We start from the raw sequence: 239486 nt of genomic DNA on the forward strand, positions 1-239486 counted from the left end.
TTCCCCTCTTCTGCAGGCACAGAGTTTTCCTGTCTTTCTTGCTGTGCCAAGATTCCCCTCTTTCACCCAGGCCAGACCTCTGCTGGATCGTGTAGTTCAACTGCATTTAAGAGGAGACTTGAGTTTGAGTTTGAATGCCTCCAGCGTCTTGTCTCGGGATCTATGAAATAAGGGTCTAGGCTTGTTGATCTTGCTTCAAAATGTTTGCTTCTGTCTCCCAACCTCTCATCCCTTGAGTGCAAGGGCTCTTAGCAGAGTGATGTCATGATAATTGGGTTAATTCAATGTTAAAATGTGAGGGGGCTTTTAGTATTTTATGAAAAGGGGTCACTGGTTCACATGAATCTCTGCTTGGTAGGTGGGTGTGAAGGACTACAGGTCTGGAGAGAGCCTCAGACTCTTTCTTTTGCGCTCCTTCCCTTTTACTTACATATTCTCCACCAGCCACTCCTCATTTTTTGCAAGACCCCCGTGCAACCTCTAAAAGACTCAGTAAAACACAAATGAAAATACAAAACGGAACGTTTAACACAAGATGGCTGATACTATTTCAAAGAAGCAGCAGCAGCGAGGTAGCAAATCAGTGTGTGAAAATTTTGCCACATACAATCATTTCATTTTTTTTTAATGTTTCTTTATTTTTGAGAGACAGAGAATATGAGCAGGGGAGGGGCAGAGAGAGGGGGGCACAGAGAATCGAAAGCAGGTTCTGCACTGAGAGCAGTGAGCCCTATGCAGGGTTGAAACTCACATACTCTGAGATCATGACCTGAGCTGAAGTCAGACATTCAACCGGCTGGGCCACCCAGGCATTCCTCCACGCACAATAGTTTCTAACAAAGAGGATCAGATAAGAGAGTACTCGGGCTAGAGTTGTCCAGAAAGGGATTTGGGAATTAATAACTATCTTAAAGAAGTAACATTTGGAAAGGTGGAAGTCATGAGGGAGAGCATTATGTTAGGTAAAGGCCATGGAGTTCATTCTTTAAAAAACTATTCGTTAGTAGTTTATTTTATTTTATTTTTAAGTTTACTTATTTATTTTGAGAGAGACAGAGACAGTGCAAATTGGGGAGGGGCAGAGAGGGGAAGAGAGAGAGAATGTCAAACAGGCTCCGTGCTGCCAGTACAGAGCCTGACTCGGGGCTTGAACCCACAAAACTGTGAGATCATGATCTAAGCCCAAACCAGGAGTCAGACGCTCAACCAACTGAGCCACCCAGGCGCCCCTGTCAGTACTTTATTTTTAAAAGAATGGGGCGCCTCGGTGGCTCAGTCGGTTAAACTTACGACTTCTGCTCAGGTCATGATCTCACACAGTGTGTGAGTTCGAGCCTTGCATCAGGCCCTGTGCTGACAGCTCAGAGCCTGGAGCCTGCTTCAGATTTTGTGTCTCCCTCTCTCTCTGCCCCTCCCCGACTCTCTCTCTCTCTCTCTCTCAAAAATAAATAAACATTAAATTTTTTAAAAATAAGTAATATAAGCTTGTAGTATAAATTCAAATGCTACAAAGGTTATACAAGGGAAAACTATTGTCTTTCTTCTAGCCTGTCTCCTAGTCACCTAGTTCCCCTCCCAGGAGGTAGCCCTCTTGCAGGTGTAGGTATGTGTCTTTAAACTCAGATGGGGGCGCCTGGGTGGCTCATTTGGTTGGGTGACCAACTTCATCTCAGGTCATGATCTCACAGTTTGTGAGTTCGAGCCCCGCGTCGGGGTCTGCGCTGACAGCTCGGAGCCTGGAGCCTGCTTCGGATTCTGCATCTCCTCCTCTCTCTGCCCCTCTCCTGCTTACATTCTGTGTCTCTCTGTCTCTCAATAATAAATAAACGTTAAAAAAATTAAAAAAAAAATAAACCCAGATGATAGCACAGTATACTTACTCTATTCTGCCCTTCCAGGCTCTCCTGTACCAAAATATACAGATCTGCCCCATTCTTTTTAACTGTATAAATATGCTACCATATGGATTGGTATGTTTTATTTAACAAGTCCTCTATTGATAGGCCTTTAGGTTTTTGGCAGTCTTTTTGGTATTACAAACAATACTGCCATCACAAAGCTTCTACATAATTTAACATACATAATTTAACAATTTGAATATGTGTATGTCTCATCTCTATTTTTGATCTGCTGAGGAAAGTGATCATTTTGTTTGTTTCCTGCTACTTAACATCTTAAATATGCGGGTAACATGAACTCTTCCTAAATCACAGTCAGCTACATGTGAAAGTACATATTTTATTCAAACATCCAATTTTAAGGACAACTGGGAGAGAATGAAAGTTTAAATGGTGTCAAGAGAGGATTCAAGTTCGGATAGGAAAATGTTCCTTAAAACTGAGTTGGGGCACCTGGGTGGCTTAGTCACTTAAGCATCCAACTTCTGCTCAGGTCATGATCTCATGGTTCATGGGTTCACGAGTTCATCAGTTCCTGGGTTTGAGCCTGCCCCTCCCTTGCTCACTCACCCACCTCTCTCAAAAATAAATAAAGATTTTAAAAAACAATTTTTTAAACACTTTATTTATTTTTGAGAGAGCGACAGCGTGTGAGCAGGGGAGGAGCAGAGAGAGAGAGGGAGACGCAGAATCCGAGGCAGGCTCCAGGCTCCAAGCTGTCAGCACAGAGCCCGACGCGGGGCTTGAACTCACAAACTGTGAGATCATGACCTGAGCCGAAGTCGGTCGCTCAACTGATTGAGCCACCCAGGCGCCCCAATAAACATTTTTTTTTAAGTGATGAAAGTTAAACAGTTAATGAGGATGAACACATAGATCCACTTATGTTCTCTCCTAGAACACCACTAAAATGACAGTAATGGGATTTTTTTAATTTTTTTTAAATTTTTGTTATTTATTTTGACAGAGTGAGAGCAATCTGGGGAGGGTCAGAGAGGGAAAGAGGATCCCCAGCAGGCTCCACACTGTCAGCGCAGAGCATGACACAGGACTCCAACCCACAAACTGTGAGAGCATGACCTGAGCTGAAACCAAGAGTCAGACACTTAACTGACTGAGCCACCCAAGGTGCCCCAGTGATGGGATTTTTTTTTTAATTTTTTTTTTTAACGTTTATTCATTTTTGAGACAGAGAGAGACAGAGCATGAACGGGGGAGGGCCAGAGAGAGGGAGACACAGAATCTGAAACAGGCTCCAGGCTCCGAGCTGTCAGCACAGAGCCCGACGCGGGGCTCGAACTCACGGACCACGAGATCATGACCTGAGCTGAAGTCGGACGCCCAACCGACTGAGCCACCCAGGCTCCCCAGTGATGAACCCACAATAATGAGTGGAGTCAGTAGGACAAACAAAAACAAAGAAAAGTAGAAGCTGGAAGGCAGATGCACAAGCATTAACTAAGTTACCAACCTGGAGAACCTGAATCCTAAATCCAAAATGGAACCAAACTGAGACCCCACCTGATTTATACTGCAGACTCCCGCAAGTCTCCACACTTGATCACTCACAGTAGGTCCCCGTGCTGCCCACTGTGGGGATATAGAAAAGCGGGCCATCTACAGGGTGTACTCTGGGCATGGGTCAAAATAAGAATTTTTAAAGCTATTTAAGATCTCCAGGTTACTCCTCCCTTCTTCAACTGCTGCCCTCCTTCTTCTAAAAGGAGACTGAAGTATTTATTCTCCAGAGATGGTTGAATAGGAGTCTCCCTATAAATAAGGAGATTAAGTGGATTTATGGATAGCGGATGCTAAGATTCCCAGCCCTCTTCTTCCATTCAATTCTTAGATCTCTGGCTACCGGACATTTACCTTCCAGAGAGGAAACGTGACTTGTGTTCTTCAAGGAATCTGACTATACCAAGAGGAAAAACCAAAAGATACTGACATCAGGACAGAGATTTTTTTTTTTAACTTTATTTACTTTGAGGGGTGGGGGAGAATCTCAAGCAGGCTCCACACTGTCAGCACAGAGCCTGATGCGGGGCTTGAACCCACAAACCGTGAGATCATGACCTGAGCCCAAACCAAGAGTTGGATGTTCAACCAACTGAACCATCCAGGCCCCCTGAGATTTTTTTTTTTAATGTTTATTTATTTTTGAGTAAGAGAGAGAGCACAAGGAGGGGAGGGGAAGAGAGAGAGGGAGGCACAAAATCCGAAGCAGGCTCCAGGCTCCAAGCTATTAGCAAAGAGCCCGATGCAGGGCTCGAACTCACTAACCATGAGATCATGACCTGAGCCGAAGTCAGATGCTTAACCAACTGAGCCACCCAGGCGCCCCAAGATTTTTTCAATTGAAATGAACTGACATTGAAATTTATTAGTTACAGGTACACAACATAATGATTCAATATTTGTGTATATTGCAAAATGATCATCACTATAAGTCTGGTTAACATCCATCACCATACCTAGTTATGGAATTTTTTCTTGTGATGAGAAGTTTCAGGACTTACTCTCTTAGCAACTTTCAAATATGCAATACAGTACTTTTACCTCTAGTCAGCATGTTGTAGGTGACATCGCCATGACTTCTTTGTTTCACAATTGGAAGTTTATACCTTTTGACCCCCTTCACCCACATTGCCCCATCCCCCTGCCCTGCCTCTGGCCACCACCAATCTAGAACACAGATTTTTTTCTGGCTTATTCACTGCTCTATCTCCAGCACCTAGAACAGTGCCTGTCACTTAGTAGGTGTTCCTACTAAGTGATATTTGCTGAATGAATGCACGTTCACTCTAGATATTTTTAAATATTCGGGAAAGCACAAAGGAGAACATAAAACCACTCGTGTTTCTACTATCCAGTAAGAACAAGTTCCTCTTGGAACTAAGACAAGTTCCTCTTGGTTAGATGATTTGATTTCTAGAGAGATTCCAAAGTCTTTTTTTTTTAAGTTTATGTATTTTTATGTTATTTATTTATTTTTATACTTTTTATTTCTTTTAAGTAGGCTCCATGCCCAATATAGGCTTAAATTCATGACCCTGAGATCAAGAGCCGCATGCTCTCTCCTGACCGAGCCAGCCAGGTGCCCTGAGATTCCAGAGTCTAGATCCTTATGTTAATGTAGGTGGGAATCAGGCACTTTTGCAGAACACCAAAAGTAACATTTATTTCTGCAGTGTGAATTAGGAACGAGTTTACTAAGAGAAAGAATAACTGTTTTCTATTATGCAACATAAAATCACAATCACAAATCCAAGAATTTTGGGGGTGCCTCCTGGCTCAGTCAGTAGAGCACGGGACTCTTGATCTTGGGGCTGTGAGTTCAAGCCTCGTGTTGGGTGTAGAGATTACTCACTGCTGCCAGCACCAAGCCCACTTCGGATGGAACCTCTGTTCCCCTCTCTCTCTCTGCCCCTCACCCACGTACGTGTGTGCGTGTGTGCACATGTGCGTGTGTGTGTGCGTGTGAGAGATGCTGGCAGTGCTGCAGAGCAGTGCTTCTCAAAGTTTAACAGGCACAAGAATCATGCAGGTATCTTGTTAAAATACATCTCTGATTCAGTAGGTCTGGGGCATGGCTTGGGGTGCCACCTTTATAACAAGTTCCCAGGGGATGCCAATGCTGCTGGTCTGGGGACCATACTTTGGGTAGCAAGGGTGTATAGAGACAGAACAGGAGTGAGCAAAGTCTCATGGTTAAGGACATAGGTCTAAGAGTCAAAGAGACCTGCATTCAAATCCTAGCTCTACCCCTTCCCATTTGTATGCTTTGGAGACATTAACTTATTTTCTTTCGGTCTTCTTTCCTTATCTGAAAATGGTGAGCATTAAAAGAGTAATGCCAGGGGAACCTGGCTGGTTTAGTAGGTAGATCATGTGGCTCTCAGTCTCGGGGTTTTAAGTTCAAGTCCCACACTGGGTATAGAGATTACTTAAAAATATTTTTTTTTAAGGAGCAATGCCAATTGTAAATCTCATAGCATGTAGGGTTAAAAAAATTTCTAAGCAATATCTAACACAGGAGAAGAGCTCAATAAATGGCAACTGCTTTTATCAATTGTGTTATCATTATTACAAACCTAAATTCTTGTCCTGACTGGCTACCGTATAAACTTGGGCAAGAGATTGGCCCTTCTGAGTCTTGGTTTTCTCATCCATCAAATGGGATAATAATAGTGCCCACCTCAAAAGATTATGAAGATTAAAATGGGAAAAACTATTAAAAATGCTTAATACAGAGACCAGCACATAGAAGGCACTCAATAGAAATTCACTGAGGTTATGATTGCTGTAAGCCTTGGTTCTGACCCTGTCTCTGTGACTTTTGTTAAAAGAGAGAATCCTATGATTGTGTTCAACATCACTGTGTTGGTGGGAGGATGGAATGAGCCATAGTAAATGAAAGCGCTTTGGAAATGAACTCCTGTAAAAATTTAAGGAAAAACACGAGAGTCAGAATCTGACCTGAGTTCCAGCCCTGGATATGCTCATACATACTTTGTGATCTTAAGCAAATTACTTAACTGCTTGGAGCCTCAGTTATTTCATCTGTATAGCAGAGCTAATAATACCTATCTCACGGGGTCATGAAGATTAAATTAAATAATGTGTAAAGCACTTAGTACCTTGCCTGGCACATAAAAGTGCTCGATAAATGTTTTCTTTCCTATATACAGTAATTACGTTCAGGATTCTGTATTTTTCCAAGGAGGATAGCATCCCCAAAAATATTTTGGTCTTGTTTGTGAGATTCCTTCTGTGAAGATTTATTAACTTGAACATGAAAGGTCTATAAAACTGAACTGCTAAATGTATCCTATTTAATTATACATCAAATATCATTCCAATGCTGAATATTTCATCAGTGGCATCCCTGGCTGTTGGGAGGCAGAGCATGGGGAGGAAAAACAATCAATTAAAAAGAATTTGGTATAACCCCGGGTAGAAATCATCTTTGTTTTACTGCCAAGTAGAGCAAAATTTCCAGAATTTTTTTAGAGTAACTGAAGTAACTGACCCAAAGCTTACTAGAAGCAGCCTCAGACATAGTTTTGCTACAATTCATTTCTCATCAGTAAGATCAGAAGATTGCTGTTGCTTTTTCAAGTCTAAATGGCTTTTCACCCTTTTTGCACCCCGTTGCCTGACACTTTCAGTGGAATCTATTTTTGGTTAGTTTCCTTACTTGGCCAGAGTAAAACCTCGCCACAAGTTTTATTCTTGTGTCTCTCTGCTAATCTTGGATGAAGATGGATAGATGGAAATCCACATGAAATGCCTTTTCTATGTCAACATTATCCTGGTAGAGGTTTCCTAGAAGGTTTTCTGGGTTCTAGACATATTCCAACTGGCTTAGTAGGTATTTACATGTGCCGAACACAATGCCTCATACAAAGAGGGTCCTCAGTATATATTAGCCAAAAGAAAATATTTCTTTCATATCATCCTCCTGCTACCCCCTGGCTCATGAATCTAGCTCTGCAGGGAAAGTGGTTTAATGGAGGTGGGAAGTAGCATTCTGAAGCAAAGGTGGATGAAGGCATCCTGGTCACAAGAACCTTCTCCACCCCCAAATTGTAGAGACAGAGACCAGTATCTATCAAGTGTCACATAAACCTCTAAGTGCTTGGAAAACAGGTCCTGGAACCTAGTTGAGCCACCTTTCTGTACGTCAGTGTTTAAGGTTCCTATCATTGTCCTAGAGCTGATTCCAGAGGAATCAGGACCCTTATCCAAATAGGACTTAGGAATCCACTTAGGCAAGTTTCCTGATGAGACGTACACACACTTCCTACACAGGGCATATGCAGTTTTTTAAGGGCATGGAGGAAGAGGGTCGCCTGGGTGGCTCAGTCGGTTAAATGTCTGACTCTTGGTTTCAGTTCAGGTCATGATCTCACAGTTTGTGAGTTCAAGCCCCGAATCAGGCTCTGCACTGACAGCATGGAGCCTGCTTGGGATTCTCTCTCTCCTTCTCTCTCTGCCCCTCTCCTGCTTGCTCGCTATCTCTCTCTCTCTCAAAATAAATGAATAAATTTTTTTAAAAAAGGGTACGGAGAAAGAAAAGGGAAAAATTGTATTACATTTAAGACATCATAAAAATAAGTACATTTCAGATGAAATTTTCAATAGTCCAAGATCCTAGCATAAAACTTACAATTCTTTCTTAGCACTCCCTTCCTATCTTTATCCGTGGTTTACCCAAATTTTATCCATATAGTTTATATCATCTTTAAATTTTTTTTTTCAACGTTTATTTATTTTTGGGACAGAGAGAGACAGAGCATGAACAGGGGAGGGGCAGAGAGAGAGGGAGACACAGAATCGGAAACAGGCTCCAGGCTCTGAGCCATCAGCCCAGAGCCTGACGCGGGGCTCGAACTCACGGACCGTGAGATTGTGACCTGGCTGAAGTCGGATGCTTAACCAACTGCGCCACCCAGGCGCCCCAGTTTATATCATCTTTAATTCTTATAATAACTCTGGAAGGATGGATTTTATTTATTTATTTATTTATTTTTAAAGTTTTTGTTTATTTATTTTGAGAGAGAGAGAGAGAGTGCGTGCGCACACGAGCATGGGAGGGGCAAAGAGAGAGGGAATCCCAGGCAGGCTCCATGCTATCAGCACAGAGCCCAACTCAGGGCTGGAAACCACAAACTGTGAGGTCATGACCTGAGCCAAAATCATGAGCCGGATGTTTAACCGGCCAAGCCACTCAGGTGCCCTGAAAGATGGATACTTTAATCTTTATCTTTATATCTTTATAATCTTTAAATGTGGAAACTGAGACTCAGGTTAAGCAGTGTGTCTAAGTCCATATAGCTAATAACACATGTTTGCCTGACTCCGGAGCTCTTATTCTAGCTCAAGACAATTTTTCATTCTAATGCTTTCATTTTAGGTTATTTCAAAAAGGCTTTTTGTGTTTCTATATACTTATCATACATATCTCTTTCAATAGCATCATAACATTCCATTACATTCTTACACCATTGTTATTCACCCACTTCCTAATCTTGGGCATGTAGGTCCTTTCAGGTTTTCCACTGCCATAAACAATGCTCCTTTATATATTTTCTGTTGTGTTGTTGCTTTGTTTTCTTCTTTTGAATTATTTTCCAGGAGGGTATTACTGGGTGAAAGGGTGCAGACATTTATATATTTTTAGCTATTTATATTACTGAATTGTACTAAGTCATTGCATCTTGAAAGAGAATATTATCTTCCTCCACCAGCACCCTGTGAGAGGCATAAGGCAAGCCCGGATGGATTCATCAATGAAAACAGCCCTTTGTCCCTCCGTCTGCTTGGGGATGCCCTGGGGCCATATGAAACTCCCTGAAAATGATCTATGACATAATCCAGAATAAGATCTCACATGGGGTAGTGTGATTCCCCCTCCCCAGGAAAGGCTTCCTTGATTAAGTTGTGTTTTTCTTTTTGCAGTCACAAGATCAGGTTTTTTCCAAGCAACTGACACTTCCCCCTTGATTCAGACTGTAGCTCTCCGTTCCTGCGCTGGGAAAAAGTGTGGGAGCTGTTAGAAAGAGAGCCTACACTTCAACTCTTGGTTTGCCATTCCAAACTAGCTGCAAAGGGTCAGGATATATTACACCAAGGAAAGGAAGTCCTGACAGAGCCAAAAACGATTTTACAAACAGGCAAGAGGAAGTGAACATGGGAAAAAGTCATACCAGAATAAGAAAGCCCTGTTTCAACAGGTGGACAGTAATTTTGAGAGATATACTAATATCTCTGCGTCTTAGTCAACTTACTTGGCAAAGTACCATTTGAACTTACAGAAAGGTTGAAGCTGAAATTATATGGCACATGAAAGGCACTCAAATGATAGCTGTTGCTATTATTAATTAGCGTGGTGGCCATAGCATAGCCTAGACAACAGTGCAGTGGGCATTGTGGGAGAGGGATAGTCACTGAAGGCAAGCAGAACCGGTTGGGCTAGCTCTTCCTAGTCAGGTGACCTTGGCCAAGTTCTCCTCCTCTTTGAGCCTCAGTTTCCCATCTGTGAAACGGAGGTTACGAACTCACCTACAAAGTTTGTTTTTAGCCTAAATGAGAGTTTTTGACAGGCAAATAGTGAGCGCTCAATAAACAGCAGATATTATGAATTCACAAATCTATCAAAAAATGTGATCAACTGCGCTCGCTTTGGCAGCACAGAGACTACAATTGAAACGATACAGGGAAGATTCACACGGCCCCTGCGCAAGGATGACGCGCAGATTCGTGAAGTGTTCCAGATTTTCTGATTTAAAATAGATCTACATGTTTATTGAATTAAAAATTCTAATACGTGCGATCCACCAAGTCTTGCCCTACATCAGTGGTTCTCAAACTTCAATGTGCGTAAGAATCAGCCCAGAGCCTTGTTTCAAGGGCACGTTTCAAGCTCCACACCCCTGGAAATTTTGTCTCCGTCCACGTGGTGTAGGGCCTGGGGAGCTGCGTACATAACTAAATTCCAAGGTGTTTTCTGTCGCTGATAATCCATGGACCACACTTTCTATTTTTTTAAGATTTTTTTTTTTTAATGTTTATTTATTTTAAAGAGAGAGAGAGAGAGAAAACACGAGCAGGGGAGGGGCAGAACAGAGAGGATCTGATTGGGCTCTGTGCTGACAGCTGAGACCAATGGGGGGCTGGAACCCATAAACCACGAGATCGCGAGATCGTGACCTGAGCCGAAGTCCAACGCTTACCCAACTGAGCCACCCAGGCGCCCCAATGCGCCATACTTTTTGAGAATCACTAGCCTATGGTCTCCGAGAATGAAGACAAAAATGTTTTTCCCATCACTACGATGCCATAAAAACTCTATAACATGCAGATGTAAAACTAAAGAGATCCAAATATTGAATGATTCTATTTTCAAGATGAGTTATATAGTTTTTACCTACTTCAAGATTTCCGAATGAATCATCATAAAGTAACATTGTATTCTTTAAAAAAATTTTTTTAATGTTTATTTATTTTTGAGAGAGAGACAGACAGAGTGCACGCAGGGGAGGGGCAGAGAGAGGAGACACGGAATCCAAAGCAGGCTCCAGGCTCTGAGCTGTCAGCACACAGCCTGATGTGGGGCTTGAACCCACAAACTGTGAGATCATGATCTGAGCCGAAGTCGGACACTTAACCGACTGAGCCACTCAGGTGCCCCTGTATTCTTTTAACACCCATGATATGGATAAATGTGTGTAAATACCTCTTCCTCAGAGTTCTTTTCAATCCCTCGTAGAGACCTCTCTCTCCCCTTTGCTCAGGTACTTAATTAATCATCTCCCCCCGGGAATGCTGACAGTACCATTTCAATCTTTTGTTGTTTCACGTTTTGTTTGTGCCTTTTATTTCCCCAACTGGACTTTAAGTCCAAAGGCCGAGGCCAGTGTCTTTTATCGTTCTCTATCTTCCACGAGCATCTTGTAAAGCCTTTGTACCTGAAATGTGTTTCATAAATTTCTTTGAGTGAATGCAGATATATTTAACAGTAGACTGGTACTCACTGGTAAATTCTTTACCACAGGAGTGGCTCAGAAAATTAGGGCTGTGAAGGGTGAGCTATGACGCTTTTTTACTGTTAGAGTCGGACAGAGCAGGGGGCAGATTTCAGGCCTATGAAAGTGCGAGAATCTCCCTGAGCCTGTTTCCTTATCTGTACAGTGGGAATAACATTAACCTTGCAGAGCGGTTGTGGGGATTAAGACAGCGTTCGCAAGGTTCCTAGCAAAACGCCCAAACACCTGAGTTCTCTTTCAATGGTAACTCCTCGCTCCTATTATCACATCTAAAAGTACCACGTAGAATAATCGATGTAACTGCCATAGATATCTATCTTCAGGTGTAAAATAATAAACTGATTCTCTTTGACCAAAGCTGATATTTTCTCTTTTTCCCTTTTTTCCCTTCTGTCATTTTTATTTATTTATTTATTTTTAAGGGCTGGCCTCTTCAGCTTTAAGTAACAGCTCGTGCAGAGGTTTGTATGGATTCCCTACAGAGATGGAAAAGGACACAAGGCAGCCATTTTACCAGTCCCAGGCGGCCACACAGAGCAGTACAATCAGGGTTTAAGTTTACACTTCACAAACCTCCTCTGTTCATAGTCATGATTATTGTGACTTTCCTCTCATTACCAGGGAGCAACAAGCACCCAGAATGAAGAATATGCAATCCTACCTGAAAATGAGATGTAGGAACTTCCACCTTTTTGTAACACAGGTTAGGAGATTGACAAGTCCAGGGAATGAGCTGAACATTGGGATCTCCCACGCAGGTTGTGGGGATGCTGTGAGAGACAGGGTCGCAGAGTGGCCATGTGTTTGGTTCTACTCTTTCAAAACAGCCAGTTAGGTATCAGAGACTCTATGCTATGGAGGGAAGAACATATACAATTTTGAATGAAAATAGTAATTACAGTTTTATATCTAAAGGCAAAAAAAAAAAAAAAAAATGGAAACAACTAAGTATCCCAGAATAAGATAGATAGCGGTTAGGTAAACTACGATATATTCACTTGATAGAATGGGAAGTAGTCACTTAAAATATTTGCTCAAGACATATTTCCATATGGAATTACACGGAGAATGTAACAATATATAGATAATGATTCTGAGTACATTTTAAGAAAAAAAAAAAAAACAATAAAATTTGGTATAGACTCAGAGCTTTCTCCAACTCAGGAGAGATGCAGACAGAGCCTGCCCGGTCCCGTCTGCCTCTTAGAACAGCCAATAAAAAGCCTGTATTTAGGTGGTGGGATTGTGACGTCTTCGGCGATCCAGCCAATCTCCCTGACGATTATTTGCATAGTTTACTTCTCCTAACCCAACGGAACCCAATTTTTTTTCAGGGGAGCATTGAGTGGCAGTGGAAATCTCTAAAAGGAAGAGAGGAAAATTACATTAACAAAGGAATATTTATAATGATGTTGGTATCAAAATACAGTGATCAAAATTATTATATCTGGTCTCAGTAGAGAGTACTTTTACTTCCTAAGCTAAGCGCTCTTCTTATGTGTTAAAGCTTAAAACAGCTGACAAGTATTACCCATTTGATGTTTAAAATGTTTTTTAAAGAATTCCTATGGAGTAGGAAACAGAATTTTCTTGGATAATCTGCAAGCCCCTTGCTAATGGCAAAAAGAGTAGCCTTTTGGAAAAAGAAAAGAAAAACCTTATTCTATGCTTACCTGTTGATCTTGGCACCTTATCCTCTATAATTAAAGCTTCATCAGTTTATCAAGATAATTAGCTGGCTGTTGACATGGGAGCAGGGTTCCATAACCCTGATCTTTATCCTTCTTGTTTGTATATTTACTGGTTTAGCTTATACGATACTACCAGGAGACCCCCCCCCCTCATTAGCCTAACTGGGATTTCCTTTCACAAAAAGCATTAAGCTTAGTGAGATAATTCTTTTTTTTCATGCGGCAGACTGGGGGCTTAGATAAATCTGTTAATTATTTTTGTTTTATTCAGGTTTACTGAGAACATCTATGTATTGAATGTTTTCACGTGCATTATCTATTTTTAATCCTTAGGATAACCAGGTGGGAATAGATCTTATTAGCGCCTGTTTATAGATGACAAAACCAAGGGTGAGAGAGGTTAAGTGATTTGGTTGCCCAAGAATACACAGGGAGTAACAGAACTGGAATTGTCACATGGACAGTCTAACACCAAGACCCGCATTCTTCCTGAGACACCACGTTATCTACTATTTGTAATTAAGCAGCGGTGTCAAAGAAAAATGGAAAATCTACTCTTGCATACCAAACATAATCTCCTACATCGCAAATCTGCACATTTTTGTCTTATCTTGAACATCAAGACATCCTATGTGCCTATATTTTTCCAAAGAAGCCTAGAACACAAGAATGATCCATCCTTTCAAAAGAATCTCAATCCAACTCCTTTCAAGTTCTGTTTATCTTAGGTACTCAAGAATTTACTCTGGCTACTGAAAATTTGCCATCGGCTTCAAACTGGCAGTTGTATGTAACACAGGTCTCTATACAGACCTCCCACCCATATTTCCTTGGCGGTAGTGTATTTGTTCTATGAGTATGAACACAGAGAAAGTTGGACTGGGTGAGAAGCATTTGAACTCCCAAGGTTAAACCATTGGAGTGGAATGTGTAACGCTTTGGAAACTGGATGACCTCTCTGATAGTAGCCATGGCCCTCACTCTGAGCCAGGCAATGTCTAAATGCTTTACATTTACTACCCAACACCCTATAAGTACTGTCATTATCCTCACTTCCAAATCAGGAAACTGGGGCATAAAGGGGCTAGATAACTGGCCCCCAGTCACATGTGAGCGGAGAGCAGAGCCAGGATTTGCCTCCAACCAGTCTGGCCACAGAGTCTAAGCTCTTAGCCACCATGCTACATTGCTTCTCCCAAATGGAACGTACGGCATTAGCTGATTTCATTAAACAAGGGCTGCTTTTTATTGACCTGCATTACACCTCGCTAAATATGGCCACAAATAGGAAATTTGACCATCGTGCTATGTGTGTCTGATAATTAAAAAAAAAAAAAATCAAAGTTAAGGCCAACTTCGACCTAGGAGAGAAATGAGACACGATTCAATTGGTAGGGGTCCCTGCATTTCTCTAGGGCTAGCCAGGAGTCTGGTAGAGGGCAGTAGACTATTCTGCCTGACATTCAGCACCAGGGGAATCTGCTCCCACTGGTTCTGTCTGGTCCTGCCTCGTTCTTCACTGGCATTCTGTCTTTCCCTCACCATTGAAAATACTAACAGCAGAGTACCAGTAAAGCTTTGTTTTTCCGCGTTGTGCCTGATACCGTGTAGTGGATGTAGAGGGTGGTTCTGCATTCCCAGCCCATCCTAAATTCCTATCTTCTAAAAACGGAGCTGCCTAGTTTAGAAAGTAGCTGCCTGACTGAAGTAAATTCTTAACAACTTGGGCTCTTCCAGGATACACATGAAAATGAGTGGTTGGAATGGGGAAAAGGACAGAACAGAGTCAGGAAACTCATAGCCTGGTAGGACTGAAGTGAGGCTAGCATGGTGTGATAGGTGTAAAAGCGATTGGAAAACTGTAAAACACTTTAGGGATCATCACTGTGACTCACAGACTCAGTGGCCCCTTCGCCACAATCTAAACCAATGAATGGGTCTCAGATGTTCGCTTGCGTTAGAATTACCTGGAGGGCTTATTAAAACCGACTTCTGGACTCACTCTTTTTGATTCCGTAGGTCTTGCTGGTTTCCAAGAATTTGCATTTCTGTCAAGTCTCCAGGTGCTGCTGGTGCTGCTGGTCCCAGGACCATCCCTTAACAACCATTGGTCTAGGCTGCTCGATGGGCAAAAAGCATCATATCCATAGTAAGCACACAGTAGACACTCGGATGGAGTTGTTATCACTCGGCTCCGTATCTCGGTAGCCCCAATATTTACTCTCTTCTGCCTCCAGATTAGTAGCGCACTTTGGCTGAGATTTATGGGAAAAAGCGATTGCGTTCTTTTTCTTCTCTTCCATATGTATCAACCTCCTGCCATTAACACGCCTTCTTATTTAAAAGCCTTTCCACAGTTTGCAAGGGGCTCACACACATTACTGCGTTAAACAATGAAATACGTTCTAATTTCTGAGCATAAAGCTAAAACTCATATGAGATAGTCACTTCAAGTGGGAGAAGGGATGATGGGGCAGAAGATCACCCCCTCCCCTTCTGCCTTTGCTGCTGGTAACATAGGCATAAGGTTTGTGTTTCTGACCATGTGAGCTAGAGGGGATCACTGTCTTCCTCACCTACGAGATGTGTACACGTAATGTGCAAAGCTACAGCAAAATGCACTGATGATAAACATCCCTATCTCGCCCCCTCCCTGGCAAATAAAACGAGTGGGTGGGGGGAATCCCGGCAGAGTCTTTTCGGGGAGGGTCTCTCGGGCTCCGCTACAACCGCGTCTGGGTGGCGCGCCGCCCCGCCTCTACCCCGCAGCCCGCTCTCTGCAATGCCAAAGCGCAGCAGCAGAGCCCTCCAGACCTCTCCTGGGGGACCGCGCGGTGCAACCAACCCTAAAAACGTGGCCGCGCGACGCCCCCTCGGCCCTCCGGGCTTCCCATTGGCCCGTTGCCGCTGTCACTCCCTCCTTGCCTCGCCTTCCCCCTCGCGGGCGGAGGCAGCGGGCGGGGTAGGTTGCGCGCTCGCCGCTGGCTCGGGCCGCGGCCGCGGCTTTGCAGCAAGCGGCGCGGCGGGCGGGGAGCGGGGCGCGCGGGCGGGGAGGGGGCCGGGCGCGCTGCGGGCTCCGCGGCGGGCCCGTGCGGGGCGGGGGCCCGCGGCAGGGCCGGGGGCCGCAGCCCGAGCCGAGGGCGGCAGCCAAAGACCTGCCCCGCCGGCTGCCCGGTGCCCTGCCTCGCCCAGCAGCCCGGCCCGCCGGGAGGGATGCGCCGTGCCGCCCGGCTCCCCTCCGCCCAGCCGGCGCCCGGGAGCAGAAAGTTTGGGGGGCCGGGGGCCGTCTTCCTCCTCCCGCTCCAATGACTGCCCAAGGACTCCTGCTGCCCAGCCTCGACTGTGACCTGCCTCCGCTCCCCAGGTCGTAATGAACTATTCCAGGCTGTAACCAAGGCTCCCTGTCCTCGCCCCTCCCTCATCCTGATTTAGCTTTCAATTCAAGAAATTGTGACCCGCCGACCCCTCCCTCGTTACTAATTCAGACCCCGGGCCTCGTTTTCTGAGTGCAAGAAGGGGTGCGGTCTCCCCCAAGACGGCGCGCTTGGAAGGACAGATTCCCCTTGCCGACCCACATACACCATGAAGAGGTGCAAATCGGACGAGCTGCAGCAACAGCAGGGCGAGGAGGATGGAGCTGGGCTGGAAGATGCCGCTTGCCACCTGCCGGGCGCGGACCTCCGGCCTGGGGAGGCCACGGGTGCTAACTCTGCAGGCGGGCCAACTTCAGATGCGGGCGCTGCCGCGGCGCCGAACCCGGGGCCCCGAAGCAAGCCTCCTGATTTAAAGGTGAGCGCAGACCTTCCCCTGGCAAGCCCAGCCGGCGACTTAGCTCTCCCCGCCCCACGCTGAAGTGCTTTCACAGGAGGAAAGTGATGGGGAAGCCAGGCAAAGGTCAGAGAGGATGTTCAGCCAGAACCCCGGGCTGGACGTCAGGTACCATTTGTGCCTCCGTCTTTCAGCCCCATTTCAGGCCTCTGTGTTTGTTCCTCATTATTCAGCAGACGTTCTAGTGACTCACCCACCCGAGATTGTTTGAATAATGTGTGTGAAGTGCTGTTCGCAGACAAAGGGCTGGAGAATTCCAAGATGCTAACTAAAAAGTTGACATCACTTTCCCTCCTGTAAGATGGCAGGGGAGGAAAATTGCAGCGTGGGAGGCCAAGTAGAGGACCATTCGTTTCCTTTGCTGAATTAGTTTCCTCCTTTTGGGACCTTCCTGGATGAAGCTCAGTTTGCCCATCTGTGAAAGGGGAGTGTGGATTTCTTGCCGTTAGGTGGAGCCAGAGGTTAAGCTAGTGCTTGGAGATCCCTGCCTGCCTGCTGAACCAACCCCCAGGGTGGAGAACTGACAGGTGGCCAAGCGGTGCTTGGGCTGGCTCGGGGCACACATGCTGAGCCGGCAGTTAGAACCAGAATCCGAAACAGCCGATCACATGCAGCTGGGAGCCCTTTATTTTCCGGCCTGCGGTTGCCGACACAGTTATCGAGCTATGTTGAATATGTCTCTATATTAATTAAAACAGAAGCGGGGATAAATAATGCGCCTTTGCTGGAGCTGCCACAGGGACTGCAGGCTCAGGATTTGCAAGCCGGCTCACCACGGGGCTGAGCGAGATGTCAGCCCAAGGAAGGAACTTAGATGCCTTGGAGATTGATGCCTCCGGAGAGATAGTCTCCAGAGGGGGTGCAAGGTCTGGGCTAGGGGAGCAAAAGGACTCCATTATGTTAAATAAAGCCCGTATCCTATGGCAGCAGCCACTAAGGAGCTTACCAGAATAAGCCAATGACATTCCTCGTTTGGCCTGAGCAGCTCAGAGTCAGGAAGTCAGAGCGCAGGTGAGTGTGCTCTTACCTGGGTGTGTTACCTGTCTGTGTGCCTCGGGGAGGGGTAGAAAGGGAGACAGCTAGCTCCTTGTGTGTACTTAAAAAAAAAATTGTGGCAGTTATGGGAATGTGACCTCTTGTTCTGCAGGTGCCCTGTTCCGAGGTTTGGGGCAAGCCTTCTGTCTAAAGATGAGCTCCATTGGGTAGGCTGTGCACAGGAGGTTTGTTGTCTCGTCAGGCCCGAGGCATCCTTGGCGCCTGTCCCAGCTGTCACCTCTGAGCCCACCCTGTGTGGTCAGGAGGTGTGGTTCCTATTTTAAGTGAGATAATGAACAGAAACGGGTGCCCTTAATGTTGATGTGGGAAGGAGGTGAGCCTTCTGCTGCACACTTCAGCCTCATTCTGGGCCCATCCAGAGGAGTCTGGCCGGCAAAACCTGATTCTCTGACCAGATGGGACCCTTGCCCTGAGTTTATGAGAAGCAGCCTTGGAAACTCCCCCACTCTCCAGCGCAGGCCAGCAGTGGGAACCGCCAGCCCCATTCATATCCCCCGCTTGCCTACATGGGGGAAGGTGGGTGGGCTGGTTGTGGTGTGGGGGCTGCGGTGTCTTTGTCTCTGTCGAAAACGCTGCCTTAAGAAAGCTCGTTCATCTCCACCCTCCTCTATCATCTCTCTCTCTTCTTTGTCTTTTTTATTTTTATTAGTGTGTGTGTGTGTGTGTGTGTGTGTGTGTGTGTGTGTGTGTGACGCCCTCGTTCTGGTCAGGCAGATGCAGCAACAACTCTACACCTGATATTAACCCCTGAACTTCCCTGAAGCAGAATTGAGATCAGATGTGAGAAAAGGACCCTCACCGCCCCTCCCCAAAACATATCACTGAGGTAGATTACAGCCATGTGGACCCAGGCTGGCAGCAAGAAGGAGAAAACATAGCTGCTGCTTGCTCAGTAGGAGGATGGGGAGACGAGCAGAGCCCTTTCCTGTTTATCTCTGTCTGCTTTATCAAAACATGTTTACGAGGTAGGGACTTCAGAACCAGATAAGGACTGGGCCATCGAAATTTGATTTGCTGTGTGCTCTCAGGCACATCACTCAACTTTTCTGAGCCTTTTTCTCGGAAAAGGGAATAGGAAGATTGAAGTGTCCAAACTTGGTCTCCAATGCTGGAAAAAGTTGTTTACCAATGGTGGCACAGTTTTCCCAATGATGGAAAAATTCCACGACTGGCTCTAACACTGGCTAGAAGCAGACTTGTTTGGATTTGATGGTGATACCAGACAGGGGCAAGTTTAACTTTTTTGGTATCACCTGTGTCTGGCCTAGAGCGACCAGCGGTTCTGGCTTGCTTTTGTTTTCATTTTAAACTTTGGAGATGGAGACTTTTGGTCCCTTAGTCCCACTTCTGTTTTCTTGTGACAGCTTCAGGCATTGTGATAGATTAAATGCATCGGAAGAAATCATCTTGAGAAAGGGGCAAAAAAAAAAAAAAAAAAAAGGAGGCTCTTTGTCTGAAGCACCTCCATGGAGGTTGGGGGGGTGGATTTTAGTCTTTGCCAAATAGATCTGAATGGTGCCCTAACTAGTGGCACCTACAGGTTTCAGGGGCTCCTTTGGCCTCCCTTCAGTGTTGTGCAGCATATGACTCTGTGCTGTAAGTTTCTGCTGCAGGGGCCTGGGACCTGTAATTACGGGGTTGGAGGGCCAATGAAAAGAAGGAAAAATAGTTCAACAGCAGTCATAAAGGAGCAATTATGTAATTGTGACTGAAAAATCACCTGCAAATGGACATTGCCCCCCCCCCAGGAGGTTCATGGGGGTACTTTGGGGGCCTTCTTAGCTCCTCAGCACACTTGACGTGGCTTCCCTACAACAGGAGCCCAACAATCCAGAGTCCCGTTGCCCCCTCCCTCCACCCGTGGCTTGGATTCCTATTTAACCACTTCAGTTCATGTCTCGAGTCGTTTGTCACCATCATCAAGTCCTTTGCCACTACCAGATTCCCTGCCAGTCGGGAGGACAGGCCAGGATGGCCGGCAACAGAGAGAGTTAGCTGACCAAAAAGTACACTGGAATTCTCCGGGGAGGAAACCCAGCTCCAGTGAGAAAAGGGAGTGGGGAGGAGCTCAGAGGAAACTGCAGAAAGGGACACGGGGCGCACGTTCCTGTTAAAACTGTAGTGGGTGGTAGCTGTTGCTGAGGCCTGGGATGAGTGGCGAAGCACCAGAGTCAGCTGGTTCTGTCCTGGGTTCCAGAAGCCTCAAGGCAAGGAGGAAATCACCAGCCTCGCCACCTCTCCCTCCCCCTGTGCAGCCAGAGCAATTGAGCCTTTCCTGAAAGGGAGACTCTGAAAGTGCGGAGCCAGAGGCCTTCCCTTGACGTTCTCTTCCCCTCACAAAAGCCCCTGTGGATAATTTCCCCAGGGATTTCTGGGCACTGTTAATACTTTTCCCAGAAGAAAAAAGGGGGTACTCTGGAATCCCATTATTACAGTCCTGGCTCGAAGTGCTTTTGACTTTAGATTCATTTGGGTTCCAGCTGATGGTCTTGCATTCACCCCATGCACTAGCCTCCCTGCCTGTTCAGAGTAAGATGAGAAAAAGCGATTAGAAGCCACATAGCTGGCCGAAAGTCCCGGCCGAATCCTGTGTGGTTCCCCTTGCGGCCTCCCCACCTTTATTGGCGCTCACAGGTACTTGAGCCTCTCCCAAATGGCCCGGGTTCCTTCAACCCTCCCATAGAGAGTCCGCTGGGGAAGGGATCATGGGTCAACAGATACCGAACCCCTTCAGTGGGAAAGGCGCTGTTCTAAAGTGTGAAATAAGACGTGTCTGGAAAAGTGTCTGAAAACGCATACGTATCGTTTACAACAGCAAAACAGACACCCCCTTTACCTACCATCTGAGTCGAGAAAGAGAACGTTGACATTCCCAAGAAGCCCCTGCTTGTTTTTCTGTTCTTTTTTTTGTTTGACTTTTTTTTTTTTTTTTTTTTTTTTTTTTTGCTTTTTTAAGTAAGCATTACATCCAACGTGGGGCTTGAACTCACGACCCCAAGATCAAGAGTCGTGTACTCTACTGACTAAGCCAGCCAGCAGGCACCCCTTGTTTGTTTCCCCCACCCCCTTTTTTTTAAGGCCATGGCTCTTGATCAGATTTCTGGGTTTCAGTTTCTCTACTGCGTCAGGAGTAGAGGAGAAGGAGGAGAAGAGTAGAGGAGAGGAGAGGAGGAGAAGACAAGTTACTTCACAGGAAGGAGCGTGTGTGCTCTGGGATTCTAGTGGAGGGTTCTGATGGTAGAGTACGGCTCTACATGCCTTCTCCTACTTCTGCTTTAGGAGTGATATGTTCAGGCATGAAGATTCCTTCAGTCTCACGCAGGGGCTGAACCCCTGGGATGGATTTCATCAGGGAAGTAGGATTGCAGTAGATGTAAGATCAAGGGAGGGGGAAATTAGGGGAAATTAGTTCTTTGGCAACAGGTAAGCCCCCAGCCAAACAGGATGAAATGCTTGCAGGAAAATCACCCATCAAAGCCCACATAAGTGTAAGAGTGCTTTGAGCATCATGCAGTGGAGTCAGAAACATATGGGGTCGATTGGAAGAGGTGGGCTTAGAGCAAGATATTAAAGAAAGGGTAGGGGGCACCTGGGTAGGCTCAGTGGGTTAAGCATCCGACTCTTGATTTCAGCTCAGGTTGTGATCCGAGGGTCGTGGGATTGAGCCACGTGTCGAGCTCCACACTGAGCGTGGAGCCCGCTTCCAATTCTTTCTCTCCCTCTGCCCCTCTCCCTCGCTTGTGTGTGCTTTCTCTCTCTCTAAAATAAAAATAAAAGATAAAAAAAATAATAAAGAGAGGGTAGAATGTTAATTACCAAAGAAGAGGAAAGGGGTTGGGGCACCTGAGTGGCTCAGTCGGTTAAGCGTCCGACTTTGGCTCAGGTCATGATCTCACAGTCCGTGAGTTCGAGCCCCGCGTCAGGCTCTGTGCTGACCGCTCGGAGCCTGGAGCCTGCTTCGGATTCTGTGTCTCCCTCTCTCTCTGCCCCTCCCCTGCTCATGCTCTGTCTCTCTCTGTCTCAAAACTAAATAAAAACATTAAAAAAAAAAAAAAAAGGAGAAGGGCTTTCTAAATGGGGGAAGTGAAGTGGCAAGTGCCAAGGGCTTCGTGGGGCCAGTGTCCTTTTGGACTAGAATACACTTGTTCTCCCAGCCTTGTAAATAGTCAGGGATAGTGGAGGGGTGTGAAAAATGCTGAGGTTCCCTGGTTTTCACCCCACCTGCACCTAAGGTGCAGAGGGTGGAGGGTCCCGAGGCCCAGGATGGCCCCATCCCCACCCCTCTTTGCCTCCAGTAATATTCAGAGCAGCCCTGTATGTGGGCTCCGGAGGAATTGGTGACCGACGGGAAAGCACGTGGCAAAGGGAGCTCTCCGTTCTCCTGCCACATATCGGGTTCTAGATAAATTCCCAGCTGCCCTCGTGGCTCTAGTGGGAACTGTCCCGCAGGCTCAGTGTTTGTTGAATGTACTTCTTTTTTTTTTTGTGGATCTAATTGTCCTTCGTTGCCAGTCATGCTAACAAGACTGTCTCCCTCAACAAGGAATTGAAACATGTCCGGAGACCTGGATTTTAGGTGGAAGTTTTAAGAAAAAGTGTGAGTGTCGGGAGCTGGGGGAACAGCTCAGCTGGCTTCTCAGTGGTAGTTTTGGAGGCCAACTCAAAATTCTTCCCTGTTTTCGTCCCTCTTCTAAGAGATGGCCCCTGCCTTAGAAATCCTCATAGACCAGGAGGGTGCATTCTTAGAACGCGGCCAGGACTGGACAAGGTCCACCGTTATCAGCCAGACACGTAAGCCTCTCTCCATGTTACGAAGTTAGAACAAAGCTGTTGAGGGATAGCAGGTATGTTTTGTGATTGTGTGAGAAAAATAATAGGTTACTTTTCAAATTGAATGGCTAAAGGCTTCCTTATTCCAGCCAAGTTAACTGAGTCACGTCCACCCTGGAAAACAACACTGGCTGTGAGCACCTGAGCCCTGACCCCAACTGTGTGTGAAGACGGTAAACACGTTCAGGCTCCCGGGGCCCTGTTCATCTCCTTCCAGGCCAGTTCAGCCTTGGCCGTTACTGGGATGAGGTACACCGAGATAAGACTTTGAACAGTAGCAGGAGGGATCTGGGTTGGACACAAGCTGCCTGGCTGAGCATTTTATGTCTTTGGAGAAGGTCATTGTCTAAGGATTAAGTCCTCTTTTAAGATGGTTCTGTAGGCTTGGATAGTTTCCACTCAGAAAATAATTACGCAGCAATTGTCAGGTAAAATTAGGGATCCAAAGATATAGATGATATAACTCTTGCCCTCCGTTGAGGAGTCTGTCCATAAGCAGGTAAAAAGTTGGATAACAGTTTGAGAAAGCACTGGAAGCCGTGTCACAAGGCACACGATTAATTGCAAGGTGAGCGGTGCAGATAATGAGCTCTCTGGAATTCAGAGCAGGGCAGTGAGACCTGGTGGGGGATGGCTTGATGGAGGGGGCAGGCAGTGAAGGGTGGGTAGGAGGAGAGGAGGCGGAGAGAGGGCGCACCACACGGGCAACTTTTAAATCTTCCGGGCTGGTATATGTCAAGTCGGTTCTGCCTAAAGACCCAGGGGAGGCGGTCGCCTTCCCAGACTTGCATTGGCACCAGGCAGAATTTTCCAAGCAATAAAGGAAGGAGGGATTAAAATAAAATTGAGAATGGGGAAGTCATTTGCCCCTGTGTTGAGATCTGCCTTTTTTTAAGTGTCAGCTGTGATGCTGGGGGAGAAAAAAATGATTCCAAAAATCTTTCATCACTGTGTTTCTCACAGAAACCCCAGACAGGCCTGAACGCTGGCAGCTACTCACTTCTCTCCGTCATTATCCTCGTCGGTGCCAGACCTGGGGCAAGGCTCCCTGTCCCAGCCTCAGGCCCCCCACCCAAGGCTTCTTAAGGGCAATTGGAGACTTCCTCAATCCACTTTGTATCCTGAGAGTAGGACTCTGTGGGTTTTCACAGCGATTAGCTCTCTAATGCTGGCCCTGTTTCCATAGAGACCCTATAAATAGAGGAACGTTGGCGACCTAGGCTTGCTAAGGCTCATGGTGACCCAGTCACCCCCCTGCACCCGAGGCTGTGGTGGGGCGGAGGGAGTTCTGAACCCAGGTGGGAGGAAGGGATGTGCATTCACCTGCCAGGTTGGGATAATTTGCTATCGGTTATCATGACTTGTTAAGATCCAGCTTTTCTGGGAGTTAAGAACACAGGGACCTGTAGGAATCAGAGGCTGCTTTCGGCTATTTTTAAAAAATGTTTATTTGTTTATTTTGAGAGGGAGAGAGGGAGCGTGCACGTGGGGCAGGGGAAGGGCGGGGGGGGGGGGGGCGGTGGGCAGAGAGAATCCCAAGCAGGCCCCGCACTGTCAGCGCCAAGCCCAACTCGGGGCTCGAATCCATGAACTGTGAGATCGTGACCTGAGCCGAAAATCAAGAGTCCAGCGCTGAACTGACTGAGCCCCACACGCGCCCCGCTTTGGGCTGTTTTTAACCAGATGGTGCCAAAGACGCTGTACCCTAAAGCATTTTACTTCTGATCTCCTGCAGCTGTGTTTGCAGATTTTGGAGCAAACTTCCCCTTTGGGGGACCCACACCCAGGGAGGAAAACGGATGAAGCCTGTTGAGACACCACAAACTTCTCAGGAAGGATCTTACAAAAATCATCCAGCTCATGCTTTCTTCCTGAGAGGATGACAGCACCCTAAGGAGAGGGGGTCCTTTCTGCCCTTAAAAATAGTTCCAGGGGGAGGAGACAGCAAGTGCCCTCTCCTCCCCCTCCCCAGGTGTCAGCCCCCGGCCTGGAAGCTCTCCTTTGTGGCTAACTGCTGGCCTCCGGGCTGTTCTGGGACAGTTGTCGCTCATTCTACTAGGTCCGGAGAGCTCTGTTTATGCCTCACCCCTGACTCTGAAACATCTCGGCTCTCTCCTCCTAATCCGTGGCTTCGTTTGGCCACCACAATGGTTCCTGGCAGCTGGGGAAAAGCAAAAGTCAATGTGGAAAAGCAAGTGACATTTAGGAGCTGGAACCTGTTAGTCAGAACAGGTGGCGCTTTCTGCTGCGTTGGTGGCCAAGTTCCCTCAAGCTAGTCACCATGGTTTTCCTCATTTCCAAAACTTGTGGCTGGTTATGTGTATGTGCTGAGCTGTGTTTTTTGTTTTTGGTTTTTTTTTTAAATACTTACCACGTTATGTCAAAACTTCTCAACCATCTCCTCTTGGACGCCTATATGCAAAAGCACCCCAGCTCACGGGTCACCCAGCTCTCGTCTTGCACTTTGTTAGTGAGCAACACCCCCATCTCATTATTCTTTGGCTGCTTTTTTGTTCTTTCCCCTCACGCCTACCATAGACTTTAGCAGACTCCTCGGTACTACTAAAGCAAAGGTCCTGTGGTCAGCCAGTCACCATCCCGAGCTTTCCTTCACCTTCAGAACAGACGGGGAAGAGGGGAAATGAAGGCCCACTGTGGTTAAAGCCCTTACCCAAGTCCTACAATGTGGCATGGGCACATCGGCCATTACGGTTCAGGGGACCCGACTCCCCCTGGCCCAGGCCTTTTTAGGTTTGTTGTAATCCTGCCTCTGATACTGCTCTGGGATGCATGTAAATACCACATCTGCTTTAGTCTTAGAATCAGTGTGTGAGCCAGTGAGGGTAAATTAGACTAGAAGTTGGGGGACTTGCCCATGTAACTTGGATGAACCACTTAACTGTGCTGTGCCTCAGTTTTTTTAATCTGCAAAATGGAGACAATTGATCTATACCTGTCCCATTCTCCCTCCTAAGGTTAGGATGGCAGCGTAGATTGGAGAGCACTTTAAAAAATGCTGCATGATTTTAAAATAAATTGACCAAGGATCTTAGGATTCAAGGCAATCTAGCAGACAGTGTGACCGCTGTCCATAGCACCTCTGCCTGTTTCCCAGGGCTCAGAGCTCTGGGACCCGATGAAGTCTTTTGAAGGGAACTCTTTTTTTTTTTTTTTCTTTTCTAATTTTTTTTTTCAACGTTTATTTATTTTTGGGACAGAGAGAGACAGAGCATGAACGGGGGAGGGGCAGAGAGAGAGAGGGAGACACAGAATCGGAAACAGGCTCCAGGCTCTGAGCCATCAGCCCAGAGCCTGACGCGGGGCTCAAACTCACGGACCGTGAGATCGTGACCTGGCTGAAGTCGGACGCTCAACCGACTGCGCCACCCAGGCGCCCCTGAAGGGAACTCTTTTTACCTGAGCAGATACAGAAGATGGGCCTCTGAGTTGGAGAAGCTGGGTCAGGAGTGGTAGGGAGAGGACAGAGAGACCTGGAATGGGAAGCTGGGAGGACAGTTTGTAATGACTGTTTGACAGGAGCAGCTCGGCAAATGCCAGAGCCAGCTGGCCCCATCCATGATGCCTGGAGGGAGGTCTGGTATCAGCTTGGGCCTCAGGAGGAAGGAGCGTCCTGGCCGTCCCTGGTCTGGAGGCCACAGGATCTGGCCACTTCCAAGTTGATGGCAGAGTGCGCTCCCCTGTCTGTCTGCCCTGGACATGTTGGCTCTGCCCGGAGCAGATTCAGGGGGGGCCTCCTGGCCCTGCCTCAGGCTGGCCCTGCGGGGACAGTAACTCCCGTGGGAGAGCCTCACACTGTGTAACCTAATGTCTCCGGGGCTGCCCCAGAATTAAATTCTTGAGAAGCAATGGTGGTAGCCTTCATTTCCTCTTCTACAAGTGGAGATGTTGCTACTGTTGCTTTTATTCGTGTCCGGGAAAATCAAGTGAGATCATGTAGAAGAAAAAAAAAACAAAACCCTTGAAAACTGTAAACCGTGAGCCCATGGTGACTTGTGCTGATGTAACATATCTGGCCTGTAAAATGGGTGATGGAAAGGCCCTGCCTACTTTGAGGATTGTGGGGAGACTCAAATGAGGCCACAACTGAAAGTCCTGAACTTTTACACAAATTTACGATAGCTTAGTTACTGACACCCAGAGGTCAGCGCAGCTGTCTCCACATACAATCCTGAGGTATAAAAAAACAAGAGCCAGGTCAGCTAATTCACATCTAACATGGGTTTTTTTTTTTTTTCTTGGTTTCTGCATGGTCTAAGGTTTTCTGCCTGTGAGTTTATTTCAAGCAGAAAAGAAAACTCAGGGGCACCTGGGTGGCTCAGTCGGTTGAGCGTCTGACTTCGGCTCACGTCACGATCTCACGGATCGTGGGTTCGAGCCCTGCCTTGGGCTCTGTGCTGACGCCGAGGAGCCTGCTTGGGATTCTCTTTCTGCCTCTTTTTCTGCCCCTCCCCTGCTCATGCTCACACTCTTCCAAAATAAATATTTAAAAATAGATAACAATGAGGCTGGCTCATGAGATTATGGGTTGTTCCTCCCAAGTGAGGACCTGCTGGGGCTCACTGAGCCCCAAGTGGCCAGGTTCCGAATTTTTCTTCTTAGGAGTTCCAGAGTGTGGCTTCTCACCTGGTCACCGCACGGCCCAGCCCTCCCTTTGGCTCTGAAGCTCTCTGCCTAGGGCTCGGCCTGGCCAAAGAAGCCAGCCCCCTGACAGGCATGCTCTCCATCTCTGGCCTGAACGGTCCTGCCTGGGGAGCAGCAGAGCTGAGAGGGAAGGCTGGGGCCAGGGCAGCACTGGGCTCCAGGGCCCCTTTGGTCCGTTCCAGTCTGAGGGGAAAGACACTGACTTAGATACCTCATTCCGATAGGGATGCTGAAGAAGTGGTCACGTTACTGACTGCACTGTGAGGCATGCCCATAGAAGTAATGTTTATTATTTATTTTTTGTTTACCAGTTCGTTACGAAGGGTATTACAAAGGATACAGATGAATAGCCAGATGGAGAAATATACATGGGACGAGGTCCAGAAGGGTCCTGAGTGCAGGAGCTTCTGTCCCGGTAGAACTGGGGTACACCATCCTCCTGGCATGGATGTATCCACCAACCTGGAAACTCCAGTAAAACTTCTTTTATTGCCAACTACATCAGGAATGAGACTGACTGCAAATAACAGAAGAGCGTGCTAAGATAGGTACGGTGCTGTAGACAAAGATAGGTTTATTTATTTCATGTGGCCAGAATCCCAAGATGGGCATTCAGAACTGCTTTGGCATCAAGTTCCCAAACCTGTCGCTCGCGGCTCTGCTGTGTGTGTGTGTGTGTGTGTGTGTGTGTGTGTGTGTGTGTGTGTGTATGTAGCCCTTCGCCATCATGCCAGTCATCTTGTGGTTGCAAGACGGCAGCTATGTGTCCAGGAATTACCGCTACATTCCAGACCTGAGGAAGTAGGAAGGGCCAGGAGCTTTATCAGGAAAGCAAAAAGTGCTGCTAGAAACTCTCACCTTGCTTTTCATTGGCTAGAGCTGTCACGTGTCACTCCTAGCTGCAAGGGAGTCTGATGAAGTATAAGAATTTTTAGCAAGGGGCATGAAGGCCAGGCCGTTTGGTTGGTAAGGAAGGGGAACACATGTTGGGTAAGCATTCAGCAACGTCTTCTACAACAGTAAAACCTGATGGTCTGACCCTGATCTTCTCAGAGAGCGCCGCAAGGAGGCATCTTTGGAAACAGGTGCCTGGTGGTCTAAAAGAGCCAGCGCAGCTCGAAAGAGGACTGAACTTAGAAGGAGGGACAGACCGGAGGGCAGGGGTGGCAGGAATCGATCCAGAAGGATACAACCCCGTGAGCCTCGGACTCGTCACAAGATCGCATGACCAGTAACCCTGAACCGTGTGTTGATCGCAAATGTCCTGTGGAGGGCTGTGGGGGTACATTTCTTGGGGAATAGAGACTGGGTCAGGGTTGCTTGCTACCTTTCTGCAAGGTACCCTTTTAGGCATGACAGGCCATTCGCAGGGATCTTCCAGGTTCAGACAGCTGTAGTAGCTCTAGTGATCTCCCAAGAGCACACACCCTCCCCCCCACCTCTGTCCCCAACAACTGGGCATTCCAGAGCTTTCCATTCACGAGGGTTCTTCATCTCTCCCCGTTAAGAAAATCCAGCAGCTCTCAGAGGGCTCCATGTTTGGCCACGGCCTGAAGCACCTGTTCCACAGCCGGCGCCGGTCTCGGGAGAGGGAGCATCAGACGTCTCAGGATTCCCAGCAGCAGCAGCAGCAGCAGCAGCAGGGCATGTCCGACCATGACTCCCCGGACGAGAAGGAGCGCTCCCCGGAGATGCACCGCGTCTCCTACGCCATGTCCCTGCACGACCTGCCCGCGCGGCCCACCGCCTTCAACCGCGTGCTGCAGCAGATCCGCTCCCGGCCCTCGATCAAGCGGGGCGCCAGCCTGCACGGCAGCGGCGGGGGCGGCGGCGGGGGCGGCAGCCGGCGCACCAAGAGCAGCTCCCTGGAGCCCCAGCGCGGCAGCCCCCACCTGCTGCGCAAGGCCCCCCAGGACAGCAGCCTGGCCGCCATCCTGCACCAGCACCAGTGCCGCCCCCGCTCCTCCTCCACCACCGACACCGCCCTGCTGCTGGCTGACGGCGGCAACGTGTACCTCCTGGCCGAGGAGGCCGAGGGCGGCGATAAGGTGAGGTGGGGTACGAGGGGGCGTGGCCTCGGTGTGACGGGGAGGCACTGGGGCGCGAGAGCCATCCGCGGAGGGGCCTCTGGACCTGTGGGGGGCTGAGCTGGGGGCCCTGCCGGGTGGGTACCCACACCCTGCTGCCCACAGAACTGTCCGCGGGGTTGGACCAAACCCAAGGCAAGAGGTGATCCCCAAAGGGTTCGTTTCTCTTTGTCTCAGAGGTTTTCAAAAATGAGGTTTTGCTCAGGCCGATGTTAATTCCGGCTTGTTCACCTTAAACAGGCCATCAAGGAGCAGTACCGGCAGTTGGTTCAGAGCCCAGGCTGGCGCCAGCCCTGGCTCTGCACTTAGTAAGCTGCGTCAGTCACTTAACGTCTGTGTACCTCAGTTTCCCCAGCTGAAAGCGAGGATAATAACAGTAGAGTTGCTGTAGGTTCGAATGGGTTCATGTATCTATGAATGTCTGGGACGGAGCCTGGCACAGTATCGTTTTTATTATTATTACCAACCAAAGAAGATAGGAGAGGAAGCCATGAGGGGTAAGGGTAAGGAGAAAAGCTAGTTTGGCACTTTCTGAAGTTCTGTCCTCACTCCTTTGTTCATATGACAAGTGCTCACTGAACGCTTGCTAATGCCGTAAGAATGAACAAGCTGAGGTACTGTGTTCACGAGCTTACTGAATAGAGGTGGGGGGCAGACGGGCAATGGACAGAATAAGGTGGTAAGGCTGTGATAGAGGCTGTGCGGCCTTTGGGAGCAGGCGGAGGGAATTGGAGTTGGTAAAGACCTTCTGGAGGAAGCCATTGACTTGAGCCTTGAAGGAGTACAGTTTAGCCCAGGAAAGAACTAGGGGGAAGGGGTAGGGGGAGAGGGAGTAGCATGTACAGAAGTCCGCGAGCTGGCGCAGGGGTCCTCCTGGCCTTTGCTGTGGTCACAGCATCCAGCTGTGTTGGGGACCAATGGGTAGGCAGAGGCCAGACTACACAGGTAGTGTGAAGGTGTCCATGGGTGTTAGGCAGGAAGCTGGAAGGAAGTGGTCCCTCTGGATCTCAGTGTAGACAATAGACCGGAAGGGGGTTAGGAGTGGAGTCAAGGAAACCGGTTTTGGAGCTGCTTCAGGAGTCTGGGCCGCAGCAGTGAGGATGGAAGGGAGGAGACAAATCCGGAAGACATTTGGAAGTTGGAATCAGCACTGCCAGGTGAGAAAGTGGATAGGAAGACAGAGGGAAAGAGGAGAGGATGATTCCAGGGTTTCTGGCTTACCAACCTCACGGATGGGGCATCTTCTAGTTGAGGAAACACGGAAGTAGGAGCAGGTTGTGGAAGGAGACTGATGCGTTCACTTTTGGACGCGTTGAGTTGCGGGTGCCTTTGGGAGCTGTCCGACTAAAGAGCTCCAGCGGGCAGTCGGGTTCATGGGCGAGAGGTCTGGACTCGGGCTGGCACTCTGGAAGTCAGCACTGAGCTTGAAATCATGGGTATAGAAGAGACCCCTGAAGGGCACACATCGAGTGAGTGCGAAGCCGAGGACAGATGTGACATAAAAGGGACAGAACAGCCAGACACAGAGGAGTCACCATGGAGAGAGAGAATCCTGAAGCAGGAGGAGGGAGTAGTCGAAAGAGTGAAACGGGGCAGGAGTGACAGGTCCTATCTGGGTATGGAAGTGTGTGCAGGCAGCACACGCAAGAGGGGGTCATTGGTAACCAGCAAGAAACCCGTTTCAGTGGATTGCGGAGCTGGTGGAAGTGGGGGCAGCATGTGTTGCCCGTGCAGGGAGACAGGACAGCAGATAGTGGGTTGAGGCACTTTGGGTTTTATTGAAGTTTTAAAGATGGGTGGGGAGAGTTGTGGGTCACCTAGGGCCTCATGGGCCAGGAAAGGGGCTTCTGACTTTTTTCCCAAGTGAGATGGGAGGTCATTAGAAGGTTTTTGTGCAGATGAGTGATACCTTTTCAGAAGACCACGCTGGCTGCTGTGTGAACAGGCTACGAGCCGGGGTGTAAACACGGAGTCCAGCCGGGAAGCTGTCGAAATACTCCAGGCACGGGGCGGTGGTGGCTTGCAGCTGGGTGGGAGTGGTAAGGGTGGGGAGAAGTGGCTGGATTCTGGATTTGCTTCGGAGATCGGGCCACGTCCACCTCTGACGGACGTGGAGTGTGAAAGCAGGCAAAGACGGCACACGGCTTTTTGGCCTGGCAGCTGGAAAGACGACATCGTCATTCACGGAGTTGGGAAAAAAGGCAAATGGAACAGATATCTGGCAGGGGCCGTGGCGGGGGGGGGGGGGGGGGGCGGGCAGAAAGCGGAGCTGGGTTTTGGACCTGTTACGTTTGAGACGGCTATTAAACATGCACATGGAAATGCCAAGTAGGCAGTCAGATGTATGAGTCTGGAGTCCTGGGGAGAGATCCAGGCTGGAGGCATACAGTTGGGAGTTGTCGGCGTGAAGATAGGATTTAGAACGATGGCACCGGACCATTTGCAAGCCTAGTTTCAACTGTGGAGAGTGTGTTCCCAGAGTGAGATCTGCATGTGTTGGCTGAAAGGGCTTGTGGAATGGAGACCCCAGAGGGGCCAGCAGAATGAAGCAGCTTACTGGGCCACAGTGAACAGGTGCTCTGCGTGCAGCTGCAGCCGGACCCACCTCTCAGTGCTGAGTCAGTGAAGACACTTGAAAAATAAAATTAGAACCGTCCTGCCAGGCCAGGGTCCCCAGTACCACAGCTACTTTATGAAGAGGAGCATGTGAACCTTGTGTTCTCTGGCTGCCTGAGCAGACGGAGAGGGCGGGTGGCTGGCCCCGTGAGAAGCTGGTGAAGGGTTGTTGATGTTTGCTGACCGCGAATGCAGGGGGCTGGGGGGCGCGGGCGTGGGCGTGTCAGCCGGGAAGCTTCTCCCCAGGCTTTTGCACGTGGCTCGTGTGGACACTGGCCCCGAGACAGCCGGGTTCTTCTCTTGCTGCCGGTGAAAGACCGGGGCCGGACGCTCTTGGGCGAGCTGCCAGGCAGGACGGTGCCCTGGGGGACATGATTGTTCCTATGACTGTCTTATATCCTTATTTAGAACTTTCAGCTCTCCCCAACTCTGTCATATGTATTGCCCAGTGAATCTGAACAACCTCCCTGTGAAGTTGCCAGAGCAGGTGTTCTTATCCCCATTTTCCGGATGAATAGACCGAGTCCTAGAGGAATCGAGAGACTGCTTGCCTGAGGACACCCAGCTACTTTCATGGCAGAGAGGAGACTAGAGCCCGCATTCGAGCGTGTTCGCGAGACCAAACAGATGTGAGGTCGCTGAAAGCACCAGGGGTCACGTGATGCAGTATCCATAGGGAGCAGACCTGCCTCGGCCCAAGAGGGTGACTTTATTGCTGGGGTGCCGTTCCCCCTTCAGTGACACAGCTTTCCAGCCCTGTAGCTGTTCCTCCAGAGATAGGCGAGGCCTGGGGAGCTCCTGAGGAGCAAGGGGGTCTTCCAGCCGACCTGGCTCTGTCAGCTGACTCCCCCAGACCCAGAGGCCATTGGTTGGTGTGAGAAGCTGTGGTGGTTCCACCCCGGTCTGGGCATGAATAGAAGGTATTCTTCTCTCTAGTAAACAATGCTCCGCATGCTCTCTGCAAGCTCCCTGGTGATTACTAGCATCTATTTTTAATTCATAAGCCTCCCCCACTACCCACACCCCTTGCCATTGTTTGGAACTCACCAGCTGGCTTTCGGACCAGAGCGGCCCCGGCGGGGGTTGAGTTACTGGAACAGCCTGGAGGCAGCTATAGTTCCTCAGCTGTCGTGGAGAGGCTCGCCCAGCCCCCACCCGAAGAGAGCAGGGGACCTGGAGCCCCAAGGACAGCAGGGGAACAGATAGGGGCTCATGGTCCTGGGAGGCAGCTCAGCCTTGGTGACATTGTTGGCTATCATTTGTTCCCTCCAGTTAGCTGTTTTTGACATTGTGCCTTAAATGATTTCCCCGAAAAGCAAAATCGGGGGGCACCTGGGTGGCTCAGTTGGTTAAGCGTCGGGCTCTCGATTTTGGCTCAGGTCCTGATCTCATGGGTCGTGAGATCAAGCCCCACGTCAGGCTCTGTGCGGAAAGCACGAAGCCTGCTTGGAACTCTCTCTCCTCCTCGCTCTGCCCCTCCCCTGCTTATGTGCACATGCGTCCTCTCTCTCTCTCTCTCAAAAATAAATAAATGAACTTTTTTCTTTTTTTAAAAAAAAACAAAAATAAATGCCCATCTCCGCCCCACCATCCTGCTTTCTACTATTTGTATAGCACTGAGCAAATTAGCTACTCTCTCTGCCTGACATCTATAAAGCGAAAAAAATTGTCATCATTTGTTGGGGCACTGGGGCCCTAGGTGCCCAGAGAATGCAGGTGACATCTGGGTTCTCCATCTGTATGTAACGTAGCCTTAACCTCTGGGAAACTCAGGCCCCAGGGGTTGCAGCAGGAACCACTGGTTACGTGTGCAGCAACAGTGGAGTTGAGTGTCCCCCAGCAGATGAGTGTTTATTCCCTCTCTCTCTCTCTCTCTCTCTCTCCCTCCCTCCCTCTCCCTCTCCCTCTCCCTCCCTCCCTCCCTCTCCCTCTCCCTCTCCCTCTCCCTCTCCCTCTCCCTCTCCCTCTCCCTCTCTCCCTCTCTCCCTCTCTCCCTCTCTCCCTCTCTCCCTCTCTCCCTCTCTCCCTCTCTCCCTCTCTCCCTCTCTCCTTCCCTCTCCCTCTCCCTCTCCCTCTCCCTCTCTCCCTCCCTCTCCCTCCCTCCCCCCTCCCCCTCCCCCTCCCCAGCAGCAGTTCTGAGAAAATGTGTACTCTCAGAGAAACCTAGTAACTCTTCCCATCCTGCCTTTGTGTCCTGCTCCCAGCATTTCAGGGACCAGATTAGCCCCTGCAGGGACCAGAGGCGTATATTCCCTTTTTCTCATTTGTTCCACATCTGATTGGCTCATTGCTTCCCTCTTGGTCTTATTCAAAAATTTCCCTAAGCTGCTGCCACGTTCTTCTCCCCGCTTCCAGGCTTGTGCAAGGTGCACCCAGCTGGAGGGTCTCGGGAGGGGGGTAATGCAGGAACACTGGGTTTATGGCCAGCCCTGCCAGGCTGGCTCCTGGCCTTGCTCTGGTTGCCCTTCCCCCTCTGTGTGGTGTGGTCGGTGGCCTCTGAGGACAAGGAACAGCGTGCTGGTGGGAGCCTAGAGCCCGCAGAAGGTGTCTAGACAGCCTTCGGAGACCAGCACGGAGGTGCTCCGTGGCAGGACTTTTACTGACAGGCCAGCCTGCTGCCCCTGCTGAACCAGGGCAGGCAGGGTGGGAGAGAGGGCCGGGTGCACACGGTGAGGTGCAGAGAGTGGAGAGATCGTGTCACGCTTGGATGCTTCCCGTGGCCTCAGGAGGTCTTATCTCCAGGCTCCAGGCAGGGAAACCAGTGGTGTTCAGCTCATCACCCAAACCAGAGCAGACTCTGGACATCCTGTTCTTCCGTATACTGCTCTACCAGACTTACTCGACAACAAGATTTTTTCTTCTCTGCCCCGGCATAAATAAGCACCCCTGTTTACTCCGAGGGATGGCAAGCGAGGGGCCACCCTTAGCCCTAGGCTCTTGCCAAGAAGACAGATCTTGGCAGGTGCCAAAGGAGCCTGGTTTATTTACGTCTCAGATCCTGCTGGGTCAGAGGTGGGTGGGGCTGCCCTGCCGACCCCTCAGCGGCTGGGGGAGGCCAGACCATGCATCTGGGGGGCTTCCTTGTGTGTCTGAGCTTGCAGGCCAGGTTACACGAGAGGCCGAAGGGGCCCTGCTCTGGGGTCCCGCTGCGTTCCTCGGCCTGTCCACACAAATACATCTACCTTCAGAGTCACATGACACTGCCCGTTCAGTCATTCATGTATACACTCGGGTCTGTGCCAGCCGGAACTCCTACCCAATTGCTGGGGAGGACAGCCGCCTTCTCTGTTCCGTCTCGTCCCCTCGTCTTTTCTCTTCCTCTCCGCATGCAAAGGCTCCTTAGGTGGACAGAGAACCAGAGGCAGCCAGCCGCTCGCCAGGCCAAGACGGGGCAGCTCTGTGATTTGTCGTGAACCGTTGTTTCCTGTCTCAATGATTAAAGACATGGGGCGCCTGGGTGGCCCAGTTGGTTAAGCGTCCAACTTTGGCTCAGGTCATGATCTCGAGGTTCGTGAGTTCGAGCCCCATGTCGGGCTCTGTGCTGTGTCAGCGGGCTCTGACCCAGAAGCAGCTTCGACCGCTTGGAGCCTGGAGCCTGCTTTGGATTCTGGGTCTCCCTCTCTCTGCCCCTCCCCTGCTCGGGTCTGTCTCTCTCTGCCTCTCAAAAATGAATAAATGTTAAAAAAAAAAAAAAAAAGAAGACCATTTTCCTGGGTCCTTCGGGCCCCACCACAGCAGTATATCTTGTAGCACCTGGCAAATCAAATTCTTCTTTTAGTCTGATTTGCGGTCCTCATATGCAGGAGAAGCACCTTGCCTTTTAGGGGTCCTGTCCAATCAGGAGAGGGGCTAAACTGCCCCTTACCTAAAGCTTGGGCCCCAGAGATCATGAGCTACAGCCTTCTCTTTTAGAGCAGGATCCTGGGCTCAGTTAGTTGTCCCAGGAAGGACCTGGCTTTTCTAGAATTAGCCTTTATTCATCTTCCCCACTGACATCCATGACTTTCTTTCTAGATAGAAAATTCCCCCTGTTCTCCAGATTAGCCCTGGCTTCTGGAAGTACAGAATTCCCCGGGGTGGGGGTGGGGGGTGGGGGGGCGGGGTTGTGAAGTTAGATCATGTCCAAGTTACCTAGCAAGACCCAGTTTCTTGCATTTTCAGCCCCCCTTGTGGCCTAGCTCAGGCCAACACCTTATGGGAGACCCTGTGGCTCTCTGCAGCCCCTGGAGTCTGTGAGGACTCCAGCCCAGATGCAGGTGGGAGACTTTCAAGTCCCCAGCCTTTCCCCTTGGGACCCTGAGCCCATAAGATGCACCCCAGGGGAAGGTGTGCTCCAGGTTTGGTTATCAGCTCCGCGCCGGAGCCGGTAAGAGTCAGCAGCAGGAGGAGCTCTCTGTCATCCCGTTCCAGACGGCGAGGAGCCAGTGCTGGTGGTGTGGGCATGGGTCAAGGGAGCTGGCACAGGGCTCCCCAGCCACCGTGCACATTCCTCCCTGTATCCACCACATCCCTGAGTTGCGACACATGATCTCGGTTCCCTCTGGTGCCAGACGAGGCAATGGATACCTAGTATCGCTAACCTGATCCCCGCTCCTGCCTCTTTCTTCTCATGGGCAGTCTGAGCTTTCTCTGTTTATACGCCACAGGGCAGAGGGCTCTGACACAGAAGCAGTGATGAATACATACACCCGGCCGCATTCCTGCTGGGCTCCAGGAGCCAAGGGCTGTCCTGCCCTGCAGTGTGGGGGCTGGAGGCAATGAGTGATGTTTCTGGAAACCGTAGCCCTCTCCGACCTCCCTTCTCTCCCCAGTGACAGGCGCTGGGGCGTCTGACTGTTCTTGGCCCCTGCCAGCCCCTGTTTCCCTCATCCTGCAGAGGCCAACTCTCAGGCCTCTACTTCTTTTGTCCTCTTTGACCTTCACCCAAGTCTGGATGGGGGAGTTCTCACTGCATCCTTTTCTACCTCTGCAGAAACCCTGCTACTGGGACCCCAAAGCTGGGCCAGTATCCATAGCTAGTGAATAATTAAGCATGCCCAGCAGACGCTCAACAGATCCAAAGTGATACTGTGACCTCCTTCGGGTGGCCGGAAAGGTGAAGCCTGCCCTGGAAAAGCTCTGTAATATTAACTTCATTATATAAGGTTTCTTCATGGCCTGAGCAGGCGGCTTCAGAGCCAACTATGATCTGGGCCCCATGCCTGTCTACTGACTTCTCAGGGGCCCGGTGGCATGGTGGGCATGTGCCTCGGACTTGCGGGTCGTGTCCCTTTGAGCCTTGCTGGCTTTGGCACTCAGTCGAACAGCATTTTGCAGCTTGTGTTCCTTGTTTAATCAGGGCAGCTCATGCAAGTGAGGAGCCCTGGAGTCAGCAGGAACCCCCAAGAGTTCTGCATGTCAACCCTCTGCTTTTAGAAAGGAATCATTCTAAATTCTTCTTGGCAGGGGCGCCTGGATGGCTCAGTCAGTTAAGCGTCCGACTTCGGCTCGGGTCCTGATCTCACGATTCGTGAGTTCGAGCCCCACATCGGGCTCTGTGCTAACAGCTCAGAGCCTGGAGCCTGCTTTGGGTACTGCGCCTCCCTCTCTCTCTGCCCCTCCCCTGCTCACACTCTGTCCCTCTCTCTTAAAAATAAATAAATGTAAAAAAATTAAAAAAATAAATTCTTCTCGGCAAAGAGTATGGAATGGGGGTGCTCTCTTCCTAAAAACCACCCAAAAAGAAGCTGCTTCCTCTCTGGGTCACTTTCTCCTACACCTGTCCCCAGGGCCCCCACCACCAAGGAAACAGAGTGGCTATGAAAGACTTGAAATTATCTTTTTCTATCCACCTGTCACCCATTTTGATTTTCCTAAAAGAGACCAAAGATGAGCGGTTCTCTCCACTGCCCAGCGTCTGGCTCATGACTTTGCCCGCAGGGGGCTTCCTGTAGGAGTGTCCACGGCATCTGCCGGGTGGAAAAGCACCAGGTGGGAGACATGGCCTTCTCCCTCCCTGGAAGCAGCTGGATGGTGGCCTGGTGTGTGCGTGCTGGTCACCCCCCAGCTCTCTCCATTCTGGCCTTTTCTGTCTGCCTTTTCTATCCGCTCGTGGGGCCAAGCCTCTCCACCTGCTCCTACGAAACATGCCCACTTGGTTGCTGTAGTTCACCCCGCAGACTATGAATCTTCCTCCCCTCCTGCCTTTCATGGCGGGGGTGGTGCAGGGAGGACGAAGAAGCTCTCTGCTGAGAAACGTTGAGTTTCTAAGAAGATGCATCTTCTGGTCGGGTCAACAAATGAGTGTTGGAGGAAGGACTCTGAGTGCCGACCGCTTCCCAAAGCCCTATTTGCAAGAGGTGAGCATTAGAGAGGCAGCAGCCTGCCACGGAGGGATGCTAACTGGGAGATTTTCACAGCGCACCTGGAGCGTGAGATTTTGAAGGCCTCACCTTCTATTCTGAGCTGCTAAATTTAGCTGTCTTTAGCTTCTAAAGCCGATGGCTTCTCAGGTTTCCCCTCCTTCAGAATATGTGGTTTGTGCCTTTTTTTTCCCCCCCTAAGAGAAAGAAGAGTAAGTAGGAAGATTAAAAAAGGGAGGAGCTGAAGAATGATAACCAGAAGAGAAGAAGAAAAGAGAAAATGTGAAACTGACAGTATTAGGGGAAGAAGGGGCCTGGCCTGAGACTTCAAAGAAGAGGAAGAGGAGACTGAACTGAGCGGAGCCCAGCGACTGATCCGGGCTTCCCTCCAGCGTCCTCTTCCATCTGTCACCCCTGGACTCAGGCTAACCGGGAGGGTGGGGGCAGTGCGACCACAGACCCCTGGCCCAGCCCAGCTGCCCGCGCTCGTGGGCCCGAGCCACGGGGGCCGCCCCACCTTGGCTGACATGGGGCCTGCGTCTCCGCCAGGCCAGAGGGGGTGACGGCAGGGGAGCGGGACGGCCAGGACTTAACAGCAGGTACAGGCGATGGCATCCTCTCAGGGGCACCCTCTTCTTCGCAGAAGGAGGTTGCCTTGTGGCTCGTGTGCTGCCTGAGCCCCCAGCCTTACTGCTCACTGTAGCCCTTCCGCATCCACCTGCCACTCTCTCGGCAGCCACTTTTGTGGCTTTCTCTGTCCCAGGCAAAGTCTCCCAAGTGGCGTGTGGTGTGTGTGTGCGTGTACGTGCACGTACACGTGTGGCGAGGGGGCCTCGGCGCTGGTCGTCTTGTTCAGTAAAACCGACAGTGTGTCAGGCATGTTCCCGGTTTATCTTCACCGCAGCCCTGGGAGTTCATGAGCATGCGTGCCATTTTGCAGCCAGGAAAACTGAGGCTCGGCTACGGAGAGTCTCTCACCTTCCCCTCCTACCTCCTGAGGCCGCGGGTCTGATTCCTTAAGGCCTCTTCCTCCAGGCTGCTGCTTTGTAGGCCCTGGTGCCTCCTCCTGCAGCTGTGACGGAGCACACGCAGGGCCTGCCGAGGCCAGCGAGTGGCAGGGTGCGGGTCTGTGGCAGGCCGCTGACCGCAGGCCCTCTGCCGTGCCACTGAGAGGGGTAGCCCTCCCCCACAGAGCCTGGCCTAGGTGAGTCTTCCTGGGGTACATCCCCCTTCAGCCAGGGCTTTTCAGCCCCACCCCCACCCCCCTCCCGCCGCCCTCCACTCCCCCCTCCCATTGCACTTGGGGACACTGAGCCTCAGGGCGTGTGGGAGCTTGAGGTCCCAGAGCAACTGTGGAACTGAGACCCAAATCCAGGGCTCACATAACCTTTCCCCACCCCAAGTCACGGCGCCTTGGGCTCCCTGCTTCCCACCCGCAGGACAGGAAGCTCCGTGGCCTTGGCAGGTCTGGGAACATTTCATGCACGTAAAGACAAGAGCAGACTCTGGAGGGAAAGGGATCTCTGTCCCCCCTGGCCTGCCTGGCACACCTCCCCCTGGTTCCTGTCTGTTCCTTTTCTCTTAGCAGACTACCGGTTCACCCCTAGCTCCTCCCCACTTTTTCCTGCTGTTTAGTTATTGTGCTGATGGGTGGTTGTCCCTGGAGGAGAGGAGCCGAACCCTCCCATCGGGGAGACCCCCGGCTGCCTGTGTCCTGGGGGCTCTCCTCAAGGTTATCTTGGTGGTGCAGTGTGCTCTTGCAAGAACCTCTTTCTGGTGCTTCTGAGCCTTCGTGATCGGGAAGTTCAGGGAGGGAGAGAGCTCAGGAGAGAGCCCCAGGGCTCTACCCACCTCTGGTCTCCTGCTCGCTGCTACCTTCTGTTCTGCTTGAAAGGAAAGGTTGCACATCTTAGCTTGGTGGAGCCTAGAAAGGAGGGAGGCGGGGGAGAGAGGTCTGTTTGTTTGTTTCATTTATTCCACCAACATTTCTTGAAGTGCTGCTACACGTTATGCTGAATTTGGCTTGACACGTTTTAAAAAATAAGGGCTTTAAAATGACCGCCTTTTGGGGGGGCACCTGCGTGGCTCCGTCGGTTGAGGCTCTAACTCCAGCTCAGGTCATGACCTCACGGTTCGTGAATTCGAGCCCCACAGCGGGCTGTCTACTGTCAGCCTGTCAGCGCAGGGTCCGCTTCGGATCCTCTGTCCCCCTCACTCTCTGCCCCTGCCCCGCTTACTCTCTCTCGAAAAAGAAAACATTAAGAATATGTGTATATACTTAGGGCTTGTTTGATTTGTTGTGGATGTGTTCCAAGTAAAATTTCTTAAGTAGTTCAAAACACTTGCAGGGACACCTGGCTGTCCCAGTCAGTAGAGCGTATGGCTCTTGATCTTGGGGTGGTGAGTTCAAGTCTCACGCTGGGTGTAGAGATTATTTAAAAATAAAATCTTTAGGAATGCCTGGATAGCTCAGTCGGTTAAGCATCTGACTCTTGCTTTTGGCTCAAGCCATGATCTCACAGTTCATGAGTTCGAGCCCTGCCACAGGCTGCGTGCTGACAATCCAGAGCCTGCTTGGGACTCTCGCTCTCTCTCTCTCTGCCCCTCCCCCACTCTTGCTCTCTCTCAAAAATAAATCAACATTAGAAAAATATTTCTAAAAACCCAAAAACTTTTACAATGAGAAATACGGGAGGAAAAAATCAGTAAGAGCTGCCGTGGATTTAGAAAAAGGTAAAGTCTGGGGCGCCTGGGTGGCTCAGTTAGTTAAGCATCCGACTTCGGTTCAGGTCATGATCTCATGGTCTGTGGGTTGGATCCCCCACGTCAAGCTCTGTGCTGACAACTCAGACCCTAGAGCCTGCTTCGGATTCTGTGTCTCCCTCTCTCTGCCCCTCCCCAGCTCACACTCTGTCTCTCTCTCTCTCCCTCTCAAAAATAAACATTTAAAAACATTAAAAAGGGAAAAAAAAAGTCTTTGGATGATCATTTAAAGTAACCAAAATGTTATCATCTAGGCTGCGTTAAGAATGAGTGCAAAAACATGCTTTTAAAAATTTTGGTCCCGATATACTTTGTCTTAGATATTATTTTACAGGCTTGTCATTAGTTCTCGAAGAGGAGGGGTGTCTTAGTATGAGAAGACCAGGCTGTGGTTTGGATGCCTAGGACAAAGCTGCAATAGACAGACAGACTGTTACAGCCCCGTGAGATAGGTCATTCAATCATTCTGAAAGCCCAGGGAGGGTCATTCTAACGCTAGGCCCAGCGAAGGGCTCGGACGTGTTTAAGATGTGATTCCTGCCTTCCTCGGGGAAGTAAGACCGAAGACCTGTTTGCACATAACCACTGTGCGAGAGGAACAAATGTTGGGAGGTGCTGGAAGTAGTCTCTGACCCTCATGTCCCGGGCTGCACGTGGCTGAGCTGGCCCCCAGAAATCGGGACCTGTTGATGTGCTTTTGCTAGGTTCCTGTCCTCACAAACCCCAAGTCATCGGCCACCATTAATGTTTGTAAGGTTTCCCCAAGCCCAGGGTGTGGGGACTCCTGCTCTTGGTGGTTTTGGCTGCACGCCCTGGCATCGGGCCCCACAGATACGGCTGGGACCTTCTTATCTCTTCGCACCTTCTTGGGACCACCCTACCACGTGTGGACCCTGAGTATTTAAAACCCGAGTCCTTCGCCTGGCTCACGTAGGTGCAGGAGCCGTGTCTTTGGTGATTCTGCCTCGGAAGCCTCCCTGAGAGACTGAGCTGGGCCCTCAACTCTGCTGGCTCTCCTGTACCCCTGCTCAGAGCTTGCTCGCCTCAATTGTGGCCCTCTGGCCCCCTCTGCTGGCCACTCACAGGATTTCCTGCTGGAACTGTCCAGATGAAGTCCAAGGAGGAAAGGACTGCTGTGAGTTTGCCATCTGTGTTTGATCCCGGGTGTTTATGCCTGGGCCATGCTGGGGGGAGGCAGTGGGGGGGGGGGGGATGGGGCATGGAGGAGAGCGGGGAATAGGCAGCAGGAGCTGCAGTGGTATCTGAGCAGAGAGTGGATTTCTGGAAGAATATCTCAGAGCTGTGGGGGTCCCCCAGGTGATGCTGGCTGAATTCTGATTCCTCCAGGGAGTTCTTGGCTAGGGATCATGGCTTGGGAGTGATGGAGGCTTTAGCGGGGCAGAAGGGAGAGAGGTAGAGTACTCCAGGCTGAGCTGGCTGTGTTAGGATCCAACAAGAAGTCCCCTCCAGGCTCCAGAGACTTCCTTTTCATCCTGGCCAGGAGCCCTACTTCCTTTAGGAGGTGAAGAAGGGAGCCAGTGGACTGTGCCTCTGTTTGTCAGGGGGGCTTCTGATGGTGGGAGGCATTTCTGGGCTTGCACCAGGTGGATGAGTGATGCAGGTACACACGTCTCCATGTGCTGCACCCCCCACGGGTGCTGGAGGTGCTGCCTGTCACACCTGGGTGTCCTCATGCACACTGAACTCATGGTGGCGACAGCTGAGCTTGGGGATGGGCAGAGTGGTGGTGGCGGGGGCACCTCTTTAGGGCTGGGTCTCCCTGCTCAGTGATCCTGCCTGTCTCCTCCCAGATGGGAAGGAGCAGCCTGTGAGCCCCAGGGCAGGGGAAATCTCCCAGAGCAATCCGTCCCTAATCCCCAGGCTGGGCCTCAGGCTGGAGATGGCAGCTGCAGAGCCTGGGAGCTTGGGCACACCTGCTCGCAGACCCCGGCTTCCCTTGGCAAGCCCCGTGCTGCCCAGGGACTGCGACTCCGGGGGCCTGGCCCAGCCCCTGGAAAGCTGGAGCCTCAAAGCCTCTGGCGCCCCGTCACCGGCACGGCTTCGGGAAACGGGACCCGCACAGGTGAGGCCCCTGGTGGGTGGAAGGGGAGAAGGTTACTGGGCGGGGATGGGAGAAAGCCATTTGTGCTGCTTGCCAGGTGGCCTGTGCTCACCGTCTGGTCTCCCAAGGTGAAGCCCCCTCTCCATTACAGAGAACTCTTTGTGGGAGAGTGGAGGGGGCGAACACCAGGCCTTCAGGTCTAGGCTGAGGAGTGCCCAGAGGGCCCCTGGGGTGGGGGTGGGGGCAGGAGTCTTATGCAGAAGCACAGGTGAACCCTGGCTCAGAAGCCTCTAGAAACCAGTAGGCCGTACGTCACTCTTCTTGGGGCCAGAGGAGCTGGTGTGCAATTGAGTGGAAGGGGTGTGCCTGGATGTGGTCGCTTCTGTCTACAGAAAGACTTGGACAGGGAGAGCGGGGTGTGAGGGTCCCGTGAGCACTGACCCCAGGTGGACGGTGGGGAGTCCAGAAGGAACCAAGTGCGTGGGCGCCTGGAGCTTTTGGAGAATTTGCAGGGTGGAGAACGGAGGAGGCCCCGAGGCAGGAGCCTGTGGGGTGAGGAGGCAGAGTGTGCAGGACATTCGTGTGGAAAAGGGCATCGTTCTGAGCAGGGCAGGGAATGTGGTAGCTGAGCGGAAGGTGTAGACTGGGCCAGAACCTATGGGTGGGCCTGTCAGCAGGGACGGGAAGCTGAGGGCTGGGGGAGAGAGAGGAGAGGAGAGGGTAGCCCTGAGGCCTGAGTCTGGGAAGGGGTGGGTACCTGCTGGCTGCAGGCAGAGGCTGATGGAAGCCTCCACCCAGTGCCCATCTGCCTGGAGATCGCAGGTGCTGTCTGAAAGGGCGAGCGAGTGCATTCCTCAGGTGTCTGTGCCCTGCACTCTGAAATCCCAGGTGGCAGCATGGGACTCTCTGTAAAGCCGCTGAGGGCCTATGCCTTGCCACAAGGGATGGGGTGCTGCAGGGAGGAGCCAGGGCCCTCAGGCTCCTGCCTCTCGGAATCCCCCTTGTAGGGGCTGGGGCCTTGCTGCAGGTTTTCACCCCACTGGACCCCCGTGAACAGACCCGGGTATACATACTGCCCCACGTGTACTCCATTAAGTGCCTAAGCATTTGCCTCCCTGCCCTCCGGAGAAAAGCCGCTTAGGCTCCCTGGCACCGGAGGAACCGCTGGGTGGGCTGGTACCTTCCCCTTCTCCCCTCCCCTGTGCCTTTCCCATGTGGGGGTGGGGGGGCATGGGTCAGCTGTGATGGGGTGTCCAGAGCTGGGACCGAACAAGAAACCGCAAATTGCCCCCACCTCCTCACCAGGAAGAGAAAGAGCCAGCAGCCCGGCAGGCTGTGCCTGCTGATCTAGAAGAATGGGGGCAGCCCCTGCCTACAGGACCCGGGCTTCGGGTCATTTTTCCGGCTCTGGCTGGAATATCTAGTTGGTGTGGGAGACTTCAGGTCCCTTCCTCCCAGCTTCCCCGCAAGGTCAAACGGCCTCTTTAGGCAGAAGGATTTTAGCTGGCCATGAATGTTCCTTTCCATCCTGGCCCTGGCCTTTCCCTCTGGGGATGATTAGAAAAAGTGAATCTGAGTGTTCTCTATCCCAAGAGGGGTGCTCAAATCAGAGTCACGGGGCCAGAAGTCAGCAGATAGAAGCACCTCTGCTGAGTCACGCGGGCCCAACAGCCTCCATCACACTTGGCCTTCTGGGCTCTTAGTCGCTGGAAGCCCAGGCCCTGCTCAAGGGCAACATCCCATGTGGATCTCAACCTGCTTGGCCATACCCCAGACCCTCTTGTTCCCCGCCCTGGGAGGGAGCCTGAAGGCCACCTGTCCCAGGATGACAGGGACTGCCCTGCTCTCCCAAAGGGAAGCAAAGAAGCTCCAAAACTCTTTGTTTCCTCCCCTCCCCTCTTCGTGTGTGTGTGTGTGTGTGTGTGTGTGTGTGTGTGTGTGTGTATCTGTCTGTCTAAGAGTGACCTTCGTGTTGGCTTTCCTGAGCAGAGACCTAGGACAGGAAGTCCTCATCTTCTGTGTCAGCCTGCCCTGGGGACCCTAACAGGAGTACTTTGTAAGTTCAGGAAGGGGCTGTTTGTCCCCTGGGGAGGGGCGTCAGGCTGGGAGCCCTCTGCAGTCTTGTGGGAACCTGGGAGCACAGGTGGAATTTATTCCATTGCCGAGAAATAGCACCACGCTCCACATTTCACAGCAGCTAGTACCTTCTCCTCCCTGCACAGAGCTTCACGAAAGCCTGGATGCTTTCTGTCCCTACAGAGTATACTGTGTGCTCCCGGCCTCAGGGATCTGGGCGGCTGGGCTGGTGTGCAAGACGGGGAGCCATTGCCCCCATGGCAGGGCCCCGGGTTAACAGAGGACATGAGCTCAGGCCTGGGAGGAGGTGGGAGCCCTGGGAGGCCCCCAGGAGCCAGGGCTCCTGTAATCTGGCAGCATGCCTAATCCGGCTTCGTGCGGAATTGCCGGATGGGGACAGGGAAGGGAGTCCACGGCTCTGTGAGCCCACGTGGAGGGGGTGCTTCTGGGTGCAGGAAGCAGGGAGGGGAAGTGGGAAGGTTGGACCCTGGACACTTAAGACAACGTCCCATCTCTGGCTCTTCCAGAACATTCACCAGGACTTCTTGGACCTCAGTCACTGTTTAGAACAAGGTCTGTGACCTCAGCCCCGGCTGGTAGGTACCATGAGCGGAGAGCATGACATGGCCTCCCTGGTTGCCCGGCATGGAAGGGCATCATGGAAGGAAGCATGGCCCTCCCTCCACCATTCTCCTTGTAAGAACTTGCCTGGCCCACGCACGGGGATCAGTCTTGGGGTCAGGTACCTAGGAGAGTGGAGTGGGAAGGCCATGATGCTGGGGCCGCAGCTCCAGGTGTGGTGCTGGCTGCTGGGCACGGACAGAGGGCTGAGTGGCCTGGGCCAAGTGAAACTCTGTGACAATTTGGAGAGAGGAGCAATGGTGCCTCTGTTGCCCACTCGCTGCCGTGCTCCAGCTGGGAGACCCAGGGAGTTTTCACCCACCACTGACCGGGGGTTGAGTGATCTGTACCCGGCCTCAGGACACGGGATTGGGAGTGAGTTAGAAAGAGCTCTGGCTCTGTTGAAAATGAGACAGTGATTTGAAGGACCAGGAGACCCTCCCACAGACCAACCCTGTAATAGGACATTGGTTGGAGCGGTGGCCGGAACCAGCAGGTGGGAGGACCCCTGGCCTTCTACATCCAGCTTTTTGTAATCACCACTGTCTGGCTCCAGAAGATTGCCATCACCCCCAAAAGAAACCCAGACCCATTAAGCAGCCACTCCCCACTCCCCACTCCTCCCCTGCCCCCCAGCCTCTGGCCACCACTAATCTGCCTTCTGTCTCTATGGCTTTAACCTTTCTGGACGTTTCATATAAAAGGAATCCTTCAGCACGTGACCTTTTGCATCTGGCTTCTTTTGCTTTGCGTGATGTTCTCAAAGTTCATCCACGTTGTCGTGTGTATCGGTGGGACTTCATTCCTTTTATGGCCCAATGATGTTCCACTGTATGGATGTACCAACTTCGTTTACCCATTCTTTGGTTGATGGACAAATGAGTTGTGTCCACCCTTTGGCTATTGTGACAAGTGCTGTTATGAATATATGTGTACACGTACTTGTTTGAACACCCATTCACAAATTTTTTTTCTTTAAATGTTTGTGTTTGAGAGAGAGACAGAGCGTGAGTGGGGGAGGGGCAGAGAGAGAGGGAGACACAGAATCGGAAGCAGGCTCCAGGCTCTGAGATGTCAGCACAGAGCCCGATGCAGGGCCCGAACCCATGAACCATGAGATATGACTTGAGCCAAATTCGGACACTTAACCGACTGAGCCACCCAGGTGCCTGAATACCCATTTTTAATTCCTTTGGCTATATACCCAGGAGTGGAATTGCGAGATCATGTGGCAAATCTACGGCAAATCCCCCAAACTAAGGGACCCTCCCAAACTGTTTTCCGCAGGGACTTCCCCTTTACATTCCCACCAGCACGGTATGAATACCTGTGATAGTTTTTCTACATCCTTGCCAACACTTGTTATTTTCCTTTTATAATTTTTTTAAAATGTTTTTATTTTTGAGACAGAGAGACAGAGCATGAGTGGAGGAGGGGCAGAGAGGAAGACACAGAATCGGAAGCAGGCTGCAGGCTCTGAGCTGTCAGCACAGAGCCAGACACGGGGCTCGAACTCACGAGCTGTGAGATCGTGACCTGAGCCGAAGTCGGACGCTTAACCGACTGAGCCACCCAGGCATCCCCTGTTATTTTCCTTTTAAAAATTATAGCCACACTAATGAATATGAAGTGTCACTTAATTTTGTTTTTGAGCACCTGCTGTATGCCCTGAGATTGTACCGATTGTTGCCTTCACTTAGTGTTTCATTTCATTCTCCTGACAACCCTTTGGGGGTAGGTCGAATCCCCTCCCGGTTCCGGGTGAGAAAATAGAGTAAAGTTAATGACATACCCAAGGGCACGTGGCCAGTGAGGGACAGAGCTAGGGTTCTAAATTGGTGTCTGACTCCAAATTTGGTGCTCTTTCCTTTGCCTTGCATGGGCTCTCTGTCCTGTCTCCGTGCTGTTCTTTTTATTTTTAATAGAAGTATAATTAACACGCAGTGTTATGTTAGTTTCAGGGTGTACGGGGTAATGATTCAACAGTTCTATGCATGATACAGTGCCCATCATAAGCGTACTCTTTTTTTAAAGTGTATTTGTTTATTTTTGGAGAGGGAGAGAAAATGTATGCGAGGAGGGGAGGGGCAGAGGGAGAGAGAGAATCCCAAGCACGCTCCGCGCTGTCAGCACATGGGGCTCGATCCCGTGAACTGCGAGATCATGACCTGAGCCGAAATCCAGAGTCGGGCTCTTACCTGACCGAGCCACCCAGGCGCCCCACGATAAGTGTCCCCTTAACCCCCTTCACCTGTTCCACCCATTCCCCCACCTCCCCTCTGACAACCACCAGTTTGTTCTTTGTATTTAGGAGTCTGTGTTCTTTGTCTCTTTTTTGCTTTGTTTGTTTTGTTTCTTAAATTGCACGTATGAGTGAAATCATGCGGTGTTTATCTTTCTGTGACTTGTTTCACCTGGCTTTATACTCTCTAGTTCCATCCCCGTAGTTGCAAATGGCAAGATTTCACTCTTTTTTATGGCTGAGTACTATTCCCCTGTGCACGTACTCTGCCTCTTCTGTGTCCATTCGTCTATGGACGGACATTGGGCCAGCTTCCACGTCTTGGCTATCGTAAATAATGCCACAGGCTCATTGCTTTTCCTTGTGGTTTTTTTCGTTTGTTATTGTGTGTGTGTGCTTTTTTTTTTTTTTCCCGGATCTCTTTCCCCTCCTCTGCTTTTTCCATCCTTCATAGTTTTGTCATCTTATGCTTGAACTCTCCTTCCTTTGTTAAAGTATTCTCCTTCTTGGTGCCTCTGCCTGCTGCCTGCCACCTCCTTGGCTTTCTTTCCTTTAGCCACTCTGTCGTGGTTCAGTCCCGAAGGGCCACTGGTGCTATGGGGAGAGGGGGGGTGTCCTGGGGTAGGAGGCATGAAGAACCCCCCACCTTCCTCCGTGGGGGAGGCGGACAGGGTGGGGGTGTTCTGTGACTGGAGGCGCCCAGCGGGGTCCAGGTGTGACAGATGCCAGTGGAGGGGCAGCAAGGAGCTGGTGTCCTGCTGAGGGACCCCCGGGCTCGAGTCTGGGCCCCAGGGCAGGAAAGAGGGGCAGGTGAGGGGGCCAGGAGCCCAGCCCCAGGCCACTCCAGCCCACCGTTAGGCCCCAGCTTGTTTTCCCAGGAATGTCTGTTCTCTCGTTCCCGGGGATTTCGCAGCCAGCTTCCACTCGGCTTTTCCATCTGTAAGCTAGACAGACTCTAAATCAAGGGAGGAGAGACACTAAGCTGCCGGAGTAAAGCCAAGGTAGGGGGAGAGTTGCTATTTTATAGTCCCTCGGAGTCCCAAAGCACTTCTACTTTTCCCGGCATCCCTGTCTCATTAGCTGCTCGCATACCCCTCCTAGTCCTTGCGGCAGGTTCTCTGCTCATCATAGAGACAGCCGAGCACCGCCGAGGGCCGAGCATCAAGCCATGTTTCAGACCCAAAACTCACCTTCCGGATGTTTTTTTCTCCCCCAAAGAGGGAGAAAGAGAATTGAGCCTCTTTGGAAGCACAGCAGCCTTAGAAGAGGACCAGATTGCTTAATCTTAAAAATCGTGTTCCTAGAGAATTTAATTTTTTGTAGTTCAATATTTATGCTATAGTATCAATATTGAGTGCACTGGTAGGGATAATCTCTTTTTTTTTTTTTATGAATGAATTTTCAATCTTGGACCCTAGGTCTACACTGTTTGTTTTGTTTTGTTTTAATGTTTATTTACTTTTGAGAGAGAGAGAGACCGAGAGACAGAGCGTGAGCTGGGGATGGTCAGAGAAAGAGGGAGACACAAAATCCAAAGCAGACTCCGGGCTCCGAGCTGTCGGCACAGACCCGACGTGGGGCTCGAACTCCCAAACTGTGAGATCATGACCCGAGCCAAAGTCGGAGGCTTAACTGTCTGCGCCACCCAGGTGCCCCTGGTTGGTGTAATTTCTTAATGAAACTGCATTCCCCTGCCCCCCTGAATTGTGCTGCCTGGATCCAGACAGCATTTATGAGTGCCTTCTGTATGCCCCACACTGGGCTAAGTGCTTGCTCGGCATCATCTTGTGCAACCCTCACAGAGACCGGAGAGTAGATAGCATTATCCCCCTTCTCAGGTGGGGATACTGAGGGTCAGGGAGAGACAGGTTTCATCACTGCAGGACATAGCACAGGAGGAAGAGGTTTAACTGCAGGACGGGGTTTTAAGTCGCCCCGGCGTGACAGACCTTGGGACAGATCATTTAAGGGAGGCTGTGGAATTGGCTCTTCTGGTACGCAAGTTCAGAAATTCAGAGGCAGGGTTCTGAAGACATGTGCCCCTGGAGGGAGGGCCAGAGGACACAAAGGGAGACCCAAAGCCAATGTAAGCGGGAAGTCCTGACTTTAGGAGAGATTGGAGAAGGGATCGGCATTGTCCCCAGCATCCCCAGCAGAACTGCGACCTGGAAAGGCCCCAGAGGAAGCCCACAGAGGAGCCACCCGCCCCCGTCCCCTCCCCGGCTCCTGATTTTGGCAGGACTGTTGTTTTCACTAGTGTTTTCCAGTAACTTTGCACCTCGGCAGAAACCGGGTCCAGTGACTTCTGCCTGTAATTGGCACAGGCTGCTTCCAGTTCTGGTGTGGGTAAGCGGGCCACTTGCTTTGCGCTTATAACCCCTTCCCCCACCTGTACCTCATCCCGCCCCACACACATGAAGAGCGAAGGATCTGACCCGGCCGTCCTGGGGTGTGCTGTGTGTAAAAATACATGGGGTTGAGCCATTTCCTGCTGCTTCCGTTCTTGCGTGGCGATAAGACACAGGGGACTCAGCTGTGGACAGAGAGGTCCTCCAGCAGCTGGGGTGGGTGGGGGGGGGGCGACCCTGGGAGAGCAGGACTCCAGGCCCGCCTGCTTTCTTCTGACCCCGCGGTTTCTCATCTTTCCTATCTCCTGGGACCGTCCCTTCCTTTCACCCCGACCCCCCAACCTTTCTCGGCTTCTCCTTTGTGCCACCCTCATGCGCTGGGGAAGCCTGCCTGCTGCTTGGAAAGGGACCGTCTGCTCCGTCCTGCACATTTGCCCCCTCCTGAGCTAGGCCCTGGTACCTTCAGGCCCCCAGACTGGTCTCTGCTGCCCTTGGCCCCCAGGGGTTGCTCCTGGGACTTGAGTCCTCGGGACCTGGCCAGCACGGTGGGTGGGGCTGTGCTCCCCTCCCGCGTCTGGGAGAGCGTCTGGGAGAGCGGGCAGGGCCGGGTGCTCCCGCCGTCATGAAGCGGACGAGGTTGCTGACGACTCAGGAGAGCTGGAAGGTGATGGAGGGGCTGGAAGGGGTATCCACAGAGGCAGGGGACCTGCCGAACTGCATTAGGAAAGCCGGGGTGGGACGGGTGGGGAGGCTTCCTGTGCCTGCGTAGGGCCAAAGTGTAGGCTTTAGCCAGCTCTGGGAGAGAGGCCTGTTTGAGGCAGGAGCCTTTGGGGGAGGTGGAGTCCAGAGGGACAGCTTGTCTTGTCTCTGAGAAGTCAGTCTTGTGACTCTCCTCAGGCATACTTGGTCCGTGTGATGGAGCAAGAAGAGCTCTGGGCTGGAAGTTCTGTGTTTTCGTGGCTGTGTGTCCCTGAGCAACTTGCTTGAACTCTCTGGGCCAAAGGAGGGGCAGATCTGCCTAGACTGCATTTTAGGGATGTTATGAGGATTAAGTGGATCGCAGCTGGGACAGCCCTTCAAAACTGGCCATGGGTAGGGGCACTTGGCTGGCTCGGTCAGTGGAGGGTGTAACTCTTGATCTCGGAGCTGGGAGTTCGAGGCCCACGTTGGGTATAGACATTATTTAGAAATAAAATCTTTTTTTTTTTTTAAATTTTTTTTTCAATGTTTATTTGTTTTTGAGAGACAGAGAGACAGAGCACAAGCAGGGGAGGGGCAGAGAGAGAGGGACACACAGAACCCGAAGCAGGCTCCAGGCTCCGAGCTGTCAGCACAGAGCCCGACGCGGGGCTTGAACTCACGAACCGTGAGATCATGACCCGAGCTGAAGTCGGACGCTTAACAGACTGAGCCACCCGGGCGCCCCAGAAGTAAAATCTTTTAACACAAAATGGCCACCGTAAAGGAATACTGCTACGGTTGTGGTTATTGGGGGCTCTTGCCCTGAAGCTTCCTATTCCTCCTGCATCCATCTCCCAGGCAGAGAAACCAAGGCCAGAGGTGTCCACGGACATAGGAGGGTATCCTCCCACAGTGTCACGATTTACCGACGCTTGCTTTTCTTGCCTCCTTCCCCAGGTTGACAAGGGAGACCTTGTGGCCCTGGGCCTCCCCGGCGGCCCCGGCCACGGTGATGCCGACGGTCCCGTCAGCCTGGACGTGCCGGACGGGGCCCCCGACCCCCAGCGGACCAAGGCTGCCATCGACCACCTGCACCAGAAGATCCTGAAGATCACCGAGCAGATCAAGATCGAGCAGGAGGCGCGGGACGACAACGTGGCCGAGTACCTGAAGCTGGCCAACAATGCGGACAAGCAGCAGGTGTCGCGCATCAAGCAGGTGTTCGAGAAGAAGAACCAGAAGTCGGCCCAGACCATCGCCCAGCTGCACAAGAAGCTGGAGCACTACCGCCGGCGCCTGAAGGAGATAGAGCAGAACGGGCCCTCGCGGCAGCCCAAGGACGTGCTGCGGGACATGCAGCAGGGCCTGAAGGACGTGGGCGCCAACGTGCGCGCGGGCATCAGTGGCTTCGGGGGCGGCGTGGTCGAGGGCGTCAAGGGCAGCCTCTCGGGCCTCTCGCAGGCCACCCACACCGCGGTGGTGTCCAAGCCCCGGGAGTTCGCCAGCCTCATCCGCAACAAGTTTGGCAGCGCCGACAACATCGCCCACCTGAAGGACCCTCTGGAGGACGGGCCCCCCGAGGAGGCGGCCCGGGCGCTGAGCGGCAGCGCCACCCTCGTGTCCAGCCCCAAGTACGGCAGCGATGACGAGTGCTCCAGTGCCAGCGCCAGCTCGGCCGGGGCGGGCAGCAACTCCGGGGCTGGGCCGGCGGGGGCGCTAGGGAGCCCCAAGTCGAACACGCTGTACGGGGCCCCCGGAAGCCTGGACGCTCTGCTGGAGGAGCTGCGGGAGATCAAGGAGGGACAGTCCCACCTGGAGGACTCGATGGAGGACCTGAAGGCTCAGTTGCAGAGGGACTACACCTACATGACCCAGTGTCTGCAGGAGGAGCGCTACAGGTAGGCGCCGCCCCTCCCGCACCGCCGCCGCCCGGCCGGGCCTCGGCCGGAGCGGCGGGGCGCCGGCTTTCAGACTCCGGCTCGCGGAGGCGCACATACAAGGGTCCGAGGCTGCCGGAAGGAGCCAGAAGAGGCCCCGGGAGGCCTTCCTCCAGACTGGTCAGAGCGGCTGGGAGATAGGGTTAGGGGGCCTGACCTGCCGATGGAGAGAAGGCTCTGCCTGTCTCAGGAGCTCTGAACATCCCTGCTTGATGGTTATGTGGTCCGTGTACAGAAGGGGGAAACTGAGGCAGGGACACGGCCAGCTACATGGCCTCTCCTCTGGAAGGACTAACGGCACTGGCTCTCGAGCCAGGTTCCCTGGGTTCAAAGCCCAGCTCTGCTCTTTCCTGTTTACCTTGAACAAAGTACTTAGTGCTCCCCACAGCTGCTCTCCGGGTCTGTGCCGCGGCAATAACACGGATCCCTCCTCCTAGGGTTCCTGAAGGTTCGACGAGTCCAAACCTCTAAAGTCAAACTGTGTAAACCTCTGGCACCATCAGGTTAAACATTTGGCAGAAGCTGGAGTCTCCGGCCCCTCCCCGCCCCGCCTGCTCCGCGCCCTCTTGCTCAGTGCCCCTCCTGTGTCATTTGGTTGTCACTTGCTCCCTGGGATTCTCGGCGAGCTTTTCCTTAATTAGCTCTTTTCCTTTTTCTTCATATATATGAAGAAGGGTTAGAAAATTGAGGGGGGGGTCCCTGCCTGAAAACTACCCCCACATGAGAGTCACCTTTTGATACTTTGTGCCTGCAGAGCAGGGATCGTGTCTCTGTGTCGCTGTGTCCCTGGTGACCAGGAGAGCATCTCAGTCCAGGGCTTACAGGCTCGCGCCAAAGGCGTTTAATCCCTGAGTCCTCCGTTCATGAGCTGTGGGACCTTAGGCAGGTTCCTTAACCTCTCTCTGTCCCAGGCTTCTCATCTGTGAAATAGGATGATGCTAGTGCTTGTCTCGTGGGGTTGAGGGGGGTGAGGATCCTGGGAGATCACGTGGGTAAAGCCTGGGCACAATGCCTACTTGGAAGCAGCACCGTATAAAGAGTAGCTTTCGTTGTCGTTGCTGTTAAAATTGGAAGGGGACTGAACGCGTTGCGTGTTTTGAGGAACGAAATTGATCCTGGGGAGAGAAGGGAGGTCAGGGGGCCAGGACTGAAGTCACCCCTTCTCCCTCTGCCAGGTACGAGCGGCTGGAAGAACAGCTCAATGACCTGACCGAGCTTCACCAGAATGAAATGACCAACCTGAAGCAGGAGCTGGCCAGCATGGAGGAGAAGGTGGCCTACCAGTCCTACGAAAGGGCTCGGGACATCCAGGTACGACCAGAGACTGGCCCCGGGGAGGCCCCAGACGTGCCGAGAGAGCTGTCGGTGGCCGGAGGGTGAGGGCTTTACCAAGTGGGGGGTGATGGGCACAGGCGGGTCCACTGGCGGCGCAGATGGGCGCGTGGCTGGAGAGGGCAGTGCGGGGCGGAGATAGGAGCCGGGCAGGCCCGAGGCTGGATTTGTGCGAGCCGACGGGCGAGGGCCGCCCGTGCCCCCAGCTCTGTGATGGCAGCCTTGCCAGTGAATAATCGGGATCTGCGGGCTCCAGGCTGCCTGGAGAGGAAGCTCCAGGGGATTGGGCCAGCTGTGTGTCCCCTCTCCACTCCCCGCACACACACGAATCAACCACATCCGTCTCCTACCATCCTCCCTAAAACGTCGTAAAGCACTGCCCCCAGCTGCAGCCGATCAGCCTGTACGAACCCCCCCCCCCCGCCCCCGCCTGGCCTTTGCAGGGGGCGCCCTGTGCACGGGCACCTTCTCTGAGGGGCGGGTAGGGTTCAGCCCACCCTGAGCTCCCACGCGCCCCTCCCCACCACAGGAGGCCGTGGAGTCCTGCCTGACCCGCGTCACCAAGCTGGAGTTGCAGCAGCAGCAGCAGCAGGTCGTGCAGCTGGAGGGCGTGGAGAACGCCAACGCGCGGGCTCTGCTGGGCAAGTTCATCAATGTGATCCTGGCGCTCATGGCCGTGCTGCTGGTGTTCGTGTCCACCATCGCCAGCTTCATCACGCCCCTCATGAAGACACGCCTGCGCATCACCAGCACCGCCCTCCTGGTCCTCGTCCTCTTCCTCCTCTGGAAGCACTGGGACTCCCTCACCTACCTCCTGGAGCACGTGCTGCTGCCCAGCTGAGCAGCCAGCCCACCCCTGCCCCGTGCTCCCCCCGGCCCCAAGATGGCCACGCTTCTCCAGGAGGGACCCGGGGACTCCCGAGTCCCTTGAACTTGTTCGTGTATCTGGTTTGGCCTCTTGCCCAAACTGTCCATTCCAGCAGCTCCTGCCCCCTTCTCTGTTCTTGCTTCTGTCTGACGCCTTCTCCCTGTTGGCCTGAAGGGAGCCTCGAGCGCAGCCCTGGCCGGGCACAGTGAGGACATCCGTGGCCAAATGGAGCAGAGGAGGACACCGGGATGGACCGTTCTGATTATTTACAGTCACACAAGGACTTCTCCCAGCGGACTCAGGATGCAGCAAGTCAGGAGGGTCAAGAAGAGGAGCAGGAGAGGGCCACGCCCCATCCTTCCAGGGAAGAGCCCAACCTGGAGACATCCACAGTTCCCTCCTGCGGAGATGGTCGGGGTGAAGGCCAGACGGCAAGCAGGGGGTGGGGCTCTGCTGGCCTCAGAGAATGCCAGGGAGAGAGGGCAGGTCCCCCCAGCCTCTGGGCACCTGCCGGGCCAGAGGGCAGGCTCGGTCCACCCCTGGTTCCTCCAGAGCTGGTTTGAGGCTCACTTCCGGGCTGGGCCCTTCCCAGGATATGAAGGACGCAGGCTCTGGAGGCCAGGTGGAGTACAGCTTTTGGACTTGCGTTTTCCCTGTTGTTCTTTCTGCCTGTCACTGGATCTGCTCTTTTCAGGGAAACAGGCCCCAGGGGCCCCCCGAGCCTCAGCCTAAGCCCTTAGGCCTCTGGGAGCATGTTGGGTTCTATTTATTTATTTATTTATTTGTTCCTTTGTACCTTGTCCCCCCTGAGCTCCAGGGAGAGGGAGAGGCCCTGCCCCTGACCTCTCTCGGAAGCCAGGGCCTTCTTCTTGGCTGTTGGGCACTTCCATACCATTTCGCCTCTGGATAATCCTGGCTAGGGGAAGGGGGGCGAAGCCACCCAGCCCCACTCTCCCAAAGCACCCCTCAGCCAGGACGGGAGGAGCATAGCCTCTCTTTTATACATCTGTTTATTTTGTATGTGTGTATTTGTGTGGAGGAGGTTGTTTGTTGCTTTATTTTTTTAAGGCTCTGGAGTGTTGTGTATGGTTTCTCTTCACATCCCAGCCTTCCCACGGGCACTTCCAAGAAGAGAGGGCATTTCTCGAAAAACAAAAGAGAAATCCCTTAGAGCGGAGGAGGGGAGTGCCTGTCAGCTGTGGTGGACCTTCCTGAAAAATAAATATCCTCTAAATTTTCAAAGCATCCTGTCTAGTGTTAGTTGATGATGAGGCCATCCCCGTGGAAACCACCGGGTCTCTCCCCACACCCAGGCATTCTGGGTAACACTCTGGGCCTCCCCTGTTGGCCTGAGCCCTTCTTCCTTCAGGATCCATCCCTGAACAAGCCATCGTGCACCCTTCCTGTCCTACTTTGCGCAGCCAAAGCTCTGGCCTCCGTGATAGGGAAGTGAGGTGACACCACCCCCTCTGGCTGCCCAGAGCACTTTCTAGGGGGAGGGGATTGGGAGATTGCTTTCTAGGGCTTAAAGAAGACAAACAGCCCCAAACCCAGACAGCAGCAGCCAGACCTTGTGTGGCCACGAGAGGGCAGCAGAGTCCTTACTCACCCTTTTCTCAGGGTTCAATCCCAAAGAGAGGCATCTGCTGGACTTACCGGGGCCTGATCATGCTGTGCAGCCAGAGCACAGATCACCTGCTCACCAGAAGCCTTGAGCGTGGAGGCCAGGCCCTCAGCCTCTGCCCCTGTGGCTGCAGCTCCCAACCCTGGCAGTTAAGGGCACTCACAGAAGGCACTGGATTCCCAGCTGGAACCCTGTAAGACCTTGGGGGGGGGGGGGTGAGTACCACCTGAATCTTCCTAGTGAGAGGAGGAGGCTGGGTGCAGGGGGTGTGTGGGAAAGGCACCCACCCCAGGGTCCTGGCCCGTAGTTAGTGCACCTGTGGCCAATTCCCTTGGCCTCTCTGGCCTCGGTTTCCACATCTGTAATGGGGGGCGGACGCAGTAGCTGCTGATTTCAAAGGGCTCTGACATTCTGTGGTTCTTCGGGTCTGAGAAGTCACAAGTTGCAGTCGTGCCTGTGGCCTTGGGCTCGAGGGGGCCCTAGGAGTCAGGGAGCACTCCCTAAGGGGATCAGAGAGAGCGCCATGGTGGTGCCTCAAGGAGAGCAGGCTTTAGTTTCATCGTCACCCTCTGTGACCATGTAGGAGTCTCAGCAGGTGACCTTATGAGGCCCTCCAACACTTTAGCACTCTGGGCCCTGCACCCCACCCGCATACACACACACGCCTCCCGTGGGGGCCACATTCCTGGGCCCCAGGTGTGTGTGGGGGGGTGGCTGCTCCAGGCTGCAGACATTTCCCACATTCCTCCCCAAGGTCAGGTGCCTTCCCAGCCCCAGTCCCCACTGAAAGGGAGGAGGGAAGAGGGAGGGAGGGCAGGGGATCATTCTCTGCTGATACTGAAGCAGCAAGTCCAAGAAGAGGGGGCAGATCGCCCCGGCCAGAGGCATCTGCAGAAAGGATGGAACTACACAGGCCTCCTATTGACAAGGAGGTGGCTTGTCCCGGCTGGGAGTTGGGTTTTGTTCCTCTGATGGTCACCGACACTTCCTTGTTTGTGTCTAGCCTCTCTTCCCACTGTAAAAAGGGAGGGAATCGCTCCCACCGTGGACCTGCCTCCTTCTCCCACCAGGGTTCACAGGGCCGCCCACCCTGCAGGGGACCGGCCTCCTTCCGACAGCAGGGCCTGTCGGGCAGGGGGGGACAGTGCTGGGGAGCAGGCTCCTTCCCGGAGGATCTGGCCTGCAGGCCCCAGCCCTGCATCTCGGCCTGGAGTCGGTGCTTTCGCCCTCCAGCTGCGCCTGCCAGGCTGGCCCGGAGCTAGCGTGTTCGCAGTGCCCGCGCACAGCTGGCTTTCCGGGCCAGCCGGTGGAAAGGGCGCGGCTGGAGCAGGTGCAGGCCTGGCGAGCACAGAGCCCTCCGACAGCAAGACAGCACCACCGGCAGAGGGAGGGGACTTAACCCTCGCTGCTCCAGTTTTCTTGGGCTGATTCTGAGGTGGGAAGGGAGGGGGGAGAAGGAGACAACTGGGGTCACAGAGCGGGAGACTATGAAACTGTGGCTGGGGCACCGGGAAGGTCCTCGCGGCAGGCTTCATTTCCCCATCAGTGGCCGGGCCATTAAGTGCGGTCCAGATCCCGATATTAAGAGCCTGACAACCTGCGTTCAAATCCCAGCACCGCCACTCACCTCAGACAAGCCTCCAGCTGCCCTCGGAGCGCCTCGTGCAAGCAGGTGTGCAAGGGACCTCTGGCTCATGGGTCTGGGGTGTGAGAGAGAGGGCATCCTGCACATCCAAGACTTCGGTACAGTACCTGGAAGGTGATCGGAGACTAACTCAGGGCAGTTGTGATTACTCTTCACCCCGGACCCCAGGGGATGTTCGGGTGTGGAAGAAGCCGCTCGGGAAGTGTAAGGCAGAGGCTGTGGAAACTTTCCAGGCTGAGGGAGTCAGCCTCTGATCCCTGACAGCCCAAGAGAGGCCCTCACGGCTCAGGAGCGGAGAACCTTCTTCATTCCAGAGGCCTTTCACCTAAGTCTTACAGACAAAGCCGGCTCAGGCCCAAGGGGTCAGGCCCCAGCTTGAGGGAGAACAGGATGAGGCCTGCCTGCCCGGCCCAGGCCTGCTGCCACCATCCCGGGCCCATAAGTGTATGAGCACGCGGGGCCCTCCCTCCTCCGGCCCGTGGGCCAGGTCTGGGCTCGGGAGTCAGCATCAGGAGGCCCAGGTTTGAGGCCTCTGAGGTCGTGGGCCTCAGTTTCCTTATCTGAAATGCGGTGGTGTTCGTGCTGCCCACGTGGCAGGACTTTCACGAGGCTCAGAGGAGATGTTGGATGTGGGTGCCTGCCACAGGCCACCCCCAGGTCTCCCCAAGGGGAGATAACCTGCAAGGCTGCCGCTGGACCGTCTGGGGGCCGCAGGGAGGGTTCTGACCTCCTTGTGGGCAGGGCTGGGCAGGGCTGGGCAGGGCTGGGCAGGGCTTGTAAAGGTGGCTGGCAGTGACCCCTCAGCCCGAAGGGCTGTAGCCAACCTCCAAATAAAAATGGAGAAAGCTCTCGGCCCCCACCCAGTGTGCCGGGATGGCATCTGGGGAGGGAGTGGAGGCTGGGACTTGCCCCAGCACATCCAGACCTGCAGGCAGGACCTGAGTCAGCCAGAAGGGCAGCCCAGGTAGGTGACGCAGCGCGGCCTCCCACACTTGGCTCCTCCGGGGAACGCTGTCCCTCCCCCGGCAGCCCATCCCTGCCTTTGACTCCCCCCTCCCCAGGCCAACTGTCCAGATGAGGTCTCCTGGGGCCCAGGGGTAATGGAGAGGCTGCCTCCGGGCGGCCATCTGCCAAGTTAGCTGTTTCCAAAGGTCCCCGGAAGGGATTCCACAAACTGGTGCTTAGGCTTTGCTATTCATCCACCTCCCAGCCAAAGGCTCCGGTTGCCTTAGTTTGGTTGTTCCTACGGCAATTCCAGATCAGTGGAGACGAGCCCGAAGTTAATGCTTTGGACGGATCTGGGTCTCTCTGGCTGGTCTGGGGGCTCTGTTCTTTGGTCTCCCGCAGGAAGGCTGAGTTTGCTCGGTACCACCCTCTTGGGTCCCTAGCTCCATGTGAGAAAGCACCCACTTTACCTGGAATTGGGTCTTCTTGCCCATTTTCTGGCTGAGGTCAGCCCCAAGCACCCAGAGTCGGGGTGGAGGTGAGGAGGAGAGGGTTTCCCACGAAACTGGGCATCGCGTGAACTCACGCAAGAGATAAGTCACCAACACAGACCTGTTATGTGTCTCCAACTGGACCTTCGTCCTCGTCTTCTCAGCCAGGGGGGGGTCAGGTCAAGCCGAGGATGGGTAGACCTGACAGGTGCAACATGGCTGCTTAGGAGAAAGGGCCTGAGGACAGGTCCCATCCCTCTCCTTCTTTGGGTCTCAGAGCTCTGTCATAGTTTAGCGGCCCGAGGCGCAGTGTGTAGCCTCCAAACCAACCCCACTTTGGCTCTGCTAAATTCAAGAAGCACGGTTTAGATCAGTAAGAAAGACATGGTCCGTGCCCTGATGGAGCTCAGACTACTGGGGACGCACGTGTGCACACACTCACGCACGGACGTGCACGCACGCACACTCACATACGTGGATACACTCTCACACACTGTCGTGCGCACACCCTTACACACGTGTGCACTCGCACTCACACACACACGCGTCTGAAACACAGCAGGCAGAAATAAACACTGCAGTGGGGGCCGGGGTTGGGAGGTCCAGGGAGGGAGAGCGTCAGTCTGATGGAGAGCTTCCGGAGGGTTCTCAGAGCACTGCGGTGTGGGTCAAGAGGCAAGAAGGGCGAGTCTCCTCCAGCACGGTGCTTTGGGCCAGGTCCAGGGCTTGCAGGTGGGACAGAAGACATCGTTCCATGGTGTAAAGGGATATGTGGCTCAGGCATCCGTCCTGCCCAGCCCACACCTCGGAGGGTGGGATACTGGGGAAGGGGCTCCTGAGTCCACTCACTTCACTGGGAAGGAGCAGGGATGAGGGCATCTTTCAGAGAGGAAAGGGACCCCTCACCCCTGAACTTCTGACGCGACGCGTGGGGGCTAACACTCAGCTGTGCTCTGTGACACCAAGCAGGTCACGTAACCTCTCTGGGGCCTCAGTGACCCCACAGCCACACGAACGGAGAACTGAGGATGGAGAGGTCCATGTGGCTCCTGAGTTTCTGGGAAGATCCAGAAAGGTGTCTCTGCGTGAGCCTGACTCAAGGGCAGGCTCCCTGCTTGGCTCGGGTGAGGTCTGTGAGCGGGAACATGTGCTGACAGAGGGTCGGAGGGAGCGACGAGAGGTCGGGGACCCATGTTCTTTTCTTTCTTTTTCTTTTTCTTTTTTTTTTTTTTTAAGTAGGCTCCACACCCAACCTGGGGCTTGAACTCACGACCGTGAGATCAAAAGTGGCGTGTGTCTACCGATCGAGCCAGCCAGGCCCATGCTCTAACCACCACAGGGGTCCAGGGGTGCGGGGGTGGGGGGGGGATCCCAGGTGTCTGGAGGGCAGTGAGAGGAGCCAAGCTGGCTCCATGGGGCATCCTTCCTCCTGCAGGGGTGGGGCAACAGACGAAAGAGATACCAGGGTTTTCTTCTCTGCTTGGCAGCTGTACCATTAAAAAGGACGTGGCTTCCGTGCACAGCCATGGTCTATTCGGGTATGATTTGAGGGTGGGGGAAAGGCCCACCCTGGCCCAAAGTCATGGCCATTTGACTGAAATTGCCTTTTTCTGTCTAGGACCTTGACAGCTAGCAAATGCTTTTTGTGTGCACTGATTCATTTTATCTTCACCTCAACCCTAGAGTGTGGCAAACCCTAGAGATGAGCACACTGAGCCTCAGGATGAGGGGAACTTACTCATGGACACAGCTGGTGAATGGCAGACCCAGGACAGACCTGGGCTTGCCGAAGCCTGACACCCACCGTTGGGTGAAGCATTGCTTCTTCGTGTGCAAAAGTAGGCAGGTAACCTGAGGAAGAACAAAGCCTTGAGCCATTCACATCTTAGTATGAATTAGGTTATCCCCTTGGATGCTTTCTTTACGCTGCCAGAAAAAGATAAATTTAGGAGTGGGGGCGGGGTGGGGGGAGTTGAGGGGGAAAAAAACACTTTCAAAGAGCTAGAAATGGAAGACAAAACTTAAACAAATTTCATTGCCTTTCTACGTTTTTCTATGCTTTCCCAAAGCCGGGTTATTTAAGCCCCAGAATGTGATGGAATGTTCAGTCTCAGAGGGGACAGGCTAGGGGGGGTCCAAAGGAACCATTCATTCCCCTGTTCATCAAACCCATATGAATATCTGCTTTGTGTGACAGATGGAGAATGCCGGGGAGAGCCGCGCAGACTTTTTCTCTTGGAGCATCTCGAAATCTATCCCAAAAGAATGACAAAAACAGACAAGTGACAATACAGCTTGGTGACTGCTGAAATGGAATTAGGGGCTAAGGAAGAGCAGGTAACCCGGAGAGGAGGTGGATTGGCAAAGCTCTCTTCACTCGATGACACATCCTTTGTCACATATTTTTCACCCAACCCAGAACCTCATAAGCCTTCCGGCCAGCAAGTCCTTCTGGCTGACTTACTTGAGTCCCTCTTGCCAGTGCACCCGGCCCTGCCCGTGATCCTAGCCCGTGACCTCAGCAGCTAGGTGAAGGGCCGTGGGCCTTTGTGGAATGTCCGGCCAATACTTCCACCATACAGATAAGGGGACTGAGGCCCAGAAACAGCAGGTGACGGCTCAAGGTCGCCACAGGGAGGCGGTGCTGAGCCTAGGCTCTCACCTGCAGGTGCCCACCCACCATGACACACACATCCGACCGCTCTGTACGCGGTCAAAGATGGAAAGTCGCAGAGGGGGCCCCTACTACCGCCTGAGTAGAGGAAGCTCTGAAGCCAGGCAGGAGAGAGAGGGTTGGGGAGAAATCTCCCCGCCCGCCCCAGGCGTACTTGGGTGATGACAGAGCTTACTCCTCAGACCCAGCATCGCCATTCGGTCTCATTGGAACCTCACAAGCCAGGGCTGCTTAGAACTCAATTTAAATTCGTCAAAATTCAACAAAATCAGAAATTCATTTCCTCGGCGGCCCATTTCAAGCGTTGAGTGGTCACGTGTGGCCGGTGTCTGCCGTGTTGCACGGCCCAGATAGAGAACATTTCCATCGTGGTAGGAGTTTGTATTTGGACCGTGCAACTTGCGACTTGAGACATGTTACAGATGTCATTTCACGTCAAACTTTTTTTCTTAGAGGCACCTGGGTGGCTCAGTCGGCTAAGTGTCCAACTTTGGCTCAGGGCACGATCTCACGGTTCATGGCTTTGAGCCCCGCGTCGAGCTCTGCCCTGACAGTGCTTGGGATTCTCTCTCTCTCCCTCTCTCTCTGCCCCTCGCCCTCTCCCACTCTCCCTCTCAAAATAAATAAATAAACCTAAAAAAAATTTTTTTTTCTGAGTATCATTAATACATGTGTGTTGTAGGAAGCACCTGGGTGGCTCAGTCGGATGAGCGTCCGACTTCGGCTCAGGTCATGATCTCGCGGTCTGTGGGTTCGAGCCCCAGCTCGGAGCCTGGAGCCTGCTTCGGATTCTGTGTCTCCCTCTCTGCCCCTCCCCTGCTCGCCGTCTCATTCTCTCTCTCTCTCTCTCTCTCTCTCTTTTTCTCTCTAAAAAATAAATAAAAACATTAATACATGTTTGTTGTAGAAAATTTAACAAGGAAACTCCAACCACAGGTGGTCCCTTCCACTATTAGCATTTGGCATATGGTCTCCCAGTCTTTTTTTTTTTTTAACGCCTATTTATTGAGACAGAGCATGAACGGGGGAGGGTCAGAGAGAGAGGGAGACACAGAATCTGAAACAGGCTCCAGGCTCTGAGCTGTCAGCACAGAGCCCGACGCGGGGCTCGAACTCACAGACCGCGAGATCATGACCTGAGCCGAAGTCGGACACTCAACCGACTGAGCCACCCAGGTGCCCCTGGTCTCCCAGTCTTATGCTTCCTTTATAGGACACTTCAAATCATGCACGGTCATTGTAAACACTGCAAACAATAGAGGGGCGTAGAGAGTAAAAATATCCCTCAAGACCCTCTGTCTGGCAGAAAGCATGGTCAGCAGCTTGGCATGCATTTGTCCTCAGCCCCACCATCTCGTGGACGCCAAGAGGCCACCGTGAGCACACAATCCCCAGCTCGCTGTCTCTTGACCTCATGTGCTTCGAGACTTCTAGTCCTTCCCCTTCCACTCACCCAAGGCCACAGGCAGAGGTGAGGGTCCTCAGGGTGGGTCCCTGGCTTCAGAGCAGCCCCCCTCAGCTGCCTCTGTTTTGGACCCTCCTGGCGCCTCAGCCAGAGAAGCCCCTCGTCCTCTATCTTCCCCCTCCCAGGAATGGGGCTCTGCTCCCTGCTCCCGGCAGGGTCCGCTCCCCCACGACATTTCTCCCAGCCATCCCTGGAAACAGCAGAGTGCGGCAGAGTGGTCGAGAACGTGGCCCTGGGAGCAGTTGCGGGTCTACTGCCTGCCAGGATCCCCGGGCCCCTGCCGGGTGTGGCGAGGCACCCCCTTGGTTCTCATGTTGCTCATCTGCAGGAGAGAACAGCGCCTCCCTCACAGTGCTGCTCTGAGTGTTAATGAGACGAAAGATGTGGAACGTTTTGCATCGTGAGACAGATATTTCCTGTCGTCTCACCGCCCAGAAAACTGAGGCTCAGTGAGATCCAGGCATCTCTCAGGGTCCTGCTGGCGGGAGGGGGCAGGAACCGGGGTTCTGACCCATGTTTGTCTGGCTCCAAAGTCCTTGCTGCTGCCCCCGCGGGGAACTCCTTTCTTAGCCCTGCCCTTACGCTCCAGAGCATCTTGTCTTGGGTCCGGGGCCCACGGGGAAGCCAGGAGGCATGCCACCTCCCCACTGCCACATGTATCTGCCTCTGTGGACCTCAGTTTCCCCATATGTATAACAACCCTGTCTGTCATCTGTGCTTCTGTGACTTCCAAAGCCAGGAGACATCGGGGGCCCAGACTTGGGCAGGAGGCCAGCCCTGCTCCTCGGACCAGACCGGGCACTGGAGAGGGGCAGGGGTGGCCGCTGCGGACACCGACCCCGAGTTAGCCTCGCTCTCCCAGGCTCCCCTGGGGCCCTGAGGTAGGGTGGGGTGCTCGACAGGCCTGCTCGGTGAGAGCAGGTTTGGAAGGAGTTTAGGAAGGGTGCGGCAGGGAGGGAGCGCCTCTCCGGCTCAGGTGCAATCACCAGACAGGGACAAACCTGCCAGCTTCCTCTGCTGTGCCAGGCAGGGCAGGGCGGCCTCTTCTACAGGCCGTGCCTCTGGCTCCGCTGCGTGACCACCCCGAGCCCTTAGCAAGGAGCTGGACATCCTCCTCCCAACGTGCATCCGATGCCAGCTCAGCAGCCCTGCCTTCCTGGGGGAGGAGGGCCAGGGAGCCAAGCTCTGATTGCCCCCAGAGCTGTGAAGACAGGAGTAGGGAGCCTGTCCTCACAGGCCTAGCTGGCCAGAGGCTTTGTCTCCCCCAGCCACCCTCCCCCAGAGGGAACAGGAGCAGACAATGGCCATGGGTGACTCACCCATGAGCCATCTTCCCAGCCCCACCCCTTGGCCCAGCCCTTGACAGCCCAGGTTGTCCTCCAAGGGGGCTGGAGACCAGCCTTCCTCAGTTGCCAGCTTCCTCTCTCCTTACCCAGCCTGCTCCGCGCAGCGCCCTACATCAGGGTCCTCGGATGGAAGGGTTTGACCACAGCAGAGTCCTTTGTGAAAGCCAGCAGAGGCCACAGGACCTGCTCTCTTCTGCTCTCCCGCCCCCTGCCTCCCCAGGGCATCACCCACTGTCCCTGAGTGTCTGAGTGGTCATTGTTATTTTTCCATCTCCTTCTGGGGTAGAGCTTACACTCTACCTGCAATTTATTCCCTTCCAGCAGGCCAAATATGTGGGGCGGTGAGGAATCCCAGTCCATCCGCTTCGTGAAAGACAGCTCACTATTAGAAAGCATTTCCTTTTGCTGAATTGCAATCTGCCCCCCTGTAGCATCCACTAGGCAGCACTTCAGGAATTTAATGTTCACTTCCAATCCCCATCTATTCTCTAATTCTTTGTTCGGAGCCAAATACCCTCAGTTTTCAGTTATTCCTCCTAAGATTCGTTTTAAAACCTTTTGACGGTTTGGCCTGTATCCTCTGGAAACATTTCCATTTATTTGAGTTCTTCTTGGAACACGGTGTCTAGAATGGGGCATGGGGCTCCGGCCAAGGCCAGGTCGGCATAGAGAGGTACTGAAACGTCACCGCACAGACTGGCACGATGGAAATCTCAGGAGCTCTGTTGTCTGGCTGGCCTGCATCGAACTTGGAGTCCTCGTTGGCACTTTTTGGAAACATACGGCTGTTTAGCCACGTTCGTGTTGGATGAGTACGCATAGGTCACCCCGACCTGCATGACTGATGCCTCCAAGGGTGTGACGGCTTCTCTGTCTGCCTGGTTGTGAGGGGGTTCCCTGGCAGATAACCCCCAAGCCTCAGGCAGTGGCTCTTAACAGGTTTTTACTCAGGGACCCCCTTGAGGGCCTGATGGAAAACTGCTTTCTCTACCCGGAAAAATGTACCTACTCCTAAATTCTGCAAATGGGCACCAGGTCTTTCTACAGACCATCTCCGGACTCCGGGTCAGGGATCTCCGTCTGGAAGCTGATGTCTGAAAAATAAACTCTGAGTTTCCCTGTACAGACTGTGGGGCCTAGGGCACATTCCAAGAGCTGTGCCTGATAGCTCATAGAGCAGGTTCCCATCCTTTGCCTGAGACAAACCCAGGGTAAGGATTATGACCGAACAAATAGGAGGTCGAGGCCCACAGAGATCCAGTGACTTGCTCAAAGTCACACAGCCAGTCTGGGCAGGGCCGTACTGGACTTTCCTACCAACGTGGCGTCTCAGAGAAACCCAGCGCAGGCTGCCCACCAGTGGGGAAGACACAACAGAGAAACAGCCACACTTGGCTACTGGGGAGACGGGTCCTGAACGTGGCCAGCGGGCCCCTGCTACTGCTCTGCAGAGGCACACCTCGTCCCAGCCTCTGTGATGAGCTGTGGTTCTAGAAGGCCTCCCTCCTGGCAAAGGCAGAGAAGGGTCAGGCCGCCAGGCTGTGACTTGTAGGAGGGGAGGGACAAGGGCAGAAACCAGGCCTGGAACCTAAACCTTAGGAACCCAAGGGGCAGAGAAAGAGGCCCTGGCCCCCTCCTCTCCCTCCAGGTGAGTGCAGACACCCCACTTGGCAGGGAGCACACACCCCAGAGCATAAAATGTGGTGGTGGGGGGTAAGTGGGGCTCAGGCTAGAGTGCATCTGAGTGCATGAGGTTTACATACAGACACCAGACTTGACTATTTGACGTCAGTGTTAAATTGCCAAGAAATTCTTGCCTCCTAAAACCCCCTTACATGACCCAGAAAACTCCTCAGCCTGCAAGGCCCACCTCACACCCTTCAAGAAGCTTCCCCCAGTGGCCCTTGGCAGAGGGCCTTGCTCCCTCCACCCGGCCCTGTGTTTAGAACCACTCAGGCACTGCCTGGTCACTATCTGATGCCCGTAAGGACCGTGCTCCTAGCAGGTGGGAGCACTGGGCTCAATATTTCACCCTGGCCCCCGGCAGTAGGGGCTCAGTCCATGTTGGTTCACTAAGCTCTAGATACCAGAAACGAAGAAGTATCCTCTGCCTCCATTCTGAGATTTCAAGCTGGGTCCCAAACCCCCAAGGCCAAAGAAAGCCAGCCCCACTCCCCCACGCACTTCCCTCTTAATGAGAAGCCAATGATAGTCTTTTCAAACCCTCTGAAAAAGCATCTAACTGCTTTTCCTAGGCTGTGATGGGCGAGGGAGAAGGCTCCAGGGAGAATGTCATTTTTATGTTCTTTCCCAAACCGAGTTATTTCTCTTTGCTCCAAACAAACAATTGGCAAAGCTGCCTGGGCCGAGAAGGGGTCTGGAGCCTGCAGTATTGTCCTGAAGGCAGCCGGGTAGTTCTCTGTCCTCCCTAGGTCTACGGCCTGAGCCAGGGCTGGGGAGCTGCTGAGGGAGGGGCTCAGGTTTGCTTGGGCCTTCAGTTATGAACTCATCACAGTGAATTCATGAATTTGTATTGGTTTTCTGCTTTTGTCCTCTCCACTGGACTTCCAGGCTCGCTCCGGAGGGCAGGAACCACGTCTTCTTCAATCCAGGATCCTCAGGGCTGGGCAGAATGTCAAGGACACACAGTAGATGCCTACTACGTGTTAAAGAAAACCTAAAAGACCCGGAACCTCCCCGCCAGTCTTCTATCTGGGGCACACCTGCCTCCCTTAAGGGAAAGGGCTTCTTAGAGCTCCCCCAGGCTGACGGCGAGGGACTCGTCACTGGCCCATCCTCCCTCCATTCTCTTAGAGTTCGAGGGAAGGGGCCTTCTCTGGGCTGCTCCTGAGGCCAGCTCTTTGTCTCTGTTTATTTCTAGCCCCAAATATGCTTCTTAGGTCTTCCAGCCACCTGGCCTGAAGCCCCAGCCTCTCCAGCCTCACCTCGGCACAGCCCCACCCAGTTCACCTCCCCCCAGCCACCTGACCGCCCTTGACTCTACCTCATGCTCAACTATTTTTAGCAGAGCTCCGGGGGAGAGGAGAGGTGAATGACCTCACTGCCTCTTGTTTTTGACATCCTCTCCTGCCCCCACCCACCCGTCACCCCCCCCCCACTCCCCCCCGCATGTCACTTCCCTCTTCAAATAACAACAACCTAAGAGACGTTTCACTTTCTACTGATTTTGCCCTTCAGCTGCCTGGGTATCCGGGAGGGTGGGTGAGTCTTGGGGCCCGGCTTCAGGCAGATCCTTTGTTCCCTCAGGCTGTAACCCTTGGCCCCGCGCGTCCACAAGCCAGGGACACATTCACTTTTCGTAAAGCTGTCCAGAATAGGGAATTCTTCCCGCTTTCCTGGGTCAGAATCCCAGTATCTGGCCCAAATTCTTCTCAACCTAACTTAAATTTTCCCTACCATCAGGGTTGCTAGATCTAGCAGATAAAAATGCTGCAGAGGGCTCATTTAAACTTGAATTTCAGGTAAACAAATAACTTTTTAGTTCAGCATGTTCCAGGCAGTATCTCACGAAGAAATTATTTGTTGTTTATCTGAAATTCAAATGCAACCGGGCGTCCTGCAGTTTCTGTGGCAGCCCTAGCCCCTGTCTGCCTTCTTCTGAAAGCAGCAATTTTCAAGTATTCTGGCCTCAGGATCACTTTATATTTATAAAAGTTATTGAGGACACTCGAAGAGCCTTTACGTGGGTGAGTTGGTGTTTACCAGATTAGAAATTAAAACAGAAATTCTAAAAACAGTTGTTAATTTATTTTTCAGGTAACGGTTAAAAAGTAACAGTAAAAGCTCATTACGTGTTTATATAAATGAAACATGTTTATAAAAATAAACTCTAGTTTTCAAAACAAACAGAAAAAAGTGAGAAGAGAGGCATCGTTCTACATTTTTGGTGTTTTTTTCCTAAGAAGATGATCTTTAAAAATTTTTTTTAATGTTTATTTATTTTTCACACACACACACACACACACACACACACACACACACACACACAGTATGAATGGGGGAGGGGCAGAGGGAGAATGAGATACAGAATCTGAATCAGGCTCCAGGCTCCAAGCTGTCGGCACAGAGCCCCAACGCGGGCCCGAACCCACGAACCAGAGATCTTGACCTGAGCCGAACTCAGATGCTCAACTGACTGAGCCACCAGGCTCCCAACAAGTGTTTTTTTTTGTCTTTTGTTTTTGAAGTTAAATGTTTATTTATTTATTTTGACAAAGAGCCCACAGGTGAGCCAGGGAGGGGCAGAGAGAATCCCAAGCAGGTTCTGAGCTGTCAGTGCAGAGCCTCTGATGCGGGGCTTGAACCCACAAACCGTGAGATTATGACCTGAGCCAAAATCAAGAGTCGGATGCTTGACTGAGCCACCCAGGTGCCCCTTTGCAAATGTTTTTTTAATGTTTGGCTTAATGAAAGTGAGCTAGGTTCTTTTCTTCAAACTTAAAAAAAAAAAATTAAGTTGCGGTAAAAAATACATAACCAAAACTTTTCCATTTTAACCATTTTTAAGTGTGCAGTTCACAGTGTTAAGTACATTCACATTGTTGTATAAAATCAGATTTTCCTCGGGGCGCCTGGGTGGCTCAGTCGTTTAAGCGTCCGACTTCAGCTCAGGTCACGATCTCACGGTCCGTGAGTTCGAGCCCCGCGTCGGGCTCTGGGCTGATGATGGCCCGGAGCCTGGAGCCTGCTTCCGATTCTGTGTCTCCCTCTCTCTCTGCCCCTCCCCCGTTCATGCTCTGCCTCTCTCTGTCTCAAAAATAAATAAACGTTAAAGAAAAAAATTAAAAAAAAATCAGATTTTTCTCTTTCAGCTTTCAGTCTGTTGTGATATCATATACCCTGAAGCCCCCGGAAAATTCCACTGTATACTTACTAGAGAATGAGAATGAAAAGGTAAACGGCGTTGTCATATTATTAGTAAAACCGCTTAACCTTATGTATCCTCTGGAAGGGATTTGGGGAACACCCCCAGGGGTCTCCCAGGACCACACTGTGAGAACTGGGGCTCTAGAACAACACCAGAGATCTTAGTGATGATCAGTACCAACTCTTTTGCCCCTTAAATTATTTGGGGTGGGGAGGGGGTGACATCGAACCCATCATCTGATGGGATTCCAAGCTGGCTCTTTCTGAGCTAAGCGGTGGGGGTGGGAGGAAGCTGAGGCTGGGTCCTTCACCTCACTAGGGATGAAAAATTGGACGTAGTGAGACGCTGACTCCAGGCACGCGGGCATGGGACACAAGCGGAGCAAGGTGATTCAGCTGTGAGAGAGCTGTAACTCTGCCAGGTCTTGGGGCTCTGAGAGGCATCCCAAGGAGGGAAACCCCTCCAGGCAGGGAGAAAAGAATGAATGAGGCTGATGGTGACTCTGGCTCCTTGGGAACAGGGTTGATGAGGCTCCTCTTGCCGCCCCACCCTCCCCCAACCAGGGCTGGCAAGGGAGGGAGGTGACCAGCTCTATCCCCTGTCCCTCCCGGGTGTACCTCTGCTCATTGGGACCCTGTCTGTTGTTTCCCGTGAGAGGTAGCTGAGAGTGAGTCTAGCTATCTGACCCCTCACCTCTCAGCTGGGTGACCTCAAGTGAGAGCCTGCCCCCAGGACGGAGGCGCCTCGAGCCCCCAGTCAGCAGGACTTATCCCTTTACTGACGAACCTAGTGACCAAAGAGTGCGGACCCCAAAACAGCTGGTGGTCTATCCCTCGTCCATACTAGTGGTTCCCTTACAACCAAACCCAGTGGGACTTGAGTATCTTAAGATTTTTCTGTGCCAGACGCACACCCTTGGCACACTTAGCTCGTGCTGTTCACGATCATCCTGTAGGTGCTAGTTTATAGCTTCAACTTTATTATATAGAAATTCCTTGAGGGAGGGGACCGTCCCTTTATTGCTTCTGTATTTTCCATGGCACCCAGAACAACAGTAAGGTCTCAATGCATGTTGATGGGTTTATTAGGGGATGGGTTTTCACTGATTTAATGATCAGATTCCCCTTTATAAGGGGCTGGGGCTGGGAAAGCAGGCGGAGGCCCTTCATTAAACATTTATTGAGTACCTACTCTCACTCCTTGGGTTTTCTTTGATGAGGTATCCCTTACAGAGTGTGTTGACGCATTGTCTCATTTAATCCCCGCAGCAGCAGGATAGGCGGGAGTAAACTATGAGTGACTCTCTAAATAACGACAGTGTGCTCTCCTGTGCCTCAGGAAAGGATGCACTAAGCTGGGGATGTTGTCCGTGGCACTAGAGGTGTGTGTGTGTGTGTGGGGGGGGTTCTCTCCAGAGCCGTGCGGGGGGGAAGGGTGTCCTGCTCATGATTCGCCAGAGTATCCTGGCAGAGGAGAGCCTGGCATGCTGTGAAAACCATTCCGCATTCCTGGCCCAGCTTCCACGCTCTCTGAGTTACGTTCCCGCCGAACTGTGGCCTCCCTTGTGTGAAGCTGCCCACAGTAAAGGTGTCCCGCAGCAAACCCAGGGGTCTGGTTGGCTTGACAGCAGTCATTATTTTTCGTTATAAATCAACGGGTTGGCACTTGGATGGTATCTGTTCATCTCCCGGAGCCTTGTGAGTCTGCCCCAGACTGTCCAGCGCCTGTTGTAAGCAAGGTTTCTGCAGCAAAGCGTAAGCCAGCCCCCGAATGGTGAAAAGGTCTCAAAAGAGACCCGGCCGCCACGTGAGGCTCTGTTGACGGGCCACCCAGCTCTCCTCAGGCCCCACCTGGCCTCGCCAGTGGCCTTTCCATTCCCAGAGGACTGGGCACTGGGCCGGCAGGCAGAGACAGTGGTGTCCCTTAACACAGGGAAGATCCATGCTAGTGGTTGGCCTGCTTCGGGTATGAAGTTGCTACCCATCGAGGACCCGCCGGCTTGGTGGACCGAGCAGTGATCACAGCCGGGGATCAGGAAGGCTGAGAGACACTGCAGGCCAAGCCAGGAGGGTGGTTCAGAGTCCAGCCAGCCAGGGAGCTGTGAAAGGTCATCGCACCCTTTCCCCCAGCTTCCAGGTGGGGTGTGTGGCCAGTCCTGTGGCGGTAGCTGCATCCAGAGGCCCCGCAGTGCAAAGCTCAGGCCAGTGCAGCCGGGAGCTCGCATTCTCGTCGTGAGGAGAGAGGAGTGATGTGTTAGGAAGGAGGTGGTGCTGAGGCAGAGCTGGATACTTCCATCCGGAAATGAGGTTTTGGCCTCTCGGGCTGGGAAAATCCTGGCCGGCAGTGTCTGTTTATCAGGGAAGCTGAGTCAGACTGGAACCTATCTCCTAAAAAGCTTCTGCAATTTCTAGAATTCCATTGGTCAAAGCCAGCCTCCCACTCCCACGCCTTCCTTTTCTCTGGGGAATTCCTCTGGGGGAGGGCGACAGAAGGGAGAGAGACTAGCCCTTTCCTGGGGACGGGACGGAAAGCTGAAATCAGAGCTTTTGCCCATTTATGGACTTGAAGCCCCCTGCCCCCACCCTAAGATGACTCATTCCTCCAGTTTGACCCAAACACCTCGGCTGGGACTGAAAGGGTAACATTGAGGAGGCGGCATTAGCCCTGGGAGAGGACTGGAGGCAGGAGAGACAGGGGAAGAGATGATTGAAAAGGATGGGGACTTCCAGTGAGGGGAGAATTTTAGAGCCAGAAGGAGGTCGAATGAGGGAGAAAGGTTTGTGTTCCAGGGAGAAGCTGCCTGCCCAGCGGTGTGAAATCCCTCTAAAGGCAGCAGCCCCCTCGAGGTAGTTTAAGGGCCTTCACCTGGAGTGCGTTCTCAAACTCCGGTGGGATTCGGGCCACTTGCCAGTCTTGTTAAAATACAGATTCCCTGGCTCTCAGCGGGCTGTGCTCAAACTCCCCTGTGATTTGAAGCAGGAAGTTCTGAAACACAGGAAGGGGGCTGGCAGTCAGGGAGCTGGCTCTTTCTTCCGGCCTTGGTTGTACAGGGCGACTTGCACCCCCTTTGCCAATGTCAGAGGCAGGGCCCTGGCCCAAGGGCGACATTTCCAAGGGTCTTCTGAAACCCGTGAAAGCCTTCGAAGATGTGCGGTTCCGAGTACAGCCCTCTCATTGTGCAGATGGGGAAACTGAGTCTCAGGAAGGTTCGGCTCTGTGAAGGACATTTTCCCTCCAACCTTCTCCCCCAGCCCAAAGAGAAAGCCCTTGGTCCTCCTCAGGAGGAGAAAGCTGACCCTAACCAGCAAAACTGCCTCCCCAGCTTAGCACCACACATGTCACCCCCTCCCCCCCACCCCACCACCACCCGCTTTCAAGCTCAGGGGCAACTCATCAGCTGTGGAAAGACCTGCCCTCCGATTCAATACAATCCTAGAATCTTTACAACTCAGGACTCCACAGATTGTCTAGTCTACACTCAAAGCAGAGATTTCTTTTTTTTTTTTTAATGTTTATTTATTTTTGAGAGAGAGAGAGAGAGAGAGAGAGTGGAGTGTGTGTGTGTGTGTGTGTGAACAAGCGGGGCAGGGGCAGAGAGAGGGAAACGGAGGATCCAAAGCAGACCCTACGCTGACAGCACAGAGTCTGATGCAGGGCTCGAACTCACAAGCCATGAGATCGTGACCTGAGAGTCCAAGTCGGATGCTTCACCCACTGAGCCACCCAGGTGCCCCAAGCAGAGATTTCTTGTAGCAATAACTCCTAAGTCTCTATCTCTCCCCCAACTCACAACTTTCTCCCAAATCTCAGACTCCTTCTATCTCTTATCTCCACTGAAGTCCTCGTGCTCCCTTGCTTCCCTACAGCCCTCCACTTGCAGGCTCTTACTGGCTCAGCTAGTGCCTACGTCATCCCTTCATCGCTCCAGGCCAAAAATTATGGTGTTGACTCCTACCCTCCCACCCCGCCCCCCCCCCCCCCCAGCTATTCTCAACCAGCAGCTAGAGGATCTTAAAAAAAAAAGTCAGATGATGCCACTCCCTCCCCTTGCTCAGAACCTCCCATAGGCCCCCCCCATTTCACTCAGAATAAAAATCATAGCTTGGGGGCACCTGGGTGGCTCAGTCGGTGGTCTAACTCTTGATTTAGGCTCCGGTCATGATCTCGGTCATGATCTCGCTGTTCAAGGGATCCATCCCCTTGATGGGCTCCTTGCTAACAGCTCTCTGTTTGGGATTCTTTCTCCCTCTCTGCCCCTCCCCCGCTTACTCTTTAAACAAACAAACAAACTTGTGCGGTGTGGAGCCTGCTTGGGATTCTCTCTCTCCTTTTCTCTCTGACCCTTCCCCTCTCCCCTCCCCCCGCCCCCCGCCTCTCTCTCAAAATAAATACATAAACTGAAAAACAAAAAGCCATAGCTTGTATGATGGCTCGCAGGGTCCTATGTGATCTGAGCCCTCACTCTCCCTCACCTCTCTTGACCCCATCTCTCCCACTCTGTCCTTCTTCACTCATTCTGCTCCAGCTTCACTGGCCCTTCTAGAATTTGCCTGACCCGCTCCCACTTGAAGGTCTTTGTGCTGGCTGTTCCCTACCCCTGAAACACTGTTCCCCCCAATATTCACATGGTCAGCTCCCTCCCCACCTTTCAGGTATTTGTCGAAATGCCACCTTGTCAGGGAGGCTTTCTCTCATCATTTAAAATTTGATTCCCTGTTCCCTCCATCCCTGTACTCCACCCCTCTTCTCCTAATACTTATGACTTGTGAACATACCGTATAATTTACATATTAAAAATTTTTTTTAATCTTTATTTATTCTTGAGAGAGAGAGAGAGAGAGAGAGAGAGTATGAGTGGGGGAGCAACAGAGAGAGAGGGAGAAGCAGAATCCAAAGCAGGCTCCAGGCTCCGAGCTGTCGTCACAGAGCCTGACGTGGGACTCGAACTCATGAGTTCGTGAGATCGTGACCTGAGCCGAAGTTGGACCCTCAATCACCTGAGCCACCCAGGCGCCCCCACTTATTTATTATACCTATTGCTTTGTCTCTCTTCTTCCGCGAGAATGGAAGGCCCCGCGAGAGCGGAGATTTTTGTCAATGTGCTTCACGAACATATCCCCAGAGCCTGAAACAGTGCATGTTGTGGGCAAGTAAATACTTCTGGAAGGAATGAGCGAACACGCTGTGCAGCTGACTGCCTTATCTAACTGAATTTCGTGCCTCGGTAGCCCCTCCTCACTGGTCTTGGTCCTGCATTTTGGGCCACGGGCTTGTGAGCGTGTCCACATTTTCAGAAGACCACCCCTGTCTTCTATTATGTGGTTCCCCATAATCGATGCCCCCAAATGCCCTCTCTTGCCTAAAAATGTCCAGACTCTTCAGCTAATCCTTTGTCCTGGGTCCACCTCGGTCCTCAAGACGTGCTCTGGCTGTCAGTCTTCAGATTCTGACAGGCATTGCTGAAGGAGGGCTCTAGCGGGACCACTGCCCCCCACCCATCTGAGTTGCCATTTCCCCTTCATGTGAGTCCACCAGGAGGGCCCAAGGCAGCCCCACGGCACGAGCTGAAGGAGAAGCTAAGAAGGGGCCGTCCTGATGGTGGGGACAGGCTAACAGGCCAGGGGGGTGTCCCTCCCTCCACACAGAGGAGCCTCGGTTCTCCCCAGCAAAGGGGATTTCCACTCAGGGACAGCCGGGATGGACTTGCCTCAAGGAAGGGCTAAGAGTGGGACAGGATTCTGACGGAGACTTTTCTGTCTCGGTTTCAGAAGGCCCCTCCTGTCTCTCCGAGTCTCCCCCTCCCCCGTCCCCCTCCGTCACGCCCGCGCCCCCCCCCCTTCCCCAGTCCGTTGTCTGAGTTATTCACATTCCGGAAGCGCTGATGTGGCACTAAATATTCCTAGGGCTCCAGCCTTCTGCCCCAGGGGCCCAGCGTCATCTCTCCGAGCCTGCTTTCTGGAATGTTTTTGATACGAAGCTCCCTGGTAGGTGAGGAGAAGGGCCCTGCAGCATGGGATCTGCAGCCCAGAGTCTGATCTCTCTGGGGCTGTGGTAACAGACCTTCTCTCCCACCTAGATTCTTCCCCAGCGGGCTTCCCCCGTATCCACTCCCTCTCCTGCCTACCGTGCCTACTTAGAAGAGGTTGAGCAAACGGACCCCAAGGAGGACAAAGACCTCAGGACCAACCACCTCTGGGTTCCCTCTCCTTCCCAGAAATTCTAGGCACCCACCCCCCTTCCCAGATATGCTGATAGGACATGGCTGCAGGCGCTGTGGCCTCTCCCTCCCCCACATTCCTGCCTTCCGTCCTCTGTGGTCTCCCCTCTCCCTTCCCATCCTGTCCCCCAACTTCAGCTTCTCCCCACTCCCACTCACCCCCTTGTTTCTCAGTTCCCTTTTGGGGCTTGTGGAGGTGACGGGAAGGCCAGATTCCTTGTGCCTGGAAAAAAGTCTGGCATATAATAGATGCTCAATAGGTATCTGTAGTTCCATTCACTGCCTGTCTCCCATTCACTGCCTGTCTCCCTCCCAGCCCGATCCAGGTTCAATGAACCCCCCAACCCCGCTAAGATTTGGCATCCCGCAGATCTGGATTTGGGTTCTGGTGTTCCCACTTGCTAGCTAGGCGAGTCACTTCGTGTTTCCAAGTCTCAATTTCTTCTGTACATGAGAATGATAAAACTTGCACTGAGTTAACGAGGCCATCGCGAGCATCAAGTAACAGACATAAAGTGCTTGATATATATGTCCTTAATAAACGGTAGCGCAATTATTATCTCTTAATTGCAATTCTCTTCCGTCATCCAAACTCCCTTTCGACCTTAGCTGAACTGACAACAATTTTTCTGCTGAATTTTGTGTATTTTTATGCATGCCAGCTTGCTGGCCAGTCTGCAACCTCCTTGAGGCTGGGATCTTAAGTGTGGCACCAGGGACACAGCAGTTCTGTCCTCCACAGAGCTTAGCCCACAATAGGGCTGGATTCCAGAATTGAATGAATAAGTGAGCACAGCCAACTCCATAGCTGAACTCCATGCTTCTTGAGGGGGAAAGACGCTCCCTTCTATTTTGCCAGCGTCACCCAGGGTCTCGCCCAGAGCCCCAGCACTCGGTAGGACCTCCGGGGTGCCAGACCGAAACACCCCCGTTGTAAGCCTATGCACCTTCTTGTTTGCTCTCACATCTTGACCGGTCTTTGCCTTGCCTCCTCCCGCTTCTGTCCCAGACCCAGTGACTGTGCCTGCCCCCCCACCGGATGCAAAGAGGAGACACTAAGGTCCAGATGCTCTACCCCAACAGGACAGGTGTGCCATGCAGCCGGCCAGGACTGGGGATGTTCGGGGGAGGGGGGTGTCGGGAGCAGCGAATGCCAGCTGCAGCTTGGGCAGGGGGGAGGGAGCCCGCCTGAGCCGGAGCCAGCCGGCTGCCGGCCTGCACTTTGTCCTTATCCTCTTTCATCCCGGCCCGCTGAGCCCGGGAGTTTCTCAATGGAGCTGGCGTTTGGGGAATGCTCCGCAGGGGGCCGAGAGGGCTGGCCTACGAGGGGGGCATTCCAAGCATTCTTTATGTCCCGGCGGAGTCTGGCGGTGGGGGCCAGAGGGGTAGCAGCCGCGCAGCACTGGAGGAAAGGGGGTTTCTCTGGAGGGAGAGAATAAAGGCAGAGGGGTGGTCTTTAAGCTTGGGGCGGGGGACAGAGGTGGCTGGGGGAGGGGTGGGAGCAGGGCTGTATGATGCAGCAGACTCAGCCCTTCCCTTAGGGCTGAAGTCGAAGAGGAAGAGCAAAGTGGGAACCTCCGTCCAGGGCTCTCCCACCTGTGTGCTCCACAGGCTAGAACCCCGGACGGCCGCAGCACGGGAGCCTTTTGGAACTAAGAGCTGGGCTTTGTTGTTGCGTTTTGCTTTTCTTTTTCTTTTTTTAATTAAAAAAAAAATTATTTATTTTTGAGAGACAGTGAGAACAGGGGAAGAAAAGAGAGAGAGGGAGACGCAGAATACGAAGCAGGCTCCAGGCTCCAAGTTGTCAGCACAGAGTCCGACTCGGGTCTCGATCCCACGAACCGTGAGATCATGACCTGAGCCGAAGCCGGTTAGAAGTCGGATGCTCAACCGACTGAGCCACCCAGGCGCCCCTGTGTTTTGCTTTTTTTTAAGCAGGTGCCCCAGTTCCCGCCTTTGACAGCCCAGGGGAAATGTGGGTTAAGAGAAGGCTCGAAGGCCTGCACCCCACCTGCCCAAACAGAACAACAGAGGCTATCTTCCAACCACGGTTCTGGTTTTAATGCAGGGGTTCTTTCTAGCCACAGTGGAAGGGAAGAGGGACCATCAGGTAGACAGAATCAGGGCATGGTGGGAGGGAGCCAGAGACCCCCTCCCGGACAGTGCAGTGGGACATGTGATTGATCCCCTCCCCCCATGATCAGTAGGGAATCACTGCAAAAATATCTCCCTGTTCACAAAACTTAGGCATCACAGTGGACTTCCCCAGAACATAGTATTCACATTATTGAAAAGAGCTAGATTCACTTTTTTAAAAACACAGGGCTGAACACATAAAAATAAATAAGGGCATCCCAGGGTCCGGAAAGCCCAGAGCAATAGACACTCCATTCTCAGCAGCAGGAGCAGCTTGGAGGCCAGAGAGGTTCAGAGTCTTCGAGGTCCAAGGTGGGGTCCAGGGGAATCTGGGCCCCTTGAGATGAAGTCCGATAGCAGCAGCCTGAGCCTTTTTGAGTCTTTTAGATCCCTAGCAGCGACTCCAGGAGGCTTGGGCCCGGTTTGGAGGACGGGAAAGAGGAGAAAACCTTCGAGGAGATAAAGGTTGGGTTCTCTTACTGTTGAGATAAATAAGGAAGGGTACACGGTAGGAGACCATTCCCAGGACACCCCAGGCACATTGCGGGGGCGCCACATTCCAGTTTTAGTGGTTGATGGGGATGGGACCTGTATCTGAGGAGTTTCCATCCCCACCTTAGCAGGAAGTCACCGCGCACAAAACTTACTGCAAGAAAGGAGACTGGCACTGAGAGAGTGTTCTTTCCTGGTGTCTGTGGCCCTACTGTGTGAACCAGAAGCGGGCAACCCGGACTCTCGGCCACAGGCCTTCCCCTCCTCCCTCTACTAGCTTCCCCTCTACTCTCTTCTCTGCTCCACAGGGCCAAAGACTTGGAACCCTCAATGCACTTGACTTGCCCACTTCCCGTCCAGCCCTCTCTAGGGCTCAAGTGCAAACCACCTCAGCCTTCCTGGCCGGGATACTAGTCTTAGGAGGCAGGGGCGGTGGTGGTCTCCCCTCAGGGTGCAGCTGCATTTTAGAGCCTACCCAGGATGGGGCGGCGCCCCCCCCCACCCTCAGCTGAGCTTTGAGCAGACCCCCAGTGCCTGTCGGTAGGCCTCTGTCACCTCCTGGCAGTCGGTCAGGGAAAAGCAGCTATCCCCCAGGGGGTCCTGCCACCAGCGCCTCAGGCCTCTGCTTCCAGGGCCCTCTGCGGGGGGCTCCTCAAGCCCCATGAGGTTGTCCACAGACACACAGCCCCGCAGCAGGGGCTCGGGGAGCCGTTCAGGCAAGTCCAGCTGGTCAAATGACTCAGAGGACAGGATGCTGTCCTCACTCATAGCCCCGGAGGGGCGGCTGGCCCGGGCCAGAGGGTGAGGGGAGGCCAGTTCATCCAAGGAGCCGAAGGTGGAGGGGGTTGGGAGCTCCAGGGCTGTGCGGGAGAACTTGCCGTTGTGTTTGAGGATGCCTTTGCGATGGAGGGGCAGCCCTGAGGCCTGGGGGGGCTTCTGCTCCTCAGAGTCCCCACTCACAAACACATCGCCGGCGTCCAGGAGCTCCCCAGATTCACTGGGTTCCGGAGAGGAGTAGTAGCCAGATTCCCGCTGCCGAGACTTCTTGAGGATGCCCTTCTTGGGGAGCAGGGGGGCAGCCTGCCCTGGGCTCGCAGGGCCCAGGCTGGGCTCGGGGTCTGCCCTTGCCCCTTCTGACAAGGTTGGTGCCTTCTTCTTGAGAATGCCCTTCGGCAGCTTGAGGTTGCCCCTGCCGGGGCGGAGAGAGGGATCGTCAGCCAGGTCCCCCTGGCGAGACTGGGCCACGTCGTTCTCTTTGCGGGACTTCTTGAGCGAATGCTGGCGCTCCAGGCCTGGGGCGACGCTCCCGCCTCCAGGCGCGTGCTGCTTGAAGAAACTGCAGACCTTGGCCCCATTCTCCAGGAGCGGGCGAGAGGACCGCCGCAGCCAGTCAGCCATGGAGGCCCGGCCAGAGTCGCTGCCAGGGTGCCCGCCCTCGTGCAGAGCCTCCTGCTCCCCCACGCGGGTGGCGTAGCCCCAGTTGACCCACCAGTGACTGGCCACATCCTCCAGGGTGGCTCGGCGGGTGGGGTTCACCATCAACAACCACCGGATCAGGCCACAGGCGTCTGGAAGGCAAGAGACAGGGGCTTCAGGCTGGCAGCCACGAGAACGGGCACCCCGCGGCCCCGCTCACTGGTTACCCCCATTTGGGCTAAGGCTTCTCAGTCCTGTGTCAGATATGTGCACTCCCACCTGGGCTCCGTACGCGCCACAGCCCACATGGCTCCCCACAGCCTCCAGCTTTCAGGGGTTGACTCTGCCCATTTCTTCTTCCATCCCTCGACCCCCCAGGACCCCGGCCCCTTCTTAAAAAAAATTTTTTTTTAATATTTATTTATTTTTGAGAGAGACTGTGTGTGTGTGTGTGTGTGTGTGTGTGTGTGAGCAGGGGAGGGACAGAGAGAGAGGGAGACTCAGAATCCAAAGCAGGCTCCAGGCTCTGAGCTGTCGGCACAGGGCCCGACGCGGGGCTCGAACTCACGGACCGTGAGATCATGACCGGAGCCGAAGTCGGACGCTTAACCGACTGAGCCACCCAGGCGCCCCCTGGCCCCTTCTTTAGCCTTGTTGTAAGTTAGCGTATTCTCCTTCTCTGGGCTGAATGCGACCCTGAGGGTAGAGACTGTGCTCAAGAGGAAACCAAGGTTCTCACACCCTGCTTCCTGCCTTCTCCACTGGGTGTGAAAGGACAAAGAGACTTCCAAGGATGAGGACTCAAGCAGGTGGAAATGAGGAAACTGCAGCAAAGACGGTCCAAGTTCAACCACCAGAAGCCCTTCCCAAATAGGATATAGCATCTCACAAAGGAGAGAAGAGATACCCCTTCCTTCTCGGAGGTCACAGACCCTGGAGGCAGAGAGACGACAGCAGGAGGGGGTGGTGAGGAGCTACCCCCATCGACAGTGGGTCATCTTCTTTACTTCCCTGCCCCCACTTGGTTCCTGCCTCAGGAGCTAGGGAAGGACACACGGGGCCTGGATGAGAACACCCACGCCTCTCACTCACCAGAGGGTTTAAGCGGCTCCCTGTAGGACCCGTTGCTGATCTGTTTCACCAGTGTCTTATGGTCCTGCCCATCAAAGGGCATGGTGCCATGGACCAGGATGTACAGAAGGACACCCAAGGACCAGCTGTCCACCTGAGGGAGGGCGGGCGAGAGACAGGGAGAGTGTCAGCAAGGATGCCCGCATGCCCCAGGCTGGCGGGCTTGGGGCGACACCAGAGAAGAAAGGGGTACACGCTGGAGAACTCAGGGGCTGGGGCACCTGAGGACCACCTCCTTTTAGTAGTACCCAGGAGCAAAGCTGGTGACACTGTAGAAGGGACTGAGGTTCGTGAGGAAAGGTGTGGTCAATTGCCTGCCCTTGGGAGGGGCAGCCACAGACCAGAGCAGTGGTGAGGTCACCCTTCTGGGCTAGGATGGGGTGGTTGTGAGAGCGCCCGCCTCTCCAGGGAGTCTGGGTGGGTGCCAGGAAAGAGAATGGGAACCCGGAGGGTGAGGGGGCACAGAACCAGACCAGGGGTCAGGAGACATAAGTTCTTGTCCCAGTTTTACTGCTCTTGTGAGGACCTGGCAAGTCACTGAAGGGCAGGGGGCTGAGCTTTGGGCTCTGGAAGGAGGGAAGAAGCTGGAAAGCTAGCCCACCCCTCTCAGGGGATCTAGAGCCACAGGGGGTGCCGAGGCAGGCCGTGGGTGGAGAGTAGAGACTCACCTCTGGGCCCGTGTAGGGTTTCCCGTTGACGATCTCAGGTGAGGCGTACAGGGGGCTCCCACAGAACGTCTGCAGGAACTCGCCCTGGCGGTAGAGGTTGGAGAGCCCAAAGTCTGCAATCTGTAGGGTCGGGTCAAACACAGGTGGGGGTCATACCAAGGCCTGGATTGTTCTGCAGCTCTTAGCCTGCCCCTCTCCCGATCCTAGGGAAACCCCGGCCCTCTCAGGAGGAAAGCGTGCCCATGCCCCCTGCCCCCTGAGCACAGCTCAGGCCCTGCAAGAGACAGCCTTGCGGAGGTCATGTCCATGAGGAATGCCTAGGTGTGTGGGGTCTCCAGGGTCCTCAATGTTCCCCAGGCCCCCTTTGCTCATGCTGTACCCCACTCCAGGGATGCACTCTCCTGCCTATAGACATCCTCCTGACCCGGCAAGCCCACCTCCCCTGACACCTCCTTTTCGCACAAAGCCCAATGGCTGGCTGTAGTCCCTGCTCATCAGTCTTCCTCCTCATACTGTCCTGTCAGTATGTCCCCCGTGCTCACCTCCTTCTGCCCCTCCCCCTCCTGCAGCTCTTCGCACAGGTGTGACCCATGGATGGGACTCAACAGACAACTACTAACTGAAGGAAGGGTCTACCAGATGTACGGAGAGAATCAACTTCTCATGCCAACGCCATGGCCCTCAGAAGCAAGCCAGCCCCATCAGTGACTACCACGTGAGGCCTGGCCTGCCCTTCCTAACAGAGGGCTCATCTCTGCCCAGATCCGGGCGGGAACATAGTGGCAGGAGCCTGGGGTCAGCCCAGTAGAGCTAAGAAGCAAGAGCGAAGTCAGAACAAAGATCAGAGCTCAGGAAAAGGAATCTTCTCCCAGGACTCCCTGAGCCATCTGATACTGCGGGCTTGAGAGGCCCCAAGCCCGTCTTCTTACTTCCCAGGGAGACCCTTTCCCCTAACTGTCCTCAGATACAAGCAGAGGCCAATGCCCTGCTTCTCCTGGCCGCTTCACCCCCAGCAGAGGGTCATGTGTGCCCAGGGTGGGGAGGGGCTGTTTATGAAGCTCTGGTTCCTTCATTTATAGTTTTATTGGCCTCTTATCGAGCAGTTACCATTTGAAGCCCATAAAGACGCAGATGATTGGTACAGATGGGAAGGTTCGTGCCTGTCTGGTTACGTGAGTTTACTGGCTCTGGCTCCCCTCCCCCTGCTTAGCATCAAAGAAAGCCCCACCCGGCTCCAGGAATTGGCTGGGTAAGGGGAATGAACTCAGTGCCAGGGTGCTTCGGGGCATGAGTTCGAGGGTCACGGAAGGGAAGGGACTGTGTCCTGGGTTCAGGAAGATTCTGAGGAGTGTCCGAGTGCAGGATCAAAGCCCTCCCAGGTACCTGCAGGGGTCAGCCCTTGCCATTTCCCCCTTCTAGCCCCGCGAGCTGAGCTTATCTCATCAGCATGAACCTCTCAGACCTAAGCTTAACCACTCAGGCATGGGAATTCAGAAGCTACAGGGGCAGAAAGCTGGTGCCGGGATGCGTGGTCTATGGAGAAAAGTACCAAAGCGCTACCCAACTGCGACAGATTAATGTGCGTGTGCATGTGCACATGCGTGTGGGTGCAGGCAGGTGGGGAGAACTCGGGCTGTGACCCTCTCTCCCGGCCAGTCCCAAGGTTATGTGCAAAGGCTGATCCTGGATCTCGACTCCAGTTAGCCTTGTGGACGTCAAGAGCACTGGCTGAGGAGTCAGAAGACTTTGGTTCTAGCCCAGGCTCAGCCACTCCCTTGCCATGGGATCTTGAGTAAGTCACCGCTTATCTTGAGGCCTCAGTTTTTCATCCATAAAAAGAGGTACTGGAAAGGATGACGGCTGAGTTCTCTACTGCTACCAACATCTAAGTCTCAGCTTTGCTCAACTCCTTCTAGAGTCCCCTAAGCACTTGGAGATAAACACTCGGCAGAAAGGCTGTGGTGGGGCAGGGAAGCTGCTGGAAACAAGTAGCAGGGCTCACCTTAATATTTCCATTGGCATCTAAGAGGATATTCTCCAGCTTGAGATCACGGTGGACAACCCCATTCTGAAAGAGAAAGGGCAGAAGGATGGTCAGGGAGAGGTCGCCACGGAGGCACAGGACGACACGAAGGCCTCGCCTGGAAAGTGAGGTAAACACAAAGGGGGCCGAGTTGGGGGAGCACAGGCAGGCGAGGGATACCCGTCTCACTGGAACACAGCGCAACAGACACAGGCCCCTCCACTCCCGAGGGAGTCAGCCAGAGACGCCAACATCCCCGAGGCCCAGGGTCCAGATGGAATTTTGCCTCTGTTTCTGTCTCCCTGCGGGATCCTGGAGGGGTCATGGAATCTCTCTGGCTCAAACCAGCCCTGGAGAACCGGCAGGAGGTCGCTCACCTGGTGGCAATAGTGCACGGCCGAGACGATCTGCCGGAAGAAATGGCGGGCGTCCTGCTCGCTGAGCCGCTGCCGCTCACTGATGTAGTCGTACAGGTCGCCCCGGCTGGCGTACTCCATGACGATCACGATCTTGCTGCTGTTCTCAAACACTGGGGCAGAGCAAGGCAGGAACGTGAGGTCCCTCCAGAGTACACTGTTCCCCACTGGAGGGGTGGGGGGTCACACACGCCTCCCTGGCCCCAAACCAGACAGGACCTTTGTCCAGGGATGTCTGCCAACGGGACGGGACAGTGGCAGGTAAGAGCAGGAAAAGGGGCCTCTAAAACTCCCACCATCTTCCAGGAACCACGAGGTAAGGCCAAGGGAACTGGCTTAGCCTCCATCTCTTGGGAAGTTCAGGCTTTGGAGGAATCTTAAAACTACCCTGCAAATTTCCCAGGAAGGCAGGAATCAATGGATGAGAATGAAAAGTCAGGCTCTCTGCCTCAAAATCTGGTACTGTTTGGCCTTATGACCACGGGCAAATCTCTTCTAGATACATCAGTAAGAATACAGGTTTGGGGTTTGAATCCTGGCCCCATCACTTATTAGCGGGGTGACTTTGGCCAGTTTTTCAACCAGGGTGCCTCGATTTCCTCATCTGAAGAGTAGGATATAATGGCAACCTCACAGGACTGGGTAAGAAATAGATGAAAGTCAGTGATAGCTCTGGGGCTGGCTGAGCAGGCGGGCGTAGGATCTGATATAGAAACAAACACTCGATAAATCGTACCTACTGTCATAGTTACGATCAGTATCCTCGCGCATAAACTTGAAAAATAATTCCCATAATAATGTTTGCCTTGAGGGTCAGAAGAGGGATAAAAAGGGATAGGAAGGTGGCTTGTGAACTACACAGTACCATGGAAAGCGGAGATAAGATATCTATTACCCTCAGCATCTTTGACTTCCTGGCAATCAGCCTCCCCCAAGCTCACGTGCCACTCAGGCTTTGCCCTGGCTCTAGCCGCCTGGAAAGGGAGGGAAGGACTGGTTCACCAAACTGGCCCTTTGGCTGGGTATGTGTCAGAGCATGTATGTCCGTGACATTGCATCTTTGTGTCGAACGAGTCCTAGGAGTTTGGCTTGCTCAGCCAGCCCCAGAGGCACTGTTGTCTAGCCTGTGACAAGGAGCTGAGAGAGCAGGCTTCTCCCAAGAGGGATCCCAGGTGCCAGGCTATTGGATACATGGCCAGGAGCCAGCAGGATTGTGCTCTTTTTCCACTCCCACATGAGTGCGTGGACCTGACGCATGGTGGCCCAATCTCCCGGGGCCGGGGGCGGTACCTAGATGAGATCCTACTGCTGTGGTTCTCCATATGTCTGTAAGGGTGCGTACAATCTTTGTGTCATGAAACTGGAGGTCAAGAGCCAGCCAGAGTACATCCTGGAGAGCAGCTAGATTCCAAAGACTGGAGCCTTCCCCTGGTTCACATCTCCCGAAGATTGGCAGGGGACGAATGGGGTGGAGGGGCCTGCCTGTCACACAGTAACTGTGACACCCCTACAATCGCAGAATCTGAGGTGCAGGCAAGTCCACAGCCTAAGCTTCAAGACTCAGTTCCCAGACGTAGCTGGAGGTATGGGTGTGGGGGAGAATTCACACACACACACTCTCTCTGCCCAATCACCAAGCTCAACCTGGCTTAACCAATACTCTGTCATCTACCCACTCTTCCCTGGGGGAAATACAGAGAGATACAATTAGCCTTCTCAACCATTTGCCAGGGATCCCTGTGGGACAGGCTCAGGCCACGGGGCCATGTCGGTGGCTCTGCTCTTAGTCTTTCCACGAACAGAACCCAAGAGAGGAGACTTCTGTCTTACTTCCCACCAGGAATATTCAGACAGAGGGCAAAGCCGCAGGCTTCCCTTCCTCCCTCCCTCCCTCCCGCTGCTACTGTTATGGCTGGTTTCTCATCTAACCGATATTATGTAAAGGCTGGAAGCAGACAGGTGTGTGTGGGAGGGTGCTCCCCCTCTTTTACTCATCACTCTCTCTTGCTCACTTTGTTGTCTGGGTCACAGGGAGCAGGGCAGATGGAGTAGAAAGCCGGCACTGATGTCAGAGCAAGAGGAGGCTAAGAAAGATGAGAAAAGGTAGGAGCCGGCCCCATGGCAGGAATGGTTCAAAGCCCAGGTCAGATTCTAGGAGGCCGGCTCTTGGGACGTGTGAAGGATAACACCCACGCACCCGAGACAGGTGCAGGTCTCTCCGTTCGTTCCAGCCTCCCCCAGGACGCTAAGGATCTCATCGGGTTGGGGAGGTAGTGTTCAGTTATGGAAAACCTAAGAATAACAAGAAAGCCTACGGTCCACGGAGTTCCTCCCGTGAGCTAAATACACAGTGACATTTAATTTGATCTTTGCAACTACCCTGTGATGTAGGTGGGACTGTCTCGGTCTACACATGAGGAACTGAGGTCCACCCAGAGCCTAATTAAATTAGTTGCCCAAAGTCATAGAGCTGGGTTTCAAATCCACCTTTTGTCCAACTCTAAAATCTGGGTCTTTTCCACTTCTTTGTGTCCTGTTCTGACTGCTCCTACACACACACACACACACACACACACACACACTGCTTTGAATGCCCTGCCTCTGTACCTTCGTGGATGGCAATGATGTGGGGGTGGTTGAGTGATGACATGATCTCAATCTCTCGCCGAATGTGCATCAAGTCTTGCTCATCTTTGATTCTGTCTTTCCGGATTGACTTGATGGCCACCTGGGAACAGAGAATGCAGGAGACTGAGGAGAAGGTTTTGGCAGATAAAGGCATCCGTGGATATTCCGGGAGTGCTGCCCCTGGCCACCTGCCGCTGCTAGAAGTCCACAGCGTGCACCCAGGGAAACCATTCCATCCCTCACCAGGGCAGGTGACAGAGAGGCTGGAGAGCACCTTCCCTAGAGAAGGTTTAAACCTGGGTCGGGTGCAGTCTACACAGCAGGGAGGCGCAGGGGCCAATGACCTCACCCAGAGTCCACAGATGAACAAGGAAAGTACAGCCTGCATCTGTAAGGCCCATGCTTTGTGATTTACAAAGCAAATTTACCATACGGCGCCATGATTACGATGGGGCTGGTTTTGCTCAGCACTGGATCCCTGAGGCCACGCGTCGTGCCTGGCACACAGTAGGCACCGAATAAGTGTGTGTTGCATTAGTAAGTACACTGGCCCTCCCAACAGTCCTGAGAGGCAGGCACAGAGTTTCATCGTCCTCATATATAGGTGGAGAAAACCGGTACCCAGAGAGGTGAAATGACCCGTTCAAAGTCATATTAGTTACTAACGGGCATAAACACGAATGAACTTTGAAACCATAATGCTAAGTGAAAGAAGCCAGACACACAAGTGCAAATGTTCAATTCTCCTTATACGAGGTAACCAGAATAGGCACGCGCACAGGACAGCAAGTAGACTAGAGATTACCAGGGTGGGGGATGGCAGAGGTCGGGGTAGAGGTGGGGGAGGCCGGGAGCTTATTGTTTAATGTGTCCGAAGCTTCTGTCTGGGGTGATGAAAAGATTTTGGAAACGGATAATGCTGATGGCTGCACAACACTGTCATTGTGCCTAACAGGTCACTGAGCTGCAAATTATATGTTCTGTATATTTTTCCACGCACACACAAAAATTATCAAAAAAACACCCATCCCTTCAGTCGAGGGCAGGAATGTCCCTCTCCTAGCAACAAACAAACAAGACGGAGTCCTCTGGTCTTGGCTATCTCCGCTGCAAAGGTGAAAACACCATATAAGGAGTCAGCCCTCGGGCTGGTAAGTGCGGTGGGTTCAGGAAGGGCGAGGCAACAGGAAATGGAGAAAGAAGTGCCAGATGCCATCGCTGGTAAGCAGGACTCTTAGCCGCTGAGGAGTCTCTGTCCTTTCCCTGCTCTGTTCCACTCAGCAGCCGCAGGGACAGAAAGAGGAGAGGGACAAGGGCCCTTCCGTGTGTGCAGATGGCTCGGGCCTGGGGAGCGCCAGGGGAGTGGGGGGGGGGGGAGACCTCCTCCGGGCTCTTGTCGCTGTCCCCAAGGGAGCAAGTCCCGCCCCCGCTCCGGGCCTGGGTTTTCTTTTCTGTGACACACAGGCTGAACTAAGAAGTGTGAGGTGCGTTCCTGCTCTCAAGCTGTGAGATGAGCTGTCCAAACGTGGTTGGGGAAGGTGCGGGGGGAGTGGTGGTGGCTCGGGCGCTGGGCAGGGGCCCGGGAGGGCTGTCACGGGGCTAGTCAGCTCTTGACAAGTCCTGTCCCAGGACACCAATGGTAAATTCAGGACTTCCTTTTCGGCGGGGGGGGGGGGGGGGGGGGGGAGGTGGACACGTTGTGAAAAAATCTGGAGGCACAGACCGAGGTAAACTGCTCCCCATTCAATTTCCCGGGAGGGTTCGCCTCCCCTCAAGGTTCAAAAGGAGACAGGGAGAAAAAGGAAACCAAGCTCCAGGGGAGGGGCCTCTAATCCACCCTTTCACAGGGCTCTGGAGGCAGACAATGGCTTCCGGCTCGCAGGGACAGTGGCCGAGCGGGCCTGCGCTCCCCATCGGACAAGAATGCGGAACAGCCTTAATCCCATAAGGGGAGCTGCGCACAATGGCCAGGCGCGGTCACCCCGGCAACGGGCCAGGGATGGCGTGCCCTCCGCCCCTCTCCTCCCCTGGAGCTGCATCCTTGAAAGAGGGGAGGCCCAGCTCTTGTGCCCTCCCGGAGCAGAGCAGGGAGGACAATGGCAGCAGGAGGGACCTGTCGCCAGGGAGCCTCGTCCCCAAGATACCGGAGAGGCCCCCCCGCTGCAGCTGCCGGGGACAGGGCTGCACCTCAGCGCCTTTCTTGGCGACCCGCCCCCGCTTCTGCTCCAAACCACCCTGATGAGCCAAGCAGAAAAATCTCTGGCTGAGAATTGAACGGAGGGGTGGGGATGGGGAGGTGAGGGCCTGAATCCTCCTCCAACTATGAGGAGTCAACTTGCAGAATCATTCTTGCACACCCTTCTCTCCATACCCCTTTCTCTCCCTGAAGGGGAGATTTTACGGACTAGTTCTTTTCTAAACTTCCTTGTTTTAAAAATCAGACAGTAGATAAAAGTCGTATGAGCTCTTCAGATAAAGGGCCTTAAGTATTGTGTTAATAGACAGTAAAAGAAAAATCACATAAAAGTCACACAACTAGATAATGAAACAAATAGTTGAGAGCTTAAGATGCACATATATGTAAGAACTAGGCATATTACAACTGTACACACAAACCTGTACAAGGAAATAAATCATTACAGGCTTGGCGGGGGGAGAGATCTAACAAAGATAAAGCCTAAAAGAAATGAGGTTCCCGGGGCGCCTGGGTGGCTCAGTCGGTTGAGCATCCGACTTGGTCTCAGGTCATGATCTCAAGGTTCGTGAGTTCGAGCCCCACGTCGGGCTCTGGACTGACAGCTCAGAGCCTGGAGCCCGTTTCAGATTCTGTGTCTCCCTGTGTCTGCCCCTCCGCTGCTCTCACTCCGTCTCTTGCATTGTCTCAAAAATAAATAAACATTAAAAAACCTTTTTTAAAAGAAATGAGGTCCCCCCCCCAAAAAAAAGGGGTCTGAGCAGCGGTAGGAATCCCTGAGTGGATAGAGAACACAGAAGTTGAGCCCTAAGATCCATTTCTTTCAACTCTGGAAGTCTAGGATTCCAACTCAGAGTTGTTCATCCTCAGTGAACAGTTCCATTCTTCCGCAAGCCCACTCGGGCCTCGAGGGCCAGGTCAAAGACCCCCGCGACACCCCCACATCCCTCCACCTCAAGTTATCCCCTTTAGGTCCTAGGAGACTACAGCTTGGTTAGCACTTCTTATGAAGGAAACAAGGTAAGTCATCAGGCCTCCAAGCAGAGCGATGTGTCACTGCCCTGGTAGGGCTGGGCCACTCTTCCCCAACCTATCCCTGCCCCACAGGACAGGCCCCTAGCCATGTGCTGTCTAGCTTGTCACAGTAAAGAAGATACAGCAACAGCTCAGGCCTAGAAGGAGCTTGGCATCCAGAAAGCGTTCAACAACTGTTTACTGGTGAACATAAATCACAAATAAATAGTTATTGGCTAAGTCATCAGGCTGATCCCTGACTGATGTGACCAGTGCCCAGATAGGATTTTCTGCCCTTCTTCCATGGGTGGAGAGTCAGTCTCAGTTACAAGGGCTAATTTGAGGGACCTTTGTTCTGATCTGCAAGTTGGTTGAGCAACCATTCTCTAGAATGAAAACAAACTAGAGCCAAGGAGGAGGGTAACAATTGCTGAACGGATCACCCAGAGGTAGGCAGGCCACGTGCCTGGAGATAATCCTGGTTCATCCTGGTATAATTATTAATAGAGCCCCTTTTACACCCAAAGTACCTGAGTTTAGATGACATGTTATGTCGCCACCCTACTCAGAGGGGGCAGGAAACCCAGGCGCAACAATTATGTGATAATGTAAATGTGAGTGCCAGCTCAGGTATCTGATCCTTATTTGTCCCTATGGCACCACGCAACTCAAGACAAGTCACTTAAATGAGCTGGTTAACTAGTGTGGCTAGTTTTAATGTCCTCATCTGAAAAATGAAAGGGCATTTATTTATTCCTCAAACATCTGCTAAGAATTACTATGTGCCTGGTGCTATGCTAGGTGTTAGAGATTTAGACAAAACATGGATAGTCCCTACACCAAGGCCCTCAGCCCAAGGGGAGGACTGGTAATTAAATCCATGCCAGTCGAATGTGACAAACAGGACAGTTGAGGTCCCTGCCTGCCCAGGGGCTCCAGGAGTGCAGACAAGAGTTTTCTTTGCCTGGGGGAACAGGGAAAACCATCTCTGGGAGAAAACTTTGTTTTCGCTCTTAAAGGATGAGTGGGGTTTGCCAAGCCAGGGGGAGCAGGGGGTGGTAAGGTAGGGAGGGGCAACAGAGCATTATAGGCAGAGAGAAAGGTTTGTGCAAAGGCCAGAAAGAAAGGAACCATTCATGAATTGGTACATCAGGACTTCTAAGCTCCCTTCCAAATTGTAGCATTTTCCGCTAAGGTTCTTCAGAAATGGGTCACTGGCTACTATGCCAGGAAGGTTCTGGCCAAAGATTGTTGTAACGGGTTTATTTCGATGCCCTAGGCTAGATCTATGTGAATCTGCCTGGGCAAAAAGTCCTATAGATGCTGGCCCACATTGCGAAGGGAGCAGGACTTATTCCCCACCCCCCACCCCATTTTGCAAATGGCAAACACTGAAGTCCAAAAAGGCACACTGCTCTTCCAAGGTTCCCTGACGCACCGAGGCGGGATTACAGTGCAAGATGGAAGTGTTGCCTGCAGAAGCCGCCTTCTCGGAAGACAAAATTTCCCTGCAGGTGCCCTGCCCTGCCTCTAGCTCCCTGCTTCCCACCCCTGGAGAAGGGAATGCCTCGCACCTTGCCTTGGGCCTGTGCAGCGCCACCAGCAGCCCCGTCCCACTTAGAGACACACAGACCTGCCGGGGACATGCGAGTTGGGGCTCTGGTGGTTAAGCACCGCCTCCCCTGCAGGAACCCAGATCAGGAATAATCTGGATGTAGGAGAGGATGGCTGAAAGGCCTTAGAAAAAGAAGATGTGCAGGTGCTGGTCCCCGGTTCCGGGAGAAAGGATGCAAGCTGGGCATCTCCGGTCATGGCTATCACTAGGAGTTGGAGCCAAGATCCTCGACTCCTCTCTGGCCTTGCACGGAGCAGCTGCCATCTGGGAGGTGGGGCAAGGAGCTGGAGGATGACCTATTTAGATAACGGAGGGGAGGTTAGGCCGGGCTGGGCTGGCCTGAGCAGAGTGGGGATGGGTCTGGGGGTGGCTCACCATCTCACCAAGCCTGCCAGAGAACCAGGAAGGGAGCAGGAAAGGGCTCCAGGAACGAAGGGAGCCTGAGCCGCCTCCCCTGAACCCCATGCCGCGCCCGCCCCCTCCTCGCCACCCTCCTGCCCAACTCTGCCAGGTTGCCAGGCAAGGCGCTTCCCTACTCAGCCCTCTTGTGTGGTTTGGCCAAAGCCCAAGGACAAGAGTCGCCTGCAGCCGGAGCCTCCCTCCCTGCTGCCGAGCAGGGAGGTGCAGGAGAAGCTGGGAGGGCAGCGTCACGCAGAAGAGGCCTTTGGCAGCCGGCCAGGCAGAGCCTTCCTCTGGGAGCTGGGGCTAAAGGAGAGGACTCTGAACAAAGCAAAGACCAAAGTAGTTTGGCTTAGGAAAGCTCAGCACAACCCCTTCTCTCGCTCAGGGCAGGACAGACCCAGGATGGGGTATCCCAGGAGAGGGGAGGGCCAAGCAAAGCCAGCCTGGCTGGGAGAATGACACTGTGTGTGTGTCAGCTGCCGTGCTGAGCATTTTACATACATTATCTCATGTAATCTTCTGAGAACTCCACGAGGCAGGAATTATTATAATCCCCGCTACAGGGTCTGATTCCTTCATTGGCAGATGAGGAAACGGAGATGCAGAGAGGTCACATAGCTGGGAAGCGAGAGAGTCCGAATTGGAGCCCTTACGGTCTGAGTCTGAGCTGCCCAGCCTTCCCGACGAGGTAAAAACCAGGAATGTAGAGTGGTCCACCCATTCGGGATCCCTCGACATAGTCAGCATGTGTGGGGGTGGGAGTTAGTCGCCAGTGACTGTTCCCACCCTCAGCACTGCCTGGAGCTTTGGGAAAGGTGGCCCGGGCTAGCTGTTGGAATGACAAAGCACACGGAGGGAAGCCCGGGCTCAGCTCAAGGCAACTCCAAGTCCAAGACGCCTTGTTGGTCATCCATGGCCTGGGGTGGTCAAGTCAGGAGCCCGCGTCGCCGGCATGCCATTAACCAGCCACAGGACAAACCCCATCGTCTCTCTAGGTCTCAGTTTCCCCAACTGTCAATGAAGGAATCAGACCAGCCCAGTCATTTGCAAACATTTTGAAACGCCCTGCAGCAGTCCAATATATAGAAGACACAGAAGCATCTCTGTCCCAGATCGCTATCCACTTGGACTCCCCTAATGCTCCTCGTGGCACCCCTTGGAGAGAAGACTGCCATGCAGATCACCCCAAAGGCTCTACCATTCCAGGGACCCACAGCAGGTGTTTTTCTTTTGAGGGGAGGGGTGGTAAGGGGAACTGGGAGAGTCACAGGAGGAAATGTCATTTGGATACCAGGAATGTGGTCAGAGACTAGAAGATCCAGGGCAAATATTTGTTTTTCCTTTGATGCCCTCCTGGAGTAGCCATTAGTCCTGCCCACCCACCCCTTCCTCTGGAGGGTCCCATCTGGCCCCTGATAATCTCATCTAAGTAGGCTGGGAAGGGGAAGTATGCTAGAAAGGTAGAGAGAATATTGGGATGGGAGTCACCCAGCAGGCTTTTCTCTGAATCCAGTCCCCACCAACAGCCTCTGTTGAATTGCCTCAGTTCAATGAACTGAGCCATTCCGGTGTCCTTCTCCCTCACAGAAGATCCTGAGGCCCCAGGTCAGTCTCAGTCTCTCTCTCTCTCTCTCTCTCTCTCTCTCTCTCTTTTAATGTTTATTTACTTTTGAGAGAGAGAGAGAGAGAGAGACAGAGCATGAGTGGGGGAGGGGTAGAGAGAGAGGGAGACCCAGAATCCGAAGCAGGCTCCAGGGTCTGAGCTGTCAGCACAGAGCCCCACGCGGGGCTCGAACTCACGAACTGTGAGATCATGACCTGAGCCAAAGTCGGACGCTCAATCGACTGAGCCACCCAGGCGCCCCAAGGTCAGTCTCTCTTAAGGGAGGACAGTGAAGAGGCAGGGATGGGGGTGCAGTGGGGAAGACAGCTCCTCTCCAGAACTGAGAAATCACTAGCACAGCAGGCAGCTCTCCTCCAAGGAAGAGGGAGACCCTGAGCACATTCCCAGTAGAAGTACAAAGTGGTCTGTCCATTAGGGAAGTTTAGGGCAGACCCCGTTCCTACTGACCTTGGGCCCCTGCGGGAGGCCAGGGAGTACCTTCTGAATTCTCTCTGTTCTGATGTCATAAGGGCTGGAATCCCTGCTTCAGCCAATGAGGTTTGAAAACTGAAAGCTGGTTTATCTCATTCCAGAATCAATGACATCAATCTCTCTCTCTCTCTCTCTCTCTCTCTCTCTCTCTCTCTCACACACACACACACACACACACACAGGTGCACATACAGTGACCCAGGTCAAGAGTCTGATGGGATCTCAACTTCAATCTCAGTTTCCCAGTTTCTGGGCCACCCCAGTCCCCCAGCCCAGCCTGTCTTTCAACAAGAGGCACATGCTACGAGCAGCTATTTTTTCCAGCTGAGCGCCTGACAAAGCCTGAGCCCAGTAGTCTCAAGCCTGGAGCCTCACCGGGCCCTCACACTTTATAGAAAGAGAAAGAGAAAAGGAAAGCCAGGAAGTACATGATTGCCCAATAGCTGTAACCTGGCAGCAGGCAACTGGGGACAGTGCCAGGCCCTAGCAGGAAAAACATACTTGGTCCTATTGATGAGGCCACAATCCACTCCCTTTCTCCAGCATCCACCCTCCTTCACCAATGAAATGACTTCTTGAATTTCAAACCAGTTACTGGCTGCAAAAGCAAACAATCTGGGGAGGTGACTGCTCCCACAGCCAATAGGGTAAACCACGGACACACAGACAAACACACACACATGCATGTCTCATACCCAGTACCCACTGGAAGGTGGCAAAACAGTCAGTCCCTAGATCACCTGCCCTAAAAACCTTGCTAGAAATGCAAGTTATCTGGCCCCGTCCTAGACCTCTGGAATAAAATCCTCTGCAAGTGGAACCAAAGAATAAGTATTTTAAAAGAAGCACTCCAGGTGATTCCTATGCATGTTAAGTGCAAGTTTGTTAACTCACTTTTGGCAAATTTGCTACCCTTTCAGGGCTTGCCTTTCCGGATATAAGTATCAGTTCTGACTGCAGTTTCTATGTATCAGGATCAATTTAAATTCACGTCTGTATCTCATTCAATTCTAATAGCAACTTGTGAGGGAGGCTGCGGGGTTTTGTTTGTTTTTGCAGAAGGGGAAACTGAGTATAGAGATAAGTTGCTCAAGGTCCCACAGATTACTACTATTTCTATTGCCTATACCCGCCCCTCTCGTAAATTAACTAGACAGGTTTCTGAAAAGGCCTCTCACCCAAAGGTATCTTGGGGCACAGTAGACTTTGCACCAGAGCCTTGTTTCACATTTCCCAGAATGAAAAACGCATCCTAATGAAACTCTGAGTCAATTTTAGAGCTGGAAAGGACCGAAGTGTCAAGCATACTTCCCACCCACCCCATTGCAGAACCCCACGGTATGCTGTGCTGCCAGATTATAAGAACTGAGTTGAGAAACTGGACCTCATACATTCATTCAACCACACACTCATTTACTAAACCCATCCTATGATCTGGCACCGTCTACTTCCTCTTCCCATTCCACTCTTTTGGACAGTCTGCTCCAAGTAAAATTCAACGTAAGTCTCATCTTCTTTGGGGAGTTTTCTCATCTCAAGACAGGGCACTATCCCTAGGCACCCTGCCTCAACCGTCCTCCTCACTTCCTGGGCGATCATCGTATGCTGGCTAGTGTTGGGATCCCCAGGTCTACGACCATTGTCCCTACAATCACGGGCAGACATATCTGCAATGGATACCCCAGGCCCCCGCCCCCACTACACGCGCGCGCGCGCGCGCGCGCGCGCAACCTCAGCATGGCCAAGACTAAATGCTGGCCATCCCCCCGCCCCGAGGAAGGCACTAGCCCCTGGCCCAGCCTCCATCCCTCACCGCCCGCGGACAAGTCCCAAGCCCGCCCGCCCGGCCGCGCCGCGAGAGGGAGCCGCACTTACCAAGCGCCCCGAGCTCTCCCGCGCCTTCTTCACCTTCCCGTAGGTTCCCTTGCCCAGGGTCTCCAGGAACTCATAGCGGTGGCGCAGGTTGTGCTTGTGGTGGTGCCGCTTCACTGCCTGCTTCTTCATCTGGGGCTTGGGCGACTTGATGAGCCTGTCGGGCAGGGGCCGGGCAAGCTCGGTGGCCGGGGCGGTGGCGGCCGAAGGAGCCGGGCCGGGCCGCCGGGGGAAAGCCAACGGCTCCATGGCGGCCGGATGGTGAGCGAGGGCGGAGGGGGAACGTGCTGCGAGGGGAGAGGTAGAGCCCGGGGCACACGTCCCGCACCAGGGCTGGGAACTCACAGCAGCAGCAGAACGCGCGGCAAGTCGCCGCGTTCCAAGTTGTTATAAACGCTTCGAGCCGGAGGCCCTGGCCACGCCCCCCCGCGCGTCCATTGGCCTGCTCGCCGGCTGTGCGTGACCAGGACGTCCCGCATTGGCTCTCCCGGGCCTCCGGCCCCGGCTCCTCCCCCAGTCGAGGCCGGGAAAGGTGTCAAGGGAGCCCCGCCCACCTGGGCCCCGGAGGGACACGCACCGGGGATAGGGGACATCAGTGGGTACTACTGGGATCTGGAACTTTTGAAGGGCCCTGGAACTGCTCTTGCTTCCGAGTGGCACCCTGTCCTAGTTACAGCCACCTGTTGTCCTTCCACTGTACTGTGTTCTCTGTGACGAAGGGGCAATCTGACAGTTCTAGATGTCACCAAAGTATTTCTCCATCTGAGTACTTTGCATCTCTCAAGCCAAAAGTCTATGAAGTCACTGGATCACTTCTTTAAGACTATAAGGGGGGAAGGGGGAATGGAGAGGGATGGAGACTGAATCCAGCCAAGTGGGAGGGCTAGTGGAGAGCTGTTCCAGGGTTCTCACTTCACCTGTCTTCAGTTAGATCTACCTTGATTGGATCCCAGAAACGTGGTTCTGGAAAGTTCCTATCTCTTCATCAAAGAACGCTTCTAGGGTTGAGTGGCTCCCTCAAGATGTAGAGGAATTTTTGAAGTTTTGGAAGGAGTTGGAGCAGACAAAGGGAAACACCCATCCATTAAAAAATGCATTACAATCCTATTATTTCACTTGTGTCCCCTAAATCTGTGTATAGCTGTCCCCTCAAAGTTTTCCTCTCTGTGATTTCAGAGCCAGGAGGACGGTTGGTAGGTCATGAGATTTGGCTTGGTATTTAAGGCCTGGAGCACTGTCATTTACAAAGAAACGAAACTATCCATAGTCTGTCCTCCTTCCTCTAGATGCGAAGAGTAATAGGGAGAAAGAGACATTTCCCCTTGTGTCTTCACGCTAACTCCAGTTTTTTGTGGGTCCAGTTTTGAAGTGGGTCTTATTTTGCCAAAGGCCATCCAGCCGGTGAGAGTATGGTAGAGCTGGGATTCAGACCCCCAGGAGGATTGTGTCTCCAGCTGTGTATTCAGGACATCAAGATCAAGATCAAGATCAAGATCAAGAAGGACTACATCCTCAGTGACTGAATTTTGCATTTAGTGTCTGCCCACTTTCCTATTTCCACTGATCCTTTGATCCTTTCTAGTGTGTGTTAGGGATGGAGAATACATCCTTTGTTAGCTAGAGAGGATCCACTTAGGCAGGAAACCAACCTCCCTTCCCCCAAATCTGGAGGGCCATGGGAGGTGGTAGCCAGTTTAGTATTCTTCCCTCTGCCAGCCTCCCTTCTTGCTCTGAATCATCTGAGAAATGAGAACAAGGCCCAGGTAACAGTTCCCTTGACCTGTGTCCCCTGAGATCTCCATCCATCCTGGGGGCCCAGCTAGCTGGGGCCTCTTAGAGTTCTTAAGAGGAAGCACAGGTAGTAGTAGAGGGTGAACAGGGCCGAGTACTGGAAGACCTGGGTTCTAGTCCTGCTGACATCAACCAGTTCTGTGACCTTTTACTAATCACAGTAATCAGTCATTCTACAAATAAGGGGGCCCACTATGTGCTGGGCCTATGGATATACATGATGGTGACAAGGCGTACATGGTTTCTGCCCTCAGAGAATTCTCAGTCTAGTGAGAAATAAACAAGCAAATCCTAGCCAGAGGAAGATGTGTTCAAGATGGGAGAAGAACGGAATGCCCTTGGGGTGTATAACAGGAGGGAGCCCCTAGCCTGGACAGGAGGAGGTCAGTCAGAGGCAGCTTTCAGAGACAGGGCCTTTTAAGCTGAGACCTGAAGAGTGGGAGACGGCCAGATGAATCAACATCTCCTCATAAATAAGGTGAAAGAATCATACAGACGAGCCTAAGTGTCCCTTGCAGGCTTAATCTAGATTCCTATGAATTCTTCCAGATATGCCCAAGACTGCTAGTGCACGGCTGGGCCCCCCAAAAGGCACTCAATGGATGCTTATGAACCAAAGAACATACACGCAATGTGATTCAGAGACTAAAGTGAAAGCATCTATAGATGATTGATTTTCCTCCATCACCGCTGAACTGGCCATGGCCGTGGGGAGTCGATCTCCTGCGCCTCCTGGGCCCTCCCCACCCCACTTCAGCTTCCTTTGACCAGAATGTGAATCCCTCTTTAGGGGGCAAGCCAGGCATGATCAAAGACCCCAGAGGAAAGAGATCTGCCCTGTTCCAGCCAGGTGCAGCCTGATGGCCCCTGGGGGACTACAAGACAGCAGTGATGAGCGGACCTGGCTGCTGTCTGTCCACAGAGACAGGCCAAGCAGGCAGACGCAGACTCAGACAGAACCGGAACAGTTTGCGACTCAGAAATGAGCTTCACCGCTGAAACTCAACTCTCAGATTCCTTAAAGGGAGACCTGGTCGGTCGCAGCAGAGTGAGAATTCCCTGACAGGGAATCTGATTATGTCAGGGGCCTCGGCTGCTGCAGATTTTTAGGACATTCCTGGGTCATGTGCTCGGACGTGGCTGGAAAGCTGGGCTGAGCTAGGCCATGTCAGTCCTGCTTCCCCACCATCCCATCCTGGGAAGGGGAAGCCTATCCACCTACCCCCACATCCTGTCACTGATCACTGTCTGAAGGGCTCTGGGGAAAACCGTTCTTTGGGCCTACTAGATGCCACAGTGGGCAAGCAATTAGAAACAAGGGTCTGTGCCAGTCCAGACACACTTTACAACCTGTGTGCGTGCGTGTCTGTGTGAGTCTAGACTAGTAAAAGCAGGTGTTAATGTGGCTCAGAGTGAGGACTTCTGTGGGGTGTGGAGGGCAGGGTGCTGGTGGGAGAGCAGGTGAGGGACACCAAGGCCATGTTTTGGGGGTGAGGGGTGAAGCATTTCTTTTGAAAAAGAAACACATCTAAGATGAGCCTTGGGGTGGGGGGGGGGTGACTAAGAATTAGCTCTCTGCTCCCAGGAAGTATACAGTTTAGTAAAAGAAATAAGATAAATGCACAATTTCTTGTATAACCCGAGGCAGATGGTGGGAAGGTGCAAGGTGCCATGTGAGGCTGAAAGCGTGGGTCTTACTCTGGCTCAGGGGTTTGAGGGAGGGCCTCACAGGGGGTCAGGTGGGCCTGGAAGGAAGAAGTATGAGGAACAGCCTTCAGGGATGGGGTCAGGGTAAACGATTGGAGGAGATACTGAGTGTGTTGGGGGGGAAGGGGGGGTGCGGGAGGGGGGAGGGCGGGGAAGGAGAGTAGAAAAGGACCAGCCAAGCACTCTCTGGATCTGATGAGCTTTAGGGGGACTCCCAGGCCCTAGAGCATCTCCTCCCTTGGGCTTTATCTCAGTTTTGATGTCTGAGCCCATCTTTCCTTTTCTTTGGAAAAGAGCTACTGCAGGCTGGAGGGCCCAGCTCATCATGCCCTTCCAGCCTGAGACCCCAACCATTATATTTTCTTCCCCCGGAGCTCTGAGGACAGGTTACAGCGCTCAGTCACCCCCAGGTAGTGGACAATCTGGCTTTGAAGGTGCCGACCTTCCCCTCTCAGGGGCTGGTGGAACTGTCTGGATAGGAACTGTGTGTTAGAAGTGGCCCTCCAAGATCAGGAGGCGAGAGTCCAAAGAGAGGGTTGTAAATTCTGGAAGTGGCTGACAAGTTAGGATCCCTGACTCAATGCTGCTCTCTTCTGACCAGCCTAAGCCTAGCAAGCTTTATGGGATGCCCAAAGCTGTGACCACAAGCTTTGTTCTGCTTAGATAATTGTTCCTGCAATGAGCCAATCACTCGTTCGTTCATTCATTCCCTCATTCATTCATTCCACAAATATGTACTGAGCGACGACAATAATAGGTATGAGAATATCTAACATTTATTGAGCCAGCCCTGGTTCTGAATGGCTTAGATACAGTGTTATGTCCAAGACCACCTGGCTATAGCTGGGACTAACAGAGCTGAGAGGCCAACCCTATGAGCAGCATCGTAGCTCTTGTTCCTAAGGATGGCATTGCTTTGTGGTGCCCAAATGGGCTCTGGAAATACACGACGGAATGGTGAGCTGCTCACAATCTAAATTCTGTAAGCCTTACCAGGAGCCTGGGGGGATTGTCCGCAGCAAACACTGAAAGCGGTCCCCGGATTGCTGGATTCTTATGGGAAATGGAATGTCATTCACAGGTTAGGCCCAGGAGAGGCTTGGCCCTAGCTCTTGTCCCCACACCAGAAAGCTTGCCTGTCTCCTGCCTGGAGTGGCGGGGAGAGCTCATGCAGATGAAGAGTCAGGGGTCCTGGGTTCCAGCTCCTCTTTTAACCACCAACCCACCCACTGCAGTCATGGCCAAGGACTGTCTCTCTCTAGGAAGTTTCTCATCTTTCAAAAGGGATTTGAATAAACCAGCTCTGAGTTCCATTTTGACTCTGCTGTGACTCCTCTGTCATGTCTAAGAAAGGACACACTTGAAATCTTCGTCATTTCCCTTCTTTGCCCACCTGGGAGGTCATTCCATCACTACGAGACACTCAGGAGCCCCACCCCCTTTCCCACCCCCGGGGCTGGAATGATGTTTTGGCTCAGGAATCTGGCAATCCAGATTCTGCCACTCACTGGCTATGACTATCTCTCATCTCATGGCAACTCTGTGGGCAAGAACTGTTGTCTTTTATATATAGCTAACGCCCTGTGCGCTGACCACTGCATAAATGGGGTCTATCCTCACCACAACTCTGTGAAGTAGGTGCTGACGTGTGATTACCCCCATGACACGGATGAGGAAACTGAGACAGAGAAATTCAAGAACTGCGGTGTCATAAAGCTGGCGAGTCATGGGGTCAGATTGGAGCCCAGGCAATCTGGCTTCAGAAACAGCACCCCTTACCTTTTAAAAAAAAAAAAAAATTATTTATTTATTTACTTACTTATTTTTTTATTTATGTCCAAGTTAATTAGCCTATAGTGCAAAATGATTTTAAGAGTAGGTTCTAGGGGCGCCTGGGTGGCGCAGTCGGTTAAGTGTCCGACTTCAGCCAGGTCACGATCTCGCGGTCCGTGAGTTCGAGCCCCGCGTCGGGCTCTGGGCTGATGGCTCAGAGCCTGGAGCCTGTTTCCGATTCTGTGTCTCCCTCTCTCTCTGCCCCTCCCCCGTTCATGCTCTGTCTCTCTCTGTCCCAAAAATAAATAAAAACGTTGAAAAAAAAATTAAAAAAAAAAGAGTAGGTTCTAGTGATTTAGCATCTACATATAGCACCCAGTGCTCATCCAGCAAGCGTCTTCCTTAATGCCCCTTGCCCATTTAGCCCGTCCCCCGCCCACAACCCCTCCAGCAACCCTCAGTTCTTTGTATTTAACAGTCTCTTATGCTTTGTCCCCCTCCTTGTTTTTATGTCATTTTTGCTTCTCTCCCCTTCTATTCATCTGTTTTGTATCTTAGGTTCCTCATATGAGTGAAATCATATGATATTTGTCTTTATTTGACTAATTTGGCTGAGCATAATACCCTCTAGTTCCATCCATGTAATTGCAAATGGCAAGATTTCATTCTTTTTGATTACTGAGTAATACTCCATTGTGTATATATATATGTGTGTGTGTGTGTGTGTGTGTATATATATATATATATATATATATATATATATATATATATCACATCTTCTTTATCCATTCATCCATCGATGGACATTTGGGCTCTTTCCATACTTTGGCTATTGTCAATAGTGCTACTATCAACATGGGGGTGTATGTGTCCCTTCAAAACAGCACACCTGTATCCCTTGGATAAATCCCTAGTAGTGCAATTGCTGGGTTGTGGGGTAGTTCTGTTTTTAATTTTTGAGGAACCTCCATACTGCAGAAACAGCACTCTTAGCCATCATACTTCAGCTTAGAGAGAATACTTGATTTGCCCAGAGTCTCCAGTAAACTCTGATTCTCTATGTCATACTTTACCCGACCTGAAATGTGCCTCATACTTGTCTTGTGGGCTTTCTGTGGGGGTGAAACAAGAGGTGAAGCTGTCAGAGTGATGATTTCCTATGTCTGCTTGGGGGTTTGCTGAGCCCTGGTCCTCTCAAGTCCCCTCCCTCCCCCCCCCCCCCCCCCAGTTCTGGCAGAGATTCGTGTGTGTGTGTGTGTGTGTGTGTGCGCGCGCGCGCGCGCTATGACAGTAAGGGGCTTATCAGACTTCCTGAGCTACAGCTGATCTCATCTGGGACACAGGACTGTTAAGATAAGCTAAGAGCTAGGAAGTGGTCATTGAAACTGCCCAAGGCAGGAGCTCTGTGCTGGGGAAAGGAGAGGAGGGATCCTGACTTGGGGGAGAAGAGGAAGGGCCTGAGAACCACTCTCAGTGCTGGTGTTGTAGCCAGAACAGGGATATTCTAAGAGTTGGGAGGTGGAGTGGGCGGCTGTTTGTGTAGATTTAGTCCAGGGCTTCTAGGCAGTAATTTGGAAAGAGTCTTTTTACCCTATTGTTAATGGCAAACCAAACTGATCCTTCTCTTTTCCTGCCCCTCATTCCTATGTGCTGTTCTCAGTGTCTGAAGCTGTGTATCTCCCATAGCTGTGAGGGTGCAGGTGGGGCGGGAGGCACCTATGCTTATGACTGGGGTAAAAGTTTTTATAGCACATAAGAAAGAAGTCCTCATCTTTACAGGGTCAACGCTTTTCATATCCACCATTGATCCTTCACGGATCCTGTGAAGACAGGACCTTTGCTACAGGATCCTGCGGTATAGAGGCCGTCGAAGTACATGAGGCCAGGGGTACATGAGCCCCAAAAAGGCAGTCAGAGAAAGGGATTTTACACCTAGCCCTACCCTTAGCTGGCCACATGACCTGGGGCAGGTGCTTTGTTTCCCTACACCTCATTTTCTGTCTTTCTTTTTTTTTAATGTTTATTTATTTTGAGAGAGAGACACAGAGAGACAGAGCGTGAGCAGGGGAGGGGCAGAGAGAGAGGGAGACACAAAATCCAAAACAGGCTCTAGGCTCTGAGCTGTCAGCACAGAGCCCGACATGGGGCTCGAACTCACAAACCATGAGATCATGACCTGAGCCAAAGTTGGACGCTTAACCGACAGAGCCACCCGAGCGCCCCATTACACCTCATTTTCTAATTGATAGAAGGAAACCTGGAACATGGAGGCTCTTTGAACACTGTTAAAGGCTCCCTGGTGGCTGGGCATTTATGGTGGTAGGTCCCGTGACTCCGAGCTGAGTACATCATACTCCATTTATTTATTTATTTATTTATTTATTTATTATTAATTTTATTTTTTATTTTTTAAAATTTACATCCAAATTAGTTAGCATCTAGTGCAACAATGATTTCAGGAGTAGATTCCTTAGTGCCCCTTGCCCATTTAGCCCATCCCCCCTCCCACAACCCCTCCAGTAACCCTCAGTCTGTTCTCCATATTTAAGAGTCTCTTAAGTTTTTGTCCCCCTCCCTGTTTTTATATCACTTTTGTTTCCCTTCCCTTATGTTCATCTGTTTTTGTCTCTTAAAGTCCTCAGATGAGTGGAGAAGCTTTGTATTTTGATGAGGTCCCAGTAGTTCATTTTGGCTTTTGTTTCCCTTGCCTCCGGAGACGTGTTGAGTAAGAAGTTGCTGCGGCCAAGATCAAAGAGGTTTTTGCCTGCTTTCCCCTCAAGGATTTTGATGGCTTCCTATCTTATGTTTAGGTCTTTCATCCATTTTGAGTTTCTTCTTGTGTCTGGTGTAAGAAAGTGGTCCATGTTCATTCTTCTGCATGTGTCTATCCAGTTTTCCCAGCACCACTTGCTGAAGAGACTGTCTTTATTCCATTGGATATTCTTTCCCACTTTGTCAAAGATTAGTCGGCCATAAGTTTGTGGGTCCATTTCTGGGTTCTCTATTCTGTTCCATTGATCTGAGTGTCTGTTCTTGTGCCAGTACCATACTCTCTTGATGATTACAGCTTTGTAGTGGAGCTTGAAGTCTGGGATTGTGATGCCTCCTGCTTTGTTTTTCTTTTTCAAGATCTCTTTGGCCATTCGGGGTCTTTTCTGGCTCCATACAAATTTTAGGATTATTTGTTCTTGCTGTGTGAAGAATGCCGGTGTTATTTTGATAGGGATTGCATCGAATATATAGATTGCTTTGGGTAGTATCGACATTTTAACGATATTTGTTCTTCCTACATACTCCATTTAAATGCTGCTCCCTTGAAGGGGCTGAGTGTGTTCTTCCTCCTTGTCCTGCCTCCACAGCTGCCATCCCACACTCATGGAGGTCCACAGAGAACCAGGCAGGTTAGGGCATGGGAGGTACGCCCAGGAGGGAGGAGAGGGGAAGGTCTGCCCGGTGCCACCTCCCTGCCCGTGCCTGGCTCCCACTGGCACCCTGAGCCTTGGCCCTCCCAGGCTGATCCTGGAATGTAAACCCCGAACAAAGCACATTCTTGAGCTGGGTCATTAGCTCCTGACCCTTGGTAAGGAAGGCAGGAGCCCGCATTTCTCTTGGCCCTGAACGACATTAGCACAGTCTGGTGCTGGGGGCTGTTATCACAAGCCTGGATTACTAGGCTGGCTGTCACCCACAGCTTATGAAGGGCCTAATCCTGACCTACTCCTCCTGTCAGAGCCTGCTGCAAAGGGAAAGGGGACCCGGTCCCTAAGCAAGGGGATTTGAAATACTGCTGATTTCCTGGACTGGATTCTTTGTGCCAGCCACAGGCTGTAGCTGGGCTCAGAGGAAGAGGGAGCATTGTAAAGGTTACTCTCAGAGTGCTGTCTCTGGGCTCTTTGATTTTCTGGCTTCATTCAACTCAGTTGTCTGCTACACATGTATTCTATTCAGTTATTTGCTATACATTTAGACACTGTGTACCCAGCACCCTGTGATGCTCTGGGCCTCCAAGGGTGGATGGCATTGTCATGGTCCTGAGAAGAATCTAGAAAGTTTTGTGTATGGGGGTGCTGTGTGGAGACGGTGGCTGCCTTCACCAGGTACACAAGGGACAGGAACCCTCCTCAGAGGCAAGGAGGGATGGCAGGAAGGTGGGACTGTTGTCAAGGGGCTCAGAGGCCCAGACTGAGGCTGGAAATCACCCGAAGGGCTGGGGAAGCTGAAAGGGGATGTTAAGCTCTGTAAGGACACCTGGAGTTGGAGATGAGAAAGATTTTTTTTTTTTAATTTTTAGGGGTGCCTGGGTGGCTCAGTCGGTTGAGCTTCCGACTTCGGCTCAGGTCATGATCTCCTGGTCCGTGAGTTCGAGCCCTGCATCGGGCTCTGTGCTGACAGCTCAGAGCCTGGAGCCTGCTTCTAATTCTGTGTCTCCCTCTCTCTCTGACCCTCCCCCATTCATGCTCTGTCTCTCTCTGTCTCAAAAATAAATAAACATTAAAAAAATTTTTTTTTCATGTTTATTTATTTATTTTGAGCGAGAGAGAAAGAGAGAGAGAGAGTGTGTGCTCATGTAAGCAGGGGAGGGGCAGAGAGAGGGAGCTGTCAGCGCAGAGCCCATCATGGGGTTCGATTCCCACGAACCAAGAGATTATGACCGGAACTGAAATCGGGAGACGGATATTCAACTGACTGAGCCACCCAGGCGCCCCAATAAGAAAGATTTCTGGGGGCGCCTGGGTGGCGCAGTCGGTTAAGCGTCCGACTTCAGCCAGGTCACGATCTCGCGGTCCGTGAGTTCGAGCCCCGCGTCAGGCTCTGGGCTGATGGCTCAGAGCCTGGAGCCTGTTTCCGATTCTGTGTCTCCCTCTCTCTCTGCCCCTCCCCCGTTCATGCTCTGTCTCTCTCTGTCCCAAAAATAAATAAACGTTGAAAAAAAAAGAAAGATTTCTGAAAGTGCAGGGGCTCTAGCACCGATGTGGCAGGTGGGCTGGAGGAGAGTGATGGGCAGCACAGCCACAGGGGGAGGCTGTGATGTGGTCTTCATGCAGGAGGATGAGCGTGTGAACCCAGATGGTGGCCATGGGCATGGGGGAGAGGCCAGCCTGTGGGGTGTGTGGATGAGGAGAGTGAAGGCGGGGTGGTCACTTGTCACCAGGGCTGAGCCCGCTTCCTGCAGGTGTTGGAAGCAGAGGTCTGAGGTGAACAGAGACCAAGTTGGAAGGGCAGCTCCAGTCCAGTCCCCTTCTCCCATAGATGGGGACACTGGATCTGGATAGGGGAGCCTGGGAAAGGGATGTGTAAATTACTATTCCTTGACAAATTCCCTTAAGAATGTGAGTTGCACATTTTCTGTTGAATGGGAGGGAGGGTGCCCCAAAGTCCTCCTTCTCTTCTCCAGAAAAGGAGGGCAGGGCAGGCCACCTTGGGAGACAGTGAGTGGGGCCTTACGAGTCCCTAGCCCTGAGGGCACAGCCACACCTTCCCGAGGAGGAGCCAGGATGGCTCAGCCAGAGCCAAGTAGGCCACCAGCTGCAAGCCTGGGCGTCCTCACCCCCCTGTCTCCACAGCAGCAGTGTGGAGGGTGGAGGGAGGCTGGAGGGAGACAGACTTCTCTCTGAACCTCCTAGAAAACTTATCAACTCTAGGTGTCACCTGAGGCATGAAGTCTTCAGACACTTTCCCGCCTCCAGCCCCTCACCCCACTGACCCTCTGAATCATCTGCCAAATATTTCCTCTTTGGAGGAGGTTTTGCATGGGAAAACAAAACAAAACAAAATGTCTCGGGAGTCAGGACTGTCCAGTCGGGCTAAATGAGAAACGGGGACTGGGCCTCTAGGAAAGTCTTCCCAGTTCTTCCCCTAAAGGAACCATCCCCTAAACTCACTCAAGGCATGTTTATCCAGCGCTGGCTCTGTGCTGGCCATGAACTAGGGGCCGAGTCCGTGAGGGCAGGTGAGAAAGACCGGGCTCCCCCATTTCCGGAGCTCATGACAACTTGTGGAAGTCACGGTTTCCCCATCTGTAGAACAGACTGACCCCAGTCTTTCCCAAACTCACAGGGATATGAGGGCGCAAGAGGCCCTCCAGCCTTTGTGCCAAACCCGCGCAGGTTCAGGAAGGTCCTGAACAGTCCGTAGCCCCAGGGGACCCGGCCCTGGAGAAGACGGCCTGACATTTCAGCAACTCACCTTCCACCGTCCAAGGCTTCGGAGAGGGGACGCCTGGGTTGGGCGTCCGACTGCAGCTCAGGTCACGATCTCCCAGTTTGTGAGTTCGAGCCCTGCATCGGGCCCTGCGCGGACAGCACAGAATCTGCTTCGGATCCTCTGTCTCCTTCTCTCTCTGCCCCTCCCCCGCTCGTGCACACTCTCTCTCTCAAAATAAATAAATAAACATTAAAAAAATACAAATTAAAAATAAAGAAATAAAAGGATTCTGAGCCTGGGCACCGGGGCCAAGTGTGCGAGTGTGTGCGAGGCATGAGAGCACGTACGTGTGTGTGAACAGATATACGTATAGGTGTGAGAGGTGACTGGGTAAGTGTGTCTACGTGTGTTCCACGCGTGGAAATGGGAGGTACGCTGTAAGAGATGCGGCCAGCACGAGGCATAAAAGTGAGCTGTGTGAGTTGTGTGAGCACAGGTGATGATCATGTGAGTGTGAATACACAAATGTGCATGGAAAAGGTGTCTGTGCAAGAGTGAGGGGTATGTGAGTGTGTGAGATAAACATGAGTGGGCATGTGGGAGGGGTCTGTGAGCACGAAGCGCGTGTGTGTTGGGGGGCTGGCTGCCCCAGAGCATGCTGGGTGAAGTCTCAAGAAATGCCAACTGCACGTGACCTACAAAGAGCTCGCTCTTGGGAAGAGGCGCACTTGGGCCTCTGGGCTGCAGACAATGGCTTCTTGGTGCTCTGCTTTCCACCATCAGGAACATGGGTGCTGGGGGTCCTTTGAGCCAGGCCCACAGCTCTCTGGGAGCTCAACCGAACTGGGATATTTGGAAAAACAACCCATCATGTAAAGCATTAAAACAAAGGGCCATATCACGATGGAGAATGCCAACCGGGCATGAGTTAACACAGGACACTGGAGATGTTTTGCCCGTGCAGCCAGCTGGCCTGTCATCCTCTCTCCAGAGGCCATCTCTTCTGTCCTGTCACTCCTTGCACTGTGGGTGGAGCGAGACATCACACTTTTTAAGCTGACCTTCCCCAAACCCTTCTTGAGGCATCAGTCTGCTATTCGAGGTCTGCACAGACACCTCGTTGCCTCCTGACCTCTTTTTTTTTTTTTTAATTTTTTAACGTTTATTTATTTTTGAGACAGAGAGAGACAGAGCATGAACAGGGGAGGGGCAGAGAGAGAGGGAGACACAGAATCCGAAACAGGCTCCAGGCTCTGAGCTGTCAGCACAGAGCCCGACGCGGGGCTCGAACTCATGGACCGCGAGATCATGACCTGAGCCGAAGTCGGACGCTCAACTGACCGAGCCACCCAGGCGCCCCATCCTGACCTCTTTTCACACCACTCCCCACTCGTGGGTGCACTTGGCACCCCAAGTCTCCCTCCCCTTGAGAGCCAGTTATACCAACAGGATCCTCCAGGAAGCCTTCCTAGATTAGCTCAGTCTTCAGGGGACTCTTGTTGCCTCACTCGTCCATCCACAGCATCCACTGAGTTGAGCTGGGACCCCCCAAACGGTATGTTGACCTCCTAACCCCTGATATCTGTGAATGTGACTTTTTTAGGAAAGAGGGTCTTTGCAGATGTAATCAAGTTAAGGCGAGGTCATACTGGATTAGGACAGCCCTAATCCAGTGACTGGTGTCCTTACAAGATGAGAGAAACGTGGACACAGACACCCAGGAGAGAAGGCCGTGGAGACAGAGGCAGAGCTTGGAGTCGTGTGACCACGAGCCAAGGAACACCAAGGATTTCTGGAGCCACGAGGAGCTAGGAAGAGGCGAGGAAGCCCCCTTCCTTGACTTCAGATTTCTAGAATTGTGAGAATCCATTTCTGTTGCTTTCAGCCACCAGTTTATGGCATTTTGTTTGGGCAGGCTTAGGAAGCCAATGCGAAAGGCAGCTTTTATTTTGCCCAACCTGCCTGGGTCCTTTTATGTGCCCGCCTCTTTGATCTCATCCATTGGATAACCCCAGTTCTCTGGAGCTGGAGGCCTTTGGCTCAAGGCTTTGGTCCAGCCTGTAGCCACCTGGGGACATGGATAGATGACTGACCTTTGTAGCCACCCCCCTTACTGCAGAGCTTGGAGGCGTCTTGCACACCTCTGAGCTGGGTTAGAATTTCCCTCCCCTCACTTACAAGTTATGCCACATGGGTCAGCCACAGGGGCTCTCTGGGTCTCCGTTTCTTCTTTAATATGGGGGTTGGAAATGGCTAACCCTACCCCACCTCCCGTGTAAGATCTCGGCCAGCCAGAAAGCCCAACGCAAGTGTAAGAGATTATTAGAAAAAAAAATCTGGAGAAAATGAAGCAATGGAGGGGAGAGACTTCTTTACTCCTTGTGGTCCCAACCACCGCCCCCCCTTCCCCGGAGCTTGTTGCCCAACAAATGGACCTTCCTCCAGAGAAGGCCTGGGGAGCTTGGCCCCCATGTTTTCCAAGGACTCCAACCCCAACTGGGATTCTCGTTTTAGATGGTGTCTTGGTGATTTCACTTCCTTCATTTTCCTCAGAAGAGGACCTTGGGATATCCCACAAATCTGATCGTGGTGCTCATCTGCTTAAAATCCTTAATCTGCTCCCAATTTCTCATATGGATAAATTCCTTAGCAAGGTACGCGAGGCCCTTCTTGGTCTGCCCTGCCTGCACTTCCGGCCCCTAGAATCTCCACGATGTGCAAGCTGTACCCCAAATAAGCCAGACCCTTCCTCCCAGCTGGCTTGAGAATGCCCCTACCCCTCCTTCAACAACAACAAGTCAGCTACTCACCTAATATACACGAATCATTTTACTTACGGGGCGGGGGGCGGGGGGCGGGGGGGCTCTTTTTCTCCTAGCGAGGAATTATTTTGCCCATTTTACGAATAAGGAAACAGACTCGGAGAGGTTAACAACATATCCATAGTCAATCAGCACACGACAGTCATGATTTGAGCCCATCTCTCTTGCTTCAAAGCCTGGGGTCATCCTCCTCTGCCTGGCTGATCTCTCTCCTCTTTCAAAGTGCAGTTTGGGATTTTCTGGAAACCTGTCCTGACACCCCCAGTCCTTCTCTGCTGCCTGGTCACCACTGGTAGGGTACCTCTGGATTGCGCTAGCAAAGGCCCGACACTTATCTCATCAAATGGAAATGCAGATTTAGTCCCTTGTCTCCCTTCTAAGATTGCAACTGCCCAGAGGGCGGGAACCCACGTCTTGTGCCAGGCACGTAATGGGTGTTGAATGTCAAACAATGGAACAGCCAATGGAACGAAAAAGCTGGAAGGGAGCTTTCCTGGGATATAAATGTAGAAATATGCTCATTTCTTCCTTTTTTTTTTTTTTTTTCGATTTTTAACATTTATTTCTGAGACAGCGAGCACAGGACAGGGCCAGAAACAGGGCGACGGAGGATCCGAAGCAAGCTCTGCACAGCGAGCCAAAATCAAGAGTCCACCACTGAGGGGCACCTGGGTGGCTCAGCGGGTTAGGCGGTCGACTCTGGCTCGGGTCGTGATCTGGCGGTTCGTGAGTTCGAGCCCCGCGTCAGGTTCTGTGCTGACAGCTCAGAGCCTGGAACCTGCTTCAGATTCTGGGTCTCCCTCTCTCTCTGCCCCTCCTCCATGTGCGCACATATGTGTTCTCTCTCTCTCTCTCTCTCGAAAATAAACATTAAAAAAATTTTTTTAAGAGTCTACTGCTTAACCCACTGAGTCACTCAGGCACCCCTACGTTTATTTCTTATTAGGGAGCCCTTTCTACTCTTCCCTTGTTAATCCTCAGACTCCTTCCTTGGGAAAAGAGTCTCCATCTTTCCAGGTCTGGCATGTGGAACCCCTTACACGGTGCGGCGCGGCTGATTTCCTCGCCTTCCCTGTATGCTAGTTCATTTGAGGCAAAGCGGTGCTGTGGTCACAAGTTTTGAAATCGGACATGGCTCAGTCACTTCCTAGCTTGTGACCTTTGACGAGTTACATAACCTCTTCGAGCCTTAGTTTTCTCATCTGCAAAATGGAAAACTGCTTACCTCGTAAAGTTGATCTAAGGATTGGAGTATTTATGAGATGGCATCATCATCACTCTTGTTATACAGATCGGGAAACGAAGATGAGAGGGGGGGAGGGATCTTTCCAGGGAGGGATGGTGATAGGAAAGCCTATGGGGGGAGAGCAGGAGGGAGGCCTGGAGTCAGGCCATCTCACCCCAGATCCTGAGCTGCCTCCATGGCACCATGAGGTGCAGACCAAGGGGTTTACCGCTGACATTCCCTATTTCCCCAGCTCGGTGAAGCACCCCGAAATGGACCTCCAAGACGTAAGTCCTCGGCAGGTACCAGCTCCAGCTCTTGGCGGCCCTCATAGATTCTAGTGGCTAGTCCCCCATTCTCATAACGGGAAGAACCTTTTTCAGACTGGCTGTACCCCTGAGGTTCCGACCATTTAAAAATACTTCAGTCCCATGCACAGATCAGGTACCATTTTGTGTGCTTGGAAAGTCCCCTCCCCCAACACACACACACACACACACACACACACACACACACACACACGGGGCTTTGGTTTCCTCTTGGAAAGTAGGGAGGGACCCCTCTTCTCAGGGAGAATGGAAGGGGACGGCACAGAAGTAACGTGGAAGGGGAAGACCAGACCAGGGCTGGACTTTGGAGTGGCTTCCTTAACATGCTGTTCCATCCCTCACAGGATCTGTGGTTCCTCCAGGATCTTCTAACAGTTACTTCAGCAGCTAACAGAACCGAAGTATGGGGTTCCAGAAGCAATAAGAAGGCACCCTTCCTCCCAGTCCGCTCACCAGGAACCACCCCTGGCCACAGGATGCCTCTAGCCGGGGTGGGAAGGCAAGGCTGGGCCAGCAGGGGGCAGCACCCTTGGGGCCTGAGGAAGGGACAAACACCCCTGTCCCTCGAAGACCCAGGGGCAGAGTCACTTCCTCCAGGAGGCTCCAACTGTTCCTGCCTCATTAGAATGAATGACACCATCACACAGGAAGTGCTGACTCCCCCACAGCCCTTGGTGGGGGGGGGGGCAGGTTTTCCTTTGTAGTCCCTGTGCTGGCACAGCTTTTCAAAATAACTGGAAATCAGAAAGGCGCTCTACGAGCCAGGAGGGGGCACGTCCTTCACGGCAAGACAGTGAGCGATCCCGTCCAACTTCAGGCAAGACAGAAGTGAACTTCGGCTGAGTGAATTGAGGCCAGGCACTAAGAGGTCAGCCCTTCCTAACACAGAGGAGACTAGGCACTGAGGAGGGCTGCCCTGTACTGGGAGTGAGGTGACCGGGCAGGAGGTGCTTTGGAGGCGGAACCCACAACAGCTGGTCGCCTGGGGCCCTATTTAGTCTGAGACAGTCAGAGGGACTATTTCATGGGGTCCCCTCTACCCATCAAGACACCCACCCACCCCACCCCTGCACCAGGTACCCGAGAGAATAGGAATATAGATTTTAATTGTTGTGCTGCTGCTGTTAACCAGAGTGCAGTTAATCCATCCTTCGTGGATTTGGATGCCACAGTGTACATGAGAAGGTTTTGCCCAGAAATGCGCTGGGGCCGCGGGTGATGAAAGGGCGAGGGGAGGGTGGCCGAAGGAGAAAGTGAGCGAGGGGAGGAGCGGGAAGCAGAGCCTGGGCTGGGCGTCTGCTGCTTCCGCATCGTCACTTTCCCGTCGAGGACCCGAGAGGCACGGGTCCTTCCTGGCCGAGGCTACTGACCTGGACCAGTCCCCGTGAACCTGACTCCAAGGCCAATTCTTGCTGAGGGGACGAGGGCTAGGGCAGGCCCACGGCTGACCACCAAATGGGGAAAGGATGTAGACCAAGGGAGAAGCGAGGGGTTTGGGACTCCTTGCGAACCTTCTCCGTTTTCCATCCCGAGGGACCCTCAAACTAGTTCAGAGCTGGGGAGAGGACAGTGATAGCAGCTGTCTTCGGCCCTGCCCACCCCCTACCCTGGACACGGGGGGAGGTGGAACTCACAGGAAGGGGAGGTAGCCAGTACTCCTGTGTCTTTCTCTGCCTGAGCAGGAAGGGGGGACTCTCCTCAGAGTTCAGCTGGCCTCCAGCTGGAGGCTGGCTGAGTCCCTGGGACTTCGCATGGTTTCCTGGGATGGGTAGGGTTTGGAGGCGGAGGGAGGTCCCTCAGAACCCCGGGGCCTGACCCCACTAGCTGCTGACAGGAGCTGACATCCTGGGAAGTCGCCCACACTGCTTTGATGAGACCATTCCTCTTGTGGGGAGTGGGCTGATCCGGTCCGGGGCACAGGCGCTGTGCTGAGAGCTAGGAGTCAGAGACACACAGGGCTTCCACTGCGTCGCTCAGACCCTGGTTGACGCCCCCCACAGCCAGGAGGCAGTTCTTGACGACAATGCTGGAGCAGGCGCAGCGGGGCGTGGGCATGGTGGGGAGGGCCTCCCACTTGTTCCTCCCGGGGTGGAGCGCCTCTGCTGTCTCCAGGACAGTGGGCTGGTTCCCTGAAAGCGCCAAGGGAACCGGACCTTACAAAGAAGTCCAGCCCCCAATCCATGCCCCCCCCCCCCCGGAATCCACAAGCAGAAGCCAAGGGACTTTAGTTCCTGGGCTGCAGAAACGCTCCTTCCCTACCCTGAGCCCTCGCTCTTGTCCGACAGCCACTTTGCCCCTCCTGCCTTCTCTCCGTCCTTCCGTCTCCTCCAGAGGAAGGCTTTCTTTCCCCACCCTCTGCTTTTACCAGAAGTTTCTCGTCACTGCTGCCTCTCTTTTGCCTTTTACTAAAAATCCACCCCCGTGGGTTTGTGAAGCCCAGCCGGGAAGAGGGGTTTTTGAATGATTTGGGAGAACGCGGTAGGCAGGCAGTGCGCAGGCAGCCGGTGCCTTCTCCTGCTCGGGCACGGTGTCAGCTGACAGCCTGGAAGCCTCATCCTTACCAAGTCCTCCGGCCACTATGACCCGTCCACTCAGAGCGCCGGCCACAAAGTCTGCCCGCCGCTTCCTGAGGAAGAACGAGCGTTCCATCTTCAGCCATCCCCCTGCGGGCCGTGGATCACGGCAGGATAAATTTAGAGAGAGTGAGACGCTGACCTCCCCCGCCAAGGACACACGGAGTCCCCAGAGCTCACATCCTGGGTGGGCGTCCACCCCATCTAGGCTTTGTGCTCAGGGCATAAACTACGCCTCCTGCTGTTTGAAATGGTGCACTCCGGGGCCTCTACACCCTCTCCCAGGCTTGCTACAGTCCAAGGAGCCATAATCCCCTACAACCAATCACCTTGTTCTAACCTCTGTTCTCAAGGTCTCTGAGCTGGAGAGGAGGTTAACTAGAGGCAGTGAGCGTGGGAGTCGGGATCCTTCTGTGTCTGCATCGGTGAAAAGCCGGAAAAGCCCTCCCTCACCGGGCCCTGCCTGAATGTCGTAAGAAGAGAAAATGGGAAAGGCTTTGATAAAAACAACCAGCTAACCCAGAGGAGGCCTGTCCAGAGGAGAGAATGCGATCCCAAGAGGAGGCTTGAGTGGAGAGGGCTGTTCGGACCCCTGAAAGGCTCGCCCCCCTGGATCAGCGGCCTGGGCGGGCGCATGGGATGGGGACTCAGCCAGAGGGGGGTGGGCGGCTAGAGGCTGGTGCCCTGCTCACCTTGTTCCATGTCGAACACGTCCATCGTCCGGAGGAACTTGGGCTGCCGGTAGAGCCGACCCTGCCTCAGGCCTCCCAGGCTGTACAAGTGGTCATCCAGGGTCACAAAGCTGGAGAAGGCCCGCTTACAGGGAATGTTGGGGAACTTGGTCCAGGAGCGAGTCTCGATGTCAAAAACCTCAAAGGCGTTGACTGCATACTTGGACTGTCGTCCCCCTGGAGGCCAGACCAGGGTTGGGAGGGTGGGGGGAGGGCAGGGGGGTTGGGCCAGAGTAAATCCCTGAGGGCGGGGGGCTGGGCTTCCCCTTTCCACGTTTACCCAACCACACAGGGAGCTCCCTGCGGGGTAAGGCATTGGTGATTGTCCCCAAGGAGATGCTCAGCACACAGACACTGACCGCTTCCTGTGGAAACTGACCCAAGGGAGAGAAGGAGGGATAGATGTGGGACAGATAACCTGTCCTTACCTAGCACATAGATCTTGGAGCCTCGGAGGAAGGAGGTGGCAGCATATCTCGGGGTGGGCATGGGTGCTAGTGACACCCACATGTCCTTGAGCATGTCATAGTGTTGGAGGTGGTTGTGCGGACGGAGGTCCAGGCCCATCCCGCCTGCCGCATACACTCGGTAATCTAAGGAGAAAGGCCACACACAACCCCTGGCTCAGCTCGCGCACACTATGAGACAGGCCCATCAGTAATGACCTACCAGGCCAGGCCCCATCAACCCCTCGCACACCAGCACGGAGGCCAGGCCAGGTTCCCAACCGATGCTGTGCCGGGGTGAGGTTGACGGAACCATGGAGAGTCTCTGCCATGGTTGAGCCTGAAGCCATGTCAGGCCTGAACGCCTCGATGTCCAGCCCGTGGCGGAGCCTCTCACAGGGTAGACTGCGGTGGAGTCGAGGCCTGGACAACCCTTTGCAGGTTTTGTCCCCTCTACACTCCTCTCCCTCCTGGGCAGCCAGAGGGGATGCCGAAGAGGAGGGGTAATCCTCTGATGTCCTCCATTAGTGGCCTGTTCCTTAGGCACTCCCTGCTTGGAACTCTCCAGACCCAGCAGGAGCCTTTGGAAATGAGGTCAGCCCTGCTGTCGCCGGCCCTGTGGGACCCTGGAGTGCTGCTGATTCTTCCTCTGTCTGCCATCCCCATGGGGGAATGCCATCCTCCTTCACACATGAGGAGGCTTGTGGGCTCCAGAAGACATCCTGAGCTAGATGGGATAGGGTTAGGGGTGAATGGGGGTGAGGCTTTGGAGGAGAGAAAAACGGCCCCTTTAAGGAACCCGGCCAGGGCAGCAAGCTGGGCACTCTGAGAGGAGAAGTGAGTTCTCTCCCTTTTTCTATTGCTCTTGGTTGCAGGTAGCCTTTCAAGGCACACCCCTGACACAGGGCATCAGAGAGGATGAGCGAGGCACCCGCGTTTCCCTGGGCCTCACCCCAGTGCCTCCTGCAGCCTATCAGAGACACAGCTTCCCCTCCTCCCCCAGCCCACAAGCCACTCTTCTTCCCGGGGACCCCCCCCTGCCCGGGATTCTATCTCCCAGTAGCTGGTCCTCACTGCTTCCAGCTCTAGGAGACCTTTATTCTGTAAGGGAATTGCAGGGAGACTACTATTTCCTTCTACTGAGTACTATTTCCAATCTTACTGAACAAGGGGAAAAAAAATCCTAACCTTAGCCTGAGGCCAGGAGACTGGCCTGCTAATATTAGAAGGACTTCCCTTACACAAGCTCCGCCTCTCCCATCCCTGTGTCACCTGAAACACACGTCCAGCCGACAGCCCTCATTCCCGCCACACCACCGCTCCTGTGTCAGCTCTTAATCATCCCTTCGGGTTCGCCTGGGTGTCCCTGAACCGCAAAGCGGGGCTGAGAGCACCGGCTCAGTACCGCCCAAGGTAGCTGCTCACCCTGTTCACCATGCGTTATGGAAATAATCCTTGTCGGTTTCTTCCAAATAGAGAATTTGGTCATCTGTGACCCCAGGCTCTGCTTCCGTGTCTGCCACACAGGCATGTGAAAGCTTATTAAACTAACTCCTGAACCCATTCAATGCCACAGTTAAGAGCCCAGACTCCATCATTACTCACCAGCTGTGTGACCTTGGGCAAATTATTTAACCTCTTTGGGCCCCACGTTGCTTCTCTTTAAAATGAGGATAATAATAGCACTTATCTCATCAGATAGGTTTTTGAAGATCAAAGGGGCTAAAATACATAAAGCACCCGTGGTAAGGATTCAATAAACGTTAGTTCTGTCTTTCAGCACCATTTACTGAAGCCTGGGAACAAAGGGATACCCTTTCCCTCTTTTTCCCCATGGGCCCTCCGGCTCTTATCCTTACTGATGGCCTGTGGAGGCCTCACTGGCCACTACCCTGAGGGATTCAGGCTTAGAGTTTCTCACTGGTCACCTTCATTGATCAGACTCCGACTTCTGAAAGTAGGGGCCAGACCTTCTGCCTCTTTCCTTCCTCCCTGGGACCTGGAAATGGGCCAGGGACACAGCAGACCCTCCAGAAATCCTGGCTCCTGATCTACAGTAGACCCCACAGGCAAATGGGATGGTTTTGCAAGAGAGGGAGGGAAGGTTGCATCCCGCCAAGGCTGTCGGTCTGAGCTGCACTTGGGGTCTTCTAATTCCTGTTGGACCATTTCCCATAAAACCCTTTGTGTTTCAGCCAAAGAACTTTTGGAGCCCGCTCTATGCTCTGGGCTGTACCAGGCCCAAGGAGAAAGAATGAGGGGTTTTGAGAAAGTGAAATGAAGATCCAGTAACCTCGTGGTCCCCCTTGAGAACTGCGAGGTGCTGTAGGAGCACAACCCTCAGGAACATTCTAGTCTCCATTCACTAGTATCTCTGAGACTCGGAGGCAGAAGGGGAGGTTGAGGGTAGTGGGAAAGGCCCCGCAATCAGGCCTCAAAGCCCCACCAGAGGGGCCTAGTGATGGTACAGGGATGCAGTGAACACCCCCAGGACCCCAAATATGTGTCTGGAGGTGGTGTCCCTCGAAGGCAGATTTCAGGGGATGAGGTGCTGTGGGTGGGAGGCTCCTCGTTCTGCTGAATGGAGGGGTCTGTGGAGACCCTGCACTAAGTCTCCAGCTCTCCTCTCTGGCCAGGCCTGCCCAGCTTGTTGGCAGGAGGCTGGTGGAGTGGAGTTCTGGCATCACATGAAATTACTAGACACTTCACCTACTGAGCTTGTTTTCCCATCTGTAAAATAAGGCCTGTGGGTCTCTAGTTTCCGTGTCTATTGTAGGGATCAAATGGGATCGGGATTGTGACAGTGGGCCCCCAACTCAGTGTTCGTTCCCATCCCTCTCCCCGTGGTCCCCCACGCCCTTCTCTCTTCCCTCCCTCAGCCCTGGCCCCACTCGCCTTTGGCCGTGACAGAAATGCCCATGGCGGCCTCACGCAGCACGCTCCTCTTCTTCCACTTGCCCTCATCGATGTTGTACATCTCCACGACCTTCAGGGGCAGCTGATTGGTGCCCACACCCCCGATCACCATGATCCGCTTCCCCAGGGCGGTGACGGCCACCCCGGCCCGGGCCGTGGGCAGGGGGGGCAGGGCGGTCCACTGGTCGGCCTCGGGGGAGTAGACCTCAAAGCAGTCCATGGGGATGCCGTTGTCGTCACATCCCCCGATGGCATAGACCTGCCCCCCGGTCTCCAGCAGGGAGCAGTAGACCCGGCGGCTGGGCAGCGGCGCCAGGCGCTTCCACTGGAAGTCCTTGACGTTAGGCACCTCCATGGCAGCCCCGGGGGCCCCGCCCGCCGCGCCCCAGTGCCCGCGGAGCGCCACGGCGCCGCGGGAGGTGCGAGCCCGGGGGGCCGCCCGCTACTCCGCGCCCCCTCTCGCCGCCTCCATCTGGCTCCCGTCCGCAGGCTCCCGCCCGACCCCGGGGCAAGGGCCCCGACGCCGGCCAGCGCTTCACAGTCCCTCCAGACTGCGCGGTCCGGCGGCGTCCGCGCCTGGCCCTGCGGGAGGGATGGGGCGAATCAAGGGCGGTCGGGGCCCCGCGCCCTCGCCCTCGCCTCCTCGCGCCGCCGGCGGGGCGGGCTGGCTCCCGGCTCCCAGGTCCCGGCCAACTTCAAAGGGAAGGCGGCCGAGGGCGCCACCCCGCGGCGGCATCGCGCCCCGCAGCGCGGTGTCCCCCGCCCCTCCCGGCCGGCGGCTCGGACACCCGCGGGGCGCACGGCGGGCGGGGGCTTTCCGGGGCTCGCGGCGCCCGGCAGCCTCCCGGCGGAACAAGGAGTTAACACCCCCGGGCGCCGCCGCCTCTCTCCCCCCACCCCCCCCGCCCCCGCTCCCCTGTCCGCGCCCTCCCGCCCACGCCCCCGCGCCACTTACACAGCCAGGCCCGAGGAGCGCGGCGGCGAGGCGCAGGCAGCGCATCACCCGGGAGCGGGGAGCCCCCCCAGGGCTGCGGGGAGCTGGGGACAGGGCGCGCTGTCCTTCCCCAGCCCGCACACCGCTGTCACACATGCAGACGAGGAGAAGGAACGAGCAGCGCGAAGGAGAAGCGGAGCCGCCCGGGAGGAGGAGGCCCGCCAGGCTGCTCCACGCACATCCCCGCCCGCAGCCGCCACACCTGTGCAGGAAGCCGCGTGCGCCCGGCGGCGGCGGCGGAGCAGGCCGTGACCTCTTTACATAAGCGCTGGCAGCGTCCGCCCGCGGGGGAGGGGAAGGGCCCCTCGGGGAGACGCTCACCTTGTCTACAGGGTCAGAGAGGCGGGGCACTGGAGCCAAGTACCCAGATGACAGGAACCAGACTCCTTCCAGCGTGGGGGTGGGCGGTCTGTGAGTGTTTGTTTTGGATGAAGAGGCGGAGAGTCCAATTACCCAGTTTATCTACAGTACACAGACCCAGTTCGTGACAGGCTGGCTCAATAGTCAGCTTTGCTTTGGGGGAGGTATTATCAAATGGTTTAACCTCATAGAAACAAGTTATGTGGGTGTGACCCGGGGAGACCTGCCCCGGGTGCACCCAAACATAACGTATACACCGACCTGCACACACGTAGGCAGAACTTGCACATCACCCTACCCTCTCTCACCCGGAAACTGACATATTCACGGAGTAACTGACAAAGGGGATACCTAACTGGAGACACCCACATAGACAAACACATAGGGGGACCCCCCCCCCACACACACACTCTCATCCCTTTTTCACACACCTTGGGAAGGGGAAACCCGGTTGTTCAATGTTGGCACTCAGCACCAACCCACAGGGCTTACCAAATAGTTTCTCCAAGCCACATTCTCAGCCTTTTCAGGACAGTAGACCCCGGGTAACACATCAGCCCATGACACCCGTGGGTCCCCTGGTCTAATGGACTTCTAGGCCCGATGGGGTCCTCCTTCTTGGTTCCCTTGAATAGAGTCAAGTCTCCAAACGCTCAGGTTTGGCAGTCTGACACCTGAGTTTGCATTCTGGCTCTGAAATTGTTTTACCACCCTGAGCCCCAATTTCCTTATATTATTTGAATTTATCTCTTTTTATTTGGAGATAAATTGTAGATTTACATGCAGGGGGAAGAAATAGCACCATTTACCCAGTTTCCCTCGAAGGTGACATTTTGCAAAACTTATAGTACAGTAATATCACAACCAGGATATGGAAATTGATCAGTGAAGGTACAGAACATTTTCACCACAAGACAAGGGTTCTTTGTGTTGCCTTTTTATACCCACACCTGCTTCCCTCCCACCTTTTGTTCTCCAGCCCCTGGCAACTACTACTCTGTTCTCCCTTTCCCTCATTTTGTGTTTTCAAGAATAGATTAGTTAGATAAATAGAATCATAAAGTATGTAACCTTTTGGGATTGACTAGGAACCCTACCTCCGCCCCCAACATAATTCTGTGGAATTTCATCCAGGTTGTTGCATGCGCCAGTAGGTCATTCCTTTTAATTTCTGAGTAGTGTTTCATGCTATGGATGGCTCCTGGTAGATTTTTGTGAGGATTAAATGAGATACTGTTTGTAAAACAGTTCAGTGTCTGACACATAGCAAGGGCTTGGTAAATCGCTGTTAAGACCATGGCCAGCAACTATTATCAACAAAATGCAGAAAAAAGGGAAACGGAACAAATACAAACTTTCGCCCCTTGTTTAGAAATGACTTCCTGTGAGAAACAGAAGTCACAACTCATCTTAATATCTTGTGTTCTTGGCTTAGAAATTGAACTGCCTTTTTTTGTTTGAATTCTCTGTGCTTACAACGTAAGCACCTCTAGAACCTTCAGAGGAAGGTTGTGTTCTGTTTTCTCTATTCAGTAAGAACTCATAAATTCCAAGAGAATGTGGTCTGAATTAATGAAGTTTTACAGGAAATGCCAACCGTTTCTCTTTCTTCCCAAGGATCCCAATCTGCCCAGAGGAATAGGGAACAGATCCTCGACCCCCAACTTGAACTGTGTTCAGAAGACCAGCACAGGGTGAGTAGGAAGACTGAAAGCCATAGGTTTCCTCAAAGGGTCTCGTGGGGGACCCGTCTTCAGTTTCTTTTGTCTACTGAGCCTTTTACCAAAGCAATGGGGCAAGGCTCCTGGAGTCCCCACCCACCCCAGCTGGGGCAGCTTACTAAGCAGTTATACACAGTTCCATATGATGTTGTGTTTGCAGAACTCCTCGAACTGACCTAAGTCCTCACACATCCATTTTCTTGTAATCTTAAAACAACCCTGGGAGAGATGACGGGGGCAGGTATCGGTTTCCACTTTTTACAGGTGAGGCAGCTGAGACTTAGTGAGGTGAAGTAGCGGACTTACGACCGTCCGAGGGCCGACACCAGGGTCTAGCTTGTGAATTCCGAATCTAACCCTCTTCCACTTTAACACCGTTAAATCACAAATGAAAGAATTGTGTGTTCCTAAGGACACCAAGCTTTTCAACTGTCACCTGGCTTCCGGCTTCTTGTCCAATTACACTGAAGGAGCCCAGGCCCCCAAAGGGTTCCGGCAACGGCTCTGCCCATTGCCATATTGTATGCTGGGCAGCATAACTGGGGAAGGACTGGAATCCAATCCCAGAATAGGCCCCCTTCCAGCCTAACGCTCATGTTCTGCAAGCACCGCCCTCCATGAGGACCGCGGGATCTAGGAACTCAGACCCTTGGAAAAGTACTGAGAATAGGAGGCCTTTCAGGTCGTGGCCTGATTGCTTGTTCTGGAAGTCCTGGCTTCTCTCCATCTCCCCAACTCCTTCCCCCATGGCTCTTCCTCTCAGCCAGGTGACATCCTTTAATCCTTACATTGAGTGCACATTGAGGAAACTTGTAACCTAGCAACCGCCACTTAAGATTCCCTGAGTCACGGGCGGTTTCCATGCCTGGGCAGAGTGCACCCAGCTGGGGCCTGAAGGGGCACCCAGCACAGGCGGGGAGTCCAGTGACCCCTTTGATTCCTCACCACCCCGTTCCACAGGGTGGCCATTTCCCTGTCGGGGAGTTCTTCCTCACGTCAAACCCAAATCCCTCTTGCTCTGAGACCTTGCAATCACATCAGGCCTGGGTTTCTCTTCTCTCTTAAAAAGGCTTTGACTCTTTGCCTTGGTCACAAGGTGGCACGGGGAGGGGAGAGAAGCAGGGGAAAGAAAGTTGATGAAAGCCTCTAATGATAAAGCCTTTGGTACTGTGGAGTCTTTCTTATGTGATATTGCTGCGTCAGACTTGTTGAAGGGGTGCTCAGCTCCAGAAAGAGTCACTCGGTATTTTTTTTTCCTAAAGTTGCACCTAGGATCTAGTACAGTCTCTTTTATACAGAATACAATGCACAGTTTGACTCGGTAGTGACTGGGTTTATTAGGTATTCAGCAGGGGCCCGCCGTCACCACCTTGGGGTAGCTCGTGGGGAAGCTGAGGGTGGGTAGGGACAATTTCGTCCCTGTTAACTAGCAGAGTCCCGGCGCGGCAGACTGTGGGTGGAGGAGGTAGGTAGGGCCACAAGGGACTGGGGGAATCCCAGGTGCAGGGTACATTTTGGGGAGACAGGAGAGGGGAGCTGTTTAGTTATTAGAAGCTAGAACAGCTCCTTCTCCCTCCTCGGAAATACAGTTTACCTTCCTGTTGGTGGCGGGGAAGAGGGGGGGGGGGGCGGGGGGGGGGTGGGCACCTGGACGCCCTCTGCAGGGTACCGTGAGGGCTGGAAAGATGCATCTTGAGTTCCTGGAGGCCGGGATCACCTTCTCTCCTTAGTTCTTTGTCTGCAGTGCCTCACAGGGCATGGGGTAGGGGAAAGTGTGTGGACTCTGGCATTAGGCAGACTGGGTCTGAATCCTGGCTCGGGCCCCTCAAGCTGTGTGACCGTGAAGAAGTCACTTATACCCCTGACTCTCAGTTCCTCATCTGGGAAAAGGGGAATAAGAAAATCTACTTTCTAGAGTTACGGGCGGAAAGAGATGCCTGGTGTAGATGCTGGGCATGTAGGAAGTAGTCTATAACGAGTAGACTTCGTTCCCCCCTGTGTGACGACAAGTTCCTGCACCCTGACTTTCTGCGTATCCAGACCGGTGAGCCCAGAGACAGCAGGTGCCCATTTCACACAGCAGGCATCTCACCGGGGTCCACGCTCCTGTGCCCCACCGTGTCGGGGCCTACGTCTTGGACAGGATTTCTACCCCCTGAGCGCACCGAAATCTCTCCCACTAACTAAATCGCATTCTGATCTGGAGAACAGCTGTCGCCCTTCCTGCAGAGAATCACCTTCTCATCCCTCACCAGAAGCCTGGCTGTGTTTAGGGGGTGGAAGTGACGATGGCTCATCCAATCAGAACTGAGGCTCCCTGTAGACCGAGGGAGGGGTAAATTCCTCCCCCACCCCGAAAAGCCTCCCTGGGGCGTCCCCCCGCCCCGTCCCAACAGCAGCCCAGAAGAAGGATTTAGGGCTCCAGAGGACTCGGCTGGAGATGATGTGACACAGGTGCCGGCAGTCGGAACCATAATCGGCCTCTGTTCACGTGGCACTGCCACCCGTGGGGTTGGCAGTCTGGGGTCCCGAGGAATGGCCTCCTCCTGACCCTGCAGCCTTGACTAGATGGGCGGTGGAATCGGCCACCTTCCTTCAGCCACCGGCCCTTCTCCCTCCTCCCCCAGGGCAGAGTGGGGGGCGGGGCGTGGGGCCCAGAGGGACTCAGTGGGTATCAGTTAAGGGGTGCATCTGATGGAAAGTGCGGCTCAGCTATGTGATGGTGGGATGGGGGGAAGGGATCATCCTGGTTTTCAGACTCAGGAGCTGCATGATTTAGAAGAGTCAGGAAGCTGCCCCCTCCTCTGCTGTTTCATGCATAGAGATGAGAAGGACAGGAGCAAGCGAGACCTTCTCTGAAAGACCTCGGCCCCTGCCCTGTGCTGACTGAGGAGGTCGTAAGAGGAAATGGGACTTGGAATAAAGCCTGAGGATCTGGGTTATAAAGAGGGAAGAACTTCAGAGGCCCAAGAGCCTCAGAAAATGGAAAGAGCAGCATGAGGTGGGAGGAGAGGCCGTGGCGTCACCTGCCCTGGGAGATACCGGAAATAGGTAAGACAGGGGACCAAGAGCCAGGAGACTTCTGTTCCAGCCACATTTTGCCCCAACTGGGCCGTGCACCTCCGGACCAGTCTGTAAAATTAGAAGGGAGAGAGAGGAAGAGCACAGCGGGCTTGAGGTGTCTCCCAGCTGGGTGTTCTTTACTCTGAGGGGTATCCGGGGTGTGAAGTCCCCCAGGAAGAGTCGCTTAGCCATGGTGACAAAGCAGCAGGCCCCAGAATGGACATCCTCACATTCTTCTGAGTGGCACACACGCAGGGGTCTGGCTCCATCGGCGCTCACGGGCACCGCCAGCCACCCCAGGTTCAGTCATCAGACGGGACTTAGTGAGGGCCCTTGCTTGGCTCGGCTGCTCACTTGCAACAGCTGCAGCTTTTGCTGACGGGCTGGCTCCTTGTGGGCACTGGGCACCCACTGGAGGCCTACCCATGTGTCCTCCTGGGTCCTGACAGTTCTGGGGAGCCTGTGGCCTTCCCACAGTCTGCCAGGACAAGAGGCAGAGGACTCAAGGGTTCAAGTCGTCCTGCTTCTGGCCTTTCCTCTAAATGCGAAAACGAGGGGTGCCTGGGTGGCTCAGTCGGTTAAGCCTTCCGCTCCTGCTTTTGGCTCAGGTCATGATCTCATGGTTCACGAGTTCAAGCCCCATGTTGGGGCTGGTAGTAGGGGGCCTGCTTGGGATTCTCTCTGTCCCTCGCTCTCTGCCCCTCCCCCACTCATGCGCACTCACACACTCTCTCTCTTTCTCTCTCTCAAAATAAATGAACTTTAAAAGTAGATAGATAGATGGGGCGCCTGGGTGGCTCAGTCGGTTAAGCGGCCGACTTCGACTCAGGTCACGATCTCGCGGTCCTTGAGTTCGAGCCCCGCGTCAGGCTCTGGGCTGATGGCTCAGAGCCTGGAGCCTGTTTCCGATTCTGTGTCTCCCTCTCTCTCTGCCCCTCCCCCGTTCATGCTCTGTCTCTCTCTGTCCCAAAAATAAATAAACGTTGAAAAAAAAATAGATAGATAGATAGATAGATAGATAGGGGCACCTGGGTGGCTCAGTCGGTTAAACGTCTGACTTCGGCTCAGGTCATGATCTCCTGGTTCATGGGTTCGAGCCCCGCGTCGGGCTCTGAATCGGAGCCCGGAGCCTGCTTCAGATTCTGTGTCTCCCTCTCTCTGTCCCTCCCCTGCTCATGCTGTCTCTCTCTCAAAAATAAACAAATGAACATAAAAAAATGTTTTTTAAATAAATGCGAAAATGTGCCTTTTTGTCCCAGGTCACCATGCGGGAGCCTGGCTGATCCCTGGGGCCAATGTAGGTGGCGGGAGGACGGTGCTTATACCCTGACCCTTCTAATGCGGAGGACAGCACAGCCTTTGTGGGGGCCTGGGCGGCTCTGCAGAGGGGCAGAGGGTGCAGGCTGGGAAGGCAGCAGCCACTCAAACACGGCTCCTTAAATGCCTATTAGTAAGTTAATATCGCCATTTCCAGAGCCAGCAACATCCTCCATTCTTCTTAATTAAAAAGAGCTCCATGTCCTGGCAGAGCTGAGAGAGGGCTCTGAATGATTTACACACCAGCCCCGCTGCTTCGGCTAGGAAATCAGCAAGGAAAATTGATTGGCAGATGGGCCAGCCTGCCTGTCACGAAGGGCACGCGTGTGCGCGCGGGAGGGGCGCGGTAAGGGGGGCTGGCTGTCCTGCTGACAGGCTCCGAGTGAGCAAAGCCAGCCACTCCCCCCAGTCCCATAGATCGCAGCCTTCTGCCAACAGAGGGGCAGAAGTAAGGGGCAGAAGGAACCAGAAGTAAGCTCTCCTGCTTCCTTCCTGCTGGGGTCCCTCATCCTGGCCAAACTATCTTTTTTAAAAAAAAACCTTCATTTATTTATTTTGAGAGCGAGGAGGGGAGCGGGCAGGGGAGGAGCAGAGAGAGAGAGAGGGAAAGAGAGAATCCCAAGCAGGCTCCAAACTATCAGCACAGAGCCTGAGGGGGGCTCGGTCTCTCTCGAAGCACGCTGGGGATCATGACCAGGGCCTGAATCAAGAGTCAGAAGCTTAACCGACTGAGTCCCCCCAGGCCTCCCAGGGGCAAAACTATCTTATCTGGAGGACAAAAGCTTGGGCTGTGAGGTGGTTGTCCCATTTCCACCCAGGAGAGAAAAGGGCCACTCCTTAGAGGCTCCCCTTATTTCCAGATGGAGGCTGCTCACCTGCTAAGGAACATTACTGGCTTCTATTTGGTTATTACTACTTACTTTGGGAGGAGCGTTTCTCAGGGCCTGCCTCTCCTTCTTTCTCTGCCTGTTAGCACCATTTTGTCCGAGCCTGATGGGATCCAAGGCTCCGGCCCCTTCATGGGGCTGGGAAGGGGCGGTGGGGGGCCCACAGGCTGGATTGCTGTGAGATGACACTAGAGAGCCAGGAGGTGAGAACAGTCACCCTCAGAGGCCCTGCCCCTCTTCGGCCTCTCCCTTCTGGCCAGGCCCAGGGGCAGCTTCTAAAACAGAGCGGGGGCGCCTGGGTGGCTCCGTCGGTTAAGCGTCCGACTTCGGCTCAGGTCATGAACTCGCGGTTTGTGGGTTCGAGGCCTGCGTCAGGCTCTGTGCTGACAGCTCGGAGCCGGGAGCCTGCTTTGGATTCTGTGTCTCCCTCTCTCTCAGCCCCTCCGCCGCTCATGCTCTGTCTCTCAAACATAAATAAATGTTAAAAAAAAAATTTTTTTTTTAATAAAAATAAATAAATAAAACAGAGAGGCCTCATTCTCCACACCACGCCTCTGCTCACCTCCAAGACCCCTTGATGGGTACCAGAGAGGCAGGGTCCAGTTCACCCTCCAGCTGGGAAGAGGGGCTGGTCCTCTACAGAGGTAGAGTGGCTTTCACTCTGGCACGGTCTCTCCTCACCCCTTCCCCTTCTTCCCTGTTGCTTCACATCACAAACGCATGGGCACACACGTACATGCATGTGCACAAGCACGTGCACGCACACAGGCCCTCCTCCCCAGAGGTTCTGGAGAAGGGGCCGGGCGGAGGCATGTTAAAGAAGAGGGGTGGGGACTGTGGAACAGACAGCCTCCAGTGCTCTGCTTTAACCCCCACCTCTCCCCGGAGCCCGGCAATCTGCCACAACAGTGAGGTTGCCATCTGGTGTGGTGACCTGTGTTCTCTGTGCTAAAGACAGAGAGGAGGTGGGGAGGCATGGCGGACTAGTTGCAAGAGCGCTCTGTGTGTGTCTCTAAGGACAGATGTCAGAGAGCCCAGGAAAGGGGGGAGACGGGCCAAGTCTCGGGTGAATCAGAGGGCCTGCCCGTCCTTACCAGCAGGCACTCCTGGGGTGGGCTGAGATGCCCGGGGAACCCTTGCCGCTCTCCTGGTTGGGGAGAGAGCAGCAGGGTCTGAGCCCTTGAACCCCCTTCTAGAACCCTGGTCTCAGGCTCCCAGGCTGGATCTCTTTCAAGTGTCACATTCCCCCTCCTCCCAGGGCTGGGCTCGGGCCTGTCACCAGGAGAATGTGTCGGCCGGCTCGGTGCCCAAGGAGCTACTGGTTCCTTCCTGGACATCACTGGGAAAAAGTAGAATGACACCTGTACTCGTGCCCTGACCTAATGGCTGGCACCCCAACAGAGACCAGCACCAGGGGCCCTATGTGTCCTTTTGTCCTTGGTGGTCCTGGCCCAGAAAGGGCTCGTTGCTTCCTTGGATGCCGTCCCTCTCCATTAGTCCCAGCCCTAGGAGTTATGTTCTGAGACGCCCCCTGGTGCAGACTCCACAAAATCACAGGTGAGGGTCTCTTGTCAAACCTTCGGGGAGCGATCACTTACAGACCAAACCCAGCCTGCCGCCTGTCTTTGTACAGCTAGTGATCTAAGAATGTTTTTTACATTTGTAGATGTTTGGGGGGGACCAAAACCCAAAGACAAATATTTTGTGATGCACAAAAGTTGTATGAAATTCACATTTCAGTGTCTATAAATAAAGTTATATTGGAACACAGCCACGCTCATTCACTTGTGTGGTGTCTGCGGCTGCTTTCCCACTACAACGGTGCAGTGGAGTGGTTGCAACAGAGAGCATATGGCCCGCCAGGCATGAAATATTTACTATCTGGCCCTTTACAGAAAGTGTTGGTGTTCCCCGACCCCTCGCCTAGGTTATTTGAAGGGAAAAGCGTGGATGCCACCTTTCTCTTGAGAACCTGCTTCTCACCTTGACCGGTTAAATTGGTCCAGCCGGATCTCGAGACGAGGGTAGGGAACTAACATTTGTTAGGCACCTACTGTATACCAGGCACGTTTTTCTGTTTATCGCATAATCTTTACAGCAATCTTGAGAGGAACGAGCACTAACAGCCGCTTACGTTGTGAAGGCGCGGAGGCTCCGAGGGCTTAGGAAATTGGCCAGGATCTTATAGCTACTCAGAAGAGGATCCTGGATTCAAACCCCAGTCTGGCTGTAGCCGAAGCCCGTATCCTCTCCAGGCCACCATGACTCTGAGATGACCTCCAGCAGCCCCCGAAGGGCCCACCCAAGTGGCTGCTGGTTTGGAGATCCACCCCCTGAACAAAGAGGGGAATTGAGACTCAGGCTTTAGGTGCCCGGACTTCTCCTCAGGCGCCCCGCGCCTGGTCTCTGGGTGAGGGGAGTGTGGTCCACAGGCAGCAACAAAGTGGCCCCAGTGGCGACTCCACATCGGCCCCTCCTCCCTCCTCCTGCCTGCTTCCTCCTCTCTTGCTATCTATTTTCATCACTTATTAGCTTTTCTTCAGGAAGGTTCAATTTGCATTTAAATAGAAAGCCTCCGGAATGGCCCTGATATAATGTTAAGGTGCTAATTACAGATTCATTCCTTTTTAAATATTAAGGCACTTCAGTTCATCTCAGGGGTGATGGAAGGCAGACTGAACGCTTGGTGTGGAGGGGTAATGGACGTTGAGCTGTTTACTGAGAAGCACTTACAACTCCCTGCCAGCAGAGGGCAGAGAGGAGGTGTTCTGCAGACCCATGGGGATAGTGTCTCGGGAGCCTAAAATCAACCCCCCAAAAAACCAGCCATAATCCACAGCAATTGTCTCACAGCAATAATCCTTGAAAGAAGCCAGAAGACGGCCAGCGGGATGGAAGCTGCTAGTGTGGGGCACAGGGACACCCTCAGGTTGCCGGTTTCGTGAATTGCTTGTAAGCATTGCAGGGCAGGACCCATGCCTGTCTTGGGCACACCTCTTTCCCATCACCGAGCCTGCGGTGGGTACTCCAAGAACCCTGAATGAATGACTGAATGAGTGAGTCCACCAACCAATCAATTATGAAAGAGATCATTCAGCTACTATTATGAGTCAGGCATTGTACTAGATGATTTTCACAAGCCTCCTCGTTAAATGATTTAGTCCTTTGCATTTCCCCCAGAGCCGTGTAGATGGTCCACGAATTCTCTTTCATCTTGAAGAACAGGACTTTGCATTTTACCTACTGATTTAAAATGTCATGTTCCCATGCGATGGTCAGTCACGATAGTAAGTAAGATCGGGAGGGAAGTCAAGTTTCAATATTCCCCTTTCATAGGTGAGGAAACAAACCTGGAAGCAGGTGAAGAGGTTAGCCTCAGAGCACCCAGGTGGGAGCTCAGCCAGGACCGGAACCCTGGTCTCAGGCTCCCAGCCTGGGTCTCTAACTTGCCCTTGGCCCCAAGTTGCTGGGGAGTCCAAAGTGCCGCCCAGCTTCTGACCAGGCTCCGTGCTTGGGCCCCAGGCAAGGTGCTCGCTCACTGAGCCGGCGGCCAGGAGGCCTCTCTTTTCCTGCCTCCGCACCTTGGCTTAGTGCTTCTCTGCTGCATACCTTCCTTCCTGCGTGTCAAAATCCTACTCATTCTTCAGGGCTCGGCCTCAATGCCACCTTCTCCAGGAGACTCACCCTATCCCTGCAGGTGACAGTAAGCTCTCCCGTGTTCCCATAGAACTTTCTGTAGGCGCCACTGTGTTAGTACTCAATGACTGCCTTGCACGGTAATAACCATCCCCGATATTCTTTACACGTTTTATAGGATTGAAAACATTTTTTTTAAGTTTACTTATTTATTTTGAGAGAGACAGAGCAAGTGCGATCGAGGGAGGGAGGGGCAGAGAGAGAGAGGGAGAGTCCCAAGCAGGCTCCCTACAGCCAGCGAAGAGCCTGAGACGGGGCTGGAAACTGACGCCCGGAGACCATGACCTGAGCTGAAACCAAGAGTCGGACACTCAACCGACTGAGCCACCCAGGCGCCCCTATAATTTCTCTAACAGTAATAATAGTTAACAAGTGTATGGCGGTTGTTACTGTCATGAACTGACCTAAATTTTATGAGTGTGTGCAAGTGGAATTTAGCCTGGAAGGGGCTAAGTGACCTGGCCAAGGTCATGCATCCAGAGTAGGGTACCGAACCCAGCGTGCCTGACCCGGGAGTCTTCATACCCATCTGTGTAGACGTCCTATCATTCCCACCAGATGGAAAGCATTTAAAAGCAGAAACCGTGTCACGGGTCATTCGTGTTGCTCTTCCAGAGCCAAGCACGACGACTTGTATGTAGTCAATATTGAATACCCGGAACTGAATTCAGCCCAGAAGCCCGAAGCCCTGGATATTGGCTGTATGTCAGTCATTCTGTGCCCTAGACACTGATCTTTGCATTTTACTATCTGGGTTAAAACCGGCTGGAAAGGAGCCCTGAACTTCAAAGCCGGAGAGGCACAGCTGAGGAAGAAAGGCGCTTTGAGACCCTCTCCTCTCCCCACTCTCCCCATCTCCTGCCAGCCTGTCTGGGCCGAGCCGTCCCCCCCCACCTCCCTCCCCACCCCGTTAGCCCACTGCCTGTCTCCCCAGCGGCAGGCACCACTCGGCACAGACAGATAGAAATGAAACTTACCTGACCCGGGGGGAAAAAGGATATCAGGTGATCATCTGCCAAAGACAAAGGAGGGGAAGGGGCTGCAGAGGGTCCCTCAGGGGTTGGCTCCGAGGCTCCTCCTAGGATCCCCAGGGTCCTGAGGGCTTCTTCCACAATTCACAAGTCCACGGCTGCTGCCTCTGGCCAAGGAGCTGGGATACAGCCGGGCCCGGCGGCAGAGGGCCCCACCCCAAACGCACGGAGGGAGGCTTGGGGACCCCTGAGCTCCAGGAGGCCTGACCCCCCACCGAGAGGACCCCAGCACACTGGCCAAAGCCCTGGCGTCTTTGCCTGCCTCCCCAGCGGCCGCGCCTGAGCCGCCAGGGCCCGCTCTGGAAGGGGAGAGGGTGAGGGGGCGGACACGCTCTCACACACAGACAATAACTGCCATGGAAACTAACCAACAAAAAGAAGATTTAGGGAGCCGGACTCCTCTGCCAGATGGGAGAGAATGGAAGCAAGAGAGAGTGGGGAGGGCGTTTCTGCACCGGGCAAAGGCCCACCTTGGCCCCAATCCATCGATGGCAGGTTTCCTCCCACTGGGGTGGGGGTGGGGGGCTGTGGGCAAAAGGCACCGGTGGTGGGGTGACCTTTTTGTGCCCCAAATAGCCACCCATGCATACCTTTGCCTTTCCATGCTTGGATGGGGCATCAGCGTTCAGAGAGGGTAAGCACCTCCCTCAGAAACACTCAGCATCGTTGGCAAGGCCAGAGGCGTTCTATCAGGTCAGGCTGAACCCTTCAGGGCAGTTTGGATCACTTTGCTTGGAGGGATGGCTCACAGAAGTTTCTTAGATGAAAAGTCCAGTATTTCAAGGGATTAAAAAAAAAACAAGGCTGCCTTTTAAGCCTGGCTTCCCCTGTCCAGGAAGTTAAGCAGAGCGTCTAGCCTAGAGAGAAAGCAGGCGAGCGGGACTGACACTACATGTGCTTCTCCTTTCTAGGACTTTGAGTTGTGGGAGGGGGGGGGGGGGCTGGGGAGATGGGGAGGCTGGGGGATGGGAGGGCGATCGTGCGATCGTCTCTCTGGAGGAAAAGAGGATGTAACGAGGGGAACATTTTTGTATTCTCTGAGCAGGTACTGTTGGGGTAAGAATGTAAACCGAACACCAGATATCCACTCCCCCAACTCTTTAGCTGTGAAACCAGGGGCAAGTTTCTTCGTCTGTAACATGGGACCAGTGAGGTTTCGGAGAGGGTTAAAGGGGGTATGTGTCTGATGCCCTTAGAACAGCGCCCGGCATATAGTGACGGCCATCGTTATTGCTGTTTTCAGTCTTCCTGGTCCTCTGTTTCCTCAGCGATAACACTGAGATAGTAACACCAGTCTGTCTCATGGGAGTTAAATGTGAGGATTAATTATGAGATCATACTTGATGGGGTGGCTCTAAGGGTATAAACGTTTGTCAAAAACCATCCAACTGTGGATTTGACTGTATATAAATGACACCCGGATTTTTACGTGAGTTTAGGTAACTAGGTTTGTCAGTCATGAACATTTCAATGCAGGCAATACTCACTCCCTCACTTTATTTTTATTTTTAAGTTTATTTATGTATTTTGAGAGAGAGAGAGAGAGAGCAGGGGAGGGGCAAAGAGAGAGGGAGAGAGAGAATCCCAAGCAGACACCGCTCAGTCAGTGCAGAGCCAGGCACGGGGCTGGAACTCACGAACTGTAAGATCAGGACCTGAGCTGAGATCAAGACGCAGACGCTTGACCGACTGAGCCGCCCGGGCACCCCCATACTCACTCCCTTCTTAGGCACTGGCCCTCTCCCCATAAAGAGAGGAAGGAGAGTGAATGATAGAAGTTGAAGAGAAGGGTTGCCTAGGGAGGGGGTGCTTATGCACAGGCCATATTGATGATGTAGGTGACGGGCCGCCTGTGGAGACTCAAAATATTCTGGATGTTTCCTGTGGCTTGAACATCAATTTCGCAGCTGCCGAGGCAACATCTGGGTAGCTGAGTTGCCGTTAGTGACGCGGCTCCTCATTTCATAACCTCGTGTGAGAGAGCGAATGGCACTCTGGTTTGCTTTAAACATCTGTCCCAGGAGCCACGTCATCACCACGGCCCCTCTGCGATAACTACCCCTTTGTCTCCCAGACTCCCCTCTGAGCTGCTCTTTGGCCCCTGAACAGAGTGGCATGGTGACCATTGGCTGCAGGCTGTCACACCTAATGAAGCGTTGGCCCGGGGTGACAGCTGTCCATCAGAACTGTGTGCCACATTAGAAACGCCTGAGAGATCGCTACGGCGCAATTAAAGAGAAGGGGTGTGCATGTGCGTGCGGGTGTGTGTGTGTGTGTGTGTGTGTGCGTGTGTGTGTAAGGTGACTGAAGGGGGTGGAAAGTAGAATGTAATTAAGAATCAAGTGAAACTGATCCCTGGAGACAGATTACAGACCACAGGCAAACCGCTTGCCTAAGGGAGAGCTGCTTGGGTGAGGCTGGAGATTGGTGCCATGCTGCCGAACGGCCCCAAACCAAAGGGAAGCTTGCCGATCCCTGTTTGTCCTGTGGGGCGATGCCTATCAATAAATGACTTCCACAATCCATAATCTGAGAATAATGTGAGACTCAATTTGTGATGATCCGTTCTAAGCAAATATTTGGAGGCTCTGGCATGATGTTCACCTCCGGGGGCAGGGAAGAGAAGGGGAAGAGGCGGGACCGTGGAGCACAGGTGGCCATTAAGAGGACGTTAGCCCTAAATGACAGTTCCCCGTGTGAAATCCTGGGGACGAGGAGGCCTGGTGCTCAGCCCAGGACCTTTCCGATGATGAAAACGACTCTTTTGGCACTGGTCTGATATTAGGTGATGAAATTAAGAAAGCGTGTTCCGGTTGAAATTAGCAGGCTGGGGTCCAGGTTAAAAAGCAAACAAAGGAAGGCAGCCCGGAGTCAGCTGGGGTGCTGGGATACAGATAAGTCACAAAGCTGGCTTTATCCGCAGGTGTCAGGATTGATCAGCCCAGGGTCTATTTCCAAGGCTCTTCTCTACTCAGCCACCTCCCCTCCCAAAAGAAAGAGGCCCAAGCTGAAATATAAAAAAAGGTGCGGGATCTGAAATCCTGCCTAATTTAAGCTCTGCTCACAAAGAAGGCCAGAGAGCACAGGGAGGGGTGGAAATCAAGTAAGTAAATGTCAGCCCTGTAGTTGGGTAGAAGCCATTAGCCAGGCAGAGCATCCAATTAGAAGGCATTGAATTAGAGCAGTAAAAGAGGGGGCCTGACATCAGAGGGCACGGCGGGGAGGGCCGGGCGAAGTGGGCAGGAGGGAGCACGAGGCAAGGCAGCAGTCGGAAGAGGATTAGCGTAAGATGTGCAAATGGCGGGAGCAGATGCCTCCCAAACGACAGAGCCCCCATCCAGACACCCTTCATAAGATGCCCACACGATTCCTTTGTCCTCCCCCAAATCCTGTCTCAGGGAGCCCCGCCATCTCACGGCCTCTTTTGGAAAAGATTTCTCCCTTCCGCCTGAGCCCAGAGACAAAATGGGTAGCTTTCAGCCACTCCGGGGTTCGCACAACAGACAAAGGAAGGGAGCAAATCCCTTGGCAAATAGTGCCCGGGAGATTTCATTTTTCCACTTTTCAATCCAAACCTACTCAAAGAGATCCAGAAATACAGCTGTCTGCTGCACACACGAGAAACGGGAACTTTGTTCGCATGGAGGCGTTTTCGTTTAATGCTGTAATAATTCTTTTGTAACGTGTTTGCCAAAGTTAAGTCTTTTTTTTTTCTTTTGCGTAAGCTCTGTTCCTTTGTCCAGGGGAGGAAAAGATGAACATCTCTCCCTTTTCTCCTAAATTGGAAGATTTCAGATTAAGTCTCTTAAAAGCCACATATGCCCATGTGCCACTGATTTCCAGGATTGAAGTGGGGGGAAACCCACTCTGAAAATGAAAAGAGAAAGTAGCTCTGATTTAGGATAATCGAGTCGCATATTTCTCCCTTAAATAGCTAACGGGCACCTCACAAGCACAAAGCAGGAATGGTCTACCAGAGGTCAGGTATGGTCTGTGTGCTTAGGAAGCTTCTAGGCTCCCGAGGGTATAAAACACAGGACTTAGGGGCACCTGGGTGGCTCAGTCAGTCAGGCGTCTGATGTGGACTCAGGTCACGATCTCATGGTTCATGAGTTTGAGCCCCACGTTGGGCTCCGTGCTGACAGTGCGGAGCCTGCTTCAGATTCTCTGTCTCCCTCTCTCTCTGCCTCTCTCTCTCTCTCTCTCAAAAGTAAATAAACAAACATTTCAAAAAACAACAAACCAGCAAACAACATAGGACATACATCTCCAGAGTGGAAGGAGGCATGTGTTAAGTGACACATGGTTGGTCTGCTCTTCGGGAGTGGAACAGAAGAAGAAATCATAGTTATCTGAGAATGCCAGAGAACACCTAGTAAGAGAGGTGGTCTTTGACCCAGGTCCTCAAAGGGGTGTCAGATTTGGGCGAAGAAGAGTGGAGGGCATTCAGGCAGAGACAAAGTAGATCCACGTGTGCAGACTGACCATAGATTTTCAGATGAAATATAGGACACCTGGTTAAATTTGAATATTTACATACGTATACTAAAAATTTATTTGTCATTAATCAGAAATTCTGACTTACCTAAGGGCATCCTGTATTTTTTATTTACTAAATCTGGTAATCCTGTGACAGGAGCAAACGACCACTCTCCCAGGTCAAGTCCCTGCAATATTCCAGATGCTTAAATGTGTTATTTGTTACCCACTGCAACTATCTCTACGAAGGTAGTGCCCATTTTACAGGTGGGGAAACGAAGGTTTACAGGGCTTCAGCAACTTGTGACTCTGCTCAAACAGTTAGCCAGTGGCAGAGATGATGTCACCCTCAGCTGGACCAGCTCCCAAGATGCCTTGCGAGTACCGAAAGGCCAGGGGAGGGGAAGGGAGGCCGGGGGAGGCAGAGCTCTCCTCTGAGCAAGGGAGTGAAATGATCAGAGCAGCGCTTGGAATACTGATCTGGCAGCAGACTGCAAAATGGGTTTGGACCAGGTGGGGGGATGGGAGAGAAGGACGCCATGCAGTTTTCCTTTCTACGGTGCTTTGCGGAGCACCTGCTAGGCACCAAGGGCATGTTGATGAAAAGGAACAGCAAAGTCTTTGCCTTATAGCCTAACAGATTGACAAGCAACTGATTTCGATAAAGGGTGATGGGTTCTTTTTTTTTTTTTAAGTTTATTTATTTTGAGAGCGAGAGAGGACATGGGGTGGGGTGCAGGGAGAGAGGGAGAGAGAGAGAATCCCAAGCAGGCTCTGTACTGTTTGCACAGAGCTTGATGCAGAGCCTGATGTGGGGCTTGAACCCACGAACCTCGAGATCATGACCCGAGCCGAAACCAAGGGTTGGAGGCTTAACCAACTGAGCCACCCAGGCGCCCCAAGGGTGATGGGTTCTATGAACGAGGAAGTTGGCCTACTTTGAAGATTGTCCAAGTAGCATACTTGAGGGGACAGGAGGGTTGAATTAGAGTCATGGAAACGGGCATGTACGTTGCTTTTGTAAACCAAGATTTTAAAATATATTTAGGACATGACCAAGTGATTTAATTCTTAATTATAAGGATAGTTGGAGGGGAGTGCCTGGCTGGCTCAGTTGGAATGGTGTGCAACTCTTGATCACAGGGCTGTGAGTTCAAGCCCCACGTTGGGTGTAGAGATAGCTTAAATAAATTTTTTTTTTAAAAAGGAGAGACATAGATCATTAAAATCCAGTGATCACTCCAAGTTCTAATTATATGCTCCCCCTCCTCCATGGGCTGTGGACGTATTTGTGTCTATTCAGACACCAAACAGTAAAGCATAGTGGCTAAGAGTAAAAGCTCCAAAGACTTAAATGTAAGAGCTGCAATTATAAAACTCTTAGACGAAACCAGAGGGATAAATCTTCGTGACCTTGGATTAAGCAATTTTTTTCAGATTTATTGAGATACAATTGACATACAACATATGTAAGTGTCACATGTATAAGTGATGATACGTATATATTGCCAACTGATTACCACAGGAAGATTAGCTAACACCTCCATCGCCTCACATAATTACCATTTGTTTTGGTGGTGATAACATTTAAGATCTATTCCGTTAGCAACGTTTTTTAAAGACTTTATTTACTTAAAAACTTTTTTTTAATGTTTATTTATTTTTGAAGGAGAGAGAGAGAGCATGAGCAGGGCAGGGGCAGACAGAGAGGGAGACACAGAATCGGAAGCAGGCTCCAGGCTCCCAGCTGTCAGCACAGAGCCCGACGCGGGGCTCGAACTCACAAACCGTGAGATCATGACCTGAGCTGAACTCGGACGCTCAACCGACTGAGCCACCCAGGCCCCGCTCCTAAAGATTTTACTTTTTTTTTTTTTAAAGTACTCTCTACACCCAACGTGGGACTTGAACACACAACCCTGAGACTGAGAGTTGCAGGCTCCACTGACTGAGCCCGCCAGGCGCCTCATCTTAGCAACTTTTAAGTATGTCATGAGGCACTGCTAACTATTGTCAGGCAGCGGTTTCGTGGCTATGACACCAGAAACAGAAGCAACAAGAGAAAAAAAATCATTTGTTCGGTACTTTATTTCTTTTTCCTTTTCTTTTCTTTTTCTTTTTTTTTTTTTTTGCCTTATAATATTCCATTGTATTGGAATAATATTCCATTCCATTGACACATCTTTTTATCTATTCATAGATTGGCAGATGGGGTTTCTTCTGGGGGTGATGAGAATGTTCCCAAACTGACTGTAGTCAGGAGTGCACAGCTCTGTTTGGTAAAAGCCACTGAATTGTACGCTGTAAATAGTTGAATTGGATGGCATGTTAATTGGATGGCATGTCTCTCTAAAGTTTTCGTTTTTATTTTTTATTTTTCTTGTTTTTTAAGAGCAAAGCTGTGGTGCGCCTGGGTGGCTCAGCAGGTTGGGCATCCGACTCTTGATTTTGGCTCAGGTCTCACGGTCTCACGGTTTGTGGGATCGAGCCCCATATGGGGCTCCGTGCTGACAGCTCTCTCTTTGGAATTCTTTCTTTCCCTCTCTGCCCCTCTCCCGCTCTCTCTAAACAAACAAACCTAAAAAAAAAAAAAAAAAAAAAAAAAGCAAAGCCAGTAGCATCATGTAGATATGGGTTTTTGTATCCCAGTTCTTCATTTGATCTTGAGTAAATCAACTTTCTGGGTCTCAATTTTTCTTCATCTGTACACTCAGGATTATTATAGTACCTATTTCACAGGGTTGCTGAGAGAAGTACATGAAATAATGCATGTGAAACACTTAGCACAGTTCTGGGCATACGATAAGCTTTTAATTAGCGTTAACTTAGGCTGCTAAATTTGGGTCGGTACCAACTTGTTGTGTGACCATGGACCACGCTTCATTCTAGCACCTTAACTTGTACAAAAGTATGCTTCGGAAGCTTCATGGGACTGTGCGTACCTTTAAGGGAGTTAACAGCTGTATCATTCCATATAGCATTTCAAAATCAGGAAGTATATCTCTCAGTTGTCGAAATGCAATCCTCAAAATTAAAAACAAAACCAGAAAACACCCGTGGTTCAACTCTGGTTAAAGGTCTCATGACAGGGGCACCTGGGTGGCGCAGTCGGTTAAGCGTCCGACTTCAGCCAGGTCACGATCTCGCGGTCCGTGAGTTCGAGCCCCGCGTCGGGCTCTGGGCTGATGGCTCAGAGCCTGGAGCCTGTTTCCGATTCTGTGTCTCCCTCTCTCTGCCCCTCCCCTGTTCATGCTCTGTCTCTCTCTGTCCCAAAAATAAATAAACGTTGGAAAAAAAAAATTTAAAAAAAAAAAAAAAGGTCTCATGACAAACTCAGCATGGGGTATTTATATTAACGTCGTACCCTTTGGGTGGAATGCTATGAAGACATCGTTGGTAGGTGTGGGACCAAGGAAAAGAGGGTATAAAGGGGTAACCGGGACCAGAACGGCAAGAAAAATTTCTTTAGCTTCCACATAGGGTTTTTTTTTCCCATCATTTAAATGCGAACCCCTGAACATTAAGCGCTTGTATTTACACGTGCAAGTGATGCTGTGAGAACACAATTGCTTATGCACATATGCGAGGATTGGAAAATACTGTAAAAAAAAAAAAGCATAGAGCAAAAAAGAAATCATTCAGAGTAGCAACTTTAACAGTTGAAATTTCTTCTCATCCTCTTGTCTGACTTAAATGGAGAAAGGCTTACCGGTGCCGAGAAGACAACCAACTAAAGGGCTCACAATTTGGGCAAAAGAAACACTGCCTGCATTAATAAGACGCACTACTTTTTGAATACGTGCCATGTACAAAGTATTTCTCATATATTATCGACCGCACAGAGCCCACGCAGGGGAGGGGGACTTATTTGAACTCCCATTGTAAAGGTGAGAAAATGGGGGGAGCACTTGGATGGCTCAGTCGGTTAAGCGGCCGACTTCAGCTCAGGTCATGATCTCGCGGCTCGTGAGTTTGAGCCCCGCGTCGGGCTCTGGGCTGACAGCGCAGAGCCTGGAGCCTGCTTCGGATCCTGTGTCTCCCTGTCTCTCCGCCCCACCCCCACTGGCATTCTCTCTCTCTCTCTCTCTCTCTCTCTCTCTCTCTCTTTCTCTCTAAACTTTAAAAATAAAAGAAAACAAAAGCTCTTTAAGCAATTGTTTTGTTTGTTTTTTGCTTTTGCCCCCAGCTTCTTTATGGACAGGAAGATCCCTAGATTATTTTTTAGAGAGAATGACAACTTTCCCAGGCATAGTCTTTCTATGTCTCAAACGTGGATGCCTTGTTCTTTGAACCACAGATTCGTCCCTGGCTCTTATTTATTATTTTTGTGTCTTCACGTGATTCTAATGGGGAGCCAGGTTGAGGACCACTGGATCAGGGGAACCTGTGTGGGAATGATTCTGAACCTTCAGTCCAAACTTGCGTCGTGCAGGCCTCCGAGAACATGCTCCGTCTCCACTAGCGTGGCCAGATCAGATCTGCCCAGAAGCTGCTGGGCCTTTAAGATAAAGAAGAAAACTGCTCCCTTACTAGGACTCAAGGCAGCCCAGCCAAGACTCTTGCATGGGAGGCTCCTGTTAGATAGATAAGAAGACCAAACCCGGGCTCTCAGCCAGCAATCCCGGGGTCAGGCAGTTGTTTAACCAGTTCAATAGTTGTGTGAACAAAATGTACCACTGCGAGCAGTTTGTGGAATTTGATCCCAGGAAAACCAGCCCTCCCCCCGCCCCCGCCTGGCGGCCTGGACCGTAAACACGGCTGATTAAGCATCCTAGCTCTCGCATCTGACTGCTTGTTCTTGGAGCATCGGATGGCTTGGGATGATTCGACCCCAAACAAGCTGGGAGAATCTGTGTCACTTTGGGAAACAGAGGAGAGAAACATCCAAGGAGAACAACAGGAGGGCAATCAGCAGCTACAGAGTCTCTTTCCACTCATCCCCAAGGTGACGCTCATGGTTATGAGGTCAGAGACACATAAGAGTTGGCAGGGAGGCCCTCGTTTTACTGAGGAGGAGACAAAAGGGGAAACCTTTCCATATACGCAAAATTATATTTAAGATTCTTTGCTTAAAAAGCCAAAGAGGTATGGGGCGCCTGAGAGGCTCAGTCGGTTAAGCGTAGGACTTCGGCTCAGGCCATGATCCCATGCTTCATAGGTTTGAGCCCCGTGCTGGGCTCTGCGCTGACAGCTCAGAGCCTGGAGCCTGCTTCAGATTCTGTGTCTCCCTCTCTCTCTCTGCCCCTCCCCTGCTTGTGCTCTGTCTCTCTGTCTCCCCAAAATAAATAAACATTAAAACTTTTTTTTAAAACAAAGCAAAGAATTAGATAACATTTCAGGAAGATTCTACCGAATATGGGTCCCCATAACACTGCCACGGGCCGGGTTCCCTAGGAGCCGAGCCTGAGATAGGCACTTGGGGCCTATGACTTTTTAAGAAGCGTTCTTCAGAAAGGTCTGTAAGGTTCTAAAGCAGGATGAAGAGGAAAAGCCAGGCAAAATCCGGCCTCGGCCTGATTCCCGGTGGATGTGTGGGCGGGTGGGGTCCTCTGGGTCATAAATAAAATTGTAGAGTTGTCCTCTCCCCACCTTGACGCCAAGGGGCCGGCCTTTCGTTTTTCCATGTCAGTTAGTCTTTGGCTGCGGGCTGCCAAGGGTGGGTATAAACTGAGCAGGAGAAGTGGCCCTAAGCAGCTGAGGGCAACTCTCAGGAAGAGGGGTCATGAGATTTCAGCAGCCAGTCCACCCAGCAGAGGAGGGGGCAGGGAGGGTCGCGGGGGGCACACTGGGCCATGGAAGGAAATCTGGGCCAAGCACCAAAACAGCATCCATGGACACACTCTGGACAAGGTATACTCCTCTGTCTGTGTCTTTGGTTTCCCCACTGGGTCATGGGCTTCTGTGTCATTATAGCCCAGTTTGTAGCACAGGGCCTGGCAACTAATAGGCTCTCTGTAAATTTCAGCAGAATGATTCACTGGAGGCAAATTGCCCCTGCTTTCAAAGAGGCAGACGATAGTTTATCTGAAAAAAAAAAAAATGGCCAGCTAAGTGAGGTATCACTGGGCTTAAGGTCACGCTGGACCACAAGGGAAGACGGACAGAAGACTCGTTGAATGCAGGGCGGCAAACTTCCATCGTGAGCCAGGTTTGCTGAGGATGCAGATCTATTCATCTGAGCAGTACTGCTCCCCCACTTTGGGAGGGCATATCACATCAAAAAGAACCTTTTGATGGCTTCTCAGAAGCAGGAGCCATATGTGCTGTCACTGAGAATTAATTGTAGAAATCCTGGCCTAAGGAAATGCCCACATTTCTCCTTTTTGCTACCGGATTTGGTATAAGCAAGAAGTAGGCTGGCAGATGATTAGCGATGTGTTTCCTACACCTCTCCAAATGGCCTACTTTTGCAAGCAACGTCCCACCTTTAAATAAAGCTGCTGGCAAATGCAGGAAGCTGCCTGTGTTCTTTTGCCAAGTTGCAGTACTGGAGTTATAAGTGAAATACAGCACAGGAAATCTCTAGAATCTGCATGGCCGCCACTGCTCCGATAAAGAGAAACCCCTTGACCCTGGGATCTCACATCCTGGGATGCACTTGTCCCCTCTGGCGTGATGTGAGCTCTGCACTTTGCTGGGCCCACACCTCCCTTTATACACCTTGCGTGGCCCTGGTGGGTGTGTGAGTTTGAGACCCCCAAGACTGTGAGCAAATGCTGTGGATAATTGCTTTGTTTCTTTTCTCTTTTTACTTTTTTTTTTTAAGTTTATTTATTAATTTTGAGGGAAGGGAGGGGCAGAGAGAAAGAGAAAGAGAGAGAATCCCAAGCAGGCCCTGAGCTGTCAGCACAGAGCCTGATGCGGGGCTTGAACTCAGGAACCCCGAGATCATGATCTGAGCAGACATCAAGAGTCAGACACTTAACCGACTGAGCTACCCAGGCACCCCTCCTTTTCCTTTTTTAAAAAATGTAGTAAAGTATACATCAAATTTACCATTTGCACCATTTTTCAGTGTGCAGTTCAGTGACTAAGCACACCCACACCACTACTTGACCATTGTCCCCATCCATCCCCCAGAATGCCTTTCATCCTCCCGAACAGAAACTCTGTACCCACGACACAACTCTCCACTCCCCCTTGGCAATCACCAATCTACTTTCGGTCTCTGTGAATTTGACTCTTCTAGGTACCTCCCGGAAGGAAGTCTTACAGTGTCTGTCCTTTGGTGACAGGCCCATTTCACCTCGCACAATGTCTTCAAGGCTCACCATTGCTTGGTTTCTGGTTCAAAATTCTGGTGCTCAGTTTATGGTTGAAACTGAAGCCCCAGGAAAGCCCTCCATTCCTACAAGCGGCTGGGGGGCAGAGCCGGGATTAGAACCCGGACCCTCTCAGTCCCTGCTCAGGGCACTTTCCTCCACGTTGATCTTCTTAGACCAGATTTCCACTCCCCAGTAGTATAAGTGGGAAAGACGTGTTCTTCATAGCAGCAGGGTGAACCTTATTCACATGGGCGTGAACTTGCCCTTCTCCTGACTTGCCCCTCGGAGGGGTTGCCCCTCAGTCTTGTGGAAGGGGAAAGCCCTCTAATCAGGATGGTGATGGACGTTAATAGCCCAGCCCCCTCCTAAGGGCCTTAACACAGTCACAACCAGAAAAGAAAAAAAAAAAAAAAGACAAACTCACTCTGTCCCCTCCACGTACTTTTAGCGAATCCTTGAACTCCAAAGAGGATTTTAACAATGGCTCTCTAGGAAACTGTAGCTGTCACATCGTTCTCGTTGCCAGGAAATGAGAAGAGCCGCCCTCTTTCGTGTCTGAGTGTTTCTAGAATAACCCCCTTCTGGCTCTCTGGAGATTGATTCATTAGGTTACCTCCCCCCCCTCCCCCCCCCCCCCCCCCGCAGCCCTCCACACACATGAGAACATTCGCGGGGAGCCATTATTTCACAGCGAATGTGGTCCTGTAATGCCAAGAGAGAGCTCCCAGTAACCATACTAATTAGCACGTATATTTTCTCCCACTCCACCCCTGCAGCACCTCCCCGTATTTTTCCCTGCACTCACCTGCTTTGCCAAAACGCACCGGAAGGAAGTGTGAGCATCCTGCCTACACAGGCGGCCTGGGAGCCCTGGCGTTCTGTGCCCTCTTAACAGGTTCATTTCTTCTTGGGCAAGCTTGTTAAAAGTTACAGGGGGCTTAACGCAAGCTAACTGGCTTCTTTTTCATTTTCTGCCATCCGGGTTTCTTTGGGGAATCTTCCTCAGGATCAAATGCTAGGTTGGCTAGGCACGCTCTTATTTTAGTCTTGAGATCATTTCTTGCTTCAGGAGAGAGTAGAGTTTAATTTTAAAAACATCAGCCCCTTCACATTACTCTCATCGATGACTTTTCTTGGCTGGGGGTGGGGGTGTGGCTTGGGGAGAGAAGGAAAGAGAGAGGGGAGAGAAAAAAAAAAAAAGCAAGAAAAGGCAACCTCCCAAACGTCAATAATCCTTTTCCCTGCATGAGGAATTATCATCAACCGCTACGGATGTGAATAATGTGGTCTAGCACTTCTTTATTTATGACTGTGGCAATGAAAATAACTTGGTACTTAACCAATTATTTTTAAGAGGTGGTAGCACAGTGTTTCTTTGTCGAAAACCAGAAATAGAGCCTTTAAGAATTTCTTCCATCTGCCAGCTTGGATGTTGGCTGCGTAGAGATTTTAACAGCACACATGTGATAGAAGGGGCCTCGTTGCCCCATATGCAGAACACAGCCCTGCAACCCAGCGCCCCGTGTGACATACAATTAGCTGAATTCTGCTTCGCCAGCCAGTGCTCCGTCAACAGCTCGCCATGGGGGGGAGAGCCTCCCCTTCCTGGGAGGTAGGTCGTGACATTTACAGGAAGGAGCACTGTGATGCTCTGGGAGTGGCAGCCTGTTACGGGGGTAAACACTGCATAATGAGGTTGATTGGGAATGCCTTTTAGCAGCAGCTTGCTCATTTTAGGAGCTTCGCTCAGGGATAAGGAGGAGGCCAAATCTGGGGTATGGGTTTTGTGGTTTCACGTGCCTATTTGGGTTGGAAACGGCTTAAAAAGGAAGCGGGCTCATTCTGCATCCAGTGAAGCCGGCACTTTGAGAAGAGATCCAGAGATGATGAAGATACAACCCAAGGAGCCCCAGGATTTGCAGGGAAGGCAGACGAGCTGTGAGGGTTGGAAAACAACAACATCCTGATGGCTGGGAGTTTGCTCTCGATAAGAGGAGAATAGATCTCTAGACAGAGCCCCTTCCCATTTCTGAGACTGGCTGGGGAGGGAGTCCTGCCTGGGAATTTGAGCTGGCCCAAGGTCAGGAACATCTCAATGTCATGGCTTCTGCTGGATCTGTGTGGAGCTGGAGGTGGGGTGGGGGCAGGTAGGTGGGAAAGGCACCCAGAGAGGCTCCGTTCTCTCCTGCCCACATCTTAGCTTCCTCGTTATGTCTGGAATTTCAGAAAAGCCTGTCACACAGCTTGTGTAATTCTCCATCGTGGAGAATGTGGGGACAGGGCAGCAACAGGGAAAGTGGCCTTCTCCGCTCCAGCCCTCTGCTGAAGTCAACTTGGTGGCTTGGTGGCTTGGTGGCAGTTTCCTAGTGAGGACCCTGGTCCGGGGAGGACAGTGAGCCCCACTCCCCAGACGCACCACGGGGAAGTGAGCCTTCCAGAGAGGGTCATGAACTACTCAGGTCACATCATAAATATTCACAAAACAAGCCAAGTGCCTTTTCAGTGGTTTTAACTGGTTCCTTTCATCCCCCACCCTATTTGCTCTGGGCAACCATGGTCACTCCTTCTCTCCCTGGGTGTCCCATGAAGGTGCCCCACGTCAGCTCGCCATGAGCACACACAGTTGTCTCCCGATGTCTGCTCGGCCATCCTTGCTCCCATTAACATTGCTACGTTTGCTCCCTCGGCTCAAGCACACGCGGTGAAACGCATGTCACAGTGTGCCGCCTCTCACGAACACTGGGCCACCTGCTCTTGGTGGGGCCAGGGCCCAACATAGGGGTTTTGACGAATGGCTCCTTTGGTTGGGCCGCCTCTTAAAGAAGCGCTCTGTCCCTAGCTCTCAAGGGAAGGCAGGGAAGCCTTGGGAACCAACTGGGTTGGTCCAACCAACTGGTTGGACAATCAGGGAGGCAGGGATTGTTAGTTCTTAGAGGCCCTCCTCTTGTCTGGATTTAGCCTCAGGAGTAAAGTGCAGACTCCTCAGTATGGTCCCTAAGACCCTCCGTGATTTGAATCCTGCCTTCCCTCTGGCCCCATTTCTCACCACGCCCCTCATTTTCCTTGGGGTTCCTCAGACTTGCCTGCTGTCTCTCACATACTAATCTCCCCTTGGCCTGAAGGCATTTTCCTTTAGCCTTAGCCACTTTTCTCTCCCTTCTTTTGACTGCCTCCTACGCTCGTCTGGGATTTGGTGATGATATTTCTCCAGAGAGGTACCCACGGCCACTGCCAACATCTGAGAACGTTGCCCTCTCACGTGCCCTCGAGGCACCCTGTCCTTAACTCTATAATAGCCATTGGCATCCCTACCAGACCGCATATGCCTGGAGAACAGGGACAATTCTTTATATTGATTTTATTTGTCATTCTATTGAGAGTATGCACGAGGTGCTAAATAAATTGCTGAATGAATGAGTAGTGAAACATTTCCCGGAATTAAACTTGTGTGCCTGCGTCTCTTCCTTTTAGACGAATTTTTCCCAAAGGGGGAACGATTCCTGAGAGTGCATAGGTTCCGAATTGACCTGCAGCACAGGTCCTCTGGCCTGACCCTTCGGATCAGCCTGACTGAGGTTTGAATTTGGATTCTTCCTACATAAGCATCTGATGGGGATGGGCCGCAGGAGTGCTTCTTAAACCTTAATATGCATGGGAATCCTGGGATCCTGTGAAAATGCAGGTTCCAGCTTGGTAGGTGAGGGTAGGTCCTGAGATGCTAATGCTGCTGGTCAGGGACCCACATCTTGAGCGGTAGGGCACTAACCAGGTGTCCTGTGCTGTCTCTGTGAGTGATTCCAGGATTCTGATCTATAAACACTGGCAAAACCAGAAAGTACTGAAGCAGCCTTTCTAGAAGATGTTTATTTGGTTTTTATAATGCTCAATTATATTAAGAACAGAAGTGTCTTTTGGGGGGCATCTAGGTGGCCTAGATAGCTAAGCGTCCAATTCTTGATTTGGGTTCAGGTCATGACCTTGCAGTTCTTGGAATCGAGCCCCGAGTCCGGCTCCGTGCTGATAGTGCAGAGCCTGCTTGGAATTCCCTCTCTCCCCCTCTCTCTCTCTCTGCCTTTCCCCTGCAGGCACGCTCTTGCTCTTTGTCTCAAAATAAATGAATTAAATTAAATTCAAAAAGAAGTGTCCTTTTTTAAGCGCATGTGACCATCACTGTAGGTTGCTCCCTTCTATTCTTCTAGGCAATTCTCTTCTCCCTTGTCTGTCTCATATAGAGACCGCTAAACCTTCACATCCTCACTGTCCCGGCCTCCCTTACTGTTCTGGATGAAATACAGAACACAGATGCTATGTGGTTAGCCCTTGAGTTCTGCCTCCAATGCCAATACAATGGCGGGAACGGCAGGACTACTTTCACAAGTTCAAAGATGGCAGGCCAACGCCTCTGTGGTTCTCTCAGGCTTCCTCTCATGCTTTTGATCTCATGGTCACATAATAGCTGCTGCTGCTCAATAAGATCAAATCTTTCTCTCTCTCTCTTGTTAAGTAATCTCTATACCCAGTGTGGGGTTCAAACTCATGACCCTTAGATCAAGAGTTACACGCTCTACCTTCTGAGCCAGCCAGGCAGCCCCACACATCTTTTAGTATCACTGAATATCTAGTCAGTTTCAAGCTTTTTTGTTTGTTTTGTTTGGAGAGAGAGAGCTCGCGAGCTGGGGAGAGGGGCAGAGGGAGAGAGAGAGAGAGAGAGAGAGAGAGAGAATCTTAAGCAGACTCCTTGCTCAGCAAGGAGCCTGACTCTGGGTTCCATCCCATGACGCTGGGATCAGGACCTGAGCCGAAATCAAAAGTCAGATGCTCAACGACTGAGCCACCCAAGCTGAGCCACCCAGGCACCCCTCAGATTTTTTGGATCATAATTTTTTCTACAGTCGGTTTATTTGAATCAGAATCGTATTACATTTGGTTATTTTTAACAATACTACATGTCTTAAGCTCCAAATTTCTTTCTATGAGATAAAAATAAAATTCTTACTTGTTTAAGCCCCCTCACCAGAGTTTTATGTTGCTTGTAGTTGGAAATGTAGAACGGTAGTACCATTTTTAAATATTAAAATTTATTCTCTCTCATTAGCCTGCTTATAGAAATCTTTAGATATGTGGAAAAGTAGGAATCAGGAAAAGGGAATCAGAGTCGGCGAATCCGATCATTGAAGTACTATTAACACTTTCAAGTATTTTCTTCTGATGTTTTTTATACAGTTGTGATAACACGGTAATAACAAACCTGTGTCTTTTTTTGTGTGCCATCAGAAAAAAAAGTAAGTTTAGGGGTGCCTGGCTGGCTCAGTCAGTGAAGTGTGTGACTCTTGATCCTGGGGTTGTGTGTTCAAGCCCCACGTAGGGTGTAAAAATTACTTATCTTTTAAAATCTTTTAAATAAATCAATCTTTTAAAAATAAAAGATAAATAAAATCTTTAAAAAAATAAATAAAATCTTTTTAAAAAAAGAAAAGAAAAAGAAAAAACGAATTAAAAAATTTTTTCTTTAATCTTAAGTAAATTACAGGTGGGACATCTGACTGGCTCAGTCAGTAGAGCATGTAACCCTTGACCTTGGGATCAGGAGTTTGAGCTCCACGTTGGGCATAGAGTTTACTTAAAAAAAAAAGAGGTAAATTAGCAGCGGTGAAAATATTCTAAATATGAATATATTAAAAATCATTGTACGCTTTAGGTGAATTGTATGGCATATAAATTATATCTCAATGAAGTTGTTATTAAATTTTTATAAATAAGCATATTCTGTTGTGATAAATTCATTGTTAGTATTTTTAATTATTATATAATTATCTATCAAGAGGATGTACTTCAATTTATCAGACTATTCCCCTATTGTTGGATATATGGGCTGGTTCTACATTTTGGTTACCATAAAAATTGCTACAGTCAACTTCTTTGTACTTAAGACTTTTCTAGGGACACCTGGCTGGCTCAGTCAGCAGAGCATGTGACTCTTAATCTCGGGGTCATGAGTTCGAGCCCCACAGTGCATGTAGACTTCACTTAAAAAAAAAAAAGTACTTCTCACTCTTAACTATAGAAATCAAACCGATGGGTGGGGAGATGGGTAAAATAGGTGATGGGGATTAAGGAGTGCACTTGGGATGAGCACTGGGTGTTGCATGGAAATATTGAATCACTGTATTGTACTCCTGAAACTAATATTGCACTATATATTAACGGGAATTTAAATTAAAAAAATTTTTTTAATGTCTATTTATTTTTGAGAGAGAGAGAAAGGCAGAGCATAAGCCGGGGAGGGGCAGAGAGACAGGGAAACAGAGAATCAGAAGCAGGCTCCAGGCTCTGAGCTGTCAGCACAGAGCCCGATGCAGGGCTTGAACCCATGAACCATGAGATCATGACCTGAGCAGAAGCTGGATGCCTAACTGACAGAGCCACCCAGGCTCCCCTAAATAAAAACATTTAAACAGGGAGGGAAAAGACTTGTCTGTATCTAGAATTAGCTCCTCCAGGGAGTAGAAATATTGTCCCAAAGTGAACATTGCTTGAGCATTTCTTGAAGGCTTACTGCCAATCAGTTGTGGACCACACTAAGTACTTTATATGCATTATTTCTTCACATTCTTCATCCCCCTAAGAGGTCTATTCTATCCCTATCTTCAGAAGTTGAAACTAAAGCTCACAGCTTTGTGGGTTTGAGCCCCGCATCAGGTTCTGTGCTGACAGCTCAGAGCCAGGAGCTTGCTTCAGATTCTGTGTCTCCCTCTCTCTCTGCCCCACCCCTGCTTGCGCTCTGCCTCTTTCTGTCCCTTGAAAAAAAATGAGCGATAAAAAAAATAAAAAATAAATAGTCTGAAAGTCTTGAAAGAAAGAAAGAAAGAAAGAAAGAAAGAAAGAAAGAAAGAAAGAAAACTAAAGCTCAGACAACAACTAACTCACCCAGGGTCACAGAGCCAATAAACAGAACAGCCAGGTACCTACCCAGCCCTGCCCTTCTCCCAGAGACCACGATCATAACATTCCCTCATCGGGCATTAATTTTTTCAAATCTTGCTACGTTCCAATGGTGGAAAAGCTATCTTGTTCTAAACCGTTTGATGTTTGCCAAACCAGACACATTTCCTTTTTTGTTAATTACCTGTTGTGGCCTTTGGAATCAAGTGGGACCTATGGCTTATCACCATAGTTGAAAAGAAAAGCACCAGGGGCACCTGGATGGCTCAGTCGGTTAAGCATCCAACTTCATCTCAGGTCATGATCTCGCGGTTCGTGAGTTTGAGCCCCGCATCGGGCCCTGTGCTGACAGCTCAGAGCCTGGAGCCTGCTTCCGATTCTGTGTCTCCCTCTCTCTCTGCCCCTCCCCACGCATGCTCTGTCTCTCTCTGTCTTAAAAATAAATAAAACATTAAACAACAACACCAGGCACAGTTTCCTCTTTAGAAGTGTGCCAACTGTGGAAGCATTTAATGATGGCCATCATCGGGGAAGTCCCTGTCATTACGCTTTTTCACACAAGTGCCTGGTTCTCTCCCTCCTCCCTTCCCGCCTTGGATTCTGGTCTCCGTTCATTGTGACTTTTCGCACTTCCCTCAACCTCGCTGGCCTGTTTTCTTCTCTTGAAACATAAGTGGTGAACTAGAGAGTACATAAGGCCCCTTCAGCTTTGAAATGATGAGCCTGGGTACAGATCTGTGAGGGCACCATAGCGCAAGGCTAGCAGGCCATGGGGCCCGGCATCCCCCTTTGGAGACGTCTTTCCTTTCCGATACTCAGGTGCTCACTCATTGTTCTGTCCTAAAGCACTTAACCAAAGAACGGCTTCCTTTCCACCGTTATGTAGACAAATAACACAATGATGAAGATGCCAAACACAGCAAGCCTCAAAGCCACTGGAAACATTTCTACGTTCCAGAACTCAATAATGTTGTCCACTGTGCAGTAGTCTGTCTCTCGGGGGCTTCTCCATTCTTTGAATCTGGTGCTTGATGCTCTTCTAATAAGCCTGCGAAAACATTAGTGGGCTTAGGGTTGTGGATGGCTAGGACTGGAGCACCCCCTTAAAGTATCTGGCCCTTGGGCCCCAAGGGAGAACCATGGTGGGGCTTTTGGGAGCAGCCCTCTACTCATTTAAAACCTCTGCAGATTTCTGGGGCGCCTGGGTGGCGCAGTCGGTTAAGCGTCCGACTTCAGCCAGGTCACGATCTTGCAGTCCGTGAGTTCGAGCCCCGCGTCAGGCTCTGGGCTGATGGCTCAGAGCCTGGAGCCTGTTTCCGATTCTGTGTCTCCCCCTCTCTCTGCCCCTCCCCCGTTCATGTTCTGTCTCTCTCTGTCCCAAAAAAAAAAAAAAAAAAAAAAAACCTCTGCAGATTTCAACAAGGGATCACAAGGATGTGAGCTCGCTAAAATCCAAAAGGGCGTTTATTAATTATTATTATCACCCACCTGCATAACATCTTTCAGGGCTGGCCCAAGGCCTGACTCAGGGACTTACAGATCCTTTAGTCCCCACTGGGAGCGGGTACAGGTGGATAGGGGGCACCTCAGGACACAGGCCTCTCCTTTCACTCTCCTCTGGCATAAATGAGAACTGCCTCTCAGGGTCGAGATGGGATGTGCTTTTGAAATCTGCTAATGTCATGTTTAAAAGGACAAGATGGTACTCTCTGAAATCTTTCAGCGAGAGTCTTATGTAGCCACTTGTCTAATCCTGGAAATCTGCCTCACTTTATTAGAAGTTAGGGAACTTTCCAGAAGACTTTACTATCTGACCAACAAATAAAATGGCCTGTTTGGGGCTTTTATTTCAACTGCCTACCTTTTTTTTTTTGCTCTGTTTTTTCAAGATGCAAAGAGGAATAAATGTCCCCAAAGACTACAGATCGAGAAACTTGGATTCTGGTCTCAGTTCAGTTTGACTTTTGTCACCTTCCTCAACCTCCCTGGCCTCTTTCCTTATCTCCAAACATACGTGGTGAACTGGACAGTATACAAGGTCCCTTCAGCCTTGAAAGGTCCTTCAAGGTCCCTCTAGCCTTGAAATTATGAAATAATTCTTCTTTCTCCACAGATTCTTTTCAGCCTCAAGCCCTTCACAAAAATCCGAACAACAAAACTTTTTCCAGGAGTTATATATAAGACAACAATATGCTAAGAAAAGCATTACCTTATTCCCTCAGAATGCTTATAAGCCAGGCAGCAGCTATCTAGAGCTTTTGGTCTCGTGGTGAAAGCCTCAGGTCTCTAATGAACAGAAAACAAGAATTTATTGTTGTTCTCTAATCTACAAGAATTTACTGTGTCCAATGTCTTCTACAAAGGACTTTCTTTTTTGATTCTAGAAAAAGTCGTATCATCTGAGAATTGATAGAAGTTTTGGTACCTCAGGTATTCATTACCTCAGAACACAAACTTTTAAGTTTGCCTTTCCTCAGTAGTTAGCAAAAACATCCAAGTTCCACGGCGTAATATTTTGCTCGAGTGACTCACACTTTAACAATAGACACACCAGTAACTAGGGTCACATGATGCAAGCAGCATTCTGGTCTTAAATATCAACTCTATTTTGTTCTTATCTGGACTTTTTTTTTTTTTTATTGCTTGGAGCTTTTTTTACGAGCATGCACCAGTTTTATAAAAAGACTAAAGTTATTTTAAAACACAGGTCGGTGGGGCAGCACCTGGCTGGCTCAGCCTGGAGAGCATGTGACTCGATCTCGGGGTCATGGGTTCCCACGTTAAGTGTAGAGATAATTTAAAAAATAATAGTAATAAAATAAACAAATAAAAAGCAAGCTGACTGTGAACAAAAAGTGATCTCGGAAAATGATAATGTTCGGTGAGAGGGATAGAAGTCGGGGTAATCACGTTTTCTTTTATTTTCGCCGAAGTTTCTTTCATGTGGTTATTTTTCCAAAGTGAAAAGCTATAGCTCTCTATGCCTTTGTTTCCTCCCTGTGAAATCGACTTGTAAAGATTAAGTGACTTAATATATGCAAAATGATTCAAAGCTCCCCTGGCACGGCGTAAGCATCCAATAAATGTTAGCAACGATGATTATGATCATGGTAATTATTATTAACTGTGTGTTGCTGGTTTTCCTCATATGTCTGGTTTTCCTTGACTGTCCATTCCCCAATTATGATTCAGGCCTCAGCATTCTCGAATTTCTGCAGTGTCCAGGCCGGGCGTCTTCGGCAGGTCCGACGATCTCAGCCCAAGGTGGGGTGGGCAGGGCATGGCCTGTCGTACCATCACTTATGGCTGGTCACTCCCTTCCCAGTCCAGGCCACAGATGATGAAACAGCCGCAGCCTGCACCCCATGCCTCCGCTCCCTGCCTCACCTTCTAGAAGATGATGTTCTTAACAGCGGTTTAATGATACCCAAGCGGGGCCTCTGTGGATGGTGGGAAGCTGTGGGTAGCACGAGATGTCACATCCAAGGACGCGCTGTGCCCAGCGTAGACGCTGCAGGTGTGCAAACCCCTACAACTGCCTGGAAGAGGGGGGCTGTTGAGGAAAAGGGGCTTTGAAAATTCTCACCAAGTTGCCACGGGGGCTAGTGGCGGTTTGCTCACCAAGAGACTCTTCAAACTATTTCCAAGGGCGAAGGGAAAATCGTTTATAAGCGCATTCTTTTTTTCAACCTTTTTAATTACAGAAAGTTTTGAGCGTATACAAGAGGAGACGATGGGATAATGAGCCTCTATGTACCCGTCACATGCGACTTCTTTTTAATTCTCTTAAATGTAAAAATAGATCTGTTAAAGAAAACATTTGGGGCAGAAGTCTTTTGCAAAATCAAATTATAGGATTTCACAGCTCTTAGGCAATCAAATACTCGTCCCCTCCTCTTCCCTCCTGCCATAATGGCATTTAAGTCTTGATTGCCTTTTCTTTTATAATTTCTTTACTATCACTCATATGTGGAGTTCTCCGACAGCATGTAACACGTGGGCATTTTGATTTTCAAAAACGGAATAATTATGGCCTCTCAACTTGACTGTGCAGCCGTCGACAATAATAATTATAAAGTCAGGGGAAAAGGTTATTGATCCCAATAAACAGAGTATAAAATTGTATGTATACAACGGCCACTGGGTAAACACACACCGAAACAAACATTAGAGGAAAATGGAAGCGATGAAATCAGTTTTTGTGTCTGTAGCATGATTCATTTTTCATTAAAAAAAAAAAACACCTTAATGTCGTTAAAATATGGTTTTCACTATAAACAGCATTTACAGTGGAACTGAAAAATACTGGTGTTCATTAAAGCAATGGCTGAGTGGGGGCGCGTGGCCCCCATGGGGGACGTGATGTTCCTTTCTCCCTTCGCCCAGAGCAAAAAACTGCAAAGCTGGCCGCTTTCGGCGCGCTCACAGAAGAGGGCCACGAGGCAATGCGTGCCCTCTTCGCGACGGTCCTGGCATTCGATTCAGAAAGTGACACCCATCTGCATGTTATCGATCACAGCTGTCATTAGGATGTAAGCAACTCTGAGATGTGCCAATACAATCGACGATGAGCGTCTTATTATAATCCCAGCGAACACTTCCATAGTATTTCTGTGTGCCGGGCACCGCTCTAAGCATTTTACCTCAACAAACTCATTTCCGTCTCAATACCACCCTGTGAAGAAGGTGTTTTCATTATGCCCATTTTGCAGGTGACAAAACTGAGGCCTGGAGGGTTTAAATCCTCGGTCACACAGCTGGTGAGAGAGTGGAGCCAGGAGTCAACCCAGGTAAGCGTAGCCTCAGAGTCCCTGCTCAGAATCACCCTGCTGTCCTCCAGAGTGGTAGATAATGCTGTTCTACTAGAAAAGAATCAGAAATACCATGTTCTGCTCGTCTGTTATCTTGGCCATTCGACATGCCCCGGTCCATGTAATCTTCCTAACAACTCTGTAGTGACCATGTTACAGATGAGAACACGGGTTTATGGAGCGAAATTATTTGCCCAGGTTACACAATTAGTGAAAGGCACAACTATACTTAAACCCAGATAGTCTGGCTCTGATGCCCTGTGTTTTTCTTTTGTCATATTTCTATTGGGGAAACTCAACCTTAAAAATAGAGCAAAAACATATGTCTAAAATGATGTTTTCGTTAATAAGTGATCAAATCACTCATTAATTTCCCATGGAAGTAACACTTGTAGCCATCTGATCGCTTCTTAAATATTGTAGATAAATTGGTTTTTTAGGAAGATTTTTCTTGGTAGGCTAATTTTGTGCTCATTCTGGCCTACTTATTACATCCATTGAATCTGCAAGTGGATTGTGAATGAGATATTATGTCACACTGTATTATAGTGACTCCAAAACGCGGGGCTAATATCCAGAACCGGAAGAACAATGATCAACAATCTCTTTAAGTCATTACTCATCACAACGTGTATTTGGTTTTTGAAAAATGATCTACCTTGACGGAAGCCATTCATTTTTGTGCATAAGGAAACACAGGCTTGTTTGCATTTCCGCGAGATGTATATTTTCCAGGGTAGACCCGAACCTGGCCAGAAATGTGCTAGCCTGACACCTACAGTGACAGGCAGGCAGAGGAGGGCGCCGGGCTGAGTGCTGGGTGCCTTTCCACTCCTTTCTCTTACTGTTCCAGGACTTCTTCCTGCCGGCCTCGGGGGAGTCAGGAGGCAGTGCCGCTCCTGGAGGTGGGGAGGTGACATCTTCTCCTAACTGCAATGTATTACACTTTCCAACGGCTGTCTTTCAGGGATGCGGTTTTTCTAAAACGGCCTATCTGTAGAACCAGACATTTGTATCAACAACTTGGCAAACTGTCAGTTGTGACCCTACTCACGGGCAGAAAAAATCCTTTTGATTTAGAGCTCTTGAAAATTGAGTTAACCTCAAATCCCTTTGTTGACTAAACATGATTCCGTTAATAAAAGATCCTACAATAATTTTAGACTCTTACTTCATTGTCTATACGTCAACCTTGATCTAATAGAGCTCTCATTTTCAACATTGTGTTCCTTTAACCTAAGTCACGATTTTGAGTTAATTAAAAGCCTTCTAAAATAATCTGTAGCACATTAATGAAAGAAGGGTTAAAAACCTTGTGATCATCTCCATTCCTGATTTTAAAAAAAAGGAATCTTCTAGCAAATCAGAAATAGAACGGGAACTTCTTTAACTTGATAAAAAGTGTCTTCCACCCTACGACCCAGCAAGTGCACTACTAGGTATTTATCCATGGGATACAGGTGTGCTGTTTTGAAGGGACACATGCACCCCATGTTTATAGCAGCACTATCGACAATAGCCAAAGTATGGAAAGAGCCCAAATGTCCATCGATGGATGAATGGATAAAGAAGATGTTGTATATATATATATATATATATACGTATATATATATATATATACACACACACACACAATGGAGTATTACTCAGCAATCAAAAAGAATGAAATCTTGCCATTTGCAACAATGTGGAATGGAACTAGAGGGTATTATGCTAAGCGAAATTAGTCAGTCAAAGACAAATATCATATGACTTCACTCATATGAGGAACTTAAGATACAAAACAGATGACCATAAGGGAAGGGAAGGAAAAATAATATAAAAACAGGGAGGGGGCAAAACATAAGAGATTCTTAAATATAGAGAACAAACTGAGGGTTGCTAGAGGTGTTGTGTGGGGGGGTGGGCTAAATGGGGAAGGGTCATTAAGGAAGATACTTGTTGGGATGAGCACTGGTATTAAATGTAGGGGATGAATCACCGTATTCTACTGAAATCATTATTGCACTATATGCTAACTAACTTGGATGCAAATTAAAAAATAAATAAGTTATTTTTAAAAAGTGACTTCCAACACCTACACTCAAAGGTAAAATACTAAAAACAGTTCCTTTAAAATCAGAACCAAAGAAAGAATTCTTATTATCACTCTTACTTAACACTGTAATAAAGGAGTCTTAGGCGGCATAGTAAAACAAACACAAAAATTAAAGGTATACAAACTGGACTAAAAAAAAATCTACAGAAAAATTATAATTGCAATGAGTCATTATTAAAAGATCAATATGCAAAAGTCAATTATATTTCTATATGCTAGCAACAGGCCATTTAAAACATAATTTTTTAAAAGATACTATTCCCAATAGCAACAAAAATTAAACGTTTATGCAATATAGCTACCTACAAAAGCTAACAAAAGATAAGCATGTCCTACAGTGAGAAAATTATAAAATCTTACCAAAGAGCATTAAAGAAGGTTTGCATAATGTAAAGAATGTGAACAGGAAGACTCAACAGAGTAAAGTGTAGTTCTTTCCAAATTAATTTATAAAGTCAGTAAAAATTTCAGTCAAAATTCCAATCTGAATTTTTCATGGAACTTGGTAAGCTTATTCTGAAATTTACATGGAAGGACAAAAGGACAAGGAAAATAAAGACACTGTTTCAAAACAACAAGAAGAGGGATGCCTGGCTGGCTCAGTTGGTCGTGTCTGACTCTTGATTTCAGCTCACGTCATGGTCTCACGGTTTGTGGGTTCGAGCCCCACGTTGGGCTCCATGCTGACAGTGCGGAGCCTGCTTGGGATTCTCTGTCTCCCTCTCTTTCTGCCCCTCCCCCCATCCTCTCTGTCAGGAGCTCTGTCTCTCAAAAAGCAAACTTAAAAAAAAGAAATAAAAGAAATAAAACAACAAGGAGGTTGGGGGCTTGCGAAGGTAATTGAAACATTCTGCTATCAGCACAGGCTAGACAAATTGATCAGAATAGAGACCGTGTTGTTCTCATGGCTTTTGTTTTCTGGGGCTTATGATGCTTTAACGTCATCAGGTGATCAGAGCCTTGCTAATGCATGTGAGCAAGCCTTTCCTGGGCAAGCCAACCAACCCAAAACCTGTAATCCCAACCACTTCCTTTTTCCTTCACATACTAAGCCAATACTTCCTTTGCTCTGGTTCAGTCCAGGGCCAGATACTGGCCAACTAGGAACCACCTTTGTAGCCTGGAGCCCACCGAAATCATTCAAATTAGCCAATCCTAAAATGCTTACCTTGCCTGATCAATTTCTTCCTGCAAAACCCACAATAAAGTTGGGTGCCCATACTTTCCCTGCTTGACTTTCATAATTCCCCATGCGACTCTGCATGGCATGAATTGGGAATAATAGGTAATAAACTCCCCTTTCAGGGTGCCTGGGTGGCTCAGTCAGTTAAGCACCTGACTCAGTGTCAGCTCAGGTCACGATCCCAGGGTCATGGGATCTATCCCCACATTGGGCTCTGCACTGACAGTGTGGGCCCTGCTTGAGATTCTCTCTTTGCCTCTCTCTCGCTCTCCTTCTCTCAAAATAAATAAATAAACATTAAAAAAAAACCTGAGATGACACAAATATTGGAATTATCTGACCAGGATTTTAAAGCAGCCTTCATAAAATGCTTCAAGGAACAATATGAAGAAGTTTGTAGCAAACAACAACAACAAAAAATTAACGACTTACAAAGAAGAAAAATATATAGAGAAGAGCCAACATATAGAATAGAATATAAGAGTAGAATATATAGAGAAGAGTAAATTTAGAAGTGAAAAAAATGCAACAGCTAAAATTAAAAAAAAAACTCACTAGATAGGCTTGGCTTGACAGAAAAATTGAGAAGACAGAGGAAAGAATCAATCTACTTGAAGATAAAACTGCATATATCACCCAAAACAAAACACAGAGAGAAAACAGAGCAAGCAAACAAACCAAAACAAAACAAAACAAAAAACAAATACAATCTTGGGGGGTTACAATAGAAGATCCAACATTTGTGTCATCAGAGTCCTTAAAGGAGAGGAGCATGAGGTCAGGCTGAAAAAGGTATTTGAAGAAATAATGGCTGAAAATATCCCAAATTTGGCAACAGACACAAATGTACAGATTCAAGAAGCTGAGTGAATTCCACACAGGACAAACACAAAAAAAAAATCCATGCCAAATACACATCATAGTCAAACTTCTGAAGATCTTTGTGCACCAAGAGATATCATCAAGAAAGTGAAAAGGCAACCCACAGAATGAGAAAAAATATTTGCAAATCTCATATCTGATAAAAGGTTGGCATTCAGAACATGTAAGAACGCTTACAACTAAACAATAAAAAGACAAGCAACCCGGTCAAAAAAATGGACAATGGGCCGCACTAGACATTTCTCCAAAGAAGATATGAAAATGGCCAATAAGCACATGAAAAGATGCTCCACATCGTTAGTCATTAGGAAAATGCAAATCAAAACCACACTGAGGTACCATTTCACGTCCTCCAGGATGGCTTCTAAAAACAACGTGGCGTAGAACGACAAGTGTTGGCAAGGATACGGTGCTACTGAAGCCCTCAGACATTAGCAGGAATGCAACATGCCCCAGCTATTGTGGAAAATGGCTTAGCCATTACTCAAAATGTTAAACACAGAGCTACCTTATGACCCGGCAATTCCACTCCTAGGTGTATATCTAAAGGAATCAAAAACAGGTATTCAAAGACTTGTCCTTGAATTTTTATAGTATCACTTCTCCCAATATGCATGGGGTGGAAACAATCCAAATGTCCATCAACAGAAGAATGAATACATAAGCAGTGGTGTATTCATATAATGGAACATTAGTCACTCGAGTGTCAATACAAATACATGCTGTAATGTGGATGGACCTTGAAAACCTTAAGCTAAATGAAAGAGGCCAGCCACAAAATATCACATCCTGAGTGTGCCATTTATAGGAAATATCTAGCAGAAGTAAATCCATTGAAACAGAAAGCAGATTAGTAGTTGCCAGGAAGGAGTTGGGGAGTTACTGCTTAATGAGGACTGAGTTTTATTTTGAGGTGATGAAATGTTTTGAAACTAGATAGTGGTGGTTTCATAGCATTATGAATGCTCTAAATGCCAGTGGATTGTGCACTTCAAAATAGTAAATTTTACGTGAATTTAATCCTAATAGAAAAATTTATGATTCTTGTCACTGTAGTATGAATATCCTTATCCTTCAGTCTAAGGAAATACATAATGAAGTTTTGGGGAGGGAGTAAAAGATCATGATGTTTACAATTTAGTCCAAGAAAAAGATAGATAAAATTATAAAACAAATATGGTAAAATGTTAAAAATTGGTAAATCTGGGTGAAGGCCATATAAAATTATTTGTTAGGAAGAGACACCTGAGTGGCTTAGTGGGTTGAGTGTCTGACTCAGGTCATGATCTCAGGGTTGTGAAATCGAGCCCCGAGTTGGGCTCTGTGCTGAGCATAGACCCTGCTTGGGATTCTCTCTCTCCCTCTCTCTCTCTCTCTCTCTCTCTCTCTCTCTCTCCCTTTGCCACCTCCCCTGTGAGTGTGCTCTCTCTCTAAAATAAAAATAAATTAATTCATTTTTAAGAAGAATTATTTGTTAAAACTTTCTTGGGATCCTTGGGTGGCTCAGTCAGTTGAGCACCCAACTGTTGATCTTAGCTCAAGTCATGATCTCACAGTTTGTGGGATCAAGCCCCCATTGGGCTCTGCGTTGACAGCATGGAACCTACTTGGGATTCTCTCTGCTTCTCTCTCTGCCCCTCCCCTGCTTAAGTGTGCATGTGTGCTCTCTCTCTCAAAATAAATAAATAAACCTTAAAAAAAAAAGAAAGAAACTTTCTGTACTTCCTGTAAGTTTGAAACTATCTTTTTTGTTACTTTTTTTAAAAGACACCAAGGAGAGAGTGAAAAGATAAGCCCACTGGTGGAGGATGTTTATAATGGGGGAAGCTATGCATGTGTAGGGTCAGGGAGTAGATGAGAAATCTCTGCACTTTCCTCTCAATTTTGCTGTGAACCCCAAACTGCTGTAAAAACAAAAGATAAGCCCAGATTACTAGAAGATGTGTCCTATAATTATGACTGACAAAGGATTAGTATCCAAAATATATAAAGAGATCCTGTAAATTAACAAGAAAAAGATAACCTAATAGAAAAATGGGCAAAAGACACGAACAGGCATTTCACAGATCAGAAAACACAAATGAGCAACAAACGTGTAGGAAGATGGTCAACCTTATTAACAACAATAAGCAAATTGTAGTTTTAGTGAAATACAATCTTATACCCACTACTTTGACAAACATTACATCTGGCAATACTAAATTTTAAAGAGGACTGAAAACGACAGATCTCTTAATATATTGTTGGTAGGAATGTAAGCTGGTGCAGTCCCTTCGTAGAGGGATTTCACATGATCTCCAAAGTTAAAGAGGTCTGTGTGCTGGACTATTGTAGCAATTCCATTCCTAGGTGTATTCATGCAACTGGAAAAAAAATCTTGCGCGTGTACACAATGGATCCTGTATCACAATGTTTGCAGCAGCTCGTATTAGAAAAGCTTGGAAACAATCCAAATGCCCAATAAATAAGGAGTGGATCGATATATACTTATAATAACTACACAACAGTGAAAATGAACGAACGAGTGCTACAAATATTGCAAGAAGCCCAGGACGTAATGCTGAATGACAAAGGGAAGTTATTCAGAAACACTTACGTGACGATATCATGTAAATAAAACGTAAAATCAGGAGACACTAAGGTTTGTGGATACTATACAGAAAAGGAAAAGAAAGAAAAGTAGAAAATGCAGGGTAGTGGTTACCTTGGGGGGAAGGGAGGAAGGAGGGCTATATTGGAGTCTTGGAGTCTTCAACAGAATTGATTTATTTTTTCAATCTCTGGAGTGGGAATCTAACTGCTCATTGTATCATTCTTTTTACCCTTTTAGATGCATAAGACATATTAGGATAAAATGTCAAAAATATTTTCAGGTTTGAGGGTTTTTTTCTGTCCACTTGGGCAAATCCGTCTGCATATGTGTCAACCCATTTGAACTGTGATTTCTGCACCACAGCTTTTACGTGTGAATGAAAGTGTCACCAGAAAATGCCTCATAGGGACTCTCATTACAAAGCAATCATCGGAAAGTAAGCCTCTGTTTCCACGGGTGAACAGATGTCCAGGAGTCCTTCTGCGACACTGCGAGAAGAGACACTGGGGGGAGCTGTTTCACTACTCAGGTGCCTGGTTGGTTTTCCTCCCCTTTGGCAGCCTGATACAACAGAAAGGGCAACAGAATAGAAATTAGGAGGCTGGAATTCTATTTCCTGTTTTTCTGCTACCTCTCCGTGTGGTCTCTGTGGTCTTGGGCAAGTCATATCCACTCTCTGCCTTGTTTCCTCATCTGTAAGATGAGCCATGTAGCCTCCTTCAAGAAGCCTTTCAAGATAGGAAATCCCATGATCAATAATTATAATAAATCATGCCTGGGCTCATGAACAGTGATAAACAGTGCCTGGTGCTTACAAAACCTTAACAAGTTCCAGGAGATTAAAATAATCTGGGGTTCTCGTACGGGAGGTACAACAGGAAACTCCTCTCCCTAAAATAGCTATACCCCAGAAGCAAATTGTAAATTAGCTAAAGTCAGTAAGGCTATATTCTGAAATGAAAAAGAAAAGCTGAACTTTCTAAGTAAATTCATATTTTCTTATAGAAAGGGAACACTACTGCTCGTAATTCAGTTTGATGAAAATAAATTTAGCTTTGTTATCATACTAGAAGCACCGTAACCAGAGTTTGGTTTCACTATCTCTTCCTGGGGCCCTTATTCCTCAAAAACTGGGTTCTCATACACAGAAAGAATCAGCATATAATCAATAAGATAAAGACACATTGATCATTAAGCATATTTAAGCATATCTACTAGGAGGTTAGCATTTTTATAGGGAGAATGTTAAATTACATTCCTTGTAAAGACAGCATTTAGTTCCCATTAGCATATGTTACAGGTAAGAACAAAGGGCTTATTAAGTAGTTATAGAATGTGTAATTTACTCTTCACTTTGACCCAACTAGAATATACAACTACTAGTGGGAATAGGGATGTTTTTCAATTAACTAAGAAATTATTAGAGCGATGTTTAATGTCAGCTCTCCTAAAAACTTTACCTGCAACTCAACTGCACGCTTAATATATATTCCCTTTAATACATATTCCCTTGGCACACTGGGCCTTCTGCTTGTAGCATTTGGGGTAGGCAATACACAGGCTAATTATAGGCTTACAAAGTATCTTATCAGCAATAATAGCAATGGAGACACAGAGAGTAAAAATCCTATTGAAGTCTTGGCACAAAGATATGGAAACAGACCTCAGAACAGGACGCAAAAGGAGACCTGAAACTTTCCTTACTTCTCTTCCCCTCTGCACTGTGTTCTGCACTGGTGGTAAGGCAGAGGGGACGTAGACACAGACTGTCAGCTTGTCCAGAGGCCAAAGAAATGGAGGTCAGGGGGCTGTGCCTGTAGACGGGAGGTACTGAGGTGCTCGGTGGTTGAAGAATGGGAGGGGCAGGAGAGGGGACAGCATGGCGGCATTAGTGTGACCTGTGCCCTGTGTCCAGGGAACAGAGACATGGCTGGCAAGTCTAGTGGTCAAGGAAGTGGTGATGGGGGTTATGCAGAACTGGTGGTGGCTGTTATGACGGGAGATTTGGTCACACTGAGAAAAATGTAAAAATTGAGCAAAAATGTAGATATAGGGGCGCCTGGGAGGCACAGTCAGTTAAGTGCCCGACTCTTGATCTCAGCTCAGGTCATGATCTCAGGGTCATGAGTTCAAGCTCCACATGGGGCTCTGTGCTGGGCAGGAAGCCTACTTAAAAAAAATTTAGGGGCGCCTGGGTGGCTCAGTTGGTTGAGCATCCAACTCTTGATTTCAGCTCAGGTCACTATCCCAGGGTCATGGGATCAAGTCCTGAGTTGAGCTCCATGCTGAGCATGGAGCCTGCTTGAGATTCTCTCTCTCTCTCTCTCTCTCTCTCTCTCTCTCTCTCTCTTTCTGCCCCTCTCCTGCACTGGTGTGTTCTCCCTCTCTCTAAAATACATTTTTTTAATGTAGATATATTGAGGATAATGAAAGCCAGGTGTCTCACTGTCATAGAAAGGGGAAAGGTTATAAGGAACACTAAAATGTTGGATTGGAACTGGAGATCAACATGAACGCATGGCTTTTTAATTTATATATATATACACACACACATATACACGTCTATGTGTGTGTATATATATACATATATATGTATATATACGTATATACACATATATATGTATATGTGTGTATATATATACATATATATATATATACAGAGAGAGAGATGAAAATAGTTTTAGATGTGTATGTGTATGTGTACATATATATACATTTATTTTTTAGCTCTATTCACTGAGAGGGCCTGGAAGCAATGACTCCCCAGTAGCAATGAGCTCCCTAAAGTCCTAGATTTTGGTTTCCAAATACCATCCTGCAGTAAAAGGAACCAAGGCTCCTTGGGCAGAAAAAGCACAAGAAGGGTCTGAAACATCTTGTGCCCGAGATTAAGAAAACCCTCAAGGAATAATGAGGACATGTTAAAGGGGCACAGTATCCATTTTGAAGGGGCTCCCACTAGCCAAATCTGGAACAATTTGAGCATTAAAATGATATCAACGAATACAACCTACTGAATAAAAAGGAATCAATGAGTCCACACTAATATATATGAATGAATGGATAAATGAGAAGGGGAGATCTTCCTTACAGTAGAATGTCAACTAATAAGTATAGAAGGAAAGATAGAAATAGAAAATCTTTGGGGCGCCTGGGGGGCTCAATCAGTTAAGCATCCGACTCTTGATTTCGGCTCAGGTCGTGATGTCACAGTTCATGAGATCATGCCCCATGTTGAGCTCTGGGCTGACAGTGGGGAACCTGCTTGGGATTTCTTTCTCTTCTCTCTCTCTCTGCCTCTCCCCTGGTCATTCTCTCTCTCTCTCTCTCTTTCTCTTTCTCTTTCTCTTCCAGAATAAATATACATTAAAACAAAGGAATAGAAAATCTTTTTCTTTTTAATTTTTTAAAGTAATTTCTCTGCCCAATATGGGGCTTGAACTCATGACCCCAAGATCAAGAGTCCCCTGACCTACCAAGTGAGCCAGCCAGGCACCCCTAGAAATAAAAAATTTTAATGGGCCATCGTCGTAATGGAACTTGAAACAGTCATCATGGCTGCTAGGGCTACGGATGAGGTTTGATGAGGAACACTATGTTGGCGTCATTTCAGAATATTTCCCCACAAAATACGGTTCCGTTACAAAGGGAAAAATGATGGTCTTTTGGAGAAACCTGACAAACACCAACTTTTCCAGGTGATTAAGTTTACCCTCATCACTGGGGAACAGGGTGACATGTTCCCCGGAGTGATGCTCCGAGAACAGCACAGCATCATGTCTGAGGAATTTCTGCCCAGAAAGCGAGGCCTCTATGAATAGTCAAAAGGAAAAATCAGACAGAAAAATCACCCTACAGAATGAAAGGCCTGTACTTTTTAAAAATAGTCAAGGGCATGAATGACAGGGAAAGATTGAGGCACTGCTCATCCAGACCCAAGGAGGCTGCAGAGAAGCCATGTGCATTTTTGGATTGCTCATGGATCGGAAAGCAAACGGGCATTTTTGGGACAACTGGTGAAATTTGAATGGGGTCTGAAGGTTAGACAGTAGCATGGAACCAATGTGAATGTCCTTATATGGAGCATCACGTGGTGGTTACGTAGGAAAGTGTCCTTTGGGGGTGGGCGGAGACATGGTGGGGAGCTAGTGGAGGGACTTCCTGTCTCCAGTTTGCTCTCAACCGGTTCAAGGACGCGATGGCAGGGCGCACGCGTGCGCACACACGGAGCAAGTGTGGTAAAGCTAACACCCTGGACAATCTGGGTGAAAGCAATATGGGAGTCCTTTATACCTTGTATTAATCTCGCCACTGTCCCTACGTTTGAAGTTATTTCAAAATAAATTATTTTTCAATGTTTCAAAAGGCAGGGGAAGGATTAGCATAAGGTGAAGAAGCGGCCTAGGAGGGCACATATGACTCTTTTTTTTTTTAAGGTTGGTCTGCCTCATTCAACACACTGCATTTACAGAGAGCAGTCTTTAATTCTATCTGTATATTTAATTAGGTGAACATATCCGCAGGCACTCCGATATATCATTCTGCAGCACTTAGGAGTTCAATACTGAGGATTCACTTGCCATTATATTATTTCTCATTAGGTATTTTGCTTTGTTTTGTGGATAATTAAATATCATGCTTTGTACATAGTAGTGTTGATAAGAGAGGTGCCTGCGTGGCTCAGTCGGTTGAGTGTCCGACTTCGGCTCAGGTCATGATCTCGCAGTTTGTGAGTTCGAGCCCCTCGGCGGCTCGGTGCTGACAGCCCGGAGCCTGGAGCCTGCTTGGGAGTCTCTGTCTCCCTCTCTCTCTGCTCCTCCCCTCCTTGCACCCTCTCTCTCAAAATAAATAAATAAACATTCAAAAATAGTATTGATGAGAGTGGTTCTCATTGTACTTACATAGCTCCTCTCGCGTGCCATCAGTACTCTGTTTTATATATTGTAACTTAATCCTCGCAGTGCTCTGCGAAGTTGAGTCCGTTATTAATTATCCTGATGTGTAGGTGGGGAAACTGACAGATCAAGTGTCTTGTCCAAGTCGGTGGCAGAGCTGGGATTTGAACCCAGGCCGTCTGGCTCTGGCGTCCGTATTTTGGATACACACACTTTTCCTCTCCCGAGCTCATTTTTAAGTTTCTTGGGGACGGGGACTGTGGCTCCTGTTACACCTCTTCTCTTCCTCAGAAAGGTCTAGCACAACGCCCAGTATAGATAAATAGTTGTTAACTCACAGGCTGAGACTCAGGGGTGGAAGTTCTCTTGCAACCATTCCCTGGGTGGTCATCAATTCACTGTGAGCTAAGCGTTGTCTCTCAGGAGAATACATTAAGGTATGTCTAAGATACAAAGGAGGTGGTACAGAATAGGAGGTCAGAGAGAGGGAGATCACCAACATCCGTGCACAACAAAGGCTCCCTTCGCTTCAGCCAACAAAGACTGAGTAACTCCCTCTCCCTCCCCCCGTATGCCTGCCATTGAATTCAATGCAGAGGATTCAAAGACATAGGTTTTCACCCTCAGTGTTTTACACGCGCGAAGCAAAAGCTCTTAGGAGGAGGGTGGGAGTTGGGGCTGACTGAAAAGGCCGCTTGCGAGGCGCAGACGGAGGGAACACATTTTTAGAAGCTCCTAGTGGAATGTGTAGGCTAGGTGACAAGAGAGAAGAGAATCTTCCAGGCTGGGAGGACTGAGTGAACTGGGGTTCCGGCAGGAAAGAGCATGTTGTGTCTGGGAGGGAACAAGGAGATGCCCAAAGGGGCCAGGAGCTCTGGAAGCCTACCTCCCGGGGTCAGCTGCCCTCTGGGTATCCAGTCCTCGAGTTAGTCCGCGCATGCCAACACCTTCACCCAAGGAACCGTGCCTGAGCCAGGGCATCCATATGCCCCGGTTCGCCAGGACAGTCCTGCTTGACTGCTGGTATTCCCAAGTCCCTTCTGGAAGCGTCCCCTTTCATTCTCAAGAGCGTCTTGTTGGGGGTGTAAATGACATGGTCACCTTACTCAAAGGCCACTTCGTGCAACGTGACATTGTAGATTATTCTGCCTCCCTAACACCGCAAATCCCATTTTCCCCTCTTTGGTAGAAGGGACTTAGAGCCTGTGTCACACACACGGGCTCTATCGCCTACTCTACCACTGGAAGCACTGGAAGGCGTGCCTGGCGTCCATCGGACAAAAAAAGTCCCCAGTTAAAAAAATATATATTGCCCTGGGGCGCCTGAGTGGCTCAGTCAGGTGAGCGTCCCACTTGGGCTCAGGTCATGATCTCACAGTCCCTGAGTTTGAGCCCCGTGTAGGGCTCTGTGCTGACAGCTTGGAGCCTGGAGCCTGCTTCAGATTCTGTGTCTCTCCCTCTCTCTCTCTGCCCCTCCCCCACTAATGCGCGCACGTGCGCGCGCTCTCTCTCTCTCTCTCTCTTTCTCTCTCTCTCTCTCTCAAAAACAAACATTAAAAATTTTTTTTTAATTAGGAAAAAATTATTGGCCTGGGGTGCCTGGGTGGTTTAGTAGGTTGAGCGTCCGACTTGGGCTCAGGTCATGACCTCACAGTCCATGAGTTCGAGCCCCCCATTGGGCTCTGTGCTGACAGCTCGGAGCCTGGAGCCTGCTTCAGATTCTGGGTCTCCCGCTCTCTCTGCTCCTCCCCGGCTCGCACGCTCTGTCTCAAAACTATTTATTAAAAAATTTTTTTTGAAATATTGGCCTGACTTTCTGAGTGGTCTTCACCACCAGAGCAGTGGGCTGCACACATGATTTGATACAAGACACACATACAGTATCACAAAGCTTCCAGAAGTTGACACAATCCAAATCTCAAAGTGGTTTGTATGCCACTGGAAGCCTAGGATGGGAGAGGAAAATTGGTGTTCATTTGTGTTTCAAAGAAATGCGGAAAATACTACCTTTCCAGGTACTTAGAAGACTGTTAGGCACAGACCCCTGCTCTTCAGTAATTAAAGTCTATGGTGTTAGACAAGTATCTCAATAAACACACTTTTACCACCTTTTATGTGGAAATTTAAATGCTTATTTACATTTACTTTAGAATTTAAAGTTGAACAGATGTCTTGAGGCCCTTCTGAGACTCCAAGTGGCTTATATAAATCCTCCAGGGTCAAAAAACGTTTCATGCCATCACAGACTTTCTGCTTAATTCTATTGCCAATTCAAAGTATTGATGTGGTTTTATTTCAGGTTTCTGTAGAGCAAGGACTGAAGGGCATTGGTCCCATCCGATGCATTTTAAACACTCTGGTTGCTTTTCCCCCCTCCATGTCTTTGCCGGAACTATTACAATGGGTTTGTGTGTGTGTGTGTGTGTGTGTGTGTGTGTGTGTAAATGAGGTTTTCTGAATGGAAAAGATTCCTTTGATGAACCATTTGGAAGATTTTAAAAATTCTTTTAGAAAACCTGATACGATATCAGAATTACTTCATCAAATTTGAGTCATGTTCAAATGGGAAGCTAAAGTTTATGGCATACTACCAGAATACTTACTTGGGGGTTTCCTTTTCATTTGTTGAAATGCAGCAAGTAGTTTAAATACGAGACCAGGGGCGCCTGGGTAGCTCAGTCAGGTGAGTGTCTGACTTCGGCTCAGGTCACGATCTCATGGTTTGTGAGTTCGAGCCCTGCGTCGGACTCTGTGCTGACAGCTCAGAGCGAGGAGTCTGCTGCGGATTCTGTCACTCTCTCTCTCTCTCTCTCTCTCTGCCCCTCCCCCACTCGTGCTCTGCCCCCCTCTCAAAAATTAAAATACTAAAAACATTAAAAAAAATTTTTAGAAGAATTACTAGACCATATTTGCAAACTAACCTATTTGTCACTAGAGCTGCCCTGGCAGACTTGATGAGGTGAGCTTCGGGCTCCTAGTTTGTGCAAGAGCCTGTGACAGCTATTGAAGGGGATAAATGGCAATTTTAAGGGGAGGCCCAGGCATGGCCTTTGAGATCGTCCTTAAACCATCACAGGATTTTAACCAGAACAAAAATGGCGGGGGTGGCGGGGGGGGGGCTAATAAGGCATCAGATGAAGTTACGGGACCTTCATCATGTGTGGTAAGTTTGCATCTTGTTTCCAGGCATGATCCAGTCTCTGCTTGTAGATCTGAACTAGAGTCAGGAAAGGCCAGAGGCCCAGGACACTTAGGAGGATATTACAATTGTTGAAATAAAATTAAAAAAAAAAAAAAGTAATACGGTACAAGTTAGGCTGATAGCAGAAAGAAAGGATGGATTTTCTTTCTTTTTTTTTTTTCCCCCTCCAGTAGGCTCCACGCCCAACGTGGGGCTTGAACTCAAGATGCTGAGATCAAGAGTCACGCGCATGTGCTCTACCTACTGAGCCAGCCAGGCACCCCTGGGGGCTGGATCTTTAAAACTCATAACTGAAATCCATAGGATTGGCAAGTGTTTACCTGTGAGGGGCCATGGGGAGTGGGGGTTCCAAGACGACTCTTGAGGCTTTGAGCCTGGATGGGAAGGTGGTAAAACCATGAAGGTGAACAGAGGCCACAAATGCAGGTTTGGAGTCAACAGAAATGAGTTTGGTCCCCATGTCCCACGTGAGGAGCTGGGAAGTAGAGATAGCCACGGGGGAGAAGCGTAAATACACTTATGTAATCTACGAAATGTTCATGATTATAAAATTTGTTGCGTGAATGCAGGACAGAGGGGAGGGATGAAAGGACAAGGAAGAGGAGGGGGCTTTCCAGGAAGTGGCTGGTTAGGCAGGCCTATGCCTCAGGGGAATGGGGGGCCAAGGGAAATGATGCGGAGCAGGAGGGGAGGGGGGCCTGCAGACCCATCTCATTTAGAGGCCAAAAGACGAGTCAGAATGGACACAGAGGTACAGAACCAAGAACTGGGCGAGCATGGTGTTGTTACAATTGAAGGAGGCAGGCGTCTCTAAATACAGAGGGACCGTGGTCAGAGGACTGAGAACGAAGTCCCTGGAGTTGACATCTTGGAGTTCATTATATGAACTAATTATGTGCCTTGTTCTAGCGCTTTCCCTGCACAGCCTTTCGCTTGACACCCACCCTGTGAGGTAGGCAGTGCTATTAATTTCACGGAGGGGCTGGAGGACCGTGCTCCTGGGGAGGGGGGGGGGGTGAGGGGGGAGAGGGTCTTGAGCCAGAACATGGAAATAGTTTCACAAAACAGAAACCTGCATTCAAAGGAGACTCTTTAAGCGAGGATTCTACCCCGGTCACAGAAGGTAGCGACTTGCTATTTCCTTTCTTAATACATGCGAAGAGTGCTAGTTCCTGTATTTAATATATGGGTAAAAGTATTATGCATTAGAATTGTACATACTTTTTTGGGTCCCTTGTGTTTTTCTGATGAGAGAAGGATATTTCCTTTCAAAATGATAGTGGTCTTAAGCTCTGGATCACGGGAAACAAAAGGAAAACAGGGCCATGAGGACATACGAGCAAAGGAAATAAACACCAATCGTCGGGGTGAATTCTCTCAACTGTAGGGCAGAAGAATTTGGGGAGGGGAAGAAAATTCACTTTGCCCTTCTGAGGGAAAAGAGCGTCTCTGCGGTGGCCTTTGTGCGATGAGCTGAGGCTTCCCCCCCCCCGCCCCCCCCCCCCCCCCGGGGACACGGCGGGGGGCTCCTGACAGGAAGGCTGTCATACGTGTATGTCTCCGAGAAAAACACATTGCTGCGTGCAAGCTGGCTGCTCGTCTGGGCGGCTCTTTTCAGTCTGGTCAGTGCCCCTTCAAACCAGCTGCAAGCCTCATACAGCCCTGAATATCAAGACAGGGTAGGAGGAGTTTCTCCTTCTGTGTCCAAAGAAGCCCCCCGCCCCCTTCCCCAGGAGGGAAGGCCAAATCTTTGCTAAAAGGCTTCAAAATCAGGGAAATTGACAGGGGAAGGAAAGGTAGTTGGTTGTTCATCAACCCTTGGCTTCAGCCCGCGGAGGAGCATTTTGATAAACCTGGAGCGATCGTGTGCCACTGCACGTTCGGCAGAGCCGTCGGAGGGGATTTTAAATGAGCTCTCCAACTCAAAAATATTTGGGAAACTTGAAAAGAGGTGCAGTCGCTAAAGCTATGCCCACTGGGGGCCAAAACAAGGAGGGGCAACGGGGAAAATCAAACCTACCCAGGTTGTTTGGATAACCTAATGCTTAGCCTCAGGTCGTCACTGCCCCCTGCCGCACACTCCCCTCAGCAACCCTGCCCGGGGAGGGGATTAGGTGTTTCTGTGAAATGCCCAAGACGAAATCTCCCCGGGAACTTAGCAGTTCTGCATCATCCCCTTCATTTGAATGGCACCAGGGTCTACGAGGCTCCTCCAGTGAGGGAATTCAGATGTCTGATTCAGACCTGACCCGGAGAAGCAGTCATTTCGTACTTGACCTAATCACCATCCACTGACACAACAGAATTGCATTACAAGGGTAGGACTGAACCAGAGCTCCCACCTCTGACCGGATCGCCTGCAGTCGGCTAACAGCAGGTGGACACAGTCTACGAAGCAATGGCAAAGCTTACAAACCGAGGGGCCCGTTTTCTCCTCGCCTGGGCGTAAATGCCCCTCGGTGGAGGGCTGCGTGCTGGGAACCAGGTGAGCTTGGCGTGAGGCCACAACCGCTTGGCTGTGCAGCTTTGACCTGCGGCGCTGGGCGGCTGTGAGCTGTGAGTACACAAGCCTTCCTTTCTGGAATCTCGCGCCCTGGCACTGCATTTCATCAAAGGGCTGATGGAGTCCCTTCGGCTCCTGTCGAGGGCAGGAAACACAAGCAGTCCCAAGTCCGGGATGGGACTCGGAACACACTGCACATCCAGAAAGGGTCTGGGGTAGCCACTTGCCCTGCGGCTCCCTGGTGCTAACTGCCCCACTCTGGGGTCGCTGGGGTCCGTCTCCAAGCCCTGCTGCTCTTTCAGATGAGGCCAGCCACGCCGGACTTAGGGAAAACCTTTAGAACCTCACCTCTTCCAGTACCAGGCATCACAGGGGATTTTTCAGAAGGCCCGGGCACTTATCTTATTTGTTAAACTATTCCATTTGAACTGTTTGAAATTGCCTTTTTTTTTTTTTTTTTTTGTAGATCAAACGTGGTCAAAAACACAATGTGCTCATCCTCGCGGTAGAAATTGTGGAGAGCGTGTAAGGCACGTGGTAGAAGGACCACAACGGTGAGAAGCAGACCTGGATTCAAACCTCGGTTCTGTCACCCTCTTTCAGCAAACATTTCCTGAATTCGTGCTATGTGCTTAGTACTATTAGTACTAAGCACTTAGTACTTCCAGGATCTGGACGGGCGGTGGCGACAGAGACAACGGACCTTGCTCTTCACGGCCCACTCTGGGGCTGCCTCCTAGCTATTTGATGTTGGGCCGGTCACTTGGCCTCTCCGGACTTCAGCTAGAAGCGTGGGGGTTGAATGAGATATTGCGCATTAGAACAGAGATGCATTGGTGGCCTTCAGTACATGGTAGTTCTATTATTTGACTGTGGCTCATAGAGGACTCCTAATAACTCTTTATCGAATGAAACAGCCTTGGAGTTGATCGTAGGAGTCTTCAAGCCCACCCCCTACGATTTCAAGCCAGACACCCTTACAGAAGAATGCTGCACATGGGGCAGGGGCCACTGGAATGGGAGCCCCGGGATCCCAGAGACCACAGCTCTCCACCTCCCCTGGGGCCCGGAAGAGACCAGCTGGGGTCAGCGCCTACGAAGTCGGGAAAGCAGTAAGCATAGGAATTCAGGAAGGTACAGTTGGCTTCATCTTTCTGAATGCATTTGAAATCATTTAATCCGACCAAATCATTGCCAAATGTATTGATTGAGGCAAAGCAGAGGTTGAGACCTCAAAGGAGACGGGAAAACTACCTGCAGGAACTTCTGGTTTTAGAAATCAAACCCACGGGGCGGCTGGGTGGCTCAGTCGTTAAGCATCCGACTTCGGCTCAGGTCACGATCTCGCGGTCCGTGAGTTCGAGCCCCGCGTCGGGCTCTGGGCTGGTGGCTCAGAGCCTGGAGCCTGCTTCCGATTCTGTGTCTCCCTCTCTCTCTGCCCCTCCCCCGTTCATGCTCTGTCTCTCTGTCTCAAAAATAAATAAACGTTAAAAAAAAATAAAAAAAAAAAAAAGAAATCAAACCCACATTTGGTTCTGGTTAATAAGAGGACAGTGCCTCCCCTCCGGCTTTCCACCTGTGGGGTCACTGGCATGGACAATGGAGTATTGGGTTCCTTTGGCAGCCCAGGGGCCTAGTCTCCAGGCTCCGTGTGAAAACGGGCCATATGGATATTTCACAGGCCACCCTGCTGCATAGATCATACCAGACAAGGTTCGAATAAGTACACAGTTGCTCTCTAACAGCGCAGCTTCCGACGGTACCTTTAGCGTCATCATCCTGAGCTCTGTCCAGCTCTCTGGGTCCATTCGTCACAGGTGATACACTGGGAGGTGAGACCAAGAGTTGCACCAACTTTTTTTCATATGCTTTTCTGGTGGAAGCTGAAGAAGAATGCAGAGAACACAGTCAGTTGTTCTGTTTGTGTATACGATCTCACTGCGTTCAAGGTCTTTCACAGAGAAGGCGCTTATTCTTGTCCCTTACGTTGTTGGTGAATCATGGCTTTTACAATCGGGTCGACCCCACAGCTGCTGTCCTTTCCTTCCACAAACACTTAAGGTGGGGGCCCCTGTGGATTAGCCACGGAGGCAGGCATTGGACACATCCGAAAGTAAGACTGACAAAACCGTACATCCTATCTATGGGGAATATGAACAATAAATACACAAATAGCTAACGTGGCACACATACTAGAAATGAAACAAACGAACAAACAAAACCCCACCCGACAGGGTGATATCATCAAGAGTAACTTGTTTTTCCTTGTTGGAAAAAAAACAATCCTTTTTCTCTGGCTCCCTATTTAGTGATCCATATGTAGCATCAGGACGTATTTATCACCTCTTCCCTGTTTATGGTTTTTTGTGTACAAAAATTTGTTTTGTATTTCCATTCTGAGGGCTTTTATTGCATATGTTCCTTCCATTGTAAATGATTTTAAATCTCTGGAGGTAGTGCGTAAGTGATAAACGACTAGTCTCTAATATTTGCTGCGTACGTACGTAATATCGGGCCAGGTGAATATCCAAGCTTATTAAGTTTGTTCTGTAATTCATAGTCACTCAGACACTTCACATCCACCATGGTGATAGATGTTTGGTCTCTCAGACAGTGGAATCTTTGAAAGAGGAAAACATTAAATTCATGAAGACAACTTCCAAATAAACACGAAAACTTTACCAAAAGTCCACAAAAGTGCTTCAACCCAATGTCTCCAGGCTTGGAGGCACAGAGGCAAGAAAGCAAAAAATCACCGTTTTCCGCCAGAAATCTCTCTTGGGTTCAATTGCCTCAACGCTAAGCTTTGGGTAGGTGTCACTTTCCCCAATGCCTTTGGGGTTCAATTATTTCTAACTTTGCTACTCAACTCATGTGAGAGAAGCCTTCTGCACAAAATGAGCAGACGAACAAATGTTTCCATTCCTACTTAGCAACTCTGAGTAAGACTCACGCTCTGAGAAGATAAGAAGTTAATTAAATACGAAAGAGCTGAGAGAGATTTTTTTAGTGAGTTAAATAAAAGTTATTTATCCCTGCCCTCCTTTTGATGAGAGTACAGAGAGTCCAGAGCATTCAGTTCCTGCTAACAGTAGTAGTTTTCACACTTGTAATTTAACTCTGAACGTAACGAGATGGTAGTTTTTAATTAACCGTCAACAGACTTGGTAATTGCTGAATTGGCATTTGGAAAAAGTCAGCTATTCATTCTCTGGCACATAAACTGATTTATATAGGTTTACCCAAGTCTTGATTGGCTTTCCAGACCTGCGCTAGCCTCAAGTTCAATCACGTTTATTCACTTGATCCCTTCATCCCCACCCCCCCCCCCCCCGGAAGGACCCCTCCACCTACTTAACAAAATCCTGAAAAAGATACGTCTGTCAAACCTTTTACCAGAGATTTATAATTTAGGAGCTTGTTTATTGTACCTCACTTCTATCATGTTTCCATGCTTTTTAATATCGCAGTGAAAATGACTCAAGACAATTACTCAGCACAAGAGGATCTGGACCAATTTTAAGTAATGACTTTGCCTTTATTGGTGATCAGTCAATGTCCAATTAGGAAGAACATTGTATACAAGCTAGAAGAAGCTGTGAATTGTCATGTACATCAGGGTTGTCTGAGAATGCCTAGCTTTCCAGTTTTCCACTTTAAAACTATGCTTTTGACCAGAGTCACATTCTGGCACCACAGTAGGTGCTTCGTAAAAGGGAGTTTTCTTTTCTTTAAAAAAATTTTTTTTCAACGTTTATTTATTTTTGGGACAGAGAGAGACAGAGCATGAACAGGGGAGGGGCAGAGAAAGAGGGAGACACAATCGGAAACAGGCTCCAGGCTCTGAGCCATCAGCCCAGAGCCTGACGCGGGGCTCGAACTCACGGACCGCGAGATCGTGACCTGGCTGAAGTCAGACGCTTAACCGACTGAACCACCCAGGCGCCCCTTTTTTTAATTTTTTTTAAAAGTTTATTTATTTTGAGAGAAAGGGAGTGAGTGCATTGGAGAGGGGCAGAGAGGGAGAGAGAGAGAGAGAGAGAGAGAGAGAGAGAGAGAGAGAGAGAATCCCAAGCAGGCCTTGTGTTGTCAGTGCAGAGCCTGACGCGGGGTTCGAACTCACGGACCGTGAGATCGTGACCTGGCTGAAGTCGGACGCTTAACCGACTGCGCCACCCAGGCGCCCCAAGGGAGTTTTCTTTTCTATGTGTTGGGGAAGCTGAATTAAAAATTTCGGCTACCAGTAAACAACCTAATATAGAAAGGAAAAGGACAATGCGCCCCAGACTTTTTTTTTTTTTTTTACTAGAAGCTAGCTTAGGCAGATCCTGTGACACTTGTTCCCAAGAACAGCTGTCTGTTGTTTCACCAACTTCCCCAAAATAACCTCCAAAAGAACCCTCATCAATTTCAAGTGACACTAGACAATAGCCTAGAGGGAACACACATATGGAAGAAAAATATTCAAATGGAATCCAACTGGATGATTAGTTCACTTACCCCTCTACATGGTTGGCTAAAGTCTATGCAGTTGGGTTGGTTACTAAAGCCGGGTGAGTTTCACCCAAGGGTTTCTACTAGCAACCAACCCCTTTTTGCCTGTTAGATATCATGGTGATCACAATACAGACAGTGTGACATCAGTCAACCCCATAGCAACAGACTGATGTGGAAGTCAGATGATTAATTTAACCTAAGTTCAGACAGAAGGAGGCACTGGTTGATTTTATGGGCAGCCTGCCACAATGAAATGTCAAGAGATGCAGAGAAGTTATCATTATGTACAGGAAGTGAAGGGAAAGAGATACTACGGCACCAAACAGTGCCAGGAAACTGGGAAGATAAAGGAAATATCAGACAAACTCAGGTGCCAAGGTCATCATCAAAAGATCGACAGTAGTAGATGGGTGATTTGGCCATGTACTCTAGGGAAACTGAGAAAGTGGGAGAAGCTATATTAACTTGTCAAAGAATCCCTCATTTAAGAATGAGGAGATCCTTCAAACCATCAGCTTGAGTCTTTTTAAAAAGACCGCGGAGACTTTAAAAACAATTATGTAAGATGAAATGTAAGTACGGGAAAACACACTGTCTTAATTAAATGCCAGGGATGGGAGGGAGTCACCTGAAAGGGTTACACGGACAGCGAACCAGCCTGTCCGGAGTCAAATCCCGGCTTTGCCTCTTACCAGCGGGGTGACATCAGGTGAGATAAGTTACTAACCTCATTATATCTCCTTTGCCGCCTCTGTAATGGGGATGACAACAGACCCACCTTACAAGGTTGTTACTGGACGTCAAGGAGTGTACAATACACAAGAAATGCTTAGCACATAGTAAGCCCTGTCTAAATGTTTCCCATTGTTCTAATTATTCGTGAGCCATGTCCGCAAAGTTTCCACACCGAGTCCCTTGCTCAGGAGGCCCCATCCCATTTACACTCGCCCATGGGACTCTACCATTTCAACACCATCCGGATTCTGGGAAAAGATTAAGCAATTTTGTGTGTATTGTCAGGGAGGCTCATTGAATGATTCCAGGCTGTGGTTCTGAGGGCTACAGCTCCAGAGTTTCTGAATAGAGCATCAGTTTCCAAACAAACATGTAATGCAAACATTTGCCAACATCCAAACATTGGATTCACCAAACAAAGACTTGGAAAATTGACACATTTGTTTCAATCAAAGCAAATAAATGATAGGCTTGGGTTATTAGGATGCATACGCATTTTGTTTACATTTCCGGGAATTGCTTTCGACAAAAAAGCAGCCAGCAGGTGGAACTGCTTCCATTTAAACAGTTAGACTATTAGGATGAAACAGGCATTTCTAGAATATTTTCTTAGACCTCTGCGGTTTCAAAGAAGCTAGGTTGACAAAGGATTCAATCAGATGATCTGATTGGGTTGAGCCTCCTATTATGCACAAACTATTCTGTCTGAAATTATTCCCCTGTAGATCCCACCCAGCATCTCCGTGATTCTATTCTCAGCATTATTCTGTTTAAGAAATCCTGTACTCTGCAGTATCCGGAAATACTCGGTTTTGATGGTTGCAGCACCCATTTCTCTTGGTTTTATCTGTGAAGTCCCGGGCATTAGCTTGTTTTTTTGTTTATTATTCCTCCCATGGCTGTAAAGATATTTTATTCCATTTCTTGAGGGAAACAAGTTTTAATTGCCAATTGACGAGGTATTCAACATGATAAGGTATCTAAACCCTGAGAGCTTCCTCTTTTCATTAAAATGTAGATCCAATTTCTTTTCCCTTAATGCCACATGCTGTTATTAAACTGAAATAACGGAAATAGTAAAAGCCAGATGTCACTTCGGTCTCAGGTTTGACGTGGGGCACAATTTCCTCTCCTCAAGTTTAATCTGCCGTTATTTACTAACCCCATCCTTTGGAAGAATGCACAATTTAAATGTAAATGCAATTTACATAGGGGAGCAGATAGATTTGCAGTTTCAATTGCCAATAACCATTTGCAAAGGGGGAAATCAACTAAAGCAAAGATCAGCAGCTGTCAGGCTGAAGTCTGCATCACTTGCCATTATCCTAGACTTTCCTCCTGAAGACACCTGCCTCTGAGCCTCAGCTAGGCGGGCAGAAGGAAGTGGAGAACCGAGGCATTTCCCCAGATATTTCAAACTGCATTTACTATTGACTAGGGGAGAAAAGAGGAAGTTTGGGTTTCAATGTGCAAATTCAATTGGCATCATCCTTGGAGTCATTAACTGAGTCATCTCTTTCAACAAATATTTATTGATCATCTCCTGTAGGACAGACAACATGCTTGGCCTAAATTAGAAAATGGTAGAGGGGCGCCTGGGTGGCTCCGTCAGCTGAGTGTCTGATTCTTGATTTCAGCTCAGGTCATGATCTCACGGTTGTGTGATGGAGCCCCGTGTTGGGCTCCGCGCTCAGTGTGGAGCCTGCTTAAGTCTTTCTCTCTCTTTCTTTCTCTCTCTCTCTCTCTCTGTCTGCCCCTCCCCTGCTCACTCTCAAAATAAATAAATAAATAAACAAACATTAAAAAAAGAGAAGCTGGTATAGGAGAATACAAAGATACAGCCCTTCATATAAAGAGCTCATTGTCTCCTTCAAGAGAAACAAATGATTTCGAGAAAATAAGGTAAGCTGTTAACAGAGTGCTCCTGTCAACCCAGATTTGGAAGCCCTTAGGGTTGAAAGATTCATTTAGACTGAGACTTCCAGAATGATCGGTCATTTGCCCTATAACAAGGGGGCTGAGGACAGCCTGTTCTAGGAGTGTGGTGATAGAAGAGACAAGAGGAAAATGAGTGGGGGAGGGGGGGGTCTGTAGGGGAGCGGACAGGTCAGGGCCAGCTTCTGAGCCGTGCTGAGGAGTGAACCCTTCACCTCTAGGCACATTTGGAAGTTTGGAAGTTTGGAAGTAGGACTTGGCAAGATTACATTTGTTGGACGCTGGCTGTAGGGTTCTGTGTTTTTGCATCCAATACAATTTAGGGTGGATTCGGAGTGGATGTGAGTTGATAGTGCAGAGTCTGGAGGCTATTGGGAGAATTGTTACAACAGTCCAGAAAAGAGTGGATTCAGACTTGGACCAGGCCAGTGTGGGGGAGGGCGGCAGAGGAAGTCACATGACTCATGAATGATTTAGGAGCTGGAAGAGCCAGGGCAGGGTGTCTCTTTGGATGTTTCGCCCCTTGACCTCACTCTTACGGGCACGAACTCCATCTCAATCTTTTGTCTCAGCCATGAGCCCACTTGGAGTTTGGTCTACACAGCACTGATGCTTTAATTATTCTGTATTCGTCTAGTCAGTGCTTGATTATCCACACTACTTGAAGGCAGCAGCGTTGCAGACAACCCATAACTCTTCTATTTGGCTTCGGAATTAATTGCACCTTTTAGAGCAAATTTGCCTTCCTAATTAATCTTTCTTAGGCTAATATTAAAATTAACTAAGGGACACCTGGGTGACTCAGTCGGTTAAGCGTTCAGCTTCGGCTCAGGTCACGATCTTACGGTTTGTGAGTTCAAGCCCCGCATCGGGCTCTGTGCTGCCAGCTGGGAGCCCGGAGTCTGCTCCGGATTCTGTGTCCCCCCCCCCCCACCCCACACACACACACCCTCTCTCTGCCCCTCCCCCGCTTGTGCTGTCTCAAAACTAAACATTAACAAAATTTTTAATGAAAAAAATCAAATGAACTAATATTCTCCAAGCCTAAAACAGCTGGGCAGGGGAAGGGGCGAGCAGGGCTGAACAGCAGGAGAAAGCCACTTCACCTTAAAATTCAGGGTGAATCATCCACAGGGGTCATGATGAGCTGGGTCTAGCTCATTGAGAGGTGGCCATATAACTAGAGACTTCAGTGCTTTGGGGGTTCGGTTGCCAAGCACCTACTATGCACTGAGCACCTGGCTGAGCCTGAAGATGGGAAGATAAACACAGCGAAGTCTCTGTTATTAAGGAGCTGCCTGTTTAACGGGGACAACGGAGGAGTAAACAGATCGTTTAATCAAATGCAGTCAGGGCTCTGGCAGAAGCATCTTCTCAAGAGAATAAGGCATGAGCAAGGTTAATGGAGAAAGAACAAAAACAAAGTTGTATGAAACAAAGGGGGGTGGGGCGCCTGGGTGGCTCAGTCGGTTAAGCGTCCGACTTCAGCTCAGACTTCAGCTCAGGTCGTGATCTTGTGGTCCATGAGTTCAAGCCCCAAGTCGGGCTCTGTGCTGACAGCTCAGAGCCTGGAGCCTGTTTCAGATTCTGTGTCTCCCTCTCTCTCTGACCCTCCCCCGTTCATGCTCTGTCTCTCTGTCTCAAAAATAAATAAAGGTTAAAAAAAAAGTTTTTTTTTAAAACAAAGGGGGGAAAAGTTGCCTAATTGCTGTTTTATAAACACACCAGCAAATACGCTTTTAATAAAATGTGTGCATGTAGTTTCTTCTTCCAGTAACTCAAGTTTGCGAATTTTGGTGTGATCTTCCCTAGTGATTAAAAAAAAAAAAAGTTTACTTCTTTTGAGAGAGGGAGGGAGGGGCAGAGAGAGAGGGAGACAGATAACCCCACATAGGCTCTGCACAAGGCTCGATCTCATGAACTGTGAGATCATGACCTGAACAGAAATCGAGATGCTTAACCCACTGAGCCACCCAGGCGTCCCTTCCCTAGTGATTTTTAATTATAATATTTCAGCACCAAGATTCCCTCCAAGCTGCCATGGAGGAGTGGGGGCACAGAGCAGCCCCACTCAAGGGCAACCAGGACAACTCCACCCCTGCCTGCTTTACATGTTGAGCTCCTGTGAGGACTACCTTTAAAGGAAGAGAAAATGGCCCTAGACCCAACATAGGTCTAGCCTCTAGCCCTGTTACGAAGACAAAGCAAACCTTGGATACTGACAAATCATGATCCGGAGGGCTCCCTTCCTGGTGTCCTGTAAGTCCTGCCTACAGAGATTTATTGTGCATAAACCTGAAAGAAATAATCTGTGGGTGACAGAGGGATAACTGAAATGTGTTTTTTGTCCTCAAAGGGATCAGGTTCTAGGTGGAGAAACCAAAAACAGGCAAGGGAAAAGGTAAAGCAAAGTTCATAATCGAATACCAACACAGTGGTACCCATGGGTGCCCCAGGAGTTCGGAAGCAGAGAAGAAAATCACCATTGGTTGGGGGGTGGTAGGTGTTCAGGGAAAGCTTCCTGGAGGAGGTGGAATTCAGAGCGCAAGCTAACGCGTAGGCAAGGTCTAGGTAGGCAGGAAGCACGAGGATGGGCATCCTCGGCGAAGACACGTCGTGAACAAAGGAAAATGGAGAAGGAACGGAGTAGGCTGGCCACAGCAAAGGATTGCTTTGAGAAGTGGATAGATACAGTTGAACCAGAGAGCCCTAAGATTTCATAGTAAGGTGTAGGCCCCCAGGACCCTTCTTCCTCCAGGATCCTCCCATTCTGGGGCCCGCTGGTGCCAATGATGGGTTGCCCCTCGAGGCCGCTGACAGAGGGCGCTCAGTGATGACAGCAGGGCCATCAGGAAGACGAGCCTGACAGTGCAGGCCAAGATGCATTTTGGAAGAAGAGACACCAGCAGGGAGGGAGATGCTGTGGGTTCTTGGCCCTAGTCTCTCCATGAAATGGTCATGAACAGTAGTGAAGGGAAGGCAAGGAGCCCTGGGAGTGCCAGAGTCCCAACCAGGAGCTCAGAGGCCACCAGAGGACCTTGAGAGGCAGATGCAGAGTGGTCAGGAGTGTGGACCGCTCAGTGTGGACAGAGGTCAGACCGCCTCTGTGCTCTGGACCTGCCACTTACTATAAGCTCTGTTCCCCCGGGCCCTGGCTTTCACGTCGATAAAGTGGAAACATAATAATAGTACCTTCTTCACAGAATTATTGAGGACTGAATTAGTGCATCTCAAGTGCTTAAAACACTATTTTCACGAAATGCCCACGGGTAAGTGCTCCAAAGTGTGAGTTGTAAGTAAAGCCCCGTTACTATGCCAAGGCATTAGGGTCCTATCCCAGGGCTCTTGGTGGGGAGGGGACACAGGTGTGACAGTGTCCCAACCTCATTCAGCGTCCTAGCCCACCTTTGCTCTGGAAGCCAGAGAAACGGAAAGCAACTTGTCCTCCTGTAAAGAACCATCAGGGATCTGCTCTTCCTCCAAGGAACACTTGAGAGAGAGAGAGAACGAGAACGCACTGGAGGGGATGGGCTTACAGCGCAGGAGGGGGAGAGGGTTCATTCAGCACCAGGAACACTCACCAAGGAGCAGCCACAGTTAATAAAAGACAAGACAAACCGGGTGGAGAGGGCATGGTGGGAGATCCAGTCCTCTCCCTCAAACCCAGGAAAGGTCAATACCCGTGGCTTAAAGGAGGCTCTGCGGGAGTTTAGGACAGCACAGAAAGATAATCAAGGTGGAAGCAATAGAAGAAAGAACAAGCAGGAACATAAAACGGAGCAAAGCACGAGGCTAAGGGAGAAGGGAGCCCTAATGCCCTGTATACACGTTTATTGTACCTGCAGGAGGATTTCTAATTTGACCTAGCTTTCCAGCAGCCACGCAAAAATTGTCCATTCCATACTCATAAAATAAAAACAAAAGAACTGTTCCAGAGAATTCTATCTGTTCCTGGTACTAAGAAGCGTAGATGTTTCCTGGGGATCCTCTGAGTGTGCAGAGCAATGGGGTGACAGCTGCGGGGCGAGGCTGCAGGTTGGCGGGGGTGGGGGGCGCTCAGTGAAGGGCCCCGGGGGGCACCAGGAGCTCTCAGCTTTATCCTGAGGACAGCGGGGGCCAATTTTTATTTCCATAATTTTTAAACCCAATTAATTTTAAACAGTTTCAAGCAGAAGGAAATTATAAGCAAATATAAAGTGAAAATATAAAGAAAGTCACACATACCCTTCACTCTGCTTCAATAGCTGCGAACGCTTTGCCTGTCACCAAAGGGCTTTGAGCGGGGGAGTGACATGATGACATTTATGTCTGAGAGAAATGCCTCCAGAAGCTTTGGAGAGAAAGACAGGAGTGGTGCAGGACTGGACATGGGTGTCATTAGGTTGAGGCTGCAGCGAACATTCATTCATTCATTCGTTCACGCATGCATTCATTCATTCATCCAACAAATATTTCCTGAGTCCTACCACATGCCAGGCAGTGTTCTCAGTGCTGTGGATTTAAAGGTAAATAAAGTAACGGGCTTCCTGCCCTCCTAGAGCTTATGTCCTAGGAGGAGAAAGCAGACAAGCAAGTGAAGCGAACAAGAAAATTTCAGAGTGTGACAATGAGACAGACTGATGTGACAGAGAAGGTCTTGGGGGGGCGGGGGACTAATTCAGCCTGGGTGGTCAGGGAGGGTCAGGCTTGCGTTCCCGCAACAGGAAAGCCAGTTGGCTGCAAGAGTGGGGGAGAGAGGAGACCAGAGGGGCAGGGCGAGAAGGGGTGGACTGAGGACTTGGCAGAGGGGCAGGGTGAGAAGGCTTGGACTGAGGTGGTGGCAGTGGAGGCACAGAGAAGTGCATTTGGGGGGACAGTTAGGAGGGAGAGCCAACAGGACTTGGCGATGGATCAAATGCAGGGGCGTCGGGAATCACTCTCTGGCTCGAATTGAAGGATGATTCCTGGCTCCAATATGTAGGCAGACAAGGGTGCCCTTTACTGAGACAGAGAAGAGGGGTAATGGGCAGAGCTCGGATCCCCAGGGGACCCCCTCACAGCCTTTCAAAGTGAGGGCCTGATAAAGCGAAGCCACTTCTATCACCAGCTCCAGTCAAGAGATCAATTATCCATGCAGCTTCTGGATCAGACGGTTGCCTCAGGAAATTCCACGGGATCACCGCCGTCACCCCTAACCCTCCAAAGCTGGTAGTAAGCCACCGCCACTTCTGATCACGTAGAGAGTATGGAAGGATGCTTGCCTGGGCAGTGGACAAGGTGATGGAGATACCACAGCCTCTGGGGGAGGGTGGGAACATTGAACTGAACCAGAGGACTATGGTCTCCATGGTGATGTTTCTATCATGATAGCAGGGGTCCTGTGAAGCCACGTCTGTGTCTCTCGCCATTTTGGGGCTTGGCTGATCTCAATGCCCCCCATCTCAGGCGGTTATGAGGGCTGAGATTCAAAAGGAGCAGGGGTTTGCTGCTTTTGGAATATGCAGGACTACGCAGGTCTGGCTACAGGGAAGCCTAGCATTAGAATTTCAATCCTGTGACTTTTGCATGGTGCACAGATTAGAAGGGACACAAAAGGTGGCCTGTGAAGACAGTCGGGGCAGGGAGGAGAAAGATGCCCCCAAATGCAATCTAGACAGGAGACCACAGTGGCTAGGCGGGTGTCTGTTTCTGGAAATGACTCCTCCAACTCTCCTTCGCCCCATTTTTAGCTATTATCAGTCCTTGCAACACCTTGCCCTAGAAGGGCATTTTTTTTCAGCTGTCTATTTTTGGGGGGAGGGCAGGGACGGGCATTCGGAGTCATTGTCTGGGAATGAATCCTGGACAGCAGGAGGTTGCTGCTCTCACTCCTCGTCCCCATCACCCCATCATCTGTCACCCAGCGAGGGCCGCGGGCAGCCGGGCTGCGGACTGCCTAATGAAGACAGAGAGGTGGTTCCGGCTGTGCACAGGTGCCGCTTCCCCATTACCAGAGGTGACATTCCGAAACACTCCTCATTACAGAGCAGACATTGGACAGGGCTGGGACACATATTGATGGCAGCAGGGCCAGCCAGCGTCTGTCTCAAATCCCACTGCCCCTGAGAGAGCAAGCGAGAGAGCCAGAAAGAGGCGTCATGAGTGTCAAACGCACAGGCCCCTCACTTTGCACAGAGAAATTCATTCTTGCGCGCATTTAGGGCTAAGTCATTCTCGCCGCTGCCCGCACACCCAAGGGTCCCTATCTTCAGGCACCCCCAGCAGCGGCCGGCTCCTGAAGAACCTCCAGCTCCTTGCGTCCTGGCAAAGGCTGGTGGTGTGAATGGCTGTGGGTGGGCGGGGGCTGGTCCTCGGAATCAGACCTGGATCTGGAATGGGGCCCACGATGTAGCTAGGGGCGATGCAGGCAGGCCAAGGAGAAGAACTTGCAGACTGAGGGCGATCGGGGAGGGCGCAGGGGGAGACCCACAGTCGTGGCGCCTCCTGTGCAGCAGACAGTAAGTGGACAGATCTCCAGCTGGGCTGGGCTGGGCCGCGCGTTCCCCTTCGGGGACGGCCGGGAACGGCACACCCGGCCCGCGCCGACGGCTCCCGCTGGCGCCGTAGCCGCGAGCGAAGTGGCTGACGCCGGCGGGGGGGCGGGGGCTCGCCGCGGCCCGGACCCCCCCCCCCCCCGCCCGCCGCTGTGCGCACGCGCGCTCGGCCCCGCCGCCCCCGCCCGCTTCTAAACCCGCAGCAGACGGAACTCGACTTAAAAATAACTATTTTGACAGTTCAGATGTAAATATGTGAACGACGCGTGGGGCTGTTTTTCCTTCACACTTCCCCTCACCCCCTCGCTCCCTACCCCAGCCCCTACTCGGCTGAGGCTGAGATGATGGGAGAGCGCCGCCTGCAGGACGCGCCCCAAAATGTAGTGGAGGGCTGGGCGGCGGTGGAAAGTGTCCGAGAGCACTAGGCCCCTTGGGGGGGGGGAGGGGGGGGAGAGGGAAGGGGGAGGAGGAAGAAGCGGGGAGGGGGAGGAGAAGGAAGAATCAGATGTTGGAAGATCCCCAGCTGGCTTTCGCCACGCCCCACGACACTGCATTTAGGGGCATCCGTATCTATTTCTCGTCTGTTACGGGAGAGAGGAGAAGTTATCTAGGATACAAGTGAGCTAATTTAATAATTCCTGACCTCACCATACGCGTCTTCAATTCAGCTTGAATTGTGTTTACTGAATCTCTATCGTGTTTACCGAATCTCTGGCTCTATCCGGTACCGACACTGTGCCGGACGCAGGGGACGATGTGAGATATGCAAAACTTTTTGCCATTTGTAACTCCTGTTTCAGGTGACCCTTTGGGTTAACTCGTATTTAACCCCTGCTTGGTGCCGGGCCCTGAGCTAAGGAAGCGCTTCAGCACATGCTGTCCTATCGATCCTCACGAAAACTTGTGGGATGGGCGTTATTATCTGCATTTGACATATGCCAAAGAGCGGTTTGGGGAGATTGAGTTCTCCAGGCTACCACAGCTAGGGAAGAGAATTGAAATCAGAATGCGAGTCTGGTGCTGTTTCCCCCAGAGCCAATTGAGAGGAAGGGAGGCAAAGGTCCACCCATCCTACAAGCAGGGAAACCGAGGTCCAGACAGACAAAGACACGTGTCTGTCTTACCACCAACAAGCACCTTAGCTGGAGCAGAGCCAGGACAAAAACACAGGAGCTTTAGGATTGCCAGCCCAGGTTTTTGCCAGAGGTTTTCTGACTGTCTCCTTGGAAGGAGGGTAGAGGAAAAGGTAGTTGGAAAGAGAAAGGAAGGAGAAGGGAAAAGGAGGGAGGAGGTCTGGAGCATAAGCAGGCATGGGCGTACGTAGCTTGGCTGGGCAGAGCCGTGAGATAGGGGCAGTTCCTTGTCAGACCTCCCAGCTACACCTTTCTTTGTTCCCCTTTTCCCCACCAGGTCGTCCCCAGGCTGATGTACCAGTGATGCTGTGGGGCAAATGCCTGATGACTGCCCAGTCCTTGCCTCCCTCCTGGATTACAAACCCTAGGGGATCAAAGCTTAAAGCAAAAGAGAGGAAGCACTGATGAAATTTCAGGTATCGGACTCTTGGGGAGGAGAGGGATTTGGGAGCAACGGGGCTTGCTTGCAACAGAAGAGGCTACGTATAGCTTTTGCTTGCCAGGTCATGGCTGGCTCTGGCTGTGCATATGACTGCGGGCAGATGTCTGCAGCTGTTGGCAAGGAGAGAAGGGTCCCTGGGATCTGTGCTTTGAACGGTTTTTTCCTCTTCATCCTTCAAGGCTCAGCTGAAATTCACCTCCTCTGTGAAGCCTTCCCTGATCCTTACCCACTTTCCAAACAGCTCTGCTCTCTCAGGTCCCTGCAGCCTTAAAGCACTTTGCTACACTCTTCCTAAGGTTTCTTGCATCCCTCAAGCCTTGGCATGTTGCTTTTTATTAAATTGTGAATTCCTCAAGGAGCAGAGCAATGTCTGATGTCCCTGTTTCTCCTGCAGCTCCTCCCACGGGACTTTGCACTGAGTCAGGACTCGATCTTGATTGAAAGGCTTGAGTTGACAGCAGTACAGGGCACACTCTCCCCACACAAGGAGGTAAGGACCGGTGCTGACAGCAGAAGGGGTAGGGACAGACGTCCCTGGCCGACTCCTGAAGGCTGAAAGGTGTGGGGCACTTGCCTGCCCCAGACCATCTCGCAAACACTTTCTGAGTGTTTACGTGCTAGGCAGCATGGTAGCCGAACCAGGAGAAGGGGTGGCCACCCCTTTCAGGAGCAGCGAATCCACTGCTCTAAACTATAGATTAGCCTCATCCTGCCCCAAACCACTCCATGCCTATAGGATGCTGGCTTTGGGGTTAGACCTTCTGGTTCTAGCTCTCCGAGCCCCTCTCAGGGCCCCTTATTTCAGTGATAATTTGGAATCTCTGTCCCTCCGATCAAAGTGGAGTCGTGATATAAGAATTCTTTTTAGGATTTTATTTTTAAGTAATCTCTACACCCAAGGTGGGGCTCAGACTTACAACCCCGAGATCAAGAGTCACATGCTCTGCCAACAAAGCCAGCCAGGCACCCCAAAGAATTATTTAAAAAAAAATACTTTTACTGATATATAACTCACATACCATATAATAATTCTTATTCTTAATGTGAAGCCATCTGGTAGCATTTTGCCCTCCTTGTAAATCTGAACCTTCCCATTTGTTCTGTCAATAGTCCTGAGAAGCCCAACTAAAGGTCTTTATTCCGTCTGTAAAAATAAAAGCACTTTTCAGACTATGTGATCCTATTATAATCCTAAACCACCTTCCCTGTTTCCCCACCCCACCTCCTCTAGCCAGCTTGATCCCACTATTTCTCTGAGATTCCAGGAGGCAGGAGCCCTGGATGTATAGGAAGCTCACAGCTCCAGGGGCTCGGTGGGTCTCCCCAAGCCTCCTTCTAAGCCCTGTCACCTCACTTGACTTCCATGCCCCTGACTTCCTCCCAGTCTCCAACCTTCCTCCTCTCCCCGGCAGAGTCGGTAGAAATAAATGTTTAGCTTCTGCTGCCGGAACGTATCACAGTGCGAAATAAACACGGATGCCCCATCTACCCTGACAACATAATTCATTTACTGCAAAGGGATATAATAAAGTCTGTTTATTACAGCAATTAACAGAGCAGCATTTGCCGGCATGCTTTTCAGAGGCAACCAGAAAAGTGCTTACTCCAGGTGCATAGATTCAGGAAACCATGCAACTTGAGCCAAAATGAAACCAATTAGACGCTTAGTAAATGCATCCCAGCCACCCTAGAAAAATTAGCCATCCTGGAGTCAGTTCAGCTGAGGTAGAACCTCTGTACAGGAGTCCAACACAGTATGAGTGCTACTTTGCTGGGTTTAGACCTGGACCGGTCTCCAGGGTCATGGTCTCGAGCATGTGCATGAAATGGTCCCCCCAACCCAACCACCCCAGATGCTGGGTTCAAATCTCACTGACGATCAGAACATACAGCTGGGGAACGTTAGCACCGTTGACTTTCAGGGTACCACTGGGGTGGAAATGGGGACATGGGGAGAGGACCAGAGGCTGGGCCAGGGAAAAGGGACAGGGTATGATCAGCTCTAAGAAATCCTTTCCTCAAACCCCGACTTCAAGAGCATTGTCAAAATTTAAGACCTCAAGCGCCTGGAGAGAAACATGGCTGTATGTGGGGGTGGGTAGGAAGGAGAGGAACCCAGGAATCTGCTTTCCAGCCTGGAGGATGTATGCTAACTTGCTTTGGGCACAAAGACTGGACAAAGACACGAAGTCAAATTGCCTTAGTTCTTTGGTGGAGGGGCAGAGGCGAAGGGAAGTACCGGTTTAGATTTCCCAGTGATGGTAAGTGTATCTGATTAATTAATCAAACTTAGCTCTCTAGCCCTTTCAAGGGACCGGGGGTTGGCCTGTGCCAACAGGACCTTCTTTGGAACCAGGTCTGATTTTCCCAAGAGGAGCAGCAGCCACCACCCCCCGCCCCCCCACCCCCGACCAATGTCATAGCCGTGTAGGAAAAACTCATCTAGAGCGGCAGCTCTTTCTTTTTCCTCTGGAGTAGCCTCTCAGGGAGACATGGGGAGTTTTGATCTCCCTGAAAATATGAAACAGAGCTCCTAAGCCAGCTCGAAACCCAACGGCTCACAAGTGCAGAGGCAAACCACCGCCAATTCCCCTGGTTGAGGCGTGCATGACCCAGTGGGTTCCCCCTTTCCTCCATTACTCTTTTTTCTTCTCAGGGCTCTGGGAGAAGATGCGGCATTGAAGGATGAGGGCAGAAGCCCGCCTGGCCTCTCTGGAACAGAGAAAGTCAGAGCTTTGAGCATCATGAACAACGGGATAAAAATAGCAGCGTTGCCATGGCAACGGAGGCTGGGAGAGTCCTGAGGATCTGGCTGGGTCCTGCCATCTCCCCTGCAGCCTTCCTCCCGCCTGTCTGATGGAACACAGGAATGACTGAGGGAGGAGGACAGGCTGCCCACGAAGGGCGGGGAGACAGACCAGTAGCCCACTAGGAAACCCTTAAACTTCAGAGCCTCGAGTTGCTGTCGAGGTGCCCAGCTTTGGGGGCTCCGGGCTTTTGGAATGCCTTCCTCAGGATAACGAGTTCCTCCAGGGATGGGCTGGGTAGTTCCCCCAACCTCACCCTCCTGGCGGATGGTCCTGGCTTCCCTGTGGATAGCCAAGGTTTCTGTTTCTTCTTCGTGATCTGTGGCTCTGATCCTACAGGAATTTACAGAAGGGAACCCAGACTGGACTGGCCACACAGCCCAACACAGTAGGCACTGACCTAGGGGGTATGGCCTGGGGAATAGAGGACTCACTCGGACCAGCCCGCCCCCTGCTCCTAGCTTTTTTAGCCACGCAGGCTTAGGATGCTCTTTGTATTGGGAACAGGGTGATGGTGGTGACAGCTCTCTCATGCTCTTGCTTTTGTGTCGGAGGGATGGAGCGTTCTTTGAGAATAGATTCTGGTTCTTGGTTCTGATGGCGTTGTCAGCCCCGTCACCTGCTGGGCACAGCAGCCACCTCCAGGGTGGACACCAGCTTTCTGGATCAACCTACTGGGAGCCCCCCAAATGCAGCAGCCAGAAGTTTCCTTCTCTGGTGAAAGCCCATCTTCATCGTTGTAAACCAAGTGTTTGCCTCCAAAAGTTCAAGCTCATCTAGGCACATCTGATACAAAGTGCCCTTGTAACGAGTGCCTTCCTATGAGGTGGGGAGGAAATGAGTCTTCTTACCACCTTTTATAGAGTCCGGGAGAGAGGAGGCAAGTTACTGAGGTCAGGAGCCAGCCTTGGCGGAGCACTGGGAACCTGCGGGCGGCAGCTCTCCATCCAACGACGGCCAGTCATCAGCCCATCCCACCATGGGCACATCCCAACCCCCCAGAGAAATGCACATTCATTCTGCAGGCCGGGCAGATTGGAGCCTGACTTCCCCTTGCAGAAGGCAAGGTAGTGAGGTGGGGTGGCTCGAGCAGCTTGGAGACGGGCTCACCAGCAGCTGGGTAGAGGGGAGCCCATGGGTTACAGAGCCAGGGCCCCGAGCTGGTCCTCTGAGATCCCATCTGCCAGGGGTGGAGTGTGTGTGTGTAAGAGAATGTGCACAAAAGCGGCACCTGAGGCGGCCTAGACAGGCCCGGCTGCAGGAAGGAGGAGAGGCAGAACTGCTCGGGGCCCTGGGGGAGGGTTCGAGCGGAAGCTATGGGTGCCTTGGCTGTCCCTCTCACCACCCTCGCCATTGCCTAGACCTGCCGTACGGCTCCCACCTGCCCTCCCCACACGGAGCTGCAGACACAGAGCCCAGGAGACTACAACGCTTGTGCCTCCTCGGCCCTGAGCTTCACTGAGGCTCGACTGCCCAGGGCCACAGAGTCCTGGCCTCTGATGGGGGGTACTTAGAGGACGTTGGTGGGAGGAGACTGAGTCCCAGAAATAGGACACGATTAGCCTAAGATCACACTGTCATCAGTGTCTAAGCAGCAGGGCCAGAACCCAGGAGATCTGGTTCCCAGCTCAATGCCCTTTGCATCCACTGTGGTACTTCGTGCATATTTCAGTTACATTATTGCTCTTTTTATTTGTTTCAAAAATAACAATCTCTGTATATATTTCTGTTGACTCCTGCGACATCCAAAAAGCCCTTCCCTGGGAGTGGAGAAGGAAATGATATTCTACTAAAAGAAAAGAAAAGAAAAGAAAAGAAAAGAAAAGACTTCAAGAAGCCCCTCAGGGTCCCTAGGGCCTGGCCCCAGACAACATTCAAGTCACAAGAAGCTCATGCACCCCTCACGTTTCTTTATCCCCCATTCAACAGCCCGCAGCACAAGAGGGGAAAACTGAGGCCCAGGGAGGCCAGGGCCTCCCGCCCTCCAGCAAGGACTCAGTGCCACACAGCAAGAAGGAGAGGCCGGCCTCCTTCCAGAACCATCGACTCTTGTGCCCCCTTCCTCCACCCAGGAGTTCCCGTCCCCCTCCTCAAGGTAGTCTGGGAGAGAACTGTGGGGTGGAGGGAATTAGGAACGGGGAGGGCAAAATGGTCCAACCTGTCCCCTGGGGAGGAGCCTCAGGGCAGGGCAATAAACAGGGTGGCCAGACCTCGATGCCCCAAAAGAAACAGAAGGAAGAAAAGCCCGGACTGTGAGCCAGAGGCCTGGGGCACACAGTCTGTGGACACGAGAGCTGCTTCTGCATTTTTGGATGAAACCTCTCCCCTGGGCTCACCCAGAGGCAGACGGGCAGGCACAGGTCTCCAGATCGGCTCCAGGCGCTGAGAGGAGCCAAGTCACCATTTCCCTGAGAAGGAGACCGAGGGAGGGACGGTGGGACGAGGGGTGTGTCTGGCTCAAAGCTGTTGCCGCCTCCTACTCAGCAAGGCATTTGCCCCCACCTTCACCCAGGATGAAGGAGGGGCCACGGGCTGCTGTCTGCAGGCACGGCTAGCCCTCCACTCAGACCAGTGATGCCCTGACCTTGGGACCTCTCCCATGCTCCCGTAGCAGGGGCTCCAGATATCCGGTATCCCTTTGGAGTCAAAGGAGTTCTCCCTGGGGGAAGAAGCTCTCTGGACGGGCTTACTGCCAGACCCCTGCAGCGGACATCGCTGCCGAGCCCCGAGAGGTACGCAGGGGCAAAACCCTCCTTCGCCACCTCTCCTGACCTTTCCTCCGGGTGAGCCCATGTGGTCAGGACCTAACACCCAACACCTCTGAGGTTCCAGGGATACAATTTCATCCTCCACCGCAAGAGTGGCTTCTGTAAGCCTGCAGCCTCACAGGCCACCGCTAGGGACACACATGCCCTCCAGGCGGGCTCCCCTGCCGCCCGATCAAGGTACCCTTGAAAGCGTTTTCTGCCCGTCTCTGCCTCTCCCAAGGCCTCTACCGTCCAAGAGGCCAAAGAACCGGGGAGCTTTTCCTCTGTCCCTTGTGACCCCACTGGCCTTTATTGCTGTTTCCTTGAGGGAAGGACTTCTGTTTATAGTTCTTTGGATATAAAAGGAACTAACAGATTGTACAGGTCTGGGGCTGGGTGCTAGAGGCAAAGGAGGTGGTTGGAGGATGGGAGGAGAGGGATCGGAAGCGGTGCTCTGGCTTCACAAAGATGACCTGTCTCCCACCAAATCTGCCGGAAGCTCAGGAAATGCCCCTGAGCATGGTGCATGAGCTGGACAGGCAAAGAAAAGCTTCGAGGACAGAATGTGCCTTTGCTTCTCCCAGGTTCCGGATGAACCAGCACAGGTGGTCTTCTGCCCTCCCTGACTGCCCAGAGAGGCACATTCCAAGGAAAAGGGCACACAGCCCCACCTTCTGTCCTGGGATCCTGACCTCCTCTCCCCAGCCCACCTGTTAACTGTCAGAAAGAATATTCTGTCCCCAGAGGCTACCGGGCATCTGACTTTGTTCCTGGGCCGACCTGTTCTGTGCTGAAGGAGAGGGCAGACTTGCTAAAGTTACAGAATCTGCCCAAAGTGTCTCTGCCACTGCCATTGCTGCCCGTGTGACCCTCTAGCACCCGAGAGGTTCGGGCACTGTGACAGAAGGGTAAGTTAGATCACATGGGAGGAGGGAGGAGGGAAGGAAGGAAGAAGGAAAGGGGGTTTTGTCTGCTTCTTACCAGCTGGAAATAGGCTGGGAGAGGGGGCTGAGACTGACCCTGGAAGATTGAGGTTAGTGCAGAGATTAGGGGGAAAAGGCAAGGCAGGTCCTAGAGGGTCCCTCTACCCCGTTTCCCCCAAAGGCACAACATGCAAGCCCTTCCCTCTCTATGGCTTCTGAGAAGAGAAAGTAGAGGCAGGTGGGCGAGGCGAGGAGACAGGAGAATAAAGGGAGGACACGGCACAGTCCAGGAAGGGGGCCCCACAGTCTGGTCCTGGATGACAGTTCCCAAGAAGGGGAGTCGGGGCCTGGGAAACAGGCCCCCACATCTGTGCCGCTGCAAGGAGGCGTGACAGGGGTCAGAGGGTCTGCGAGGCCAGGCCTGGAGAGAAAGCTGCCTTCTGGAGTTCGGGAGAGGGAGGCGCCCAGGGGACACCGAGCTGGCCTCCTGCCACGAGGACGTTGCCTGCCTCTCACTGTCCCCACTCTGCCATCCGACTCCCAACCTGGCTGCCCGCCTTGGTCCTGGCTCCACCTGGCCCAGGAGAACGCTGGGAGGGGACAGGAAAGGACCCCTCTCTCAGGGATGCTCCTGCGGAGAGGCTCCTGCCTCAAGTCCCGGGCTCCCAGGAGAGACTGCATCCTGGCTTTGGAGGGGGGCTCCTCTTACACCTCCACTCGGCCCGGCCTGCCTGAGGCCTCCCCCGGCGTGGGGGCTGCTAGGAGGTCCAGTTTCCTATCCAGGAGCAGTGCTCCTAGCCCACCAAGGCGGCACATCCCTCAGCCGAGGAGTCACCCTGAGTGGAGGGCTTGGAGCCCTGAGGGCAGGAAAGAAGTTTCACTCCTGGGGCTGCCCCGAGGCTTCTCTGTCTCCCGGTCTCCAGAAGGCCAGGCGGGTCCTTCCAGATGTGGGCGCGCCCTCAGGCCTGGAACCTGCTGGAGGCTGCAGAAGGGGCCCGGTCCGGCTCACACGGCCGTTTCCCGCTGTCTGTGAACTTCCTCCTTCTTCCTCTTCATCTTGCAGAAGCCGTGGAGGCCACAGAAGCAGGCAAAAGTGAACTGGGGCATGCCCTGGGCCAGGCTGGGGGGATGCTCACCGGAGAAGATCTGCAGGGAGAGGCAGGGGAGGAAGAGGGGCAGGAGGAAGGAGAGAGAGAGAGAGAGAGAGAGAGAGATGCAAGCTGGGGTTAACATTCCCAGAGCCCTCCGGATCTGGCCAGCCACCACCACTCCCTGAGCCTGCCAGGCCCTGCCAAACCTCTCACACAGGTTGGGGGGGTGGGGGTGGGGGTGGGCGTGGGGGTGGGGCTGGGACAGGCATCAAACAAACAGCCTCTGTGAAAAGTTCAGCATTTCCGGATCTCTGTGGAGCTGATGTCACTCCTCAAATCGGAGCCTGGGTGAGTCCTGGGTGGGGAAGAGGGAGCCCCAGCTACTGCTGCCTTTGTTCCTCTCCTGCCCGCTCTGCCTCACCTCACCACCACACACCTGTGGTTGGGGAACAGGAAGCAAGCCGGCCCAAAGGAAGCTCCGTGCCACCTGACCCGGGTTAGGGGTGGGGGCTTCCACTCGCTCCTCTAGGTCACACAGTCCAATGATCCAAATGCGGGACTTTGGGGGCGCCTGGGTGGCTCAGTCGGTTAAGCATCCGACTTCAGCTCAGGTCACCATCTCACGGTCTGTGAGTTCGAGCCCCGCGTCGGGCTCTGGGCTGACGGCTCAGAGACTGGAGCCTGCTTCTGATTCTGTGTCTCCCTCTCTCTCTGCCCCTCCCTGTTCATGCTCTGTCTCTCTCTGTCTCAAAAATAAATAAAAAACGTTAAAAAACAAACAAACAAATGCGGGACTTTGTGGGCCTGCATCCAACAGCCTTGGCCTTGACACCTGGAACTGAGTCACGGGGTCCCCCCCCCCTTTCCTCGCAGCCCCCATCTGCTTAATACCCTTCAGGAAACCTATAGAAAACAGAATGGACTTTCTTTGCTCAGAGCAGCACAAATCCCGGTCCTCCTCGTGCAGAGAACAGACAGCGGAGAATTCTTTTAGCCAACAGGCTATTTTATTGAGCAGCTATGCTGGGCAACGGGGTGGGGAGGTAGGTACATAAGGGTAAAGATATAGTCTCTTCCCTGGCAGGAAAGTAAGGCTGAGAGAGAGGCTGAGGCTGGGTTCGCCCCGGCTCGGCATGTTATCTCCACTCCCGGCTGACACGGTGCCCGGGCACCCAGCACTGGAGGCGGGCGCCCCTCTGGGAGCGGGGGCAGTCTGGCTAGGGCTGGGAGCGGGCTTCAGGAGGTGGGTACCCAGTCTGCAGAGTCCTCCAGCTCGCTTCTCTGCCCTTCCTCTGCCCCTAGCCTGCCCCAGAGGGAGCAGATGTACACTCAAGTCGGCCGAAGCAGAGCAGCTGGGCACCAAGGGAGCACTTTGCGTGGAGGTCAGGCTCCCATCCTAGGCCTGGTTTGGATCATTTTTCTCTTTAGAAAGAATTTGGGGGGCAGCCCAAATGCTGAGAGGAAGGAGGGAGGTGTGGGGCTATGCTGAAGTCAGGAATCAGGAAGCGTGAGGCATGTCCCCGGCCCGGCCCTGCATCGGGTGTCCCAGGCCGCAAACACTAAACACACCTGCAAATGGTCCCCCTGTATTTGAGGAACCTGGCAAGGCCCAGGCGACGGCTCTCTGGACAGTTCCACAGGTTTGGCCAACTTTGCTCCTTTGGACAAGCTTCGCGTTTCCGCAGGCCGAGCAGAGGGCCCCGGCTGGCAGGCCCTCCTCACCAAGCACGGTGCCCACAGCGGAGCCGGGTCCCGTCAGGATTCTCCCCTCCCTTACCCTCCAAGTGTCCTGGTAATACAGCTAATGACTGTAATTAATAGGTGCAGTGCATTTCCAATGGCCAGCTGGGTGGGCAGGAGGCCCAGCCTGAGTCAGCATGGGTAGGTAGACTGGCCATTTAATCACCCGATTTCCAGCATCCTCCACATACCCACTCTCCTGGAGTATATATAGAGAGCAGAGAGCAATCTCCAGGATATATATAGACAGAGCCGGGACGCAACTACCATATTTCTAGATCTATCTCCTGCAGCTATCTCTGGATCCCTCCCGTGACAAACCTAGAGCGACTGGGATCTAAACTGGGGCTTAGATGGCCTGGGCTCTATTCTTGGCTCTGACGCCGGCATGCTGTGTCACCCTGGCAAGTGGCTGTGCCTCTCTGGGCTTTCACTTCCTCATTTCAGTGTACCAAGGGGTTACCTAAAGGGCCAGAAGGGCACTAGAAATCCTGGTCTGATCAGGAAGACGGGAGGGAGAACAGTTGGGTTTCCTTGTAATCAGTAATTGTAATGCATCCACTTCCTTTGCTTAGGGGGATATATGTCAAGGGTACTATCAACACAGTGTTTCGTCGATTACAGGAAAAAATAACATGGGGAGAAATCAGTAGGCACAACAAAGCTGATCCGGGGAAGGAATTCGTAGTTAAAACAAGCCAGGCAAGTCGCTTTGACCATGACTCTCCCACCCCAAGCCTGGGTCCAGGCGCAGCTCAGGGTCTCTGGCCCCAAGGTGCATAGATCCTCTTTTCTCCCTGCCATACTTCCCCTCCAACGTCTGCTCTTTCCAAAAAAAAACAGTAAAAGTGGGGGTGCCTGGGTGGTTCAGTTGGTTAAGCATCCAACTCTTGACTTCTGCTCAGGTCACGATCTCATGGTTCGTGGGTCCGAGCCCGGAGTCAGGCTCTGCACTGAACAGTGTGGAGCCCGCTGAGGATTCTCTCTCTCCCTCCCCTCTCGGTCCCTCCCTTGCTTGTGCACACGCACGCGCGTGTTCTCTCTCTCTCTCTCTCTCTCTCTCTCTCTCTCTCAAAATAAGTAAATACACTTCAAAAAAATCTTTTAGAAAACCCCAGCAAAGCGTACCCCCTGAAGTGACTGTTCCTCCCCAAGGTCCTTTGGGAGAGATAAGAAAATCCTGCCTTTTTTGCTAACTGTAGGGAAGTTTGGGGCTAGAGGTTGGAGGAACCAGGACCTACACATCAGAGTTTCCAGAGGGTTGGATAAAGCCAATATATATATATCTTTGATATATAAAGTGCTCTGATTGTCCTCTGCCTTCCCTACCAGGGCCCGACAAGGTCGTCTTCCCTATAAGGAGTGGGACTACAAGCCCTGAAAGCAGTCTGGGCTCTGTGCATGATACAGGTCCCTGGGCCGGTCCCCAAAGTGGGGAGCTGTGGAGTAGAGAATGCCTTCCCATTCCAGGGTTATCTCTCCTGCTCGGGGTCCCACTCAGCCTTCAGGATCCCTCTGCGATGCTGGCAGGTACCTGGGGAGCTGTCGGGGCTGTGCCTCCACGTCTCTCTCTGCTTTGCCCACACTGCCTCGATCCCTTCACACTTTGCAGAGTGTCTCAGCACCAGCAGGAGGGCTTCCTGGAAAAGGTAGGTCCTGATGAACTTCCTCCTGCTCTGTCTACTTGAGGAGAAAGGGTTTTGAGTGTCTGAAATGGGCAGAGTGCAGAGTTTCAATGAAGCAAGTGGACCAGCGCCTGGAGGCAGCCCCTACTTATCTGTGTTCGTGATGGAAACTTCCCCTCCCATCCTGCAGCTTCCCCTCCGGCCTCAGCTTCCATGCCTCTAGCCCAGGAGAGGCTAAGGGATAGAAAGATGGCCCCCATCAACTCCGCATAGGAAGGAAAGGAAGGTGGACACAGGACAGATCCCCCCGCTAACTCACAGTTGGCTGCATCTGACTGCAAGCTGGTGGCTTGGATGTATTCCCCATCCGCCTCTCTGGCCTTTGTCCCCAGCTCAGATCTGAGATGATCTGGGGTATGGAGGCGAGAAAGAGCCTCTGCTTGGCCAGCTCTGTGGGAGCTGAGCAGAGGTGTGAACCCACAGCTCATCATCCCCAACCACCAGGGGGTTCCCAGCCTTCCTGTTGACCCCTTCCCCTGTCCCTCAACCCTTCTTCTCCTCTCTATACCAGGTACCCTCCCGGGGCAGGGGGGGGGGGCAGCCCTAGCACGTCCAGCCAAACTGGGGCAGTGGGTCAGAGACGGCTTGAACACGTTGGAGGGACCAAGAGAGAGAGGGTCCCAGAGCAAGCTAGACACTGGGGGAGGAGACAGCCACGGCTTCATGCTGGCAGACCAGGAACTCCTAAGTGCCTCGGATTTGGGCAATGTCCTCCACCAAAGTGGACGGCAGTGGGGGCTGGAAGGGTAGGGAGATATTTACAAGTGTTGGGACATGCCTGGAATCCTCTGCCAAACAAAAAAGAAGGGAGAGAGAGGTCTTCCCTCCCACCCCCCTCACCTCACCTCCCAAAGCAGAAGCAGAGTGGCGGCGGAGAAGGCGCCCCCCAGCCTCACTCTGCCCCACCCCCACCCCAGGTAAAGGGCAAAGGAGAAGTGACCCAGCGCGCCTCCAGAACAATGCTGAACCCCCGCCCCCTCCCCAGCGCCCCTTAGCACCGCGCCTCAGTAATTAAAATATGAATTCACCTTCCCTCCCCGAGCCATTCATCACTGCGAAGGAAAGCAGCTGCGGCTTAGGAGACCGGATTTGGGGGATTAGCTCGGGCGGTGGAGCAGACACACCAGGAGAAAGAATTAAAAAGGAAGGGGGTGAATTGGGTTTTCTCTCCCCACCTCCTCCCTCTCCCTCCTGCTGCCACCGAGCCTCACACCCCACCCCTTCCCCCAAAGCCTGGCCTCTGCAGGTTTCTGGGAACTGTAGTCCCCAAGACGTTGTTGATAAACAGGCAGGCCAGGGGTGGGTGGTGGCACAAACTACAGATCCCAGGACTTCTTCCCGGAGTTGGCAGAGGCGAAGCTGGGCACAGGCCTCCGGTCTGGGAGAAGCCCTCGTTCTCCTTGGAGGTTAACTCCTTCTTGGCCTGCTTGAGACTGACTTCCAGCCTCTGGCTGACTGAACTCCTTGGAATCTGGAGCCAAGGTCCTCTCTGCCTTCGAGGGCTTCCGGGCCAGCCCCCCCTCATTTCTCGCTTGCCCACCTATGGAGAAAGCGGGGACGCTCCTCCCACCTTTCCGAGACTACTAGGACAAACAGGCATTCACCGATGCTTCCGGGGGACTCAGGCGCCATGGGAGCTGGAAGGGTCAGGGCACTAACAGTCTTGATGTGTTTTTATGCCCTGGGCCTTCCAGGAGGCCCACCGCTTGGCAGAGGCTGGCCTATCTAAAGAGTCATTGGAAGCATGACCAGGGTCGTCAGCTTAGCATTCAGCAGGAGCTGGGAACGCGGTGGTCCAGGCTATCAGTGCTAGAAGGTCTTCCAGAGGCCAATGGTCCGTGCTATCCCCTTCTAATGATGGGACAGAGATGTTTTCTTTCAATAGTCTGCGCTTAAAAGGAGCAGACTTTTAGCAGTGAAACTCCACTTCCACTAAAAACAGGGCAAATACAACCGGAGAGATTCACTTGAATCTGTGTTGTTAAGTGTGGGCCCACGCTCTCAAAGGGGGAGGGCTTATACTGGGGTAGCTCTGAGGACTGTGAAAAAGACTGAGGTTCAGAATATTTTTGGTTTCAGCTGTCTGCAGGCAGGGAACAGGATAGATGCAGCCCTCTGATCCGTGAATCCTCCAGGGAGAAAGGGCATGAGGCCAGCTTGCCTATTCAATGCAGTTTAACAATTATGTGAAACATATAATTACATATCTCTGCCAGGCCTGCACCACTGGCAGTGGCCAAGAGGCAAAGAACAGAGACAAGCTGCAACCTTGTAACCCCAGAAGCACCCTAGGCCCAGGCCCAGGAAGGGTGGGCTTGCTCTGTGTCCCTGTTTGTGGCAACTTACTGCTTTTACCCCACCCGCCTTTTCTCCCAGTTCACAATTCATTGGACAAACGTGTACCCAGCAGCGGCTCCTCAGAGCCTTGCCTTGCTGGAGCTTTTCGGAGGTAAAATCTGGCATGGTCCCCTGTTCCCTTCCTCTAGGCCCAGCCCATTGCGGGGGACTCCCTGGCAAACCAACCGTGCAACAGGATTCCTGTGAGGGACCCAGCTGCAGAGACAGGAAGGGGGCGCTGTTCCAACCTGACTTGCCCATTAGATCCGGAAGCTAAGGGGAGTAAGTCGGGTGCCTGGATGTCCTCGCACAGAGGAAGGAACAGAGGATAGGCTCATTCGGAGCCAGGGGCAGCTGGATGAGGAGAGAGGTGGGGAAAGGTGGTAGCCACCTCTGATCTCTGGGCAAGAGGACCCAGAGGGAAAGTGAGAAAGCCCGGCAAGTCTCATCCCTGTTCCTTGCACCACCGAAGCTGGGGCGAGAGGGGAAGTGGCTTGGAGCAGCCCCAGCAAAAACCCAGCTGGCTTGGGCTTTCTCTTTGCTTCTCCTATTGTTTTGATTTTCTCCCCCTCTGCTGTTGCCGAAAAAGGGAAACCAGCGATGGACGAAGGATGGTTAGAGTTGGGCCACGGAGCCAGTCTGGGGACATGCATCCAGCACTTTCCAGCTTCCAGAGTGCTCTCCCGTGCCACCTTGTTGGCTCTCCCCACATCCAGCACGATGTGGTAAGAATCCAGGTTCAAATCGCTGCCTCTGCCCCTTACTAGCCCTATGAACTCGGGCTCGTTTCTTGGCTCCCTTCTGCCTCAGATCTCCCAAAGTAAAATGGGATAATCATAGTACTTTGTTCTTAAGAGTTGTTTCCAGGATTAAATGAGCACAGGTAAGACGGATAGAGTCTTGCCTGGCACAGAGCCAACACTAGGCGAATGCTGGCCAGGGAGATGAAGGGCTCCGAGACATTGTAAGTAACTTGCCTCCTGGTTCTCAACACCAACTACCGTACCCTCTGATTCTTTAGTGGTCTTAGACAGACTGGGGGGCTTGGAGGGGAGGCGAGGGTGCTTCCACGGCTGCTCCAGCCAGATTGCCCGCCGTATTTCCATCAGCTGGAGCCTTCCAGGAGGGCTGGGATGGAGTTAGGCAGATGCAGATCTGCATGGGAGTTAGGGGATAGGACAGGAACGGGAGAGGGAGAATGGGCCTGGGGAGTCAGGCAAGGTGAGTGGCAGACGGTGCGGGATAGGGAGAGGAGGTACTGTTCCCAGATCCGGGGAGAGGGTGACAAATGCCAGGATGGGGTAGCAGACCAGGCGCTAGCAACCCCGGACTCCATGTCGCAGCCCACGGGGAGAGGCTGCCTTCCTAGTTTCACGCTACTGAACTTCCTCTCCCTGAGTGGCCGGCCTGAGTTCTCCCGTTTAAGGCTGTGGATTCTGAGCTGACCACAGAGAAGTGAGCAAGGCCGAGAAGCACAGGCTGTCCTGGGGGCACCGAGTGAAGGCCGGAGGGCTGTGTGGTCCCATGCCCTTGACTCTAGCCCCCAAATCTCTGAGCATGAGCCAGTCCTCAACATGGCAAGGGGGTGGGGGGGCAGGAAACCAACTTACAGACCTCAGCACCCCCTGAATGTGTCTCCATCCTCAGAAGGAATCTCCCTCTGGAATCACCAGTTCAGCCTCTTCATTTCGGAGTGAGAGACCAGGCCCAGAGAGGGGAAGTGACTTGGCCCAGCTCACACAGCCTTGGCCCCAGACCCCAGGTTACCAGATCCCCTGCAGGCCCCATCCCCAAGTGGAAACCTCTCCTGGTGCCCCCTCTGTGGCTGGCTCCCAGCCTGGTCCTGTGGGGAGGGAGGTGCAGATCTCAGAAGGAGCACGCCCCTCACTGTAGCCCATGGCTTTTAGCCCTACATGAATTAGAAACAGCAATCACATAGGAATGAAAAGCCATAGGCCACAGCAGAGCTGAGGGGGTCCAGCGGTGGGAATCTCAAAAGGATGCGGGGAGCTGGGGGTACCTGGGGAGCCCTCCCTCCTCTTCCCACCAACCCTTCCCACCCACACTGCCACCCTCGAGGTACTGGGCCCCCCAGGTTACATTCTCTCACCATCCCCCACCACCTGCCCTGGCCCCAGCATTAAAGCCTTCCCAGTAATGAGTTTCCAGTTCTGGCCCCACAAAGTCCCCACACAATGGGCCTCACTCCGGGGTATGAGGAGGGGTAGCTTCCTGGCCATAAAGGACCTCCTCAAATTCCCTTAATTAGCCTCCAGCCCCCTGCTCCGGGTCCTTAACTACCCCCTCCCAGAGAGAGACAGTAAGGCCGGATCTTTTCAATGATACTGCAGCCAGTGCCCAGGGCCAGCCCCATATTAGACTCTCTCCTTACAAAGCTTAACCCTTCCCAGTCCAACCACAGGAAGCAGAGAGGGTAAAGGAGGGTGTGGGTAAAGGAGAACTAAGATGAAGGCCTGAGTGTGGGCTTTGGGGGCCCCCGGGAATGGAAGGCAAAGGTGAACCAGTTTCTTGAGCACCCCCAAGGTGGGGGGCTGGCCCACACTGCCTCGAGTGGTCAGTGTGACTACAACTATACCTGTTCTCATGTGGTTTAGAGGAAAGCAGGGCCTTCTTTTCAGACCCAGATGGAGGCAGGAAAAGGGCCTGAACTTGAAATCCCCACCAGCTGAGGGCGGCCTGCTTTGGACCCATCCGTGGGCGATGCTGTGGGAGCGGGTGCTTGGTGCTCTCCCTCTCTCGTTGACAGGATATACACAGGCACGGCCGGGGCTCAGGGCAGAGCTGAGTGGAGGGGAACCAAGGTCTCAGGACCCTGGAAAAGACGTGCTCTAAACATAAGGCCTGTCTCCTAATTCCCTCTCCCATGATGGGTCAGTTGTGGGCAAGCATCAGCCTCGGGGGACAGGAGTTCAGGGGACTCCAGGTTTCAGGAAGCCTCAGGGGATTTGAGACCCCAAGGAGAAAATCAGAGGTCGTAGGCCCACATCAGGCCGTGTCCCTGCCAGGGAGCAGCTGGGTCCTTCGCCCCAGGGGCAGGCTCACTGTTCTCTTCAGGACTCCAGCTGGACCGACCTCCTTTAACTGGGCTTCCCACACTCCAGCAGCAACAGGGTGTGTGCGCACATTCACTCACACACGTCTTATCCAACCTACCGCCAAACAGCTGGACACCCTCCAACGTCCCTGAACTTCTGGTCACCCGCCCCAACCCTAGAAACCTCTGGTTCTCCCTTGCCTCCCTCTCCCGTGGGCCCCCACATCCCAGACTCAGCACCTGCAAAGAACCGCGGGCTCCAAGCAGAATGCCCTCGGTCCCCTCCCAAGGGCCACTGGGGCCGGGGTCCAAGGGACGGCTCACCTGGCGGGCCCCCTGGCCCTGGCAGTCTCCCTGCCTTCCAGGCAGCCACTCACTCCTCCACTTACCCCCAGAAGCTCCACGCCCAGCGAGGGCAGGCCTCCTCCTTCTTCCCACCCACCAGCCCGGGTCTGAGCGGTGCCCAACTCCACTTGACTCACTGAGAAGGCCTGGCTCGCCCCTCCCCCAGCCCGGTGGCCGGTAGGGTGAGGGTGGGCTGGGCCGGCGGGGGAGGTCAGGTATTCCTTCAACCCTGACTTGGGCCTGGGTAACAAAGGTCTCATTGAGCCTCTGGCTGTCTGGTCGGTGAAGCACAAACCTCTTGTATCTACTCGCTTTTGATCTCACTCCCTCTGAACCAGCCATGTATTACTCACGTCCCCCTGCCGGGCTATTGGTGTGGAGGGGCTGTTCCTCCCCTCCCTTCCTCCCCATCTCCTTTCTCTCCTTCCTTCCCCTGCTGCTCCCCTCCAGCTTTTTTATGGTTCATTTTTTTGGCAAGAGACCTGAGGCGGCTCCCCAGAGGCCCCCTCTCCTGCCTCGCTGCCCCTCCCCATCTCTGAAGCCACTGTTCCTCCCCTCGCTCACGCCCCCACCCTGTGTCCCTCCGTACCCTGTACTCCCGCACTTGTTTGAAGGTCCACGCACCGGCTCAGATCTGGCCCCTCCACCCACCCTCACCTGGTTCTTCCCTCAGATTCCCGGCCCTGGGCCCCTGAAAGGCTCAGCGCCGCCAGCCCCAGCCCACCGACAGGCCCCAAGTAAGCCCAGAAAGGGTGGCGTCTCTCCAAGGTGTTTCCGGGGCCAGAAACCGGGGAGTGAGGGGAGAGAACATCCGTCTGGTCTTAGGCAATGGCCAGGCCAGATCTCCTTGGAATGTGGAAGAAGGGGAAGCAGGTCAGGTAGCCCAGCCTCCTCTGCTTCCTCCAATCCTGAGAATCTGGAGGCGAGAACCCTAAGTGAAAGGCGAGGACCCTAAGGACCCACCTCAAGCTGGGGCCACCCCCCCCCATCCCTGTCTCCTCTGGAGTCACCCCCCAAGCCTTCTGCAGCTCTGCTGGGGGGCTGAGAGCTAGGGCCCAGGCAGCCCACTGGCACATTCTCTCTCTGGCTTCCCCAGCCCTGTCCCCAGGGAGAGAGACAGTCACCTTTGAGGTCTGAGCTCTCCCCCAAAATGCCAGCAGATGCTAAGAATTCCCGTGGTGGCCGGCTCCGGAGAGCTCTGCCACCCCCCTCCCCATGCCCACCACCTGCGGCCTCCTCCCCACCCCATCCTGGCCCTCAGGTACTCCCACTCAGCTGAGCTCAGAATTGGGGAAAGTTTCTCTTGCCCGGACAGAGGCCCCATTCTTCCTGCCGCTGGCTCTCATTGTCCCTCATGACTCCACGCATTCTTGGGCCTCTAATGAGAAGCCAAGACAGCCACCTTCCCGCCCTGTGCTTGCAGCCTGGCCCTGCCACCTGTCCCTGGCAGGAGGTGGGGGAGGGGCAGGATCGACCAGGAGAGAGTGCGAGGAGGAGGTGGGAGACCGAGGAGGAAGGAGCCGGAACTGGGAGAGACAGAGCAGAAAACGCTGGCAGTGAAAGGGGCATGGAGTTGACAGCAGATGGAAACATAAGAGAAATCACAGAGGAGAAAGGGACAGGAACTGATACTTAATGGAGTGAAAAACTATGTCACACACGCGCTAGGTCCCTGTTGCGTATAACCACTCAGTAATGTAAACACTATTATTCCCATTTAGTACATGAGAAAACTGAGGCTTACAGAGGCAGGCAGGCGGGGAGGGTTGCTCTCACAGAGGTATCCCTGGCCTCCTATAGTTCCCCTCAGGGTCTGTCTGCATGACTGGAGGGCAGAGACACTCCTCAGCCCCTGCTGTGTGCCCTCCCTCTCCAGTAGTAGTCCCTCCATTCCTACACACCTACGGGAGAACAGAGGGCCAGCCTGGATCCTGAAGCCTCTTCCACTGGGGAACAGGCTGCAATGACTCCCTTTTTAGGGGTCCCGCTATGCCCTTCGAGGGCACGCAGTCAACCTGGACCTCAGCCTAAGTCTGGTCACTGAGGTTGCAGATGGTTCCAGCTAAGGATGAGCCCGATGGGGGAGCACTCCTTTGCAAGGAGAGGAGTGGGGATGGGGCTAGCCAGCCATTCACCCTGCTGTCCATAGAAGAGAAAGCCACAGATGCAGGGAGTCAGGGGACCAGCCTGGGCTCAGCTCAAGAAAGGACTGAAGACCCAGAGCTACTCCAAAAGGAGCCAGCGGGCTCCCTGACCCCGGAAGAAGTCAAACACAAGGTGGTCAACCCCTTCTCAGACCCACAGCCAGGCGCACAGGAGGTGCCCAATAAATGGTCTACTAGTGTAGAAGGGATCTTTGCACCCGGAAGGAAGCCAGATAGAGCAAATCTAAGGTCCCATCCCACTTCAAGATTTCACGAGTCAGCATTGGAGCTGACATCTCCTCTCAGAGCTTCTCAGGCTTAGGTACCTTTTGGGTGTGTGTGTGGGGGCGGGGGGTGGTTGGAGCCCAGCAACTCTGCGTCTTTGCTCACGGGGGCAGGAAACCAGGATGTTAGGAAGATTCTGAATGGGAGGCTCTCATCACTCCACACCAACCTGAAGGAGATTAAACTGGAAGTATATATCACATTATTCTAAGGATGTTGGCTGAATGATACAGGTATGCATTTGTTGAATGAATGAACACACGGATGCGTGAATGGCTGATGAGCTTAGAAACAAGGACAAGAGATCCAGGTTCTCCCATATTCCAGGCTTGGCATGCCTGGAGCCCCCTCATGCCTGTACTCTCCGGGAGGAGGGTTCCTGTGCTGCTGCAGGTTGTGGGTGTGGGTGGCATCTGACTCCACTCGCCACGAGGAGGGAGGCGCTGCTGAAACCCCAGAGGAGCCTCAGGGATTCGGTTCTGCTACCTCTGCCCCAAACAGATGCCTAGATTTGGAGTTGTAATTAGGATGGACCAGTGGGTGTAGTCTCTGGCCCAGAACCGACCCAGGAGAAGACTAGTTCCAGATGGGTCTGCCAGTCTCCCGTGCGTGGTCCTCCAGACCTGGGGGACTAGCGGTGTGCTTGTACTGAAACAGGATGAGTGCCCTATTTCTGGACCCTTCAGTAGGGCTCCCCCAGGGCTCAAACTCCCACTGCTCCTGGCTCTATCTCTACTCCAGAGCATAACCAGCTCAGGTTCCCTCTTACTGGCTGGCTCCACTGAGCAAGAAAGCACAGAGGTCAGGCATGAATTTTCCTTTTTCCCAAGGGTTTTCTAGAATTGTCTCAGGAGCCTCAGCTCTGAGCCCTCCCCGGCAAACAGAGGGAGCTCCAGGCCTGGCAGGGTCCCTGGGCTCTTAGGGAAGAAGGGAGGAGGGAGACCTCATGCTGTCTCAGGAAATCAAGGCAGAGAGAGACCAAGGGGAAGGAGCGAGCAAGAGTGTCTCTCCAGCCTTGACGCTTCCTGCCCCTGCATCTGATTTCTACTAAGCTCCAGGACCGGGCTGTGGGAGGAAGAAGAACCCAGGAAAGTGCTTGTGTCACCAGAATCCAGCCTCCCCAAACACAGGACCCAGGCCACAGTTTTGCCTCTCAGAGCAGTTATGCTGTTAAAGAAAAATACAACGGGTCATTGGCAAACTCAATGCATTTCAACCTGAGCAGTTCATGAATTCCAAAATGTTCTGATGTTCTCCCCAGGCCCAATTCCTCCCCAACTCCTTTCCTCCGCTGCCCCCCTAAACCCACATAGGGCAATGGCAGCCCAGCCTAAAGAATTACACAGCTGGGCTCTCCCAAGCCCTTCCGGAGTACCTCTCAGAGGAAGAGGCAGGCAGAAATAAAGGGTAGGGAGAAGGTCCGTGGGGACGGCCGTTCATTTAGCAAACGTGCCCTGGGCACAAATAATGGGACAGGCACTGTGCTAGGTACCAGGAGACAGCACTCAGGAAGTCAGCCACCAAGCAGGCAGTCCAGTGGGAAGAGAGGCCCATAGGCATAGGATTGCATTCAGAGCAGTCACTGCCACCCTGATCCCTGTCTCCCCCACCACCCAGAGCCTTTATACCACCTCCTGGGGGTTACACTGAACTTGGTTCTCCCTATTTGAGGGTTCCTCCTTCCTCATAGTGCTTTTAGGAGTGGCCCAGCTGGATAGATATTCACTTCTTCGTGTGTGTGTGTGTGTGTGTGTGTGTGTGTGTGTGTGTGTGTGTAAGCGGAATCTTCCTCTTTCTCCTCTGCTAGGCCCCAGTAGGGTGATGGGAGCTGGAACTGAGTGACAGATAGAAACTGTTCCCAGTCCCAAGCCTTAGCCTTGTTCTCCGAAGGATGCAAGCAGGGTTTCCAGGCCACCAAAACTGGCCCCCAAGGGGGCTTCTTAAAGGACAATCAATTCAGAGCTCTGTGATCTTAGGGCTCCCATCCCAGCCTCAGAGGGCTGAATTTCCCTCTGAAGTTAGCCCTTCTTTAAGGCTTAAGTCGGGCCAAGTTGTTCACCAGCAGAGAAAGGTACATTGAAAAATCACCAGGAGAGAGTAAAATCAGACCTGAAGAGGAATTTGTTAATGACCGTTGAGGGGAGGAGGGCAGGATACTATGCTTTCAAAGGGAGGCTGTGGAATGTCGGTCAGGAAGGGAGGGCTCTCCCTTGGGCACCCAGGCGCCCTCTCCTGACAGGTTTGGTAGAGCCGGGGGCTGGTGGCCAGCTCGGTTCCCTAGGGGCACCCTGTCATGGACCCTTTCTTAGGAAAGGGAGCAGCTATCCTCTCTACAAATGCCTCCCCCGCCCCCACCCAGCCAAGGCTCCCGCTCCCTGGCGGGCCTCCAGCTCCAGCCCCTCTTAGATGTGCAAGGGCCCTAGGGTTGAGAAGGGAGGTGGGCAGAGGACCCAGGGCCAAGAGTTGGTGGTTTTTGCTCATAGAAATGGCTTCTCTCAGCCTCCCAGGCTGGGGTCTCCTGAAGACCACTGTCCCAGGGGTACCGGACACCTCGGCTTTTCCCTTCTTAGTGCTAAACAAATGCACAGGTGTCACAAAGTCCTGATCCCTGCCTCATTTATAGCCCCGTCCCCATCCAACCCCACACCATGGGGTGAAGGCATGGGGGGAGGCACCCAAAGCGGGTTTCTCTCTAGCTCCCTCTCATACTCCCTCCCCCCCCCCCCCCCCCCCCCCCGCCTGAATCCTACCAGCTGCAAAAACCTTTATAAGGAACAAAGGCAATGGGGGCGGGGTGGGGGGGCTTCCCTTTGGCGGACCTGGGGCTGCGGTTGACGCAGCCCGCAGCCGGTCGGCGCTGGCGCTGGCTTTCAGGTGAGTGCCTGAACCCGCATCCCGGAGTCCGCCCATGCCTCAAGGACCCCTCATCGCCCAGCCAAACCCCTCGGCGAAGAGGCAAGTCCTCCTCAGCTGCTCCCGGCCCTCAACCCGGCCGAGGGGGTCCCCGACTCGCAGCACTTTCTGCCTATTTGGTTTCGCTCAGTACTCACAGTTCGGATGCTAAGCCGTCTCCTCTCTCGCACTCACTTCCTTTGTCTCTTTCTCTCTCTCTCCCTCTCCAACCTCTCTCTCCCTCTCCAACCTCTCTCTCTCTCTCTCTCTCTCTCTCTCTCTCTCTCTCTCTTCCCTCCTTGTCTGATTCTCTGCTGTAGCTTCCAGTGGAGAAAAATAATTATTCTTCTCAATGGGTTCGCACGGGGCGCACGCACACACGCGCGCACGCGCGCGCGCGCACACACACACACAGACACACACACACACACACACACACCGCCGTGGTACCCAATCAATGCACAAATCTTCGGGGTCCCTTTAACCTCTGCGGATGACTCCGGGAGTTAATTATGAAGCCTATTTCGGCGCAGCATAAATATGCATTAAGGTATGATATGACAACCGATGCGCTGAACTTCAGGGAACTGGCATTTAGACAGACTTCGTCTCGCCGCCACCGCCCCCCCCCCCCCCCCCCCCCCGCATAGCCCCAAGAGCCACCTCCACAGCCTCGCTCCCTCCCGGGGCTAGCAGTGGCCCCAGCGAGCTCCCACCCGGCTGGAAGCGGGCCGCGTAACCGCGTCGGCGCGGCACCGCTGGCCCGGAGACCCCCTCGTGCGCCCCCTGCGGTCGGGGCAGACCTTCAGCCGGCGACTCCCCTTCCCCCCCACGCCCGCAGGCCCGGCCCGGGCGGCTGCGCTTCCCCGCCTCCCGCACGCTGCCCGTCTGTGAACAAACTCCGCGCTCAGTCCTTTGAGCAGCGGGCAAGAGCGGGACCGCTACCTGCCCGCACGCCCGAGTCCGGGGCTGAGCGCGAAGGACCCGGGACGCGGTTCAACTCGCGTTCAGGCCCAGCCGCCTCGCGTCTTCGGGTCCCACCGCCCCCCGGGCCGGTCCCGACCACCCCCCCCCCCACACACACGCATTTGCACACGAGCGCGCACACACAAGCACGCACACGTATGTACACACACAGGCACTCCCGCGCGCGCTCACGCCTGCACACACTCAGGGTTATAACAAAGGAAGAGGGGGCCAGCGCTGCCTTACTTTTCTCTCTCTTCTCCTCTCTTTTGCGGCCCCCCAGCCCCGGGCCGGCGTGCCCGGCCCACCCCGCCCTCCGCGCCAGTCCGACGGCAGCTGCGGCCGGCATTCCCCGGCAGCGCGTCGGGGCGGCAACTTCGCGCCCGGGCGCCCGCGCCTCGCAGCCCGGCGGGCGGGAGACAAAAGCTGCGGCGCCGCCGGAGGCCGCGCGGCCAAGGTGTGCTCGCTAATTGTCAGGAAATGTGTGTGTGCGCGCCGGGAGCCCGCAGGGGCGGGGAGGGGGCGGCGGCGGGAGGGGGAGAGGGGACGAGGAGACCCACCCCCCCCCCCCACCCCCCAGTCCCTGCCACTCGCCAGCGCCGGGCACCCGAACCGGGATTAGAGAATAAATTATCTGCTCTCTTCTCATTGGGCTGTGGCTGAGGACGCCGTCGGCGGCGCCGGGCTGGGAGCTCGCCCGGCTCTTTGCATTCACCGCACAGCTCCGGCTCGCCTCGCTTCGCGGGGGCCGAGAGCTCCGGGCCTTGGCTCCAGACACCAGAGGACACCGGCCGGCTGTCCGCGCCGCCCCTCCCCCGCTGCCCGCCTCAGCCTGACCCCTCTCCCCTCCCGAATCTGGTGCTTTGGGGACGTAGAGACTGAGAAAGAGAAGCCCAGAGGATGGAAATCTCAGAGTCCCTCCCACCCCTCTCTCGTTTCACCCCCTCTCCTAGGAGAAAGACGTGGGGGGTGGGGTGGGGGGGGGTCACTGGGGTCGGACACCTGAGCCAAGCCCATCTCAGTCCCTGAGAGTTTTGGGAGCCCCCTGAGAGGATACCTCCCAGGACCAAGTCCCCCTCCTTGGGAGTCATCTCCTGCCCTCCACCCGGCTGTAACGACAAAGAGGAGACGGCACTCAGGTCTTTGCTTTCTCCTCCGTCCAGCCCCACCAGCTCCGGCAGAATCTTGTTCCCCACTTTTCCTGAGCCTTTCCGTGGCCCACCTGGGAAGATAGGTCATTAACCGCAAAGGAAATGTGCTCTGGTTCAAAGCAGCTCCCTGCCAAGAATGCATTCATTCATTCATTCATTCAGCAACATGCAGGACCACCCCTGTGCTGTGACATGGGCTAGGCACCAGGAATACAAAGGGGAAAGATTCAGATGACACAGTCATGTCAAAATAAAATAAAGTAACAACTGTGCAAGACATGCTCTATCAATACACAGGCCACTTTGAACCCAGAGGCAGAAGAGACTAACTTCAGCCATTCATTCAACAAATAATTTAGCATGTCTTAAGTGCCAGGCTCTGTGCTGAGCCAGTGGGCTTGGTGCCCACCCCCCTGGAGCAGACAGTCTGGTGGACAAGATGGGCACTGGCTGGTGTGATATGAGCTAATCAGAGGCACGGGGGGAAAGGGCGAATAGCAGGGGCTCTTAATCTCCTCTGGGGAGCCCAGAAAGGCTTGTGTGAGAAAATGAGATCTAAGTCAAGCCCTAAAAGATGAAAAAGAGATAACTACGTGAAGATGGGATGGGGGGGGGGGGGCGGCGGAGGACAACGGAAGAGTTCAGGGCAGAAAGAACTTTCTAGAAAGGCCCTTGAGCTGCTGGTAACTGGCTCATTAGAAGGCAAGTAATCCGCCACCTTGCAGAGAGGGAGATGGGCCGGAGAAGAACTAGGAGAGCTGCCTGGATTAGTATTTACAGATATAACCCAGGGCAGACTTCTCCATGTCCCACAGCTTAATGTTCTGGAAGAGGCTCACTTGTATGCTGTTATGTCTCATTCTAGGCCAACCCCATAACCCACCGCCATTTTGCTTCTAGTCACTGTCTGTTGCAACCAGACCAACTCTGTGCCTTCTAAAGACAACACTAAAACCAAGAACAGAGACGAAGGCAGCCCTGCTTCAATGTATCACTTCTCAGAGGCTCGGACCACTATTTGCTCTGTCATTCAGTGATTCGGTGACCTGTGGCCCTCACATGGGGAAGCTGTCCTTAGAACTGGCCTAGACTCCTTTCCATGTGCTGAGATTGGATGCTTTCCAAGCAGTTCTGCATTTATAATCCCTAGATTCTCACAATAGCCCTGTGAGTTAAGTTTATCTCCAACAGACAGATGAGGAAACTGAGAGTCAGAAACGGAGTGGCCTGCCTGGTGCCACATACAGTTGCTGTGGCCAGGCAGAGTTTATGGCTCCCCATCATCTCTCCACCAGATTTTAGGTATTTGCCAGCCTCCTCTCCTCATTGGTGAGCCCCAAGAGGGTAGGGGTTCCGTGATCCCCTGTCTCTACGAGAATGTCTTCAGCACCTAGGACAGGGCCCTGCGCAGAGCCAACCTTGTGGAATGAGTGAACCTTGTGGAATGAGTGAACCTTGTGGAATGAGTGAACGAGTGACTGGGGTGGGGGCTGGGAGATGCTGATACAACCCACCGGGAACATGTTATAGCGGAAACTGCATGGGCTTTGGATTCACACATACTTCAGTTGGAATTGCCACTGTTACTAACACACTTAGACTTTCCGAGTCATGGTTCCCCTGTCTTCCAAATGGGACTCATAATACCCACCAAAGAAGGCTGCTGCAAAGATTAAGTGACGTTTGGTATATGTGGAATATCTGTGGAAAAATACACAAGATGTTGCTAACAGCAGTTACTTCTGGGAAGGGGATTCAAGTGGATATGGCACAGGAATATATAGAGAAACCCACTTTTCATGATTTACCTCCAGTGGTTGTGATGTGTTACCATGTGCATGTTTTGCCTGAGTAATTAAAGTGAGCAATAAAATATTTTAATGAGATAATATGCGCAGCAACATAACAACAGCAATAAAAACGGCACTCTACACACATTTGTTGAACTGAACTGAGTTTTGCCATTTGAAACATCAGGAGGTACCTATGACTCTGGCCTAAAGGTTTGCACACTGCCCTGTCTGCAGGTGAAGGCAAAGATGTCTAACCAGGCGAGATATTTACCAACCCAGAAATTCTACAGTTCAAACCCTTAGTCACAGAGGGAAACAGCATCCCAGCAGGCTCATTATTCTATTGTGAATCCTGGGAAGTAACAGGAGATGGAGGAGGATAGAGCAGGGGTGATGGGGAAGGAAAGCTGTAGGGTGGGGGCAGACCCCCCGTAGGCATCATGCTGCCCAGAGACACTAAGGCAGAAAGGGCTCCCAGACCTACCCTTATAGGGTTGCCCTTCCAGAGCTTAGCAAGCGAGCTACCTACCCAGGTACCCCGTGGCCCCCAAGGAAAGCTGAGAGCAGCAGGTGCAGAGCCTAAGGAGGGGAGTGGGCTTTCTCCTGTTACCCTCCAGGTATTGAGGTCCCAGGGCAGGACAGGGCAGCCATTCATCAGCCAACACAAAGAGACACTTTCTCAGCTGCACGGAGACCAGGCCAGGTCACCTCAGACACTGGGGCATAACATCAGTGGGAACTTTAGAGGCCTCTTTTAAAAAGCTTTGGACTGTCACATGTAGTAGTATTGGGGGAGGGGTTGGGACAGGAAGGAAGCATGTCGTGGGAGATTCTGGAGAGGGAAAGAAAAAGTGGCCCGAGCCTCAGTGAAACAAAGGGAGGGCAAACAGGATCAGAAAAGCTAGAAAAATAGAAATCAAAAGAAATGGAAATCATTTCTTCCGGACGAACAGCAGGTAAGGGAGAAAAGGAAATAAAGTCAAAGGCACAGGCCTGGAATAGCCATCTTTCAGTCTAAGGGAAGGATGTGGCTGCTCCCTTTTCTGTTGTGAGTTTCCAGAGAAGGGCCTCGGCAGAGCATCTGAGGTAGGGCTGTGGGGGACGGGGATGTCCTGAAGCTCAACCTGAAATAGGTCACTTTCCTGGTCCTCTCCTTTGCCTCCTGTCCACCTCTTCCTAATTAAGGCAGAACACAACCAGAGTCCAGTCCCTGGTCAGTCTTGAACACAGGAATGATTTTCATTAGAAGGGACAAAGTGCAAGCTATTTATATAGTCAGCACTCAGAAGTCCTTAGAGATTGTCATCACCCCCAGGATCCTGAGTACCTATTGTATTCAGTGCACTAGGTTGTGACCTGCCCCTATTACAGTCACCAGAGCATCAGCCATAGACGGTTTAAATTAATGAATACATCGAGTGCCTCTCACAGCACTAAACACCTCAGGGATACGTGGATTAATTTCATGCATCCTTTTCTCCAGTCGAGTCCTCGTAGGTGCCAGCTACATACTCTAGACTATAGGTAGCCTTACCTGACCACTCCTTCTTTTAATGACAATGTCAAGACATGCTCCATCATGTCTCGTATCCCAAATCCTAACCTCCTGCATCGTCCATAATTCCAAAGACCGGAAACCCCTAATAACTCTGTATAGCTACCGACTGCATCCCATCTCCCACCTCTCTCCCATTCTCGCACCTTGCCTCTAAAACCTCTGGAACTCAGTCTGCCACTAGCCAACGCCCCTCTGTCCTCAGACCCTTCCTTGAGCATTCCCTTGACTGTCTTGCTCTACTGACACCTGGCTGTCCCCTGGAGACACTGCCTCCCAATAGCCTTGTCTACTGTCAAGGATGAAGGATAACAAAAACAGGGAAGGCTGTTCTTTTCTCTAGTACCCCACGTACCTCAGGGTCTATAGCGCTGTTCCAAACTACTTCTCCTCCTGCCTCCCGCAAAAACGTCAGCATGTTTGATACGAATGGGGTTAGACCTCACCTCATAGGCTACATTTTTGCTGTCGTCTCCAGCCTCTCCCAAGGTCATCCCCTAAACCCTGCCCTCACCAATATGTTTACCTCCAGTTAGCCCATTTTCAGGCCTCCCAGCCCCCCAGTGCCTCCTATCAACCCCGTTAACTTTCAGTGAGACCTCCATTCTGCCTATTGTTTGATCTCATAGGGACCTGATGTGCCAAAACAGTTTTTATTGTCCACCGTGCCCCGCATGTGACCATTTTATCCCTTAACCAGCTTCATTATCACGTCTACTGCTGTGATCTCTTACAAATGCCCTCACCGGCTTTGCCTCTCTTTCTTACCTCCCTTGTACTTTTCTGGCAAAATCCTAATCCTGGCTAAACCTGGCTACCCACCTACCCTTCACCTGTACCCAAGCAACCGAACGTTACTGAGGAAAATCACACAGCTCTGCTTATCCACTGGTCTTACTCTAAACTTGCAACTGGAAATCTCCTGAGAGCACTGGGTCCTGCCTACCACACCTCCGCACTTCCCCGGTGTATTCCCCTTTCCCTCCCTCTCAAGTAACTATTTCATGCCTCCCCTCTCCTCCTTCTCTCTTCAACCCTCCCATATCCTCCCTCCTACGTCACTGATATAATTAAAAAAATGCAAATGAATGAGAGCTATTTCATTTCCCCACCAACCCATCTGCATGATCTCTACTTGTATTCTCTGCCCTCCCTGTAGATGAAGAGGCTCTGTGTTCTCTGGGGCCAGTCCCCCCATTTGTGCACTGGACCCCATTTGTTCCTTCCGTGACTTTGCTTCTTGCAATTGTCCCTCTGTCTCCTGAGTCAGTGGTCTCTCCCATACCTACTAACATAAAAAATATGCCTTAATATTGCCCACCTTAAAAAACCTTCCCTTTCCCCCACATCTTTTTCTAGGCAAGGTTCCATTTCTTTATTGTTTTATAGTAAGCCTCAAAACAGTTCCCTGCAATCACTCTATACCTCCTTACCTACGGTGTCTCCTCAACTCACTCCACTTTGACTTCTGTCTCCATCACCTGCTGACATCTCCCGCCAAGGTCATCAGCAACATTCTCTCTCTCTCTCTCTCACTCTCTCAACAGCTTCTCTCTTACCAAATCCAAGAGCCAAAGTCAATCTGACTTACTTACCATCAGTGTTTAACACAATTGACTACTCTTTCCTTCTTAAAACACTCTTCCCTTGAAACACAAGGGCTCTCTTCTCTCAACATTCTCTAACTTTCTCTCTAGACACTCTCTCATCCAGTCCTGTGACTTTAAAGATCAACCTCTCCCTGAGCTGCAGGCCTGCATATCCAACCTTGACCTCTCCACTTGGATGCTGTATTCGCTTCCTAAGGCTGCTGTGACAAAGTACCATAAGTTGTGTGGCTTAAAACAACAGAAATTTATTGTCTCGCAATTGTGGAGGCCAGAAATCCCAAATCAAGGTGCCAGCAGTGCCACACTCCCTGTGAGGGCTCTAGGGGGGATCCTTTTTTGCTTCTTCCAGCTTTGGGGAGCCCCAGATGTTCTTTGGCTTGTGACAGCGCCGCTCTGATCTCTGCCTCCATCTTCCCATGGTATTTTCTGTAAGTCCCAAATTTTCCTCTTCTTTCTTTTTTTTTTTTTTTAAGATTTTAATTTTTTAAAGTAATTTCTACACCCGCCGTGGGGCTCAAACTCACAACCCTGAGATCAAGAGTCACATGCTCCATCAAATGAACCAGCCAGGCACCACTTTCTTCTTCTTTTAGGGACACTAGTCATATTGGATGAGGGCCACCCTAATGACTTCATCTTAACTTGATTACATCTGCAAAGATCCTATTTCCACATAAGATCACTTTCATAGGTATTGAGGATTAGGATTTCCATGTATCTTTTGGGGGGGACATAATTCAACCCATAACAGATGTCAACTAGGTATTTCTTTTTTTTTTTTTTAAGTTTATTTGTTTGAGAGAGAGAGAAAGAGAGAGCGAGCACGAGCAGGGTAGGGGCAGAGAGAGAGGGAGAGAAGAATCCCAAGCAGGCTCCACCCTGCCAGCGTGGAGCCCCACGTGGGGCTCGATCTCACAAACCGAACTGTGAAATCATGACCTGAGCTGAGATCAAGAGTCAGAAGCTCAACTGACTGAGCCACCCAGGCACCCCATCAACTACGCATTTCAAACTTCACATGTCTATCATGCAATTCTTGATTTCTATACCTCTTGCCTCCATCCTATACTTCCTCCACCTTCCCCGTCATCATCAGCTCCATCCAGAAGCCTAGAGAACATCCTTGCTTCCTCTCTTTTCCTCATGCCCTACATCTAACCTATCAGCAAGAACACTGCCCAAATCCCAGCCCTTCTCCTGCTCCTCTGCTACCATGGGAGTCCATACTCTCCCCTCTCTCCTGGGCTGCTGCACGGGCCTCCTGCTCTGCTCCCTGTCCCCCCCCCCCCCCCGCCCCCGGGGTCTACTTTCCATCAAAAAGCCAGAGGGATTGTTTTAGAACATAAATCAGATCACATCCCTCCCACTGCTTAAAACCTTCCAAAGACTTCTTACTAGAATTAGCATAAAATCCAAGCTTCTTAACTTGGCTTATGAGGTTTGAGAGGCTCTGACCCCTCTTCTCGCATTTCCTACCACTCTTTCCCACTCTCACCTCCTCTCCAACTGCACGAACCTTCCTTCTGTCTCTCTAAAACGTTCCAAGCTTGTTCCTGCCTCAGGGTTTTGCATTTGCTGTTCCTTTTTGTCCAGAACACCCTTCCCCCATCTTGGCATGAACAGCTTCTTCTCTCATTCCAGTCATATCTCTAATGTCACCTCCTGAGAAACCGTCCCCACTGTGACAGGCCCTGTCTAGCTACTTATTCTATTTTTTGAATTCATACCTTTATTACTATTTGTTAGGTCCTGTGTTTACTGTCAGTCTTCTATCAGGCTGCAAATGTCATAAGGACAGGGAGTAAATCTGTGTGTGTGTGTGTGTGTGTGTGTGTGTGTATTATTTTTTAAGAAATTTTATTTGTTTATTTATTTATTTTAATGTTCATTCACTTTTGAGAGACAGAGACAGAGCACGAGCAGGGGAGAGGCAGAGAGAGAGGGGGAAACACAGAATCTGAAACAGGCTCCAGGCTCTGAGCTGTCAGCACAGAGCCCGACGTGGGGCTCGAACTCACGAACCGTGAGATCATGGCCTGAGCCGAAGTCGGACACTCAACTGACTGAGCCACCCAGCCGCCCCCATTTATTTTTTTAAGTAAGCTCTACACCCAATGTGGGGCTTGAACTTACGGCCCTGAGATCGAGAGTGGCAAGCTCTTGATATGCCTTTGCCCCTGCTGAGTCCCCGGTACCTGCAACAGATCCAGTACATCATAGGGGCTCCGTAACATTTATTAAATAAATAAACTTATTTCTATGTGCCAGGCACTGTACTAAGACCTGGGGATTCAACGATGAGTGACAAACGAACTCTGTTCCTTCTCCGTGAACCGGACAGGGCCGCACCTGCTGAGGAGCATATCACAGGGTAACTGGCTCCTGAGCAGCTCCATGGCAACACTGCCTCCGAGGCTGGGTAAGCCCCCTCTCTCTTAGCCAGAGAAGCCTTTCCAAACCTACAGCGCTCTTGACACTTCCCTGCCTCCTCAGCTCAGTAGAGGATCTCGTTTTCTGTTTCACAGAGAAAATTGAGGTCCCGATCAGGAACTCCTGAGTCCTCCTTTTATTTCCTTCCCTTTTCTCCTTCCTGTCTGCCCTTCTGGAATGAGAGCTTTGCCTTCAGGGAGACATGGGTGCCCTTGGACAAATTACTTAACCTCTGAATCTCAGTTTCCTCCTCTATAAAATGGTCATGAAAACGCCTACCTCATTAGGCTGCCCGAGAATTAAGCAAACATCCTAAGTCACATGCCCGTCTTTTCATAGATGCGCAGGAAATGTTTCATTTCTTTCCCTTCCCTTCCCTTCCCTTCTCTGCTGCACCCCGCCCCCCCACCCCCATGAGATAAGTGTGGTTTCTGGTTTACAATGGAGAAACTGAAGGCAAGTCTTCTGATGTTTGAGTCTATTGGTTATTCACATAAAGTCACACCCTGCTAAGTGGCAGACCCCAAGTTAAATCCCAGATCTTGGACTCCAGACCCAGGACTCCTGGCACTGCAGCGAAAGACAATCTAGTGACTTTTTAATAAAGCCAAATTAATTCAATTAAAAGTTTTTTTAAACATTTATTCATTTTTTTTTTAATTTTTTTTCAACGTTTTTTATTTATTTTTGGGACAGAGAGAGACAGAGCATGAACGGGGGAGGGGCAGAGAGAGAGGGAGACACAGAATCGGAAACAGGCTCCAGGCTCTGAGCCATCAGCCCAGAGCCCGACGCGGGGCTCGAACTCACAGACCGCGAGATCGTGACCTGGCTGAAGTCGGATGCTTAACCGACTGCGCCACCCAGGCGCCCCAAACATTTATTCATTTTTGAGAGACAGAGAGAGACAGAGTGTGAGTGGGAGATGGGGAAAGACAGGGAGACACAGAATCTGAAACAGGCTCCAGGCTCTGAGCTGTCAGCACAGACCCTACGCCGGGCTCGAACTCATGGACCATGAGATTGTGACCTGAGCCGAAGTTGGGACGCTTAACCGACTGAGCCATCCAGGCACCCTGAATTCAATTTAAAGGTTTGTCCTTCGGTCTGGCATTTTGTCCTCTTTCTCTCTACCCTCCCCACTCTCTCTCTTTCTCTCTCCTTTAGTGTTAGAATGTCCTTTATCTGAAGAAATGATGTATTTTTTTCTTACTGGGAAACAAGGCTAGCTGTACACGTATCCCCACTATTACAAAACTGCCTCAAATATCCTACATAGGCTGCCGCTCATCTCTCCGTGACAGGGGGACTGGCCCTGGGACTTCTGCATTAATGCGGCAACCAGTGGTCTGGTTGGAAGGAGGGGCGGGGGGGAATTGACTTAGAGCTGGTTGCATAACTATTTACCTTGGTTTGGAAGAAGTAACCAAGATTTCAGAGAAATCGGAGCCCCACCCAGCCACCTTCTGTCACTGCAGTGTTCTGGCACACGGGCACACCCTCTTCTGAGAAGGAACACCAAACTGCTCAGACAGGCTGCACCCTCCCTGTCGTGGTCCTTCCCTGGCCAGAGAATAGTCTCTGCCTTTTCCCTCTAAAGATTTCCCAGCATGTCCCATGGGGGATTTTTGGAGTATAAAAACGTGGTCAGCATATTGGCCCTGGTACTTGCCCTCCCCCTTCCCCCCTGCGTGCGACCGGTCCCAGGAGGTGACTGACGAGTTGGGCCAAGTGCACTGAAAGCCCTGTCTCTGTGCGCCCGTAACTCCTGAGCCTCACAGACCCCAAAGGACCCCGCAAGACAGCAGAGAGCCATAAATCCGGGGAGCTGAAGCTGGGAGCTCACGGGCGGCACTGGGGGAGAAGCCGCCGATCTGATTGCTACGTGAGCTGGAGAGAGAAAAGGTAGTAGCTGGAGTGCTGGAAATACAACCACTTTGGAACAAAATGAAGCAACAGAGGAATGGCAGGAGGGACGGTGCTTTTTTCTTCGGTACAACAAAGGGGCTGGATTATACTGTATCCAAAGCCCTTTCATCACTGAAATTCTGCGTTCCACTCTGCAACTAAGGTCAAGCGTGATCAAGCAGATATGGGAGATGTGAGGGCAGGAAAGCAAAATTGGGAGGCCCGGAGAAGCCAGAAGCAGGGAGGAAGAAGAACTATTTACTGACCAATTGCTATCGCCTTTAATCCTGAAAACAAGAAAGGTAGATAGGGTTTTCCCCATTCCGCAGGGAAGAACACTGAGGCACAGAGGCTGAATTAATTTCCCGAGGTCACAGAACCAAGTGCTCAGGCTGGGACTCCAGCCCAGCCGGTCTGCCCCGGGGTTTGCCTTCTGGGGCGCGAAGCCACCTGCCTGTGTGTGCGCAGTGAGCAGAACACAGCAAGAAGCCTGTTTACAACCACCTCCCCGCTTTGAAGGAGAGGAATAGGAAACAGGCGGTCCCCAAGGAGTGGACTGTCCGAAATGTACACCTGGCTTCCAGAGGAGAGGAGTGTGTGCCCGTGTGTCCATCTGTCTGTCTCTAGGGGATGTAGGATGTGGCAGACAGAACCACAAGGCACATAGGTGAAAATATTCCATAGGAATGACTGTAAGCTCCTGCACACGGGGCACAGAATCCCCATTACATAAGAAGGGGGGGTGGGCATTAGGACCAGAAAACCATTAGTTAGGCATTTCACCAGACATCAAACTCAAGCTGAGTCACCAGGGAGGCTTCCAAAAGAGCCCACCACAGGGCAGCATGGACCGAAGGGCAGGGTCTTACACCAGAGAGGTGAGAAACCCCGGAGCACCTGCTGGGTTGAGTTCTGAGCCCCTTGCGGTGCCCAGAGCAGGGCCGGGCTCGGAGGAGAGCAGCTGGGACTGAGAGAGATGGCCATCAGGGAAGAGGTGAAACACTGGCCAGTTGAAGGGCTGGGTGAACCTGAGTCACACAGATAGGACAGCTTCAGTTTTCTCACCCGTGAAAGGGGGTGGATAGTAGGATTGGCACAGAGAATACGTGTGGCGGTGCATGTCGGCTGCAGCAGCTGTTATTACACACTGAGCATGTTCACCTCAAACAAGAGAAACCATCAGAGACACACTGGAAGGTCAAGGACAGGACCTTCCATGTCATCAATCTGTCCAGAGCCACTAGCTTTTATGGACTCCGTGAGCGCATCCAAAGTCCTCAGGTCCTGTTCCTCGTCCTCTGACGTTAGTCCTATGAAACCCCAACAGCTCAGTCTTTTTAAAAAAAAAAAATTTAACATTCATTTTTGAGAGACAAAGACAGAATACGCGTGGGGGAGGGGCACAGAGAGAAAGGGAGACACAGGGTTCAAAGCAGGTTCCAGGCTTCGAGCTGTCAGCACAGAGCCCGATGCGGGGCTCAAACTCACAAACTTCGAGATCATGACCTGAGCCGAAGTTGGACGCCTAACCGACTGAGCCACCCAGCAGCCCCCAACAACCCATTCTTGATGATCAAAGCAGAGAGGTATCTAGAGGATGGTGCTCCCCCCTCCCCTGGCAGGCTGCTGGGGTGGGCAGGGCAGTTGAGGGCACACAACAAGCTGGGGCCCAGCGACTGCTAGGTCCAAGCGCTCCTTCCGTTTGCTTACTGAGCCCTTCTGTCCTGTCTCTCCCCCTCCCCAGTTCACTGCCCCGTCACCCCTCCTCCCCCACCATCCCTGCTCTCTTGGTGGGAGCAGGAACAATGATGCTAGTCTCGTCTTTGGCTCTTTCCCTGACCTCTGGCTGAGTGTCAGTCTCGTACACGGGCAAGATCAAGACACACAGTAGGCTTTTAATGACCAGGAGGACGGAGACTGGATGCTTAATCCTTAGCATCAGTGATTTTCCAAAAATACTGAGCAGAGAAGTACTTGGGGAGCTTATTAAAATGCAGACTCCCGGCCCTCACCCCAGTCCTACTGAAATACAGTCTCTGGGATGGATAGCTGGAAATGTCATTTATAACCAGCTCCAGCAGGTGATGGTGTGTGCAGGGGGGTGGTGGGTGTGGGTGGTCTGGGTGGACATTTTCAGAAACACTGCTCTGATTGGCGATGCCTCTCTGTATTCCTACCACACACATGGACCTCTGGGGAGACTATAAGAAACTTGCAAAATGCCCCACCCTCGTGGTGCCTGGCTGGCTCGGTTGGCGGAAAATGCAACTCTTGATCTCAGGGTTGTGAGTTTGAGCCCCACGTTGGGTGTAAAGATTACTTTAAAAAATGAAGCTTAAAACAAAAAGAATTTACAAAATGCCCCATCCTCAAAGAGTTCGCGGTCCAGCTAGAGAAAAAAGACACCCACAGGAGGAATTAGTGCTAAGGTCGTGACAGATGTCTTGTGCTGTGAGAGCTTAGCAGAGGGCTGGCTCCGTCGGAGGCAGCTTTGGGAAGGAGGCTAGGTTCAGGCAGGGCTACGACAGTCAGGTACAGTCTTCGTCCCCAAGCAGCTAAGATACGCTCCATTGTGGAGGTGTTCAATTAGCCACACTCGTGAATCCTACACGTCTATCTAACTGGCTTTCATCCACCCCCACCTCCTCCCTCCAGATGGAGCCCTCTGCTCCGTGGGATATAATTACACTCTCTGGCCTGTTTTAATGAAGGCAAACATATTCAGTATTTGTATTCAGGCTTCTCCTGTGTTGGAGAGGGTTGGAGTGGGCAGGGCGGGGAGGTGCTTCCCTGGGAGAATGGGAGAGTACTAACCTCACGGCTCACTTCCACAAGCCTCTCCGTTCACGAGGTCCATTCACGTGTATTTTCTCATCAGTCCTGCTGCCCTATCGCTGTGGCCATGCATTCGAGACCTGTTCGCGCCTGCAAGGTGTGCCCGCGTGGCTTTACAATGATGTTGGCATCGTGTCAGTGCAGGTGAATCAGTATTTCCAGCTCAACCAACTAATTTAGCTGGGAGCTCAAATACCAGGATACGGGTTAATTCACACAATCCCACCATCACAAATGTTTCATTACGGAGTCAGTTTTCATTTCTCCTACTGTTCATAGTGATAGTCACTAACCTCTGCCTAGCATACTACACAAACCTTGGACCATACAACAAAAGCATCATTATTTTACAAGCCACCAAGAAAATAAAGAGGTTTGCCAATTACGATGCAACCACCAGTTCTGCGCCGTGTGCCGATTTCGAAGATGTTAAAATTTGAAAAATAATGCATGTGAAAATCAGTGGGAGGGCATAAATGACAGAGAACACAACACAACACATCGGTCCACCTGCCTTTGGCACATGAATCTTTTTATTGAATGTTTACCCCAGATTCAATGGCAAGTGGGAAGCGAGTAGAGAGAAAGGGGGGAGAGAGGCAATTTCCAATTTTTCTGAGGCTCTAAAAGCCACTAGAGATGAAAATTTTTATGGTTCCATTTTACAGGCGAAACTGTCAAGGCTCAGAGACATTTCAGGGCTACTGAAGGCCACAGAGGTAGAAGTGGCATGGGACACAATGCTGGGATTTCTGTTTCCAAGTTCAGCGCCTAGGGGCGCGTGGGTGGCTCAGTCGGTTGAGCGTCTGACATCAGCTCAGGTCATGACCTCACGGTTTGTGAGTTCCAGCCCCTGGTCGGGCTCTGGGCTGACAGCTCACAGTTCACATCTCGGAGCCTGGATCCTGCTTCACTCTCCCTTGGTCAAGTTCTGTCTGTCTCTCTCTCAAATATAAACAAACATTAAAAAAAAAGAGTTCAGTGCCTAAACCACCCAAATGTTCATCAACTGATGACTGGATAAACAAACCGTGGTGTAACCATACAGTGGAATATTATTCAACCAGAAAACGGAATGAAGTACTCATACATGCTGTAACACGGATGAACCTTGAAAACATGAAGTAAAAGAAGCCTGACATACAAAGCCACATATTGCATGACTCCATTTATATGAAATATCCAGAACAGGCAAATCTAATTTTTAATGTTTATTTATTTTTGAGAGAGAGAGAGAGAGCAGGGGAAGGGAAGAGAGAGAGAGAGAGAGACAGATTTCAAAGCAGGCTCCAGGCTCTGAGCTGTCAGCACAGAGACTGACGTGGGGCTTGAACTCATGAACCATGAGATCATGACCTGAGCTGAAGTCAGATGCTTAGCCGACTGGGTCACCCAAGCGCCCCCAGAATAGGCAAATCTATAGACACAGAAAGCAGACTAATGGTTGCCAGGGGCTGGTGGGGGGAGGGGGGGTACCTATTAATGAGTGTGGAACTTCCTTTTGGTGTGATGAAATTTTCTGGATACATAGTGGCAATGGTGCACAATCTTGTGACTATACTAAATGTCACTAACGGCAAATTTTATGTTATGTGTATTTTACCACAGTCAAGAAGAAAGATACAATCTGGGCGGTGGGGGGTGGGGGGTGGGGAATCCCATTCCCTTTCCTCTGTGGCACTCCTATAGAAGCAGGGAGGAAGGGTGGCCGGGGAGAAGGGGAAAGGATGGGGATACCAGAGCAGAGGGCACCCAGGCACCTGGCAAGCCCTCCCCCACCACACACCTAGTTGTGACCCTCCCTCCTCCAGCAGGAAGATGCACAGAGCTGGCCTGGGATCATCTGTCTTCATTACACCATCCCTACCAGCTCCATCGCTTCTTGCCAGAAAACTCATCAATATTCCCCTGTGGCTTGGCAGACCCAGCCCCCCTCCCTCCCCTGCCCCCACACTGGCTCCTTCTCCTCTTCCCAGGTTATGAGCCTGGACCAGCTGATACACACACCCCGGGGTCCCTGCTCTCCTTTGTCTCCCCTGGAGATCCCCAGCCATGCCCTCCCTCCCTGGCTGCAGGGTCTCTGGATACCCTGGAGGTGTGCAGGGGGCTTTGGGAGCCAGACAGGCTGAGAGGTGCTGAGTGTTGCCAGCCCCTTCGAGAAGCCACCTTCGCACCTCTATTTGAACTTTCTAAGCACTTCCTAGTACTCTGGACTCCTTGTGTCTACTTCATTTTTCTCTAGTCTAAAGCATCAATCATTTTCTAATATGAGTTATATATTAATATCTTATAGTATTTATAGGTTATAGGTATAATATATGTATGCTGTTTACTGTTACTCATTCCCTATTAGAATGTATGCTCCGTGAGGGCAGGGCTTACATCACATGTGTTCACTGTTGCACACCCAACGCCCGGACCAGTGCCGGAACTAATAAGTAGAATGAATGAATGTTTGGGGACTGGGTTTGGATGCCCAGCAACAAGGTGTTAGCAACTTTGAGGGCTTTTCAGTACTTCTGGAACCCAGTGGCTGTGATAGCAAGAAACAAAAGTGTCAATCAGATCGGAAATTCTCCTCCTCTCATCCATCCGGTGCCCTCCATTACCCATCGAACAAAATCCATACTTATTCCCCAGCTTGGCCGTGTCTCTGCTCTTTCCTACTCTGCCTCATTCACTCTGTGGAAGCTACTCTGGACCTCTTGCAGTTCCCCAGCCTCCTAAGGTTATTCCCTGCCCCCACCCCGGGTCTCAGCACTTGCTATTTCCACCGCCCTGATTCCAGCGCTGTTCCCCATTTGACATTCAACCGCCTGCAGATGGCCTGTCTCTCACCTCATTCAGGTCTCAGCTAAAATTTCATCTTCTCTGAGATGCCTGCCCTGACCACCTGAGCTAACACGGCGTCCCTCATCCCCCTCCACCTCCTTTCCCAAATGCTACCTGGCTATGCACTACATAGGTTTGTTTACATCACTCTCATTAGACGGCAAGCCTCATGAGGGCAGGAGTTTTGTTCCCTGAAGGTAGCAGTTGCTGTTGGTGCCCCAGCTCACCTCCTCCGCCCCACCACAGTCAGTGCACAGCAGACTTGACTCCAGCTGCCAGCTCTGCATTTCTTTGCAGGATGGCTTTCTCCTTGCATCTGCATCAAGCAAAAGGGAACTGACGGGAAATCAACACACACGCAGACACACCCAGAAGCCCTCAAACGAGGCTCCCGGAAATCGGTTTACACATCCCCTTGCCCCCTCCTCCTCGGGCAGAATGACTTTGAAGTGCCGAGTTCTTCACTCCCAGAGCTGGGCAGTGGCCTTAAGCTTCAATTGTTCTCAGTGGTAATTTGCTCCATGATAATCCTTTACTGGCCGCCTTCCCTTCTCTTTCTCCCTCCCCTGTTCTCCTACTGGTGTTTCCTGGGATCACTTCCCAAATAGAATCCTACAGTTCAAATCTTATCTCGAATTGGAACGCTCATGCATTGCTTAGTGGGGACGTAAAATGGTCCAGCTGCTTTAGAAAACAGTTTGGCAGTTTCTCAAAATGTCAAACATGGAGTTACCATATGACACAGCAACCCCATTCCTAGGTAACACACCCGAAAGAATTGAAGGCATATGTCCACACAAAAACTTGTACACGCACACGTTCATAGCAGCGTAATCGATGGCAGTCAGAAAGTGAAACAACCTAAGTGTCCATTAACTGAGGAATGGATAAGCAGAATGTGGCAGACCCATATAGTGGAACCGTATTCAGCCACAAAAATGAATGAAATACTGACATTTGCTACAATGTGGGTGAATCTGCAAAATAGTATGCTAAGTGAAAGAAGCCAGTCACAAAAGGCCACGTATTGTACGATTCCATTTATATTAAATGTCTAGAGTAGGTATATCTCTAGACAAAGTCCGTTTGTAGTTGCCAGGAAGGCAGGGAGAGAGGACAACGGGGAAAGACTACTAAGGTGTGTGGGATTTCTTTTTTTTTAATGTTTAGTTTTGAGAGACAGCACAAGCCAGGGAGGGGGAGAGAGGGAGGGGGAGAGAGGGAGGGGACGCGGGATCCAAAGCAGGTTCCGCGCTGACCGCAGAGAGCCCGATGTGGGGCTCAAACTCATGAACCACAAGATCATGACCTAAGCCAAAGTCTGACGCCTGACTCATTGAGTTACCCGGGTGTCCCTGTGGGATTCTTTAGAGGGTGATGACCCTGTTCTAAAATTGAGTGTGGTGGTGGTGACACAGCTCTGAAAATAGACTAAAAATCACCAAAATATGCAATGCGAATGGGTAAATTTTATAGTGAATGAATGAAATCTCAATAAAGCCTTTTAATTCTTTTAAAGCCCTTTTCTCAAGGCCCACTTCTGGAGGAACCCAAAGGAAGGTCATCAGAACCTAGGACCGTGCCTAGCACATAGTAGGTGTTCGATCGACATACAAATAACACGTGGAATAACGAAAGGAATGGAAAATAGCTGCCAGCAAAGACTTGATGAAAACCACGCAAATAACTTCAAACAGAGGGGCGCCTGGGTGGCGCAGTCGGTTAAGCGTCCGACTTCAGCCAGGTCACGATCTCGCGGTCCGTGAGTTCGAGCCCCGCGTCGGGCTCTGGGCTGACGGCTCAGAGCCTGGAGCCTGTTTCGGATTCTGTGTCTCCCTCTCTCTCTGCCCCTCCCCCGTTCATGCTCTGTCTCTCTCTGTCCCAAAAATAAATAAACATTGAAAACAAAATTAAAAAAAAAAAATAACTTCAAACAGAGCTACAACTGTTCCCCCAAGTTCACCCTCAGCCATTACCTCGTGTGCCACCGGGAACAAATAGCACATCTCACGGGCATGTCTGTCTGGAATTAGCACGAGAAGGAAGCATAGTGATGTGGGTATGTGTCCACCATGAGATGGTGAGGGTGGGAAAGGTGTGGCTGTGTGTTTATATGTGTTTGTGTGTGTGTTATGTATCTGTGTGTGAGGGTGTGCCTGTGGTGAGTATGTAAGTGTGTTTGCATGTGTGGTATGTGTGGTGTGGGGGGGGGGGGTGGCTGGGTGGGCAACCAGAGTCAGGCTAGGAGCTGTCAGGAATCTGACAACAGAACCCTTGGTTGTTGTGGGGGGGGATGGATCTGAGCGCCGCCTCCTGATCCCCTAGAGCCAGGGCGTGCATCCCAGCCCCCTTGGGGTCTCCTCTGGGCCCGTGAAGCCCCTCCTATTGGAGGCCCCCTGGGGTCCCCGGAGCAGATGCTGTCACTTCAGCAGGACGCTCCTACCTGCAACGTTGTCAGCCGTTCGTCGCTCGGCTGGTCGGCGGGTCCCGTGCATAGGGGCGGGGGGCTGAGAGGAGCAAAAGGAGCCCAAGTGGGAGCAGGTTGAGGGAGCAGAGGGATCCCTCCACACCCGTAATCCACTATTTCAGACCTTTTCTTGTCCATTAGCAACAAGACCAGTCCTTAATCGACTTAGAACACAATCTCCATTAGAATGTGCTTCCCATTGTCTGTGACTCATCATCTCCCTCAACTGAGTGAGACTTCAGAGTCCCCGCCGCGCTGCCCGAGGGCTCCGCAGAGCTCCAAGGACTGACACCCGAGCCTCTACACGGGTCTTCTGCAAGTCTGTGGGTTGGGTGGAAAGCACGTGGGTGACCAGAGTGTGAGCCCTGGGAGGTCCTGAGCAGGTCCCACTTCCTCACAGCGTGTGAGGGCAGGGGGCTGGGTTCTGCCGACGCTGACATTCTGTGTCCTGTCCAACACGGGACAGCCCTCCTCCTCTCTCCATCTTGGTAGCCCCCAGGACCACCCTCTACTTCCTCACGCCCCCGGCGGTTCCAGGGGTGACTGACCAGTGCCCCATCCATTCTGGAGGGCCATGTGGACTCTCCCTCTAGCTGTCCCCGGTCCAGGAGCTCAGTGGCAGGAGACTAAATCCTCTAGGCTGGCTCCAAACTCTACCTCCCTGGGCACCTGCCCTTCCCGCCCCAGCAGATGGCCACAGCGCCCTGGGTCGCCGTGAGCAGGAAAAGAAGCATGGCACCCGGACCAGGCTCGCCCTGACGTTGCCTCCTGTGACCCCGGCATCTTTCTTTGGACCCCTCCCCAAACAGAGAGCCCTGCCCGTGTCCGGGCAGTGTTGGCTCTCCCACCAGCCGATCCCAGCGCTCCTACTGACCATTTAGTCAGTCGGCACTCAACAAATATTTTTGGCCTGTCTGCTCTGAGCTGGGCACTATGCCAGGTCTCGAGGATATCAAGATGAAGGAGGATGTGGGAGGGTCTCTGCCCTCAAGAACCTTGGGAGAAGCAGACAGGTGACATAACCTGTCATGGTAAGGGGCGCCTGGGTGGTTCAGTCAGTTAAGTGTCCGATTTCAGCTCAGGTCATGATCTTGAGGTTCATGAGTTCAAGCCCGGTATGGGGGCTCTCTGCCTGTCCCTGTGTGGATGTCTCTTCTGTCAGCTCAGAGCCTGCCTTGGATTCTCTGTCTCTCTCTCTCTCTCTGCCCCGCACCCAGCCTGCTCTCTCTCTCTCTCTCTCTCTCTCTCTCTCTCTCTCTCTCAAAAATAAATATTAAAAAAAAAGAAGAGACGGGGCGGGGGGGCAGGTGGCTCAGTCAGTTGAGCATCCGACTTTAGCTCAGGTCAAGATCTCACCCTGCCTCTGGCGCCCTGCAGTGAGCACAGAGCCTGCTTTGAATCCTCTGTCTCCCTCTCTCTCTCTCTCTGCCCCTCCCCCACTGGTGCTCTCTATATCAAAAACAAATAAACACTAAAAAAGAAGAGAGACATGTCTTGGTAAGAGCAAGGACAGTGCTCATAAAACACGATAAGAGAACTTGCCACATGTAATCATTGTATTTTGGGCAATTACTGTTTTAAGCACACATATATTAAGTCACAAAGTCTAACAACAACCCCGTAGTACGGATATTACAAAGACAGAGGCCGAGGCTCAGAGAGTTTAGGTAGCTTGTCCAAGATCATCCTGCTGGCACAGGGGGTGAGGTGGGATTCAAACCCATGCCATTCAGCTCCAGCGTGGAACTTTTAAACAATGCTAGCTTGCCTCCAGATGAGTACAGGAGAGAGACACATGGGGGCCAGGCCACCTCAGCTGCTTGGACGAGTAGGGAAGGACTACTGACTGGACCATCAACCTTCTCTTCCCAGATGCCGTGAACGACCTTAAACTTGGCTCTAAACGCAAAGGTGGGGCAGGGGGCCGCCTGACTCAGTTAGAACAGGCAGCTCTTGATGTCAGGGTCATGAGTGCAAGCCCCCATGTTGGGTGTAGAGGTTACTTAAATAAGTAAATAAATAAACAAACAAACAAACTTATGTATCTATAGATATTTATATATCTATATACATAAATATATATTTATGTATATAGATATATAAATATGGATGAATATAGATGTTAATATATCAATATCTAAATATAGACATTTATATATCGATATGCATAAATATATACATATATAAATATAGATATTAATATATTTATATATAAGGCCTTTGAGCTTCAGAATATTTTTTTTAAATTTTTTTTTAACGTTTCTTTATTTTTGAGACAGAGAGAGACAGAGCATGAACAGGGGAGGGGCAGAGAGAGAGGGAGACACAGAATCGGAAGCAGGCTCCAGGCTCTGAGCCATCAACCCAGAGCCCAATGAGGGGCTTGAACTCACGAACTGCAATATCGTGACCTGAGCTGAAGTCGGACGCTTAACCGACTGAGCCACCCAGGCGCCCCTCAGAATATTTAAAAAAAATTTTTTTTAAATGTTTATTTATTTTTGAGAGACAAGAGAGACAGAGTGTGAGCAGGGGAGGGGCAGAGAGAGAGAGAAAGACACAGAATCTGAAGAGGCTCCAGGCTCTAAGCAGTCAGCACAGAGCCCGACGCGGGGCCCGAACTCACAAGCCGTGAGATCCTGACCTGAGCTGCAGTCGGACGCTCAACCAACTGAACCATCCAGGCACCCCTGAGCTTCACAATATTAAGCCCTTAATGGTCAAAGGCTTTTTGCAAACCGAAGAGCAGCAATGTGGTCCTTGGCATGGGAGGGCAGGGAGGGAGCAGGGTCATGATGCCAGGAATCAGTGACCATGAGAGACTACAAGACCCCATGCCTTTGGCACCCGGTCCCACCGCATGAGCAGAGGGCTGTCCTGGTGTCTCAGCAAGGACTATCCCCCTCTTATTTCCTTCTCTCTCATTATTCTCTACCCTCTCTTGGTCATAACTCACCACACTTGAACCTCACTGTTCCACTGCCCGTCTGTCTCACACTCTCCAAGTTCTCTGGGGGCCGGGGCTCCGTGTGTCTTACTCCAGGTCATGCCCTCTGCAGCCAGTGCCTTTACCTGGAATGGAAGACACACAGTAACGCTATTGAATGAATGGAGGGTGGGGGAACGATGGGCGAGTGAATGAATCCGAGCCTTACGATCACCCCAGGAACATAGAGTAGGTATTACTGTCCCGTCTTATGGGGTTCAGAGTGGCAGCCTGGAGCAACTGTGGGACCAAAGCGTTGGTCTGACTCCAGCCCAGGGAACGTCTTTGGGTCACACTAGGGGTAGGTCCCCAGGGTCACAAGAATCAGGGGACAGCTGGCTTCTGGCAGCCCCAGGTCCCATTTTCCTTCCTCTTTGTCTCCTCCCTCTGCGGGTCCCTCCAGCAGCGGTCCATAGACCCCAGATGGCTCCATCCCTTCCCTCGGCTTGGCCCATCATTGTGTTCTTGGTGGCCATTGTAGTGGAACAGACATGTGCCTGGGGAGGGACACTAATAATAACGTGTATCCCTGAGGCCACGGTGATGCCAGCAAAGTCCTCCTACACAAGCACTTTCCCTGTAGTGAAGACCCATGTGCTGGACTCTCAGGGAAAACATTCCATTCCATTCATTCATTCGCTCACTCAACACACATGTATCAAGGGCACACTGTGTACCATGCGGTTCTGGGCACCAGGGCTCCAGGAGGGACTGGCAGTCTAGCAAGGGAGACAGACAGACAGTCACACGCCAGCAGGACAAGCAGCAAGCACGTGGTGGGTACGGCGAGGCGGGTAAAAGGAAGTCACCCCTCGGAGGGGCCCAGACACTGAGGTGAGAAATAACGCAATTTGCATGGTGGGGGGTGATGACAAGAAGTGCCAAGCTGAGCCAAGCTGCCGAAGCGAATGCGTGCGGCAGAAAGGGGCAGCAGAGGAAGCTGGGGGAGGCAGTAGTAACGCTCTCAGTTCTCAGAGAAGCTCATGGAATTCTCACAAGTCTATGAGGCAGGTACTCTTAACATTCTGATTTCACAGACGAGGAAACGGTGGCACAGAGAGGTTCAGTAACTCGCCCTTGGTCACAAGCTAGGAAGTAGCAGGTGGGATTTGAACCCAGGAAGTCAGGCTCTAGCATCCGTGCCTCGGATCACATCCCACAGCGCCTTGGCAAGCGGGAGTCAAACCACAGGTGCCTTTTTGGTCATGCTGAGCAGTCCAACCTGATCCCAGGGGGGATGGGGACACCCTGGAGATGTAAATGGGACAGAGAGCGGCTAGGCGAGCCCCTTTGGGGTTTGGGCCTGGAGGCCCCCTGGGGGGACGGGTTTGTGGGTGCAGGCAAAGAGAGCCAGTTCCTGTGATCCAGGTGAGAAGAGGGGAGCAGGGGCTGGTGGGAGAGGGAGGTTGAGTTGGAGAAACACAGAGAAGGTAAACTTGGCGAACTGTGGTGCCTGGCAGGAAGTGAGGAATCACAAAGAGGAGACGGGGAGGGAGGAGGACCTCCTGATTTCTGGCTGGGTCCTGGGGGGCCGGTGCTTCTCCAGCCAGGAAACAGAACTAGGAGAAGGTTGTAGGGGAGCGCCAGAGCTCAGGCTGGGACACGTTACCTCTGAAGTACCTTTGGGACACCCAGGTGGCCGTGTGCGGAAGTTACACAAGAGTCCCACAGCCCGCTGCCTCCCAGGCCCCACTTCCTCCCACCTGCCCTGCCCTCCCCACCCCCAGCCACTGCCCGGCCCGCCTTCCACAGCACCCCAGAGCCACCAGCTTCATGGAAAGCCCCAGAGCTTACTCTGGCCTTCCAGGGCCCCGCGGTTTCCAGGGCCCCTCCCGGCCTCCTGTCGATGGGGGGTCCACGGACCCTCCCCCACTTCCTGCCTGCCCCCTGACGGTGGGATGGGACTTTTCCACTCTGTTCCCCTGGCAGCGGTGGGCGGGACGTTAGTTATCTCGCTTCATGTGACTCCACCCAGCACCAGCACCAAACTGAGGACAACCCCAAGCGGCGTGTGCACTGGGGTGGGGTGGGGTGGGGTGGGGAGAGCGTTGGCACCGGTGGCTGGGGGGGAGCCGCCACGGGGTTCCTAGAGGGTAACCCCCCCTGGTCTGTGGCGGGAGATGGGGAAGAGCCGTGTCTGGCAGGCACAGCTCCGGAAGGAAGGTCGGCCGGGTCCTCTCCCTGGGGATCGAGAGACCCAGATGCCATCCTGGCCCTCCTACTGACTTCCCACGTGACCTCGGGCCACATACTCATCTGCATAGGTCTCCTCGGTCACATCTAGGCTGTACGCCTCTGCCCTCACCTCCCCGTGGGGAGCCTCCCCCACCAGTTCGCGAGGGGGAGCCCATAGGGCCACAGTGCTGTTCTAGAGGGGGGCGGGGCACTTGGCAGAAAGCTCAGCAAGGTATTTTAGCAACAAGCCGGACAATAGGGCGGCTTAGAGCTGGGAGCTTTATTCTGCTTATTTCCCCCGTCTGTGTGTCAGGACATGCCAGGGTTGGCTGTCTGCATTTCGGTAAGCCTCTTGCTACAATAGCATTCTCAGCAGCTCTACTCACTTAGACCACAGGTTAATCGGCTCAGGAAGAGCCTGGCCCTGCCGCAGCCCAGCCCAGCCCAGCCCAGGGGCCGCGTTTGGGACAGGGGGCCCGGGTGCCCGTGCAGCCACTCCTGCTCGTCTGCCTCCGCTCTCCTTTCTCTCCTCGCCCAGTGTGTCACCTCCAGATGCCCTACAGACCCAGTGGGAGGGCCGACAGGTCGCACTCAGCTGAAAGTTGGGGTGGTTGAGTAAGAAACAATGTGGTCCCTCTTTGTCCAACGAGTGTCAAAAATACGAGCTGTTTTCTTGTCTGAGGTAGAACTTAGCTGACTGGAAGTTTGGCATGAAGGCAGGGAGATGGCCATTAAGCCTCCAGAACTTTCTGGAAAGGAGTTGAGTAGGGGCTGGCGGGGAGTATATCAAAACCACTAGTGAGGAATACCCCCAGGAAGAGCTCTCCAAGACTCAGCTGCCCTTTGCCCTTTGAGGTAATGAACTTGACTGTGCGTCCTGAGTCCCAGCTGTGAGTCTGCCTACAGGAACCTGTCTGACCCACTGTTTCCTCTTCTGTCACCCAATTTTTGGCTGAAAAGCCGTCTCTGACCTGACACCCTCAGCATTTGATACTATTCATCTTCCTTCCGTTTTGAAACCTTCTCCCTTGATTCCTAACAAGTGACATTCTTCAGGTTCTCCTCCTTCTTGTGAATGAGGGATCTTCCATTTACAGGAAACAGAAAACTCTACCTTAACTGCCTTCAACCACAACGGACACTTATTCATTCACCAGTGGTTCACAAGGATCGATGGGGCAACTCTAGGATGTCCCCAAGGGCCAAGTTTCTCTCCATCTCCCGCTGTCTTCCTCAGCCTTAGGCTGGCTCCCCTGGGGCTCCCAGATGGGGGTCAAGTTCTCTTGGTCCCACATGCCTCTTTGTTCATGTACATGGAAAGATCTTTGTCCCGCATGTCCACCAAAAGTGCCGTAATTCTCTGATTGGCCTGACGTAGGACAAATGTTCCCCCTGAACCAACCGTGGTTCCCCCTGAACCAACCATGGTCGCTGGTGCTGGGATGAAGAAGGGGACTCTCCCCCCCCCGGGAGACCCATACAGACAGCCTGCCCCTGGGCCCTCCCCTGATCACCCCCTCTCCTGCTGGGCCTCAGCCTTCCCCTACCCTGCCCACCTGGCATCCGTACTCCTTCTCACAGCTCCAGAGGTCAGGTCCATGTGGCTACTTCCCTCCTTATCTGTGTCTCAAGCCCTCTCTTCCAATGCCCATGGGGGTTACATCCCCAGACCCCGAAACCACAGAGAGTACCGACCCCTCGTATACTATGTTTTTTCCTGTACATCCGTACCTACAATCAAGTTTAATGTATCAATTAGGCACCGTAGGAGCACCTGGGTGGCTCAGTTCATTAAGCGTCCGACTCTGAGCCTAGGTTTAGGTCATGATCTCACGGTTTGTGAGTTCGAGCCCCGCATCGGGCTCTGCACTGGCAGCGTGGAGCCTGCTTGGGATTCTCTCTCCCCTCTCTCTGCCCCTCCCCCACCCGCTCTCTCTCTGTAAATAAATAAATAAAATTAAAAAGATAAATTAGGCACAGTAACAGATTAGCAAAAAATAACAAAATAGAACAATTATAACAATACACCGTAGTTAAAGTTATGGGGTCTCTTTCTCAAAATCTCTTACTGTACCATACTCACCCTTGTGATGATGTGAGATGACAAAACGGCCACGTGATGAGCTACGTGGGCACCGGGACGTAGCGTTAGGCTGCTGTTGAGCTTCTGATGATACTCAGAAGGAGGGTCATCTGCTTCTGGACCCCAGGTAGGTGAAACTGCGGACAAGTGGGGCACTAGGGTATCTTGAAGTGGTCATAGAGCGTTTCTACCTCATGTCCTCAAATCCTGCCTCCCATAAAAAGAATTCGTCCTCTTGTCCCTACCATTGCCCCCTCACTCGTAGACACCACGTGGCTCTCCAGCTGGTCCTAATTTGGGCTAGTCTTCCTCCTTCGCCCTCCCACATCATATCGGGCTCAACACCCTGGCAGTTCACCTGGAACCCGTGCCTTCTCCACCGTGCCGTGGTGGCCCTCAGCCTGTAGCACAGAAGCATCCTCCTCTGCTTCCTTCCCGATGTGCCCAGTCTCCTCATCACTTTCACATCAGCCTTCCCGAAACTTCCGCAGCGCTTACTGTCCTACCCTCCTTCAAAAGCCTTCTCTGCTCTCCCCGCTGCCCACATGACCAAATCCACCTCCCTTAGCCTGGCATTCAAGGCTGTTTGCCAAGCAGCCGCCTCTAACTTTATGGGCTCCCATATTCCCCTCTACTCTGCTGGCTGGTCCAGAACCCCCGTCTGGTTCGCTGCAGCCCCTGAAAGACCATGAGCCTTTCTGCCTCTCCGCTCTCCTTCCTGCGCCTCCCCAAGGGCCATTCTCCCGACAGCCTTCCCCGACCACTTCAGCCCAGCAACCTCTCTGTCACAGTCTGCAGCTGAGCCTCCCGTCCGCGTGTGTATGTGCCAGTGTGCCCTCGCGTTCCCAACTGTATCACAAACCCCTGGACCCAACAGTCTCTGCCTCAAACCCCCTGGGAGAGCCTGTTCTCAGTTGAAATGAGCTCACGTGCGGGGAAGCACTTGAAACGTTCCCGAGTTCCACAGAGGAGCGGTTTGGTGTTTCATCAGCAGGAGCAGGACCCTGAGGGAAGCGGCGGCAGGTTGAGCCTCAGGGACAGTGTGGCCGCAGATGACCAGGAGAGAGCCACACCTGGCATCGGAAGATACGCTCCGAGCTATAATCCCAGCCACCCTGCTAATGAACTGTGGCATCTTGGGCAAGTCACCCCCCCCTCCATCCCCCTCTGAGCTCCGGTGCCCTCGCTGGGACAACATCATCCCACCTGCTCTGCCTGCATCCAGGGGCACTGGAGGTTGACGAGAGGTGATATGCAAATAGATGAGAGAAGGAATATTTATTTATCCAGCGGCCTGGCCTCAGTCCAGCCGGCCCCAGAAAGGGCAAGAAAAAAGCCTGGCCTGCCCCCGGCAGGAAGCTCTGCGTCAGTCCGGCCCTCAGCAGGCTGTAGGGAGAGCAGGAGCTGATCACAGGCCAGGCTTGTAAACAGCAGGGGCAGACACCTCTCCCCATGCGGGGAAGCTGCAGACCGACTCCCGCTGACGCCCTCCTGGCAGCCAGCAGGGCCCTCCTGCCCCCTAGTGGGCGCGATTAGGAGGTGCACCCACTTCCGTAGCCCTGGCAGGGCCGCCTGCCCCAACAGCAGCAAGGTCTGTGGATGGCAGGAAGCCACTGTGCACTGGGAACTGTGCTGTGAGATTTGTCACCTTGTAGAATTCTCAACAGTCCTCCAAGGTCTGTGTTATGATCCCCTTCTCACAGGTGAAAATCCTAGGGTTTAGAGGTTATGGGATTGTGTAAGCCCAGCAGTTCACAATGGTGGAGCCGGGATTTCCAGACCAGAGGGTGTGCGGAGGGGTCTGGGCGCCTTTAGGATTCCCCTAGGGAGCTCGCAGGAAGCTGGGAAGATGTAGGGTCTTCACTGGGGAGTCTTGTCATGGGAAAATCAGGGCAGCTGGCTCTGGTGAAGGTCTCCCAAGAGCCTATCTCCTCCTTCTGCTCCTTTGACCGGCCCCTCCTTCCCCTGCTCTCTGCAGCCTGCACATCCCGCATCCTCTACCCCCCACCGCCCTCCCCCCAACTCCATCCCACCCAGCGGACAGGCTGCTTCCGCTGCAACAAGGGGGCAGATCCTGTGGCTCAAGGCCCTTTTACTCCAAGCTCAGGATCCACACACTTTTCC

The 239486-nt window shown here is 51.7% G+C and overlaps 4 protein-coding genes, 2 long non-coding RNA genes and 1 other non-coding gene across 25 annotated transcripts; 3 read left to right on the forward strand and 4 right to left on the reverse strand.

Annotated features, from left to right (window-relative positions):
• Nucleotides 1-10076: 10076 nt before the first annotated feature.
• Nucleotides 10077-10183, forward strand: LOC111558487. Its single transcript, XR_002739388.1, has one exon. It is a non-coding gene; the product is annotated as a U6 spliceosomal RNA (small nuclear RNA).
• Nucleotides 10184-16210: 6027 nt separating this feature from the next.
• TMCC2 (transmembrane and coiled-coil domain family 2) lies at nt 16211-56735 on the forward strand. Of its 8 annotated transcripts, none has more exons than XM_019822109.3 (6): nt 16793-16929; nt 27828-28064; nt 29025-29564; nt 52311-53251; nt 54466-54601; nt 55152-56735. In XM_019822109.3, exons 3-6 carry the CDS (start codon nt 29052-29054, stop codon nt 55461-55463), a joined length of 1902 nt encoding a protein of 633 aa, XP_019677668.1. In that variant the 5' UTR covers nt 16793-16929; nt 27828-28064; nt 29025-29051; the 3' UTR covers nt 55464-56735. The 8 variants fall into 8 exon arrangements, with proteins under 8 accessions (XP_011289375.1, XP_019677668.1, XP_019677667.1 ...); XM_019822108.2 differs by lacking the exon at nt 16793-16929 and adding an exon at nt 16997-17979; XM_011291073.4 differs by lacking the exon at nt 27828-28064 and having other exon boundaries at nt 16211-16929.
• Nucleotides 56736-78824: 22089 nt separating this feature from the next.
• NUAK2 (NUAK family kinase 2) lies at nt 78825-97290 on the reverse strand. Of its 4 annotated transcripts, none has more exons than XM_045048818.1 (8): nt 96891-97290; nt 87675-87795; nt 85029-85180; nt 84631-84696; nt 82629-82748; nt 81922-82054; nt 79969-80981; nt 78825-79370 (listed from the first exon to the last, which is right to left on the reverse strand). In XM_045048818.1, exons 1-8 carry the CDS (start codon nt 97134-97136, stop codon nt 79305-79307), a joined length of 1917 nt encoding a protein of 638 aa, XP_044904753.1. In that variant the 5' UTR covers nt 97137-97290; the 3' UTR covers nt 78825-79304. The 4 variants fall into 4 exon arrangements, with proteins under 4 accessions (XP_044904753.1, XP_019677673.1, XP_044904754.1 ...); XM_019822114.2 differs by having other exon boundaries at nt 80292-80981; nt 96891-97289; XM_045048819.1 differs by lacking the exon at nt 96891-97290 and adding an exon at nt 94992-96318.
• Nucleotides 97291-113767: 16477 nt separating this feature from the next.
• KLHDC8A (kelch domain containing 8A) lies at nt 113768-132717 on the reverse strand. 6 transcript variants are annotated; one of them, XM_023247479.2, is made up of 7 exons: nt 132360-132717; nt 120660-120747; nt 119324-119926; nt 116411-116575; nt 115944-116159; nt 115240-115341; nt 113768-114807 (listed from the first exon to the last, which is right to left on the reverse strand). In XM_023247479.2, exons 3-7 carry the CDS (start codon nt 119697-119699, stop codon nt 114614-114616), a joined length of 1053 nt encoding a protein of 350 aa, XP_023103247.1. In that variant the 5' UTR covers nt 119700-119926; nt 120660-120747; nt 132360-132717; the 3' UTR covers nt 113768-114613. The 6 variants fall into 6 exon arrangements, with proteins under 6 accessions (XP_023103247.1, XP_044904638.1, XP_044904637.1 ...); XM_045048703.1 differs by having other exon boundaries at nt 120300-120747; XM_045048702.1 differs by having other exon boundaries at nt 120300-120800.
• LOC123382754 lies at nt 122297-157056 on the forward strand. The gene is made up of 3 exons (XR_006591634.1): nt 122297-122392; nt 155812-155889; nt 156764-157056. It is a non-coding gene; the product is annotated as an uncharacterized LOC123382754 (long non-coding RNA).
• On the reverse strand, nt 151574-177899 carry LEMD1 (LEM domain containing 1). Of its 3 annotated transcripts, none has more exons than XM_023247820.2 (7): nt 177767-177898; nt 175771-175886; nt 175030-175149; nt 171985-172055; nt 171084-171137; nt 153309-153385; nt 151574-152147 (listed from the first exon to the last, which is right to left on the reverse strand). In XM_023247820.2, the coding sequence occupies exons 2-7, from the start codon at nt 175850-175852 to the stop codon at nt 151949-151951; spliced, it is 603 nt and encodes a 200-aa protein (XP_023103588.2). In that variant the 5' UTR covers nt 175853-175886; nt 177767-177898; the 3' UTR covers nt 151574-151948. The 3 variants fall into 3 exon arrangements, with proteins under 3 accessions (XP_023103588.2, XP_023103589.2, XP_044904639.1); XM_045048704.1 differs by lacking the exon at nt 151574-152147 and adding an exon at nt 167900-168004 and having other exon boundaries at nt 153329-153385; nt 171084-171238; nt 177767-177899; XM_023247821.2 differs by lacking the exon at nt 171084-171137.
• A 15088-nt stretch (nt 177900-192987) lies between these two features.
• Nucleotides 192988-203656, reverse strand: LOC102901304. 2 transcript variants are annotated; one of them, XR_442282.5, is made up of 3 exons: nt 200542-203656; nt 199363-200251; nt 192988-196143 (listed from the first exon to the last, which is right to left on the reverse strand). It is a non-coding gene; the product is annotated as an uncharacterized LOC102901304 (long non-coding RNA). The 2 variants fall into 2 exon arrangements; XR_002151360.3 differs by having other exon boundaries at nt 199363-199536; nt 200542-203630.
• Between the last annotated feature and the right edge of the window lie 35830 nt (nt 203657-239486).

The sequence above is a fragment of the Felis catus genome, chromosome F1 (genome assembly GCF_018350175.1).
Source record: "Felis catus isolate Fca126 chromosome F1, F.catus_Fca126_mat1.0, whole genome shotgun sequence".
Taxonomy (NCBI): domain Eukaryota; kingdom Metazoa; phylum Chordata; class Mammalia; order Carnivora; family Felidae; genus Felis; species Felis catus.

Excerpts from the sequence above, each read along its gene's own strand:
- KLHDC8A (XM_023247480.2), bottom strand. The coding sequence starts at position 119,699 with ATGGAGGTGCCTAACGTCAAGGACTTCCAGTGGAAGCGCCTGGCGCCG. Across the intron at positions 116,160-116,410 it reads CTCCAAGATCTATGTGCTAG|GGGGACGACAGTCCAAGTAT; the intron begins GTAAGGACAGGT and ends TCTGGCCTCCAG. Across the intron at positions 115,342-115,943 it reads CGTGTTCGACATGGAACAAG|GGGGATGGCTGAAGATGGAA; the intron begins GTGAGCAGGGCA and ends CACGGCCCGCAG.
- LEMD1 (XM_023247820.2), bottom strand. The coding sequence starts at position 175,852 with ATGGTGGATGTGAAGTGTCTGAGTGACTATGAATTACAGAACAAACTT. Across the intron at positions 175,150-175,770 it reads TTCACCTGGCCCGATATTAC|CTTCCACCAGAAAAGCATAT; the intron begins GTACGTACGCAG and ends ATTCTTCTTCAG. Across the intron at positions 171,138-171,984 it reads AACACAAGGGACCCAAAAAA|GCTCAAAGCCTCAAGAGTCG; the intron begins GTATGTACAATT and ends CTTCCCATCCAG.
- NUAK2 (XM_045048818.1), bottom strand. The coding sequence starts at position 97,136 with ATGGAGCCGTTGGCTTTCCCCCGGCGGCCCGGCCCGGCTCCTTCGGCC. Across the intron at positions 82,749-84,630 it reads ATGCCAATGGAAATATTAAG|ATTGCAGACTTTGGGCTCTC; the intron begins GTGAGCCCTGCT and ends CCGACCCTACAG. Across the intron at positions 80,982-81,921 it reads GGAGCCGCTTAAACCCTCTG|ACGCCTGTGGCCTGATCCGG; the intron begins GTGAGTGAGAGG and ends CTTGCCTTCCAG.
- TMCC2 (XM_011291073.4), top strand. The coding sequence starts at position 16,723 with ATGAAGAGGTGCAAATCGGACGAGCTGCAGCAACAGCAGGGCGAGGAG. Across the intron at positions 16,930-29,024 it reads GCAAGCCTCCTGATTTAAAG|AAAATCCAGCAGCTCTCAGA; the intron begins GTGAGCGCAGAC and ends CTCCCCGTTAAG. Across the intron at positions 29,565-52,310 it reads AGGCCGAGGGCGGCGATAAG|GTTGACAAGGGAGACCTTGT; the intron begins GTGAGGTGGGGT and ends CTCCTTCCCCAG.